The sequence below is a fragment of the Taudactylus pleione genome, unplaced genomic scaffold (assembly GCF_031769625.1).
Source record: "Taudactylus pleione unplaced genomic scaffold, aTauple2 ptg000609l, whole genome shotgun sequence".
NCBI classification, from domain to species: domain Eukaryota; kingdom Metazoa; phylum Chordata; class Amphibia; order Anura; family Myobatrachidae; genus Taudactylus; species Taudactylus pleione.
The window spans coordinates 12237939-12446715 of NW_028285011.1; the positions used below are offsets into that span (position 1 = coordinate 12237939).

The 208777-nt window shown below is 44.1% G+C and overlaps 1 protein-coding gene, 1 long non-coding RNA gene and 1 pseudogene across 3 annotated transcripts; all 3 read right to left on the reverse strand.

Moving 5' to 3' along the window:
- Window positions 1–38733: 38733 nt before the first annotated feature.
- LOC148480641 (interleukin-18 receptor 1-like) lies at window positions 38734–151483 on the reverse strand (annotated as a pseudogene). Its single transcript, XR_015871953.1, has 8 exons — window positions 151453–151483; window positions 147652–147747; window positions 67222–67290; window positions 59075–59237; window positions 55765–55904; window positions 49446–49607; window positions 47586–47741; window positions 38734–39892 (listed from the first exon to the last, which is right to left on the reverse strand). The product of XR_015871953.1 is annotated as an interleukin-18 receptor 1-like (transcript).
- Window positions 151484–155374: 3891 nt separating this feature from the next.
- LOC148480642 (uncharacterized) lies at window positions 155375–164340 on the reverse strand. The gene is made up of 4 exons (XM_088454080.1): window positions 164231–164340; window positions 163521–163672; window positions 162114–162235; window positions 155375–155625 (listed from the first exon to the last, which is right to left on the reverse strand). The coding sequence occupies exons 1-4, from the start codon at window positions 164260–164262 to the stop codon at window positions 155548–155550; spliced, it is 384 nt and encodes a 127-aa protein (XP_088310206.1). The 5' UTR covers window positions 164263–164340; the 3' UTR covers window positions 155375–155547.
- Window positions 164341–169772: 5432 nt separating this feature from the next.
- Window positions 169773–180608, reverse strand: LOC148480643 (uncharacterized). Its single transcript, XR_015871958.1, has 3 exons — window positions 180533–180608; window positions 179753–179825; window positions 169773–169838 (listed from the first exon to the last, which is right to left on the reverse strand). It is a non-coding gene; the product is annotated as an uncharacterized LOC148480643 (long non-coding RNA).
- Between the last annotated feature and the right edge of the window lie 28169 nt (window positions 180609–208777).

Below are 208777 nucleotides of genomic sequence, written 5' to 3' on the forward strand. Positions count from 1 at the left end.
CTCTTTTTTCTTTAACAGCGTCAATCTGTCTCCACCCAATTGAGGTGGGGGAATCCAATCTAAAGTTTACATTTCAAACTGGCCAAAGAATGTGCTTTCTCCAGAAAATGTCTGGCAACCGGTTTGTCCGTGACTTTTGTCTGGAATGCTGCCCTTATTGATGCCCGGTGTTTAGCCATACGATCACGGAATCTCCTTGACGTTAGTCCAACGTAATATAATCCACAGGGACAAATCAGAATATATATAAGATGATCAAGACTGCAATGTAGTCGATATCGGATTTTTATTTTTCGTCCCGTATGCGGGTGAGGGAAGGTAGGACCCGTAACCATAGCACTACACGAAATGCAATTGCCACAAGAATATGAACCTGGTTTTTTTGTCATTAAATCCAAAGTGGTAACTCCATCTTTGGGAAAAAGTGTTGGTCTCATTAGAAGTGCTTTCAAATTGGGCCCTTTCTGATATGCCATCATTGGTGGATCTAAATTTTTAAATGGTAGAAGAGGGTCAGATTGAAGAATTGGCCAATATTTTCGTAAGGATTTATTCATGATAGATGAATTTTGATCAAATTTACTCATAAAAATCATCCTACTGGCTCCCTTCGATTGGACTATGGATTCGTCTCTTAAAAAAAAAATTTGTGCTTTCGTGAGACATCTGGACAAAGTGCCTTGTGCGTATCCCCGATCTTTAAATTTCATATACATTTCCGTCAACTGTTTTTCTCTTTCATCCACGTTGGAGTTTATCCTCATGACACGCAGAAATTGTGAAATCGGCAAATTTTCCTTACGTGCAGGGGGATGATGACTTGTCCGAAGTAACATAAGATTCCTATCAGTAGGTTTCCTATATAAAGTAGTGGCCAGACATCCTTCTTGAACACTAATGGATACATCCAAAAAGTTCACAGTTGTAGAATCGACTTGAAATGTGAAACGAATAGGGGTATTTAATGCATTAAGGGCAGAGACCATAGCTTCAAAGGATGCACTTGTTCCACGCCATAGGAGAAAAACATCATCGATGAATCGGCAATAAAATACTATTTGAGAACCAAATTGAGGGTAAATGTATTGTTCCTCATAGTGTGTCATGTAGAGATTAGCGTAGGAGGGCACCAAACTGGGACATTGACAGAATTTTCATATTTTGGCCTCTATTCACCACCACAATGGCTTTGAAATTAAACAAACAAGATGTGCTTTAACTGCAGACTTTCAGATTTAATTTGAGGGTAATTACATCCAAATCAGGTGAGCGGTGTAGGAATTACAACGGTTTATATATGTGCCTCCCACTTTTTAAGGGGCCAAAAGTAATGGGACTATCAACTCAAAAGCTATTTCATGGACAGGTGTGGGCTTTTCCCTCATTATTTCATTATCAATTAAGCAGGTAAAAGGTCTGGAGTTGATTCTAGGTGTGACATTTGCATTTGGAATCAGTTGCTGTCGACTCTCAATATGAGATCCAAAGAGCTGTCACTATCAGTGAAGCAAGCCATCATTAGGCTGAAAAATCAAAACAAACCCATCAGAGAGATAGCAAAAGCATTCGGTGTGGCCAAATCAACTGTTTGGAACATTCTTAAAAAGAAAGAACGCACCGGAGAGCTCAGCAACACCAAAAGACCCGGAAGACCACGGAAAACAACTGTGGTGGATGACAGAAGAGTTATTTCCCTGGCGAAGAAAAACACCTTCTCAACAGTTGGCCAAATCAAGAACACTCTCCAGGAGGTAAGTGTATATGTGTCAAAGTCAACAATCAAGAGAAGACTTCACAAGAGTGAATATAGAGGGTTCACCAAAAGATGTAAACCATTGGTGAGCCACAAAAACAGGAAGACCAGATTAGAGGTTGTCAAACAACATCTTAAAAAGCCATTACAGTTCTGGAACAACATCCTATGGACAGATGAGACAAAGATCAACTTGTACCAGAGTGATGGGAAGAAAAGAGTATGGAGAAGGAAAGGAACTGCTCATGATCCAAAACATACCACCTCATCAGTGAAGCATGGTGGTGGTAGTGTCATGGCGTGGGCATGTATGGCTGCCAATGGAACTGGTTCCCTTGTATTTAACCAAAGAGTTTTTTAAGGCTAAAAAGTGGAAATTATGCAATGGCCAAGTCAATCCCCTGACCTGAAACCGATTGAGCATGCATTTCACTTGATGAAGACAAAACTGCAGGGAAAATGCCCCAAGAACAAGCAGGAACTGAAGACATTTGCAGTAAAGGCCTGGCAGAGCATCACCAGGGATGAAACCCAGCGTCTTCTGATGTCTATGCATTCCAGACTTCAGGCTGTAATTGCCTGCAAAGGATTTGCAACAAAGTATTAAAAAGTGAAAGTTAGATTTAGGATTGTTTAGTTTGTCCCATTACTTTTGGCCCCTTAAAAAGTGGGAGGCACATATAGAAACCGTTGTAATTCCTACACCGTTCACCTGATTTGGATGTAATTACCCTCAAATTAAATATGAAAGTCTTCAGTTAAAGCACATATTGTTTGTTTCATTTCAAAGCCATTGTGGTGGTGAATAGAGGCCAAAATATGAAAATTCTGTCAATGTCCCAATATTTATGCACCTGACTGTGTATATATATATATATATATATATATATATATGTATATTACAAACAAAGGGCGACACTCTATGCATAAATAAAGACACTAAAGGCAAGGTTTGTTACCAACGTTTCAATGCGTGTAGCACCCTGACGAAAATGCTACGCGTATTGAAACGTTGGTAACGAACCTTGCCTTTAGTGTCTTTATTTATGCATACAGTGCTGTCTGTTTGTATTATGCATCTCAGCCGGTTTTAATTATGGCCGTCTTGATGGGCACCTGCTGTTACAATTACACAAAGTTTGGAGGAGTGCTGATTGCCCTATACTTTATATATACTGTATACAGGAAAAAATGCTGATCGCGCACTGTGTCTACTTGTATCATCCAAATTTAATAATTATAATTATAATAAAAGCATTATGATTTCTTTGCAAAAGTGTGGTAAATATATAAAGCTCCAGGAATCGTGTGGGTGGAATCGAATGTAATAGATGCTGATAAGGTGGATATAATATAGAAATCCTTTAAGGGGTTAATGGGTTTTGTATTAGAGGTGATTATAAATGCTAGAAATGTGAAGTAAACAACAGAAGTAGATAATACCCACCATGTCAGCAATCTAGATTCCTAATTATACTCTTAATTGTTGTTTTTTATATTGGAATTTAAATTATTGTGAACCCGATTCTTTAAATGTGTTTAAAGGGCTGTTTTATTAATGTGTAATGTCATGTTATATCTTTTTTATTTTAAGATGTGAATATGCTGTATAAGAATCACATACTGTGAAAAAAGCGGTTAATAGTATGTTACTAATGATTAAAATAAAACATGTGTTAAATGACTGTACCATTGCGGGTATAGAAGATAGTCAGGATGATGTAAGGACACACCCACTGACGAAGTCCAATAGCGACGATATGCGTTTGGGGAGGCAATACCGGACATTGGCTTATTCTGACTAGCCGACCAGTGTGATGCTTGGAACACACGCGTGTTGGAGGAAATAAGCCATAGTCCCTGTTAAGGTTTTTAGGAGTCGGTGATATTTTTCCTATGAGAAACGGCAGCACCCGAGGCACAGCTTTCAGCAATTGCACCTCCAAATACTATCAGCTTGGAGTGAGGGTGACGGAACTCGTAGAATTGGTGACTTAAAAAGATTGTTCTTTACTGAAATGTACGTGATTGTATGCATTTTTTATTATATAAAGCTGATACTATTTTACATTGTGCGCTCCTTATTCTTTTTCCTAGTATATATATATGTATATATATATATATATATATATACACATCCCAATATAATTGTCCAGCGCAAAGTATTGTAGTTCTGATATATGTTAGATCACGCTGTAGAGCAGTATTGGCTAACCTTGACACTCCAGCTGTTATGGAACTACATAACCCAGCATGCACTGCTACAGTTTTGCTATTAGGGCATGCAAATACTGTGGCAGGGCATGCTGGGATATATAGTTCCACAACAGCTGGAGTGTCAAGGTTAGCCAACACTGCTGTAGAGCATCATGTCTTTTAAAATCCTTAATTAGTGCTGGTCCCTTTGTCTCAGTTTTTCTCCTGAGGGTTAATCTGAAAAGTATAAAGAAAACGGGATGCACAAAATAGTGAAAGTAATTAGCAACTTTTATTCCTCCTACACTAAATAAAAAATCACATACAAGATAAATATATATATATTAGGGGTGAGCGGGTTTGGATTTCTGAAATCAGAACCCCCCCGAGCCCCCCCGATCCGAGTCAGATCCGAGTCAGGCTCGACTTTTCCCGCCTGACTCGGATCTGAAATCGAGGCAAAACGTCATCATCCCGCCTTCCGGGTCTCGCGGGTTTTGGATCCTATATAAGGTACCCGCGTCGGCGCCATTTTCTCACTCGGCTGTGGACAGTGAAGAGGGAGGGTGGGAGTTAGGGCTGGCTGGGCTGTGTAGTGTAGTGTAGTGTAGTGCAGAGTAGTGTTGTGCTGTGCTGTGCTGCGCTGTGCTGCTGTTGTCCACTACTTCAAAGTCCATAGGGGCTGGCTGTGTTGTGCTGTGCTGCTGTTGTTAATGGGGGCTGTGTCCACTACTTCAAAGTCCATAGGGGCTGGCTGGACTGTGTTGTGCAGTCAGTTCTCCATAGGGGCGGTGTCCACTCCAAAGTCCAGTGCAGTGTCCCAGTCCTAAAGGGGTGCTGTAGTGTTGTCCAGGGGGTGCTCTGTCCATCAGGGGTGCTCCCCCCAAGTGCTAAAAAAATAATATTTTTTGTGTGTTTGTGAATTGTGTGCGCAGTAGCCGCACGTGCATCAACAAAGTAGTGCCAAGCGTGCGCCTGTGTCATAAGTAAAGGGCCGGCTGGCTTAACCGTTAAAGGGTGCTCTAACCCCTAAAGTACACTCCAGTCCAAACCAAAAAAATATATATTTTCTGTGTTTGTGAATTGTGTGCGCAGTAGCCGCACGTGCATCAACAATGTAGTGCCAAGCGTGCGCCTGTGTCATAAGTAAAGGGCTGGCTGGCTTGACCGTTAAAGGGTGCTGTAACCCCCAAAGTACACTCCAAACCAAAAAAAAAATATTTTCTGTGTTTGTGAATTGTGTGCGCAGTAGCCGCACGTGCATCAACAAAGTAGTACCAAGCGTGCGCCTGTGTCATAAGTAAAGGGCCGGCTGGCTTGACCATTAAAGGGTGCTGTAACCCCCAAAGTACACTCCAAACCAAATAACAAAATATTTTTTCTGTGTTTGTGAATTGTATGCGCAGTAGCCGCACATGCATCAACAAAGTAGTGCCAAGCGTGCGCCTGTGTCATAAGTAAAGGGCTGGCTGGCTTGACCGTTAAAGGGTGCTGTAACTCCCAAAGTACACTCCAGTCCAAACCAAAAAAAAAATAATTTTCTGTGTTTGTGAAATGTGTGCGCAGTAGCCGCACGTGCATCAACAAAGTAGTGCCAAGCGTGCGCCTGTGTCATAAGTAAAGGGCCGGCTGGCTTGACCGTTAAAGGGTGCTGTAACCCCCAAAGTACACTCCAGTCCAAACCAAAAAAAAAATTATTTTCTGTGTTTGTGAATTGTGTGCGCAGTAGCCGCACGTGCATCAACAAAGGAGCAGCGCCAAGCGTGCGCCTGTGTCCCATAAGTAAAGAGCTGGCTGGCTCATTTCTTAAAGGCTGGTGTAACCCACAAAGTGCACTACTCTCCAGCAAAAATAAAAAAATATTTTCTGTGTTTAGCCGCACGTATATATCAAATCGATATAACATAAATGGAGGACCAAACTTTCTCCGATAAAAATAAAATAGAGAAAGATCAAGAACAACTTCCACCTAGTGCTGAAGCTGCTGCCAGTAGTCATGACATAGACGATAACATGCCATCAACGTCGTCTGCCAAGGCCGATGCCCAATGTCATAATAGAGGGCACATACAATCCCAAAAGACAAAGTTCAGGAAAATGACCTTGAAAAAAACATTTAAATCAGCTGAAGAGAAACGTAAACTTGCCAATATGCCATTTACGACACGGAGTAGCAAGGAACGGCTAAGGTCGATCCCTAGTATGTTCATGACTTGTGGTTCAGCTTCACATGACGATGGAAGCCCTCCTCCCACTAAAAAAATCAAAAGAGTTAAGCTGGCAAAAGCACAGCAAAGAACTGTGCTTTCTAAGAAGATATCACAAATCCCCAAGGAGAGTCCAAGTGTGGTGGTGGTTGCGATGCCTGACCTTCACAGCACTTGTCGGGAAGAGGTGGCTCTTTCCACCATTTGCACGCCCCCTGCAAGTGCTGAAAGGAGCACCCACAGTCCACTTGCTGATATGCAAATTGAAGATGTCACTGTTGAAGTACAACAGGGTGAGGATACTGGTGTAGCTGGCGCTGAGGAGGAAGTTGGCGAGGAGGATTCTGATGGTGATGTGGTTTGTTTAAATCAGGCTCCGGGGGAGACAGTTGTTGTCCGTGGGATGAAAAAGCCCATCACGGTCATGCCTGGGCAGAAGACCAAACATTCCACCTCTTTGGTCTGGCAATATTTCTATCCAAATCCGGACAACAACTGTCTTGCCATATGTACCATATGTAAAGGTGAAATAAGTAGGGGTAGGGACGTCAACCACCTAGGAACATCCTCCCTTATACGGCACCTGCAGTGCGTTCATAAAAAGTTACTGTCAAGTTCAGAAACTTTGGCTAAGACCTTAAGCAGTCCAGGGACACCTAAATCCCGTTGTCCTGTTGTATCCAAGCGCCTACAAACCACACCGTCAACTCCCTCCTCGTCAATTTCCTCCTTAGTCAGGATCGGAAGTAGTCCTGCAGGCCATGTCACTGGCATGACTGACTCTCCTATCCGGGATTCCTCCGGAGGATCCTGCATTGCTACGCCTACTGCTGCCGCTGCTGCTGTTGCTGCTGCTGGGAGTCGTTCATCATCCCAGAGAGGAAGTAGGAACACCACTACTTTTACTAAACAATTGACCCTCCAACAGTCCTTAGCGAGGAGGATGAAGTACGACAGCAGTCATCCTGAAGCAAAATGTATAACTGAGGCCTTGACTGCTATGTTGGTGTTAGACGTGCGTCCCTTATCCGCCTTTAGTGCAGTGGGATTTAGACAATTGATGGAGGTAGTGTGTCCCCGGTTCCAAATCCCGTCTAGATTCCACTTCACTAGGCAGGCGATACCGAGACTGTACAGAAACGTCAGAAAAAGTGTCCTCAGTGTCCTGAAAAATGCCGTTGTACACAATGTCCACTTAACCACGGACATGTGGACAAGTGGAACAGGGCAGACTAAGGACTATATGACTGTGACAGCCCACTGGGTAGATGTATCACCTTACGCAGCAACAGCAGCAGCGTCACCAGTAGCAGCATCTCAGAAACGCCAGCTCGTTCCAAGGCAGGCTACGCTGTATATCACTGGTTTCAGTAAGAGGCACACCGCCGACAACCTCTTAGAGAAACTGAGGGATATCATCGCCCAGTGGCTTACCCCACTTAGACTCTCCTGGGGATTTGTGATATCTGACAACGCCACCAATATTGTGCGGGCATTACATCTGGGCAAATTCCAGCACGTCCCATGTTTTGCTCACACAATAAACTTGGTGGTGCAGAATTTTCTGAAAAGCGACAGGGGCGTGCAGGAGACGCTTTGGGTGGGCCGAAAAATTTCTGGCCACTTTCGCCATTCAGCGACTGCGTGCCGAAGACTGGAGCGCCAGCAAACACTCTTGATCCTGCCCCGCCATCACCTGAAGCAAGAGGTTGTGACGAGGTGGAACTCAACCCTCTATATGCTTCAGAGGATGGAGGAGCAGCAAAAGGCCATACAAGCCTATACCATCCACCTATGACATAGGCAAAGGAGGGGGTATGCACCTGACTCAAGTGCAGTGGAGAATGATTTCCGTGTTGTGCAAGGTTCTCCAGCCCTTCGAACTTGCCACACGGGAAGTCAGTTCAGACACTGCCAGCTTGAGTCAGGTCATTCCCCTCATCAGGCTTTTGCAGAAGCAGCTGGAGAAAGTGAAGGAGGAGCTAAGACGGAGCGATTCCGCTCGGCATGTGGGACTTGTGGATGAAGCCCTTCATTCGCTTTGCCAGGATTCCATGGTGGTCAATCTGTTGAAATCAGACCACTACATTTTGGCCACCGTGCTCGATCCTAGGTTTAAAGCCTATGTGGTGTCTCTCTTTCCGGCCGACACAAGCCTGCAGAGGTGCAAAGACCTGCTGGTGAACACACTGTCAGCTGAAGCGGAACGTGACACATCAACAGCTCCTTCTTCATTTTCTCCCGCAACTGGGGCTGCCAGGAAAAAACTTAGGTATCCTAAGCAACCCGCTGGCGGTGATGCAGGGCAGGCAGGACCAAGTTTGGACATCTGGTCCGGACTGAAGGACCTTGCAACAATTTCTGACATGTCTACTGTCACTGCATATGACACTGTCACCATTGACAGAATGGTGGAGGATTACATCGGTGACAGCATCCAAGTAGGCATGTCAGACAGTCCATACCTGTACTGGCAGGAAAAAGAGGCAATTTGGAGGCCCCTGTACAAACTGGCTCTATTTTACCTGAGTTGCCCCCCCTCCAGTGTGTACTCCGAAAGAGTGTTTAGTGCAGCCGGGAACCTTGTCAGCGAAAGGCGTAGGAGGTTGCTTCCACAGAATGTGGAGAAGATGATGTTCATCAAAATGAATTATCAGCTCTTCCAGGGAGACCAGCCTCCAGAACGTACAGAGGGACCTGTGGTGGTGGATTCAAGTGGGGACGAGTTAATACTTTGTGAGGATGAGGATGTACACACTGAAGAGGGTGAGGAATCGGTGGATGAGGAGGATGAGGATGACATCTTGCCTCCGTAGAGCCAGTTTGTGCAGGGACAGATTAATTGCCAGCTTGTTTTGTGGGGGCCCAAACGAACCAATCATTTCAGCCACAGTTGTGTGGCAGACCCTGGCGCTGAAATGATTGGTTTGTTAAAGTGTGCATGTCCTGTTTATACAACATAAGGGTGGGTGGGAGGGCCCAAGGACAATTCCATCTTGCACCTCTTTTTTTTCTTTGCATTATGTACAGTTTGGGGCCTAGTTTTTCAAACTGCCATCCTGTCTGCCACTGCAGTATCACGCCTAGATGGGTCACGTGTTTGTGCCGCCCACTCGTGTCGCTTAGCATAGTCATCCAGCTACCTCGGTGCAACCTTTTGGACATAAAAACACTATTGTGAGGTGTGAGGTGTTCAGAATAGACTGGAAATTAGTGGAAATTAAGGTTATTGAGGTTAATAATAGCATAGGAGCAGAAAAACCTACAAATTCTGTGATTTTAGCAGTTTTTATGCTTTTTTTCAAAAAAATACAGATCCAAAACACAAAACCCAGAACCCAAAACACGGAAGGGTGGTTTTGGCAAAACCAATCCAGATCCAAAACACGAAGAAAGATCCAGATCCAAAACCAAAACACAAAACACGAAAAGTGGCCGGTGCACACCCCTAATATATATATATATATATAGAGAGAGAGAGAGAGAGAGAGAGAGATAGGTAGTTTTTGGTCTCTTTGTCACTGAAGATAAGTGTGTGCATATTTAGGTCAATTAGTTTCCAATGGTTGTTTTGGCACGTGTATCAAGGCTATGTGTTGTGAATGCGACCTTAAAATCCTGTGTACATCACATCACAAGCCACAAACCCAGCTATAGTATTTCAGCACTCAGTTTCTTGTGTGAAAAGGAAGTGGTACTGAGGTGACTGTCACAACCCCACTATACAATTATATGATTACCAGCATTGTAAAGTTGTGTGTGTGTGTGTGGGAGAGGGGGGTGGGAGAGGGGCCACAGTGATGTAATTCATCAGGAATCATGTCATCTAGATGCCTGGACTGCCCACTTCACTTCGGGAGTTGGCAGCAGCTGGTGGCCATGGGAGCATGTGGGAAACTTACTACCTGTGATTTTAGAGTCTGACGGACATACTGTGAGTCCCGAAAAAAAACACCTAAAAAAAGTCACCTAAAAAAACACTGGTGCTTAAATTGAGTTGGACATTCAATTGTCATATTGGGTAAAACATATTTGCACACTGCATGGCCAACCAACACCTATGTCCTCACATTTTTATAGATAAAAGGGGTTTTATCATCTCTCCAAATGTAACAAGAGGCATCCTGTGGTGAAATGGCTTATTCACAGTGCAATGCATTCAACTCTTCACGAGGTCCTCTGTCTCCATTGATTTGTCAATCATTGATTATGCTCCAAAATGTAAATTTCAGAAATGTGATTCTCTCAAACACTCCACAATAAAAAAAACCTAGAAAACCAATGGCCACGTCCTGGCATTTTCTATTGATTTTCTCATACCACAAACCATTTTGATATTGTGAGAGGCTATAATAATTTATAGTGTTTATTTAAAACATACTGTAAGATTCATCAGTATTTATGAGAAAAAGCCATTTTCCTTTACACAAATATCATGAGATTGTATTGAACAAGCAGCTGAAGGAGAGCAGCAGCTGAAGAATCCCAGAATAGGATACTAAGGGCCAAATGTAATAGGTAGTCAGTTTTAGTAACAGTACAAACTCGCACTTTCTCGTACTTTTAAAAAGTGCAAGTTTGTACTGAAACTCGCAAATTCAATAGCATGCGAACTTTTCAGCTCGAGGCTACTGCATTTGCGAGTTTTGGCGAGTTTAGGACTATGTAAACTGACACCTTTTAATGCGAGTATCATTAAAAGGTGCGAGTTTTAGAGAAGCCATCACAGATCAGTGAGATCCGTGATGGCTTCTGTGTGTGTTTTAAAAAAAAAAAATCGTGCGCCCCCTCCCCAAAAGCATAACCAGCCCCGTGCTTTATAAAGTCTGTTCTGGTTCTAAAAATACAGGGGCCAAAATGCGTAGGGGGCCCCTGTATATTAAGAACCAGCACAGGGCTTTGTTGAGCTGGTCCTGGTTCTGGAAAATCAGGGGACAAAATGAGTAGGGGTCCCCTGAAAATTCCAGAACCAGCACCGAACTCTTTCTAGCGGGGGGATAATGCCACAGCCAGGGAAAACCATTCACCTTTCGATGGAGATGCTCCCTGATTGGCTGGCGGCCCCTTCACTGACGGGCACACGTGTGCCCCGGTCATTTACACGGGGCAAAGGTATGTGTACACACATACCTTTGCTCAGTCCGTATGGTTCGGTTTTTTGGCGTTTTTTTATTTTAACCCCTGGATTGCCTACTTGGACAAGTGGACGTGATCTACGCATAGGAGAGGTGAGTTTGGATTTTTTTTTTCAGGTACACCCCTATGGATTACTTCGGATACTAGGTGAGTATGTGTGAGTGTGCATGTATGTTTTAATAAAATTTTACATTCACGGTGTATGTTTGTTTATTTACGTATTTCTTTAGTTGTGGAACTACAAGTGCCAGCGGGCACGTAATGCCCGAATGCTGGTATTTGTGGTTCTCCAAATACCAGCATGCAGGGGAGGCTTGCTGGTACTTGTGGTTCTACAACTAAAGACAATATGGAAACTTTATTTTTACACTTTACAGTAACACTATCAGCCCGGCACCGACGGGCATAGGGTGCTGGGGATAGCCCCGGGCTATCAGTCAAGGCCTGGGGTGCCCTGGAGAGGGGTACCCCTTTATTGGGGGGTTACCCAACTCCCCAGGGATCCCCGGCCTGGACTGACTAGCGGTCAGGGATAATGCTTTGGCCGGGGAAACCGGTGAAAGGTTTTCCCTGGCTGTGGCATTATCCCCCCGCTAGAAAGAGTTCGGTGCTGGTTCTGGAATTTTCAGGGGACCCCTACTCGTTTTGTCCCCTGATTTTCCAGAACCAGGACCAGCTCAACAAAGCCCTGTGCTGGTTCTCAATATACAGGGGCCCCCTACGCATTTTGGTCCCTGTATTTTTAGAACCAGAACAGGCTTATAAAGCCCGGGGCTGGTTATGCTTTTGGGGAGCGGGTGCACGTCATTTTTTTTAATTTAAAAACATTTAACATAAGTACACACAGAAACATGTACATATCTCATGGATATGTGCATGTTTCTGTGTTAATCTGACCTGCTCAGGATGTACTCGTTAGCCTGAAGCAGGTCTATTATTTGGGGACTTTTGGTAAACTTTTTTTGCGAGTCTGAAACAGACACTCTATTACATTGGGCGAGTTGATTGTTTTCAATGTGAAAACATCTGGATGCGAGTTTGAGAATGAAGAGTTTTAGTAACTCTGAAAAATGCGAGTTTTAGTGAACAGACACCCTATTACATTGGAGAGTTGTGAAAAATTGCGAGTTTAGCACCAAACTCGCAGTTTACCAAAACAGACACCCTATTACATTTGCCCCTAAGTCTGGACACTGTGAAAAAACGACAAACTGAAAGATGCATTGACACATCTTATGTACTTGTTAAACCAATCATATGTATTCTTTTCTGTCAAACCATTTGTGGCAAATGTTTGTGACAGCAGTTTTCTGAACTTATAAAAGACGGCTCAAAGGAGATGTACCTCTGAGAGCAGAGTGGAATTCATCACAAGTGTGTTGAGTTTCCTTATCTTCCCAGCCGGCTGTAAGGAAAATTAATATAATAGGAGCAGCGTTTCTCATACCATGATCCAGGGGTAGGAAGCATCATCACTCCAACAATATTACACTCACAGCCATAACTAGGGTGGTGCAGCTGTTGTGCTCACACAGAGGGCACATGTCCTGTGGGCAGAACCGCTGCCCCACTGACCACCTGCTGGTTGCTGCACTATATGAAAGTATGGGTGCGCCCGGCTCATTCTCTGCTGGATGCACCGCTGCTAATATACATTACAGTGGGCTGCTGCTTGCCCTGTGCGCTTCACCTCCCTCCTCTCCATCTCCTACAGTGTCTGCAGGGACTGGACTTGTGCCGGTCACAGGAACCTTATGGCTGCTGCTGGGCAGAGCCACACAACAACAAAGGTAAGGGGGGAATGAGATGGAGGAATGAGGAGCAGGAATGAGGTGGAGGGGCCCTACCATGGTATATGTGTATAAGGGGCTCTACCATTGCATAGTATCTTTGATATCTGCTGCGGTCCCCCGTAGATACATCCAGGGGATACTTAATATTTTCCCCATGAAGAGATACAAACCTGCTTACAGTTCAGACCAATGTCCTGATTCAGAGGTGCTCGCTATTTGCGAGCGCTCGCTCTGAATCAGGGTGGATTTTTTTTAAAATAAATCCGCCTCCAGGCCGCTTGCATAGCTGTGGGTGACCACCCACAGCTTTTGCAAGCGGCCTGGCGATAGTCGCGATTAGAGCAATAGAGCAGGAAGTTCACTACTGACATCACGAGTGATGTCAGTATGGCCGCCCACAAATGGCAGGCGTTCCTTCGGGAATGCCTCCGTTTGTCCAGCCAACCCCCCTCCCCACCTACAAAATGGGGCGAGCTGTCGATCAACATAGTCAGCTGCCCCGTTTTGTAGGAAGCCCCAGAGTGAGTGAAGTTCTCACTCGCTCCAGGGCTCACGCATGCACACTGGTCGACCATCGAGCCGCTTGTGTGTGATGTGCGCTCGCGAGTGGGTCTGAATCAGGCCCCAAGTTTTTAGTGCATGAAATATTCCTACCAAAATCAGACAGTTGGCAGACTCTCTCCTACTGTACATGTACTTGCAGCTTTCACTACCTTCTGGTGTCTTAAAGTTAGTTGCTGCTTGGACAGATCCATGAATGTTGGGGCATGCTTGGAAAAGAGATACAGTAGGTAATGTGCACTTTCTGGAGGGCTGAGTAACAAACAAACACTCTAGCTCCTCCAACCAGATCGAACACCAGATCAATAGCATTAAAATGTAACAAATAGTCCTGTTTCCCCTAAAGAATACTCAACACTGGATTACTGTTATATCAATATTATATATCCACTATATGAAATCCCCACACATTACAGTAATCAACCTTACCCGTCGCATTATATGTATAATAAGACTTATCTTGACACAAAAATCATTGTCAGATACACAAATATCACTCTCACCCTGTAGCACTTCCATAGTAGCATCCTCAATTTCTATGTCACCATACTTGTGCTGCTCATTCCCACATTTGCAGAGGGTGCTGAAATTATGGAAGGAGGCTTCTCTAGGAGTACAGTGTCAGAAATGTCAGACTCACACAAAGCACTTGTGGACACACTTAGTGGTATATTTTCTGAAGTGTGGGTTTGTAGAAGTGGAGATGTTGCAAATAGCAACCAATCAGATTCTAGCTATTATATATCCAAAAGTGCTAGATAAATGTTAAGTAGAATCTGTTTGGTTGCTATGGGCAACATCTCCACTTCTAATAACCTGCACTTTAGTAAATATACCCCTTAGACTCTCCTCAGGGATTTTGGGAAGGTTGTGAACACACAGTTATTTCTTCAGCTTGAGTTTTGTTTTGGTAAACTGATTTGCCTATTAAAGGTGACACATGTAGACTTAGTGGTAAATTTACTAAGATTTGAGATGGTCCCGATTTTCAAGTAGATTCATGTCGCTGGAACTCACCAAATCTCAGGTGATTTAATCACTTTTTATCTCTCAAATTTACCAACAGGCGATTTGAGGCAAATTGAGTTGGCCGATGGTGAAGAAGAATGAGATATCTCTCCCGAGTATCTCGATTTGCAGGAGATTACTCTCTCTGCAAATCTCTCCCAAGCTAGCAGCCTTCACATATCAGTGAGATATGTGTAAGCTTCTTGTGTGTTAGGCCTATAAAAAACGGGTTAAATTCTTTAAAAACAAATTATGTGAGGTTCCCCCCCAAAAGCATAACCAGCCCTGGACTTGTCAGCCTGTCCTGGTACCTAAAATTATGGGGAACAAAACAAGTAGGGTTCCACCATAATTTAGGTACCAGCACCAGGCTACAGGGCCAGTCCTGGTTTTAAATATAGGGGGAAAAAATTGCATAGAGGTCCCCTTATATTTAAAACCAGTACCGGACCCAAAACAACTGGGGTGTAATGCCAGAGACCCTATTACCGGTCTCAGCGGAGGTGAGGACCGCCTAAAAAAGGGTCCCCCTCTCCCAAAACCCCTGGCCTGGTCTGAAGCCCGGGGCTCTTCCCCGCACCCCTGGGCTGTGGATACAGGGGTAATAAAGTGATAAATTGAAAGAAACTTGTATTTTACAGTGGAAGTACAGGTGCCAGCATGCCTGCCCTTTGGCACTTGTGGAACTACAAGTGCCAGCAGGCGACCAGCACCCATACCCCCACTGTAAAATAATTAGTTAAATAACGACATGACACATACACCATATTTAATAAAAGTTTATTACATATATACCTCAATCACACATACTTACCTTCTACCAGATATTTCTGTCCCTTTGTCCCCATAGACTCCAATGGGAATACCTGCAGCAAAGATCCTATACTCACCTGATCCTCGCGCTGCACTCCGTAGGATCTCGGGGGGTCTTGGCAAAACAATTATACGCTTACCTAAAACCAACCTGACTAGTATTGGTATGTGTCTTGTCACACATACCAATACTACGTGAATGCCAGCTGCCAGGATGTTACGGGGTTTCTCACATCCTGCCAGCCAATCAGAGGCCACTTCATATATATAGCGGCCTCTCATTGGCTGGAACCCACGTGCACCCCAGCCAATGAGAGGCCGCTATATGTGAAGCGGCCTCTGATTGACTGGCGGGACGTGGAAAACCTTTAATGTCCCGGCAGCTGGCATTCGCGTAGTATTGGTAGGTGTGACAAAATACATACCAATACTAGGCTGTTTGGTTTCGTGTAAGCATGTTATTGTTTTGCCAAGACCCCCCGGGTTCCAGCGCGAAGATAAGATGAGTATAGGATCTTTGTTGCAGGGCCATACACATGGATTTCTACTTGGAGAAGAGGACAGAAACATCTGGCAGAAGGCAAGTGTCACAATCGTGGGATTTAAAGACTGTGTTCCCGGACTGGGCCTTGGACCTGTATCACTTGGCGCAGACGCCCGCAGGAGGAGACTTGGTTTAATAAAGTTCCTCCGCATGAGAGGAAGCAGTGAACTAATAGGGAATTTGAGTACTGCTAGAAGTGGTGTGGTAGCTTGGAAGCGACTTGGAAAGACTGGATAGCCTTGTGTGGACGTTAGGAGCTGAGAAGCTACGTGGAGCGGCTGGATAGCCGTGGGAAGACGTTGGTAGCTGGGTGGCTACGTGGAATGGCTGGATAGCCGTGGGTAGATGTTGGTAGCTGAGTGGCTACATGGAGCGGCTGGATAGCCGTGGGTAGATGTTGGTAGCTGGGTGGCTACGTGGAGCGGCTGGATAGCCGTTGGTAGACGTTGGTAGCTGGGTGGCTACGTGGAGCGGCTGGATAGCCGTTGGTAGCTGGGTGGCTACATGGAGCAGCTGGATAGCCGTGGGTAGACGTTGGTAGCTGGGTGGCTACGTGGAGCGGCTGGATAGCCGTGGATAGACGTTGGTAGCTGGGTGGCTACATGGAGTGGCTGGATAGCCGTGGGTAGACGTTGGTAGCTGGGTGGCTACGTGGAGCGGCTGGATAGCCGTGGATAGACGTTGGTAGCTGGGTGGCTACATGGAGCGGCTGGATAGCCGTGGGTAGACGTTGGTAGCTGGGTGGCTACGTGGAGCGGCTGGATAGCCGTGGATAGACGTTGGTAGCTGGGTGGCTACGTGGAGTGGCTGGATAGCCGTTGGTAGACGTTGGTAGCTGGGTGGCTACATGGAGCAGCTGGATAGCCGTGTATAGACGTTGGTAGCTGGGTGGCTACGTGGAGCGGCTGGATAGCCGTGGATAGACGTTGGTAGCTGGGTGGCTACGTGGAGCGGCTGGATAGCCGTGGGTAGACGTTGGTAGCCGGGTGGCTACGTGGAGTGGCTTGATAGCCGTTGGTAGACGTTGGTAGCTGGGTGGCTACGTGGAGCAGCTGGAGCACAGTGGGAAAGCTCACTAGGAAACTAGTTGCACTGGCAACTTGTGTCAGCATTGGGGAACCTTATATAGTGGATGCTTGGAGCTGACAGGCTGAGAGAGAAGGAGAAGACTCCTCGTTGGTGGTAGCGTGTCACATGGGCAATCCAAGATGGCCGCGCCCATGGACCGGAGGACAGCGCTTCTCAGAAGAAGTCAGCAGGGACCAGCGACCAGCAGAAGCCAGCTTGGGAGCAGCATAGCAGCGGGACCTTCCAGAGGACAGCGGAGACCGGCCAGAGAGAGAGGGAAGCAGCGTACAGCGCGGGAGCCGGAAGACAGCGTGGGTCAGCACCCGCAAAGGTAGGTGACGGGGTCTGATTCTGGGGTCTCCAGGGCGACGTGTGACAGCAAGTATGTGTGATTGAGGTATGTGTGTATTAAACTTTTATTAAATATGGTGTGTGTGTCATGTCTTTATTTAACTACTTATTTTACAGTGGGGGTACAGATGCTGGCCACCTGCGGGCACTTGTAGTTCCACAAGTGCCAAAGGGCAGGCATGCTGGCACCTGTAGTTCCACTGTAAAATACAATAGTTTTCTTTGATTTTATTGATTTTACACAATATTACTCCCGTACCCACAGCCCAGGGGTGCAGGGAAGAACCCCAGGCTTCAGACAAAGCCTTGGGTTTTGGGAGAGGGGGGCCCTTTTTTAGGGGTCCCCACCTCCCCTGAAATCCCTGGCTTGGCCTGAGCGGCTTGGGGTGAGAATGCTTTGGCCCTGGAGACCCGGTAATAGGGTCTCTGGGCTGTGGCATTACACCGCAGTTGTTTTGGGTCCGGTGCTGGTTTTAAATATAGGGGGACCCCTATGCAATTTTTCCCATCTATATTTAAAACCAGGACTGGCCCTGCAGCCTGGCGCTGGTACCTAAATTACGGTGGAGCCCTACTCATTTTGTTACCTGTAATTTTAGGTACCAGGACAGACTGACAAGTCCAGGGCTGGTTAGGCTTTAGGGGGGGACCCTACATCATTTCTTTTAAAGAATTAACCCTAAGTTAACTATTTACAGGCAGAAACATATACAAATCACACTGATCTGTGTTTGTTTCTGGCAAAATCGTAGCTCTGGAGGTGAGTGTTTAAAACTTCAATTTGGCAGAGAGTTTGCTGTCATCTCACCCGAGCTTGTCATCCCGATTCATGATAAATTTATAAGTATATTTTAGGTGAAAAGTACTTTCGAGTTGCCCGATGGTGAGTTGATTCGAGTTAGCTATCTCCCCCGAGTTTTACGAGTGAGAAGAGAGAAATCTCTCTCTATCTCACCCGACTTTACCTTTAGTAAATTTGCGAGTTGAAAATCAACCCTTAAATCACCCTAGATTGGCATCTTGACCAACTCGATTGTTAGTAAATTTACCCCTTAGAGTGAGAAGGCATTGCATGTAAGGTTTCAGAAGATGCCTGACTGCCGTATGTTTGGCCCTGGCTTCTACAATAGGCATCCTAGTGCATGAAACATCAGTAGCAGAACCACCACTCGCAATGGAAGACCATGGCCTGAGCCTTTCCTTGCCACTGCATGTGATGTATGGAATGTTGGCAATTTTAATTTTTTCAGCAGTAAGTTTTCCCCTTCTTAATAGAGGTGATGTTTTCTTTAACATTGTGAAATATTGTTTAGATGTCAGGTGCTCTTTCTTAAACTTTATTTCCCATGGACCACCTTTAGTAGATGTTGAAGTACTACAATGATGCTGGCAGCAGTCACAGCACTAGTACTGGGTTGCTGTTCCTTCTCTTCTACCGACTGATCCATAGCGGCTGACAGTGGTCCTAGTATAAGGGTGGTACCCTAATGACATTATATTTATTAACACGCAAGTTTTATATAATTAACATTTTCTAATATTGCCTGAAGATCTTGAACACTCAACAAACTGCCTCACAGTGCCGCTAGTATGAGCCCGAAGGCACCCTAATAATTACATTATATTTTTTAGCACACAAGTTTTATATTATTAATTTTTTTGTAATAGTTCCTGGACACACAACAAACTGCCTCACAGTGCCCCTAGTATAAGAGTAGCACCCTAATGACATTATAATTGTCAGGGTTTTTTTTATAAAAAAGTGCCCCAATAGTCTTTTTATTTATTTATTTTGGTAACGAACACAGGGCCTGATTCAGACCCGCTCACAAGTGGGTCGATGGTGGCCCAGTGCGCACACGCAAGCCCCAGAGCGAGCGCAAAAAGCACTCGCTCCGTGACTCACTACAAAAGGGGCGGCTGTTGATGTTGATCGACACCGTTGAGTGCTATTATGAACTGAATACTAAAAAGGTATCTCAAGCACTAAAGTTATTACAAAATGATAAAAGACCCATAATTACCACCAACTCTTGTTCAAAGAATGCTCGGCCCAAAGCACTTGGAAATAGGTAAATTTAATAAAACACTTTAAGTATTATATAAAATAGTTAGAACTACATCAGCTAGTATACACATATATAACAATCAATAATCAATAGAAAAAATAGGAAAATAAAACATAAAATGGTTCTATTTCTTTAAATATCCATTTCCTTTGCAAATATTCTCCAAACTGGCAGTATCCAGACAGATAAGTGCCATTGATATTTAAATGTTTGCATTCGCATTGCGAACGCAGCCTGACATAAGGACGCTCACTTCCCCTTACTCACATCCATATACTTGACCAACATAGGGAAACAATCGGTAACATTGAGTACCCTCAGGCGGCATCTGGTATCGTAGTGGATAATTTATGTATGGCCCCTGTATTGAAACGCACTGGCACGACTGCATTCGCCCAACCACCTCCCCCGTCACCACCCACAAATGGCACTTCCTGTCAATCACTCTGCGATGAGTCTGTGTAGTCACTGAGCATGCAATTCCTAATGCAGCGCCTAACTTGCACACTGCGATGCATACGCATGCGCAGTGCGAATGAATCGACCGATTGCATGCGTATAAGCACCTGTGTTCTTTGCCAAATCAGGCCCAGAGACAATATACTGTTTGGAAGAGTGGTTAGTTTCTGCATGTGTCCGTGGATAAAAATCTAAATAAGTATAAACAGAAGAATTGTGCTACCTGTGCAAATACTGCCAGTTTGGAGAATATATGCAAAGGAAATGGATATTTAAAGAAATAGAAGTAGCATTATTTTTTGCATTTTTTAAAATCATTTTTCTTTTATTTTCCTATTTTTTTCTATTGATATTGATTATATTTTACATGTGTATACCGGCCGGTGTATTTATAAGGGATGTGCGCTGACCCCTTCGTGTTTTGGATCTGGATTTGGTTTTTCCAAAATTGCCCTTGCGTGTTTTGGTTTTGGATCTGTATTTTCTTTCAAAACTTAATAAAAACTGCTAAAATCACATAATTTGGCCTTTTTTTGTTCCTGCAGTATTACTAACCTCAATATCATTAATATCCATTCGTTTCCAGTTAAGTTAGACTATCTCACAGCTCACAATATAGTTTTTTTTCATCCAGTTTAGGCCCAAAAGTTGCACCAAGCTAGCTGGCTGACTAAGTGGGTGGCACAAACACATGGCAGTTCAACGCCCTACATGGCACATGGCACAACATGTTTTCATTAATCAAGAGGCCTGAGGGAGATGGAGTATTTATGTAGTTGAAGGCAGGGAAAGGAAGGGTTGATTCGTAGTAAATTTGATTAAATGAATTGATTCCAAGGCAAATTTATGAGGGAGGAGGAGAGAGCATTGCTGAATAATATGGTTCTAATTTTGCCCACAAAATCAGCTTGGTGGTTCAGAATATGTTTTTAAATTAAAGGGGCATGCAGGAGATGCTGTCTGTTGCCATAAACATTTCTGGACATTTTCAGCATTCAGCAACCACATGTCATAGATTGCAGCAGCTGTGGCAGTTGAACTTCCAATTTGGCACATCAGGAAACAAATGTTTTTATTATTCAAGAGGCCTGAGGGAGTTGGAGTATGTATGTTGTTGAAGGCAGGGAAATAAAGGTTTGATTAGTAGTATATTTAATTTCATTTTTTTATTCTGAAGCAAATTTATTGGGGAGGAGGGGAAGCATTTACAAAAAAAAATACAAAAAATATTTAACTCATTCACATAAATCCTTGCCCCAGAAGAATCCTTGAGGGCTATGCCTGCTTCTGCTGGAAGTGGATCTTCAAACCAGAAGGGGACCAGGAAGACTTGACTGTTAAACAAACAATTTTTTGCAAGGGGGAGCAAGTATGATAGCAGTCACCCAGTTGCACAGCAAATCACTGACACCATAAAATCTATGCTGGTATTAGACGTGCATCCAATATTCACCAATAATGCAGTGGGTTTTAGTTTTAGACAGTTAATTGAGGTTCTATGTCCCATTGAGATTCTACTTCACTAGAAAAGCAATTCCCAGCCTGTACAGGGACGTCAAAAAAATGAATTTTGTCCTCCAAAATGCTGTTGTACCCACTGTCCACTTAACAACAGATATGTAGACAAGCGGAACAGAGCAAACACAAGATTACATGACTGTAACAGCCCACTGTGTGGGTGTATTGCCTTCAGCTGCACCAAGAGCAACAGCAGCAGCATCTAAGAAACAGCAGCTCATTCAGAGCCAGGCTACTCTGTGTATCACCGGTTTCACTAAGAGGCATACCGCTGGCAACCTTTAAGAAAAACTCAGGCAAATCATTGCAAAATGGCTTACCCTGCTTGGACTCATCTCAGGATATGTGATTTCTGATAACGCCACCAATATTGTGAGAGCATTACAGCATGAAGAAGATTGCAGCACCTGCAAGAAATGTTGAATTTGCCCTGCCACCAGCTAAAGCATGAGGTAGATACAAGGTGGAACTCCACCCTTTATATGCTTCAGCAAATGGAGGAACAGACAAAAACCATCCAAAAACCATCCAAAGCTACACAGCAAACTATGACATAGGAAGAGGAGGCAGAATGCAGATTACTCAAGCTCAGTGGAAAATACTTTCTGTGTTGTGCAAAGTGCTGAAATACTTCGAAGTAGTCACCTGTGAAGTAAGTTCAGATACTGCCAGCTTGAGTCAGTTAATTCCCCTAATTAGACTGTTCGAAATGCAACTTGAAAAACTGAAGGAGGAGCTGAAATGAAGCAATTCTGCAAAGTATGTTGGACTTGTAGATTAAATCTTTTATTTACTTCACCAGGAACCAAGGGTTGTCAGGCCCTTCCAATCGGATCAATACATTTTGGCAACCGCGCTCGATGCTAGGTTTAAGTCATATGTTCCTTCACAATGGACACATATCTGAAGAGATGCAAAGACCTGTTGGTAAGCAAGTTGTCAACTGAAGTGGCATGTGATACAGCGATGGTTCCTCCTTCAGTTCCTCCAGCAAGCACGGCTATCAAGGAAATATGGAACTCTGCCAAAAGACCCACTGATGATGCAGATGAGTCAACACAACCAAGTTTTGACATTTGGTCAGGTCTAAAATAATTGCCTACAATTAAATTAATGAGACCTCTACCGTGACTCCATCTGATACGGTCACCATTCAAAGAATGGTTGAGGACTATTTTTAATGATAGCATCCAAATAAGCATGTCAGTCAGTCCGTTTGACTACTAGCAGGAAAAAAAGGCAATTTGGAAACCCTTGCACAAACTGGCTTTGCTTTACTTGAGCTGCCCACCCTGCAGTTTGTACTCTGAAAGAGTTTTCAGCGCAGCTGGGAACTTTGTCAGTGATCGGCGTAGGAGGCTACTTCCTCAAAATGTGGAAAAGATGATGTTCATCAAAATGAACTGCAAATTCCACTTTTACCGCAAGACCTTTACCGCCAATTATGGCCAAAAGTTACAGAGGCACCTGTAATGGTGAAATCCAGCAGGGACGAATTAATATTGTGTGAAGATGATGTACACACTGATGAGGGTGAGGAATTGAATGATGATGGCGACAACATCTTGCCTCTGCCAGTTTGTGCATGTAGAGATCATTGCAAGCAATGTCAGCTGCCCATTGGTAGCTTGTCTTTTGGGGGCCCAAGGAAACCTATCACTTCATGATTGAGGATATTGTTGATGAAGGTGTTGGTGGTGAAGGTGGCAGGTGCTTGGATCTAGCAGAGAGAAGGGAGCTAGCTGATGCTGGACTGCTTGTTGTTACTTTTTTTAGCCAAAGTTTCTGAATATTACAAATAAAATTTGGATGGATGCGCTGCAGATGACGTAACAGGGAGGAGATTCCTAGATGTTTAAGGTTCCTGCCTCTACTTACTCTGGCTTTACAAAGGGTACAGAAGGCTTGACAATTGTTGCCCAGATTTGGGTAGAAATAATTCCACACATAAGTAGTGGATTTTTTTGTCTTATGCCCAGACATGACAATGGGCTTTTCCTTATCATGGGCAACAACTGTTTCTTTCACTGGTGCCTGATTTACACAAACAACATCCTCATCAACATCCTTATTATTGTCAGCTACACAAATATCCTCCCCATCCTGGTACACTTCCACAGAAGCATCCTCAATTTCTATGTTCACTTGTGTTTACATCATCATATGAGGCAGAACCACCAGTCATAAATAAAGGCCAAGGCCTTAGCCTTTCCTTACAACTTCGTGTGGTGAAAGGCATATTGCCAATGTAATAATCTTCTGCAGTTATATTTCCCTTTGATTTTTTTTTCTTTACCAATGTAAAAGATTGCTTCTTCGATTTTAGATGCCCTGACGTAAGTCCTGTTTGTCCTTGGGCATCAGCTTTAGTAGATGATGTAGATAGACTAGTATTGTCATGACTGGTGGCCCTGGCAGCAGCTCCAGCACTAGTATGTGGTTCCTGCTCTCCTCTCAACTGATCATTCTCCATATCAACAAATACGAATGAAGTTGGGTACAGCACACATGTAAATTTTTACCAATTTTAAATATTACACTGCGGTATCAATGACCTACAGTGTCACAATATTTTTTATGAATACACTGCGCTACCACTTAGTGTCACAATACATGTTGAATATTACACTGCTTTTACACATAGCGGTCACAATATTTTTTATAACTAAAACACTGTGCGGTACACCTGTCAAACCGTAATGCAGGTGTCCTAAGGCGAGCTCAGGGTGGACAGAAACCTCCCGTGGAGCAGAAGGGCAATATTTTTTATGAATACACTTCGCTACCACTTAGTGTCACAATACATGTTGAACATTACACTGCTTTTCCACATAGCGGTCACAATATTTTTTATAACTAAAACACTGTGCGGTACACCTGTCAAACCGTAATGCAGGTGTCCTAAGGCGAGCTCAGGGTGGACAGAAACCTCCCGTGGAGCAGAAGGGCAATATTTTTTATGAATACACTTCGCTACCACTTAGTGTCACAATACATGTTGAACATTACACTGCTTTTCCACATAGCGGTCACAATATTTTTTATGAATAAAACACTGCGCTACCACTTACAGTGTCACAATATTTTTATGAATAAAACACTGCGCTACCACTTACAGTGTAACAATACATGTTGAATATTACACTGCATTTCCATTTACAGTGTCACAATTCGGGTAAGAATATTACACTGCGCTACAACTTATAGTCTCACAATACATATTTGAATACTACACTGCGTCTGACCGGCAGCGACACAGTAAAAAAAAAAAATATACAGTCAGGTGCATAAATATTGGGACATTGACAGAATATTCATATTTTGGCCTCTATTCACCACCACAATGGCTTTGAAATGAAACAAAAAAGATGTGCTTTAAGTGCAGACTTTCAGATTTAATTTGAGGGTAATTACATCCAAATCAGGTGAACGGTGTAGGAATTACAACGGTTTCTATATGTGCCTCCCACTTTTTAAGGGGCCAAAAGTAATGGGACAAACTAAACAATCCTAAATCTAACTTTCACTTTTTAATACTTTGTTGCAAATCCTTTGCAGGCAATTACAGCCTGAAGTCTAGAATGCATACACATCACCAGACGCTGGATTTCATCCCTGGTGATGCTCTGCCAGGCCTCTACTGCAAATGTCTTCAGTTCCTGCTTGTTCTTGGGGCATTTTCTCTTCAGTTTTGTCTTCATTCCACTTTTTAGCCTTAAAAAACTCTTTGGGAAGACAAGAGTATGGAGAAGGAAAGGAACTGCTCATGATCCAAAACATACCACCTCATCAGTGAAGCATGGTAGTGGTAGTGTCATGGCGTGGGCATGTATGGCTGCCAATGGAACTGGTTCCCTTGTATTTATTGATGATGTGACTGCTGACAAAAGCAGCAGAATGAATTTTGAAGTGTTTCGGGCAATATTATATGCTCATATTCAGTCAAATGCTTCAGAACTCATTGGACGGCGCTTCACAGTGCAGATGGACAATGACCCAAAGCATACTGCAAAAGCAACCAAAGAGTTTTTTAAGGCTAAAAAGTGGAATGTTATGCAATGGCCAAGTCAATCCCCTGACCTGAATCCGATTGAGCATGCATTTCACTTGATGAAGACAAAACTGAAGAGAAAATGCCCCAAGAACAAGCAGGAACTGAAGACATTTGCAGTAGAGGCCTGGCAGAGCATCACCAGGGATGAAACCCAGCGTCTGGTGATGTGTATGCATTCCAGACTTCAGGCTGTAATTGCCTGCAAAGGATTTGCAACAAAGTATTAAAAAGTGAAAGTTAGATTTAGGATTGTTTAGTTTGTCCCATTACTTTTGGCCCCTTAAAAAGTGGGAGGCACATATAGAAACCGTTGTAATTCCTACACCGTTCACCTGATTTAGATGTAATTACCCTCAAATTAAATCTGAAAGTCTGCAGTTAAAGCACATCTTGTTTGTTTCATTTCAAAGCCATTGTGGTGGTGAATAGAGGCCAAAATATGAAAATTCTGTCAATGTCCCAATATTTATGCACCTGACTGTATATACACCAGGAATAAAGCGGCACTAGGAGTCTGTCAAGAAAAATTTAATTGTGATTCTTCACAATACCAATACCAACGTTTCGGGGCTATGTGCGGCCCTTTGTCAAGGTAGAAAGTGTACAAGGAACTGAATAATTCTTACCTTATACCCCAAAAGGAGCCCGCCAAGGTGCCTGAGCCCGGACGTCACCCGGGACCCCACGTGACACCGCCGGAGTCCCACACTGATGACGTCATCGCACTGCGTGACCCTGGTGGCCGGGGCAACCGGGACGCTGGCGCGAGGACGCGGCTGGTCGTCCTTGCAACAGGTAGGAAAAGAAGAAACACCTACGTGACAAAAGTGTATCAGTTAAAAGACAAGGGTTAAAAATAGGAGTTAAAAGTAGAGGGCCTATTCAATTAATGCGTCTACAAAACAAAAAGATCGTGTGTTTGAATGCTGTTGTATTACATTGCACCATTATCAATGCTTGTGAACAAAACAGCATTCGGAAAGGTAAACAAACATACGAGCACGTGACAGCATGTATGAATAAAGGCAGAAACACGCTACAAACTGAACATGAAGAATCTAAATACACATTATTGAAATGGACTGACATCCAAAAAGAAGAATTGATATTCAATTTGTCGTCCCATCAATTAACATCAACCGAATCATCGGTTTTAAAAAAAGGCCTTTCCTTCGTGCCTACCAACTACCACGACGATCTCTCTTGGAAGATTTCCCTACATCAGTTTACTAGCAAGTTGAGACCAAGAATTTTTTGGATCCAAATCCCCCACCTTTGCACCACCCGAGAATCATGCCGATTTCATTAAGAATAAACTCTGTTCCTCCTTTGACCATCCTTCAACGAATTCATCCATCAAAGCGTTTACTCGTTTATTGGACGATGCAGTTACACGATACACGGCAGCGGCACCTGAGAAACATTACAATCTCTCTAGGAGGGAGCAACAAGCTTTGAGGGATCTTCGTCAATATAGAGACACAGTCATACGCCCCGCCGATAAGGGGGCGGTATCGTCATTCAGAACTTGACAGATTATAAGGAGGAAATTTACCAGCAAATGTCGGTGGTGGACACCTATCAACCCCTTTGCGGTGACCCTACTATCTCGTATAAAAGAGAACTAGATGACATTTTATCACAGGCCAGAGATAGGAGGCTCTTGTCAGACCAATTTCTGAAGGCACTAACGATGGAACATCCGGTAATTCCCATTTTATTCACTGTACCCAAAATACATAAGAGCATAACGAGACCGCCTGGACGACCGATAATTTCGGCGAGAGGCTCATTATACCAACCTATTTCCCAGTTTCTTGACAGCATTATACAACCTTTTCTATTGAAGCATCCCACCTTTATCAAGGATACCTCAAGCTTTCTGACTCTCCTCAACAACGTAGGCCCTGTGCCAGACAACACGTTGATCTGTGTTATGGACATCTGCAGCCTTTACACCTCAATCCCCCACACTGATGGATTGGAGGCCATGAAAGAATTTTTGAGTACAGAGAATGTTGACAACATCGATCACAACCTTTTTCTGCAACTACTAAAATTAACGCTCACGAGAAATTATTTCTTGTTCGATGGACGATTTTTTCTCCAGCGCACGGGTTGTGCAGTGGGGAGTAATGTAGCCCCGTCATATGCTAACATCTACATGCTAAAAGAGGAACAATTCATGTTTTACAGCGACATCGAAGTGGCAAACAATATCATCATGTTTGCCAGGTATATAGATGATTTGTTCATGCTATGGTCCGGGGGCGAACAGGAATTTATTACGTTGATGTCCCACATCAACTCCAGAGCCTCGCCGATTTGAGTCACTTACCAGCACAGCTTCCATTCTCTTAATTATCTGGACGTTCAAGTCTCCATCATTAATGGGCATATTACTACTGGGGTATATTCCAAATCAACTGACAAAAATACCCTGTTACTGGCGAGCAGTCATCATCCACCAGCTTTAAAGAAAGGCCTCCCCAAATCACAGATGATTAGGGTGGCCGGGATCACCAGTGAGAGCAGCAATTTGGAAGCAGCCCTGAACGGGATCGTTCGTAAATTTCTACACAGGGGATATGATCCCTCTTTATTATGGAGGCAGAAATTCCCGATTTCTACCTAAAGTCAAGAACTCAGAGACACTGATCCCATGGAAGAGCCAATACAGCACGGCCAGTGCTGTCATCCAACGGGCTACTTGAGCACTTTGGCCTATAGTCACCAGTGACAGGGATCTTCCTTCTTTAAAAGGCAAAAGACCTTTAGCCTGCTATATGCGGGGCAGGAACATCAAAGACATTGTAGTTCACACTGACATCACTAATTTCGGCGTGGACCATGATGTCCCTACAAGGGACTTTTTATCCAGGGTGCTATAAATGCCTCAAATGCACCACCTGCCAACACATGGTGACAGGTCAGACTTTTACACACCCCCACTCAGATCGCCTGTTCTATATTAGATATGTTCTGACCTGTACCTTTTCCTTTATCGTATATTTGATCAGTTGCCCTTGCAATTTATTTTATGTTGGAAAGACCACTAGAACCATGTCCCTCATGGTTCTAGTGGTCTTTCCAACATATGGCTCTACATCGTTCAGCCATCAAAGGGGCTCTTGCTGGCAAAACCATCGATCTACCGGTCGCCAGGCATTTTGCCGAAAAAAAACACAGCCTTTCGGATTTCAAACATATGGCAATCGACCAAGTACCCAAAACCATCAGAGGGGGTGATAGGACCCTACGGCTTCTCCAAGTTGAAGCAAGATGGATTTTTAATTTAAATCTACCAGTGCTCGCAGTTCCATTTGGTGTGGGAAGATTTAACAAGCGTTTGATGCAGAGGATTGAAAAGCCGCGGCCGCGCATATTTATCCATCTACACCCCCTGCTCACCTTGGCCTTACCCACCGGCAGGCTATCATCACTGTCCAGTCGGATAGAGAGCCTTACCACCTGACACTCTATCACTGCGAGTCGCGGAGGCCGTGTTCTTCTCTCTGGCAAAATTATTCATCCCATTATTGGATAGAAAGTCATGCTTTACACCAACAGCCGTTTGAGAGTTTGAAGCCGGTCAGTATTAATATCCTTCCTATCCATCCACTGTGCACCTGACAGGGTGAAAACTGAACTCTGCAAAGAATATTCTGCTCAATATAAACTTCAGCAAATATACTACTGTGAATACTGAAAAGGATATTTAATTGCAGGCTTGCAGTTACAATGTTGCAAGATAACGCTATTTACTAACTAGCGTGACTATCATTGCCACTTGATACAATTGGATTCATTCCATATTGCGATGGTCATTTAACTCTTTCATTTTTATGATCCATATCAATTTTTGCATCAGCATATTTATCCAGTACACATTTTGCTGCGGATAATGTGGTTTTTACTGTCACATGTATGGTTTTTATGTATTTAATTTTTTTATGTAATATTAAATAATATGTTTGATTATAACTTCATCGCCTAGAGGTTTGTGGTTTATATAGCCTCCATTATCTATCCACCATTTACTATATCTACCACTCCATACTCTACCTGATCGATTTTTGGTATATATCCATATTTATTATCTGTCTATACACTAGCGCAGTTTTTTGCCCGTCTTCATTTCATGTGGGGTTGCAATTTCCCCTATTTTTAACTGCTGCAGATATAGACATTACTAGTGTCATTTAAGCGCTTAGGTTGATTTTTGTTTTAATTTAAACACCATTAGTCCGGCAGGACTTAATGAGAAAATTGCTTGGAATGTGTTTAATTGATTATTCCCTGACTTTCTTCTTGTCTTTTTCCCCCTTGCCTCTTTCTATGCTTTGGTGTACATGTGTCTTATGTGCTGCACTTAGCTATACCCGAGTAACTTGCTTTCACTTTAATACATTTCAATAATGTGTATTTAGATTCTTCATGTTCAGTTTGTAGCGTGTTTCTGCCTTTATTCATACAAGCTGTCATGTGCTCGTATGTTTGTTTACATTTCCGAATGCTGTTTTGTTCACAAGCATTGATAATGGTGCAATGTAATACAACAGCATTCAAACACACGATCTTTTTGTTTTGTAGATGCATTTATTCAAAAAGGCCCTCTACTTTTGACTCCTATTTTTAACCCGTGTCTTTAAACTGATACACTTTTGTCACGTAGGTGTTTCTTCTTTTCCTTCCTGTTGCGCCCTCGCGCCAGCGTCCCGGTTGCCCCGGCCACCAGGGTCACGCAGAGCGATGACGTCATCAGTGCGGGACTCCGGCGGCGTCACGTGGGGTCCCGGGCGACGTCCGGGCTCAGGCACCTTGGCGGGCTCCTTTTGGGATATAAGGTAAGAATTATTCAGTTCTTTGTACACTTTCTACCTTGACAAAGGGGCTCACTTAGCCCCGAAACGTTAGTATTGGTATTGTGAAGGATCACAATTAAATTTTTCTTGACAGACCCCTAGTGCCGCTTTTTTCCTGGTATGTTCATGCATTTGTGTGCTGGCACAGGAGCAACTTACCCACAGTTTAGCAGAGTGCCGGTCCATTTGTTCGTTTTATATATATATATATATATATATATATATATATATATATAATATATATATATATATATATATTTATATAGTATACATCGTGTACAGCACAAAAAATGTGTGTGTGTATATATATATATATATATATTTAATGTATATATATATATATATATATAATATATATATATATTAGGGGTGAGCGGGTTCGGATTTCTGAAATCCGAACCCCCCCGAGCCCCCCCGATCCGAGGCTGATCCGAGTCAGGCTCGACTTTTCCCGCCTGACTCGGATCTGAAATCGAGGCAAAACTTCACCATCCCGCCTTCCGGGTCTCGCGGGTTTTGGATCCTATATAAGGTACCTGCGTCGGCGCCATTTTCTCACTAGGCTGTGGACAGTGAAGAGGGAGGGTGGGAGTTATGGCTGGCTGGGCTGTGTAGTGTAGTGTAGTGCAGAGTAGTGTTGTGCTGTGCTTCGCTGTGCTGCTGTTGTCCATAGGGGCTGTGTCCACTACTTCAAAGTCCATAGGGGCTGGCAGTGTTGTGCTGTGCTGCTGTTGTCCATAGAGGCTGTGTCCACTACTTCAAAGTCCATAGGGGCTGGCTGGACTGTGTTGTGCAGTCAGTTGTCCATAGGGGCTGTGTCCACTCCAAAGTCCTGTGCAGTGTCCCAGTCCTAAAGGGGTGCTGTAGTGTTATCCAGGGGGTGCTCTGTCCATCAGGGGTGAAGAACTGTGAAGAACTGTGCGTTCTAAGAAGATATCACAAATCCCCAAGGAGAGTCCAAGTGTGGTGGTGGTTGCGATGCTCTTTCCACCATTTGCACGCCCCCTGCAAGTGCTGAAAGGAGCACCCACAGTCCACTTGCTGATATGCAAATTGAAGATGTCACTGTTGAAGTACAACAGGATGACAATACTGGTGTAGCTGGCTCTGAGGAGGAAGTTGGCGAGGAGGATTCTGATGGTGATGTGGTTTGTTTAAATCAGGCTCCAGGGGAGACAGTTGTTGTCCGTGGGATGAAAAAGCCCATCACGGTCATGCCTGGGCAGAAGACCAAACATTCCACCTCTTTGGTCTGGCAATATTTCTATCCAAATCCGGACAACAACTGTCTTGCCATATGTACCATATGTAAAGGTGGAATAAGTAGGGGTAGGGACGTTAACCACCTAGGAACATCCTCCCTTATACGGCACCTGCAGCGCGTTCATAAAAAGTTACTGTCAAGTTCAGAAACTTTGGCTAAGACCGTAAGCAGTCCAGGGACACCTAAATCCCGTTGTCCTATTGTATCCAAGCACCTGCAAACCACACCGTCAACTCCCTCCTCGTCAATTTCCTCCTTAGTCAGGATCGGAAGTTGTCCTGCAGGCCATGTCACTGGCATGACTGACTCTCCTATCCGGGATTCCTCCGGAGGATCCTGCATTGCTACGCCTCCTGCTGCCGCTGCTGCTGTTGCTGCTGCTGGGAGTCGTTCATCATCCCAGAGAGGAAGTAGGAACACCACTACTTTTACTAAACAATTGATCCTCCAACAGTCCTTAGCGAGGAGGATGAAGTACGACAGCTGTCATCCTGAAGCAAAACGTATAACTGAGGCCTTGACTGCTATGTTGGTGTTAGACGTGCGTCCGGTATCCGCCATTAGTGCAGTGGAATTTAGACAATTGATGGAGGTCGTGTGTCCCCGGTTCCAAATCCGTCTAGATTCCACTTCACTAAGCAGGCGATACCTTGACTGTACAGAAACGTCAGAAAAAGTGTCCTCAGTGTCCTGAAAAATGCGGTTGTACCCAATGTCCACTTAACCACGGACATGTGGACAAGTGGAACAGGGCAGACTAAGGACTATATGACTGTGACAGCCCACTGGGTAGATGTATCACCTTACGCAGCAACAGCAGCAGCATCACCAGTAGCAGCATCTCAGAAACGCCAGCTCGTTCCAAGGCAGGCTACGCTGTGTATCACCGGTTTCAGTAAGAGGCACACTGCCGACAACCTCTTAGAGAAACTGAGGGAAATCATCGCCCAGTGACTTACCCCACTGAGACTCTCCTGGGGATTTGTGATATCTGACAACGCCACCAATATTGTGCGGGCATTACATCTGGGCAAATTCCAGCACGTCCCATGTTTTGCTCACACAATAAACTTGGTGATGCAGAATTTTCTGAAAAGCGACAGGGGCGTGCAGGAGATGCTTTGGGTGGCCCGAAAAATTTCTGGCCACTTTCGCCATTCAGCGACTGCGTGCCGAAGACTGGAGTGCCAGCAAACACTCTTGAACTTGCCCCACCATCACCTGAAGCAAGAGGTTGTGACGCGGTGGAACTCAACCCTCTATATGCTTCAGAGGATGGAGGAGCAGCAAAAGGCCATTCAAGCCTATACATCCACCTATGACATGGGCAAAGGAGGGGGTATGCACCTGACTCAAGCGCAGTGGAGAATGTTGTGCAAGGTTCTCCAGCCCTTCGAACTTGCCACACGTGAAGTCAGTTCAGACACTGCCAGCTTGAGTCAGGTCATTCCCCTCATCAGGCTTTTGCAGAAGCAGCTGGAGAAAGTGAAGGAGGAGCTAAGACGGAGCGATTCCACTCGGCATGTGGGACTTGTGGATGAAGCCCTTCATTCGCTTTGCCAGGATTCCAGGGTGGTTCAATCTGTTGAAATCAGACCACTACATTTAGGGGTGTGCACCGGCCACTGTTGAGGAGCTGTTGACGTGTCACGTTCCGCTTCAGCTGACAGTGTGTTCACCAGCAGGTCTTTGCACCTCTGCTGGCTTGTGTCGGCCAGAAAGAGAGACACCACATAGGCTTTAAACCTAGGATCGAGCACGGTGGCCAAAATGTAGTGGTCTGATTTCAACAGATTGACCACCCTGGAATCCTGGCAAAGCGAATGAAGGGCTTCATCCACAAGTCCCACATGTCGAGCGGAATCGCTCCGTCTTAGCTCCTCCTTCACTTTCTCCAGCTGCTTCTGCAAAAGCCTGATGAGGGGAATGACCTGACTCAAGCTGGCAGTGTCTGAACTGACTTCACGTGTGGCAAGTTCGAAAGGCCGGAGAACCTTGCACAACACGGAAATCATTCTCCACTGCGCTTGAGTCAGGTGCATACCCCCTCCTTTGCCTATGTCATAGGTGGATGTATAGGCTTGTATGGCCTTTGCTGCTCCTCCATCCTCTGCAGCATATAGAGGGTTGAGTTCCACCGCGTCACAACCTCTTGCTTCAGGTGATGGTGGGGCAGGTTCAAGAGTGTTTTCTGGTGATCTTGTCTTCGGCACGCAGTTGCTGAATGGCGAAAGTGGCACCCAAAGCGTCTCCTGCACGCCCCTGTCGCTTTTCAGAAAATTCTGCACCACCAAGTTTATTGTGTGAACAAAACATGGGACATGCTGGAATTTGCCCAGATGTAATGCCTGCACAATATTGGTGGTGTTGTCAGATATCACAAATCCCCAGGAGAGTCTAAGTGGGGTACGCCACTGGGCGATGATTTCCCTCAGTTTCTCTAAGAGGTTGTCGGCAGTGTGCCTCTTACTGAAACCGGTGATACACAGCATAGCCTGCCTTGGAACGAGCTGGCATTTCTGAGATGCTGCTACTGGTGACGCTGCTGTTGTTGCTGTGTAAGGTGATACATCTACCCAGTGGGCTGTCACAGTCATATAGTCCTTAGTCTGCCCTGTTCCACTTGTCCACATGTCCGTGGTTAAGTGGACATTGGGTACAACCGCATTTTTGATCACACTGAGGACACTTTTTCTGACGTTTCTGTACAGTCTCGGTATCGCCTGCCTAGTGAAGTGGAATCTAGACGGGATTTGGAAATGGGGAGACACTACCTCCATCAATTGTCTAAATCCCACTGCACTAATGGTGGATACCGGATGCACATCTAACACCAACATAGCAGTCAAGGCCTGAGTTATACGTTTTGTTTCAGGATGACTGCTGTCATACTTCATCCTCCACGCTAAGGACTGCTGGAGGGTCAATTGTTTAGTAAAAGTAGTGGTGTTCCTACTTCCTCTCTGGGATGATGAACGACTCCCAGCAGCAGCAACAACAGCAGCGGCAGCAGTAGCCGTAGCAATGCAGGATCCTCTGGAGGAATCGCGGATAGGAGAGTCAGTCATGCCAGAGACATGGCCTGGAGGTCTACTTGCGATCCTGACTAAGGAGGAAATTGACGAGGAGGGAGTTGACGGTGTGGTTTGCAGGCGCTTGGATACAACAGGACAACGGGATTTAGGTGTCCCTGGACTGCTTACGGTCTTAGCCAAAGTTTCTGAACTTGACAGTAACTTTTTATGAACGCGCTGCAGGTGCCGTATAAGGGAGGATGTTCCTAGGTGGTTAACATCCCTACCCCTACTTATTTCACCTTTACATATGGTACATATGGCAAGACAGTTGTTGTCCGGATTTGGATAGAAATATTGCCAGACCAAAGAGGTGGAATGTTTGGTCTTCTGCCCTGGCATGACCATGATGGGCTTTTTCATCCCACGGACAACAACTGTCTCCCCTGGAGCCTGATTTACACAAACCACATCACCATCAGAATCCTCCTCGCCAACTTCCTCCTCAGGCGCCAGCTACACCAGTATCCTCATCCTGTTGTACTTCAACAGTGACATCTTCAATTTGCATATCAGCAAGTGGACTGTGGGTGCTCCTTTCAGCACTTGCAGGGGGCGTGCAAATGGTGGAAAGAGCCACCTCTTCCCGACAAGTGCTGTGAAGGTCAGGCATCGCAACCGCCACCACACTTGGACTCTCCTTGGGGATTTGTGATATCTTCTTAGAACGTACAGTTCTTTGCTGTGCTTTTGCCAGCTTAACTCTAATCATGAACATAGGGAAAGACCTTAGCCATTCCTTGCCACTCCGTGTCATAAATGGCATATTGGCAAGTTTACGTTTCTCTTCAGATGATTTAAATGTTTTTTTAAAGGTAATTTTCCTGAACTTTGTCATTTGGGATTGTATGTGCCCTCTACTATGACATTGGGCATCGGCCTTCGCAGACGACGTTGATGGCATGATATCGTCTATGTCATGACTAGTGGCAGCAGCTTCAGCACTAGGAGGAAGTGGTTCTTGATCTTTCCCTATTTTATTTTTATCGGAGAAAGTTTGGTCCTCCATTTATGTTATATTGATTTGATATATAAATGCGGCTAAGGCGCACACAATCACAGAAAATTATTTTTTATTTTTGCTGGAGACTAGTGCACTTTGTGGGTTAAACCACCCTTTAAGAAATGAGCCAGCCTGCTCTTAACTTATGGGACACAGGCACACGCTTGGCGCTGCTCCTTTGTTGATGCACGTGCAGCCACAGTGCACACAATTCACAAACACAGAAAATATTTTTTTATTTTGTTTGGAGTGTACTTTGGGGGTTACAGCACCCATTAACGGACAATCCAGCCGGCCCTTTACTTATGGGACACAGGCACACGCTTGGCGCTGCTCCTTTGTTGATGCACGTGCAGCCACAGTGCACACAATTCACAAACACAGAAAATATTTTTTTATTTTGTTTGGAGTGCCCTTTGGGGGTTACAGCACCCTTTAATGGACAAGCCAGCTGGCCCTTTACTTATGGGACACAGGCGCACGCTTGGTGCTGCTCCTTTGTTGATGCACGTGCAGCCACAGTGCACACAATTCACAAACACAGAAAATATTTTTTTATTTTGTTTGGAGTGCCCTTTGGGGGTTACAGCACCCTTTAAAGGACAAGCCAGCCGGCCCTTTACTTATGGGACAGGCGCACGCTTGGCGCTGCTCCTTTGTTGATGCATGTGCAGCCACAGAGCACACAATTCACAAACACAGAAAATATTTTTTTATTTTGTTTGGAGTGTACTTTGGGGGTTACAGCACCCTTTAACGGACAAGCCAGCTGGCCCTTTACTTATGGGACACAGGCGCACGCTTGGCGCTGCTCCTTTGTTGATGCCTGTGCAGCCACAGTGCACACAATTCACAAACACAAAAACTATTTTTTTATTTTGTTTGAAGTGCCCTTTGGGGGTTACAGCACCCTTTAACAGACAAGCCATCTGGTCCTTTACTAATGGGACACAGGCGCACGCTTGGCGCTGCTCCTTTATTGATGCATGTGCAGCCACAGTGCACACAATTCACAAACACAGAAAATATTTTTTATTTTGTTTGGAGTGCACTTTGGGGGTTACAGCACCCTTTAACAGTCAAGCCAGCTGGCCCTTTACTTATGACACAGGCGCACGCTTGGCACTACTTTGTTGATGCACGTGCGGCTACAGCGCACACAATTCACAAACACAGAAAAAATATATATTTTTTTGCACTTGGTGGGAGCATCCCTGATGGACAGAGCTCCCCCTGGACAACACTACAGCACCCCTTTAGGACTTGGACACTGCACAGGACTTTGGAGTGGACACAGCCCCTATGGACAACTGACTGTACAACACAGTCCAGCCAGCCCCTATGGACTTTGGAGGAGTGGACAACAGCAGCACAGCGCAGCACAGCACAGCACAACACTACACTGCACTACACTACACTACACTACACAGCCCAGCCAGCCCTAACTCCCACCCTCCCTCTTCACTGTCCACAGCCGAGTGAGAAAATGGCGCCGACGCGGGTACCTTATATAGGATCCAAAACCCGCGAGACCCGGAAGGTGGGATGATGATGTTTTGCCTCGATTTCAGATCCGAGTCAGGTGGGAAAAGTCGAGCCTGACTCGGATCAGCCTCGGATCGGGGGGGTTCGGATTTCAGAAATCCGAACCAGCTCACCCCTAATATATATATATATATATTATTAGATTTTTTTTTTTTTACACTGGGCACTCTCAGACTGACAGAGCACCCCTGGATGGATACAGCAGCCCCTCCTTTGGATGGACACAGCAGCACCTGCCCTAGATGGACACAGCAGTCCCTGGATGGACATAGCAGCCACTGCCCCTGGATAGACACAGACACCTGGTTGGACACAGCAGCGCCTGCCCTGTATGGACATAGCAGCCCCTGGATGGACACAGCAGCGCCTGCCCTGTATGGACATAGCAGCCCCTGGATGGACACAGCAGCCACTGCTCTTGGTAAACTTCACTCTTCACAGCCGAAGAGAAATGGCGCCTATATCATGTTCCTTTATAGTATCCAAAACCTGCGAGAATCCGACAGCGGGATGATGAAGTTTTGCCTCGTTTTGGGATCCGAGTCAGGCGGGAATACCCAAGCCGGACTCGGATCCCAGCCCGGATCATGAAGTTCGCTCATCTCTAGTATTTATAACTATTTTGTATAATACTTAAAATGTTTTACTATGAATTTATGCACATGAGGGAAGCTAACCATCAATGAGGCTAAAGTGGAAAGCATTTGGAATCATTGTTGTTTGAACGAGTAAATAAACATTTTCAAAATAAGGAATCAGAGACAAGTTGCAAGACTCAATCTATTTAAAAAGGGGGAGATATTTTTTCTTACTCTCACATTTGTTATGTTGTCTGAAAATGTGTAAACAGATTTTTGCACATTAATCCCACTCTATTTTGTGTCGGTGTTGACACTGTAAATACAGTATTAGAGATGTGCACGGACCTCATGTTTTGGTTATAATTCATCAATGTGTTTTGGTTTTGGCAAAACTACCCTCAAGTGTTTTGGTTCTGTTTTGTATTCCTTTAAAATCGATAAAAGTCATTAACAATTGATAAAAATTGATTCAAAAATCAATAAAAACAGCTAAAATCATGTAATTGGACCCGCTCGGTTTTTAAATCCGAGTCCTGTATTTACAGCAGACACGAGCCGGTACTCAGCTCCATTCGGAACCCAAAGTGATTCCGAACTGGGACTCAATTCGACTCTGAGATCCTGAGTTTGTGTTTGTTCGTTTTTTAGGAAAACCGAACTGCACATCTCTTGTAAATATTGACCTGCCAAATGTCGACATCCGGAATGTCGAAATTAAGACCTTGTGAATATATTGAATGTCGACATATCAAACCACACCCTTATGTTCATGTTTGTGTAATGTTTATTTTCTGTTTAATGCAAAATATTGATCCCCATAAATTGTTAAACTCCAGCAATAGTCACACAACAGCTGCCAAATTAACGCTTTAACATAGATATATTGTGAATTATAATGGGAGAGTTAACAAAGACAAATATTGCACATGGGTACAAAGGCACTTTTAGCTATGCTACTTACAGTAGGCCAACACACACATAGTTACAGATCAAATAAATTGATAGAAAATTTGCAATTATGTTTTAATATTTCTTCATTAAAAAGTTCTTGAGCAGTGTTCATTTTAGAGACTTAAATAATTTTGTTCATCTGTAAGGTCATCTATTTTAATATTAGATTAAATCAAGCTAATAACTTTCACATATTTACGTAAAGTTAATTTAGGAACTAAGAATAAATAAGGTACAATAAGGGTTTAGACGTCAGAGGGCAGACTATGTCAGGATTGGCAACTTTTACAGATGTGTTTTTGAACATTACAGTATATCTTATCTTGTTGTGTACAAAAAGCCAGAGGGAAAATTAATTCACAGAAAGGGTAGTGGATAAGTGGAATAGCCTCCCATCAGATGTGGTTGAAGCTAAAACGGTGGAACAATTTAAACACGCTTGGGATAGGCATAAGAATATCCTTAAGAGATACGTAAGGAGCAAATAGGGTTGAAGTTGTCTAAAGGATACATGAAAAGGGGCAGACTAGATGGGCCAAGTGGTTCTTATCTGCCGTCAAATTCTATGTTTCTATGGATCCTACATGGGTTAACTTATCTTCAATCTCCTTTTAGGACAGCATGGCTGTGGCACTTTTCCTGTCATTTATAGTCTGGCTTCACCAGTAATTATAAATACCAGGTCCATGCTGAAATAACCATTTGTGGGATCTGTTTTTTCAAGTCTGTATTCTTTAGAATTTTTAAATAGTTTTAAAATTGAGTTTTTGACTTCACAGGCTTGGCGGGCATTAAATAGCGAACTTTCTTCCAAAATGTAGAATTTAGAGGCTGAGATTTATCTCCTTTCCACTTTACCCTGTTTCTCATCTTAAGAAGTTGCAGGGATTCTGGTTTTGCACTAAGCTCACTTAAAGGTGTGAGCTCAATCAAGATAAATTTGATCTTCCGTTCCACCATTGCTTTGTGCAAACCACTTTCAAATTCATACATTGCTTTGTCAGAAATGTAGTTTTTGCTCAAGACAACGATCAATCTTCTGCTTTTTTCCAGAAGCGAGTGCATGTCATCAGCCAAAGCTGTAAAATAGGAACACGTACAGTTACATAGCTGCTGTGTCGAGTATACTTTTCAATATGTATCATGTATGGTAGAATATGTAACACCATGTTTGTGGTGCAAACAAGAATTTTTTAAAGAGAAAAACCTATCAAGTAGCTATAAAACAACTGCTGTCGACTAAACCAGTAATTTTGGACCTTTTGTGAAACTAAATATATTTATTTGCTCTATGAATCTGCATACTCAAATCCTGTATGCAGTCGGGAAGCCGGCGGACGTAATCCCGACAGCCGGCTTCCTGACTGCTTTATCCCGGCGAGGGTTAAATGACAGGCGTCTAAATCTAGACGCCTGTCATTTTACCAACGCCGGGAGAAGTGATGCCGGGCGCCGCTGCGGACAGCCACGGGGGGGAGCATTAGGTTTAGGGTTCCTGGGGGGGACTTAGGGTTAGGCACCCACCCGGGAGGTTAGGGCCAGGCTAGAGGAAGGGAGGGTTAAGGTTAGGCACCCCCATGGGGAAAGTAGGGTTAGGCGGCGGGGATGGGGGGGTTAGGTTTAGGCACTTAGAGGGGGGTTTAGGGTTAGGCACTGGGGGGAAGGTTAGTGTTAGGCACCCTAAAGGAGGGTTAGGGGGTTAGAAATAGGTTAGTGAATACTTACCTTCGACGATCGGGATTTCCTCCTCTGCCAGCCTCCTGGTGTCGGGATTCCAACCGCCGGGCAGGGGTCCGGCGGTAAATCATACCGAGTACCTCAAATCCACTCCCTCCAAAAAGCCCAAAATAATATTACACAGGCTTTGATGCAAAATGGACAATTGATATGGAGAGGCCTGATGTCTCTAAAAGAAAGAGAGAGGAGGGGTTCTAATGTATAATGTGTTTCTATGTGCAGTTTTTTTTATAGAATTGCACATTAACTCTATCATGACAGTTCTCTGTCAAGCAGAGATGGAATAGCAAATCTGTTGTAACACTCGCCTCTAATGCCGTAATATCACCAGTGATTTCTGGAAATTAAACTGATGTTGTATCATGTGTGATGAAACAGGGCAATGCCAAAAAATTATCTAATGTCACTTACAAACCCTAGCAAAAACCACCACATGTGTGGCTAAATTGGATAGTGGTTGTTTGTCAGAGCTCAGGGCTTGATTCAGAGCCTAAAAATGGAGTGGCCTCTTGGACGCTCTCATAGCTGTGGGTGACCACCCACAGCTATAGCGAGCATCCATGATGATGGTCGCGATGGTCAAGACCATCGCGACCATCGGGCTTGCGATGAGACCCTGCAGTAGGGTCTCGCTGCCGCAAGCCCTGGAGTGATTTTGGCTCTATCAGAGCCAAAATCACTCCCACTGACATCACTACTGATGTCAGTGGGGCCGGACCCAGACGGTAGACGTTCTCATGGGAATGCCTCTGTCTGGAAGCCACGCCCCCGGCACGCCCACCAAAGGGGGCATGCTGTCACTCACCATCGACAGCACGCCCCCTTTGGTGCGAGACCCCGAGCGACGGATTCCTCGTCGCTTGCCGGGTCTCGCGCATGTGCACGACGGAGCTCCCTCCGTCGTGCGCATGCGCATTCGGGCACCATCGACCCGCTTGCGAGCATCCGCTCGCGAGCGGGTCTGAATTAGGCCCTCAGTCCTTGAGGCAGGATGGTCCTTGTGATGAAATAAGGGAATATAAAACAGAAACAAGTGGTTCGGTTTTCCCAAACTCCGAATACACCCGAACATAGAGGTTCCGAGTAGATCCGAGTCCTGGCTTAGGTCCACCTGCCAGGATCCCAGAAAGAGGCAAAACGTCATCTTCCAGGCATCGCATCTTGTGTGGTTTAGATTGCATATAAAGTCCCTCATCGTGATCTGGCACCATGTCACACAAGAGAGTGGAGAGAGAGGGTGTAGGACTTTGGGCTATGTACTAAAAACGCCATAAGGAGGATGCCAATTTCACACTGGAGAGGAGGTAGAGGGTGTGGGACTGTGGTATGTGTAGTGTGTACGAAGTCAAAATGCCATTAGGAGGACATCAGGACAGAAAAAGTTTTAGTTGTTGGAGTAGATAGCTGCAGTAAGTCTGGGAAGGGTGACTGCAGGCATCATTGTCACTCCATGTATGTGTGTTTGTTTGTCACACACACTGCACACTCACACACACTAGAAAACAGGCTACCGTGTGTTGTGCTCTTGATTGTTTGTTAAAGTGAACCTGCACTTTTTTTTGCAAGGAAATCTATCACTACAGTATATTGATTAACTGTCCAAAAATTACCCTACTGTGTCTGAGCTGCACCCCAAGAAGACCTATATGTTTTGAGTCTTTTCCTGTTATAAAAAAAATTGCAAGGTGTCTGTTGAGATAAGTGATGCAGTGTATATTACTGTTCTGTTTGAGGTGGTATCCCCACTATCATCTGCATCCCAAAACAATTCTCGCAAAGGTACATGAAAACAATTGACAGGGTTTGTGTAAAGAAGTCAGCTACTATGTGTGGCGATATCCTTCCCATCAGCTGCACCCCAAAACAGTTCTAAAGTGGTAAAGAAAAACATTTTTTTGCTGGTGTCAAAAAACATCTCCAGGTGTATAATAAAACTGCATGGTAAAGATAACACTCTCTCCTTTTCCTATGTCATTGTTGTATGTTCATTTGGTGTGGTTACAGTTAAGTTGCACAACAGTAACTTTACTACTATCCTGGTGTTAAAACTAAAACCACTCATGGATCAATTGATAAAAGGGCATGCTAAACCCAGTACTAGTGCTGCAGCCACTTCCAGTCATGGTACTTCTTCAACATCTACTAAAGGTGTTCAAGGGGAAAGAAGGTTCAAGAAAGGGAACCTTAAATCTAAACAATATTTCACAATTCTAAAGAAAACACATCACCTCTATCAATAAAGGGAAAACACTTACAATTTGCAACATGCCAGACACCACACGCAGAGGCAATGAAAAGCTCTGACCATGGTCTTCCTTTGTGAGTGGTGGTCCTGATACTGTTGTTATATGACCTAGAATGCCTATGTGGAAGCCAGGGTCAAACAAGGTCAGGCATTTTCTGTAGCCTCACATGCAACACCTCGTTCTGAGTCTAGAGGTGTCACCTTTAAAATAGGCTAATCAGGACACAAAAAGAACACTAAAGCTGAAGAACAAACTGTGTATTTACAAACTTTTCATATTCCTGAGGAGAGTTTAAAGGTGTGCACAAGTGGTATGTGTGAGTCTGACATTATTGATACTGTAATTTTAGAACCTTCAGCAAATGTAAGGATAAGTAGTAGCAAAAGCAATGATGGTGACATAGTAACTGAGGATGTTACAATGGAAGTGCAACAGGATAAGGGGGATATACGTTTATATAATAATGATGTTGATTATGAATGTGTTGGACAAGAAGCTATTCTTGCACCTGATAAGAAAAAAAGGACATTGTCATGCCTGGTCATAAGACCAAAAAAGCCACCTCTTTCATGTGGAATAATTTTTTCCCAAATCTTGACAACATGTCAAGCCATCTGTACAATTTGTAAAGCCAAAGTAAGTAGAGGTAGTGACAATAAACATCTAGGCACCTCCTCCTGGGTACGTCATTTGCAGAAAGTTAATGCAAATTATTTTGTAAAATCTCATAAACCCTGTAAATAATAACCAGCAGTCCAGCATCAGCTACCATCATCATGGAAAGATCCCAGTACATGCAATCTCCACCATAAACACCTACATCATCTACTTCCTCATCAATGATCAGAAGTAGTCCTCCTGCATCTAATTTGCAGAGCTGAACCCTTCTTTTTTCCAGGATTTCCAAGAAGAATCCTTCTGCACTAGGGCTGCTACTGCTGGCAGTGAATCTGCATCACAGAAGAGGACCAAGAAGACTAGTAGTTTAAAACAACAATTGGCCATGAAACAATCATTTGCAAGAGGAAGCAAGTATGAAAGCTGCCATCCTGTTGCACAGCAGATCACTGAAGCCATGATGGTTATGTTAGCATTATATATGCATCCAATATCCACCATCAATGCATGTGGTTTTAGACAGTTGAGGTCCTGTATCCCCGCTACCAAATTCCATCCAAAGATCTTAAGAGATGCAAGGAGCTCCTTGTGATCAAGTTGTCAGCTCAAGTGGCACATCACACAATGACATCTGCTTCAGTTTCTCCTGCACATGCTGCTTCCAGGAAAAAAAATATGACATTTAACAAGAGACTCACTGGTGATGAGGATGAGTCAACTCAGTGCACCAAAGTGAAACAACATTATGACATCTGGTAAGGCTTAAAAGAATTCACTATAATTATTGATAACTATACCGTGACTCAATCTGATAAAGTAAGCATCAATAGAATGGTAAAAGATTATTTTAATGACAATGTACAAATTAGCATGTCATACAGTCTGTTTGAATACTGGGAGGACAAAAAAGGAATTTGGAGCCCCTTGTACAAACTAGCTATGGTGTACTTAAGCTGCCCACCCTCCAGGGTGTATTCAGAAAGAGTGTTTAGCACAGCCGGAAACCTTTTGATTAATCGGTGTAGGAGGCTACTTCCTCAAAATGTGGAATGTTTATTAAAATGAACTAGAAATTCTATGAAGAAGACCTTTGTCTCCAATTACATTGAGGCACAGAGGGCCTGATTCAGAGATGGACTGAATTGCACAGCCGCACACAAGCAGCTGTTGAATTCCGTCCATTTAAAATGCAAATGCAGAAGGAGGTGTCCTTGCTGCATTTGCGTGATCCCAGCACTGCAGCCCAGGTCGCAGCCTGGGGTCACCATCAATCATCATCGAAACAATTGCGACCATCGGTGGTTGTAGATGTTCTATTGTCCAGGCTATGGGAGCTAAAGCTTTCCACAGCCTGGCCAGGTCCTGACAGTTTGCAGGCCAGGAAGTCTGCGTGCACCCATTTCCGGGAACACTGCCAGGGAACGCCCCCGCTCCGCCTCCCAAACGCCGCAGCCAGTCAATCAGGCTGTGGCTGAGACACACTGTGAGTGGGCTCACAGTTGGAGGGCTGCATATGCGCAGTACACCTGCTGCGCATGCGCAGTCCTCCAAACATTGGAGATGTGCGCTAACCATCGGGTTAGCGTACATCTCTGAATCAGGTCCTGTAACAGTGGGTTTCAGCCATTTTTTTTAAATTACCACTTTATGTAAATTATACTGTAGCTATTTGAACTTGATTTCACATTTCTGTTAAAAAAAATCATATTGAAGCAGGTTTAAATAGCTCTTATATGAATAATTTGCTAATAAAAAAATCGACAATTTTAAGGACATTTTTGGAAAAAATATTAGCCAGTAAAGTGGTTAACCACCTCTGACTTCAGTTGACTTGAAGGTAATGTAATAAAACAATGAGAAAGGCAAATCAGATACTGGGCTGCATAGGGAGAGGAATCAGTAGCAGAAAGAAATAAGTAATAATGTCACTGTATTGGACTGGTCTCATCTATAATACTTTGTTCAGCTCAGCAAGCCATATTTCCAGAAGGATATAAATACATTAGAGACTGTTCAAAGAAGGGCAACTAAAATGGTGTATGGACTACGCACAAAGACTGAAAGATTTTAAAATGTTAATTTTGGAGCAGAGAAGGGAAAGGGGGACATGATAGAAACTTTCAAATATTGTATATCAAGGGTTTTAACAAGGTACAGGAGGGAAACATTCTTCACAGGAAGAGAAGTATTAGAACACAAGGACATGCACTGAGACTGGGGCAGATGTAGGTTCAGAGTAAATATGAGGGAAAAATGACTTCACAGAAAAGGTGGTGGATGTTCCTGGAAGGTGACTAGGAAGTGGCCAGATATGCACGTAAAAATGGTCTGTTCTGTGGGTGCATTACGCAATCATGTCACTGAAAGCAGGTACTTACAAAGACGCACAGACACAGGCATAGGAAGCCATATTCAGATTTAGAATTGCAACCAATGGTGGCGTCTTATAGTAATAATCACAATTTTTTACTGGAATTGAAGTTAAAATCCTGCTTAATGGTGCCCTATTTACACTGGGCTGACTCTTAGCTAGGAGCAAAGACAGAATAAGGCGTAACTTTACACCCTGGTAAAACCATGGGGCACTGCAAGTGAGTCAGGTTTAAAATGTGCAGAGAGATTTAGATTTTGGAGGGAAGTTTTAAAATGGCAACAGGAATCAATGGTAAACAAGCCAGTTAGTAAATATACCCCTTTGTATTGTTTAATGATTTATTTGCGTTAATGTATATAAAATAGCTTTTTCATAAAATCTAAAACATTTAATAAAAGTAGTGGTCAGTGGTTCATCACTACAACCTCTGGGGACATGCACCAATCATGTAACTTTGAGAGGTATTTCTAGTTTAGTGGCTCTTTATTCAAAGGGGCATATTCATCACAATCCACATTTTAGTCACGCCAAGACAATCCCTATTGGTGCACCAACACCAGGGCGACTTGGCTGCACCAAGCATCTTTCTTGCTTAAAATGTGGGTTTTATTCACATATATAAGCAACAAAACTACTCTGCTAGATAACACTGATCAATTTGATATGCAACATTTGTACATCTGTGTATGACTAATTCGGAATCTGTATACTAAGTGCTACTATGCAGTGGCCGCGGCTATTTCTCACACCAAACTCCATTGTGCTTCATCTGTGATTTTGAAAAATACTGTTATTCTTGTGCGGCTAAAGTCGCAGCCCAGTGTCTCTAGTACACTTTGAGTGGTGTTTCTCTGCATCATCGAAGCACATGCAAAATTTGAAGAAAAAGATGGCACACCACATCTCTCAGAGCCATTTAGTTGCCTGGTGTATGAGGACACATCTGTAAGACACTAAATCACCTTAAGGGATTGGGTCACTGCTCATGCATTATGGGCCAGTGGTGTGTGTTTGCCCTAGGCTAAAATTTGACAACCATGCACTGTAGTGACCTAATTGTTGCCCTCCTTTCATGCTTTTATGTATTTAGGCCGGCCATGCTACCTATGGCTGCTGTATACCGTACATGCCAACAATGTGGCTGCCTCCTCCGGGCAGGGAGGGCGTGATGCTAATTCAATGGGTGGATCGGGGGGCATGGTTCCGCGATCGCATCATCACGCCCATGCCCTGCACAACACAATGCGGAGATTACCAGCATTGTGCAGCTGGGTGTGGTGCAATGAAGACGCTATTCAGCGCGAATCACATCACCGGCTCCCACGGACCGCCCACTTAGGCAATTACAAGCTGGAGTGGACACCGGTGGAGGGTGTGGTGCGGGGGGGATGTGGCACCGGCCAGGAGACTTGCCCACCTTTCCGGGGGGGGGGGGGCGTGAGCACCACCCAATTTTCGGGAGGCTCCCAACCTTCCCGGGAGAGTAGGCAAGTATGCTGTATATGCTCCTTCAGCTGTGTGTCATTCTGTGAAGACACACACATTAGTTTTCTCCAGTGAGACTCCTCCTCCTTTTGCTGTTTTATTTAGTCTTTCACTTAGACGTTCCCCCGCATGTTGACCACCCCTCTCCCCAGACAGACGTCAGTACTGGAGATGGGGGCATACCATGCGCTTGCTCTGGGTGCCATGGCTTCACGCTATGCCTATACTATCCACATTACAAATATTGCACAATATGTAAAATAATGTACAAATGCATGAAGAAAAATAATACGAGGAAGAATGCTCTGTCACCTTCTCCTGGAACGCCATCTCTTTCAAAAATGCACAGTTTATATCCAAAATGGTTTTCCAAAATTGGAGCAAGAGTCTGGAATGCAAAGTCTCTTTCTTCTGCTTCAGTACTAGAAACGCCTTCAAAAGACAGATAAGCGTCGTACTCTTTCCCATCTGGATAAATAAATCAATCTCAAGTTATATTGTTTATATGGCGAAAGGTTTATATCAGCTAAGATATTAAAAAGTAAAAAACAATACTATAGTTTGAATGGTTTTGCTAAGTTAGTGTTGTTAAAGCATCATGTACAATTATCTGTTGAGCACTTATAGTTATATTGATGCTGTGAGCTCTAAATGTGTGTTAAATACAGTAGCTGCAATGTAATCACAAAATGTATCTGACTATGTCATTATCCAGGATATATGACTTACCTGAAACCCTGACATGGTCTTAGGATCATGAAATGAATTAGATTAAGTAGAATAAAGTTAAATAAAGTTATAAAGGATGGACAATCAACTGATCAATTTGATATGCAACATTTGTACATCTGTGTATTAATGTACATCAAATTGTGTTGATCCAGACAAAACAAAACAGAGCATATCTAGTCAGTTGTTAGCTTACTTTCCACAGTGGGGAAAACAGCAGCTCTTTATAGGTAGTTATGATATTCTAACTGAACACAGTGGCATCACTAGGGGGTGTGAACCGTAGCGGGTGTAACTTTCCAAGGTGGTGAAGTTGGCTGTAATTCCACCCACATTGCATGCACAGAGTTGTATACTGTATGTCTATGTAACTGCACTGTCCCTCTCTGTATGCTTACTTTCACAGCTGTCATGACCAGGGCCAATATGAGGTTTCTAGGTGCCACAGGCAAAGTTTCACATTACCGCCCCTTATTCTCCAATATACTCTTTCAATCTACACTGAAGTGCAAAAAGTCATGACAGAAGCCAAGTATCGTGTATGACCCCCCCCCCTCTAGCCCGGCAAAGTGCAGCAACCCGACATGGCATTGATTCCACAAGACCTCTGGAGAGATGTTGACCCATGCCATCTGGATAGCCTTCCTCAGCTCCCTGATATTTGTATAGTAGATATAGGATCTTGGGTGCAAGTGGACCTCTCCACCACGTCCCAAAAATGCTTGATTGGGTTCATGTCGGGTGAACATGTCGGGTGAACACCATTTTGCCTAAGAACACAGCCATGAATAATGAATCGTACCAAAACATCCTCCAAGAGAAACTTCTCCTAACCATCCAAGAACAGTTTGGTGATGAAAAATGCCTTTTCCAGCATAATGGAGCACCTTGCCATAAGGCAAAAGTGATAACTAAGTTTCTCGGGGAACAAAATATCAAAATTTTGGATCCATGGCCAGGAAACTCCCCAGACCTTAATCCCATTGAGAACTTGTGATCAATCCTCAAGAGGCGGATGGACAAACAAAAACCCACAAATTCTGACAAACTCCAAGCATTGATTAGGCAAGATTGGGTGTCCATCAATCAGTATGTGGCCCAGAAGTTGATTGACAGCATGCCAGGGGGAATTGCAGAGGTCTTGAAAAAGAAGGGTCAACACTGCAAATATTAACTCTTTGCATAAACTTAATGTACTCGTTATTAAAAGCCTTTGACACTTATGAAATGCTTGTAATTTTACTTCAGTATACCATAGTAACATCTGACAAAAAAGTCTAAAAAGTAAAAACACTGAAGCAGCAAACTTTGGAAAAGCAATACTTGTTTCATTCTCAAAACTTTTGGCCACGGCTGTACTATTTGTCATTGAAATTATACATAGTAATGATTTAGCATTACAATGGGAAGCCGAGTCTTGAAACTAGAAGCTGTGGTACTCACCTCCTATGGTCTCATCCAGTCCTGTTACATTGCGATATAATAAAATGATTTGTATTCTAAACACAATGCACAAAACAACTAGAAGCACAGTGGAGACAGAGCAAGTGATAGATGCAATAATTGAAGCTGTGAAGATACTCTTAGACATGTCAGGATTCTTAGCTGTTGAAAAAAACACAATGAGTTCAGGGAAGACATATCACACTCTCTGTAATATACCATAGTCTTTAAGTACAGTAATTATAAAATTAAATATATGATGATTACCTACCAAAAGTAAACAAATTATAATTTATAAAAAATTCAGTAGCTCAAGTAAAATGCAAAGTATAGTCCAATATTTTCCCATTTCTGTTTATTGGATGCTATAGCTTGAATGCTTCTAAGGCTGGGTACAGGGGAGTATTTATAATGGGTGCAGGGTGTGCGGTGCAGGGGGGTCCGCACCACACACCTTGCACCCATATTATACTTACCTCTCCGAGTCCCACGACGGCGCTGGTGTCAGCGCTGTAAAAACGCCTGGAAAATGGCCACCGTGGCCATTTTCCTGTAGTTTTGCACATGCGCAATACAGGGAAAATGGCCGCCGAGACCATTTTCCCTGTGACCTGCGTAAGTGTTATAGACTCGTCACACTCTAGTGCCCAGAGTCTATCAGTGCAGCATTGGCCACGCTTAGTGCGCTGAGCAAGGACTGAGAGGAGGGGGCCCATAACAGGTCCCCTCCTCTCTTGAAATGCCCCTTGCTGGGCACACACTGGAGCGATGGGCATTCGTTTCGACATCGGAACAAATGCCTGTGAACAGTGATTTTGTGTCTACACTGGACGAAGTCAAATAATTGGATATGATCGCTTGCAATTATTATCTGATGATCTAGTCGTCTATGGTCTGATAAAGTGTAAAATGGACACTACTCTGTGTCTGCACAATCCGATGCGCACAAAGTCAGTATATGGGAAACAGGTTTGGTGTATATGTCTGTAACATATAAGTAAAATACACACAGATACTGGTATGTGTTTATGATTGTTTTAAATGCAAAGTTAAAGACCATTGTCAGAAGTCTGACAATCTTTAGCAATTGTATGCCTTTTATTCAATGCTACTGTAGTTAAGAGGGACTGACATTTACATTCCAAATAGGCAGAGGAGGACCTTTAGTGAACTGTCAGACACTGTGACTCTGGCAGGTATCTGCTGGTCATCTCTGAGCAGAACAACTTCATTGTCTATGACACTTGGAATTTGGTTCAGACAGACATAATATCAAATATGCCAGTTAATGGATAAAGTTATAACTAAATCCATGACACATACACTGATGCATATAATGCACACACATAAACATATATGCATACACATAGACGCTCGTATGCGTATCCACTTGCATACACATAGACGCCCACGTGCATCTTCACATACATACATACGAACATTTCCTACATCAGTGCACAGACACACATATGCAAACGCATATGTATATAAAGGTTCCTATTCACAATAGTTAATAAAGAGAGTTATTAAAGGTATTTTAACAAGTAATCATGATGTAATATGTACTTAAATGAGAACTAAGGTTTAGAATGTAGTAGACATGTCATGTTTGGTATTATATTAAATCCCTGTTCATTTGCAGATCTCCGGTTCTATTGGCAAGGAGATCGCATCATGTGTCCACAAGTTACGAACTATAGGGAGTTATTGGTTAGCATGTTAACATTTTGTATGTAGTGTTGGCAGCCAGTTTATGCCCCTGATGACACCGTATGAACTATCCAATGACTAGAATGACCAGGAGCAAGGACCAATGGAATCATGCCAGCTTGTCTCCATTGTTCTATCTGTGACCTGTAAGGTATATAGGCTACTGCTCTGGCTACCATAAGGGAGTAATTTTCCCTTCTTTGATGACTGCAGACTTCAGGATTGATAGCTGAGAACTGGAAACCAGAGTGCTAGCGTATGTATTGGCTGTACCTTGTATATTACTTGCTTTTGCACTAATTGTTTAGATCACAGCGCTTTATACTTTTTTTTGCATAATATAACCATAATTGGATTGGAAAGCAATTACTTCACTTTAGCGATTAAGGGGTATCCATACGTCATTCATTAACAATGCACTGGGCATCAGCGATATCACTAGGGGCGGGATATATTAAGCATCGCATCCGCGATGTGGTACATCCCGTCTTTCATCAGGTACATACCACGGTTGTTTACCGTGGTATGTACCTAGAACATCGCAAAGGACAGATCTCCCGATAAGAGCTGTCCTTTGTGATGCCCCCGGAGAGAGGGATTTCCGGGTTTAACACCCAGTAGTCCCTTTGGCGTTCCGCTCATGATGGGAGGGATCCGATTGGATTCCTCTCAGGAGAAGCATCCTGAAAAGAAGCCCATAGGTTTCTATTGGGTAATGCCACCTGAAGATGGCAATACCCATCGGGACAAAGCACCGGAATGCTTAGTACATATGGGGTACACAGTAAAACCCTGAAAACTGCATTTTCAGTGGTTTTACAGCATTTTGCCCTTTAGTACATCCCGTCCTAGATTTGATGTGCTGCAACCGTGGCTAGCGTCCACGGGAGCGCGCGATAGCTAGGGGACACTGAGCGATGTAGGCGATATGTTGTTACAAAACAGCATAACGGCCTGACATTGCTCCAGTCATTTTAAACAATTTGTTAAATAAATTGTACAGTAGCTAGAAGCATATTGGTTGTTATGGACAACAGATACATCTCCCATAGGGGGTCTATTTACTAAGCCTTGGATGGAGATAAAGTGAACAGAGTTAAAGTACCAGCCAATCAGCTCCTAACTGCAATGTCACTGGCTGTGTTTGAAATATGACAGTTAGGAGATGTGGCTGGTACTTTATCTCCGTCCACTTTATCTCCATCCAAGGATTAGTAAATAGACCTCCTAGTGAGGAGGGTCCTTACAATATCTCTTGAATTGTGCTGATGTAAGTAAATCTTTATGTGAAAAGAGCCCAGGAGTGAAAGGGATAAATATCTGCAGAATTTGCCAGTGGTCTTACTCTTAGCCAATCACACCTGAAGTGCAGGAAACCATCTGGGAAATGTAATTTTGGGTCGCTGTACTGTAGCATACACAGGATCGGTTCTAGACACTGTGGAGCTCAGGGCAAAAGTTCCTAGTTGCGCCCAAATAAAAAAAATAAAAAAAAAAGAACTTTTTTTTATGGCGTTCCACTGCTTCCGGAAAGGGGGCGTGTCCTTGCAGAAAACCCCCAATTCATCACGCTGTGGGGTGTACCCAGCACTTACAAAGGTGCTGGGCTTCTCCCAAGCTCTCCCCTCGTGGCGAATAATTGCCATGTGCAGTAATGCGCCTTACACAGTATGTCTTACACACTAATGCCCTTTATAACACATTATGCCACATTCAGTAATGCCCTGTATAACACATTATGCCACACGCAGTAATGCCCTGTATAACACATTATGCCACATGCAGTAATGCCCTGTATAACACATTATGCCACACGCAGTAATGCCCTGTATAACACATTATGCCACACGCAGTAATGCCCTGTATAACACATTATGCCACACACAGTAATGCCCTTTATAACACATTGTGCCACACACAGTAATTCCCTTTATAATACATTATCCCCAATTCAAATTACGCCACACAGTAGTCCCTTATTCATGTTATGACACACAGTGGTGCCCCTTTTACACAATGCCCAAATTAGTGCCCCTAATACACAAGGCCCACAGTAGTAGTGCCCCTAATACAATGCCCACAGTAGTAGTGCCCCTGATACAATGCCCACAGCAGTGGTGCCCCTTACACAATGGCCCTGGTAGTGGTGCCCCCCATGCAGTGCCCTCAGTAGCGCCTGCATTTGTAATGCCCCCATTGATAATGCCCACAGTGTTAATTCCTCCATTGGTAATGTCCCTTATAGTAGTGCCCCCATTGGTAATGCCCCCAATAGTAGTGCCCACAGTAGTAATGCCCCCTATAGTAGTGCCCACAGTTGTAATGCCCACATTAATAGTGCCCCCAGTATTAATTCCCCCTATAGTAGTGCCAGTGCACAGTAGGAATGCCCCCTATAGTAGTCCCCACAGTTGTAATGCCCCCAGTAGTAATGACCCATTACTTGTGCTGCCAGTAGTAATGCCCCCCCTATAGAAGTGGCTCCAGTAGTAATGCCCGCAGTAGTAATGCCCCCTATTGTAATGCCCCCTATAGTCGTGCCCCCAGTAGTAATGCCCCCCTATAGACATGCCCCCAGTGGTAATGCCCCCTATTGTAATCCCCCCTATAGCCATGCCCCCAGTAGTAATGCCCCCTATAGCCATGCCCCGGTAGTAATGCCCCCTTATAGCCAAGCCCCCAGTAGTAATGCCCCCAGTAGTAGTTCCCCCCTATAGACATGCCCCCAGTAGTAATTCCCCCCTATAGCCATGCCCCCAGTAGTAATTCCCCCCTATAGCCATGCCCCCAGTAGTAATACCCCACTATAGCCATGCCCCCAGTAGTAAAGCCCCCTATAGCCATGCCCCCAGTAGTAATGCCCCCCTATAGCCATGCCCCCAGTAGCAATGCCCCCTATAGCTATGCCCCCAGTAGTAATACCCCCAATAGCCATGCCCCCAGTAGTAATGCCCCCTATAGTAATCCCCCTATAGCTATGCCCCCAGTGCTGGTACTTCTGGAAAAAAGTACAATTAAAATACAAATACAATACCTCCTGCGTCCGCTGCCGTCCGGTCCGACCGCGGCTCCACCACCGATCTATGGTAGAGACGTCATGACGTCCCTCCCATAGTGGTTTCTGTGGGAGCCTGAGCTCAGGAGTGAGCTCCGGCATTCGTCTGCAGCTGCTGGGAGGTAGCTGGTTGTCCACTGATAACAAATATCTGCGGGCACCCGGCAAATGGAGCCTCCCTGCAGCGGCTAGTGGGTGGGGTTCAGGGAGCGGCGCTGTTTTTTTTTTTTTCTTGCGGGATGTTTTCTAATTTTTTTTACCTTCTGGGAACTCAGTGGAGCCCTCTAGGGGCTGGCAGTCCGGGCGACGGCCCTCTTAGCCCGCCCCTAGAACGCCACTGAGCATGCAATACAGCGTGTCTGCATGGATTGGGATTTGTGTTTTTTTTTTTTCTGAAGATGAGATTCTACTGGACAAGGGGACCGACCATCCCCATGGAGTAGGTGAGTACAGTATGTACTGTAGTATGAATGTGTATTAAAGGATACCACAGTTGGTATGTGAGTCCTGTCTTCATTTAATATTTTCTTTACAGTGGGACTATAGGTGCCAGGAGGCACTGAATGTCTGGGCATGCTGACACTTGTGGTTCTCCATGCTTGAGAAGGCTTGCTGAGACCTGCAGTCCCACTATAAAGAAAAATATTAATATGTATTTATTACACCAGTAATCCTACACCCACCGCCACCGGAGTCCAGGGAATAGCCCTGGGCTTTCATCCCAAGACTGGTAGATCCTCGGGAGGGGGGCCTTTTATTTTGGGGGTTTCCACTTTGCGAGAATTTCTAGCTCTGGTCTGACGCTGTGTGTCCCCCTGCTATGGCATTACCATCCCGGCTGGTTCAGCTGGTTAATGGAAAATATTTTCACCTGATTTTTCATGACCAGACCAGCCTGAAAGGTCCAGGGCTGGTTATGGATTTAGGGGGGTACCCCACGCCATTTAAAAAAAAATAATAATTTTTGCACTTTCTGTTCTTTTAACCCTAAGAAGCATACACAGATCATAGTGATCAGTGCAGTACTTCTTCCAAACTTATCTGCCTCAGGCAGGTCTATTATTTGTGTGGTTTGTCTATCGGCTTTGTGTTAGATTTTGTTTGACTTTCAAACTGACTGTTAGTAAATCCGGGGATCCTGTAGGATTAATGTTAGGTCGATTTTCGGTTTTGGTCAGAAATCAATTTTATAGTCAAATTTACAGTCAGTTTTTCCTTTAGTAAATCTCAACTTTGCAAAAACAAATGAAAATCGACTACAAAATACAAATAGAACAAAAACACAAAATCGAACAAAACCAGCCATTAGTAAATACTGTATAACCCCAGGTTGGTAATTCCTAACCTATGTCCGGTTTATGGACTGTATTGCTAATCTGTGAAACAACTGTAATCAGCAAGAATGGGTATGTGCTAATGATTCACTGCTGTGATATAGTTTTCCAACCTGCTTATGAAATAATTAATTTAATGAAGACTGAAGCCCTGTTGAAACAAACTTCACAATAGTCATTACTGAGTTGCAAACCATGATGATAAAATAGAATATCTTACCTTTTAATTTAAAAGCATATATTTTCAATTTCCCACCTCGTGTGCTATCCAGTTTGCATATATATGGGTACTTTATATCATCCATGGTTATATTTATTAGGTGTAATTCAGAGCTCAAAGTCCGATCTTCTTTGCTGTAACTTGTAATATAATATATTTTTATATTAGCAATGTTTCAAATTGTACATATTCAGATTATTTTCTTATTCTATTCTGTGATATTTATAAATGTTGGTTGTATCCCCTTAGCATTTGTAGAATACAGAGGGCCTTGATTCCGAGTCGGACACTGCAGCATCTATGTGTGCGTCTTTTGCAGTATTGCTTCTGTGACTTTATGTAAATACCACTACAAGGCCTTCCCTAGGGTACATCTGTGTGTCTGCATGTGCAAGGGCTGAGACACCCATTTTGAGCCCCATCAGACACTGAAGTACTGCTTAGTGCATCTTTAGACACACCATTGGTCGCAACATCGAAACTTGCACCAGTCCTATGGCAGCTGCAGATTCTCTGAGTATGGCCACCTGTATGAGAGGTTCTGTGTCTCTGTACACAACCACTATCAGTGACACACTCCAATAACATGCACCATTTCCATGCATCCGCTATGCCAACTCTTTGTCACCGCCCAGGAGTACCAAATACATTTACAAAAGATTTCTGAGTCTGTGTATCTCCCATGCGCCACAATCCCAACTACAACTCTGTACATACGGAATCTGGATGGAATCTGTAGTGCGACTTAGACACACGCACAGAAGAAAAATATGGCTCAACAGCATCCAACATGTCCGCTGCATCCAGCTCAGAATTGGGCCCAGAGAGCACTGTGTATGCCCTCAAAAGATGTTCCTTATCTGGATTTTTGCGTCTCACTGACATACAGGTAATGTAATTTGACTGAAGTAAGGTTGTCAAATAATTTTGATATAATAAAACTTTATATGCAGAAAAACAGGTGTAAATCCTTTGCGAGCACTGGAGGGTGGTGAAACAGTACGCACTGATGATGATGATAAGTGTGAGTCACTTATGAATGGTTGATTGCGTATTGACCCCTCCAGCTGGTAGCACTTAAATCAATAATGATGTGGCTGTATTAAATCAATTGCAGCCACATAGCTTTATCGGCACATTTAGCGTTCCCGCTAGGTGTTTCAGAGGGACGTCACTCCCTGGGCAAATCCTTTAAGGTGCCCAGACCTTATGGTGGTGCCCTGGCATCCTGCTGATTACAGGCTGATGCAAGCAGGTATGCAGCGCCTCGCCTCCCGCTGAGCTGATGCTATTCCCCATGTCCCCACCATCCCCTTCCCCTGTGGGTCGCAGCATTCCGTGGAGGGGAAAAGTTGGGGGAGCACTGAGCAGACAGAGGATAGATGCCGTGCTCATGCGCATGGCATCTGTTCACAGTGCAGGGAGAACTTGGGGGCAGCCCAACATCTCCAAGAGTGCTGGGCATGCCCCCAGGTGCTCACTTGAGAGGCCATGCCTCCATTTCATTCTGCATGTTGACATTGTGAATGTCGACAATATAACTGCATACTAGAGATTTGCACAGACCTCAGTGTTTTGCTTTTAATTTTGGCTTTAAATCATCGTTGTGTTTTGGCAAAACCACCCTGAAGTGTTTTGGTTCGGTTTTGGAATTCTTTATATTTAATAAAATCAGCTAAATTCATGTAACTTGGACCTGTTTTTGTTCCTAAAGTATTTTTAACATCATTGGCATTTATTTATAGTAATATTCAGTTAATTTTAACCACCTCAAAGCATTTGAAATCACAAGGGAGGGACTTAGATGCACTCCTAAGACAAGAAAGATACAGGTCCTCATTCAGAGTCGGTCGCAAGAAGCGAATGCTCTCTCTGAATGAGGGCGGCCGCTTCTTTTTTCTAGTGCGGCCTCCTGGTCGGTCGCTAAGCTGTGGAGTACCACCCACAGCTTTAGCGACCGATCAGGGTGATGGTCGCGATGGTCAAGACCATCGCGACCATCGGGGCTTGCGACGAGACCCTAAGGTTGGGTCTCAGCAACCGCAAGCCCCAGGGAGCTTCCTGCTCTGATCGAGCAGGAAGCTCCCCACTGACATCACTGCTGATGTCAGTGCGGCCGCCCACAAAATGGCAAGCGTTCCGTCAGGAACGCCTCCGTTTGTGTAGCCACCCCCCCGCCCCGCCTACAAACCGGGCCGAGCTGTCGATCAACATTGACAGCTCTTTCTCTCTCGCTCCGGGGCTTACGCACACGCAGTGCGGTCTCCTCACTTTTGATTCTGTGAGGAGACCTGCAAAACATGTACTGTTTGGGGTCCTGAGGACCGAGTTTGAGAACCTGTGCTTTAGGCAGGCTTGCCTACCCTCCTGATTTAGTCAGGCACCTTCCGAATATCGGGTGCCACTCCCGACCGCCTGGAAAGGCAGGCAAGCCTCCCGGCTGCCGCCTGCCCCCCCGACTACCTAGTAGAAATCCCCGCAGCGGGGGTGCCCGATGAGACGATTCGCGCTGAATCACATCATTGTGGCTCCGCCCCCTGCTTCACAACATGGACCCATTGCCTGGCCACGCCCCCTACTGTTTGCAGGCATTCAGCTCCCTCCCGGAAGGAGGGAGCTGAATGTCGGCAAGTATGGCTTTAGGGCCTGATTCAGAGCCGGACGCTATTAGCGCTCGCTCGTACAGAAAAAGGGGGTGGCTATTCAAATGAACCGTTCGCTCCTTGCGGTCTGTTGACGCCTCCATGTCTGAACAAGCGAACAAAACATGCGGACGTTTATTTGAAAAATACGCCCCCTGGCCGCTCGCATCATACGTCATGTCCGCTATTTATTAGATTAATCGAGTACATCGAACAGCGTATGAACTGCTCGCTATTCTTGAGGTTGGTTTTTCCTACCACTATATTGCGAGCAGTTCTGACTATAAAACAACCAGGTGACATGGTCAATGACGCTGCTGTATTAATTATGCACACCCATAAAACGCCCGCTTTGACCTTTAAGCACGCCTGCGTTCTGATCTCCACTCCCCGTTTTCAAGCACCTTCCCCTGTTACCACCCACATACGCCTCATTCTGTCACTCAAAATAGCAGGCATTCGCTATATAGCGAACAAACGATTTTCGCCCGCACTGACTGGTTAAAAACCGTACGCATGCGCAGATGGGAGAACATCACTCGGAACGAGTGTACTGCCGCTTACGAACGGCTCTGAATCAGGCCCTTAGGCCAATATAGGTATGTAAGCCTTCATTAGCTAATAGATGCAATATCAATGCTAGTAAATATTAAGCTTCTAACACTTACCTTTGCTGTGTGATACATGTTTTATTGACCTTATGGCAGTAATCCAGAATGTCAGTCAAATCCTCTCTATCAGTCTTGCTCATTTTTATCCAGTAGAGATGATCATTTAAGTTGTTAGGATGTTTTATAACTGCAGATTCACATTTAATAATTTGATTTTGTCCTAAGCATTAAATGAAATGTAATCAGCTCAAAATTGTACCACCATGAACACCTTATGAGGAAAAATAAATCATAAACAATCCAAAGAATATAGAAGTTATAGAAGGCGCAACACATCCAAGGATAAACAAATCACATTAAATGGTGTGTTTTCTTTTAACGTTCCGTTCATCTCTCTTTCCACCCAATAATCAGGGCCTCGCACCACCATTAGGCAGCTTTAGGTTAGTTTCACACCTTCTTGTTTTGACCGGCCGGGCAAGAAACTGCCTGTAGCCGGATGAGATTTTTCAGGCACTCGGTGCCTTTCACAAGCAGCAGCTTTGAGACTCTTTTAATGTGTTTGTTTGTTTTTTTACTTTTGGGCATGCACAGCAGCAGTTGCTGCTGCACAAGCCCGGCCGGCACAAGCTCATGTGTGTGAAAGGAAACATTGTTTCCTTTACACCACTGGCGTGCAGGGACATCACAGGCACAGCACGGCAGCCATCCTGCACAGTGGATACTCCCTGCTGTTAAACGGCAACCGTGCCATGCTCGACCCGTCTGAAAGGATCCCACTACTTCCCTGTTACCTGTTTTTCACACCCGGCAAAAAAGGGCGGCTTTTTGTCGTCCCGTCAAAACCAGCAAGTGTGAAACTAGCCTTAGGCAGCTGCCTAGGGTGCCGACCACTGGAGGGCGGCGCTAAGTACACCGAACTAACGAGTGAAGGATGTCTAATGGAGACATCCTTCTTTCACACTGCACTGGCGGTAGCCACGAGTGTAATCAGCCACCGCCGCTGTCACTCCGTATGCTCTCACTGCTCTTGTCACTGCCAGCGAGAGTTCTCAGCTAGCCTGACACATCCACCCTGGTTGTCAGCGCCAGTGACGTGTGCTGTGCTGTTCACAATTGTCGGTGCCCACCCCTTGGACAGCCAGGCTCTCTCCTCACCCTGGCCAGCCGGGCGCTCTCCTCCTTATGTCTCCTCAGTCCTCCACCTCTTTGGAAAATAAGTTGACGAGGAGCAGCCTGCCAGATACTGTACTGTGAGCATCAAAATCTCATACACTCCATAATATATATATAATTATATATATTATGGTGCAGCACTCCTGGATTGAAAAAAATTAGTCCACCAGCGCTATGTATGGCAACATTTCAGTGACTAGCTTTAATAGTGTGGCACTTTCATTAGACAGAGATTAGACCAAAACATCTTACCTTAAGTAAAGATGAACACTCTATATTTCTCTTCCCCCTATTTTTCCCCCTGTCTCTCCTTCTAAATAACTACTCTAAAATAACTACTCAATAGTGATTTAAGGGTATAAAGACAATTAGTTTATACTATAATATCCTTAATAGCTTTGATGGGTATATGATAATAATATCACTTTTAATATTTAACTTTGAGCATATGGGTCTGTGTATATGTGTTCTTTGTGATATTACAGCCTTGTTTTTTATAATTTTTCATTATTTTTTTCATTTATATCGATGTTTATGCTGTTCACAGCAACATGTTGCTTATGATGTTGTCATGGTGGTGGGGTGCACAATGATGACGTGTTGTTCGTTGATCAGGATGCCGTCATACTCACTGCGCCGCTAGCCGGGTGGGAGGTCCCGCGTCCGCCTGCAGCTTGCACTTGGTGTTCGTCTGTAATTAAGGGAAGATGTTTTGTTCTAATCTCTGTCTGATGAAAGTGCCACACTATTAAAGCTAGGCACTGAAACGTTGCCATACATGCCGCTGGTGGACTCATTTTTTTCAATCCAGGAGTGCTGCACCATTCGAGAAGTATACATTTATTTATTTGTACGGGCACTCGGTGTTGTTCCATTTGTAATAGAGAGAGCAAGACCATTTGTGCACTATATATGTGCTGTAATTGGTCAATAATATAAAGGTCCTGGTGAACAAAATATATAAATTATATGTGTAGGACTAGGGATCTATTTGTAAAAATCTTGTAAATCACAAACAATTCACAAAAAGCATTGTATGTAAGATGAATACTTTCTATTTACACAGTTATACAAGACAATTATACCAACAGAGGGGTCTGCTGGTCCCTGCAGCAGAACATTAACAAATAAAATAAAATGGGAGGGGGGGCAGCGGGCTGAAGATTTGCCTTGGGCGCCAAGAAACTTTGCACTGGCCCTGTCGATCATCTTTATATAATACATCTGGTGCTGATCCTGAGTTGGAAGGATCTATTTTCATGGATACAAATAGTTATATTTAACCTGATGCAACTTTATAATTTTTATGTATCCCCGTCCTATTCTAGGTCGGATGGGTCTTTGCCGGATCAGTGAATTGAGTGTCAACAATGCAGTCACATGGAGCTGCTCTGTCTTGTGGGAGTGTCGTGGGCATATAGCTTAAATTCCGTGCTATTCTGAGGGGATGTAGTCACAATCCCAGCTGTCGGGATTTCGGTGGTCAGAATGCCGGCGCTGGAATCCCGTAACCATTCAGAATCCCGGGGCTGGCATCTATACTGGTGGAATGCCGGCGGTAAGTAGTGGGGTTAGGGCCCCACTGGAATAAAACACACATACATTGGTCCCAGAGAAATAAAACAAACATACATTGGCCCCCACAAGAACAAAAAAACATTGCTCCCCACAAGAAAAACAATCACATTGGCTGACCACACAGAAAAAATATAAACTACATTGCTCCCCACAAAAAAAATTCATTAGCTGGTCCACACAGAAAAATATAAACCATATTGCTCCCCACAAAAAAAAATCATTGGATGGAACCAACAGAAAAATCTAAACCATATTGCTCCTCACAAAAAATAAAACCATTGGCTGGCCCCCACAGATGAAAAACCACATTGCTCTCCCCAAAAAACAACAATTCACACTGGCTCCCACATAAAAAAATAAATATACATCTTTTTGAGCCTACCTGTCCCTCATAGGCTGACACAGTGCAGAGCTGTCAGCAGCGTGCAGGCAGGTGGGCTGGCAGGCAACTTGGTGTGCGTGACTTGTGATGTCACACCGCTGCATCTACATAGGTCGCAACTCGGGTGCTCCTGAGCTTCCCAGAAGAGCTCAGCGGCAGCGCTGCCTGGTCCGCAGTACTGTATTCTGACCGTCGCCTCTGACCGTCACCTCTGACTGAGCCTCGGCACACCTAACAACCACTCTGGGCACGCGTGTGCCGCAGCACAGCGGTTGAGAAATGCTGCACTAGGAGAAGGGTCAGGGTTAGGCACTAGGGGGAAATGGTTAGGTTTAGGCTGCTGGGAGGGAGGTTAGTTTTAGGCCCTAGGGGGAAGGGTTATGTTTAGGCAGCGGGAAAGGGATGGTTAGGTTTAGGAAGAGGGGGGAGGGTTAGGGAAAAAAATGGTTAAGGTTAGGAAGAGGGGGAGGTTTAGCGGTTAGGGTTAGGCACTAGGGGGAGGGTTTCAGTTAGGCACTAGGTGGGAGGGTTAAGTTTAGACAGCAGGAAATGAATAATTAGGGTTAAGGGTAAGAAGAGGGGGAGGGTTAGGATAAATACTGACAGGTGTGGGTATCCTAAACCTGTCAAGATGCGGAGTTGGGATTCTGAAATCTGGGATCCCGAGCGCCAGCATCCCACCCCCAACCCATTCTAAATTGTGTGTATGGGGAAGAGAAGCCTGTGTCAGATGGCTTCCTTGCACCTAGCATGGGGTTGGAGCAAGTGCTGATACTAATGATGACAGTTGCAGCTTTGGACGGAAAAAGTGGGCGAAGCACAATCCCACTTGCAGCCACATGGATCCTAGCATTAACCCTACGGATTCTCACATTAGAATGAGGTAGTAAGTCAGGCATCTGCGGCATCACACAAATACAGACACTTTGCCTTTGACTTAACAAAACAAAAGTAATTTATTTATTTTTCTTAATTCAAGAAGGATTTGGAATTTTAAGTTTATTTTGAAATTTTTGTGTATCATTTCTTGTGACCCACCATGTTTATTTATCAGGCATTCACTCCTGCTCCTGACATTGAATCACTTCAGTTTCCTTATGAGGCCGTAAGAATTCAAATCTTTGAAATAGAAATGATAACTATCAAACTAAGTGACCATAAAACAGGAACTCTGCGCATTTGATATTTATAACCCAGTATGGAAAACTTAGTCCAGGATGTGACCTCCTTTACATCTTGCAGATTAAATAGTGATATAAACCATTCTAAGAAAGTCTGCCGTTATCTTGTAAACCTCAAGGAGAAAAAATGAGTTGCACTTCAAAGTCTAAAACCATAAAACTCTAATACTTTCAAATGTTACCTGCTTGAGGTTGGGACAGGAAGTGAAGGCTAGAGATGGCCAGATAAGAAGAAGTGTAAGTATTTCCCCACCTTCTCCACTAACACATATGTATGTTTAATCTGTTGGTGCTCTGTCTGAAAGTAGAATGGAAAATATGTCTGCAATCTGGGGGAGGGGGAGGGGGTTAACAAAGTAGTGACTATATTTATTAATTTATAATTGGATTACATTCAATGTCGGAAAGTGTTAGACATAATTTATTTATTTATTTTATTAAAAGTTCTTATATAGCGCAGCATATTATGTTGCGCTTTACAATTGGAAACATTGATAGAACAAAACAGGGTAATAACAGACAGACATAGAGGTAAGAGGGCCCTGCTTGCAAGCTTACAATCTATAGAATACTTTAATATTCTGAATAAAGATGAAAATAATGATAATTTTAAAGTGAAACAAAATGAATATAAAGTCAAAAGGGCTAATGCCATGATAAATGAAGAAAGATTGAACGGGACAATTACATTTGAAATTTCAATTAGTCATTAGGAACTATCTGTTCTCCAAGCCGATATTGCAACCATTGTTATAAGCCAAAATTTAATGATGGAATAATTCGCTTAAGGCTTGAATCCTGTGCTGTAAAGATAAATAATTGGATTAGCCAGCACTGGCAGTGTGTCCTCAGCATACAGAACAAATATTGCTACCACATATGCTGAGCTCTGAATGGAGGAGCCCATCGTACGCTCCTCTGACCCGTGAAGATCAGCAGCCTCATGGGAGTGAATCATTGAGGCTGCCTGTGACTGCTGCTCTGCCTGCTGCTGATGCTTTTGTTGAGTACACTGTGGGTATAATGTGTGGGCACTGGGCACTACAGTGTAGCATAATATGTGGGCTGTACAGTGTTGTATAATGTGTGAGAGCACTACAGTGTGGTATAATGTGTGTGGGCTCTACATTGTGGCATAATGTGTGGGCACTATAGTTTTGTATGATGTGTGTGGGCACTACAGTGTGTTATGTGTGTGGTCATTACAGTGTGATATAATGTGTGTGGGCTCAACAGTGTTGCCTAATGTGTGTGGACACTATAGTGTGCTATAATGTGTGGGCACTACAGTGTGGCATAATGTGTGTGGGTACTATAGCATGGCATAATTTGTGGGCACTACAGTGGTATAATGTGTGGGCACTACAGTATGGTATAATGTGTGGGCACTACAGTGTGGCATAATGTGTGGGCACTACAGTAGGGTATAATATGGGGGGCACTACAGTGTGATATAATGTTAGTACATGTGTAGTGGTCTAATTTACCCACAACTGACCAGCATTGCAAGGGTTACTGTACCTCTCTGAATCCTCCATGCTTACCACTACCTACATGACCCCTCCATTCTCACCATTATCTATGTGCACTACCTCCCTGACCCCTCCATACTTACCACTACCTATCTGCATATCCCTATCTGCATTGCCCTTCTGCTCCACGGGAGGTTTCTGTCCTCCCTGAGCTCGCCGTAGGACACCTGCGTTACGGTTTGACAGGTGTACCGCCCCAGTCAAACTCCCAACCTGCCTCTAACCCTCCTTACCAAACACTATTTATCTGCACTACCTCCCTGACCCCTGCATACTCACCATTGCATATCCTCACGGGATGTAGCTATCAGACCGGCGCACAGCATGCCGCTGGTCTGAATCCTGACACTGAAAGTCCAACATGGGACTTTAGATCGGCATCAAAATACCGACGCCTACAGTATCTTAATCTCAACGCCGGAATCCAGAAGGATGCCAGCCCGAACGAGGAATGTCCGGGACATCCTTAGCATTAGCCGCAGGGGGGAGTGTTATGTTTAGGCAGCATAGCGGGGTTAGGTTTAGGTTTTTTTGGGGGGGAGCTGAGGGCCAGGCACCCCTGGGGTGAGGGTTAGGGTTCGGCACCCCTGGGGGTTTAGGGTTAGGCACTAAGGGGGGAGGGTTAGGTTTAGGCACTAATTGGGAGGGTGTGGGAAGAGTTAGGGATAGGCTACAAGAAGGGATGGTTAGGAGGAGAAGGTGAAGGGTAAGTATACTTACCCGACCCCTGTCGGGATATCAACCATCGGGATGCCGCTGTCGGTATTTTGTCAGGAGGCATCCTGACAGCTGGCAATACATACCGATTCCATCTGCACTACCTCCCAGACCCCTGCATAATCACCGCTACCACTCTGCACTATTCCCTTGACCCTTCCATACCAAACACTGTCATCAATGATACCAATACTTTTTCCCAGTATAGTTGGCCATACCCCCTCCAGTGACTGGTCACACCCCTTGGTGGATCATCTCTTATGGCGTTCCCCTGTGGGCCCTTCATGCTCCAGTCCACCACTGTGTACAGTATGTATGTGCTGACTACAGATATATAATTACATCTAATGCAAGTTTTATAAGTCTCCCACATTGTGGAAGGGGTTACATCCAGAGACCTATTAATGTCTACTGATTGGTGGGTTGACTAGGCCCCACATTCCCTGTATTTTTGACAATGTCCTCATCCATGGGTAGCCCACTGCCGTTCTGGGCGCCTGTCCTGATACAGCAACAGGCGGTGTTGACATTAGAGGATCCGGACATTGAAGTCACCTTGGTGTACAGAACTATAGTTCCAGAAAGCCTGATGGACTGGTTACTGTATGTAATAGTCCTATGCATCCATGGAGCCACTGAAGAATATAACCGTGTCTGTCTTTCCGTTACCATAAGGGGACGAATGGTGCAAGTGGTAGCTGCAATAGCACCAGGGTTGCCATACTCCCTTATTCTGGGGCAAAACTTTCCCCTGTTCCGGAAAATTATACTCGACCCGATTGGTCCAGACACGCTGGCAACTGAATCTGGCCTGAGACTGTTACTCATACCATACCCATACCACCAAAGGGAGAAATGGATCTGCTATATAAGGTAGCTGTGGTACAAGAGAAGATAGTTAATCAGCTACAGGTACACATCCAGTTCCATTAGTAAAACAACTTAAAGAAAGCACAGGGACAGTAAAAGAGGGGTTATGATACCTGAGCCACCATATGCACCATTAATGCAGATGCTTGTCCTAGTACCTGGCAAACGCACAGCATTGTTTATTGCATCATCCCATCTGCCATGCAGAACAGCAGATGGGATGATGCGATGAACGATCGCCATAACCAATCGATTGAGTATGCACACCATATGATGTATACGATATATCGTTCTGATCCGCGTCGTACAATATATCATATGGTGTGTAAACGGTGTAATTGTCATTTTTCAAACATAGCCTTTAAAGTGACAATTAGGAGCTGATTGGTTGGTACTTTATCTCTCTCCACTTTATCTCTCTTCAAGGTTTGATACACCCCCCCCTTAATCTCTCTCCAAGCTTTGATAAATCTCCCCCTTAGTCTGCTTTCAAGGACACATCGCACACTGGATTGATTTAGTTAAACATAAATACTTTTAGCCATTTCAGGTACAATATTTAGCTTATGAATATTGTATACTGTATGTGTTTGCAAATACGTACAATCTATTAAAGGCAAAATTGGTTTTGCTTGCTCTTTAAACTTTGTGGATTCCAGAATTTTTGAGGGAAGGGCTGACTAAACCATGATAAAATATACCTGTGACTCTCTTATTAACAAATTGGTGACTAACGGAAGCTGAGCAATGATGATACATTGTACATACCCAATTCTACTTCTGTCGTTATAACATCTTCAGCTCCTTTTATATTAGGAATTAAATTTTCTTGTTGACCTATGGTAAATGAAAGCAACATAATAATATTAGTTGAAAATTATAATTACAAAGAAATCAAAGTAGTCACAAATATATTACCACAAAGATTGACACTATGGGCCTGGTTCAGCAAGGATCGCAACTGCGATTATATACGCAATCGGCCGATTGTTGCGATCTGTGCATGCGTATCATCGCAGTCAGACTGCATGCGTAATCGCAGCCGCGATCGCTGTTGCGATCTTTACTGATGGTGTGAGCGGAATATTTAAGACTAGGATCACTAGTGTTAGTATTATCAATCACAACCAATAACAAACTGATATGAATGGAGACTGATATGATTACCAAGCTAATCCTGGTGTTTACACTTAGTGTTGTAAGATATGAATGCACTATATTTTGGAGCTTAATGGTGCATACACACGGTCAGCTTTTTCCTTCAGATCTGAACGATAATGATTTAAAAATCATTCAGTCGTTCATATCTGAAGGAAAATCTGACATATCTGACATGCCTGAACGATGGACGATGAACGATGCGCGTTCCCGTTTGTCAGATAACAATATCTGACATCTGATGTGTTTGCAGTCAGACTTTGACGATTCCATTCATTTTAATGCAGTCAAAAATCGTTCAATCATTCAAATCGTTCAAAACTTTGGTAAAATCGTTCAAATCGTTCAATCGTTCATCTGACAAATCTGACAAATCTGACCGTGTGTATGCTCCATTAATGAATGGATAACGAATGATACCAAATAGTTACTGTATATAGTGTTACTATTTAAACACTAACACTGTGATCCTCTGATGTTTACATAAGTGAGAGGACATAGTGGAATAGTGAGACACAGTATCTGACTGACACGCAATAGTATTCCTGATTAATTGAAACTATATATCCCAAGGAGAAACGTGATGAGATATACACATTATTGCTGAACATACCTCCACATCAGTTGACTAATATAAAGTTGCTAAATATATGTAATGCAACTATTCTAATAATATACCCTTATGGGGAATAAAGGAGGAGTTATACATTGTTAAATTGATCTTGTTGGGGTAATATAGAATTAATATTATTATCGCTCTACCCTTTGGAAAATGTATCCCCATATTGTGCCAACTGTATATATTTAACATGGTCATCAATTAACACACATACTAATATATGATTTCTCTATTAATATCATATACTTTTTGTCCATAATAGTTAGCCTGAATAGAGGACCCTTTATGAGGTTTATATATAGTGACAATATAGGACTATACGTCATATTTCGTATCTTATGTAAACTATTGAGGAGAGAATAATGATAATGCAGGAATCTTGAGATCATCGGAAAATATTTTATTTCCACCTTCACTTTTTGTTTTTATTAATTTGAAATGTATCTTTCGCTGGCAATATTTTAAGATGAATAAATCATTAATAGTTATATTTTAATACTATTACATTCCAAAACCTGCTGTGAATATCACTTTGATTACTTATATTGAGGTTCATGAGTGCCCCACATAGGAATACTTTTCCGTTGAGTATATTTGCGATCCTTACTGAATCAGGTCCTATGATCAATCATGGCATTAAAGAGCAATGGAGTTGTTCCTAAAGGGAGTAAGGACCTCATTCAGAGTCGGTCGAAGCGGCCGCACGGTCGTATAGAAAAAGGGGCCGGATATGCTAATGATGCACACGCATGTTGCGTCCCTAAGGTCGGATCGTTAGCTGGCCGACCAAGGGGTGTATGCGGTCGGATCGCTAAAAATACGCCAACATCTCGTACGCATAGCACGTCATCTCCGGCTACATAAGGATTAATCGCGAGCATCGTTTACTATCGGAACTGGTCGTAGAGCTAAAGGTTGACCTTACCCTCTCTTAAGCTCTACGATCATGTCAGTGTAAAACCTCCCCTGTCACGTCTGCCATGGCACTACTTTGTTAATTAAGCACTCCCATAAAACGCTGTTCGCATAATGAGGCACGCCTGCGTTCGGATCTCCACACCCCCGTTTTCAAGCATCTTCCCATGTTACCACCCACAAATGCTGCAATCTGTCACTCAAACTACCGACCTGGCGGTGTTCAAGGAGAGAGAAATTTCTGATCGTAGCAGCTAGTTTGCGCACGTGCATTGCGAACTGTATGCATGCGCAGTTTAGCGAACATCGGCTGCGTACGACCGTGCGGCCGCTTCGACCGACTCTGAATGAAGTCCTAAATGTGGGTAGAAGGTACAATCTTCACCGTCACAAAACTTTATTTGCTACAGGAGGACACAATTAAAATGCCTGGAGAGATTTAGAGTTATGGGGCATGTTGTAGCTTAACTCTAAAGCTGTAAAAATTAGAGATGAGCTGGCCCGGTACTCAGAGAACCGAGCCCACCCGAATTTCGGGGATACGAGAGGATGCGAGACAAAGCTCGGATCTCTCTGCATGTCCCAAGTCCCTAATAGAGATAAAACCTTGCGATCCCACTGTCGGATCTCGAGGTTTTGCCTCGAGCGGCCATTTTACAAATTCCCATTGAATTCAATGGGCTTAATGCTGAATGGCTGAGAGAGCCGTCTGTCAAGACTCTCAGCCAATCAGCGTCAAGCTCATTGAATTCAATGGGCACAGGAAGGAGGGAAGATGCCGCCCATCCCCCTTGTCTGAAAATGCTGCTCCTAACGCTGCCATCACCGCTGGCACCCGTGTCTGCCGACACCCCCATTGCTGACACCGACAGCACCACTGCTGGGACCCGCACTGTATCCCACACTGTAACTGACCTGCACTGTATCCAATCCACACTGTCCCGCACTGTATTTGACTGGAACTGTATCCCGTACTGTAAGCGAATCACACTGTATCCAACACTATAACTGACATGCACTGCATCCAACCCAGTATGTATCCCACACTGTATCCGACCTGCACTGTATTCAACCCACACTGTATCCAACCTGCACTATAAACTGCACTGTATCCAACCCGCACTGTAACCGACTCACACTGTACCCTGCACTGTATTCAACCCACACTGTATAACACACTGTATCCAGCCTGCACTATATCCAACCCACACTATATCAGACCCGTACTGTATCCCACACTGTATCCGACCCGCACTGTGGGTCTGATTCAGAGCCGGACGCTATTTGCGCTCGCTCGTTCAGAAAAAGGGTCCGGAGATTTAAATAGAGCGCTCGCTCTTTGCGGTCTGTTGACGCCTCTATGTCTGAGCGAGCGAGCGAGCGAACGAAACATGCGTTCGCTATTTTGTAAAGATGCCCGCTGGCCGTTCGCATCATATGTCATCTCCGCTATTTATTAGATTAATCAAGTACATCGAAAGGCGTCTGAACTACTCGCAGTACTTGTGGTTGGATTTTCCTACCGCAATCATGCGAACAGTTCAGGCTAAGAGACAACCAAGTGACGTGGCCGATGACGCTGCTTTGTTAATTATGCACTCCCATTAACTGCCCGTTTGGACCATTTGGCACGCCTATGTTCGGATCTCAACACCCCCCGTTTTCAAGCACCTTCCCCTGTTACCACCCACAAACGCCTCATCCTGTCCCTCAAATTAGCAGGCACTCACTATTTTGCGAACACACGATTTCCGACCGCAATGACTGGTTGGCGCATTACGACCCATACGCATGCACAGATGTGCGAACATTGCTCGGAGCGAGCGAGCGGCCGCTTACGAGCGGCTCTGAATCAGGCCCTATATCCAATCCGCACTGTATCCAACACTATATCTGATTTGCACTGCATCCAACCCAGTATGTATTCCGCACTGTATCCGACCCGCACTGTATTCAGCCCACACTGTATCCGACCTGCACTATAAACTGCACTGAGGGCCTGATTCAGACCCGCTCGCGAGCGCATAGTGCTCGCAAGAGGGTCGATGGTCCCCCACTGCGCATGCGCGAGACCCGGCCAGCGATGGGCGCTCCGTCTCTACGAGTCTCGCACCAAAACGGGGCGGATGTCGATTGTGATTGACAGCTTGCCCCATTTTGGAGGCGGGCAGGGGGGGGGTGGCTGGCCAAATGGAGGCATTCCTGAAGGAACACCTGCCGTTTGGGGGTGGCCTCAGTAGTGATCTTCCGGCTCTATTAGAGCTGGAAGCTCAGTGGGGCTTGCGATGGACGAGACCCTACCACAAGGGTCTTGTCGCAAGCCCGATGAACGCGACTATCGCGACCATCACCTGGCCACTCTCAATAGCTGTGGGTGGTCATCCACACCTTAGCGAGCGGCCAGGAGGCTGGCTCTGAAAAAAAAAATGCCACCCTGATTCAGAGCGAGCGCTCTGAAAGAGCGTCCGGCTCTGAATCAGGGCCTGTGTATGGACCCGCACTGTAACTGACTCACACTGTACCCTGCACTGTATCCGACCTGCAGTGTATCCAATCCACAGTGTCCCGCACTGTATCCGACCTGGACTGCATAGGCATGTGCTGGGGGCATGTGCACTTGTATAGGGGGCATTCTTGTCTGCTGTTGCTATTTACACATGGTTTAGGGGTTTTTTGTTTGCTGCTTGTTAACTACGACTAAAGTTTTGAGCAAGGATATGATGTTTTGTAAATTTCTGTGCTGAATTGTTTTCTATTGAATGTACTTGTGCATTGGTTTGATTGGTTATTGCTAATACATTACTAATTGGGAAAACATTTATAAACAGATGTGTATCAGGGAGGAGGGTAGATATGTAGGCAGTAAGAGGGTAGATGTTTATGGGGGAGGATGTGTAGGGGAGGAGAGTATATGTGTTGGGAGGAAGAGGGTAGATGTATATGGGGGAGGATGTGTAGGGGGAGGAGGGTGGGTGTGAAGGGGGGAGGATGGTGGATGTGATGGGAGAAGGTGGGTGGATGTGAAAGGGGAATAAGGGTACAGTCGATGTGTATGGTGGAGGATGTGCAGGGGAGAGGATAAAAGGGAAAGGGGGAGGTAAGAAGAGGATAATAGAGGAACAGGGAGAAGGAGGCACACTGACAGAAGGATAGGGAGGAGAGTAAGGGGAGGATGAAGAGGAGGGGGCATGTGGGACAAGAGAGTGTCAAGGTCATTTGTAGGGGGAAGAGGTGGAATGGTAGTGAGACAGGAGCAGACAGGCAGAGGTGATGCAGGAAAGTAAAAATGTTGAATATGCTCTCAGTATTTGCGTGGATTTCCTCCAACACTTTAAAACTATACTGTTAGGTTAGTTGGCTACTGATAAAAAATGAACCCTACTGTGTGGGTGTAGATGTGGTAGGGAATATAAATGGGAAACTCTGCTGGTGAGCCACAAAAACAGGAAGACCAGATTAGAGTTTGCCAAACAACATCTAAAAAAGCCATTACAGTTCTGGAACAACATCCTATTGACAGATGAGACAAAGATCAACTTGTACCAGAGTGATGGGAAGAGAAGAGAAGGAAAGGAACTGCTCATGATCCAAAACATACCACCTCATCAGTGAAGCATGATGGTGGTAGTGTCATGGCGTGGGCATGTATGGCTGCCAATGGAACTGGTTCCCTTGTATTTATTGATGATGTGACTGCTGACAAAAGCAGCAGAATGAATTCTGAAGTGTTTCGGGCAATATTATATGCTCATATTCAGTCAAATGCTTCAGAACTCATTGGACAGCGCTTCACAGTGCAGATGGACAATGACCCAAAGCATACTGCAAAAGCAACCAAAGAGTTTTTTAAGGCTAAAAAGTGGAATGTTATGCAATGGCCAAGTCAATCCCCTGACCTGAATCTGATTGAGCATGCATTTCACTTGATGAAGACAAAACTGAAGGGAAAATGCCCCAAGAACAAGCAGGAACTGAAGACATTTGCAATAGAGGCCTGGCAGAGCATCACCAGGGATGAAACCAAGCATCTGGTGATGTCTATGCGTTCCAGACTTCAGGCTGTAATTGCCTGCAAAGGATTTGCAACAAAGTATTAAAAAGTGAAAGTTAGATTTAGGATTGTTTAGTTTGTCCCATTACTTTTGGCCCCTTAAAAAGTGGGAGGCACATATAGAAACCGTTGTAATTCCTACACCGTTCACCTGATTTGGGTGTAATTACCCTCAAATTCAAACTGAAAGTCTGCAGTTAAATCACATATTGTTTGTTTCATTTCAAAGCCATTGTGGTGGTGAATAGATGACAAAATATGAAAATTCTGTCAATGTCCCAATATTTATGGACCAGACTGTATATCTATATATATATATTGTGACACAGTTAGGTTAGGGGGTCCCTCTCCTGGGTAGAGGACTCCTTCCTTACACACACACACAGCAGCAGGGAAGCAGCACACCAGTCTGGATGCAAGTACAAGCTGGTCGGCGCCAGTCTTTATTGTACAATGACAGAAATATAAAGAAAACATAAATATAAATCCTAGCCCTGTCGGGGCACTAACTTCACAGGTAGTTCTCTCACTACCAGAACCTGGCAGGGCCTAATGCCCTCACCAGCAACAAAGCACAGCACAGTACTCACAAATAGGTTTTTCAAGTGTCTCTGAGCAAACTCCCTGCCTGCTCTCCCAGGTGAGACACACTAGGCTTATATTGGCCACTGTCTGGTGGAAAACTAACAAGCCTGTTACCAGGCTGCGAGAACCAAAACCTGGAGTGGCCGTGGGTGGAGCCCTCCCTTTCCTCTCACCCACAACCCCCAGGTCCCAAACCGGCTTTTCAAAAAGCCGAAACTCAAGCCTGCTACACTGCAGACTTTCTCCTGGGGGTTTAAATCACAAAAGACATGAATCTGGGACAAATGTACTTGCCACAGACCACTTTACCAGTGATCATATCACATATCCCCCCCTTTGTTTCGACCTGTGGGGCGGAACAACTGAAGCCCCCAAACAATGAACGCGTGACAACGCGTCAGCATTGGCCATGTGGCTTCCTGGCCTGTGTTCCACTGAAAATTTAAAAGTTTATAACGCCAAGAACCATCTTGTAATTCTCGCATTACTGTCCTTATTTTCAGACATCCACTTCAGAGGGGCATGGTCAGTGATCAATTTGAACTTTCTTCCAACCAAGTAGTACCTGAGAGCCTCTAACGCCCACTTTATGGCCAACGCCTCCTTCTCCACTGTGGCATAGTTTCTCTCATGTACATTCAACTTTCTGCTAAGATAGAAAATAGGGTGTTCCTCACCCTCCTTGTTCTGGGACAGATATACCTACTTCTGATGCATCGGTTTGTACTATGAATTCCCTTTCAAAATTAGGAGTCAACAGGACTGGTTGGGAACACAACGCTACTTTCAACTCCTGAAAAGCATTCTCTACCTCAGGACTCCATTCTACCATGACTTTTTGTTTGCCTTTGGTCAGGTCAGTCAGTGGGACTGCCATGGTGGCAAAGTTGGGTATAAACCTCCTGTAGTACCCCGTAACTCCCAAGAAGGCTCTCACCTGCTTCTTATTCAGAGGCCGTGGCCAGTTTTGTATGGCATCAACTTTATTGAGCTGAGGCTTTATCAGGCCTCTGCCAATGGTGTATCCCAGATATTTTACTTCCTCCATGCCTAGACAACACTTTTTTGGGTTGGCTGTCAAACCTGCCTTATAGATGGAGTCCAACACTGCTTGTACCCTGGGTAAGTGAGACTGCCAATCAGGACTATGAACGACCACGTCATCCAGATAAGCAGCCGCATACCGTCTATGGGGCCTTAGAATCCTGTCCATCATTCTTTGGAAGGTAGCAGGTGCCCCATGTAGCCCGAAGGGCAACATCTTGTACTGAAACAAGCCCTCTGGCGCTGAAAAAGCTGTCTTTTGTTTGACGCTCTCGGTTAACGGTACTTGCCAATACCCTTTGGTTAGGTCAAGAGTGGTTAAATACCTTGCCGAGCCTAGTCTCTCAATCAGTTCATCCACTCTTGGCATCGGGTAGGCATCGAATTTTGAAACACTGTTCAACTTTCGGAAGTCATTGCAGAAACGCACACTCCCGTTGGGCTTTGGAATCAACACAATGGGACTTGACCATTCACTATGTGATTCTTCAATAACCCCTAACTCTAGCATATTTTTAATTTCTTTCGTCACTGATTCTCTTTGTGCTTCTGGTAACCTATAGGGCTTTAGATTAATTTTAACCCCTGGGTCAGTGATGATGTCATGTTTAATGACCGAGGTTTTCCCAGGAACGTCAGAGAACAGCACCCTATTTCTAATCAGAAACTCCTTGACCTCTTGTTGTTGAATTGCCGACAGGGTTTTTGCCACTGTCACTTCGGGAACTAAGGGCCCTGGACTTACTGGAAGGTCTCGGACGGCCGACAGTACCGTTCTATCTTTCCAGGGCTTTAACAGATTTATATGGTATATCTGTTCTGGCTTTCTTTTCCCCGGCTGGTAAACTTTGTAATTGACCTGCCCCACTCTTTCTAAGATTTCAAAGGGCCCTTGCCATTTAGCCAAAAGTTTATTTTCCACAGTGGGAACCAATACTACCACTCTGTCCCCAGGAGCAAAGCTGCGTAACCGAGCATTGCGGTTGTATACCCTCTGCTGTGCCTGTTGAGCCTGTTCCAGGTGCTCTCTCACTACCGGCACTACCGCAGCAATTCTCTCCTGCATTTGAGAAACATACTCAATCACCGTTTTGTAAGGACTAGACTGCCCCTCCCATGTCTCTTTGGCAATGTCTAGTAACCCCCTTGGGTGTCTCCCATACAACAAGTCGAAGGGTGAAAACCTGGTGGAGGACTGGGGAACTTCTCTTATGGCCAACAATAAATACGGCAATAAGTAGTCCCAATCCCTACCATCCTTGTCGACCACTTTCCTAAGCATGTGTTTTAACGTCTTGTTAAACCTCTCGACCAGCCCATCGGTTTGGGGGTGATAAACCGAAGTTCTTAACTGTTCGATTTTGAACAGGCGGCATAACTCTTTCATGACTTTGGACATAAACGGTGTACCCTGGTCAGTTAGTATCTCCTTAGGTATACCCAGCCTGCTAAAGACATGAACTAGCTCTCTGGCAATGGTCTTGGTTGACGTATTGCACAACGGGATCGCTTCCGGGTACCTGGTAGCATAATCCATTATGACCAGAATATACTGGTGTCCCCTGGCAGACTTCATTAAGGGTCCAACCAAATCCATCGCTATTCTTTCAAACGGCACCTCTATGATAGGCAATCGAACTAGTGGACCCTTAAAATGTGGCCTGGGAGCATGATACTGACACTCAGGGCAGGACGCGCAAAAGTCAGATACCTCTTTATGAAGCCCGGGCCAGAAAAACCTCTGCATTATTCACTTAGTGGTTTTCTCTACCCCTAGATGGCCTGCCGTTATATGACCATGGGCCAGATCCAACACTGTTCTTCTGTAGGCTTTGGGAACTATTAGTTGTTCCACAACATCTTCCCCCTTCTTAGTCACCTGATATAACAAATCCTGACACATTGCCATGTGGGGATAGGACAAAGGACTATCAGGGTCTACGGGTTTACCATCAACTACTTTTACATTCTCCCTGGCTTTTACCAAAGTAGGGTCATTCAACTGCTCCACGGCAAAGACCTCTCTTCTGACCTCTAAATCAGGCAGATGATCACCTGGCCCAACAACACTTCCCACCTCAATGGGAGGCACATCAGTTGGCGGGCCACCGTCACGCTCCGCATTCTCTTGTTCGCCAATCATAGTAGAAAAAGGGAATAACTCTGACTCAGAAGAAACTCCCTCCTCCACTACATCGACAACCTTCTCAAATGGATCGGGGTTGTTCACCTCTGGAACAAAACGGCTTTCCCACAACTTCCAGAAGTGAGCAAAGTCTCTCCCCAATATTGCATCGTACATCAGACCATGTACCCAACCTTCAGAAACTATAGCAGAACCACATGGTGTCTCGATGTTCACCTCGGCAGTAACATAATATCGAGTATCCCCATGTATGCAGGTCACACCAACAGTTTTCCCCTCACGCCGCAAGGGGTTCACCAGCTCAGCTTTTATAAGTGTCACCAAGCTACCAGAGTCTAACAGTGCCTCTACTCGGTTGCCATCTACAGTGAGTACACACATGTGCTTATCAGTCACAGCCTGCCGGTCAGCCGTACAGGCTATCTGTGCAAAGAAAGACCCCCTGCGGTAGACATGAGCAGTATCACATTGCATAGGTTCAGTTGTAAGTGCACAATTAGCGGCAATATGGCCGAAGCCACCACATCGGAATCACTGAGTCATATTAATGTCTAGTCGTTTACGGGGCAAGAACCTTCCCGGCCTGGCAGGCCTGTCTCCAGGTTCTACACCCTCAGTCTTAGGTACATTCCACCGCCCAGCACCCTTCTCCCCTGGAACAGTCTTACCAGTGTCTGTGGGAGTTCGCCGGTGCACCATCGGGGCTCGGTGGGGCATACTCATCAGCTCCTCAGCCCCCACGTACCTCTCCACCAGCTCGACCAACTGGTCCGCGGACTTAGGGTCTGCATGGCTCACCCACTTACGCAGAGTCACAGGTAATGATCGCAGGTACCGGTCCATCATGACCCTTTCCACGATCTGTGGTCCCGTCAGCATCTCGGGCTGTAGCCATTTTGAGGACAGATGGACGAGGTCATGCATCTGTGAACGTGGAGGCTTGTCCTTATGGAAATCCCAGCGGTGGACCCGTTGGGCACGAACAAAGGTGGTGACTCCCAAGCGAGTTAGGATCTCCTGTTTTAGTTTTTTATAGTCCTTGGCATCAGCCAGGCATAAGTCGAAATATGCTTTTCGTGGCTCCCCAGACAAAAAAGGTGCCACCAGACTTGCCCACTGCTCCTTGGGCCAACTCTCCCTCTCGGCCGTTCTTTCAAATGCGGCGAGATAGGCCTCCACATCATCGCCCGAAGTCATCTTTTGGAGGAAGTGACTGGCTCGTACGGAGTGAGTGGTGGTGGGAGGACCAGTATTAACATCTCTGTGCCGGGCGACCAGGTGCTGTACCACCTCTCTTATGGCCTGGCTGTTTTCCGCTAAGGCCTGGCGGGTTTCCTCAATGGCGACCTGTTGAAGTCTGTTAGTCTCCTGCTGAAGTTTGTTTGTCTCCTGCTGAGCTGCTGTAGCTTGAAGCAAGGCCTTAATAATGTCCTCCATTTTGTCCTGGGGTGTAGGTTGGAAGCTGAACCTTGCCTCTCTGAGCATTGGCTGACGCCTCCTCTATGGGACTCCAAGGACACAGTGTTATTTCCACACTCACAAATTGGGTGTCTGTCCCTTTAATTTTTAAACAGAAAGGTTTCCTCTCGCTGCAACTTCAGTGTGTGTGGGTGCCCGCATTCTCCACCATATTGTGACACAGTTAGGTTAGGGGGTCCCTCTCCTGGGTAGAGGACTCCTTCCTTACACACACACACAGCAGCAGGGAAGCAGCACACCAGTCTGGATGCAAGTACAAGCTGGTCGGCGCCAGTCTTTATTGTACAATGACAGAAATATAAAGAAAACATAAATATAAATCCTAGCCCTGTCGGTGCACTAACTTCACAGGTAGTTCTCTCACTACCAGAACCTGGCAGGGCCTAATGCCCTCGCCAGCAACAAAGCACAGCACAGTACTCACAAATAGTTTTTTCAAGTGTCTCTGAGCAAACTCCCTGCCTGCTCTCCCAGGTGAGACACTCCCTCTCCTCTCACCCACAACCCCCAGGTCCCAAACCGGCTTTTCAAAAAGCCGAAACTCAAGCCTGCTACACTGCAGACTTTCTCCTGGGTTTTTAAAACACAAAAGACAGGAGTCTGGGACAAATGTACCTGCCACAGACCACTTTACCAGTGATCCTATCACAATATATATATATATATATATATATATATATATATATATAATATATATGGTGAAAGGAGTGTGAGGGTAGCGCACAGTAAAAATTAATTCCCTTATTATTAGTATAAATGAACATGAACGTGCAACTAGTGCAATATGTGAACGGTGGAGGAGTTAGTTTAAAGTCACTGATCCTTAATTAAAAGGCGGCTGCAGTCCTCTTGGGGTCCGTTTTGGCTAGTGGGTGAAGAGGTTCTGGAAAAGAGGTTTAAGAAGACATGTGCCTGATAGTGTAGTATTTAGAAGAATAGTAACAGGTGCTCATAAGAATAAGTGTGCGTACCAAAAATAAACACTTTTAAGCTTATCTGGATTCCAGGGATGAGTAGTCCACACTGGATGAGTTTAAATGGGATGTCATCAGCTGGATCACCTTAAGGAGAGCTTATATATGCTCACGGGAGAAAGAGTATATATAGTGTAGTATATTTTTGCAAATAATATAATAATTATAAGTAGAGGCTGCGTACCAGATGGTGCTAAATTAATAGCTTGTAGTATGTTCTCCTCCAGAGACCGCCTAATACCCTCTAGGAATCCCTCTTTGGTGCTTGAATGTTCAGTGTATGAGAGCTGAATACATATACAATCTCTCGTCAGTACATTCCAAACAGGGGTTTTAATTAGGTTACAGGGTATGGGGAGACATAAACCAAGGTATAAAAGAATAAAAAATGCTTATCTTGTAAAAAGGTACCCAGTCCTCTTTAGGTAAATATCCAAGGAAACAGAGAGCCTGGGTCAGCTGGCCTCAACGTGTTTCATCCCTTCAGGACTTCTTCAGGAGTAATATATATATATATATATATATAAATCAATATCACCCGGCACTCCCGAGGCAGCTAACACCTTGAGTATATATGCTTGGGTGCCTTCCTTAAGAGTATACCATACCCCTTTTGCACATCCAAATAAATGAGGAGGCACTCCGAGTCTTGCGTGAAGAACGTGTATTAGGAACAGTCAACGTTTCGGGGACAGTCACCCCTTCGTCAGGACACATGCTTGTGACACACACATCGTGCATTAAATAGCATACATTAACATACATTAACAAATCAGGACTCACCCGTCCTCCCGCGGGTCACCGGCGTCCTGCAGCTGCCGCGCCTCTGGTCCCGGAAGTGACGTCCACCCGGAAGTGACGTCATACGAGCCTGACCCGGGGAGCAGGGGTTTCCATGATGCCATAGTATCCATAACAACGGATACCAACGTGAAGCAACAAACAACGATGTTCTGCAAAACACAAACACACATTCTTAAAAAATTGTCAATATATCACAAATATTTAACATTAAAAAATATAACTGTTACAATAGTTTGCAGCTTATACATATACAGTGAACGCACCATGCAAATTACTACGCATCATACAGTACTATTGGCACACATTCTACTACTATTAAGACAGATGGAAACCATCTGAAAAAATACAAATAACAAACAAACAAATAATGTATTGTGTGGAAAAGATACATAGTCATATATTCATGTGACATTTGAACGCTGGTGTGAACCACATGTGAGATATCCCAAAAATATTATTTATATATATATATATACCCTCCTTAATGCGAGACAATGCCAAAACTTACACCTTAAAAAACTACATCAATTATTTAAATCCTGCTATGTAGCATGCAAATGCCCTCCATATGTACTTTAGATGTTATCATAAATTAACTCTATGTTGATGTAATATTTAAAAATTAAACTAGAGATCTATAAATTCATCTAGTCCAATGCCAACTGTACAAACATAATTACTATAGAAAAGCTATAATGTCAAACAATTGTAATCCAGTTGTGGTAACAACTCTGAACAACATCTCCTTATGCCAGTATGTAAATATTTGTTGTTAACTAGGGTATATAAGCCTGATGTAATACCATCTAGAGGAAACAACTGAGACTCAAGGCCTCATTGAGACCTCTCGGGCTTACTGTATCCAATCGGAATATCCACCTACATTCTAATTGTAGGAGTTTCCTTGACCTGTCACCCCTCCGTAAGGACGGTGGTACATGGTCAATGATCCGGTATCTTAGCGTAGCCATGTTGTGTCTGGCTTCCGCAAAGTGTCTGGCTACAGCTTGTTCACTGCTGCCAGCCACTAATGCGGCACGGATTGCAGCTCTATGTTGTGCCATCCTCTCTTTAAACTGCCTATCTGTCTTGCCCACATAGTTTAAACCACATGGGCAAGACAGAAGGTATACCACAAACATGGATGAACATGTCAGGGGATACTTAATAGAGAAGGATTTGCCTGTATGCGGATGCGAGAATGTACTACCTGCAACCATGTACGTGCATGTTGCACAACCTGTGCACTTGTAACAACCACCTTTCTTCAAGGTGGCAGGATTTGTTTGCCAACCGGATATATCCGTATGCACTACAAGGTCTTTGATGTTGGGTCCCCTAGAAAAACTGGGCATGATTTTAACTTGTTTTAAACTCTGTAGCTCTGGGTCAGTGGTTACTATATGCCACAACTCTCTAGCCTTTTTGTTGGTATAGTGACTTTTGTTATTGAACCTATTCACCCAAGGCAAAACCTTATTTTCTTTCTGTGGGCTTGGCCTACTACATAACAGTTCTTCCCGTTTTTTTCTTTTAGCTTTCTGCATAGCCTGTTTTAACAGTTTGCTGGGGTAGCCCCTTTCTGTAAACTTAGTGAACATTAGATCAAGTTGGACATCTCTTTCTTGTAAATTACTGGTATTTCTGCATACTCGCACAAACTGAGAATATGGCAAACTTGCAATTGTAGATCTGGGATGGAAACTATCGAATCTGAGTAGGGTATTACGATCCGTAGGCTTGGAGTATAATCTAGTCTGTAACGTGCCTGCCTCAATGGAAATATTTACATCCAGAAAATTAATGTCTGTTGGACTCATCAACAACGTTAACTTTGCTGGACAATTTGATAGATTGTGATCATCAATCAGAGCACTGAGGATTTCAGATGGACCATTCCACAAGACCAAAATATCGTCTATGTACCGATAATATTTATATACCCTACTTCCAATTTTAGAGTCCGCAAAAAATAGATCTTGTTCAATTTCGAACATATATGTGTTCGCATAGGACTGAGCTACGCACGATCCCATAGCGCATCCCGTTAGCTGAATGAAAAATTGCCCATCATGTATGAAAAAATTATGTAGCAAGGTAAACTCTAATAGATTCATGAAAAAATCTATATCTGGACCTGTGTATTTGGTATTACCCATAATGAGTCTCCTTACTGCCTCCAATCCTCTGCCGTGCGGTATGCACGTATAGAGGCTGGTGACATCAATACTGGCCAATACTACCTCATCAGGCACTTCTTTCACCTCATTCAATGATCGAATCAAAGTCGATGTGTCCTTAAGATGTGTGAAAGTGTCCTGGATGCAAGGTTGTAAAAAAGCGTCTAAATACGCTGCTATTGGTTCACACAGATATATAATGGGCAATTTTTCATTCAGCTAACGGGCTGCGCTATGGGATCGTGCGTAGCTCCATCCTATGCGGACACATATATGTTCGAAATTGAACAAGATCTATTTTTTGCGGACTCTAAAATTGGAAGTAGGGTATATAAATATTATCGGTACATAGACGATATTTTGGTCTTGTGGAATGGTCCATCTGAAATCCTCAGTGCTCTGATTGATGATCACAATCTATCAAATTGTCCAGCAAAGTTAACGTTGTTGATGAGTCCAACAGACATTAATTTTCTGGATGTAAATATTTCCATTGAGGCAGGCACGTTACAGACTAGATTATACTCCAAGCCTACGGATCGTAATACCCTACTCAGATTCGATAGTTTCCATCCCAGATCTACAATTGCAAGTTTGCCATATTCTCAGTTTGTGCGAGTATGCAGAAATACCAGTAATTTACAAGAAAGAGATGTCCAACTTGATCTAATGTTCACTAAGTTTACAGAAAGGGGCTACCCCAGCAAACTGTTAAAACAGGCTATGCAGAAAGCTAAAAGAAAAAAACGGGAAGAACTGTTATGTAGTAGGCCAAGCCCACAGAAAGAAAATAAGGTTTTGCCTTGGGTAAATAGGTTCAACAACAAAAGTCACTATACCAACAAAAAGGCTAGAGAGTTGTGGCATATAGTAACCACTGACCCAGAGCTACAGAGTTTAAAACAAGTTAAAATCATGCCCAGTTTTTCTAGGGGACCCAACATCAAAGACCTTGTAGTGCATACGGATATATCCGGTTGGCAAACAAATCCTGCCACCTTGAAGAAAGGAGATTGTTACAAGTGCACAGGTTGTGCAACATGCACGTACATGGTTGCAGGTAGTACATTCTCGCATCCGCATACAGGCAAATCCTTCTCTATTAAGTATCCCCTGACATGTTCATCCATGTTTGTGGTATACCTTCTGTCTTGCCCATGTGGTTTAAACTATGTGGGCAAGACAGATAGGCAGTTTAAAGAGAGGATGGCACAACATAGAGCTGCAATCCGTGCCGCATTAGTGGCTGGCAGCAGTGAACAAGCTGTAGCCAGACACTTTGCGGAAGCCAGACACAACATGGCTACGCTAAGATACCGGATCATTGACCATGTACCACCGTCCTTACGGAGGGGTGACAGGTCAAGGTAACTCCTACAATTAGAATGTAGGTGGATATTCCGATTGGATACAGTAAGCCCGAGAGGTCTCAATGAGGCCTTGAGTCTCAGTTGTTTCCTCTAGATGGTATTACATCAGGCTTATATATCCTAGTTAACAACAAATATTTACATACTGGCATAAGGAGATGATGTTCAGAGTTGTTACCACAACTGGATTACAATTGTTTGACATTATAGCTTTTCTATAGTAATTATGTTTGTACAGTTGGCATTGGACTAGATGAATTTATAGATCTCTAGTTTAATTTTTAAAAATTACATCAACATAGAGTTCATTTATGATAACATCTAAAGTACATATGGAGGGCATTTGCATGCTACATAGCAGGATTTAAATAATTGATGTAGTTTTTTAAGGTGTAAGTTTTGGCATTGTCTCGCATTAAGGAGGGTATATATATATATATATATAAATAATATTTTTGGGATATCTCACATGTGGTTCACACCAGCGTTCAAATGTCACATGAATATATGACTATGTATCTTTTCCACACAATACATTATTTGTTTGTTTGTTTTTTGTATTTTTTCAGATGGTTTCCATCTGTCTTAATAGTAGTAGAATGTGTGCCAATAGTACAGTATGATGCGTAGTAATTTGCATGGTGCGTTCACTGTATATGTATAAGCTGCAAACTATTGTAACAGTTATATTTTTTGATGTTAAATATTTGTGATATATTGACAATTTTTTAAGAATGTGTGTTTGTGTTTTGCAGAACATCGTTGTTTGTTGCTTCACGTTGGTATCCGTTGTTATGGATACTATGGCATCATGGAAACCCCTGCTCCCCGGGTCAGGCCCGTATGACGTCACTTCCGGGTGGACGTCACTTCCGGGACCAGAGGCGCGGCAGCTGCAGGACGCAGGTGACCCGCGGGAGGACGGGTGAGTCCTGATTTGTTAATGTATGTTAATGTATGCTATTTAATGCACGATGTGTGTGTCACAAGCATGTGTCCTGACGAAGGGGTGACTGTCCCCGAAACGTTGACTGTTCCTAATACACGTTTTTCACGCAAGACTCGGAGTGTCTCCTCATTTATTTGGATATATATATATATATATATATATATACAGGATGTCAAGGTGCGGCACTCCACTCACAGTTTGGAATAACTTGATGCAGACGGTAAAGATATTAACGTTTCAGTTTATAACTGTCTCAGAACATACAAAAACTGAAACGATAATATCTTTACCGCCTGCATCAAGTTATTCCAAACCGTGAGTGCCGCACCTTGACAACCTGTATCTATGCTGAGCTGTGGAGGCACCCGATAAAGTTGAACCTGTTTATTTATGAGTGCCAGTCCTGTGCTGTACTATATATATATATATTTTTTTTCTGGCACTCTTGCTTTGTTTGAAAGTATAATATGCCATGGTGCCCTCAGAGAGAAGGGAATGTAACAATGCATATCAGCGGCACTCGATGGACTTGTATCAAATGGCAAAAGGAACTGTTCATCACAACAGCTTTAGATCAACATTTCAGAATTTAATCTTTCGTCAGATTAAATTCTGAAATTTACATATAAATATATATAGCTCACAATATTGATTTCATCCAGATTAGGCCAAAAGGTTGCATCAAGCTAGCTATCTGATTAGGCTAAGCAACAGCAGTGGGCAGCACTAACATGTAGCAGTTTAGCTTCCAACATGGCACAGAGTGGTACTTCAGTGGAAGACAAGATGGCAGTTTAATAAGCTATAATATTAAAAATGGCAGGCAGCAATGCCCCAAACAGCACATAATGCAAAAAAAAGAGGTGCAAGATGGAATTGACTTTGGGCCCTTCCACCCACCCTTATGTTGTATATTGTAAACAGAACATGCAAAGTTTAACAAACCAATCACTTCAGCGACAGGGACTGCCAATTGTGGCTGAAGTGAATCGTTTGTTTGGGCCCCAAAAAAACAAGCTCCCAACGAGCAGTTGACATTGCTGGCAATGATCTCTCCATGCACAAACGGGCTTTACATAGCCAAGATGTTAGCACCATCATCATCCGATTCCTCACCCTCATCAGTGTGTACATCATTTTCACACAATATTAATTTGTCCCTGCTGGAATCCACTATTACAGCCTCAGGTACCTCTGTAATTTTTGGATGTAATTGGTGGTAAAGGTATTCCTCGTGAAATTTGTAGTTCATTTTGATGAACATCATCTTTTCCACATTTTGAGGAAGTAGTCTCCTACGCTGATCGCTGATAAGGTTCCCAGCTATGCTGAAAACTCTTTCTGAGTACAAACTGGAGGGTGGGCAGCTCAAGTAAAGCAAAGCCAGTTCGTGAAAGGGCCTTTTTTTCCTGCCAGTAGTGAAACGGACTGTCTGACATGCCTATTTGGATGCTATCATTTAAATAGTCCACAACCATTCTTTGAATGGTGACCATATCAGATGGAGTCACGGTAGAGGTCTCATTAATTGTAGGCAATTATTTTAGACCTCACAAGATGTCAAAACTTGGTTGTGTTGACTCATTTGAATCACCAGTGGGTCTTTTTTTGTGGGAAAGTTTAGTTTTTTCCTGGCAGCCGCACTTGCTGGAGAAACTGAAGGAGGAGCCATTACTGCATCATGTGCCGCTTGAACTGACAATTTCCTTACCAACAGGTCTTTGCATCTCTTCAGATCTGTGTCCTCTGTGAAGAAAGACATGACATATGACTTAAACCTAGGATCCAGCAAGGACGCCAAAATGTATTGTTCCGATTGTAAGATCCTGGTAACCCTTGGATCCTGGCAAAGTGAATAAAGGACTTGATCTACAAGTCCGACATACTTAGTGGAATCACTTTGATTCAGCTACTCCTTCAGTTTCTCAAGCTGCTTTTCCAACAGTCTACTTGGGGGAATTACCTGACTCAAGCTGGCAGTATCTGAACTAACTTCACAGGTGACTACTTCGAAGGGTTTCAGCACTTTGCACAACACAGAAAGTATTTTCTACTGAGCTTGAGTAAGGTACATTCCCCCTCCTCATCCTATGTCACAGTTTGTTGTGTAGTTTTGGATGGCGCTTTGCTGTTCCTCCATCCGCTGAAGCATATAAAAGGTGGAGTTCCACCTTGTAACTGCCTCTTGCTTCAGCTGGTGACAAGGCAAATTCAACATTTCTTGCAGGTGCTGCAATCTTCTACATGCACCTGCTGAATGGCAAAAATATCCAGAAATTTTGCAGGCCACAGAGAGCATCTACTTCACAGCGCTGTCATTTTTAATAAAAATTTGCACCACCAAGTTGATTGTGTAAGCAAAACATGGGATGTGTTGGAATTCACCCTGCTGTAATACTCTCACAATATTGGTGGCGTTGTCAGAAATCACAAATCCCGAGGAGAGTTTAAGCGGGGTAAGCCATTTTACAATGACTTCCCTGAGTTTTTCAGCAGTATGCCTCTTAATGAAACAGGTGATACACAGAGTAGCCTACCTTTGAATGAGCTGCTGTTTCTTAGATGCTGCTGCTACTATTGGTGGCGCTGAAGGCAATACACCCACTCAGTGGGCTATTACAGTCATGTAATCTTGTGTTTGCCCTTTTCCACTTGTCCACATATGCTGCTCATCCCCATATTTGCGGAGGCCGCACAAGTTGTGAAAGGAGGCTCCTTTTAAGTACAGATTTGGAAAGGTCAGGCTCACACATGGCACCCGTCGATACACTTTAACAATTTTCATTTTTTTGAAACGTCTATAGGAAGAAGGGCTTACATCATCATAAGAGGCAGAACCACCAGTAATAAATAAGGGCCAAGGCCTTAGCCTTCCTTGCCACTTCGTGTGGTGAAAGGCATATTGCCAGTTTTATGTCTTTCTGCATATAACTTTCCCTTTGATGTTTCTTTCCTTACCAATGTAAAAGAGTGCTTCTTTGATTTTAGATGCCCTGACTTAAGCTCTGTATGCCCTTGGGCATCTGCATCAGTAAATGACGTAAACATACTGGTATCATCATGACTGGTGGCACTGGCAGCAGCCCCAGCAACAGTACAGTGCATCCAGAAAGTATTCACAACGCTTCACTTTTTCCACATTTTGTTATGTTACAGCCTTATTCCAAAATGGAATTAATTCATTTTTGTCCTCAAAATTCTATACACAATACCCCATTACGACAATGTGTAAAAAGTTTTTTTGCGACTTTTGCTAATTTAATGTTTTTTAAAAAACTTAAGAAATCCCACATACATACTGTAAGTATTCACAATCTTTGCTCAATACTTTGTTGATGCAACTTTGGCAGAAATTACAGCCTCAACTATTTTTGAATATGATGGCACAAGCTTGGCACACCTATCTTTGGGCAGTTTCACCCATTCATCTTTGCAGCACCTCTCAAGCTCAAGCACCTCTGGCTGGGCCATTCAAGGACATTCACAGAGTTGTCCTGAAGCCACTCCTTTGATATGTGCTTAGGGTCATTGTGCTGTTGAAAGATGGACCGTTGCCCCAGTCTGAGGTCAAGAGCACTCTGGAGCAGGTTTTCATCAAGGATGTCTCTTTACATTGCTGCATTCGTCTTTCCCTATAGCCTGACTTGTCTCCCAGGTCCTGCCACTGAAAAACATCCCCACAGCATGATGCTGCCATCACCATGCTCCACTGTAGGGATGGTATTGGCCTGGTGATGAGCGGTGCCTGGTTTGCTCCATACATAACACCTGGCATTCACACCAAAGAGTTCAATCTTTGTCTCATCAGAGCAGTAAGTCCTTCAGGTGCATTTTGGCAAACTCCAGGTGGGCTGCCATGTGCTTTTTACTAAAGAGTGGCTTCCATCTGGCCACTCTAATATACAGACCTGATTGGTGGATTGCTGCAGATTGTCCTTCTGGAAGGTTCTCCTCTCTCCACAGAGGAATGCTGTACCTCTGACAGCGTGACCATCGGGTTCTTGGTCACCTCCTTGACTAGGGCCCTTCTCCCCCTGATCGCTCAGTTTAGATGGCCGGCCAACTCTAGGAAGAGTCCTGGTGGTTCCGAACTTCTTCCGTTTATGGATGATGAAGGCCACTGTGCTCATTGGGATCTTCAAAGCAGCACATATTTTTCTGTGCCCTTCCCCAGATTTGTGCCTTGAGAAAATCCTGTCTCGGAGGTCTACAGACAATTCCTTGGACTTCATGCTTGGTTTGTACTCTGACATGCACTGTCAAGTTTGGACAGGTGTATATAGACACCTGTCCAAAGGTCAAGTGATAAGGTCAAGTTTGGACCTTATATAGACAGGTGTATGTCTTTCAAAATCATGTCCAATCAACTGAATTTACCACAGGTAGACTCTAATTAAGCTGTAGGAACATCTCAAGGATGATCAGTGGAAACAGGATGCACCTGAGCTCAATTTTGAGCTTCATGGAAAAGGCAGTGAATACCTATGTACATGTGATTTCTTAGTGCCTTTTTTTTTTTTTTCTTTAATTAAATTTGCAAAAATCTCAAAAAAACTTTTTACACATCGCCATTATGGGGTATTGTGTGTAGAATTTTGAGGACAAAAATGAATTAATTCCATTTTGGAATAAGGCTGTAACATAACAAAATGTGGACAAAGTGAAGCGTTGTGAATACTTTCCGGATGCACTGGTATGTGGTTCCTGCTCTACTCTCAACTGATCATTCTCCATATCAACAAACATGAATTAATTGGGGTACAGCACACAAGTCAATTTGTACCAATTTTAAATATTACACTGCGGCATCAATGACCTACAGTGTCACAATATTTGTTATGAATAATACAATGCGCTACCACTTACAGTGTCAATATTTTTTAGGAATAATACACTGCACTACCACTTACAGTGTCACAATATTTTTTATGAAATCACTGGGCTTCCACTTACAGCGTCACAATATTTTTTATGAATTATACACTATGGTTCCATTAACAGTGTCACAATATTTTGTGTGAATAATACACTGCGCTATCCCTTACAGCGTCACAATATTTTTTATGCATTATACACTATGGTTCCACTTACAGTGTCACAATATTTTGTATGAATAATACACTGTGCTATCCCTTACAGTGTCACAATAATATTTATGAATACACTGCATTATCTCTTACAGTGTCACAATATTTTTTATGAATAAAACACTGTGTTTCCACTTACAGTGGCACAATATTTTTAATGAATACACTGCATTACCACTTACAGTGTCATAATACATGTTGAATATTACACTGCGTTTCCACTTACAGTGTCACTATAATTTTTATGAATACACTGCGCTATCCCTTACAGTGTCACAATATATTTTATGAATTTATAACACTGCGGTATTGCTGACCAACAGTGTCACAATACTTGTACGAATAATATTACACTGCGGTATTACTGACTGACAGCGTCACTCACAATACTCTATTATACACTGCAGTATGATGAACCTACAGCATCACTCACAATATGGGCAGCAGTGTCACAGTGTTTTGGATACACTGAGGGTGTACAGCATACAGTCACAGTGTGGGGTACAGCACAAAAAAAATATGTAACATTTTTTAACTATAAATCAGTGCTCGAAGTGTGTCGGTATGCAACGGTATGACATAGCGGCACTTTAAGCACTGAACTTTTTTTAAATTTTTTTATAATTGATAGGAAAGAGGGCTCGAACAGTCCCTAAAGCCACCCGCAGTGTGTGTCTATGCGGCTGGCTCAGTAAAAAGGCTGGACTGTCACAGTCTGTCAGTGTGCCGCCCATTCCCTCCCATCTGCCTTCCCATCCACCCGCGTGCATGTGCCCTGAACCGTCCCCCGCCGGAAGGTCTCTGGTGTGACTCCAGAATTGTAGCTTGTGTCTCAGTCCGAACTCCCACCCACCCGCTGCCTGCGGGTGCCAGGAAACGTTCCCTGCCACAAGGTCTCTGCAGCATCAAGCTGCAGAGTCCAATATTATGGCTTGTACCGCCACAACCCCGCTCACTTGCCCACATGTGACCGACCCGCCGCCGGCCCACGCCGTGTGACCGACCGCCACCTGCCCACACTGTGTGACCGACCGCCGCATGCCCGCCGACCCGCGTGTGCCGGGAGCCTGTTCCCCGCTTGAAAGTCTGCAGCATCTATTACTCACTGCAGTCCAGTATTGTGCCTCCAGGCCGTCTGTATATGCCTGTCCCACACACTGGTTACAGTGACAGCATTCACAGCCACTCATACCTGCCTCCGCGGTGAGAGTGACAGTGCGCTGTGCTGCTGAGTGAGCCATGAGGCTTGGTTCTTTTCTACTGGGGGCTTGGGCTTCCCCCTTCTGTAGTACAGCTGTTGGTGCTCTGATATCCCTGCTTCCCTCCACACTCCTCTTTAAGGATCCCTCTCCACTTCACCTTGTTGGAGTCAGACAGTCTCCTCCTCAGCTCTGTTACAGCAGCAGTCGGTGAGTAATACTTGCATTCAGATATTTCTCCTTTGTAGTGTGTACCCCACCTCCCCTGTGCAGGGCTGGCTCCAGGGTTCGGAGCACCCTGTGCCAGCTCTACAAAGTGCACCCCCGCATTTACCATAGGCCACGCCCCCTATGTGATGTTATTTGGGGCATGCCCACATGGCATGCCTCCAAATAACATCAGGCTGTGGGGAGCCTCACTATCTGGGCTTCCCCCAGCCCTCTCCCGTCACTGAATGTATGCGGCGGGCATGCGCGCAGCATCCATTCAGACTCCGGGGTCCGGCACCGCCGCACAGCTGCAGCGGTGGGGGTCCACAACCTCCCGATTTCACCACCCGCGGGCCACTTCGGCCCATGGGTGGAACAGCGGACACTACTGTCCCACTGAAATCAGGATGTTGGGTAGGGGGCGTCCTCTATGGGTGGCGCCCCTGTTCGACCACACTGGTTGAACACCCCTAGAGCCGGTCCTGCCCCTGTGTACCTCATTGTCCCTGTGTGCTTTATTACCCCTGTGTGCATCCCCACTCCGTGAGCCTTCCCACAAAATTTTCCTATCGATGCCAATGTGTGTGTTTTTTCCCTGTAGCCTATGAATTTCTTTATTTTCCTATCGGTGCTATTTGGGGGCAATTAATTTTAGCGCGATGTTGAATACCGCAGGGAAGGAAGTCCCGGAGCCATTCAATTGACCACACTGTTAGTCCAAAATAAAGAATTTATTGGTGGAAGCAGAAATCAACTAAAGTGCCGTCCATGATGCTGTTTATCAGTTTAGCGAGGTGCTAACAGTATCGCAACGGGCACTTTAGTTGGAAAATTCTAGTTACCACTCCTAAACACCTGCCAGGCACGGAGGAAACAATTAAATAGCTCCAGGAACTCTTTCCCGGTTCTATTCACACCATGTTTAATTGAATTGCCCCCAGTGTGTGTTTTTTTTCAATGCAAAGCTTATGTGATTTACTGTATTTACTTTCCGCGGCGGGGGCCTATGTAGTTTGGTTTTTCCTATGGCTGCCAATGTGGTTTTTTTTCCCATGCAAAGCTTGCACACACACAAGTGATTTATATATTTTCTGTGGAGGCCTATGTGTTTGTTTTTTTCCCTACGGGTGCAAATGTGTGTGTGTTCTTTATTTTCATGCAAAGCTTATGTCATACTTGTCTACCCTCCCGATTTGGCCGGCAGCCGCTGACCCCTCCTGCCCCCCCCCCCGCGATTGTATGAGAATCCCCCGCAGCAGGGGGGCCGGTGACGCAATTCACGCCAAATCGTGTCATTTTAGCCCTGCCCCCTGTTGGAAATCTCGGCATTGTGTAGGGGGGGCGGTTCCAAAATTATGTGATCGCATGGCCACACACCCCACTCCGCCCACGCCCCCAGTTTTGCTGATCTGGTCGCCCCATCTCGGAAGGGGCAGCCAGAATGTCGACATCTGTGGCTTATGTGATTTATATACTTTTTGCTGGTGCATATGAGTTTGTTTATTCCCTATGGGTGCCAATGTGTGTGTATTTTTTTTATTGCAAAGTTATGTGATCTTTATATTTTCTGCCACGGCCAATGTGCTTAGCTTTTCTCTATGGATGCCAATGTGTGTGTTTTGAGTGGCCACGCCCCTGTGATGTATGGCCACACCCTTTTTTGATGCGCGCCTTCAACACACTGTGTCCCCATGCCCCCACGTCAAAATTTCCACTTCGACCTCTGCTATAAATATATATTTTTAAAGTTTTAGTCATTTTGTTTTCTGGACAAACAGTACACTGGATGGACAGCCCACTAGATGGACAGCACAACCCTGGACAGCACACCCCTTGATGGACAGCACAGCACACCCCTGGATTAGCAAATGATAATGATAATTAACAAAGCCTACTGGAGAGTACACAGGACACCCTGCCTGGATTAGACAACACAGTCCAGCTAAGCACACCCCTGTATTGGACAACACAGCCAAGCACACCCCTGTATTGGACAACACATTCCAGCCCAGCACACCCCTTTATTGGACAACACAGACCAGCACAGCACACCCCTGTATTGGACAACACAGCCCAGCACAGCACATCCCTGTATTGGACAACACAGTCCAGCCCTGCACACCCCAGTATTGGACAACACAGTCCAGCCCAGCACACCGCTGTATTGGACAGCACAGCACACCCCTGTATTGGAAAACACAGCCCAGCACAGCACACCCCTGCACACCTCTGTATTGGACAACACAGTTCATCCCAGCACACCCCTGTATTGGACAACACAGCCCCCCTTGGACGAAGCACAGCCTGACAGCCTGGGACTCAGCAAATGGCACCGATCACCGCGGGGAGGGCTTTATATATCCAAAATCTGCGAGAATCAAGACAGTGGGATGATGATGTTTTTCCTTGTTTTACACACACACACACATATATATATATATATATATATATCACAGAGAAATCCTAGCCTGTGCTATTATAATTAGACACAGCAGCACCCTTCAGTAAGTCCTCTATTAGCAGGACTGATCTAAAAATTAAACAAGTTTTGTAATGCAATAAAGTCCCCCAGAGGCTTATAGGTTCCGATTCTTTTCTTTTGAAGAGGCAATATTGCCGTTGTTCCTGCTTGTTTTCAATATTGATCAATTAGTCCATAAAATTGAGCTTGTTCTAAATCCACCTAGAGGCTCTAAAAAAGATACCCTCATACCAAAAAACACCTGAGAAATAGGCCCAAGGCCAATATTAATAGAAATTGAAAATTAAAATATACCTTTATTAAAATATGACAATATATCAGATGGACAATTATCTTACACAGTTTTGGTAATATGTAAACTTCCACTCTGGAGAAATATTAAATTCTCTACACCTTCCAATCAAGGCAATGCTCAAGTGTAGTATCCACCTTTCACATAAACCCTACACGTTTCGTCTCATTCCGAGACTTCTTCAGGGGTAAATCTAAAAAATATATACAATGTATATATACTGGGTGTCTCTGGTAATAAACCAAGCTCAATAGATGATTAGACAATATTCCAATGTTATACATCTTTTTCTTAGTGACATACCTCAAAATTGGTGTGTACACCAATTTTGTGTAGTTAATATCAAGTGTAATTAATATCTGACCGTAATCTAGACGATTCTCTAAATCAGGTAATGTAAAATCTATTTGATATTAAAAATACATATTTCAATAACTAGTCACTTAATCATGGCTCACCACCATGCTTAATAGACACAAAAGCAACATTTCAAAGTTATAGATCTGAATTACATACTTCTTTACTTACGTGTACATAGCGATCGATATTCGTAGTTAATGTCTGACCTTATATTAGTCGATTCAATGATCAAAAAGTGTAAAAACCTATTTGGTATTTAAAAACACATATTTCAATAACGAGCCGCATACTCGAGGCTCAATAACAATAAACTACTAAATCAATCACTTGGCTCTATTTGACTCATTAATTCAACAATATGTTAGTTACCTTATTTTTCATAATTAAACTTATTATCCTTAAATACAGAATATCTTTACAACTTACACTATGATCGTGTGTATATTTGCAATATATATCATATTTTTAACATTTAAAACCTCCATAATTGATTTACCTTACATTTTATATACAACTTGATCACATAATGTTATTATGTCTCCATTTATAATCAAGAATAGCTCTCTATATAAACGGCAAGATGAAAAGAACCATACATAACATCTGTTACAAAACCCACATGTTAAACAATCCCATTGCAAAAAATAACTGGAAAATTCCTTTTGGAACTCACTTCCCTACTTACTGGTTATGAACTTGTACCTCTCAGTCCGACTGCTACACTAAAACGTACTCACTTTATCCTGCCTTTTATCCTCTCAAAACTGTGACATCACTTCCTCCCAAATTTTATAGGTGGTTCAGTATGAATGTGAATAATTCCCATTGTTTTTAATTTAACGTAACCTTATGTATGGCTAGCTCTGCTAGCAAAACGCTTGATTTTAGGAAATGTATTTCATTGTATTTAACGGAAATATATTAATTATTAAAACCGTCCTAGCATCCATCACGAATTTGTAGTTCACTCTTGATTGGGTCAAAGATGCCCATGTGATTATACTCGGATCATATATCCGGTTTACGTTACTGTCACCTTGGTAACAAATACAAGCATTTATTAGAACCGAGCTGAAACCTACGGTGATGTCACTCGTCACGTGTTGTCGCGGCTTAGTAGTGCAGTCCCTATGTGCTGGCTTATATCCAGCCGCTGATCCCCGCTATCCTTGCTACATATCGGAGCGTTTCCCACCTAGCACACTGGGCACACACAAACGTGTCCCATAGCAGCGATGTCAAGTGCCATCACCAATCACTCACACTCAGGACCTCATTCAGAGTCCATTGTAGCAGTCGTACGCCACGATGTTTGCTAAACTGCGCATGCGTAAAGTTCGCAATGCGCGTGCGCAAACTAGCTGCTACGATCAGAAATTTCTCTCTCCTTGAACACAGCCAGGTTGGTAGTTTGAGTGACAGATTGAGGCGTTTGTGGGTTGTAACAGGGGAAGGTGCTTGAAAACGGGGGAGTGGAGATCTGAACGCAGGCGTGACTAATTATGCGAACGGCGTTTTATGGGAGTGCATAATTAACAAAGTAGTGTCATGGCACACGTGACATGGATGGTTTGTACACTGACCTGATCGTAGTGCTTAAGAGAGGGTATGGTCAACCTTAAGCTCTATGACCAGTTCTGATGGTTCCCGATTGTCTCGATTAATCCTTATATGCCCGGAAATAACGTGTAATGCGTACGAGAAGGGGGCGTATTTTTTGTCTTACGGCCGCATCCTCCTTTTGGTCGGCCAGCTAACAATCTGATCTTAACGACGCAACTTGCGAGTGCATCATTTGCATATCCGGCCACTTTTCCCTTACGACCGTGCGGCCGCTACGACCGACTCTGAATGAGGTCCTCAATGTGCTTCCCCTCACCATAGAAACAGGTGCCATCTTGGATATTTATAAATGGGCTTGCTTCACTTCGTAGTTACTGGTGCTGTCTTTTGTGTACTAACTCCATGGAAACAAGCGCCATCTTGGATTTTGTCCCTAAAATGTATTAATGAACGGACTTCACTTCGTGTAGCCTTACTGTGATATCATGCTATCATAATACTACTGTACCTATTAAGTTCCAATAACTTGGTGATAGGAGTAATATGTAATTATATAATATAGGGGTGAGCGGGTTCGGATTTCTGAAATCCGAAACCCCCGAGCCCCCCCGATCCGAGTCAGGCTTGACTTTTTCCGCCAGACTCGGATCTGGAATCGAGGCAAAACGTCATCATCCCGCCTTCCGGGTCTCGCGGGTTTTGGATCCTATACGGGTTTTGGATCCTATATAAGGTACCCACGTCGGCGCCATTTTCTCACTCGGCTGTGGACAGTGAAGAGGGAGGGTGGGAGTTAGGTCTGGCTGGGCTGTGTAGTGTAGTGTAGTGCAGTGTAGTGTTGTGCTGTGCTGTGCTGCAGTTGTCCATAACGGCTGTGTCCACTCCTCCAAAGTCCATAGGGGCTGGCTGTGTTGTGCTGTGCTGCTGTTGTCTATAGGGGCTGTGTCCACTCCTCCAAAGTCCATATGGGCTGGCTGTGTTGTGCTGTGCTGCTGTTGTCCATAGGGGCTGTGTCCACTCCTCCAAAGTCCATAGGGGCTGGCTGGACTGTGTTGTGCAGTCAGTTGTCCATAGGGGCTGTGTCCACTCCAAAGTCCTGTGCAGAGTCCCAGTCCTAATGGGGTGCTGTAGTGTTGTCCAGGGGGTGCTCTGTCCATCAGGGGTGCTACCCCCAAGTGCAAAAAAAAATTAAATATTTTCTGTGTTTGTGAATTGTGTGCGCAGTAGCCGCACGTGCATCAACAAAGTAGTGCCAAGCGTGCGCCTGTGTCATAAGTAAAGGGCCGGCTGGCTTGACCGTTAAAGGGTGCTGTAACCCCCAAAGTACACTCCAGTCCAAACCAAAAAAAAAATTATTTTCTGTGTTTGTGAATTGTGTGCGCAGTAGCCGCACGTGCATCAACAAAGTAGTGCCAAGCGTGCGCCTGTTTCCCATAAATAAAGGGCTGGCTGGATTGACCGCTAAAGGGTGCTGTAACCCCCAAAGGGCACTCCAAACAAAAATAATTTTTTTTTTTCTGTGTTTGTGAATTGTGTGCACTGTGGCTGCATGTGCATCAACGAAGGAGCAGCGCCAAGCGTGCGCCTGTGTCCCATAAGTAAAGGGCCGGCTGGCTCATTTCTGTGTTTGTGTGCGCCTTAGCCACACGTATATATCAATATAACATAAATGGAGGACCAAACTTTCTCCGATAAAAATAAAATAGGGAAAGATCAAGAACCACTTCCTCCTAGTGCTGAAGCTGCTGCCACTAGTCATGACATAGACAATAACATGCCATCAACATCATCTGCCAAGGCCGATGCCCAATGTCATAGTAGAGGGCACATACAATCCCAAATTTCAAAGTTCAGGAAAATGACCTTGAAAAAAACATTTAAATCATCTGAAGAAAAACGTAAACTTGCCAATATGCCATTTACGACACGGAGTGGCAAGGAATGGCTAAGGTCTTTCCCTATGTTCATGACTAGTGGTTCAGCTTCACATGACGATGGAAGCCCTGCTCCCACTAAAAAAATCAAAAGAGTTAAGCTGGCAAAAGCACAGCGAAGAACTGTGCGTTCTAAGAAGATATCACAAATCCCCAAGGAGAGGGCATGTAAAGTCCAAAAAGCCAAAGTTCATTAAAATGACCCAAAAAAAAAATTTAAATCGTCTGAGGAGAAACGTAAACTTGCCAATATGCCAATTACAAAACAGAGTGGCAAGGAACGGCTAAGGTCCTGGCCTATGACTAGTGGTTTAGCTTCACATGACGATGGAAGCCCTCCTCCTCCCACTACAAAAATGAAAAGAGTTAACCTGGGAAAAGCACAGCAAAGAACTGTACGTTCTAAGAGGATATCACAAATCCCCAAGGAGAGTCCAAGTGTGGTGGTGGTTGCGATGCCTGACCTTCCCAGCACTGGACGGGAAGAGGTGGCTCTTTCCACCATTTGCACGCCCCCTGCAAGTGCTGAAAGGAGCACCCACAGTCCACTTGCTGATATGCAATTTGAAGATGTCACTGTTGAAGTACAACAGGATGAGGATACTGGTGTAGCTGGCGCTGAGGAGGAAGTTGGCAAGGAGGATTCTGATGGTGATGTGGTTTGTTTAAATGAGGCTCCGGGGGAGACAGTTGTTGTCTGTGGGTTGAAAAAGCCCATCATGGTCATGCCTGGGCAGAAGACCAAACATTCCACCTCTTTGGTCTGGCAATATTTCTATCCAAATCCGGACAACAACTGTCTTGCCATATGTACCATATGTAAAGGTGGAATAAGTAGGGGTAGGGACGTTAACCACCTAGGAACATCCTCCCTTATACAGCACCTGCAGCGCGTTCATAAAAAGTTACTGTCAAGTTCAGAAACTTTGGCTAAGACCGTAAGCAGTCCAGGGACACCTAAATCCCATTGTCCTGTTGTATCCAAGCACCTGCAAACCACACCGTCAACTCCCTCCTCGTCAATTTGCTCCTTAGTCAGGATCGGAAGTAGTCCTGCAGGCCATGTCACTGGCATGACTGACTCTCCTATCCGGGATTCCTCAGGAGGATCCTGCATTGCTACACCTCCTGCTGCCGCTGTTGCTGCTGCTGGGAGTCATTCATCATCCCAGAGAGGAAGTAGGAACACCACTACTTTTACTAAACAATTGACCCTCCAACAGTCCTTAGCGAGGAGGATGAAGTACGACAGCAGTCATCCTGACGCAAAACATATAACTGAGGCCTTGACTGCTATGTTGGTGTTAGACGTGCGTCCGGTATCCGCCATTAGTGCAGTGGGATTTAGACAATTGATGGAGGTAGTGTGTCCCCAGTTCCAAATCCCGTCTAGATTCCACTTCACTAGGCAGGCGATACCGAGACTGTACAGAAACGTCAGAAAAAGTGTCCTCAGTGTCCTGAAAAATGCCGTTGTACCCAATGTCCACTTAACCACGGACATGTGGACAAGTGGAACAGGGCAGACTAAGGACTATATGACTGTGACAGCCCACTGGGTAGATGTATCACTTTACAGAGCAACAACAGCAGCGTCACCAGTAGCAGCATCTCAGAAACGCCAGCTCGTTCCAAGGCAGGCTACGCTGTGTATCACCGGTTTCAGTAAGAGGCACACAGCCGACAACCTCTTAGAGAAACTGAGGGAAATCATCGCCCAGTGGCTTACCCCACTTAGACTCTCCTGGGGATTTGTGATATCTGACAATGCCACCAATATTGTGCGGGCATTACATCTGGGCAAATTCCAGCACGTCCCAAGTTTTGCTCACACAATAAACTTGGTGGTGCAGAATTTTCTGAAAAGCGACAGGGGCGTGCAGGAGACGCTTTGGGTGGCCCGAAAAATTTCAGCCCACTTTCGCCATTCAGCGACTGCGTGCTGAAGACTGGAGCGCCAGCAAACACTCTTGAACCTGCCCCGCCATCACCTGAGGTTGTGACGCAATGGAACTCAACCCTCTATATGCTTCAGAGGATGGAGGAGCAGCAAAAGGCCATTCAAGTCTATACATCCACCTATGACATAGGCAAAGGAGGGGGTATGCACCTGACTCAAGCGCAGTGGAGAATGATTTCCGTGTTGTGCAAGGTTCTCCAGCCCTTCGAACTTGCCACACGTGAAGTCAGTTCAGACACTGCCAGCTTGAGTCAGGTCATTCCCCTCATCAGGCTTTTGCAGAAGCAGCTGAAGAAAGTGAAGGAGGAGCTAAGACGGAGCGATTCCGCTCGGCATGTGGGACTTGTGGATGAAGCCCTTCATTCACTTTGCCAGGATTCCAGGGTGGTCAATCTGTTGAAATCGGACCACTACATTTTGGCCACCGTGCTCGATCCTAGGTTTAAAGCCTATGTGGTGTCTCTCTTTCCAGCCGACACAAGCCTGCAGAGGTGCAATGACCTGCTGGTGAAAACACTGTCAGCTGAAGCAGAACGTGACACGTCAACAGCTCCTTCTTCATTTTCTCCCGCAACTGGGGCTGCCAGGAAAAAACTTAGGTATCCTAAGCAACCCGCTGGCGGTGATGCAGGGCAGGCAGGACCAAGTTTGGACATCTGGTCCGGACTGAAGGACCTGGCAACAATTTCTGACATGTCTACTGTCACTACATATGATACTGTCACCATTGACAGAATGGTGGAGGATTACATCGGTGACAGCATCCAAGTAGGCATGTCAGACAGTCCTGTACTGGCAGGAAAAAGAGGCAATTTGGAGGCCCCTGTACAAACTGGCTCTATTTTACTCTATTTTACCTGAGTTGCCCCCCCTCCAGTGTGTACTCCAAAAGAGTGTTTAGTGCAGCCGGGAACCTTGTCAGTGAAAGGCTTAAGAGGTTGCTTCCACAAAATGTGGAGAAGATGATGTTCATAAAAATGAATTATCAACTCTTCCAGGGAGACCAGCCTCCAGAACGTACAGAGAGACCTGTGGTGGTGGATTCCAGCGGGGACGAGTTAATACTCTGTGAGGATGAGGATGTACACAACACTGAAGAGGGTGAGGAATCGGTGGATGAGGAGGATGAGGACGACATCTTGCCTCCGTAGAGCCAGTTTGTGCAGGGACAGATTAATTGCCAGCTTGTTTTGTGGGGGCCCAAACGAACCAATCATTTCAGCCACAGTTGTGTGGCAGACCCTGGCGCTGAAATGATTGCTTTGTTAAAGTGTGCATGTCCTGTTTATACAACATAAGGGTGGGTGGGAGGGCCCAAGGACAATTCCATCTTGCAACTCTTTTTTTTCTTTGCATTATGTACAGTTTGGGGCCTAGTTTTTCAAACTGCCATCCTGTCTGCCACTGCAGTATCATTCCTAGATGGGTCACGTGTTTGTGCCGCCCACTCGTGTCGCTTAGCATAGTCATCCAGCTACCTCGGTGCAACCTTTTGGACATAAAAACACTATTGTGAGGTTTGAGGTGTTCAGAATAGACTGGAAATGAGTGGAAATTAAGGTTATTGAGGTTAATAATAGCATAGGAGCAGAAAAACCAACACATTCTGTGATTTTAGCTGTTTTTATGCTTTTTTTAAAAAAAATACAGATCCAAAACACAAAACCCAGAACCCAAAACACGGAAGGGTGGTTTTGGCAAAACCAATCCAGATCCAAAACACGAAGAAAGATCCAGATCCAAAACCAAAACACAAAACAAAACACGAAAAGTGGCCGGTGCACACCCCTAATATAATATCGATGACAATACATCAATTTGAAATCCATTGGCAGAAGTTTTATATAATATAGCTACAAATATTTTAATATTAATTTTACTAAAAAATGACATACTCCATTATGACTATTGTTTTAGATGAAGTGCTTAAAGTGGTCCTAGAGATGTGGTGAAACTCACTCACTGCTGCACTTTTTCAATAAAGGGGTGTGGTCTCAATAGAAAGGGCCTGGTCTCAAAAAAGAAAAGGTGTGGTCACAGAATAGTATCCCCAATTCAAATTACGCCACATAGTAGCACAAGCTTATCCACAATACTCCGCACATACTGCCCCTGATTAATATTACACCATAGTAGTGTCCCTTATTCATGTTATGGCACACAGTAGTGCCCCTTTTACACAATGCCCACATTAGTGCCTCTTATATACAATGCCCACAGTAGTAGTGCCATTTATACAATGCCCACAGCAGTAGTGCAGGTGGGGATGGGGGGAAGGGAGCAGGGTGAACACAGTGGAGAGAGGGAGCACAGTGGGAGCAGAGGTAAACACACAGTGGGGAGGGGGGAAAGAGGGCAGGGTGAACACACAGGGGGGAAGGGAGCAGGATGAACACACAGTGGGGAAGGGGGGCAGTGGGAGTAGGATGAACACACAGTGGGGAGGAGGGAGCAGTGTGTACACACACAGTGGGGAGGGGGAGGAGTGAGCAGGGTGAACACAGTGGAGAGGGGGAGTGCAGTGGGAGCAGGGGTAAACACACAGTGGGGAGGGGGGAAGGGAGCAGGGTGAACACAGTGGGAAGGGAGCAGGGTGAACACAGTGGGGAAGGGCAGTGGGAGCAGGGTGAACACACAGTGGGGAGGGGGGAGGGGGGCATTGAGAAAACAGAGCTCACCACCCTCACACAGACAGCACAGCAGTGGTCAGTGCTGGCCTCAGTGTCCACAGTTTACGTAGACTGGGTCCTCTCAGGGTGGCTTCTCAACGCAGAGGGAGAGACAGACACTTCTCATTCCCGCCAGAGGAGACCTGTCACCGACTGGGGGAGGCAGGGAGGGCGCGTGCGGCTGGACAAATCACTCGTAATTTAGAGTAATCATACAATTGTAGCTCCGACCACCTGCCACATTTATTGATAGGGCCTGGGCAACGCTGGTGGGTGGCACACAGCAGAGCGGGGGCAATCATATCGGGAACCAGCTGGGACAAGCCGAGCCTGACATTACAAACACAACAACAGCATCATTAATTTCTTTCACCAGTAGTACTTAATCAGGCAGTGAGCGGCGCGCAGCTGCGGCTGCTGGTGTACTTACAACTTGTGACTTGTCACTGTCACGTCAGGTCCGTGTCTATGACCAGCTGAGCAATGAGGGTGGGCCAGCCGGGAAAGGGGGTAGGCCAGCCAGGCAAAGGAGGCGGGCATATTTAGCCAGTAGAAACAGAGGGCCTGATTCAGAGCCGCTCGTAAGCGGACGCTCGTTCGCTCCGAGCGATGTTCGCACATCTGCGCATGCTTATCGGTCGTAATGCACATGCGCCAACCAGTCAGTGCGGTCGGAAATCGTGTGTTCGCAAAATAGCGAGTGCCTGCTAATTTGAGTGACAGGATGAGGCGTTTGTGGGTGGTAACAGGGGAAGGTGCTTGAAAACGGGGAGTGGAGATCCGAACGCAGGCGTGCCAAACGGTCAAAACGGGCGTTTAATGGGAGTGCATAATTAACAAAGCAGCGTCATCGGCCACGTCACTTGGTTGTCTCTTAGCCTGAACTGTTCGCATGATTGCGGTAGGAAAATCCAACCACAAGCACTGCGAGCAGTTCAGACACCTTTCGATGTACTCGATTAATCTAATAAATAGCGGAGATGACGTATGATGCGAACGGCCAGGGGGCGTCTTTACAAAATAGCGAGCGCATATTTCGTTCGCTCGCTCAGACATAGAGGCGTCAACAGACCGCAAAGAGCGAGCGCTCTATTTAAATATCCCATAGGCAAACGCAGGGGGGGTTTCCATCTTCCTGGAAACCCCCCTCCCCAGCCCACACCATGACCACAATAGAAATAATAATATAATAGATTGTTACTAGTGCTGCATGTTCTTCTCAGTATCACAAATGAAATAATTAGCACCACCTGTGGATCTTTTAACATGTATCAGCCAGTAATAAATAACCTGTGCACCAACTAGAAGATCTGAAAAACATGCACTGTTAGAGATGCACTGCTATATAGCCCAATATGTACATATACAGTATGTCCAGGGCAGTGCTAGGTTCTTTTGCTGCTCCTCCAAGCTCCCGGACTTGCTCCAATAGTCTGGAATGGTGCCCACATCTAAAATAAATACGTTCAGCTCAGGCAGGATGGCCTACTGGTGCATCTAATGGCTTACTGTGATCACTGGTCCTGTATATGCTGGAAATCATAAACACAATACACTTGGTATGACGCGTTTTAAAGCTGGTTAAGTACTAATTCTGCCCTCTTCATTGACAAGCCACACTCGCTCTAAAATTAAGCATTTGGAAACCCCCCCTCTGGAAATCCTTCGTTTGCCACTGTATCCGGCCCCGTTTTCTGAACGAGCGAGCGCAAATAGCGTCCGGCTCTGAATCAGGCCCAGAGCTCATTCAGACTGACAGCTGCAGACTGCAACTGCCAGTTTCTAAAGCCAGGCAAGGAGGGCGGATGGAGGCGGAACTGGTTCCTCCTCCAATTAGAACTGACGGAACGCAGTTCCGCCCCGTTCCAGCTCGCTTTAACCCCTGCCTATTACTATATTGTGTAATGACTATTTTTAAGAGGAATTAAGTGCTTATGTTTGTTATTATTATTATTATTATTATTATTATTATTATTATTATTATTATTAGTATTATTATTATTGTTTTTATTATAACAATTCTCTAACTATTGTGCCCCTAACTATTGTAACTATTGTTCTAAATTAGGTGCTCTAATACCATATGATTAAGAAAATATTTAGTGCTAATAATGTCATTATTGTGACACTTCTATTAAATCTATTATACTGAAATTAAATATGAAAGTGACTCATATTACTACATTTTACCTATCCTATAGTGATTATATAATTAATGTGGTTGATACTTACTGTAGGTGTATACTGATGCATAAACTCATATGCCTAATTAACCATACTTCAATAATGTTATTCTCCAATATTAATAAACCATCATCTAAAATAACTCACGCTAAATTCCCATTTATCCAGACTTGGTTGTATTCAACAACTTATTTTTGACTTCCTAAAAATTTCTTCCAGTTTTAAATTAATAAACCTCCATATATTAGTTTCTCCAACCCTTTTATCATGGCATCCTTACATAAATACACCAATATTAAAATCTATGAATGCATTATTTATAATACACTTCTAGATTGATCATCTGAATGTATAAATCCTTTAACTAGCCACTTAAAGAAAATAAACTATTTCGATTCCGTCATTTAAACCACCAGGGGAAAGTGTGTTTAACGTAAATATCCAATATGTCTCTCTTTTGGCCAATGTTAACTGTCTATTACCTCCTCTTGGGTCTTCATTTATATGTTCTAGAATTGTAAAGGTGAGCCCTTTTGTTTCTGATTTGTGCACATCTGAAAAATGCCTAGGTAAACTGTGTTTTTTTACTTTATTTTTAATATTTCAAAGATGTTCTTGAATGCGTAGTTTCATGCTCCTTTTTGTCTTCCCGATGTATGCTAACCCACACTTGCAAGTAATTCTATACACCATAAAACTGGTCATGCAAGTAACCACTTCCCGCAGTGTATACTACCTACCATTCTTCCCCTGTTTAATGAAACTAGTTTCCTCCATAAACTTGCAACATATATATATAAATATATATATATATATATACATACATACATACATACATACATACATACTGTATATACATGTGTGTGTATACACTATCTCTCTGATGATGTTAGGCACTGGAGAGAGGGAGACAGGATACCACGCTCTTCCTGCTATATCCTGGAGGCAGGGCTTTCCTGGGTCCATCAGACCCGTTCAGCAGGACTATAAGGGGCATATTTAAAATATGGGGTCTAGCCCTGTAAATCCTTATTGCACATGAATCCGCCATCACTTAACTTCTATCTTCGTATCCCTTTGAGTCTACTATGTATGTGCTGCTATCCAGCTGTGCTAGCACAATGTGACGAAAGCCACTGCTGGTACATTTAAGAGTTTATTCTGCATTAGACACAGTTATGGAAAGGGCAGGGTGGGTGAATAAATAGGCCCCTAATTGCAGTGAGCAGGGATTGAGGTGTGAGGCAGTCAGGAGGGAGGTGTAAGGCAATGAGGTATAAGGCACTCCACTCCGGTTTCCATCTCCCGCAGTAGGCACTATGGGAGAGATGTCATGACGTCTCTCCCATAGTTCCGAGAAGCGGTAGGACCAGACGTCAGCAGACGCAGGATCGGGGCTTAAGGTAAGTATTGTGTATGTATTTTTTATTGTATTTTTTTGTGTAAGGTGCACTACTACTGGGGGCACTACCATTGGGGTCACTACTACTGGGGGCACTACCACTGGGGTCACTACTAATGGGGGCATTACCAATGGAGGCATTGCTACTGCAAGCACTACTACTGTAGGCACTACTACTCAGGCATTATTACTGGGGGCAGGGCTGCCATAAAAATTGTGGTGCCCGGGACTGGCAAAATAGGCAGGCCCCCCACATGCACAAACACACAGTGTGGAAACCGTGAGCTAGAGGAGGGCATGAGCTGCAGCCGACGGCAGATATGGCTAGTCCCACCTCTCCTTATGGCCCTATACAGGGCTGGCAACAGAAATCTTGGGGCCCAGTATACTCATGTTTTTGAGGCTCCCTATCCCCTCCCAGTAGGTACATGCAGGTTGTCACCAGGCCTGTCCCTATATATCGATATGCAGAGTTATATGCATTTCAAGATGGTTGTTGCTTTATACGCACTTCAAGATGGTTGTTACTTTATACACTTATAGATAGTTGTTGCTAGATCCAAGTTGAAATAAGAAACTCTGAGGTCACAACTATGTTACCACTGCAGCAGGGCCGGTCAGCTACCAATGTTGCTATCCACGTGGGCACAGAGGGGGAATATAAACCGGTGGCAGGCGAAGTGAGCCACCGTGCCTGAAGCGTGTCGAGCGAAGCAAGGTGAGTGAAGCGAGCCCACAAGGGGACACTTTTGGCCCCCTGTTCTGAACCTTGCTCCTCCCCCTGTTGCCCGAGTCACATGGTTGTGACCAGGGCCGGCCCTAGCCCAAATTTTTTGGTAAGCGAGTATATTTTTTGGTGCCCCCCTATGCAGTGCCCCTTTTACAGTGTCCCCGGTAGTGGTCCCCCTGTGCAGTGCCCCATGTGTCCCCAGTAGTAAGCCCCTTATATAGTGCCCCCAGTAGTAGTCCCCCCATGCAGTGCCCCCCAATAGTGATACCCTTTACGCAGTGCCCTTTAAACAGTGGCCCCAGATGTAGTTCCCCCCTATGCAGTACCCAAAGTCTTGCCCTTTATATAGTGCCCCCAGTATTGGTCCTCCCCCTTGTAGTGCCCCTAGTAGTAGTCCCCCCTCTTGTAGTGCCCCTAGTAGTAGTCCCCCCTTGTCATAGTCCTCCAAGTGGAGGTCCCCCCCCTATGCAGTGCCCCCAGTAGTAGCCCCCCTTGTAGTGCCCCTAGTAGTTGTCCCCCCCTTGTAGTACCCCCAGTAGTAATCCCCCCTTGGAGAGCCCCCATTAGTAGTCCCCCCTTGTAGTGCCCCAGTAGTAGTCCCCCCTTGTAGTGCCCCCAGTAGTAGTCCTCCCCTTGTAGTGTTCCCAGTAGTAGCCTTCCCCACCCCCAGCAGTAGAGACACACGTAATAAAAAAAAAATAGATATTACCTTCTAATTTTAACAAGGGTGTTTAAAAATCCCTATGGATGAGTCACTACAAGTACACATATGACAGTACATATTAGTTTTGTCTCAACCCCTAAATTCCCATCTGTTCCTGTTATGTTACTTTACATCTGGTTACATATGATATATACTTTGGAAAAGGATATGCTTTCATAAAAGAGTGAGAGTGGGGAAGATATTTAATTAAAAAAAAATAATTTTTGTGGTGACAATGAAGTTTGATATTAGCCCTATTGGCACTTTGACCTGTGTAATGTCATTTTGTTTTATTTTCGTGTATTTACCTTGATATGGCTCTGAGCCCTTTTTTTTCATTTGTGACACTGTTTTCTGTTTGTACGGAGCATCCCTCCTCCTTTAGGATGGGATCCTCAGAGGAAGTTGCTGGCTCTGCCCCACCATATTGTACTTCAAAAAAAGAAAAAATTGAACACCATGATTTAAATCTATTTGTTTACTTGTTAAATTTAATCGCGAACAATATTTGTGCTTTGTCGTTCATCTCTATTTCTTAATGTGTCTACAGTCTTTCTTCAAGAATTTACCTTGTCGGGAGGGAACACGGCATGCGCATGCGTAAAGTTCGCAATGCACGTGCGCAAACTAAACGCTACGATCAGAAATTTCTCTCTCCTTGAACACAGCCAGGTCGGTAGTTTGAGTGACAGATTGAGGAGTTTGCGGGTGGTAACAGGGGAAGGTGCTTGAAAACGGGGGAGTGGAGATCCGAACGCAGGCGTGCCTCATTATGTGAACAGCGTTTTATGGGAGTGCATAATTAACAAAGTAGTATCATGGCACACGTGACATGGGTGGTTTGTACACTGACCTTATCGTAGAGCTTAAGAGAGGGTATGGTCAACCTTAAGCTCTACGACCAGTTTCAATGGTTCCTGATGGTCTCGATTAATCCTTATATGCCCGGAGATGACGTGTAATGCGTACGAGAAGGGGGCGTATTTTTTTGTCTTCCGGCCGCTTCCTCCCCTTGGTCGGCCAGCTACCGATTCGATCTTAGGGACGCAACATGCGAGTGCATCATTTGCATATCCGGCCTTTTTTCCCGTACGACCGTGCGGCCGCAGCGACCGACTCTGAATGAGGTCCTCTATCTCATTTCCACTCATATTTCTCAAATCTTTATCAACCAATCGGGGAGGAGGGAGATTTACAGGAACGACTTCTTTCAGAAGCTGTATAAGGCAGTGTATAAGGAGCACTAATGTGGGAATTCTGTAACAGGGGCACTACTGTGTGTCATAACATGAATAAGGGACACTACTATATTGTGTAATGTGAATCAGGGGCACTATGGGTAAGGATCGCAAGTGCTAAGACGCACGCAGTCGGACGATTTTCGCGATCTGCGCATGTGTGTGCTTTGCAGTGTGCGTGCGCGAACTAGCCACTGCGATCGGGAATGGCAGAGTGATTGACAGGAAGTGCCATTTGTGAGTGGTGACGGGGGTGTTCGGACCAACGCAGGCTTGCCACTGCAATACCATACGCAGCCTGAGGCCTCATAGCGTGTGCTGAAGTAAGCAATTCCTGAGTGAGGTCTGACCTGCCTTATGTTACTCGATGTTACCGTTTGTTTCGCTATTAATTGAAAAAATTGGCTGCGCTCAATCCTGCACACTAAGTATATATATTATGAATTACACTATAGTGAAAAATACATAAAAAGATTTTAATATGGCAATATTATACACAGATGAAAAATATTCAAAAATGTGTGGAACATGTATATGTTCCTAATAGAAATACATATACATACATACATACATACATACATACATACATACATACAAACAACATATATTACTATCAATGTTGAATATAACAGGTTAAATGGATGTAGTCAGTGTTCCTGGTCATATTGGGCCAGAAGAAAAAGAATGATTGTTTCTCTTGGATAAAATACACTGTATCTGTGGTAACTTGTGAATATTTATGCAGCAACTGAATATATTGTTGCTATTGAGTAGCACGGAATGAGCTCACCCGATTCTGGTAGGGATGTTGTCTGTGATCTGTAGATCAGGGGTCTCAGTATTCAACGTGTAATGCTGTGTTTGTCCCAAAACTTACAGCGCTTGTACTATTTCTATCCGTCACTGGAAATCAAGTTGTCTCCCTCTTATCACGGAAAATCTTAATGTTGTTGCTCCGCTCCGTGTCAGGCAGTATATAGTTACTGGTGGAGCCGCCGGCCGGCAGATCACAGACAACATCCCTACCAGAATCGGGTGAGTTCATTCCGTGCTACTCAATAACAACAATATATTCAATTGCTGCAATTAATTTACAAGTTACCACAGATACAGTGTATTTTATCCAAGAGAAACAATCATTCTTTTTCTTCTGGCCCAATATGACCAGGAACACTGACTACATCCATTTAACCTGTTATATTCAACATTGATAGTAATATATGTTGTTTGTTTGTATGTATGTATGTATGTATGTATGTATGTATTTCTATTAGGAACATATACATGTTCCACACATTTTTGAATATTTTTCATCTGTGTATAATATTGCCATATTAAAATCTTTTTATGTATTTTTCACTATAGTGTGATTCATAATATATATACTTAGTGTGCAGGATTGAGCGCAGCCAATTTTTTCAATTAGTATTTGAAGTAATCACACAAATTCTTCTTTTTGGCAGCAGTCTCTTCTCACATAGCAGATCATCTAGGAAGCGCTATCTTCTTCAGTTTTTTTATATATAGTTTGTTTCGCTATGTTGCCCAAGTATACAGATGTGAGTAAGGGGAGTGGGCATACTTATGTTAGGCTGCAATCGCAATGCGATTGGAAACATTTACATATCGCTGCTGATATTAGCAACTGCGTCGTGTGCGTATAAGCAGAATAGCTATCCATGCTGAATCAGGCCCTATGTGCAGTGTAATGTGAATAAGATTGTACTACTGTATGTCGTAATTTGAATTGGGGATAATATTGTGTGACGACACTCTTTTCTTTTGAGACCTTGTCCCTTTTTTCCAGCGCTGTCTCTTTGAAAAAGCACTGAGGACGGGGGGGGGGAGGAGTTCCACCACGTCTATAGGACCCTTTTAAGCACTGCGTATAATGTGCTCTGAATCCCAGTCAAATGAACCTATGGGCTAATACAGAATTGTACTTACAGTATGCCCATTTGTGGGCTGTGAGCACGGATCGCTATTGTGATCGCAGCTGCGATTACACACGCAGCGAGGCTGTGAAAGTATGCTAATGATTGCAAAAGCTCAGCTGCCATAAGAACTCCCACTTCTGCTTTCTCACATCTGCCTTACCTCGCAGACCAGCAAAAACATCAGTAACATCGGACCCTCACGCACAATTACAGCAGGTCAGATTTTACTCAGAAATGTAAAGTCTGGTCACACACAGTGAGTACTCAAGCTGCATATGCCATCGCTTTGGCTAATTTATGCACGCCCATACAACGGCATTCAAACGGACGAGCACACCTGCATTTCTCCGACCTCTCCCCGTCACCACCCCCAAAACGCCCCCAAACGCGGACTGTCTGTCGCTCACTATGCAGTGGCTTTTATATAACATGCGTGATCGCAATGCTACCATTGCACACTCACGCTGTGGTGCATGCGCAGTACGCACCATCGGCCAATCTGCGTATGCGGTTGTTGTGATCCGTGCTGAATCAGGCCCTGTATCCTTTGCAAATTTGCACAGAAATGAGAACACAATAATTGTGGTTGAAAAGGAAACAGGGCTGATGCAATTTATTGTATTGGTTCATTTCTAAAAATGTACTGTATATAGCCTGAGGATATGTATATTCACCTTGACAAATACACAATCTGAGTGTCCACGTGGGAACTGTCAGGAGCCGGAGCCAATCAGCGGCTTCTTTAGTGGCTGCTGATTGGCTGGCGGCTCCTGACTGTTCTCACTGTTCAGTCGGGAGCCGGTTAGCGGGGTATGTGGTCACACACATACACCGCTAATGGTAAGTATATGGATCGGGTACTCGGTTTGTTTTTTTTGCAAAGACCCCCCTGGATGCAACAGAGAACAGCGCGAGGATGGAGGTGAGCATACAATCTTTTTTGCAGGTCATTCCACATGGATTTCTACTTGGATAAGTGGACAGACCGGCTAGTACAAGTATGTGTGATTGATGTATGTGTGTAATAAACTTCTACTGTCTAAGCTGTGTGTGTTATGTCTTTATTTATTTTACAGTGGAGGTACGGGTGCTGGCCGCTTGTTGGCACTTGTAGTTCCACACGTGCCAAAGGGCAGGCATGCTGGAACTTGTAGTTACCTCCGTACCCACAGCCCCGGGGTGCGTGGAAGAGCCCCGGGTTTCAGACCAGGCCTGGGATTTCGGGAGAGGGGGGGACCCTTTTTGGGGGGTCCCCACCTCCCCTGAGATCCCCGCTTGGCCTGAGAGACGGGGTGAGAATGCTTTGCCCCTGGAGACCCAGTAATAGGGTCTCTGGGCTGTGGCATTACACCCCAGTCATTTTGGGTCAGGTGCTAGTTTTAATTACCACTACGCATTTTTTCCCTCCTATAAGTAAAACCAGGACTAGCCGTGCAGCCTGGTGCTGGTACCTAAATTACGGTGGAACCCTATTCGTTTTGTTCCCCGTAATTTTAGGTACCTAATTACTCACGTAATTTTTTTTATACGATGAACCCGATTTTACAGGTCCAAAGCACAAGCAGCTTACACATATCTCACTGATATGTGTAGGCTGCCTGCTCGGGTGAACAATCTCCTTCCAAACTTGCTACTCAAGGGAGAAATCTCGATCTGCTTTACCATCGGCCATCTCACTCTCAGCTAAACTCACTTCTTAGTAAATTTGTGAGTTTCAGGGGCCTCAAATCACCCGAGTTTCGGCGATGCTTATCGAGTTTAAAAAAAAAAAAAAAAAACTCGACCAGACTCGATTCTTAGTAAATTTACCCCTAAGTGAGAGTTTTTAGAAGTGAGTTTTGAAAGTGATGTTGCCCATAGCAACCAGTCAGATTCTAGCTATTATCTTCTAGAAGGTGCTAGTTAAATGTTAAGTAGAATCTGATTGGTTGCTATGGGCAACATCACGTTTAAAACTCACTCTAAAAACTCTCACTTTAGTAAATTTACCCCTAATGGTGCATACACATGCTACAACCTGCACAACCAACGATATCGCTGATAGATTTCCCTTCAACTTTCTGTAGTGCAGGGCAAATGATTTTGGGTGTACACACTGATATATATCTATGATATATATTTCAGTGAAGTCATCTCTTAACATGCAAATCGTGTTGAAATCGGCCAAGTTGGCCTGCATGTACGGACGACCATAGATATCGTTATCGTCCATGCGGGAACGCGTATCGTTAGTCATTCTTTGATCGTTCGCTGCATAAAAATGAACGATATGAACAATTTATCGTTGATCGATATCGTTATCATCGTTCATTAAAATCGTACCGTGTGTACACACCATAACAGATTCAGATTTCTACACCAATGGTTTCTGGTCATCATTTTGACATTGGAAAGGTCGACCTAAATACATGTCTACGTATTGATTGTCAACTTTATGACCATGTCGAGCTTTTGACTGTCGACATGCAGAACCTGTCAACATTCTGGCATCGACCTTCTGAATGTCGACACGTCATACCACACTCGCGGTAATATTCTTACACCACAAAATCTTGATTTTAGGTCTATAATAGGACACAGAATAGCAATACTAGTCCCAATTTCAAACAGATTATTACATTTATCTGGATAATAATCTACTGTATATACATTTTTAGAGATTAACTATTACAAACAATTGACTGACTACCCTACACAACTGCAGAGACACTTAATAAACTCTCACCTTAAAAACTTATGGGTGATGCAGAGTTGTATGCATTTTGATTGTATCTACACTTATGACCAAAGGGGTGGAACTGGGTTGTAATGGGGCATTCTCACATAGGCAAAGTTCAGTGAGGATGTGTTCACTCAAAGGGCAAAATTTACTAAGCGGAGTGTTCTAAACCCCAGCGTTTTGGTGGCGGTTTTGCTATCCGCACGGGGGTGTATTTATAATGGGTGCAGGGTGTGCGAGGCACACGGGCCCCTGGGTCCAGGGGGGACCCGCACTACCCTGCACCCATAAAACTTGCCTCTCTGGAGTCCCACATCAGCTCCGGTGTCTGCGCCTGTAAAAACGACTGGAAAATGGCCACCGTGGCCATTTTTCCATCATTTGCGCATGTGCAGTACAGGGAAAATGGGCATTGCAGCCATTTTACCGGTGACCTGTGTATACGCTATAGACTCTGGGCACAATCTAGTGCCCAGAGTCTATAAGTGCAGCGCTGGCCGCGCACCGCTCAGTGCGTAGGCGGCCGCCGGACGGAGAGGAGGGGGCCTGTATCGGAGACTAGAAACGCCCCTGTACCCGCAGATTTACTAAGTCCAAAACCACTGCAAAAACGCAGTCAAAACACATTTTAGAATAGAATAGGGCTGGGGCTAAAATTACTAGTCAGCTGTTTTGGTTTAATTTAAAACCAGCGTCAAACCGCCACCATCAGGGTTTAGAACCCGCCGTCAAATCGCCACCAAACCACCGGGGTTTAGAACCTGCTGGTTAGTAAATTTTACCCAAATTGAGGACTTTGCAGAGCTGAACATTAGTGAAAATACTCCTGTTAGGAGGTGTACCCTTTATTGGCAGAACCTATATTGATAGGTGTCAGCGGTGTGTGATGGAGATTAGCAAACACAGGGCCTGATTCACTACAGATCGCAACTGCGATCGCGGCTGCAATTATGCATGCAGTTTGACTGAGATGATATGCTAATCCATTGCGATCGCTATGCCATTACAGCACTACATGAGGCAGCCTACCTTACCTTGCACACATCTGTAATGTTTAGCAAGACTGCGAAACCATCGGTAACATCGAGTACAATCGGAGCCTCATGCACACTTGTACAAGGTCTGACCTTACTCAGAAATTTCTAACTTCATCGCACGCTGTGAGTACTCAAGCTGCGTATGGCAGCGCAGTGGATAATTTTTGCACACCCCTGTACTGGTGTTTGAACGCACTGGCACGCCTGTGTTTCGCCGACCACACCCCATAACCACCCACAAACGGCACTTCCTGTCAATTACTCTGCGTAGTCTTCGCAGTCCCGATCGCAGTGGCTAGTTGGTGCACACACACTGCGATGCATGCGCAGAACGCAACAATCAGTCGATTGCATGCATAATCGCAGTTGCGATCCATAATGAATCAGGCCCACAATGTATAGCTCAACCAAGGATTGGTTTATTAACCAGTTAGAACAGCAGGATGTGAAACAAAACAGGGTTAATGTGGCACAACGTAGGAACATGCATTATGAACAGATCCAGCCAGGAGCAGGTTAATGCAGGTAGCCTGCGGTGTCTGGAGCATGCAGTGGTGTACCTCCCAACTGTCCCGCATTTGGCAGGACAGTCCTGTTTTTCTGGGACTGTCCCATCCGCGGGCCGCAGTGTCCCGCGGTGGGGGGGAAGCATACACGCTGCGCACAGCATCTATTGAGAGTACGGGGGGAAACCCAGTTGCTGCCCAGCATCTCCGAGATGCTGGGCACGCCCCATTAGTGATGTAAACAGGGGCGTGTCATCAGACCACGCCCACGTTATTATTAGACCACGCTCCCTTTTTGGGCAGGTACCGACTCCCTCCCAGCAAATGTTGGGAGGTATGCAGTGGTGACAATGGAATACACAATTCGGCCAGCGGTGGTGGCACCTTGGTGTATAGTGGCATCGCCACATCTCTATGACAAAGTCTGTCTTAGGAGGCACTCAGAGGCATGTCCTTACAGTCTGGAGGACAGAGAGGAAGACATGCATGCGTAGTAGCACATTGTGACGTAAGTCCAGTAGCTCACCTCCGTTACTATGACGACCACAGCAGCTATGAGGAGACAGAGCAGAGTACTCTGGGTCTCATTCGATGGTACCCAAATGCACATGCGCACGACGGAGGCGCCTCTGTCGTACGCATGCGCGAGACCCGGCGAGCGACGGGGAAGCCATCGCTCGGGGTCTCGCACCAAAGGGGGCGTGCTGTCGATGGTGATTGACAGCACGCCCCCTTTGGTGGGCGTGCCGGGGGCATGGCTGCCCAGACGGAGGCGTTCCCATGGGAACGCCTACCGTCTGGGTCCGGCCCCACTGACATCACTAGCCACTGACACTAGTGATGTTAGTGGGAGTGCTTTTGGCTCTGATAGAGCCAAAAGCACTCCAGGGCTTGCGGCAACGAGACCCTACCGCAGGGTCTCGCCGCAAGCCTGATGGTCGCGATGGTCTTGACCATCGCGACCATCATCATGGACGCTCGCATAAGCTGTGGGTGGTCACCCACAGCTATGCGAGCGGCCAGGAGGCCGCACCAATTTTAGGTAGGTCGGCCCTGATTCAGAGCGAGCGCTCTGGTCAGAGCGTCCGGCTCTGAATCAGGCCCTCTGTTCAATGGAGCTCATTCAACCCTTCTCACAAGATGTGTCCGCTCGCAGGCAAAAAGGGGCCAGATAATTAAATGCTCGCACTGCGTGGCGTAAGTACGCCCTCTATGTCTCAGCGAGCTACGGCACTGAGCACTCGCTAGTATATAAAGACGCCCCCTTTCCACTCGCAATACACGTCATCTCCTGGAATTGTAGGATTACTCGGTAACATCAAGAGTCTACGGAGCAGCTCGCAGCCCTTGAGGTAGCCTTCCCCCGCCGAAAGCATTGCGATCAGAGGCCCTGATTCAGAGCCGCACGTGCTAACAGAGAAAGCTCGCTCTGAAACAGGGCCATCCTTCCCACAGCTATAGCGAGCGGCCAGGAAGATGGTCGCAATGGTCAAGACCATCGCGACCATCGGGCTTGCGATGAGACCCTTGTGGTAGGGTCTCGTTGCCGCAAGCCCTAGAGTGCTTTCGGCTCAAACAGAGCCGAAAGCACTCCCACTGACATCACTTGTGATGTCAGTGGGGCCGGCCCCAGATGGTAGACGTTCCCATGGGAACGCCTCCGTCTGGGCAGCCACGCCCCCGGCACGCCCACCAAAGGGGGCGTGCTGTCACTCAATATCGACAGCACGCCCCCTTTGGTACGAGACCCGGAGCGACGGTTTGCCCATCGCTATCCGGGTCTCGCGCATACGCACTGGGCCAACATCGACCCGCTTGCGAGCACTCAGCGCTCGCGAGTGGGTCTGAATCAGGCCCAGAGCTGGCTGAAATGCATGCAGGTCACATGTACAATGACGCTACTTTGCTAATTATGCACACCCCTTAAACAGCGTTTTGTCTACCTGACATGCCTGCGTCCGCAACACCACTCCCCCATTTACAAGCATCTTCCCCTGTTACCACCCACAAACGGCTCTATATGTCACTCAAAGTAGCGGGCAGTCTGTGTGCTATGAGCGCACAATTCCCCATTGCTGAGACTGGCTTCCGCATGCGCACTGTGAATTATACGCATGCGCACTGAGCAACAATCGCCCAGCAGCGAACGAACGCGCCTTAGCGTACGGCTCTGAATCAGGTCCAATATCTTTGCAGAAATGAAGATAGAAATATCTCTGAGCTTATCTTAATAATATTGTGAGATGGCAGAAAATATCAGTCAGGACTCCAATACTTATGTCAAATACACATATTATTTAATATAAATTCCACATACAATATAAAAATATTTTAGAACATCTATGACATATATTGACTTTATATAAGAAAACAATTAATAAAAAACTTGCATTAGTGAGTGTTTCAACACTAGGGGGTACATTTACTAAGATGGGAGTTCTATTCAGAAGTGATGTTGCCCATAGCAAGCAATCAGATTCCAGGTACTATCTTCTAGAAGGTGCTAGATAAATGAGAAGTAGAATCTGATTGGTTGCTATGGGCAACATCACTTCTTAAATAGAACTCCCATCTTAGTAAATTTACCCCTTGTTGTTTGCCAACCTCCGAATGTCAGTTATTCTCTATCTGTTGCATATACTTAGCTCCACATACACACCAAGTGAGCCTGGAGTAATAAAAAGTTCAATAATAATTGTTCATAAACATCCATAGAATAATGATGTTTAGTGGAGATATTGCTGGTGCTTAATTAAGCCAATAGATTTTCCATTTTAGACCATAAATACTAATCAGGTTTGCTCAGTCTATTTATATACACAATCCAGACACCCATGCTCGTATCATAGGTCCGCTGTGTGCACATGCATGGGCCAGCGCGGTGACATGCACAGTGCGTTCCACAACCAGTGCCTGGTCAGCATTGCAATAACTGGAAGAAGAGGAAGGGAGGAAAGCCTCTGGGAAACACCATTGCCACAACGCCAATCCCAACGGACCATCAGGAGAAAATTAATACAGATAATAACCTACAGGTCATCAATCTTTCAAACATGGCATTGTCCCCAGAACATATAAATGTTTTACAAATGGGGCTAACATTTTCACCCACTAATACTCTCAATCGTTTTGAATGGGAGAAGGACCTTCATTTATTTGGAAGGAAATTACTCCATGCTAAATTCTTTGCAAATTCATCAAGTAACAGTCTTGATGACCAAGTAGACAATGGGACAGAAAGTATTGAAAGTAATCCTTTAACCATGTCTGGTCATCATAAACGACAGTCCACCTTGGATCAATGGGGGCTAGATGATCCTGATGGTATAAAGGGTGATGTAGCACATTTATCTCCTCCCCATACTACTCAAGAAATGGAAGCTTTGAAAATTCTGGAAGAACTGGGAGTGGATATGCAGGAAGAGAGTGAGCTCATTAGTAAATCAAGACCTCTGTGTAAATGCAAGTCCTCCTTTTATCCCCAACAAAACATCTGTCCTGAATTTTCATGGACCTTGTGTCCATGGATTTGGATAATTTAACCCAGACGAATAAAGTCAAACTAACGCGACATACTCACCATAATTTGAGTATTACTGAGCAAAAAGCCCTGAAGGAGATCCAAGAGTGGCCAGACATTATTGTTAAACCATCTGACAATCTCTTGCATCGTGAAAGTCATCATTTTCCTCCTACTGTTTTCAATATTCCAAAAGGGGAGTTTCTTTGACTCCATAGGAACTGCTCAGATGACACCATTTTCAAAATCCAGAGTGACGAACTAGCTACTAGACTTCAACAGAGAGGCTATAGTAAACAGTCCATCAAAAGAGCCAGATATACTGTTGCCAGGACCAACAGGGACTCCCTTATCTTCCATCAGAATAAACAACAGGATGCAAAAGAATAAGGTAAAATACACTTCATTGGGAACTTTTGTAATGAATGGAGGATTATTAAAAATATCCTCCAAAAACACTGGCATGTCCTACTTTTGGATTCTGATTTGAGAAGTCACCTAGACCAACGGGTAAAAATGAGCTGGAGATGTGCACGTAACCTCAGGGTTATGGTGGTTAGAAGTAATTTCTCTACCCAAACTAAGACCAAACCGATAGTCAGTGGTTCCTTCCCATGTGGCCACTGTAAAGCATGTCCCAACATGGCCAAAAGAGACGCAATTACTGATAGGTTTGGAAACAAACGGTCTATATGCCATCAACTGCAGTACCACAGGAGTGGTGTATTGCCTGGAATGCACATGCGTGAAAAGATACGTGGGAATCACCACTCGACCCCTGAAGCAACGCATATTAGAACACATAGACAATATCAAACATGCAGTGGCAGACTTGTCCAAGATGAAGAAAATGACATCAGTGGCTAGACACTTTTGGAGAGATATCAACTCCACATGAGGGGTGGTGACTTGACGAGAGAACTGATGAAAAAGGCATGCGAATGGACTTTTAAACTTGGGAGCATGAACCCGCATGGACGCAATGAAATTATAAATTATAGCCCTTTCCTTAACTCATAAAGTATTCTTGACACATAGGTTATTCCTTCCTGATCCATCACCCTAACATTAACATTTTCTCTTAATTGTTCCCATTTTGATCCTACATTCATTTGCCCATGTCCTGATATAATTTAACTCTACTAATTTTTTCATTTTTATCACTACACTAACTACCCACTTTCTGATATGCTCACAGTCTTTCTTTTCTTTTTCTTTTCTTTTTTTATCACATATTGCGTTTTTTTCACGTTATCATTTTTCACATTTTATTAGACATTTCCAAACACCACGGTATTCACCAACATTATCAATCATTATCTTCTGCACTTTCTCAATGCATCACTAATCACTAGTACGAATTACACTACAGAGGGCACGCATTTTCCCTCACATTATCATTTACACATATATACTTTTTTATACAATTATAGTCTTTACTCATTTGATCTCATTATTCTTATCTATTATTAATTAGGGATTATTACTTAATGTGTATATTAACCACATTTTGGTTCATATTATTACCACTGATAATACATGATCTTGTTATCCACTACTATTCGGACTATTAATTTAATATAATAGATATCAGTGTACGTCGATCGAGATGCAAGTTACCCAGCAAATCTTTCTTTTGCATGACATATTTCTTTATTATTTATTTTTATATTTCTTGTATTTGTTTCGAACACTATGTATCCACCAATCTGCAGAATACGTTAATAGGGATAGACGCCAGCTAGAAGGGCAGATATTCCTTAATGGAACCATTGCCCTAATAAATAAATGTTTGATTCTCCTCGCTTCTCTGAGCAATTCCGGTCAGTTGATGTGTTGTTTGTTTTTTGTTTGACAGTGATATATGTGGTTCTCATGTGTGTAACTTTATATATACTCACTCCCCGTGTTAACCTTATAACATGATGGTTGTGCCTTCAGAGCTATGGGTTTTTATTGTTTATGCAGATATATCATGCTCCAATTATGCTAATTACCACAATAGAGCCATGATATTATTATTATTTTATTCACAGGGCTGCAACATGTGATATGCCACTCTATGGGGTCTATTTACTAAGCAGTGTTAGGATGCAGAGTGAAAAGTGATAAGGTGCCAGCCAATCAGCCCCTAACTGCCATCTCACAGGCTGTGTTTGAAAAATGAGAGTCAGGTGTTGATTGGCTGGCACCTTATCACTTTTCACTATGTCTCCTAACACTGCTTAGTAAATAGACCCCTATATGTTGTAAATGTTGTTAATTTTTGTACTTTATGATCCAGGGGGTATTTATCTATACACATGTATAATAATTGTCCATTTTTGGTTTAACCCCCATATGTGTCCTAAATGTCACCTCACCACCTATTGAACTTCACCATGTACAATATGAAAGTTTTCTATTCATATGGGTGTATTACACCTTTTGTTATTTGATACAATTAAAATATACAATAGTGGTTGTGCAACTGAGGCGCGATTAAATGCTAAAGTTATAATACTACATGAGTAGATACGTGAACTACGTCTGAGTTAATATGATGACCTGGTGACTGTACTATCAAGAGCAGTGAAATTTCCTGTTTATGCAGGTATACCATGCTCCAATCACGTTTATCACCTGATTTGGGTTCATAAAGTTATATTATGAAGTCAAGCTGTCCTATTAGTACTGTAGCATCATCAGAGCAACCTTCAGTTTCCATTTGTTATGAATGGGATTAGTTGTTACTTACCTGAGACTAATTTATATTCCAGTCAGTCGATTTGCTGTTTGTTTGTTGTTGGTTTAAATATACTAAAGTGGCTGTGCAACTGAGACGCGGTTATATGCTAATATTATAATACTACATGAGAAGATATGTGAACTAATTCTGAGCAGTATACTTGCATTCACATTCTCTATGTTAATATGATGACCTGGTGAATGTACTATCAAGAGCAGTGGATTTTCATGTTTATGCAGGTATACCACGCTCCAATCACGTTTATCACCTGATTAGGGTTTATAAAGTTGTATTAACAAATTAAGCTGTCCTAGTAGTAGCATCATCAGAGCAACTTTCCATTTCCAATTGTTATGGATGGGATTAGCTGTTACTTTCCTGAGACTAATTTTATTTTATATTTCATGTTTTGTGTTATTATACTCAACAATCTAGCAACCACAAGTATTACACAGGGTATCCCCATGATTTATTGGTTAATAAGGATAAACTAACTATTTGGCATACATATATGTACATTTCCTATCTTTATTTTAAAATGTGGTGGCTACACTACCAGAAGTGATGGATTTCCCTGTCTGTGCAATTATGTCATACCTCTTTACTGTCAAATAACTGAATAGGCCCAATCAGGGGCTGACAGACTTGTGCTAAGATCATGTGACACGGATCTACCAATGGGATGGCATTATGAGACAAACTGTCCTGTTGGTCATGTGATCTGAGCCATGTCTACATCTCACAATACGGTTGGTGAATGTATCTATCAATCAGACGAATGGGACCAACCACTGTTTACCTGAGGGTATTTACATCCGGCCAAATGATCACACATGTGAGCTTCACTGAAAAAGCCCCTGGCGAAACGTATGTCGGCACCGCTTGTGGGGTACCCCTGTGCACACAGAGGACCCTTGCATCATTGACCACTATCCCACAGGGAATCTTTCTGCTAATCATTGGCAGGTACTTACTTATTTTCCCTGTTCTCTCACCAGCTGTGGCTTTGATGTGCAGCCAGTGCTGGCAGCAGAAACGGGCCCAGTCTAATGCTTGGCAGGAGTGGGAAAACCAGATCCCAGTGTATGTAAATGCACAATTATTTCTTCTATTAGTTACTACACTCAAATCATTGTATATTGTACCTGGTGTTAAGCATACCCCACATTCCCATTTATTAGAGGAAAGCCTCAATTAATTATATGTGTATGAATTAATAATTTTGAGTATACAAGTGGTCATGTTGCTTTTTAATATGTAGGTGTTTTATACATGTGATTTATATATGTTTTGATTTATTTTCTCCATCACCTAATGGTGACTAACTACACCAATTCACTTTACGCTTTATGAACTTTGATTAATGTTACTTCATTACTGTATGTACTTGTGTATTGTCTGTTGAGCATAGATTACTATGTGAAATTTTGAGATCTTGTGTTTGATCTCACGTGTTCTATTTTTACTAATTAAGTGATTCCTAAATTTTTATTGATTTTCCTATTAAAAGTTATATTTTATTGAGGTGTGCCCCTATACATAGGAGTTCTTTTTTTTTTCCTTTTTTTGTATAGCTCTATATTGCTCCTTGGGAGCACCCTCATAACAGCAATATCTTTATCAGGAATCTACAATCTTTCTATTAGCATTTATTTGTGTGTGTGATCTTGAGAGTTGCCTACACCTCCTCTGTGCGGTATATCGCCTTCCCCCTTCCCTACTCGACATAATATTGTGAGATGGCAGAAAATATCAGTCAGAACTCCAATACTTATGTCAAATACACATATTATTTAATATAAATTCCACATAAAGTATAAAAATATTTTAGAACATCTATTAATTAACAGTTAATAAAAAACTTGAATTAGCGAGTTCTATTAAGAAGTGATGTTGCCCATAGCAACCAATCAGATTCCAGGTATTATCTTCTAGAAGGTGCTAGATAAAAATATTTTAGAACATTATCACATATATTGACTTTATATAAGAAAACAATTAATAAAAAACTTGCATTAGTGTTTCAACACTAGGGGGTACATTTACTAAGATGGAGTTCTATTAAGAAGTGATGTTGCCCATAGAAAGCAATCAGATTCCAGGTATTATCTTCTAGAAGGTGCTAGATAAATGAGAAGTAGAATTTGATTGGTTGCTCTGGGCAACATCACTTCTTAAATAGAACTCCCATCTTAGTAAATTTAACCCTTGATGTTTGCCAACCTCCGAATGTCAATAATGCTCTATCTGTTGCATAGACTTACACACCAAGTGAGCCTGGAGTAATAAAAAGTTCAATAATAATTGTTCATGAACATCCTTAGAATAATAATGTTTAGTGGAGATATTGCTGGTGCTTAATTAAGTCCATAGATTTTCCATTTTAGACCATAAATACTAATCAGGTTTGCTCGGTCTGTTTATATACACAATCCAGATACCCATGCTCGTATCATAGGTCCGCTGTGTGCACATGCATGGGCCAGCGCAGTGACATGCACGGTGCGTGCCCCAACCAGTGCCTGGTCAGCATTGCAATAACTGGAAGAAGAGGTAGGGAGGAAAGACTATGGAAAACACCATTGCCACAATGCCAATTACTATTAAATTGTGTCGTTGGGTTGAAAACTTCCACAAATAAAAAGTAAAGTCCTCCTCCCCACAGTATCAGAAAATCAACCATTGAAAAGATAAAGCTTACCCATACCGTATGTGTGTGTAATATATATATATATATATATATATATATATAGATATACATATATATATATGTGTATATATATATATATATTTATATATATATATATACACACAGTCAGGTGCATGAATATTGGGATATTGACAGAATTTTCATATTTTGGCCTCTATTCACCACCACAATGGCTTTGAAATGAAACAAACAAGATGTGCTTTAAGTGCAGACTTTCAGATTTCATTTGAGGGTAATTACATCCAAATCATGTGAACGGTGTAGGAATTACAACGGTTTATATATGTGCCTCCCACTTTTTAAGGGGCCAAAAGTATTGGGACTATAAACTCAAAAGCTATTTCATGGACAGGTGTGGGCTAGTCCCTCGTTATTTCATTATTAATTAAGCAGGTAAAAGGTCTGGACTTGATTCTAGGTGTGACATTTGCATTTGGAATCAGTTGCTGTCGACTCTGAATATGAGATCCAAAGAGCTGTCACTATCAGTGAAGCAAGCCATCATTAGGCTGAAAAATCAAAACAAACACATCAGAGAGATAGCAAAAACATTAGGTGGGGCCAAATCAACCGTTTGGAACATTCTTAAAAAGAAAGAATGCACTGGAGAGCTCAGCAACACCAAAAAACCCGGAAGACCATGGAAAACAACTGTGGTGGATGACAGAAGAATTATTTCCCCGGTGAAGAAAAACCCCTTCACAACAGTTGGCCAAATCAAGAACACTCTCCAGGAGGTAGGTGTATCTGTGTCAAAGTCAACAATCAAGGGAAGACTTCACAAGAGTGAATATAGAGGGTTCACCACAAGATGTAAACTATTGGTGAGCCTCAAAAACAGGAAGACCAGATTAGAGTTTGCCAAACATCTAAAAAAGCCATTACAGTTCTGGAACAACATCCTATGGACAGATGAGACAAAGATCAACTTGTACCAGAGTGATGGGAAGAGAAGAGTATGGAGAAGGAAAGGAACTGCTCATGATCCAAAACATACCACCTCATCAGTGAAGCATGGTGGTGGTAGTGTCATGGCGTCGGCATGTATGGCTGCCAATGGAACTGGTTCCCTTGTATTTATTGATGATGTGACTGCTGACAAAAGCAGCAGAATGAATTCTGAAGTATTTCGGGCAATATTATATGCTCATATTTAGTCAAATGCTTCAGAACTCATTGGACGGCGCTTCACAGTGCAGATGGACAATGACCCGAAGCATACTGCAAAAGCAACCAAAGAGTATTTTAAGGCTAAAAAGTGGAATGTTATGCAATGGCCAAGTCAATCCCCTGACCTGAATCCGATTTAGCATGCATTTCACTTGATGAAGAGAAAACTGAAGGGAAATGCCCCAAGAACAAGTAGGAACTGAAGACAGTTGCAGTAGAGGCCTGGCAGAGCATCACCAGGGATGAAACTCAGCGTCTGGTGATGTCTATGCGTTCCAGACTTCAGGCTGTAATTGCCTGCAAAGGATTTGCAACAAAGTATTAAAAAGTGAAAGTTAGATTTAGGATTATTTAGTTTGTCCCATTACTTTTGGCCCCTTAAAAAGTGGGAGGCACACATAGAAACCGTTGTAATTCCTACACCGTTCACCTGATTTGGATGTAATTACCCTCAAATGAAATCTGAAAGTCTGCAGTTAAAGCACATCTTGTTTGTTTCATTTCAAAGCCATTGTGGTGGTGAATAGAGGCCAAAATATGAAAATTCTGTCAATGTCCCAATATTTATGCACCTAACTGTGTATATATATATATATATATATATATATATATATATACACATCTGTATTTTTTCTAAAAATATCATACAAAACAGCCGAAATCACATAATTTGGGCATGTTTTTGTTCCTGCAGTATTATTGACTTCAATAACATTAATTTCCAGTCATTTCCACACCTCACACAACATTGTTCACCAACATAGGCCAAAGGCTGGCTGGCTAAACTAAGCAACCAACAGAGCAGCGGCACAAACACACAGCAGTTATTTCTGTTTACAAATGTTTTCCCAATTAGTAATGTATTAGCAATAACCAATCAGCCCAACTCACAAGTACATTCAATAGAAAGCAATCCAGCACAGAAATGTACTAAATATTGTACATGGAATAGCCTTGCTCAAAACAATTATTTAAAACAATTAGTCATAGTTAACAAGCAACAAAAAACCCTAAACCATGTGTAAATAGCAACAGCACACATGAATGCCCCCTAGACCAGCACATGCCTATTCTCACTGCCTAATCTGTATTTTACTCCTGGGGACACTGGGCCACCGATGACTGGCACTCTGTGCCCATGTAATGCCCCTATCGATCAGCCTTTTTGTTGAGCAGTTCCCCAAAAAAGAGTGCTCCCTACCTGCGAGTCAGAAACAGTGCATGTCGGATACAGTGCGGGTCGCATACAATGTAGGTCAGATACAGTGTGGGTTGCAGTGGCGTAACTATGGAGGGTGCAGGGGGTGCGGTTGCTATGGGGCCCGGCGGCTTAAGGGGCCCGCCGGCCCAGCGATCGCAACCCCTGCACTTTCCATATGCCGGGCGCCCGCTGAGATTGTGTTACCAGTGGACGCCCGACTCCCACTCAAACCCCCGGCGGCAGCCGGAGGACGGAGCTCACTCCGTGTTCCGGGTCCCGCAGTGCTCTATGGGAGTGACGTCATGACGTCACTCTCATAGTGCCGAGGAGCGGGCGACGGGGCGGTCGGCGGCTTCACAGGAGCGGGGATAAGGTAAGTTTTTTTTTTGTTTGTTTTGTATGTGCGCACGCGCCCGCGCGCGTGGGGGGAAGTTACTGGGATCTCACTACTGGGGGCATTGCAGAGGGCTCACTACAGGGGGCAGCTACAGGGGGTCGCTACTGGGGGCTCACTACTGGGGGCATTACAGGGGGCTTACTACAGGGGGCTCACTATTGGGGGAAGCTACAGGGGGTCACTACTGGGGTGTCGCTACTGGGGGCTCACTACTGGGGGCAGCTACAGGGGCTCACTACTGGGGGCATTACAGAGGGCTCACTACTGGGGAAAGCTACAGGGGGTCACTACTGGGGGCAGCTACAGGGGGTCACTACAGGGGGCTCACTACTGGGGCAGTTACTGGGGTCTCACTACTGGGGGCAGCTACAGGGGCTCACTACTGGGGGCAGCTACAGGGGGTCACTACTGGGGGCAGCTACAGGGGGTCACTACTGGGGGCTCACTACTGGGGGCAGCTACAGGAGGTCACTACTGGGGGCAGCTACAGGGGATCACTACAGGGGGCTCACTACTGGGGTCAGCTACAAGGGGCTCACTATTGGGGGCATTACAGGGGGCTCACTACTGGGGGCAATTACAAGGGGCTCTCTACTGGGGGCATTACAGGGGGCTCACTACTGGGGGCATTACAGGGGGCTCATTACTGGGGGCAACTACAGGGGGCTCACTACTGGGGGCACTGCGTAAGGGGCACCATTACAGTGGGCATTGCATAAGGGGCACCATTACAGTGGGCATTTAATGTTTTAGGGGAACTACTGTGGTTATTGTGTAAGACCTAAGTTAGGGGGGGCCCTTAAAAATGTTGCTATGGGGCCCAAAAAGTTCTAGTTACGCCCCTGGTGGGTTGGATACAGTGCGGGACACAGTTCTGAGGCTTTACAGCTGATTTTTACAATCCAGGATATATATATATTAGGGATGTGCAGGCTCGGATAGGTTCGAGTTTGCACGTGGAGTTCGGATTTTTCCCTCCAAAAAAACGGAACTCAGAATGAGGCAAAACGTCATCTTACATGGACGAACATCATCATTCCTGGACAAAAGACCAGGAATGATGATGTTCGTCCATGTAAGATGACGTTTTGCCTCGTTCTGAGTTCCGTTTTTTTGGAGGGAAAAATCCGAACTCCACGTGCAAACTCGAACCTATCCGAGCCTGCACATCCCTAATATATATATATATATATATATATATATATATATATATATATATATATTTTATGTCTACTTATTGATTTTATTATTATGAAATAATCTATGGATTATTTCATAATTTGAATTGTGACTATTATATTAGTGCTTTTGTTTGTTAATTAAGAAGTCCAGCGCTGCTATTTTGGCTATAAGTGTGGCTTCTATTTATATTGGAGCTGACTACTCCAGTTTTTAGTAGCTGCTTTTAGAACAACAACCCATTCCAGCGCCTAATTACACATTATTTGGCTGAATTTTTTTTGACACTAGGTCGGATACAGTGCAGGGTACAGTGTGAGTCAGTTACAGTGCGGGTCGTACACAGTGTAGTTTATAGTGCAGGTCGGATACATTGTGGGTTGAATACAGTGCAGGTCGGATACAGCGTGGGATACATAGTGTGTTGGATGCGGTGCAGGTTGGATATAGTGTTGGATACAGCTTGAGTCGGTTACAGTGCGGGTCGGATACAGTGCATCTCAGTGTGGATTGGATACAGTGCAGGTCGGATACAGTGTGGGATACAGTACGGGTCTGCTATAGTGCGGCATACAGTGTGGGTTGAATACAGTGCAGGGTACAGTGTGAGTTGGTTACAGTGTAGGTTGGATACAGTGTGGGTTGAATACAGTGCAGGTCAGATACAGTGTGGCATACATACTGGGTTGGATGCAGTCAGGGGCGGACTGGGCCGGGGGGCAGGGTGCCATCTGCCCCCCGGGCCGGTACAATTTCAGTGTTCTAGGGCCGTCAGGCTGCGGCAGGCAGGCAGAGGATGCTTCTGCTCCCTGGCCGCTGCCCAGCTAGAGATTCGGCTGAAGTAGCAAGGACTAAAAGAAAATGGCTGCCCCCATAACAGACTACAAAAAGATGGCCGCCTTCGACCAATGGGGAGCCAGGTTTTCCTACCCAGAAACCCAAGAGGCTGGAGAGTGGGAAAAGGGGGCGTGGCTTATCGAGTGGGAAGAGGAGCTGAAAAAATAAATTTTATGGCACTCTGCTGCCTGTCTTCTCCACTCATACCAGGTAAGTGGAAGGTGGGGTGGGGCATATTATCTATCTATCTATCTATCTATATAGATATATATATATATATATATATATATATATATATATATATATGAAAGGAGATATACCTGTTACCACACAACTGTTTTAATTTTTTCTGTTTAATATTTATGACCAAAAAATTTGTTATAAAGTTGTAACATACATTAGTTCCACGGTATCACTATTTTTGGACTGGTAACTGTGCTGTGCATACAGCATAATAAAAGCAGACAAAAAACTTTAGATATCTATGTACTAAGACTTGGAGAAAGATAAAGTGGATGGAAAAAACACTGCGAGACACCAGAGCACATGATTTACCTGAAGGATATGGAGCAGGCTGAAAGCTTTGGGCCAGTATCCGGCCCAAGCTGCTGGTCATTTTGTAATTGTCAGTGAGAGGCTTAAACAGAGGAGAGGGCGGACTGGCAGCTAGACACAGGCGGACGGTAGTGGCCATAGCTGAATAACACCTCACCATGAAGAGGCCCCTCTTTCCACTGTGACCTTCGCACAGTCTAAGCCTTTTTCTTTTTTTAAAAATTGGCCCACTGTAATAAACAGCCTTAAATTGACCTGATTTTATGCAAACCACACCCCCAACATTATTGTCACGCCCATTTTTAAAATTGCATTGGCTGGGCCACTTGCTTGTGTTTGCCCCCCAGGCTGAAAGTTGCCAGCCAGCCCCTGGATGCAGTGCAGGATACAGTTCGGGTCGGATACAGTGCGGGACAGTGTGGATTGGATACAGTGCAGTCTGACACCAGAGCACATGATTTACACCTGACATAGTGCGGGATACAGTGTGGGTTGCATGCATACAGTGCAGGCCGTATACAGTGTGTTATACAGTGTGGTCTGGATACACCAAAAGTGCACTTACTGTGACAGCAGTGCAGGGTGCTGGTGGTGTCCTCAATGCGAGAGTGCCAGTGGTGTCCTCAGTATGGAAGTGTTGGCAGTGCGGGGTTGCTGACGGTGTCCTCACTGCAGGGTGTCGGCAGAGCGGAGATGCCAGCGGTGTCCTCAGTGCAGGGGTGCTGACAGTGTCGGGGTGCCGGTGGTGTCCTCAGTACAGGTTGCCGGCGGTGTAGGTAGAGCGGGGGTGCTAGCGGTGTCCTTAGTGCAGGGGTGCTGACAGTGTCGGCAGTGCGGGGGTGCCAGTGGTGTCCACAGGGTGGGAGTGCTGGCAGTTTCGGCAGTGCAGGGTTGCTGGCGGTGTCCTCTGTATGTGGGGCAGCAGTGTGGGGGTGCTGGAAGTGTCCTCAGTGCAGGGTACCAGCAGTGTCGGCAAAGAGGGGGTGCCAGCGTTGTCCTCAGTGCACATGTGCTGACAGTGTCAGTGCGGAGGTGCCGGTGGTGTCAGTGTGGCAGTGTCGGCAGTGTGGGGTTGCTGATGGTGTCCTCAGTACGAGGGGCAGCAGTGCTGAGGTGCTGGCAGTTTCCTCAGTGCAGGGTGCTGGCGGGGTCCTCAGTTTGGGGGTGCTGGTGGTATGAGCACGGTGATGGAGATTACAAATATCATGTTGGAGGATAATGCTGACGAGTTTGAATCTTCCTAAAGCAACTCAAGGTACAATATTATCTTTTTCTGAAACAGAGGCTGAATCCATCTTAGGGAATGTACAATCTGGTGACGATAACGATTCCTATACCGTGGAACATTTATATCGGGAACTATTAAAAATGAAACAACGAGAACTGGATTATTATTTCCATGGCACTACCTTAAGTGACTACTATAAGGATAAATTCATACCACAAGAGTTTCGTGTAAAAAACTCCCCTACGATTGGAAGATATAATGCCAATTTTTGTAAGCGCTGGATTGCTGTCTTAAATAAATTCAGCTTTGATTTGTTATTATTAGTCATAGAGGAGGCAAATAGAGAACAGGCCCTTGTTCGTGATCATATTAAAAAAACCTTTGAGGGTACACACCTGGTGACAATACAATCTGATGAAGGGAGTAATTGATGTGAGAAATTCAAAGACCAAATCGCTATATATAAGCGGGAAAAAATTAAAATATCCAAAGTGGAATTGGATTACGAACAGAACAGGGTCTATCATTGGATAGGTGGAGGTAGCCGTTATCAGGGGGAAACCACCTACAGAAAACATTGGAAATTTAGCCCTGACTCTGAAACAACTCAGGAGATTAATACAAGTGATCTGATCAAAGTAATACTAGAAGACGTAGGGGGGTACCTTTTGTCCCAGTGGGGGTATGTACCCGCAATCAGTCTTACGATGCAAGAGAAAATACACCAGACGGGGGGGTCAAGGGGCGCGGCAGAGGAAAAGCAGGACGCCAAAAGAGACAATAATCTACAATTTATCTTTTCACCCCCTTTCTGATGTAGAGACTAATATTGAGCCGTGAGTTATCTTTTGTTCCTACAGTGACTTTTGATGGTTTACAGTGGGAGGTTGAGAAACATCGCCTTAATAGGCAATTAAAATTGCATGAGCACTTTCATGGTAATGATGCTTCTATGGTTTCTAATATAACATCTAATATAACATATGTTATACCTCTGCAACTAAGACAGTTGCAGAGGATATCCCAGTTTGACGCTCTATCCTATAATGCCATTATAAAGACGTTATTCATCTTGTAGATGAGGATGTTAATCGGGATCTATCTAAATGCACTGCTAAGTCTAATATTAAGTATAATATGTCTTCAAAAGAGTTTAAAGCATTAAAAGATTTATATGATTATCCTGATATCATTATTCGCCCCGCCGACAAAGGCGGGGCAATCGTGACACAGGACCTTTGGGTGTATATGTCAGAAATTGAACGACAACTGGCTGATTCCTCTGTATGTAAATTAATACACACTGACCCTACACTTGATTTTAAAAAATCATTAGAGAATAGGCTCATGCTTGCTGTTCAGGATGGCATTATCACATGTTCTTTGGCTGAAGCCTTAATACTGTACCTAAATACCCGGTTGTGGCTTTGTTATATACATTGCCCAAAATACATAAAATCCTTGATAATCCACCGGGACACCCCATTATAGCAGCAGCGGGATCATTGTTTCAGCCATGTTCTGTCTTTTTAGACAGTTTATTACAGCCATGTGTAAAGGGTCATGACAACTTTTTACTAGACACTACTACTTTTTTGAAAAAATTGTCTGCAGTTGGTGTTATTCCAGCTGATGCCTTCTTATGTAGTATTGATGTAACAAACCTCTATACTATAATTCCTAATGATTTGGGTATAGAAGCAGTACGGAGATTGGTGATTGACAACCCTAAATACTCTGGTTTTGATATTAATCTGCTGATTGATCTTTTGGAAATGATTTTAACCAAAAATTATTTCCTACTGTATATGATGGAAAATTTAACCTACAGACATCAGGATGTGCCATGGGGTTGAATGTGGCCCCAGCCTATGCAAATTCGTTTGTTTCAGGTTGAACAGGATTTATTTTTTAGCAACTCAGATTTTTCCAAAAATATGATTTTTTATACAAGATATATAGACGATTTATTTATGATTTGGATGGGTACTAAATATGAATTGACTTCTTTTTTTGATTTGCCTAACAATACTGATAGTCCGGTAAAATTTACCTATACTATAGATCCAGCTATGGTGAATTTCTTGGATGTACAGATTTCTATATCTCAAGGAATAGAAAATATTTCCTTTTTCAAAAAAACAACTGACAAAAACACACTTCTGCATGCTGCAAGTTTCCACACTAAACCTCTAAAGTATGGTTTACCATATTCCCAGTTTATCCGAGCTCGCCATATACTGTATGTAATAATATAGTTGATGCTGAGAAACAGATTGATATTATGGTAGATAGTTTTATTGATAGAGGTTATGATCTACCTACATTAATTAGTGCTAAACAACGAGCATTGTCACTATCTAGAGAGGATCTATTATTCAAGGAGAAGAAGGTTTCATCTAAAAATCGCATGCCTTGGGTCAATACTTTTAATGTAGCAAGCGATAAAGTACAACAGGCGGTCAAACAAAGTATTAGGGATTGAGTTGTGAGAACAGGCGTTACAGGAATTAGTAAAAAGAACACTGGTGCCACAAATTTTTTAACAAACAAGCATGGGTGTTACAAGTGTTTAAACTGTTTAACATGCCGGTATCTAATGGTTGGATCTATGATTAAACATCCCTGCAGTGGAAAAAGCTTCTCTATTAGACATGTATTAGGGTGCACTACCAGATATATTGTATATTTGATATTATGCCCTTGTGGGAAAGGATACGTGGGCAAAACTGATAGGACATTACGAGAATGAATGGCAGTTCACCGCTACTCTATCTGTATGGCTATTAAAACTGGAACAAGTGAACAACTAGTAGCACGTCATTTCGCGCAGGCAGGTCATGGATTGGCCACTTTGAGATATATCATTATTGACCATATTCCGGAGCCAATACTTGGGGGGGGAATAGATCACTAAAATTACTAAGATGTTAAACTCGGTGGATTTATCGCCTCAGTACTTTGTCCCCTAAAGGTCTTAATGAAAATGTGGGTCTGCATTGTCTGTTATAAATGTTTATAAATAGAGTTGACCTATGTTGATTATATAATTTGTGTATTGTGGATTTTGATACTTTGTAAATGTTTGTATTCATATTTGTTTTTAGTCACTATGGCAACGGGGACTTTGAGATGACGTCATTGGTGGGCGCCAGTTTCCGGTTCCGGATGCCGCTACCTGTACGTGGTGTGCGTGATGGTATAAGGTAAGCTTGTATTTTCTATACCTTATTACCCTGATGACGATTGATTAAAATCAAAACGTTGGTGAGATTTACCTGCTGTTAAGCTTCCATTCGTTCGAGTGCCGCTGCATATGCTGTGTATTATTTGGGACTCCGGACTGGGGCGCCCTGCGGAAGGCACCGACTACTTTACCATTTACAACGAGTGTGCCGCCTATCAAGACTGTGTGTGTGTGTTATATATATATATATATATATATATATATATATTAGGGGTGAGCGAGTTCGGATTTCTGAAATCCGAACCCCCCGAGCCCCCTCGATCCGAGGCCGATCCGAGTCAGGCTCGACTTTTCCCGCCTGACTCGGATATGAAATCGAGGCAAAACGTCATCATCCCGCCTTCCGGGTCTCGCGGGTTTTGGATCCTATATAAGGTACCCGCGTCGGCGCCATTTTCTCACTCGGCTGTGGACAGTGAAGAGGGATGGTGGGAGTTACGGCTGGCTGGGCTGTGTAGTGTAGTGTAGTGTAGTGCAGAGTAGTGTTATGCTGTGCTGTGCTGTGCTGTGCTGCGCTGTGCTGCTGTTGTCCATAGGGGCTGTGTCCACTACTTCAAAGTCCATAGGGGCTGGCTGTGTTGTGCTGTGCTGCTGTTGTTAATAGGGGCTGTGTCCACTACTTCAAAGTCCATAGGGGCTGGCTGGACTGTGTTTTGCAGTCAGTTGTCCATAGGGGCTGTGTCCACTCCAAAGTCCCGTGCAGTGTCCCAGTCCTAAAGGGGTGCTGTAGTGTTGTCCAGGGGGTACTCTGTCTTTCAGGGGTGCTCCCCCCAAGTGCTAAAAAAAATAATATTTTTTCTGTGTTTGTGAATTGTGTGCGCAGTAGCCGCACGTGCATCAACAAAGTAGTGCCAAGCATGCGCCTGTCATAAGTAAAGGGCCAGCTGGCTTGACCGTTAAAGGGTGCTGTAACCCCTAAAGTACACTCCAAACCAAATAAAAAAATATTTTCTGTGTTTGTGAATTGTGTGCGCAGTAGCCGCACGTGCATCAACAAAGTAGTGCCAAGCATGCGCCTGTGTCATAAGTAAAGGGCCGGCTGGCTTGACCGTTAAAGGGTGCTGTAACCCCCAAAGTACACTCCAGTCCAAACCAAATAAAAAATATTTTCTGTGTTTGTGAATTGTGTGCGCAGTAGCCGCACGTGCATCAACAAAGTAGTGCCAAGCGTGCGCTTGTGTCCCATAAATAAAGGGCCGGCTGGATTGACCGCTAAAGGGTGCTGTAACCCCCAAAGGGCACTCCAAACAAAATAAAAATTTTTTTTTCTGTGTTTGTGAATTGTGTGCTCTGTGGCTGCACGTGCATCAACAAAGGAGCAGCGCCAAGCGTGCGCCTGTGTCCCATAAGTAAAGAGCCGGCTTTCTCATTTCTTAAAGGGTGGTGTAACCCACAAAGTGCACTACTCTCCAGCAAAAATAAAAAAATATTTTCTGTGTTTGTGTGCGCCTTAGCAGCACGTATATATTAATATAACATAAATGGAGGACCAAACTTTCTCCGATAAAAAAAAAATAGGGAAAGATCAAAAACCACTTCCTCCTAGTGCTGTTGCTGCTGCTGGGAGTTGTTCATCATCCCAGAGAGGAAGTAGGAACACCACTACTTTTACTAAACAATTGACCCTCCAACAGTCCCTAGCGATGAGGATGAAGTACGACAGCAGTCATCCTGAAGCAAAACGTATAACTGGGGCCTTGACTGCTATGTTGGTGTTAGACGTGCGTCCGGTATCCGCCATTAGTGCATTGGGATTTAGACAATTGATGGAGGTAGTGTGTCCCCGGTTCCAAATCCTGTCTAGATTCCACCTGCATCCTCAAAGCAGCAGCGACAAGCGTGCGTCTGTCTGTTAAAGGGTGGTGACACCCTCAAAGTGTGCTCCACAAACAATAAAAATATTATTTTTTTTTCTGTCTTTGTGAAATGTGTGGGCTGTAGACGCACCTGCATCCTTAAAGCAGCAGCGACAAGCGTGAGTCTGTCTGTTAAAGGGTGGTGTAACCCTCAAAGTGCTCCAAAAAATAAAAAAATATTTTTTTTATGTGTTTGTGACTTGTGTGCGATGTAGCCGCACGTGCATCAACACAGTAGCAGCGCCAAGCGTGCGCCTGTGTTATAAGTCAAGGGTCGGTTTGGACATCTGGTCCGGACTGAAGGACGTGCCAACAATTTCTGACAAGTCTACTGTCACTGCATATGATACTGTCCTCAAAGCAGCAGCGACAAGCGAGCATCTGTCTGTTAAAGGGTGGTGTAACCCTCAAAGTGCGCTCCACAAACAATAAAAAAATTCTTTTTTTTTCTGTCTTTGTGAAATGTGTGGGCTGTAGCCGCACCTGCATCCTTAAAGCAGCAGCAACAAGCATGCGTCTGTCTGTTAAAGGGTGGTGTAACCCTCAAAGTGCGCTCCACAAACAATAAAAAAATTCTTCTTTTTTTTTCTGTCTTTGTGAAATGTGTGGACTGTAGCCGCACCTGCATCCTTAAAGCAGCAGCGACAAGCGTGCGTCTGTCTGTTAAAGGGTGGTGACACCCTCAAAGTGCGCTCCACAAACAATAAAAAAATTCTTTTTTTTTCTGTCTTTGTGAAATGTGTGGGCTGTAGCCGCACCTGCATCCTTAAAGCAGCAGCAACAAGCATGCGTCTGTCTGTTAAAGGGTGGTGTAACCCTCAAAGTGCGCTCCACAAACAATAAAAAAATTCTTCTTTTTTTTCTGTCTTTGTGAATTGTGTGGGCTGTAGCCACACTTGCATCCTCAAAGCAGCAGCGACAAGCGTGCATCTGTCTGTTAAAGGGTGGTGTAACCCTCAAAGTGCGCTTCACAAACAATAAAAAAATTCTTTTTTTTTCTGTCTTTGTGAAATGTGTGGGCTGTAGCCGCACCTGCATCCTTAAAACGGGAGCGACAAGCGTGCGTCTGTCTGTTAAAGGATTACATCGGTGACAGCATCCAAGTAGGCATGTCAGACAGTCCGTACCTGTACTGGCAGGAAAAAGAAGCAATTTGTAGGTCCCTGTACAAACTGGCTCTATTTTACCTGAGTTGCCCTCCCTCCAGTGTGTACTCCGAAAGAGTGTTTAGTGCAGCCGGGAACCTTGTCAGCGAAAGGCGTAGGAGGTTGCTTCCACAAAATGTGGAGAAGATGATGTTCACAAAATGAATTATCAACTCTTCCAGGGAGACCAGCCTCCAGAACGTACAAAGGGACCTGTGGTTGTGGATTCCAGCGGGGATGAATTAATAATCTGTGAGGATGAGGATGTACACAACACTGAAGAGGGTGAGGAATCGGTGGATGAGGAGGATGAGGACGACATCTTGCCTCCGTAGAGCCAATTTGTGCAGGGACAGATTAATTGCCAGCTTGTTTTGTGGGGGCCCAAACGAACCAATCATTTCAGCCACAGTCGTGTGGCAGACCCTGGCGCTGAAATGTTTGGTTTCTTAAAGTGTGCATGTCCTGTTTATACAACATAAGGGTGGGTGGGAGAGCAATTCCATCTTGCACCTCTTTTTTTTCTTTGAATTATGTACTGTTTGGGGCCTAGTTTTTCAAACTGCCATCCTGTCTGCCACTGCAGTGTCACTCCTAGATGGACCACGTGTTTGTGCCGCCCACTCGTATCTCTTAGCATAGTCATCCAGCTACCTCGGTGCAAACTTTTGGATATAAAAACACTATTGTGAGGTGTGAGGTGTTCAGAATAGACTGGAAATTAGTGGAAATTAAGGTTATTGAGGTTAATAATAGCATAGGAGCAGAAAAACACACATTCTGTGATTTTAGCTGTTTTTATGCTTTTTTAAAAAAAAATACAGATCCAAAACACAAAACCCAGAACCCAAAACACGGAAGGGTGGTTTTGGCAAAACCAATCCAGATCCAAAACACGAAGAAAGATCCAGATCCAAAACCAAAACACGAAAAGTGGCCGGTGCACACCCCTAATATATATATATATATATATATATATATATATATATAGTGACACAGTTAGGTTAGGGGGTCCCTCTCCTGGGTAGAGGACTCCTTCCTTACACACACACACAGCAGCAGGGAAGCAGCACACCAGTCTGGATGCAAGTACAAGCTGGTCGGCGCCAGTCTTTATTGTACAATGTCAGAAATAACATAAAGAAAACATAAACATAAATCCTAGCCCTGTCGGGACCCTAACTTCACAGGTAGTTCCCTCACTACCAGAACCTGGCAGGGCCTAATGCCCTCACCAGCAACCAAGGCACAGCACAACACTCACAGTTAGGTTTTCAAGTGTCTCTGAGCAAAATCCCTGTCTGCTCTCCCAGGTGAGACAATCAGCCCTCAACACACTAGGCTTATATTGGCCACTCTCAGGTGGAAACCCTAACAAGCCTGTTACCAGGCTGCGAAAACCAAAACCTTGAGTGGCTGTGGGTGGAGCCCTCCCTCTCCTCTCACCCACAACCCCCAGGTCCCAAACCGGCTTTTCAAAAAGCCGAGACTCAAGCCTGCTACACTGCAGACTTTCTCCTGGGGATTTTAAACATATAGGACAGGAATCTGGGATAAATGTCCCTGTCACAGACCACTTTACCAGTGATCCTATCACATATCCCCCCCCTTTGTTTCGACCTATGGGGCGGAACAACTGAAGCCCTCAAACAATGAACGCGTGACAACGCGTTCGCTTTAGACAACAGGCCCCCTGGCCTGTGTTCCACCGAAAATGTAAAAGTTTGTATCGCCCACTTTATGGCCACTTCTCCACTGTGGCACCGGGTAGGCATCGAATTTTGAAACACTGTTCAACTTTCGGAAGTCATTGCAGAAACGCACACTCCCGTTGGGCTTTGGAATCAACACAATGGGACTTGACCATTCACTATGTGATACTTCAATAACCCCTAACTCTAGCATATTTTTAATTTCTTTCGACACCGATGCTCTTGGTGCTTCTGGTAACCTATAGGGCTTTAGATTAACTTTAACCCCTGGGTCAGTGATGATGTCATGTTTAACGACCGAGGTTTTCCCAGGTACGTCAGAGAACAGCACCCTATTTCTAACCAGAAACTCCTTGACCTCTCGTTGTTGAATTGCCGACAGGGTTTTTGCCACTGTCACTTCGGGAACTAAGGGCCCTGGACTTACTGGAGGGTCTCGGACGGCCGACAGTACCGTTCTATCTTTCCAGGGCTTTAACAGATTTATATGGTATATCTGTTCCGGCTTTCTTTTCCCCGGCTGGTAAAATTTGTAATTGACCTGTCCCACTCTTTATAAGATTTCAAAGGGCCCTTGCCATTTAGCCAAAAGTTTATTTTCCACAGTGGGAACCAACACTAACACTCTGTCCCCAGGAGCAAAGCTGCGTAACCGAGCATTGCGGTTGTATACCCTCTGCTGTGCCTGTTGAGCCTGTTTCAGGTGCTCTCTCACTATCGGCACCTCTATAATAGGCAATGAAACTAGTGGTCCCTTAAAACGTGGTCTGGGAGCATGATACTGACACTCAGGGCAGGATGCGCAAAAGTCAGATACCTCTTTATGAAGCCCGGGCCAGAAAAAACCTCTGCATTATTCGCTCAGTGATTTTCTCTACCCCTAGATGACCTGCCATTATACGACCATGAGCCAGATCCAACACTGTTCTTCTGTAGGCTTTGGGAACTATTAGTTGTTCCACAACATCTTCCCCCTTCTTAGTCACCTGATATAACCAATCCTGACACATTGCCATGTGGGAATAGGACAAAGGACTATCAGGGTCTATGGGTTTACCATCAACTACTTTTACATTCTCCCTGGCTTTTACCAAAGTAGGGTCCTTCAACTGCTCCACGGCAAAGACCTCTATTCTGACCTCTAAATCAGGCAGATGATCCACTGGCCCAACAACACTTCCCACCTCAATGGGAGGCACATCAGTTGGCGGGCCACCGTCACGCTCCGCATTCTCTAGTTCGCCAACCATAGTAGGAAATGGGAATAATTCTGACTCAGAAGAAACTCCCTCCTCCACTACATCGACAACCTTCTCAAGTGGACCGGGGTTGTTCACAAACGGGGTTGTTCACAAAACGGCTTTCCCACAACTTCCAGAAGTGAGCAAAGTCTCTCCCCAATATTGCATCGTACATCAGACCATGCACCAAACCCACAGAAACTATAGCAGAGCCACATGGGGTCTCGATGTTCACCTCGGCCATAACATAATATCGATTATTCCCATGTATGCAGGTCACACCAACAGTTTTCCCTGTATGCCTCAAGGGGTTCACCAGCTCAGCTTTTATAAGTGTCACCAAGCTACCAGAGTCTAACAGTGCCTCTACTCGGTTGCCACCTACAGTGAGTACACACATGTGCTTATCAGTCTCAGCCTGCCGGTCAGCCATACAGGCTGTCTGTGCAAAGAAAGATGCCCTGCGGTAGACATGAGCAGTATCACATTGCATAGGTTCAGTTGTAAGTGAACAATTAGCGGAAATATGGCCGAAGTCACCACACCGGAAACACTGAATCATATTAATGTCTAGTCGTTTACGGGGCAAGAACCTTCCCGGCCTGGCAGGCCTGTCTCCAGGTTCTACACCCTCAGTCTTAGGTACATCCCACCGCCCAGCACCCTTCTCCGCTGGAACAGTCTTACCAGTGTCTGTGGGAGTTCGCCGGTGCGCCATCGGGGCTTGGTGGGGCATACTCCTCAGCTCCTCAGCCGCCACGTACCTCTCCACTAGCTTGACCAACTGGTCTGCGGTCTTAGGGTCTGCATGGCTCACCCACTTGCGCAGAGTCGCAGGTAACGATCGCAGGTACCGGTCCATCACGACCCTTTCCACGATCTGTGGTCCCTTCAGCGTCTCGGACTGTAGCCATTTTGAGGACAGATGGACGAGGTCATGCATCTGTGAATGTGGAGGCTTATCCATATGAAACTCCCAGCGGTGGACCCGTTGGGCACGAACAAAGGTGGTGACTCCCAAGCGAGTTAGGATCTCCTGTTTTAGTTTTTTATAGTCCTTGGCATCAACCAGGCATAAGTCAAAATATGCTTTTTGTGGCTCCCCAGACAAAAAAGGTGCCACCAGACTTGCCCACTGCTCCTTTGGCCAACCCTCCCTTTCGGCCGCTCTTTCAAATGCGGTGAGATAGGCCTCCACATCATCGCCCGAAGTCATCTTTTGGAGGAAGTGACTGGCTCGTATGGAGTGAGTGGTGGAGGGAGGACCAGTATTAACATCTCTGGGTCGGGCGACCAGGTGCTGTAACACCTCTTTTATGGCCTGTCTGTTTTCCTCGATGGAGACCTGATGAAGTTTGTTAGTCTCCTGCTGAGCTGCTGTAGCTTGGAGCAAGGCCTTAATAATTTCCTCCATTTTGTCCTGGGGTGTAGGTTGGAAGCTGAACCTTGCCTCTCTGAGCATTGGCTGACGCCTCCTCTATGGGACTCCAAGGACACAGTGTTATTTCCACACTCACCAATTGGGTGTCTGTCCCTTTAATTTTTAAACAGAAAGTTTTCCTCTTGCTGCAACTTCAGTGTGTGTGGGTGCCCGCATTCTCCACCATATTGTGACACAGTTAGGTTAGGGGGTCCCTCTCCTGGGTAGAGGACTCCTTCCTTACACACACACACACAGCAACAGGGAAGCAGCACACCAGTCTGGATGCAAGTACAAGCTGGTCGGCGCCAGTCTTTATTGTACAATGTCAGAAATAACATAAAGAAAACATAAACATAAATCCTAGCCCTGTCGGGGCACTAACTTCACAGGTAGTTCCCTCACTACCAGAACCTGGCAGGGCCTAATGCCCTCACCAGCAACCAAGGCACAGCACAACACTCACAGTTAGGTTTTCAAGTGTCTCTGAGCAAACTCCCTGTCTGCTCTCCCAGGTGAGACAATCAGCCCTCAACACACTAGGCTTATATTGGCCTCTCTCAGGTGGAAACCCTAACAAGCCTGTTACCAGGCTGCGAGAACCAAAACCTGGAGTGGCCGTGGGTGGAGCCCTCCCTCTCCTCTCACCCACAACCCCCAGGTCCCAAACCGGCTTTTCAAAAAGCCGAGACTCAAGCCTGCTACACTGCAGACTTTCTCCTGGGGATTTTAAACACATAGGACAGGAATCTGGGATAAATGTCCCCGTCACAGACCACTTTACCAGTGATCCTATCACAATATATATATATATATATATATATATAATATCCCCTTATGGAAGTCCCAGTTTTCTTACCAGAAAGTGGGTAATAATGTGTCAAGTAATAGAAACACAGTGTTGTTATAGTCGTCTTAGTTTTCCTACCAGATGGAGGGTTATGATGGGCATATAACTTTCAGTGTTTTTTTTACCATGGTCGAAAAGGTCAAAAGGTCTACACAAAAATGGTCGACACGGTTTTATCTTGTTTTTTAAAGGGCTAAGGTTAGGCACTTACCGGAGGGTCATGGTTAGGCACCAGGAGGGAGGGTTAGGGTTAGCCATCAAGGGGATGGTTAGGGTGAAGATTAGGATTTAGAAAACTAAAAAAAAAATGTGTCAACCATTTTTGTGTCGACTTTTTTACCCTGTCGACCTTTTGTACCTCTCTACCTTCATCCATGTCGGCCTTTTGTCTCTATGAACCTTTTATACCTGTCAACCTATTGCCTGTCTAACATCTGTTGTCTATCTAGACCAGTGATTCTCGACCTCAGTCCTCAAGGCACACCAACAGTCCTGATTTTAGTGATATCCATACTTGAGCACAGATGGTTAAATCAAAATAACTGAGGTACTAATAAAGTCACCTGTGCTCAAGTATGGCTATCCTTAAAACCTGGACTGTTAGTTTGCCTTGAGGACCGTGGTTGGAAACTTCTGATCTAGACAATGTTAATTTTTTATAGCAAACCTTCCACATACATCTTACCTCCATGCGCTACAAGTCGTGTTAAACATAACCCGTGAGCACTGTCCGACTCTGTAGTGCTGTGCAACTTTTCACCTCGATGCGCATAGGAAGCACAAACCGCTCCTGCTGATTAAAATGATATGCGACATAGCGATACTCTGTGTGCGACTGTTTGTGCCGCTGCTCTGTCGTTTAGTTTAGCCAGTCAGCTCAATGCAGCCTTTGGCCAATATTGGTGAAAACAATATTGTGAGTTGTGAGGTGGCCAAAATTGAATGGAATTAAATGAAAATTATTATCATAGATGTTAATAATACTGTAGAAACAAAGACATGTCCAAATTACATGATTTGTTTAATTTTTTTTAAAGAAATCCAGATCCAAAACATCTGAGGGTGGTTTTATCAAAACCAAAACAGGTGATTTAAAACCAAAGCTAGTTTATGCCCTACAATACAAACATTTACTAGGTGAGACCACATTAGTTTAAGTGGTCTAGTTATGAATATAAAGCACTAACATTCCCTTTTGCCGATTATATCAGTAAGAGAGATTGAAGATTCACTTGTAAAGTATTTAATATGCCACCCGTCACTCACCTGTGACAGTTTTCTCCTTAATACTGGCAGCCTAATACTGCTGTCAAAGGATCACAGAGAAATGTTTGGTCATTAGTTTAACCTGGCGGAGATGAAGCAAAGCCTTTCAGACTTTGCAGGTCCAACATGGCTGGGTATGGGGTAACAAAACTTTTTATCGCTTGATGAGCTTCATTAGGTCTCCAACTCCATAGAGATGTATTTGGGCAGAGAAAAGCAATCCTAATTAGTAGAGATGAGCAGGTCCGGTTCTATGGGAACCGGATCCACTTGAACTTCGTGTATCCAAGCCAAGATCCAAGTCCGGCTAGGGTTTTTTCGCCTTACTCGGATCCAACAACAAGGCAAAACGTGTCATCCTCCCGCTGTCGGATTCTCGCGGGTTTTGGATTGTATAAAGGTCCGGGTGATCGGTGCTATTTTCAATCCGGCTGTGGAGCAGATGTGCTGCTCTGTCTGTACACGTGCTGCTGTGTCACTGTGTTGACCTGTGGGGGGCTGGGGCTACAGGCTGCTGCTGTGTTGTTCATAAAGGGGCAGGGGATGCAGCACATAAAGTGGGGCTTCAGTAATCAGTACATAATGCTGCTGTGTCACTGTTGTCCTGTCAATCAAGGGGCTAGGGCTGCAGTACATAAAGGGTGCTGCTGTGTTGTCCTGTCCATCAATGGGCTAGGGTTGCAGTTCATATAGGGGTGCTGTGTTGTCCAGGAGGATGCTTTGGCAATCCAGGGGTGCTCTTCCCCAGTAAAAAAAAAAACAACTAAAAGTTAAAATTAATAATAATTACCATTCTTCAAAAAATTTAAAAAAATTATCTTTTTATTTTTTTGTGTGCTAGCTAGTAGCTACACTATTATTGTTCTGTGACACTGCCGGCCAGACTGCAGTTTATCATTCACGTATTTGTGACTCTGCAGGTGGTCTGTCCGCACTCCGCAGAAGTGTTGTGTTGTTCATCAAGGTGCTGCTGCCACGTTCAGGGGAGCTTTTCCCCTTTGTAAAAAAGATTTAGTTTAATTTTTTTATGCCTTCAAGTTCCATGTTACATTATTTTTAAAGTACTTATTCATAAGTTGAATACAAATAACCCAATTGTGCCACACACTACCTGACTGACATGACTGTGCAGTTTTTCTCTATAATCATGAACATCAAGAAGATCTCTTCCTATTCCTATAAAAAGGTAATTCAGGTAACTTATTCCTGACTATTTTCAATGTTATGTGATACACGTCAATCCAAGAAAAGCCATGTTTGAAATGGGTTACGAGATACTTTACTATATATTTTTATTGTTTCACTTCATTTTAAGTTTGCTCACATGATGGAAGAATGATCCATTGGCGGATAAGTGATTACAGTGACCTTCTGAAAAAAGTTTTACATCCATCCTTTTTTTCAAACTGTATAAATTTAACTAACTAAAGTTTATAACAGTACTATTTTAGGGCAAGTAGTGCTGTTATGCCTCGCTATTTTCATTTCTGATTTTTTTTCCTTTATTGCTCATACTTCTTAATGTTTTAATATAACAAAATAAGGAATGTTTTAGACCATGTCTTAGATCAGCATATATAACACTTAGGGCCTGATTCATTACCGATCGTAACTGCGAATACACACACAATCGCCTGATTGTTGCGTTCCGCACATGCTTTTGCATCGCAGTGCGCCTGCGCGAGTACTCCACTACGATCGGGACTGTGATCGCAGTGACTATGCAGACCCATCGCAGAGTGATTGACAGGAAGTGCCGTTTGTGGGTGGTGACGGGGGGGGGGTCGGCAAAACGCAGGCGTGCTAGTGCACATCAAGGCCGTTGCAGGGGCGTGCATAAATTAGGCACTGTGATGCCACACTGCGATGAGTACTCATAGCGTGCGATGAAGTTAGAAATTCCTGAGTAAGGTGAGAGCTTTTGCAAGTGTGCCTGAGTCTGCGATGGTACTTGATGTTACAGATGGTTTTGCAGTCTTGCTAAACATTGCGGATGTGTGTAAGGTAAAGGGGGCAACCTCATGAAGTGCTGCGAGGGCATAGCGATCGCAATCGATTAGCATACTATCACAGTTGATCTGCGTGCGTAATCGCAGCTACGATTGCGATAGCGATCCGTAGTGACTCAGGGTCTCATTCAGACCCGCTCGCGAGCGCAGGACGCTCGCAAGCGGGTCGATGGTACCCAAATGCGCATGCCCACGTCGTGCGCATGCGCGAGACCCGGCGAGCGACGGGGAAGCCGTCGCTTGGGGTCTCGCACCAAAGGGGGCGTGCTGTCGATGGTGAGTGACAGCACGCCCCCTTTGGTGGGCGTGCTGGGGCGTGGCTGCCCAGACGGAGGCGTTCCCATGGGAACGCCTACCGTCTGGGTCCGGCCCCACTGACATCACTAGTGGTGTCAGTGGGAGTGATTTTGGCTCTGACAGAGCCAAAATCACTCCAGGGCTTACGGTCACCGAGACCATCATCATGGATGCGACCATCATCATCGTGACCATCATCATGGATGCTCGCATAAGCTGTGCGTGGTAACCCACAGCTATGCGAGCGTCCAGGAGGACGCACCAAAAAAACACAAAAAACGCCCAGATTCAGAGCGGGCGCTCGTTCAGAGCGTCCGGCTCTGAATCAGGCCCTCAGGCCCTTAGTCAGTGCTAGTCTGCAGTTTAAATGTTTACAGCAGTTCCTCAGTGCACGTGTGATAAAGAGGAATATATGGTATCATAACAAAAAAGCAGAAAGCAGTAAAATAAATTATGATATTCAGATGTGTCCTCATACACCTAGGGCCAAATGTAATAGGGTGAGAGCTTAGAAAATGTGAGAGTTTAGCAGTAACCTCTCACACCTTTTAAACTTGGCCAAAGTAATAGAGTCCAAGAACATGCAAACTCGCACATTTTTAGACTCAAAAAGCTCTCACGATTTAAATTCTCATCCAGATGTTTTCCCATTTTGAAGATAAAACTTGACCAATGTAATAGTGTGAGAGTTTACTGCTAAACTCTCACATTTTCTAAACTCTCACCGTATTACTTTTTGGCCCCTAGTGTCTACACACCATATGGCGCACGATGCCCAGCGCGACTGAGACATTCCGAGAGGAGTAGCGCGCATTATATTTCTTTACATTTTGCTTCTTAGTCGCATCGCAGATGCAGTGAAAAGCCGCTCACAGTGTACCAGAGACACTTGGCTGTGGCTTTAACTGCATTGGAATTGGTTTTACAGATGTACATAGTCACAGATGAATCACAATGAAACTCAGCATGAGAAAAAATCGCGGCCCCACACAGCAAAGCCCTTTTTACACAGATTCAGGCTCGTCGCAGACAGATATACAAATGTTATGGATGAAATTGTTCAGTGTAATCTAGTAAATGTAGTTTTATCACTCCCATTTATTTTATTAATGCAAATAAGATGCATATTTTGAGTGTGAAAGATGGTCCGGGACCTGTAGGGTCAACAGTTCATTTTTTGGTCAATTAATTCACAAATCTTTTACCTTAAGATTATAAAAATGTGTTTAAAATATACATGTATTAAATGTATTTTGTACAGACTTTTTTTCCCAAAAAAATATATATTTTAAAACATAGTTTTGTTCAAAATTCACAATTAAAATATTACATTGCTCTAAGTAATGAATTTCTTTTGAGCTCCTCCTTTGTGAACTGATTGTCACATGAAAAACTAAAATTCATAGAAATTTTAAATCTTTGAAGACTTTTGGATTTCTCAACATTTATCTCACATCGTAGAGCACAGCTAATTGTTTGTAAATATAATTAGAAGCCTCAGAAAATATGACACAAGTTTGAAATCCTGCAGTACGGTGTGTAGTGTTCAAACGCAGTGAACCTTAGTAAAGGAATTACTGTAATAATTTGGGGGATTCAGTTCCCCATCCACATGCCTCATGTCATCTGTCTATCTCCTCTCTCCCCTAGATTGTAAGCTCCTAGGAGCAGGGTCCTCCTCCCTCCTGTTCCCACAGCCCTCATCTCTAGCATTTCTATGACAGCCTTCACCTTCCCAGCTGTATTGTGTACTGATAATTGTGGTGCTACTGTAATTTTTACTTGTGCTCTGTTTATGCTTCAGTTCCTGTATTGTAATGTAATATTCTGCGCACCCTGTACTGTCCTAATGTTGCCATATGTATGGCACTGCGGACCACTTGTGGTGCCTTATAAATAAAATGTAATAATAATAATAGGACAATTAATGTTCTATGTGTAGGTCACTAAAACATATTATAGTTGAATCCATAGTTGTCAACCAATGTCATTTCTTCCTTTGGAACAATTCTACAACACAGATATGCAAATCAAAGACAGAAGTAATATCAGATATCTACAATAAAGATGACACTCCTTGTTCTATCAGAAACAAATAAAAACAGACACATAATTGCCTCTAAAGCAGAAAAGATAGTACTTACCTAATTTTAGTAGATATGCAAGAACAATAAGAAAGCAGGCTGTTCTTCCTTTAAACATTGTTTTACCTTCACAGTTTAAACTATATTGTGGTTGACCTTAATCAGCACTCAGATAGAATACTGACTAGCATATAACAGTTTACTCAGCAATTACATTGGTTTCCTGTACCACGTCAAACTAAGAATGTGCAAACTCACATGCAATTCCTGCTCTTTTTTTTGTAATGAAGCAATTATGAAATTAAGTTTACACTGTGGGGTAATACTTCTTTCTGTTTTTAAGTAAACACTGTTTTTTGTAAGTAAATACATGTTTAATACAGCTTTTACCATTGTTGATACAGGAAAATGCACATTAGCAGGGCTGCCATCAGAAATCTGGGGCCCGGTACTAATAAAATAGGCTAAGTGAGGCTAAGGAAAGATACAAAATTTTATATATAAGTGAAGGTGTAGGAGTGGACATTTACTATACATAATAGAATTGTTTATTGATATAATTAGTTAAAATATAAATATATATATAGTGAGTGTACATATATGTATAACTACTTAGTTAACATTATAAATATATATATATATATATATATATATATATACACATATATATATATTGTGGCAGTGTCACCAGAGATGGCACTGGTGAGCAGCTGATATGTGACAGTGTCACCAGAGGCGGCACTGGTGAGCAGCAGATTCTGTGTGGGGCAGGTGAGGTCCGCCCACACAGACTAGAAAAGCATTTTGGAAAGATGGCTAATGGCTGCCTGGTGAAGAGAGCTCAGGTGTGGGCTGACGAGAAGGCAGACCAGTTAGGTTTCTGGGGACAGTCTAGGTGAGAACCCAGCAGCCAGGAGAACCCAGTGAAGCTAAGCGAACCATTGGGGGCCAGAAGGCCTGAGTCCGGATCTTGCAGGAGGCAAGGGGGGACCATCAAACTCTCAGACTGTGGTACTATAAAGCAGCGAGGCTGCAGGCTAAGGAAGCTATTTCAGGCCAGGAGGCCAGGGTCCAATTCTGCAGAGCCGTAACTAGACTTTTTGGTGCCGTGTGCCAGAGAGCATTGGCGCCCCCCCCTCCTACTTTTTAAATAGGGACATAAGATAATGCACTTGAAAAAGGGCCAAGGCTTCATGGGGAAGGGCCAAGAAAGAGATAGGGGCAGCCAGGAGATGCTGGGGATAAAAGAAGAAGAAGCTACAAGTGAGAATGATCATATACAGGAAAATTGACAGGCCCAAACAGTGCCCCCTGCCCTGTGGTGCCCTGTGCCATGGCACAGGTCGCACTACCCTAGTTACGGCCCTGCAATTCTGCACATGGCAGGAAGAACCCCATTTACAGAGACTGTGTTGGCAGACTAGTTGCACCCTTATAGAGAGGGCTCAAGAAGTGAGCTAGTGCCCTAAGAGAGGGTTAGGTTGTTTATTATTTTATTGTTGTTTCCTGACTACCATGCTGAAGTAAAGCACCATGTTCATTTGTATGCTGGAAACCTGTGTGTGGATGCTCATTAAGCACCTAAACACTGCACCAATCCACCCTCTACCGAGCTAATTAACCCCAAGACATCACAATATGGTGGAGAATGCGGGCACCAAGAGATTCTACGCACCAAGATTCTCTGCAAGTAAATGGACATAAGGAGGCTCACTGCACCTGCATGGCTCATCAAGGTGGTGAGTGGAAACAACGCATGTTGAACTGTTTAAGAGAATTGTCTGCAAATGTGTACTTCCTTGGCATTGGAACGGTTAAAAGGAATTGTGTGGTTTAAAAGTTCTGTTGAAATCCTCAAGCTCGTTAAGTCAAAATGTGGTACTGAGGGAGCAGAGGCTCCTATTGAAAAGCTGTTGAGACTGTTTTGATACATGCTGGTACTTGTAGTGCCACATGAAGAAAAAATGTTTTGCTGGGTTAAAAATACTTGTGAAGACAAAGTGTGATACAGTGAAAACAAAAACAAGTTATTCCTGTGTATTTTGTATCAAGAATTATGGCAAATATAAATAAATATTTTAAAGGCAGAATGCCTGCTACAAAGTTTCAGTCTCAAGCTAGAGAGATGGAAAATCCGGGCTGGAGTTTACAGTCTGAACTCTGAATGTGAAGAAAGTCAGTTACATGGAAGAGATTTAAAGTTGTTTGAAATCCTCTGTGGTGAATCCTTTCAAATTGATGGGGTAAACAATGATAATACGTTAAAAGAGACATTTACAAAGCAGAATTGTTGTCAGTGTGTGTGGTCCAGTGAGGGCTATATCAGCCTGGAAGAATTTGACAGAATGCATAAAGCTTTGATAAAAGGCAATTCGTATTATGCTGGGAAGGTTGATGACTTAAAGGAGCAATTAGCTGATGAGAGAAATGTTCATGAACAAGCTGAAAAGAAATTACGGAGTGAATTGTCCACTTGAAAATGGCATTTGAGCAGCAAGAAATTAAAAAACGTGAAGTTCTTAAAGAGACAGACCTCAAATTGGCAGCTATGTCTGAACGCCTTGAGGAAGCTGAAAAGTTTCAATCTGTTACAAAGTATGAGAATGATGTGCTCCTAGCAAAGAATAACGTATTAGAGCAGGATGTTGTGGAATTGCAGCAAAAGTGTGTTGTACTTCAGCAGGAAGTGGAAGAATTGAAAGAAGGTGTCCAGAGATATCAGTGATGCAGAGCGTGCACAAGTGAAAGTGGCGGATCTGGCTCTGGTGTTAAAAGGAAAAGACTCTTTAATTGTGTCCACACATGTAACACTTAAAGATTGTGAATTGGAGAAAAGTTCTCTGGCTGAAGAGTTCTGTTTAGTAGAAGAGAAGTATATCCAGATGCTGCAGACTCTCGCTCAGTGGGAAACTGACCGTGAAGGTAAAGAGATGGAGATGGTCCGTCTTAAAGTCAGCTGTAAAGAGCAAGTGCAAGCTCTCCAATCCAATTTAACTGCAGCTAGAGCAGTTTCAGAATGTCTGGCAGAAAAAAATGTATTCCTGGAGGAAAGTCTGCATAAAGCCGTCAAGCAAAGTGAATCTTTGGAAAGAGAGCTTAACCTTGCCCATGGCAGGACTTGGAAGTTGCAAGAACAGAGGCCCTGATTCAGAGCCGGACGCTCTGACAGAACGCTCGCTCTGAATCAGGGCCGGTCTTTTTTTTTTTTTTTTTAGAATGGCCTCCTGGCCGCTCGCATAGCTGTGGGTGACCATCCACAGCTATAGCGAGCGGCCAGGAAGATGGTCGCGATGGTCAAGACCATCGCGACCATCGGGCGTGCGTCAAGACCCTTGTGGTAGGGTCTCATTGCCGCAAGCCCCAGAGAGATTTCGGCTCTTAACAGAGCCGGAATCTCTCCACTGACATCACTTGTGATGTCAGTGGGGCCATCCCCAAACGGTAGGCGTTCACATGGGAACGCCTCCGTTTGGACAGCCACCCCCCCGGTCCGCCCACCAAAGGGGGCGTGCTGTCACTCAACATCGACAGCACGCCCCTTTTGGTACGAGACCCGGAGCGATGGATTGCCCGTCGCTGTCCGGGTCTCGCGCATGCGCGTGACGGAGCCGGCTCCGTCGTGCGCATGCACTCTGGGCCACCATCGACCCGGTTGCGAGCGCTTGCGACTGGGTCTGAATCAGGCCCAGAGTGAGAACCTTGAGAAGCGTTTGCTAAGTGCACAGAACCAGTTGCAAGGATTCCGAGTGGAGAGCAATACCAAATAACTGGAGTTGCAGAGTGAATTAAACGTGGCAGAGTCTGAAATAAATGTACAAAAGTTGAGATTTGCTGAACATGAAGTTGTGGAGGGCAATCTACTGCAAACTGGGAGCAAGTTGGAAAGCGCCATGGTGAAAATTGCCCAGCTGGAAGAGCAGCTGTCTATGGCTCAGGAAAAGTTCCATATGGTAGTGGGAAAATCAGAAGAGGAAAAGAAGTTAAATAACATTCTGAACTAGGATTCTGGAATCAAAATGGCGTCCGATGTCTTTGCTGAACCCAGTGTGGCAAAGTACATAACCACAAGCAGCAATTGGTTCACGTTGATCCTGAAAAGGCTGTCGCACAGAGTGATATGCTACCGCTGCAGAGTGTTCTGTGTGATGAGCAGCGGACAAACAGTGAATTGTGGGAACTAAGCAAGATGTTCCAGAATGATGTCTTTCAGCAGCAATGTGATCATAGAGATGTCCTCATTAACGATACCAGTGTACAAGAAGGGACAGAAGTATCTGAGTTGGGAAAGTCCCTAAAGGGACCTGTGCTAAAGGTCCATCTTGGGAAAGTGGATTTCAGCTTACAGTAATAACTGAGGGTGTAAAGTCCTCCCAAAGGGGCACAGGTCCAGGTTGCATAACCGTTTCTGAAATTGGCGATAAAGAAATAACGTATACAAGTGGTGATCGCATAACCCATGAGGCAAAGGTACAAGATGTACAAAAGTCTACAGATATGTTGATGGCTTCCAAAGATGAGATTCTGATGTCACTATGTGATCACAGTGATGTGAATGTGCCCAAGTCATGCATTTTTGCAGTGGAAAACAGAACCTTACAGGCAGTTAATGGTAACAGTCTTGTGAAGAGTAATTCTCATATATGTGAAGAAATCTAGAAATATGGCACAGACAAAGAGGACTTTGCGCTGTGCCTTGGCTGTTTTCAACATCATAAATGACTTGCACTGTGTACTATTAACACCAAGGGCCTCATTCTGAATCAAACACAATGGCAATGTTCTCGCAAATTATATGTCACTAAAGTCACTAAAAAGTCGAAAAGTATGTGTCCCATGGTGTGCGCACATAAAGTCACAGTATCGATTGAGACACATGGTCTCAGAAATGTATTGCCCATTCCTGAGCTGCGACTGGGAGGTTGCTATTCAGAGGCATGGAAACCCCACTGTCTTATGGGCATAACTATGGGCATGTCGCATAACTGGTTGCAAACTGAGACACTTAATTGCTTCATTGGAGACCATTAGGCTATATTATGACAGATATTCTGCACCTAGCATGGGGTTGGTGGAAGTTTTGATGATGCAACTGGTAGACGCACTGAGTGGTATTGTAGCATCAATAGATACACAAAGTGGGTGTCTCAGTCCTTACAGAATCAGACGCACACTTGTACACCAGGGGAAGGGCTGATACTAGCTTTAAAATAGAGTTGCAGACGCGACTACAGCAAAAGAGCTAAAGCGGTCACAGTAGCGTTTGACTCAGTCAGAATCAGGACCTCATTCAGAGTCGGTCGTTGCGGCCGCACGGTCGTAAGGTAAAAGGGGCCGGATATGCAAATGAAGCGCTCGCAAGTTGCGTCGTTAAGATGGGATCGTTAGCTGGACGAGCGAGGGGAGGATGCGGCCGTAAGACTAAAAATACGCCCCCTTCTCGTTCCCATTACACGTCATCTCTGGGCATATAAGGATTAATCGAGACCATCGGGAACCATCGGAACTGGTTGTAGACCTTAAGGTGACCATACCCTCTCTTAAGCACTGCGATCAAGTCAGTGTAAAAACCTCCCATGTCACATGTGCCATGACACTACTTAGTTAATTATGCACTCCCATAATCCGTATGCACTCCCACAAAATGCCGTTTGCATAGTCAGGCATGCCTACGTTCGGATCTCCACTCCCCCGTTCACAAGCACCTTCCCCTGTTACCACCCACAAACGCCTCATCCTGTCACTCAAACTAACGACCTGGCCAAGTTGAAGGAGAGAGCAATTTCTGATCGTAATAGCTAGTTTGCGCACGCGCATTGCGAATTTTACGCATGCGCAGTTTAGCAAACATTGGTGGCGTACGACCGTGCGGCCGCAACGACCGACTCTGAATGAGGTCCTCAGTCCCTTCAGGTGGTTGTACTCTGTTTTGATCCTTTGTTGCAAAAAGCTGTTCTTACTGATTAACCACTTAACTAATATTTTTTCCAAAAGTGTCCCCCAAACTGTCCATTTTTAGTTATTTAAACCTGATTCAATGTAATGTTCAGCAGTGACTCCTACCCTTTTGCATGCGGGGCCTGCCGCTGCTGTTCCAACCAGCCAGCTCCCGGGGGCTGTGTAATGGTTCTGGCAGGCGCCGGGATAAGCGTATGCGCAGAAGTGGTGGTGCATGTACATAACACCATCATCCAGGGACTGCATCAGCTGCAGCCCCTAGAAGCCGTGTAGGGCTGTCCGAAAGACAAAGCAGCGGCAATTGATAATGGGATTGGAGTGTGGTGGTACTGGGAGTATGGTAATGTCACAGCCTGGACCCAAGTTCCTAAGGGAAGAATATGCTATCAAACTCCTGCTCCACACAAGATAAAAAGCAAGGAGGGCAGTGCCTATGAAGAGGGACGGTGGCACCCGATTGGAAAGAGGAAATGCTGCGAGTGCCTAGAGAACATGCACAGGCCCAGTGCAAGAAGAGGACGGGGGCAAATAGAAGCAATGATGATTATTATAATCAGCAGTGCTAACTATCTGCTTCTGATTTACCTCTTCAGTGGTTTACTAGTGTGGCTGTTATATTCAGCGGCGTATCTATAATAGGTGCAGTAGGTGCAGTGTGTGCGGGGCACACGGGCCCCGCACCGCACACCCTGCACCCATATTATTTTAAACTTACCTGTCTATGGTCCATTTTTCCAGTGTTCTACACATGCGCAGTAGACTCCGGGCACACTCTAGTGCCCAGAATTTACTGCGCTTACACAACACCGGAAAATGGCTGCTGCTGCCATCTTCCCGCCGTCCTGCGCATGCGCAGTAGACTACAGGCACACTCTAGTGCCCAGAGTCTACTAATGCTCCGGTGGCTGGACAGCCGCGTCAGTCGGCTGCCGGCCACCGGGAAGAGAGGAGGGGGCCCCGCACGGGGAGTGCACACGGGCCCTCTCCTCTCTTAAGATGCCCCTGGTTATATTATATGTATTCTGACTGTCTACCCGGGTTGGGAATGAAATCCCAGGTGAAATGCTAATGCCGGAAGCTCAACATACCAGAATCCCGACAGGGCAGGTAAGTATACTAACCCTACCCTTCTCCCCCCCCTAACCCTCCCTTAGGGGTGCCTAACCCTAAAACTCCCGGGGTGGTGCCTAAATTTAAGTCCCCCCCCGGGGGTGACTAAACCTAACCCCCCTTCCCGCACCCTAAACCTAACCCTCCTGGAGGGGTGCCTAGCGCTAACCACTCCCCAGTGGTGCCTAACCCTAACCCCCCTTCCCCTAGCCTATCCCTAATTCTCCCCGGGGGGTGCCTAACCATAAGTCCCCCCGAGGGAGCCTAAACTTTACCCTCCCCCCCACCCCGCGGCTAATGCTAACCCGCTTATCTTCGTTCGGGAAGCCGTCTGTCAGGATTCCATTGTCGGGCTAAAGATAGGTCTCAGTATTTAGACGCCTATCTTTAGTACTAAGTCGGGATTTCGACAACGGGATTCTGTCAGACGGCTTCCCGTGCGTCAGTATTCTAAGTACATCCCGTCTACCCACATTAATTAATTGATATTTGGACATGTTTATATTTAATTTTATCTCACTTAATTTAATGTGACATTTGTTGAATAACTGTATACTCTAAACAATGAACAGAACATTTCTCCTCTAAAGGCAGGGATTTGATCCAGTGATTTCAGTTTGAATATAAACTGTCTATAGCACAGTAGCACTTGTGACCACATAATAACTTTAGTGTTACAGAAGATTAATTTACAACTTTGGTATTTATGCTTTTTAATAGAAATTTTATATAAACAATTCAAATTTTGTGAAGTCAGGGGGAATTCACACCAAAAACAGGGTTGTGCCAAAGATCTCCTGGAATTCCATCTCTGTTCAGCTGCTAGAATCAGTAAGTTCACCTGTCATTGATGTTTCCATCTCTGCTCCTCTTGGTGATATCAGTGGCCCCTTATGGTGGAGGCATCAGCAAGCTTGTGTCCACCTTGCACTGCCTCTCCTCAATGCAACCGTACCACATCACTGGAAGCTGCACAAAAATGTAAATTGCAAATGGTTGCTAGATTGGTGTCTGATAACACTGCTGTCTTACAGTTGCAACACAAACATTCCTAACCAGCAGCCAAAACTGTCATTCATCTACCTTACAGTATGTATCAAGTGTTCCCTAAAGTAAGGTAATTTAGCCTGGGTCATTTTTCTTGCGTGTCATTGTATGTCATTTGCTTGTATTGTGATCCATTCACTGCATAATATCTTAAAACTTTAAAAATTGTATAATAATAAATCATAATAATTATGGTTTACATATTAAATATACGTTGTATCATTGTTGTATGCAAAATATTTAAAAATATACATATAGAAGTATAAATTATGGAATAGGAAAAGGGCACGATCCTTTTAAATTGTCAAAGTTCTTTCTTCTGCACCCTTAGTATACATCCCATATGAGCATACAAGACAGCCCCTGGTAAGCAAAGCTTAAATTGACTACTGATCCCCTGTGACATCGCCAGGTGGGCTAAAATTAGCGCAGAGGTGTGGGCCTCGCAAAAGGATGAGATGGTTGTGATGTTGACTAGCCCACCAAGCGGAAACCATTACTGTGTTTGCTAAGAGAATGCAATTTTGCCAGTGATCCGTAATGGGAAGTCCCGTGGCTCCCTTGGTGGGAATTCGGGAGTGCTGCAGTGAGACAGTGGGAGTCTTCTCCATAACTGTGTAATGAGCATAGCGGCCGGGAGAGGGGGGTGGTTGGGACCTAAGGGGGCCAGAGAAAATTTTGCTATGGGGTCCCCAGGTTTACTTACACCCCTGCCTATAACTCTGGATATGGGTTGATTTAAGCATTTCTGGAGCAATTACAGATGGCTCAACTCAGCATAAGGCCCATAGAACTTAACATCTACTGAAAGTAATGTGCTGCAGTGTTACCGTCAAGAATATAGTTACTGGAGGAAAAGGAATGAAGCAAAGTTCTTGTTTGCAATAGAGATGTGTGTGGACTCCCGTGGTTTGTTTTTTTCAAAGCCACCCTCAAATGTTATGGTTTTGGTTTTGTCAAAACCACCCACAAGTATTTTGGTTTGGCTTTGATTTTGGATTTTTACATTTGGACCTGTTTACATGCAATCCAAAACCCATAAGTCATTTTTTAAATTCAAGTTCCGAACTTACAGCAGACCTGAACCAGGACTCTGTTCTACTCTGGACCCTAAAAGTGATCCAAGGCAGGACTCGATTCGACTTGGAAGCCTAAAATTTGGGGGTGTTTGGTTGTCAGCAAAACTGAACCGCTCATCTCTAGTTTGCAACACAAGATGGTTTGGCACTCAACATTTATTTAACTTGCTCTGCACTTATATTGTTTACACCTGTACACTCCACTAATTTATTATGTTCTAAGCATCTTAGTACTTAGTGGCCTTCTGGTTGCATATACCACAGCCATGCTATAGCCAGAGCAGATGAGAGAAGCAGTAGGAGGGTGGACTATATCCTGACAACCTAACTCAACATTAGCACAGCAGCAGAGGGTTTACACATACAACTGTGCCTTCTACCAATATACAATGTAGTGTCACTTTTTATTAGTATACATAATAGAGACTTAATGCACGGAATGGGTATGGATGGTCGGTGGATAGGATGCCGGTGGTCAGAAGACAGCGGCATCCCGAACTAAAAAAAAAAGGGGCTGGTAAGTATACTTACCCTCCCCCTGACCCTCCCCAGTGGTGCCTAACCCTAACCTCTCCCCCGATGGAGCCTAATCTCCCCCCAGGGGTGCATTACCCTAACACACCCTTCCCGCACCCCAATCCAAACCCTCCCAGGGTGGTACCTAACCCTAACCTTCCCCCGGTGGTGCCTAACCCCTCCTCCCCGTAGCCTAACCATAACCTCCCCCTGGGGGTGCCTAACCCTATTCTCCCTCTGGGGGTGCCTAACCCCCCATCCCGCTATGCCTAAGCCGCAAAGCCACATGCTTACCTTCGGGATGCCATCGGTATCTTCATTCTGTTTAGGATAGCGGCATCGGCAACTTCATCCTCTTCGGGATTCCGGTGTCGATATATTTACGTCTGGCGACCCGTCCGCTGACATCATGACTGCATCCTCTAATGCAGCATTTATTGCAAAGCATGTTTGATCAATATACTGCACATTACTTAATTTGTAACTATACAATGCAAAATTAATATGTCTATTTTAATAATGCACATCCATCTGACCAATAGTCACCCCCATTTTTTTAGTGTACAGTGTAAACCCCTTTATACTAGTGTACAATTAGATACCATTTGTCTAGGAATTGTCACAACCCGTGCCAGAGACCTCCGCCCCAAACCCCTGTACCTTCCTGTGCATCCTTGCCGTCGCGGCCTGCTGTGCCATCGGCCTGTTCCTCCGGTGATTTCTGATGCGGGGCCTCCACTGGAGAATCGTCTGCAGCATCCCCGCTGTTGCCTGTGCCCCTCTGCCGCAGATCGATGCACGCGCGATGCGCCAGCATTCAAGCTTCCTGGGATCTGGCCGCAGCCATCTTGGGCCAGGCCAGGTGATAATCGTGCATTCAGTCAGCAGCAGACCCAAGTTGCCTCAGCCAATCCATTTCAGCCTGGTGCTATTAAAGACCTCCCTGTAACACATGCTGGTTGCCAGTACAACAAGGTCCGTTGCTGCAGCATGATCTATGTTCTTGAGCTCCCAGTGTGAAACCTATGCTTCCCAGCACAACAAGCACATCCCAAGTTCTTCAGTTCAATCCATGATACTCCAGTCCGGAGTCAAATCCCAAGTTCTTCGGTTCAATCCACAACACTCCAGTCCGGAGATCAAGTTCAGGTTCATTTAAGTTCCAAGTCTACAGTCTTATTCAGCATCTTCTAGTTGTGTTATCTCTGCCCAGAGGACTCTAGTATTTAATCTTATACCACAGTCGTCTTTCATTGCAACTGTATGAGCAGAAACTATATTAAACCGTCCAGTTTAAAAACCACCTACTGATCCAGGTGTCTCTGTCCAACACCCAAATTCGGGTACACAACTCCAAGTTCCTCAGTCCGTGACAGGAATAGTGTACAAACTTTTAGCAATGTAAAATACAGAGCCCATTTGAACAGTGCAGAACTCAGGGCCTGATTCACTACGGATCGCTATTGTAATCAGGGCTGCAATTACGCATGCGTGTCTTCTGCATAAATATGCTAATTAATGCAATCGCAAAGCCGTCGCACAGCCAGCATAGAGACGCCCATTACCGCTATCTCACATCCGTGATACCTTGCAGTCCTGCGTACACATCGGGAACATCAGCCCCTCATGCACAATTACAACAGGTCTGACTTTACTCAGAAAGTGCTGACCTCATCGCATGAAGTAACTACTCAAGCTGCGAATGCTGTCGCAGAGGCTAATTTATGCACGCCCATGCAATGGCATTCAAACGGAAAAGCACGCCTGCATTTCTCCAACCACTCCCACGTCACCACCCCCAAAAACGCTGACGTCCCATCCCTTGTTCTGCGTTGGCTTTGTATCTGTGTAGTGATCGCAATATGCATGCCCAGTACGCACCATCGGCCAATCTGTGTACGTTGTTGCAGTTGCGATCCGTAATGAATCAGGCCCTCAGTCCACAACTACATGGCAATGAGCTTCCCACCAATTTAATTAATTAGAAGCAAACACTGGGCCTCATTCAGACCCGGTCGCAAGCGCTGAGCACTCGCAACCGGGTCGATGGTGGCTCAGTGCGGCACGCGCGAGCCCCGGAGCGAGCGCAAAAACCACCGGGACTCACTACAAAAGGGGCGGCTGTCGATGTTGATCGACAGCTCGCCCCATTTTGTAGGCGTGGCGGGGGTGTGGCTTCACAAACGGAGGCGTTCCCATGCGAACGCCTTCCGTTTGTGGGCAGCCCCACTGACCTCACCAGTGATGTCAGTGGGAGAGCTTCCGGCTCTATTTGAGCCAGAAGCTCTCTGGGGCTTGCGGCCATGAGACCCTACCACAAGGGTCTCATCGCAAGCCCGATGGTCGTGATGGTCTTGACCATCGCGACCATCATCATGGCCACTCGCAATAGCTGTGGGTGGTAACCCACAGCTATGTGAACGGCCAAGAGGCCTCAACTAAAAAAACATGCACCCGCCCTGATTCAGAGCGAGCGCTCGCTTTTTATATTAGTGCTGGTTGCTTCTCCAGTAAACTACAACCACCAAAACTGCTGTGCAATAATAAAGAAACATTCACCTCAATAAATGTTAGTTGTTTTCTGCAGTGCCCAACTGATTGTCATATATGATTTTTCTTTGATGTTCCTGACACAGAGGTGATGGTAAAATACAGTTTTGTTCCCGGTATTAATATTATGTCATATCATATATAGGAATTGTGGGATAAATGTCCTAAAAAGCTCTTACATCTTATCTGATGTAAGCGTCAAGGCTCCTGTATACCGGCGTCCCTAACATTAAGGGGTTCACGTCCAAGGCGCAGGGCACCCCAAAAGAATCCAGCCAAGGACCATCTCCAGGGAATCACACGAAAAAGGGATGCCGGTATAGAGGAGCCTTGACGCTGGCCCGGCAAATGTATGCAACTAATACCTCTAAATTTCTATTATCATGTAGGGTTCAAGTATTTTTTGCTGATATTGTTGCAGTGTGCTGGAGAGAATACCCTTTTTTTCTGAGGTTCAAAGTAAACTCCGCCCTTTACAAGCACCTGTACCGTGTCATTAAGCTGATGTGAGCGACCACTATATTTTTTATTTGAAGGATAACTTACTGTAAATTTAAAGTGATACAAAGGGCTCAATAGAACTGTAGTTTGCAATAGGTCTTCAAATCAGTGGCGTAACTACTGCCCCCGCAGCCCACGTGGTGGCTTGGAAACATCGGGCGGCGTGGGGGCGCCGAGGGCAGTAGCTTCGCCACTGCAACTGTGAGCGCTGGCCTCTGAAGTGATCGGAGGCCTCCGATCACTTCAGAGGCCATCATTCCTAGTAATGCAGTGCGCGGGAGACGTCATGTCGTCACCCGCGCTCTGAGGACCTTGAGCAGCTGTGTCTGCTGGATCAATTCAGATCCAGTCAGCATGGCAACAGGAGAGACAGCCCGGATGATAGCTATGGTGTGGCATAATGTATTAAAGGGGAATTCCGGTGTGGCATACTGTGTTATAAGTGGCATTACTTATTGTGTCATAATGTGTAAAGCACATTATTGTATCATGTAACCACACACCTTAAATGTCATCTTTGGTGGTGTGTTTGATTGTTTTTTTTTTGGGGGGGGGTGCCTGAAACGTTTTTGGCATGGGGGAGCAAAATTTATAGTTAAGCCACTGCTTCAAATGGAATCGGTATAAAATACCAGTGGCTCAACAGCATCCTGACATCTGAAGATCCCGACGGGGGTGGTAGGTATGCTAACGCCCCTTAACTCTAACCCTCCCTTAGTGGTGCCTAACCCTACCCCCCGGGGGTGCCTAAACCTAACCCTCCCGGCTAAGACCTAAGAAGCCTCGCTTACCTTCGTTCGGGGTGCAGGTTTACAACGCTTATCTTTAGTCCCAGGTCGGGCTTCCACTGTCAGGATTCCGACTGCCAGCATCCCGGCCGCCGGTAATGTAACTACATCCCCTTCAGATAGCTTCTGCATGTTTGACTAATAGGTACAGTAGAAATCTAATGATTGGTACACACTTAACGATGTGAGACCCTTGACCCCCCTCGAACCGTCAAGCCATCATATCGGGCAGCAGGTACACACTAGACGATCCGGTGCCCAACTACCCAATATATCGGCCCCTACCGCATCCTGCTGCTTGGGGTCGTCAGTCTCATCATCAGGTTAGTCTGCATCTATGGCAGACCCGACGATGCGGCTGAAAACCCCACGGGAGAGCGCACTGGATGATCTAGAGCATACACACCAGATTATATTGAATGATATGCTTCGGAATCAGACATATCATTCATAAAATTGTCTAGTGTGTACGGACATGTCCCTCATGCAATATGAATATAACTGGTTCCATGTACCACTTTGTATTTACTTTGTGTTTTCTTTAATTAATGTAGAGATGGATGCTTGGGGAGGATGGTCGAAAATTATCTAAATTTCTCCCCCATTTATTTCTTAGGAGATAGCAGACTAAAAGGATAATGTACTGTAAATATACAGTAATACAAAGCCCATTTTATCTCTCTCCATGAATTAGTGAATAGACTCCTTAGACACTGAAAGCGGGTGTCTCAGTCTTTGCATATTTGGACTGTACACCAGGGAATGACATTGTAGCGGTATAAGCTTAAAGTCACAGACGCAACTGCAGCAAGACACAAGGACGGCTGCAACTATGTCCAAATCAAAATCAGATCCTATGAGAAGGAATCACACCCCCTCGACAGACCCCGCCCCCATTAGGGCTGCTTCCATAAATTCCCAGGCTGGTTTTCCGTCCCAATCCGCCCCTGACAAAGCCCATAAAAAAACCACAAACCTTCATGCCACTTGTTTCAAATTCACGATTAACAGCAACTCTAAAATGTTTATATGCAGAGGCCACCAGTAAGCACAGAACAACAATGAACACAGGAATGACAAAAGCCAATAGGGGTTGGCCTGAAATATAAAAAAGACAGTAATTATTATTTAAAGAAAAACAATAAAAAATATTTTAAGTTGCCTATGATGTGCAGCTTGGTGTACAGCAATGGTAAACCTTCTAAAAAAAATCTTAATTATACAATGTGTCAATATTTAGAAGTTGCTGTTTTGGTAAAGACACATTTAAGAGACAGCTACCAGCTTCCTTTAAAAGCTTTCATGCAATAAATTTGATATATGGGGGGGAGGGGGGGGATTCAATTCAGTGCGATGAATAGTCGCGGGAGGGAGCCACACCTGCATAGGAGAGGAGACTTCAGCCCAACACAAGGCAGCGTGTGCTGGGCTGCTGACAGGAAGCCGGCACCATCTGGGATTTTTTTTCACCTGCCTGGAGGCAAGTGAAACAAAATCCCTGATAAGTGACTTTTTTCACGGCCGTGATCGCGAAAAACACATGGATCTGGGAACTTATCCCGGATCCTATGTGTTTTCGCCCAAAAACTGGACATTTTTGGTGTGGTAAAAATGGAGGTTAATTGAATTGCCCAGGAAAAAAAGAAATATTAGGCTTGTATTCCAGTGATTTGATGCCTTCACATGCCAATTCTCTTTTTCAAAAGCTTAATGTCATTGTACAGCAAAGAAATTTGTCTATAGCTGATACAGGAATTTGGACCTAACGGTACTAACCCCAGGGACCCATGCCCTTGACAATGGTACCACTCGCATGTTATAGCAAATGTTTTAAATCTCCGCATGCATCCAAGAAACATTGTGCATGCATTCCAATTGGGCATTCCTGGGCAGTGACTGGGGGTGGCTTTTATCAGTGGGCATGTTGGGGGTGTGCCTGTGTTTTACTGGCACCAGCAGCCATGCACTGTCGGGCATTCTGAGCGACCATAAGGTTGCTCTAATGTCCAAAGATGAAGCCGATGTCCACTGGATGCGGCTATTTCTGCACTGCAGCGGAGTACAGCCATAGCTGGTGGGTCGACTGAGTAAACAGCCCATCGGCTGTGGTATTAGCATAAGTTTGCAATAGCGGCTGAAACGAAAGTCGCAGTCGCTACTGCATTAGTGTCCACCTCTGAATCAGACCCAAAGGCATTTATATCTATTGCCAGGGCAGAACTACTGTATGTTTCAAATTATGTGATGAATTATACCATAATATTCAAATGATTTATTATTTTGACTGGTTAATATTATACAATAAAATATACAATATTATGTTCCCTTCATTACAGATAATCGAGTGGCTACACATGTACGTAAAATCATAAACTAAACAAACCTGTTTTACACGTCCTTAAATATAGAGTTGAACGGTCTTGTCCACTTGTTCCCACCACCATACATGTGATAGGAATGTTATAAAATTTTGGGCCAACTTTATAAATGTGAAGGATGATACTAATATAGCTTTCATCTCCTTTTTTTGTTACACTGTAAAGTGAAATATAAGAAATTGATGAGATATATTAATGTTTGAGAGAGTATGTCCAGTGTTATTATGACCTGTATCTTTTTTCTCTTTCCGTTGTCTCATCCTACCAGTCATCTTACTGTCTATCAGGAGAAAATGTTTTAAGCTCATGTACATGTGAATGCTGACACTGTCCTTGCTAACAGGGAATTCTGAGAGTTGAGTCACATCTGCAGGATAAGGCAGGGCCTGACAAATATCTTACCATGTTTATGTCAATTTAAATAGTCATTAGAGTGTCACCTTCAAGTTTATGAATTGAGGATGAAGTACAGAGAACACATTTACCATATTGAGCAGAAGCATTACATTGAAAATACTTTAAGCGTATTAATTTCCATTTAATAAATGTGAATTTTGATCTTTTCTGTGAAACCTCATAGATAGCACAATGATGGGCACGTGCTAGTAAAATGGTCATAGAACCACTGCATACCCAATGATTTAAATGCAAATAAGTTGGCTTTGAAGTGATTTTTCTTATAGAAAATAATAGATAAATGAGTTACAGTACTTGCCTTTGGTTACTTTCCTGGACATTATCATACATGTCTGGGAACTGCTCATTGATCAACCAATAAATAATTGTACCCTCTGTAGAAGTATTACATACATGCACAGCAGAGCACCGTAGATCTATTTTTGAGTCTACATAAAAAAAAAATGAAAAACATTTTTAAATAAGTCATACTACATCATAATTTGTGTGCAATAAAAAAATGTGATATGTCATTGATCAATAAAAAAAGATGATTGGCTGCTGTTCTAACCAGTGACAAAAGATTATCTGTACTGGTGCACTCAAAAAAAGGAACTGTCAACCTTCAATAAAACAGAAAAGTAGTATGAAGGTTTTGAGACTTTCAACCATGTAGAGGGCGCTGTACAGATAACAGGAGATGACAATTATTACGTTTATTTAAAATATACACAACACAATAAATTATTAAAAACAATATTAAGGAAAAATCCTTCAACCTAATGGTATTATTGATGGTCACACTAGCGATGCTCCTTAGATCCAGGTCAATATCTGTATCATATAGGACCAGGAGACCAACATATACGGTCACAAGCAATGAGACTAACCAAAAACAAACATGCAATAAATAGATATTAGGATAAAGTCCTTTTAGATATATTATCAATGATGTTTAGTAGATATGCTGTGTTAGTATGTTCTTTTATATCCAGCTTGGTTATGCATGCAGTTTTTGATAGATAGTTAGTGATGTTAGTATCTCCTTAAAGATTGTATACAAAATTGCGCATAAAAAATATATAGAAAAATATAGAACCACTCACATCACCTGGATACTTATAATGGGGATCCCCTTTGTTTTAACAGGTATTTCTTCAGGTGGAAAATACCCTGTCACCAAGATATCTTTCATCCAGCGATTTTTCAGAGTTTAGTATTTTACCCGGACTTTCCAGATCATATGTTCAGAAGTAGTCCCGATCATCTGGTATGCATAGGAGGTTAGAAATGCTTTCAATCTCTCTTACTTATATTGTCCGGTAGTGACTCTTAACCAGAGGAGGAAAAAAGATTCTTCTCCTCTCAGCGCTGAACGTTGTATCGCTGTGCGCGCTAAGCCGTGCAAGGAAGGTAAATGTTCAGGGTTACAATAGGTATGATATGTCATTGGTTTCATATTTCGTGAGGGTTTGTAAGTGGAAGATAAAAAAATGTAGTAAGACTTCCGTTGGGCAGGCCATTAAGTATGGCTGCTTTTTAGCTCTGCTCCTTCTAGGGTTTGAAGAATCCTTTGTAATCCCACCAGTTCATCTACTTTTCTGAGATGCCGGACACTTCATAGTGATCCACTACACCTAGGGGATCTGGAGCTTACATCATTTCCCTGGAGCATACTAATTTTCCCCGGAAACCGGCCATCGAACCTGACGACCTGTGTGACCGCCAACGCCTTGTTTGGCTTGAAAACTTCCAATCGCGGTTACCATGACTTATTCTTGTCTCCCCTTCACTTACCTGCTCCTGTATCGATGCGGGGTTGAGGACGCCCTTCTGTGATACCGGGATGCCATGCTGTGCTGTGCCGTGAAGCTGCTTTGGCTCCATTCAGCTGCTGATTGTGTCGCAGGACACGAAACTCCACTGCCCGCTGAAGTCGGGGAAACTACCGGCGGCGCATGGTCTCCTGGGGCTGTGTCTGCTGCGGAGCTCACTCGCCTGGATCGCTGCCGCCTGTTGGGTGCGAAGGCTGCTGACCGCTACTGACCCAGAGGGTCCTTCTCTCCCGCGCTCACCTGCTCCCGTGTCGGACCTGCTCTCTCTCCGGGTATGTGGCTGTGGACATCCAGTGGTGCTGCCAGGCTACTGAGCTTTGTCCTGGAGGTGAGACCACTTTTGCTCTTCTCGGCTACTCTCTGTGGATGCGAGGTGCTGTGGCACACTACCTGACATTCCTTATTCTTTGTGGACCTGTTGATGGTACCTCTTCGTCAGGACCGGTGACAATGTCTGCTGCGGTATTGGTTCGGGGGGACTTCCTGCTGTGCCTTCTGGCTTGTGGTTTATCTTGCTGGCAATAGCTGGAGTTTCTCTGCTGGATGGGCTCCTGCCGCTGTCCCTGAGGAGGGGTGTCTTTGATCCCTTGCTGGCTCTGATCCCTGCCCTGGATATCAGTGGAAGCAGAGATTTGGAGGTGTCCACAACCTATCCTTTCTGCACTCGAAGGCTGGAGACGTGAATCTGCTGCATAACTCTCTGGTTCTAACCTTGTCCATGTCACCCCCTTCTTTCCTTTATTAACACCTTTAACATAAATATTTTTCAAGTTCCCTTTATCTTGCTTCCATCCCACCTTGTGTGTAATCCATCCCCCCCCCATATCACCTTCTTCCCAAACCTTGTCCTCCACCCTTCTCTTGATCACTTTCCTTAATTTGAGAGTCTCCGGAAGAGTCATTCTAAGATTTTACAGTTACAGAAGAGCGTAAGAAGTTTGCAAGTCAACATATATCATTGGACCTTTGTATTGCACATCTGAATTTTCCACTGTCCCTTATTTTGGACGCTTCCATCTGTTTCACGTCCGATCCCAAACCTAGCAGTGCTTCCATTCTGTACACTCCTTGGTGCTTTTTTAGTGCCTATTATCAGATCCGTTGTGCATTGAGGTACGATAATGCATCTACGTTAGACTCTATGTAAGATTATATGTGTATAGGGCCAGAGGCTATCACACTATCCTCTGCAATTATTCCTGCCACACTGGTCATTTTTCACAGGTTTCTTACAATCTTATTACAAGTGGAGAAACTGCTCAGGCAAATTGTTAGCTACAATGTCCAAGCCATGGAAAAAGAGTTAATTTGTGACTGCGCTGCGGGGCGTCTCCTCGAACACAACCTATACCCATACTAATGACACATTGGTGCAATTTCATCAATTTTTATTCCAAATTATACAGCCCTATCCCTACACAGGAGGCTACACATGCTCGCCTACTGTCTCAAGCTAACCTACCCAAACTAACACAATCTCAGTGGGCTGTTTTGGAGGGAGAGGTCAGGGAGGAGGAGGAATTGGACTATGTGATCGCTGACTTATTGCCTCATAAGACCCCAGGACTGGATGGTTTTACTGACGCATATTTTAAGATGCTTAAATGTGAAGTCATACCCACACTGCCTGAATTGTTTAATACAATCTATAGATCTCACCATGAATACCCTTCCTTTACTAAAGCATTCACTACACTTATTCTTAAACAGGTAAAAGACCCGATGTTAGTAGACTCCTACAGGCCAATTATTCTTCTAAATGTAGATTTTAAAGTATTTTCAAAGATACTGGCCAGTATGTTGCATCAGATCCTCCCGGAGCTTCTGACTTCCCACCAACTGGGTTTTGTTCGGGGACGACACTCTATAAAAGCAATACGCACAGCAATAGCGGCAACAATAGCTGTGTCTCAAATGGGAAAGGGGAGACACATGCTGCTGAGTTTAGACACACATGATGTAAACGTAAAATCCACCACATTTTTCAAATGGATTGGTTGGAGACCACCTTAAACAAATACAGATTCGTTTTTTGACTCCTGGGAGAGTTACATCTCCATCCTACCAATGGATTTCCAGAGTCATATTAAACATTCACTACACAACACAGACTGGTATGAAACCAGAACTCTATATTACTAGAGAATTAACTCTTCTTTAATAAGATGTCTATTGATTTTGGGTTCTTCTTGGCTCTCCTCGTCTCTATCGTGGTCCTGGGTGGAATGTGTCTCCAAGATATCAGCTTGCCTGTTGTATATCCGCCTATGTCTTTAGGAGAACTACCGCTTTGTTTGTATGTACCAATGTGTGATTTTGTATTTTATTGTGTGGAGTTGCGGACGCATATATGTGTACACTTATATATCCTTTATTGTATTGTATCACGCTTGACTACTGTAAATTGATGTGATGCTTGAATAAAAGTATTTGAAAAAAAAATTTTGTAAATTGGGGCATAGTGAAAAGGACATACAGAGAAAAATGTTGAGATGGTAAACAAAATAATGACGCATCTAATGGAAGAACGGGTGCACATTACTTTTTTCAAAATTTTTCATAAATTAGGGAAGTGTTAGTTTATTTGTTGTGTTTGATTGTAGGCATATGTATTATGGATATTTTTCTCATTACAAATTATGGCTAATTGTGGGAATGCAAAATGAAGCCTGCCACACAATTGTGTAGCTTACAGTGAATTATAAAAGAAATATGACTGTTTAGATAAAAACTGTATACATAGGTTGGCAATGATTCAGTACACCAAACATTAATGTGTAAATTACAATAAAAAGGCTCTTGAGCAGCTTATATGAAAAATAAAATTAGGAAGTCACAATAGTAAAGAAAAAAAATCAACAAAACAGTTATTAAAACAATGAAAACAATGTTTATAGAACATTATGGCCCATGTGGTTAGTGGTACATGCATTAAATTAAAAAAAAAATAAAAAAAATAACAAACCACAATAACTTCCACATACATTTATACATAGAGATTACATTTCAGCTAATCAGCAGAGGTGTAACATGCATGGGTTTTCTGACAGGAGGGGGCCGTTCTAGGCTTAGAACCAGCCCATTGAGCACGGCATCCTTTACACATACTGTATATTTGAAAGTTACAAAATTACAATGAAGAATGTATTTACTGTATTTTACTTTAATTTTCCTTTTAAAGTAAAAGGAAAGCTAGATCTAGATTGTATACAGTAATTATTCCATTCTTTGTATATACTCAACACTGTGGAAGTATGTTTGTATTTGGCATCTGTCTCTCAATGTATTCATGAAATATAACCTTTCCTCAATTTCTCTGCCCTTCCTCCTACTTTTACAATTAGATTTATTAGTATTATGTGTAGTTCTTTCCGTTGCATTTACAAATATTAAATATAATAAGTTATATAAGATAAATACGGTTAAGCAAGGTATCAAATAACAAGGCTTCCAGCCAGTGGCGTAACTAGGGTATTTGGAGCCCAGGGCAAAATGGAAAATGGACCCCCCCCTTTCCCTTATTTGCGCGTGTGAGCCATTCTGCAAATTTAAAAATTGTATTTGTTTGTACTGTGCACTGCACCCCAGTATGCTGTTTTACCCCAGAGCATGTGCATAAAAGCGGTCTGACTCCACGCAGCTGTGAAGTGGTCAAAATTGACTGGAAATTCATGTTATTGAGGTTAATAATATTAGGAACAAAAAAAATAGGCCCAAATTATGTGATTTTAGCTTCTATCAATCAAAAAAAAATGCAAATCCAAAAGCGGATGACGTATCAAAGCCAAATCCAGCAAAAATGCTCCGGCGCACATCTTTATTTTGGATATGACAGCATCTACAAATGTTCCTTTTTCTTGTATATGTATCATGTAGACACAGCCCCTGCAATTCCCCTGTTCGTCCATACTGTATGTTCCCTTTATGATAACAGTAAGCTTTATTATGTCAGAAAACCTTATTTAGCTTGTTTCTTATTTCAGAAATGTTTAGACAGATTTTGAAGACGTATATTTTAATTCTTACCTGGTTCTACCTGCAAACTAATATTTTTAGGTGGCTCTGTGATCCTGGGGGTCATGTTTCTACTGGCTGTTAAAATAAATGGTATTCCTGTTATTTTTACATCATTATTAAAATACAGATTACTATACAAACTAAATTTAATATTTCTATATATCCAAAACATATATTAAACAATTAAAAAAAAAATACAAAAAAAGTTGGTTTCAAAACCGCAAAAAGGAATCAATAGTGATAATTTAGTCTTTTACTGAATGCAAAACAAACAAAAACACAATGACCAATCATTTGCTCAGGGTCAGAGACAGATCATCCGTTTTTTAATATAATAAATTGAGACCCTAATTTGGTGGAGTTGGGTCCCCAGTATAGGGGTATGAGAGGGAGAATAGGTGTGGGGCACTCTGGACTTTGATCATGTCAGCCTGGATTAGCAACTGGTGTGCTTCAGTGGCTGACCCTTCCCACAGGATCAGTCACCAATTAGCTTTGATTTTATCTTATATTATCATTCCTAAAGTTTCTGCATCCATGCAGTAAGACTCTATTACAACAATTCAAAATCCCCACAACCCTGTCATTGTCTATACACTAGTCACCTACCTAGTGATCAGCCAATCACTTCAGCGTCGGTGGTTCCATCCATAATAAACAGAACACTATTTATCCTCCTCCCCAAGCACTAATGAATCCCAGCAGAAACCAACTACACCCATGTCTTGTGTTTAGGAAAATTCAACCCTGTTCGCAGCATGAAAGCGGATGTCAACTAATACTTCTGGTCTATTCCAGCTTTCACCATAAACGCTGTAAACCTACAGTAATGTACAAAGTGCACTGGATTTGTGCCAGACAGCTCCGCCCAGCACACATTACAGTACTAAACACTCCTTATCTCTGCTATGGTAGGCACCACCACAAAATAGAAGTGCACAGAAGCTATGATCTGATATAATAAAATAAAAAGTATGCAACAATTCAAATAATCCCTTATATTTATACTTTCAATACAGAGAGTGACAGAACAAAAATGATCTCATATTACAATTGGAATATATTGTATGGTGCAATAGGTTGATGAATAGTGAACAACGAAAGTATCCAAATCCCAGCAGTTTTGAGCTGACATTGTAGGACCAAGGACGCAACTGGGACAGAAGATATGCAGTGATACAAGATAGTATATTAGTTAGGAGAAAAATAAATTGGCAAACATAATATGGAATAGTCAAAATAGTGTCTGGTACACACATAAGCCGTATATGCAAGGATTGGGTAGAAGCATGGTCTGACACAGTTCCAAAGGCCTGATACACAGCGTGGGCAAATAGTAGCAAAGGGCAAGCCAAAAGCGTGGTCTTGTGTCATTACAAGGGTCTTGAGCAAACTAATGAGAACAGTATGAAAGTAACCTGGCATCCAATGCCAAATCAGTACATGTTAAGATTTGCAATAGTGCAGTAATCAGCTGCTAGACTAGACAATCACCTAGCACTGATTGCTAGGACCAGACAAGCTTTAAACCCAACAGAAGAGGAGACTGAAGTTACAAGAGACTGCCAGTGACCTTGTGCATGCACAATCCAAACTCAGAGACACCAGATCACAGCACGAGTAAGTCCTTTTCATCTTACCCTGAGGTTTATAAGATAGCGAAGGGCATGAATAGGAACGGTGCAGCAGATAGCTACACACTGTATAAGACCTCCTGACAGTAAAGTTCAATATAAGAGAATATTTTGACTGCTGAGAAGCAACATGAGGGGAAAAAACTCTTAATAATTTGACATCAAATGTGTGTGAGCACCTGATAATTATCCCTGCTGTTGGGACTGCTATCTTAACAGACCTTTCACCATTTCTATCTTAACAGCATCCTTTCCTTTGAAACCAAAGGAAAGGACTCGGGGAGATGTTACAAAATTTGAGGGAGATAAAGTAGAGAAATTGTCTTTAGCAACCAATCAGCTTCTAATTGTCATTTATCTAGCACAGTCTATAAGATGACAGTTATAAGCAGATTGGCTGCTATAAGCAAGCTCTCCACTTTATCTCTCTGGAAGGTTTGATACATCTGCCCTATATGCTTCTGTAAAGTGTCATGCTGGACACACTCACTTATATCTTGTAGAAGATATTGGTGAATTTTCTCAATATTTCAGCATGTACAGAATAAAGACAAGCACAGTTTCCATTAAGAATCTGATAAAAATGAATTTGATTCCTATCTGCTATGATGGTGAATGAGGTTGATAGATCAACATACTGTAGGTCAATACTATAACAGCTCTATGAACAGTATGCTCTCCTGCCTTGATGATCTAATCTGTCTCCCAAATTATACATTTGAATTTATATATGTACACATGAGTATAAATGAGCCCGGGACTCCTATGTTGACAAGAATTGTAACTGGCTGCAGTGCCCTCCTAGGATGACGGCCCATCCAACTGCATAGAAGTAAATAAGGTGGCACTCAGCAGACTCCTCAAATTAGATAATAATCCTTTATTCCGACGTTTCAGGGCCAACCCTCCTCTTCAGGGATACATATTCAACAAGTGCTATTAAAACATATCTATAAATACCTAGAGACCTACACACAATAAACACACATTGCACTCATCTGTCTGTCCCTACCGAGCACCGCGTCACGCTGCCGGCTAGACTCCAGCTCTCACAGCGCAATGACGTCATCCGAAAGGGACATCCAGTATGTGGCTCAAGAAAGTTTCCTCCAAACGTGTATCTTTATCAAAACCTGTAATATCAGCATGTCCCACATAATATTTCTGCCCCTACTGTAGCTGGGCATGAGATTGGTTTCTTTAAATCCTTTTAAGTTTCGGTCTGATGTAATGATGTGAAAAAATTCACGAGCTCTTTTTTTTGGTGTTTTTGCTTTTGACAGTGCATTCATTTGCCCAGGGGATTCTGGGGGTCATTCAGGCCCTGTCGTTCGCGCCGATGTGCTCGGACCGGGTCGATGGCCCCCCACAGAGCATGCGCACGATCCAAAGGGCGCGAGCTGTCGATGTTAATTGACAGCTCACCCCGTTTGGAAGGCGGGCCGGAGGGGTGGCAGCCCAAACGGAGGCGCTCCCATGGGAACGCCTACCGTTTGGGGGAGGCCACACTGACATCACTAGTGATGTCAGTGGAGAGCTTCAGGCTCAGACAGAGCCAGAAGCTCTCCGGGGCTTACGACAAGGGAAACCCTACCCTAGGGTCTCGTCGTAAGCTCGATGGTCGCGATGGTCTCGGACCATCGCGACCATCACCGGAGCGGTCGTTAGAGCTGTGGGTGTTAACCCACAGCCTAACGACCGCAACAGAGGCGGGCGGTCAGGATGCAAGCGGCCGCCCAGTTTCTGAGCGACCGCTTGCATCCTCAGACCGCCTCTGAATGAGGCCCTCTGTCTTTTTTAAGATTCTTACGGGGAGTTTTGGCAACTAGTAAATGCTCCCTAGTATGTAATAGAGCTTTATTTTTTGCTATTACTAATTCTTTTTCAGGATATCCCCTCTCTCTGAATTTGCCCACCATTTGCTCAAGTTGATTGTGGGTTTCTTCAATATTGGTGTTACTTCTGCATACAGGCAGAAACTGCGAATAGGGTAAACCCCTCACTGTGGGTGCTGGGTGGAAGCTGCTGAAATGCAACAGTGTGTTGCGATCTGTGGGTTTGGAATACAAGGAAGTCTTTAAGACTCCATCTGAGAAACTGATCAATATGTCCAAGAAACATACAGTACTTGCATAGAATCGTGTGTTAACGTCAATTTAATAGGACTCTCAGACCTGTTGTGACTCTCCACAATATCCACCAGTAGTTGGATGTTACCCTGCCAAATTACCAACAGGTCGTCAATATAATGAAAATATAGGGAAATTGACAGCAATACTGGGCTGTTCAAAAAATAAGTCCCTCTCAATTTCCCACATATAAGCATTGGCAAAAGACGGTGCCACTAACGAACCCATGGCACATCCTGTTTTTTACTTTAAGATTTTATTTATTTATTTTATTTATTATCAGTTATTTATATAGCGCACACATATTCCGCAGCGCTTTACAGAGAATATTTGGCCATTCACATCAGTCCCTGCCCCAGTGGAGCTTACAATCTATGGGCCTGATTCAGACCCACTCACGAGCGGCTGTCTGCTCGCAAGTGGGTCGATGTTATGGACTGAGCATGCGCACGACGGAGGGAGCTCCGTCGTGCGCATGCGCCAGACGCGACGAGCGAAGGAAAGTCCTTCGCTCGTTGTGTCCGATCAAAGGGGGCGTGCTGTCAATGTTGATTGACAGCACGCCCCCTTTGGTGGGCGTGCCGGGGGCGTGCCTCCCTGACGGGGGCGTTCCCACAGGAACGCCTCCCGTCAAAAGCCGGCCCACTGACATCACTAGTGATGTTAGTGGGAGTGATTTTGGCTCTGATAGAGCCAAAATCACTCCGGAGCTTGCGGTTGAAAACCTCAACCGCAGGCTCCGGCTCGCAATTTCGATGGTCGCGATGGTCTCGACCATCGCGGCCATCACAATGCACGCTCGTATAGCCTGTGGGTGGTGACCCACAGCTATACGAGCGTCCAGGAGGACGCTCCATGAAAATGGAGCCCGGCCCTCATTCAGAGCGTGCGCTCTGCTCAGAGCGTACGGCTCTGAATGAGGGCCTATGTTCCCTATCACGTACACACACATACACACTAGGGTAAAGTTGTGTTGGGAGCCAATTAACCTAGCAGTATATTTTTGGAGTGTGGGAGGAAACCGGAGCACCCGGAGGAAACCCACGCAAGCACAGGGAGAATATACAAACTCCACACAGGTAGGGCCATGGTGGGAATTGAACCCATGACCTCAGCGCTGTGAGGCAGTAACGCTAACCATTACAGCATGTACCAGTAGCATTAAGGGCTAAAAAAACTGTTACAGTTAGAATCTAGATGGATTCATTGGCTAGATTCTGTGTCCCCGTGGTCTTAATGAATCTTTGGGTCTCATTAATTTTTTATAATGAAATTAATATTGTTTATGCCCTTTATTGTACAGTAGATTTGATTTTATCTTGTCCTTTCCCCAGATTGATAGCCATTCCATTCTAGTTGGTGGTGCCATTTTACCTTTTTAACACAAGATGGTGATCTAGGATCATTATTGAATACTTTGGGCTCTATTTATTAACATTATTTTTACTAAAATAAAGTGAAAAAGGGTGTTTTTACACCCTTTTCACATTATTTTAGTTTCACCTGTAGTTATTACAGGGCAATTGGAGTAGAATTAGTAAAATTCTACTCCAACCCCCAGTATCACTTATTTTTAGTAAAGCAGATTGCATTTCCCATAATTGTAATGGGAAATGTGATCCGACCATAGTTACTAAAAAATAAATTGTAAAAAAATACCGGGGGAAGCCCTGTGATAATAACGCCACCTGGAGGTGGCGTTATCCAGGGTCTCCCCCAGTTACCGGGCTCCCACTCTGCTCTAACGGGGAGAGCAGAGCCGGGAGCCGGTACCAGTAATCAGCTGTGTGGTCTAAATCCAGGGACCGGTGATCGGGCCTCCGGTGATGGCTCCTCTCCGGTCAGCTGGTCACCCATAGTACACTGGGGCCCGGTCATCAGGTGATCGGGCCCCAGTGCAGTATGGGAAATCACCTGATCGGGAACCCCGGAGAAGATCACCGGAGGCCAGGAGGATGCAGGTAAGTGCAATGAAGGGAGGGGGGGTCACGGGGGTCCGCGATCGTGGGGGCGGGGCTTAGCGCCGGGGGGCGGGGCTTAGCGTCGGTGGGGGGGTAGTAGCGGTGGTCGGTCGGCGCATGCGCGGGCTCTTAGTCGCGGTATTTTTTCCGAAAATACCGCGACTAGAGTGCGGATGGGATCCGCAGGGACAGAGCTTTATCGCAAGCTCTGTCCCTGCAAGGGATTTATAGTAAATCCCTGTGATATTGCCTGAATTCGCAATGCGAATTCACTCGGTAATATCACACTACAATCCGCATTCAATATGCGGATTGTAGTAAATAGAGCCCTTTGTCTTTTTACTTCAGATATGTCTAGTACTATTTTAATAGTCTTACTTTTCATGATTATTAAGAATTTTTTACTTCGTTATGCACATTGAAGGTCATAATTTTATATTTTATTAATATTGTGTTTTACTACATTCTCTAATTTTATTATTTTTTGTACATTTATTTTTTACACACTGTGTATTATATTTATGATGCATTTGCACTTTTTATCGCCGTTTGGCGACTCAATATTGCCGCACTATGTCCACACTGTTGTTTGTCTTGGTTACAGTAACCAGGGTCTCTGGGCTGTATCCGATGACGTCACTTCTGGCGTGATGGAGACGCCGCAGCCGGGGGACACAGAGGGCAGCTGTCAGCCGACGGGACCGTAGTTTAGTGGTTTACATTGGGAGAATAGAACACTTGTGTAGTTATTGATGTTGTAGTTATTGATGTTGTCCTGAGGAAGGGATACGGTCCCCGAAACGTTGACCCATTAAACACCCTGTGTTGTGGTTCACTGTTTGATTAAGTAGACTATGAGTGCCACCTCTTGTTATACATCGATATATATATATATATATACACTGGTGGCCAAAATTGCGGACACTTTTTGAAATTTTAATATTTTTCAACTTCGAATGCTTATAAAAACTGTTACACTTCATGCAGTGCAATGATTCATATATCAAATGAAAGGAAATTTAATGCTGAATTCAACACAATAAACAGAGGTCAAATATTTGCATTACAAGGGAAGTTATGCAGTGAAAACAACACATAGGGTGAAAATCCCTGTGTACTTATGAAGTTACTGTCCTATCAGTATATCGTTGGGTATCTTTTCTTTTTCAAGACAGCAGCACAGCGACGTGGCATTGAGCCAGTTGTACCAGTTTTTTCAAAAGTAACCACAAATGTTCTATGGGGTTCAGGTCTGGGCTGTTTCCTGGCCATCCCAGCACCTGTATGTCATTCTCCGTGAATCACTGTTTGCATGTCCGTGCAGTGTGGCCGAAACCTGCTGGGAAAAAAATGGGGCATTATCTTGAAAAAGATCCCTGATGGAAGGTAGAAGTTTTGGTTTAGGATGGGGTCAATGTACTTTCTGCTGTTCAGTGTGCCATCTATGACATAAAGGCGGTCTACAGCATTTGCTGTTATACATGCCCAGATCATAGCACTTGTAGGACTCTTTGTTGTTGCTTGAATGCAATCTGGATCTACCTCTTCCCCGATGCGACATCTCACATATTTTCTCCCATTACTACCAAATATCGATATCTTAGTTTCGTCAATCCATATGACTTGTTTCCACTGACCTTCTGTCCATGCAATGTGTTCTTTTGTCCACTGTATTCGTTTCTGCCACTGCTTTTTATTCAGCAATGGCTTTTTTCGGGGAATCCTACCCTTTAGGCCAACCTCCATTAGTCTTCTCTGTACCGTTCTTGCACTGACAAAAACACCAGTTGCACTCAGTTCACTGCTAATGGCCCCAGATGACATCCACCTGTCCCTGACGCAAATTAGTTTTATTCTCCTCTCATCATCAGCTGGTGTGCACTTTATCCGGCTTTTCCTTCTTTGTTTTGTATAAATTGCGTTTCCTGATAGCGTAAACAACACTTTCGTACTCCTGATGTTGTCACATTCCCACCAACTTCTCTCGCAATTGCTGCATACGAAAGACCATTTTTCACGTAAAACCACAATCCTGGATCTCTTCCTGGGTGACCAGTCACCACTTTGCCTGGATGACATTGATGTATTTATTTTTACACCATCAATAGCACTAAACAATACACAAACGTCCAACCGTAATTGCACTTCAGTAACCAAATTTATTCTGCAAAATGAAACAGTCAAACTGACCTTTCCCACCTTTGACATGACCTTGCACCTGCTCATAAACAACAGCTGATTGGTCCTCAGAACGATGATGCCGATTGTCTGGTAGTAGCTGTCACTACAATCCGCTTCTTGAATCTCACGCATCTGTGCTTCTTTGTCTGACTGAAAGTAGCATAACTTCCCTTGTAATGCAAATATTTGACCTCTGTTTATTGTGTTGAATTCAGCATTAAATTTCCTTTCATTTGATATATGAATCATTGCACTGCATGAAGTGAAACAGTTTTTATAAGCATTCAAAGTTGAAAAACCTTAAAATTTCAAAATGTGTCCGCAATTTTGGCCACCAGTGTATATATACACATATACACTGACAAAAATAAAAAGCTTCCATTCATGTTTTTCCCAATATAAACAGAATTTGCAATACCCAAGTAGGCTCCTGCACTTTTTACAGAAAATGGAGTAGAATATGCCCTAGAGTAAATGGTAAATAGAAACACGTAATGTAAATTTAGGCAGTCCCTTATTTATGGAATATAAGTGCCAATACTGGGATGCTCCCAACAATATTATTCACAGTAGCATAGGAGAAGGAAAGATGTGTTCTCACATGTGGCACCAGCTCTGGGAGGTATAAAATTGTCGAAGCTGAATAATTGAGTGAGACAAGTTCAGTTTAAAAATTTAATCGCAGCGACGCCATCTTGCGAATGGCCACAAGACTCCATTTTGGAAATGAGATCGCAAGACACCATTTTTGTGGTCAGCCAATTCAAGTTATAACTCAGGAGCTAAGAACAGATGGCAATGTTTTTGTTAACCTACCAAGGGCAACTGAAAAAAACAAGCTTTCTGAGTAAAAGTAAATAAGAAGAGACAATGGGTATTTTTACATACAAATTGGGAATCCCTGGATGCAGATAAAGTATATAGTTGTGGCAATTGTAAGACACAAGAGTCTGTGAGAACAAAAGAGGTTTTGTTTTCCTTTGAACACACAACAGGTGGGGGCCTGCTGACAGAGGGAATGTAGAACTACAACCCTCAGCCATCCACACTGCTGGATGTTCACTTTGTGTATGAGAGATTATGCACTTAAATCTCACCCATTAATAACTAGCGTCCTTATACCAAACCCCGAATACCCACACACTACATATTCACACACAAGGTTCCATTAGCATCAAATTGTATGATTCAAGTTGGTTAAGTTAGTTTAAATGCTAAGAAATAGAGGTTTTTGATATCTAAGGTATTATACATGATAAGCAAGGTGTGTTTGGTTTCGTCCTGATGCGTACGCTTTTTACAGAATCCCGGTGTTATCGGTGGAGAGATCGCATCATGCAAACTCAAGTTACGGATCGCAGAACTTACAAGCAACAAAATGTTTAGTTGATGGAATGTTACAGGAGGCGTTACCAGAAAAACTTCCGGCTGTTAGAGGCAGGGAAAGTCTATTTAAAACAACCTGTTAAATGTGTTGTTACATATGCTTCTCCTCTGGGAACCAATGAGATCAGCAGGAAGTTCCCCCTTTGTCCTGTTTCAGTCTGGGGGGGAATAAATACATGTGTCCGAACACTGGTTTGCCAGTTCATGCTGAATTTTGGGTGAACTGAGGATATCTAGTCAGAAGTCTATCTCTGGGTCCAGAGGCGCAGCGTATGTATAACCGTACTTGGTCTGTATTATTTCCTTTTACGCCTAACTTGTGTATGTATAGATTGCGTGTAACTGACTGTACTTTTACCTGAATAATACTTGTGCGTTGGAACCACAGATTCCACTCCTGTCTTTATTTGCGGTCATACTGCGTGCGCAATTAGCGTTGTGTTTAGAGGTTTATAGGCAGGTTTTGTCTTAGAGGTTCTAGGCAGGTGAATCTTAGAGGTTTATAGGCAGGAATGTATTAAAAGGTTTATTAACAAATTCAACAAAATAATTGTGGAGCATATGTTTGATATGTCTGAGTCAGAAAACTACAATTCATACTTATTTAAAAAATTCAAATAAGTACATAGTAAATATGTAACAGTGTCCACTCTTGAAATAAACAGAGATTACACAAAACCATTATACAACATATTTACCTGTTTCTCCAAAGTTCGGAAAGAAGCAAATGCAAAAAACACAAAATATACTCTCTACATTCATATCTTCAGCCTAAAAGTAAAAATATATACTTGTAATTAAAGTCAGTATCTTTTTATTTTACTATTTGTAGCAACTACTACTATACCTTTTGGATTCTCATGTACAATATTGTAACCATTAGTAAGATGGACATTACTTTTCTGTCTATAGATTAGATGTCATTGACTGGGAATTCATTAAATATTCAAAAAGTGTGATACAATTATACTGGATGATATAAGGTTTAAAATACAACAAATAAAAAGTGCAGTTATCTGTTAAAAATGTATATTTTAAAAGTTATGTTCCTCTGTTGCTTTACTGGTACCACATTTTATAGCCTTCCCAGTGAGTAGCCATATTCATGCTGCATTCACATTGTAAACTGAACTGTCTACCCACTCAGCAAGCTTATGTAATGGACAAGGAATCCACCCAAAGTTATTTCTATATTCTTTACATTCTTCCATGCCTTCCTAATCTTTTAATGAAATCTCTATTGTATGGTCTAGAATATATTTTGCTCTAGTCTGCTGATTATTACACTTGTGACTCCCTCTGGACCCTTACAAATGACAAACCTCTCTAATAAGGAGTAGATAGTATGAACAGAAAAGTACCATAGAGACCTATACACATACAAGGTAAAGACATTTGAGTGTGTCACAACAACTAAACACATTATTTTAAAATGACATGGCATGTTAATTACATTGTGTACGTTAAAGTAACCTTACCCTTTTCTGTAACATCTGTGTATCTGTCTCCACCGAATAATGTTTGGGGAATAACGTGTTCTATCAAAATAGCAAAGACAGTATATTCTTCTGTTGACATAAACAAAAAGGGGAATTAGCTCACAGTATTTGTACAGTACATTGCATTTGTCATATGACCAGAGTTTTCAGAAGGGGGAAAATGCTGAATAAACTTACTGCTAATTTTAATTTTTAAATAGATTTTGAAATATAATAAACACAAATCTGCTAAATAAATCTCATAAATAGATGTGAATTTTAATAGTAGTTGGGAAGAAAAATTGTTTTACCAATCCTCCTAGTTCCTAACTTAAGTTTTAGTTTTGTGTAGCATTTGTTTTCACTATTTATGCTCAATAAAATTTGTATAGTTGTATTAAACTTAATAATTATTCATCATATGTGTTTCTTTATACCACATGCTAGAATTCACACGTTTTAGTCTTTTTTATGTTATATCTGTAATTTGAGGGGAATAATTTCATCCCTATGATTTTTGAAGTAGAAAAAAATAATTCTAAGTATCATTTATGCTGATGAATAAAATTAAAATGTTTTATGAAGATTTTATAAATATTATGATTTTATCATGTCTGTGTTCGTTCCCAGTTATAAGTGCTGCAAACTATGCTACAGTTTTAGAAATAATTGTAATAATAATGAGTGAACACTGGGCCTGATTCAGAGCCGGACGCTCTGAATCCGGGTGTTTTTTTGTGTGCGGCCTCCTGGCTGCTCGCATAGCTGTGGGTGACGCCTACAATACGGGGCAAGCTGTCGATCAACATCGACAGCTGCCCCTTTTGTAGTGAGCGACAGAGCGAGAGAATTTCTCTCTCGCTCCGGGGCTTGCGCACGCACAGTGTGGCCGCTGCGTGTGCGCAGAGCACACCATCGACCCGCTCGCGAGCACTCAAGCGCTTGCGAGCGGCTCTGAATCAGGCCCACAGTGCAGCAAGTGCCAGGGTCAGTGTCTGGAAAAGTAATATAGTGTTATTAGCTCAAATCTAGTTTTCTTTAATTTTTGGGGGGTGAGCTGCAAGCCACTGGATTTAACAAAATTGTATATAGTAAGTACAACCCCTGATTCAGAGTTACCTGCACGTCAGTCACAGATGCGGCCACATTGTGTGCTCAGAAATAAACATGAACCTTTGTCTGTATTCAGAATTGCCCACATCTCTGCCCCACTCAATCTACTAGTACAAGTAGCTGTCATCACTATCAGCGCGCATTTGCAGTAGCCCTATACCTTGTGCAAAATATTAATCTGAAATCAGATGGATCTCTGCATATGCTCAACTGTGAGTATCCCACAAATCTGCTTACATACCCATGGCGCTAAACTTAGCACATGTGAAAATTTCCATTGTCCAGTTATGCCCCATTGTGTCACAAGTGAGATGCGACTGAGATGTGTACAATGCTGAAACACTCGTAGATGCATGCACTCAGCTCTGAAGCATACTGTATGTACTTGTGGGGCAGAGTTGGGGAGTGTAGAGTTGGGAGAATTAGGAGGATGGCTGGTAGACTTCTAAGAAAAAAAGGGTTTTAAGGACACATACAGTATGAAGCTTGTAAGACGCAATCCAAAGATTAAGAGCCATTCAGAATAAACTTTAGAGGCAGTTGTGGTAGGAGGTGAAAAAGGGAGGCACAAATACAGTTAAGAAAGAAGGTGGTACTGTATTGCCAATAGAGCTATAGGGGATGAGGAAAGGGGGCCTTGTGGGAGGAGAGGCAGTGGATCATCCAAGAGGAGATGGCTGACAGTGAAGTGGTGACAGATGAGAGTACAGGAAGGGAGAGGAATAAAGCTGCCTGCATACCTGAAAGAAGGTGAGACCCAGCGACGGAATGTTGCTATGTAATAATACATCGCATGCACCAATCACACTACATGATCCAATGTACGATGGCACAATGTGTTGTTACATGCTGCGCGTAACAGCACCACATCATGCATGGTCCCATCTGACTTGTAGCATAGCAAAAGGGATGATTCAATAAACGACCCTTGTGAATGCTGGATTGGGCGTACACACTATACAGCTTTACGTGATGGAATAATAAATCGTACGATACATCGTATAGAGTGTAGGAGATGGCGGGGCTAGTTTTTATAAAGATACAGAAATTCAAATATCTCAAATCTTTATTCACAACCAAACATAAAAATTTACAAACAAAACAGTATTCTTTCTTCTGTTTATATTGAGTGTAAGATACATCCAATAATTATTATTAAAAAAGAAAAACATGTTTTTCGGAAAAAAATAATCGTAACAATCTGCCCCCCGATGGGGATAAGTTGTTACAGGGTTGGAGAAAATTGTTATCGATAAAATAATCTGTACAATATCTTATTATAAAAAGTGTTCATGTGAAAACTTTGTACGTTTATCACAAAATCGCATTTGGATATATTTGGTATATAATCTGATGACAATGACAGACATCACTAATTGTCTTCACTGCCAATTTCTGATTCGCAATTACTTCAAGTAAATGCTACTACATCAGTTCTTACGCAAGCAACATTAGCTCACCCTTTGCATGCAATACACAGGACCCACTTCTGGCCAGGTTTCAACAGATTGTAACTCTTAGCACAAATTATACAGAAACACTCGTCTTCAGAACTCAATTTCTTTGTAACAACTTGCCCCAAGTGACGTCAGATAACCAAGATGGCCATAGTTTTGTTTCCGTACTTCAATTCACTGTCTCCTATATATTTTTTGTCCCATATGATTTTTCCAAACTTGTTTGATGTTGAACACCTTATATGCCAGTTATACTTATTACTATTATACTTATTACTACACTGATCTGATTGTATTACCAGGGGCGGATTGGGATGGAAAACCAGCCCGGGAAGTTTCTGGAAGCAGCCCTAATGGGGGGTGGTTTACTCCCTCTCCATATGGCCTGATTCTGAGTCGGACGCAGTTGCAGTCACTACAAACCCCTTGCATTGTGTATAGCCGTATGTCCGAATGTACAAGGACTGAGACGCCTATCTACAGCATCTACACACACTGCAATCATGCTTTGTACTGCATCTTTAGACCCCACTATTGGTGGCACCATCAAAACTTGCACCAGGCCTTTGCTAGGTGCAGAACAGTCTGAATATGGTCGCGAATGTGAGTGATTCTGTTTCTCTGTACACAGCCACTATCAGCGGCACGCCCGAGACAGCCCAATAACACGCCCATACTACGTTACATCTATGTCTGATTAGCCATCCCCCTGTAACCACCCAGGAACACCCAACACATTTATAATACACTTCTTCAAGTGTGCTACACAATCTGTACTGCTGTGACTCTGTACAAACACCATCGGGATGTATGCGCGGTGCAACACAGATCAAAATCATCACTCCACTGCATCTGAGTCAAAGTCAACTCCATAATGCTGTATACTATGACATAGTGGTGCTTCACATTATCAATTACTACTGATATGAATTTCCAAAAACTTCATAGTATAATAGAATTAGCAGGAAAGGCTGAGACGTCACATTAATATTGGAAAATATCAGCATCAGCAGCTGGTGGAGTGTAGGTGCATACTGGAAGGGAGATGGGAATATGTAGGGCAGAATGTTCATGTGCTTTTCTTAAATGGGGTATCCACTAGGTGATTAAACTGAGCGATAGCACGATTACAACATCGTAAATCGTGCAATCGCTCAGTAATCGCTCACAAATCAGGAAGTTAAATGTCTAAAACGACCAGCGAGACGTGCGCCCACTGGTCGTTTTAGACATCTATCATCGCCTTAACATGCTGGTCAACCTGACGACCGTCATCAGGTTGCCAATGTTCGGGGATGATTGATGTGCACTACACTGAAGGAGAGAACATTTGGTGTAGGCATATCACAATCATGGAAATGACTGCATGTTTACAATGTCGTAATCGTGCTGCCGTTTCCATGTCTACTAGTGGATACGCACCTTAAGTCAGGACCCTTGTAGCTGGCTATATTACCATAGATGTGCTGTGATATCCCTCATTGTTCTGTTGTAAACCATTGATGTTCCTATTGATTATATATCGCCTGTAACAGGACAGATGCTGACAATGATTCTTTTATACAAAAATAGATCACATTTGTTCCCTTCTGGGCTCCAGGATAGCTGCACCAAAGAAATATAGCAAACTTAGCTAAATGTAGAATGTACTGTACGTCTATTTTTTTCAGTAGACCTACAGTATCTTAATGGAAATAAACATAAACACTCTTCTTTTTAACAGTGTTCTGGTGACGTCTGTGCAATGCAACCAATTCCCTAAAACACTGAAATTCTTCTTATTAAAAGCATTATTAATTCTCTGACGCAGTCAGAACAGCGTAGCAGAGAAGTCGCTTCTTACCTCCTTGCTGTAGGAGTCTTGTAAAGAGTGACACATACCCCTTTCACATCGTTAATGGCGGGTTGCACCCGAGATTTGTGCATGCAACCCGGCTGAAACCCATTTCAGACTGGCGGCCCGACCCAGCACTAATGCCGGGTCAATGACGTCACCACCATCACTGCTGAGCCAGCGCTTGCAGTGAAAGGGACCCGGGTCGCCTCGATCCAGGCTTACCCATTCACACTGCACCACTCGTGTTCAACCCTGCTCGTCACACAAGCTGAAATGCCTGATTGCTCAATCAGGGTTATTTCAACTGACCCCTTTCACACTGTACTATCCCGTGTTGCTGCGCGCTCCTGTGCAATAACCCGGGTTACTTGATGGCAGTGTGAAAGGGGTATCACAGAGCTCAGCAAAGGACCATAGCAAGAGCTGCTGCTGCTGGGTATGCGCGGCAGCTCCCCCTCAACCACTTAATTAACACCATACAAGGAGACTCTGCATATGCACAGAAGCTCCAAACACTACCCAATTGGAGCTAAGCTCCGATCGCGACAGGCGTCATAGTTTTGATAAGCCACTGAGGGGAGCACAGGATACTGCCCCTGGAGATATCTAACAATCCAGAACTCAAGACACAGCAGAAAATTTCAGCACAACAACATAAGAAAATAATGGGGGGAATTCAATTATTTTCGCCCACGGCTGATAGCGCCAGGCGCCCGACAGAGTAATTCAATTGTTTGGCTCTGTTGTTGGCTCTGTTGTTGCTCTGTTTGACGCATACATCTGCGGGAGAACACATTTCTTCACACAGCCCCCTGGGCAGGTGAGCAGGAATGTGTGATAAGTCAGCAGTTTGGCCGACCAAAGCAGTCCTGCTTTGGATGGCAAAACTGCTGACTTATCGCACATAGACGGATTTAGCCATTTTACGCAGCAAAACCATGTCTATTTGGGAGCAACATGTGCTATATGCATGGGCGCCCAGAAAACATTTGAATATAGCACCTCGATCTCCTGTCACTTTAGACGGGCGTGAGGGTGCGATAAAATAATTAAATTCCCTTGAAAGGAAACTATGAGAGAAAGCACAAACATACAGCATGTGGGTCCCCTTAGGGATATACACTTACTACAGCCTGTATACACCAACACATAACTCTATATAATACGGCAGCCCCTATATACCGACACACAGCTCTATATACCACAGCCCCTATATCATACCGCCCAACTGTCCCGCTTCCAGCGGGACAGTCCCGTTTTTCTGGGACTGTCCCGCCCGCGGACTGCAGTGTCCCGCGGTGGGGGGGAAGTTGGGAGATCACAAACCACTGCTCTGCATAGCAGAGCAGCGGGTGTGCGGGAGGAGAACAGATGCCGTGTGCATGCGCACGGCATCTCTTCTCTTGTGTAGGGAGAGCCACGCCCCTTTTACTGAAGCCACACACCCTTTTCAGGCACGCGCGCCGGAGGTCTCTCCCTCTTTTCCACCTCTAAATATTGAGAGGTATGCCTATATACCGACACACAGCTCTATATACCACAGTCCCTATATACTGACACACAGCTTTATATACCACAGCCCCTATATAAAGACACACAGCTATATATACCACAGCCCCTATATACTAACACACAGCTCTTATATACTGACACACAGCTTTATATACCACAGCCCCTATATACTGACACATATCTCTATATAATACCGCAGCCCCTATATACTGACACACAGCTCTATATAACATAGCACCTATATACTGACATTTGAGCATTGTAATTGAACTGCACAGTTTCGGTTAAATTGTGATTGTGAACTGTGTAGAGGGTGGACGAAATCACTGAAAAGGGTAGGTGTTATTGGAATGCCTGCATGCTAGCAGTTGAAAGGTAGTCAAAAAGGGATTAGGTGCGTGGAAGCAGCCTGGTTATTATTCCATAGGTGTGTGGGCGCATCCTGTTAATATCGTCCGCAGGTAAGTGAAAGTATCTTGACTGTCTTTCACCAATTTAAATCTTTATTGAAAAGCTTAGGGTTCTCCCAGAAGGGGGGCCAAGCAAACGGTAGAGAAGTTAGATGATGTGCTGCTGTTGGAAGTGCCGCTTGGAGCGGCACGGCATATTATGCATACTAAGTACGGTGCTTATGCAACTAGGTACTGTGATGTATGGTTTAAAATGATGAGGAGTAGTGTTAGGCCTTTTCCCAGAATTGGTAGCTTTGATAAGGAGGTATTGAACAATGTCCGAGATAGTATCTGTATGGTGCGTTCTCGAATGAAAAAGGTAAAACATAACGAGTGTTTAAAGTTATGGCAGCATGAGGGGAATGCGTGGCTTAAAGGTGTGCACGCGACACAAACTAGCATCACGAGCACGTTACAGGAGAGCGCACCTGCAGTGCTAAACTGCGTTGCGTGCGCGCCACGAAATGGCACGCACATGCAGCAAGGTAGTGTTGCGGAATGTATTGCCAGTGGTTCATCACCACCGCCCTATGCGGATGGGGGTGCAGGTACAGTTTTTGAAAAAACCCATAAAAATGTAACAAGTAACTTGTACCCTCTCTTAAGTAATCACAAAGAAAATTTTTATGATGCGGATGATGAGGCTATTGTTATGTCTGCCATTTCCCATGCTGTACACATGGAGGATGCTCCATCACAACAAGCACAAATGGTGGCCCCATCTTCATCAGTGACAGTACAGGAAGTTTTAACATCCCCTGCACCAGTATATGAAGTTGTTAACCATATATGTAGCAGTAATAGACTGAATCCACAGCCAGGTAACCAGGTCAAAAGTAGCAGTGCGGCCGGTATGCATCCCATTAGGACAATAACTGTTCCGAATGGGAATGCAGATGCGAACGGTGTAGTGCCCACAAGGGAAGTAGCAATGCATTTTCCTTGGACAAGAGCGGAGCTAAATTCCATAATGAATGATTTCCCTGACCCTAAAAAGGAATTAGCCAAATGCCAAAGATTTTTAAAGAATTTGGGTAGTGCTCACGAGCCAACCAATAAAGATTGGTGAGTGGTGTTAAGGGCTTGTCTTCTACGCAATACCGACTTGAAAAAGTTTATCACGGATTACGTATTGGATGGAGATGTTCCCTTAACAGACGAAATTAACCAAGGTAACATTACCCACATTATAACTCAATTGGGTGTATATTTTCCAGTAGTAGTTAACTGGAGCAAAATTTTCACCATAAAACAAAAAGAGAGTGAATCTGCAGAGGATTATTGTAACCGAGCTCTGCAGGCTATCACCCAGTACACTGGGTTAGAGGATATTAAAGATAGCACTCATCACAGGGGAATGATCATCACTGTACTTATGGATGGTCTAAAAGAGAACCTAAAGACCTGAGTTCAGACCTCACTACCTGGCTGGAGAGGAGTTACTGTAGACAACCTCATAGAATCCGCTATTGAACATGATAAGAACATTCTGAAAAAGAGAGAGACCCAGAGCGAGAAGCTAATGGCCATTAGTATTCAAGCTCTAGAAGGAATGACTGTGACATAACAGCCAACAGACACACCTGCACCTGTACAACTACACGTTCTCACCAATCCTGTACCACCACAAACACAGCTCTACCGCACTTATTACACACAGCCACAAAACCCACACTATCCACAACCACCATACTTCCCTCAATATCCTTATCCACACCCACCATCTTTCCCTTCCGCTCAACCCACACAGCAATCCTTTCACCCACCACATTCACGAAGGTGCTTTAACTGCAACCAAGTGGGACATGTAAGTAAGAACTGTAAGGGTAAGAGGGTGGGACCCCCTAACCAAGGAGTACCTGGATATCCCCATAAGGTAGGTTAACGGGAAGTACTAGGGAAGAACCGGTAATGATGGTTGATGTAGCTGGTACTAAATATCCTTTTCTTGTAGACACAGGGGCAACCAGATCAGTGATAAAATCTCCCGCTAACTTACAGGTAACCAGCGAGACGATACCAGCAATGGGTGTAATGGGTAAAGTGCAACATTATCCTTTAACAAAATCCACAGAGGTCACTATCGGGCCATTGCATACCAGGCATTCTTTGCTCCTGGCAGCAGCGGCTCCTACTAACCTACTGGGAAGGGATTTGCTATGTAAAATGGGATGTGTCATATATTGTACCCCTGATGGTATACAGTATATCTAGATATCCCAGAGAGAGTTGCTCACGAGGTGGGGGATATGTTGGACACTCCCCAAAGAATAATGTATCACTCTACTGGCTTAAGTAAAAATCCATCTCAGGTAGATCAAATTTTATCCCAAACTCCAGATTCACTTTGGACCAAGGATGGACAGGACACTGGATTAATGGCAAACGTAAGTCCCGTAATGGTAAATTTAAAAAGTGGTAGGCAAGCTCCAAAAATTCCCCAGTACCCATTAAATCAGGAGGTAGAATTAGGGGTTTATCCCATAATTGAGCGATTGTTACAGCAGGGAATTTTAGTTCGTACAGCAAGTGTAGCCAACAGTCCCATCTTTCCTGTAAAGAAGAGTGGTGGGAGGGGTTATAGGCTGGTACAAGACCTTAGAGGGGTTAATAAGGTGGTAGAGAGCCAATTTCCCGTAGTGCCAAATCCAGCTGTCATTCTCATGCAGATCCAACCAAATGCAACCCATTTCACTGTCATTGACCTCTGTTCTGCTTTCTTCTCTGTACCTCTTCATCCTGACTGTCAGTACCTATTCGCTTTTACATACAGGGGTGTACAATACACATGGACACGATTGCCCCAGGGTTTCATAGACAGCCCCAGTATCTTCTCCCAGGCCTTACACGACTGTTTACAAACTTTTCAACCTGCCAATGGATCTGTTGTAATACAATATGTGGATGATTTATTGTTATGTTCTGATTCGTTTATGTCACGTTTAAATGATACTAAACTTTTATTGCTTCATCTCTCACAAACAGGACACAAGGTTACTAAGGACAAACTACAGCCATGCCAGTCCAGGGTTAAATACTTGGGACACTGCCTAACTCAGGGGTTATGACATCTCACAAATGACAGAATCCAGGCCATACAGACCATGACACTGCTACAGAACCAACAGCAAATTCATACATTCTTGGGAATGTGTGGATACTGCAGAATGTGGATCCCAAGTTTTTCTATTTTGGCCTTGCCATTACAGGACCTAGTCTTTTCCTCAAAGCACGATCGTGTCATACACACAGAGGAAACAGAGCAGGCTTTCCTTAATCTTAAGGATAGTCTGACAAGAGCACCTGCATTGGGAATACCTGCTTATGAAAAACCTTTTGATTTAGAAGCCGATGGTTGTGCAGCAGGTGTCCTCACACAAAAACATGATAATGCCAGTAGCCCATAGCATACTACAGTGCACAATTGAACACTGTGGCAAGATCACTCCCAACGTGTTTAAGAAGTGTAGCAGCAACTGCTCTATTGGTCAGTAAGAGTGAAGATGTGGTACTAGGCCATGATATGATTGTCTATACTCCACATGCTGTATCTGCTTTGCTAAACTCTGCCCAAACAAGACATGTCTCCTCAGCTAGGTTCACAAAATGGGAACTAGCCTTAATAGCACCTGCAAACATCACCATCAAAAGGTGCAGTACGTTAAACCCAGCTACGTATTTACCATTTGTGCAACATGATGCACAAAGGGTGGAGAGAGGTGAGTCACTGGCGAAAGGTGAGTTCTGCAGGTATATTGATGCACATGATTGTATGGAATATCTGAATCAAACCTTTACTTCAAGACCTGACATACGGGATACACCTTTAGAAAATGTAGATGTGACATTGTACACGGATGGGAGTTGTCATAGACAAACTGACACTGGAGAGTTATGTACAGGTTATTCTGTGGTAAATGACGAGGACATTATAGAAGCCGAACCTTTAGGCCCACCACACTCGGCCCAAGTGGCGGAACTGGTGGCACTAAAGAGAGCGTGTGCATTAGCGGAAGAAAAATCCGCTAATATCTACAGTGACTCTAGGTACGCCTTCAGGGTAGTACACGATTTCGGTGCCCTATGGCGTTTGAGAAAGTTTATTGACAGCAGCTGGCACACCAATTGCACATTCCAAACATATAAAAGGACTATTAACAACAATCCAGTTGCCAAAGGCAGTGGCAGTAATTAAGTGTAAAGCCCATATATGTGAGGATGATCCAGTGTCACTGGGCAACAACAGGGCAGATGAAGCTGCAAAATGGGCAGCAGGATTAAAAATGGATGTACCAACTGAACAAATGATGACTTTCCAAACAATTAACATGCTGAAATTAATTAAGATGCAAAATTTGTGTTCTACCCAGGAAAAGGCAGTCTGGAAGTCCAAGGGATGTGGGCATGAGTCCTCTGGACTCTGGAGAGACTGACAAGGTAAGCCAGTGGCTCCGAAGGCATACTACCCAAGCCTGGCTAAGGCAGCGCACGGTCTGACTCATTTGAGAAAGCAAGGTATGTGCAAATTGGTGAGAGCATACTGGTGCGCACCGGGTTTTTCTTCTCAAGTGGAAAAGAGAGCAGTGTCCTGTCTGACCTGCTTGAGGAAAAACATTGGGAAAACAATCCCTACCGAACCATCCCACATTCCTCCTGACTGGTGGACCTTTCCAGGTAATACAAATTGATTTCATCCAATTACCACCCTGCAGGAATCTCAAGTATGTATTAGTGTGCACTGATGTGTTTTCCAATTGGGTTGAGCCATATCCAGCTGCCACTAATACTGCTGCGTTTACTGCCATGAAAATTGTTCAGGAATTTGTATGCAGATACGGTATCCCTAAAATTATTGAGAGTGATAGGGGTACTCATTTCACAGGTGATATTTTCCAAAATATGTGTAAGCTGATGGGTATTAATAGTCGACTTCATACCCCCTACCGAACGCAAGCCAGTGCCAAGGTGGAGAGGATGAACAGTACTATTAAAAATAAATTAAGTAAGATCATGGCAGAAACTGGACTAGGATGGCCAGAAGCATTAACGTTGGTCCTACATAGCATAAGGACCACTCCTAGACCCCTCTAAATCTGTCCCCCTTTGAAATACTGTTTGGTAGACAACCTCATTTGATTATAAACCTGCAGGAAGATTTGAAAGGTAAAAACGAGGTAACTGTAAGGTAACTTATATCAATGAGTAAACAGTTAAAACAGCAACAGCAGAAACTGAAATTGATGTCCCATGATATGCCTGAAACAAACTGTCATGATGTTGAACCTGGAGAATATGTTATGAGCAGAAATTTCTTGCGTTCAGGTTGTTTGACTGATCGTTGGGAAGGTCCGTATCAGGTGTTGCTGACAAGTACCACATCTTTGAAGGTGGCCGAGAGAGATACCTGGGTCCATTCCACTCCCTGCAAGAAGGTCAACCAACCAGTGGAGAAACAGGGCGGAGACGAGGCAGATAACATGGACCTGTCGATCGCGAGCTTGTTCTGGGAGGGTTAAAAGGTTGCAGTGAGATATCTGAGCTAAAAGAAATTTGTAGGTCCTTGCTACGGCAATGGACTGGTCTGCTGTGTTAATTTTTGTATTCTCTTCCAGAGTTTCCATCATCCTGGTTTGTTTGGGGATTTCTGGTTTCTGTGATGGGGGACCGATGGAGGAGATGGGAGCTAATGGCAGCATTGATGGAGTGGAGTAGAGAGGAGGAGTGCTATACCAATCAGGGGAGTGTCTGACCAATCTTTGTGCCGTAATTGTTATGAGAGCTGCTATTTCGGATACTTGGAGACAGAGTGAAGGTTTATCGTCTGAGGATTATTGTATGTGTGAGTTCTGTGGGTCCGTAATTGATGAAAATTGCATCCAACGGTGTCAACCTAAGTATAATCAGTATTGGGGTGGGTATCCGTTAGAGGACTATCACACCATGGTGGGCAAAATTTTGAACCAAACTGATTGTTGGGTGTGCTCCCACGTACCCCAAGGACAGCATAATGTAGGATTAGTGCCATTCCTATTAAATGTCTCTGAAATTTTAGAATCACAGAGAGGGCATACACTAGATGGAACATTTCTTAATACCAAACCACCCCATTTTAAACTCCACCAGTACCAAGTAGATAAATTACTTTTATGTTTAAACATCACCAACTCCAATAAACCAGGAAGTTGGGAGGTGACTGGGAAAAATCAGACTAAGACCTTCTCACTAAGAGCTGACCGAGAGCCTATGAATTATGAATTGTTACGCACAACTAGGTCGAGTGGAAGACACTTCCGGTATAAATATACACTGAGTTCCACCAAAGAAATGATTGGTAGGGTACCAGAGGGTATTGTGCCAAGATATTACAATGAGAAACTTATATGAGTCAAATGGGAGAACCTGAAGTAGGATCACTTGCCAGGGAGATGTGTACGATGATAATGATGTTTACTATTCCTTATGTTCTCCCCGATGATGTATATTTTATATGTGGAAGGAAAGCGTATAAGTGGCTCTCTCCGAGTTCCAAAGGTTTGTGTTATTTGGGAAGAGTAATTCCAGAAGTTATGACTGTTACACATGGTGAAATGCTTGGTATTCATAAAGACACACCATCACCATATCTTCACACACAGTATGAACACAGAGACAAAAGAAATATGATACCTGGTGATGTGCATAGAGCCACTCAGTTAATTAGTGAGACAACTGGCTTTCAAGTTTTGGTAGCATTGGATCCCACCAGGATCGCTCAGGGTACACTAAATTTTAGATATATCCAAGACCTTGCTAAATTAATAGATAATATCGCCGAGATGTATGATGACACATTCCGGTATACAGGTAGGGAATTGCAAGCGTACAAGAAAGAACTGGTGCAACACAGATTAGTATTAAATTATTTAACAGCTGTCACTGGAGGGTATTGTGTAACTTTGGCCACCCAATTTGGAGTAAAGTGTTGCACTTACATTACAAATGATACCAGCGACCCCAAGGAGGTGATAGACCGGAAGATGGATGAAATTCTGCAGTGAAAATGGGAATTTCAGAAGAACCATAATGCTTCAGTGGCTGAAGTAGAGGAGAAGGTAGAGGAATGGGTTTCATGGTTGAACCCAGTGAAATGGTTCTCAGGTCTAGGAGAGTGGGCCCAGGAAATGATTGCGAGTATAGGTAAACTCCTGATCCTCATACTGGTTGTCATCATAGTAATTGGCTTATGTGTCAGGTGTGTTCCTACTTTTTTGAAATGTGGAAAGTGGAAAGATAAGGTGAATCAAAGGAATGAAATTATGATGGTGGTCAGTAGTAACAATATGAATACTGAGGTATATGTATTACAACCCTGAACTAGAAGGTACCATCGTATAAGATTTAGACATGCATAAAATGTGGTATTAAAATGTTATTTTTAAATAATGTAAGTCCCTATTCCCCCTCAAGACTTCCTTTATAGAATTGGTGCATCCCCATATCTTTCCCATGATCTCCCAAGATCCGTGGTGTGCATATTGGGGTACTTTTATGTCCCCTCCTAGAGACACATTATTGATGGTTTAAGAACCACCTTGTGCCATCCCATAATATAACATTAAATAATATGTCATAATATAAGCCTAAAATAATTTTAAAATCTATGATAGCATGTTGTTTGCTATCAAAGGGTGGACTGTCGAAGCTGCATAATTGGCTGAGACAGGATCGGTTCAAAATTAAATCAGCGCGACGCCATTTTGCAAATGGCAAAGAGATGCCATTTTGCGACTGGCCGCCCAGCGCCATTTTAGCGAATCTCGCCCAATATAAGTACATACGGCGATGCTATTATTTAGTATCGTGCGATTCCCACGCAATAGAAAGAAGTTAAAAGTCCTCACCATGTAAATACAGACAGTCATTAAAACATATAAAATGATTAACCCTGCAAAACACGTACCATGGTGTACTCCACAAAACACATAGTCGCACAGCGCTAACTAGCGTCTTTTCCCAATTCCCCAATACTTACACACTGCACACTTACATAAAAAGTTCCCTAGTATTAAAGTGTAATATTCAAGGTTTATTCAGTAATTATTAACGTTGTGAAATAAAGGTTATTTGATATCTAAGGTTTAATACATGGTAAGCAGACCGTGTTTGGTGTTGTACTGATCCACTGTGTCTCAACAGTTTTCCGGTATCATTGGTGAGAAGATCGCAACATGCATCTGCAAACTATGGACTATAGAGAGTTAGAACATTAAAATGTACTTTGTAATGTTACCAGCTTAGATTAGCATGCAGCAGGAAAAAGGATACAAAGGGCTGTTGGAGGCTGACTTGTGTCCATTTGAATTGACCTATGAACTATCCTGTAACAAAAGCACCTTTAAGAAGAACCAATGGAATTATGCCAATCTGTTCTATTGTATTGCCTATCCCTATAAGTGTATATATGTGCGCTTTCTGACCCCAGTCGAGAGTCTTCTTGCTGTGCTGTTGACAGAGGTTTCTATTGCTGATGCCGGTATCTGGGCCCAGAGTGTGTGCGTACGTAACAACTGTACCTTGGGTCTGTATGATTTATTTGCGCTAATTGTCTTTAGATCACAGCGTGTAACCATCTGTTTTTATATTGAATAATAACTTTTTGTGCTTTGGAACCACATTCAAAGTCTGAAAGCATTTATTTACTGTGCGACTCGTTACGCTAAATTGCGACAATTTTAGAAGGTATAGGCAGGATTTTAGAAGGTATAGACAGGATTGCATAGAGGTTTTAAAGAGGTATCGATAATAATGACACACAGCTCTATATACCACAGTCCCTATATAATGACACACAGGTCTACTGTATATAACACCAAAGCCTCCTATATACAGACACAACCCCCTATACACTGAAATACAGTTCTATATATCACCACAGCCCCTATGTAACACAAAAGCCCCTATACAACACCACCACCCCCTATATAACACCACAGCCCACTATAACACCTTATCGACCTATAAAACACCAGAGCCCCATATAACAACAAAGCTCCACCACATTACATCCCCCTATATAACACTACATCCCCCATATAACAACACAGCACCTATATATAACACTGCATCCCCTATATAACAACAGTGACAGTCACCTGCTGGACTCACTCACCAGCCACAGTCATGATGCTGCCGACATTGAAGATAAGAAGATCCATTCCCTTTCTGTGCTGCAGCTGCACCTGGCTCCTCTAAGACCCCGGGCCCAGCTAGCCTGGCTCCACCCCTTTCTGTCACACTAATCCATTCCCTGCACAGTGCACACATCCTACGTGCTGCTGCTCTCCGCAGGGGACGGGTGTGTGTGTCTCCTTGCTTCAATACACAGAGTGGAGCCCCGCCCGCCGCTCACTCAGCAAGACAGGTCCAGTTATGCAGCCGTCAGCAGCCAGCAGCAGCCCTCTAAAGCTCTGCAGGGCGATGCAGCCTGCCGCGGTCCTTTCAGCGTGGCCATTGTTAGTCAGACACTGCGTCTGTGCTTTTTTACATGCAGCACAGCCCCCGGACACTGAGTACTAGCAGCCAGCCCTAGCAGAGGGGGGCAGGAGCACATCTGAGTCGGTCCAGCGGGAACTGTCCTGATCTCCCGGCGGCCCAATCCGCCCCTGTGTATTAACTATTAAACCCCATATAAATCCCTATATGTACCCCTATATATTCTGTCACCTACAATTGCTTACTCTTGTCAACTGCTAATATATTTTACATTACTCTACTTGTTGGTTTCTACTGATTAGTGTCTGTTTTTCTCAATTTTATTAAAAAAGGGTGTAGGTACTGTATATGCTGTATCTTGACAATTATTTAAATTTATTTTATCTGTAAAGGTGTGTACACACTAGACGATTTGCTCGCAATGCGATATCGTGAGCAATTTCCCTTGAACTCTCCCCGACACTCCAGGACACGATGTGCAGCAAAAGCTGCATGAAGTGTCACAAGATCTATTGTGCACGATCTAAAGAGTTGCCGATCTTTAGATCGTGCAGAATAGCAGATAGATGCATGCATGGACCAGGGAGATTCGTGATGCATGCATCTGTCTGTAAAAACATAAACACAGATGCACGGGCGGGATCAGTGAAAACACCTCCTGTGTTTTTAAAATAAATGAAAACCTGTGTAAAAAATAAAATATGGCGTGGCCCCTCTCCCCCAAGAAAGAAACCAGTCCTGGGCCTTAGTGACCCAGTGATGGTTGTGCAAAATACGGGGGACAAACGACGTAGGAGTCCCCCGTATTTAGCGCAACCAACACTGGGAAAAAAATTAATAGTATCCCCTGTATTATCCAGAACCAGCACCGGATTCTTTCTAGCAGGGGGCTAATGCCACAGCCAGGGGAGCTCTTTCACTGGGTCCCCCAGCCGAAGCATCAACCCTGACTGCTAGTCAGCCCAGGCCGGGGATCCCTGGGGAACTGCCCCCCCCAATAAAGGGGTCCCCCTTTCCAGGGCACCCCAGGCCTAGGCTGATAGCCCGGGGCTATCCCCAGCAGTGGGTGTCGGGTTGATTATGTAGTGTAGTGCGATTTGAAAGAGTTCAAAATATTGTCATTTGCTGTGGAATTACAGGTCCCAGCAAGCCTCCCCAGCATGCTGGTACTTGGAGAACTGCATTTACCAGCATGCGGGGCATTACTGGTCCACTGGTACCTGTAATTCCACAGCAAAAGCAATATTAAAATAAACACAGGACACACACCTTAGACATGTAAAATTGTTTTAAAACATACAAGCACACACACATGTACACATACTCATCTATTTATCCCTGAAGCCATCACGTCCTCTTCTCCATGTAGAAACCATAGAGTACCTGTAAAAAAAATATCCATACTCACCTTCTCCTATTCGAAGTTCGGGACCTCTTTCCAAAGTAGGCATCCCGGACCTGGCAAAATAAAAACACGAATTTCGCGGACCCACGGACTATAGTACCCTAAGGACGGTACTACCCGAGTGAGAGCTCAGCGGCGGGATTTCACTATGGAAAGCCCGCCGCTGAGCGCTCATTGGCTGAGAGAGGCGAGCCTTCCACCTCTCAGCCAATGAGCGGTTCTCACCATTGAAGTCAATGGTGAGAACCACAAAGGTAACTTAAGGTTACTTTTTGCGGTTCCCACCATTGACAAAGACACATCCGCAGATGCACAGAGAATATAGGCATGCTGCATATCATTTTAATCAGCAGAAGCTGCTTGTGCTAGCTATTTACATCACTGTGTGAATAAGACAGAAGGTAAAAAGTAATATGAAAGGCACTCTGCGCTACCGAGGCACACAGAGCTTCCGTGTTATGTGTGGCGTGACTTGTAGCGCTTGGAGTATAGATGTATGTGGACACATCAGTACATAGGTGAGTATGTGAGATAGTGTGTGTGCATGTATGTTTAATAAAATTTTACTTTGTACGGTGTGTTTGCCCTGTGTTTATTTTAATATTGCTTTTGCTATGGAACTACAGGTAGAAAAAGTCTGGTGCTGATTCTGGATAATACAGGGGAACCCTACACATTTTTTTCCTGTATTTATAGAACCAGGACCGGACCAGAGCCCCCCTTAAATACAGGGGGACCCCTACATCACTTGTCCCCTGTATTTTGCACAACCAGCACTGGGTCACTAAGCCTGGGGCTGGTTGCTCTTTTGGGGGGAGGGGCCATGCCGTTTTTCTTTTTCACAGTTTATTCACTTTTAAGACACAGATGCACGGACGGAGATCCGTCCATGCATCTGTGTCTTCATGCTTGCAGCACAGATCTCCCTGATCCATGGCTGCAAGCATCATATGGGGATATAAACGACATAACGTACATGCATAAACACTGTACGATATGCTACCGGATTGTGTACGAGATTAGCAGATCTTATCTGCAGCAGGAAAGATCTGAAGATGCGATTGTACGGCCCGCAGGTACTCACATCGGCATCATGATTGTGAGTGGACACTCACGATTTCGACATATTTTACACGATTTGTCGTGTAAAATATCGTCTAGTGTGTACACACCTTAAAGGGCTCCATACACGGTGCGATATGCACCTTGCATGCGACACCTGATATATCGGGCGGTTCCCACATATGGAACGATCGGGTGGCTGACCGCCCCAATATGCTGGCACCCCCCTTCCCCACCCACATAGCGCTGCATGTGATTGTACATCGCTCCCCCAGATCAACTGAGCATGCAGAAAGATCTGGAGGAGTAATGTACGATCCCACGGGAGCGCGCACTGGCCGATATCATACCAACACACAGAACGAAATAGCAGCAATATCGTTCCAATCCATTGGATTGGCTGCTATATCGCACCGTGTATGGGGGCCTTAACTCTCCTTTTATATGCCCCCCATTAACCATTTATAATTATATTACCACTAAGACAAAAAAAACACAGGCTCATCAACTAACACAGGGGAACATGGTTTTTCCCCTTCACTAATAACCAATATATTAATCTTTACCCACTAAATTCATTATTCTAGCACCTAGGATAACAGCCACCAGAGTAATGTAGGAACACTGCTTATATCACCACACCCAACACCCCACTAGGAACCCCAAGCTTGGATGTGCAATGATATTGCAAAATAAATTAATTATAAATGAGAGGATTGCCTCTATTACTTATGCTACTGATAAACTTGTAATTAGAGATGTGCGCCAACCCTCGTGTTTTGGTTTTGGATCTGGATCTCCCCTGGTTTTGGATCTGAATCTGGTTTTCGATTTTTTTCCTTGGTGTTTTGTTTTCGTGTTTTGGTTTTGGATCTGGATTTTTTTCTTAAAAAACCATAAAAACAGCTAAAATCACATAAAATGGGCCTGTTTTTGTTCCTACAGTATAATTAATCTCAATAACATTTATTTCCAGTAATTTATATTCAGTTTTGACCACCTCATAATATTATTTGCTTCATCTAGTTAAGGCCCAAAGGTTTCATCCAGCTAGCTGGCTGACTAAGCTAAGTGACACAGTGGGTGGCACTAACATGTGGCAGTTCAGCTTCTAATTTCCAACACGGATACAGTGTGTTATACAGTGTGGGTTGGATACACAAATAGTGCACTTACTGTGACAGCAGTGTCGGCAGAGCCGAGTTGCTGACGGTGTCCTCAGTACATGGAATGGCAGTGCTGCGGTGCTGGCTGTGTCCTCAGTGAAGGGTACCGGTGATTTTGGCAGTGCGGGGATGCCAGCGGTGTCTTTAGTGCAGGTTTGCTGGCTGTGTCGGCAGAGCGGGGCTGCCAGCGGTGTCCTCAGTGCAGGTTTGCTGATTGTGTCAGCAGTGCAGTTGTGTTGTCAATGCAGGGTGTCGGCAGAGCGGGGGTGCCAGCAGTGTCCTCAGTGCATGTGTGCTGACAGTGTCGGCAGTGCAGGGGTGCTGGTGGTGTCCTCAGTGTAGGAGTGTCGGCAGTGTGGGGGTTGCTGGTGGTGTCCTCAGTACATGAAAGGGCAGTGCGGGGCTGCCAGCGGTGTCTTTAGTGCAGGTTTACTGGCAGTGTCGGCAGAGCGGGGGTGCCAGTGGTGTCCTCAGTGCAGGTTTGCTGACTGTCGGCAGTGCAGGGGTGTTGTCAATGCAGGGTGCCGGCGGTGTCGGCAGAGCGGGCGTACCAGCGGTGTTCTCAGTGCATGTGTGCTGACAGTGTTGGCAGTGTGGGGGTAGCTGGCGGTGTCCTCAGTACGTGGGGCAGCAGTGCAGGAGTGTCGGCAACTGTGGTGTCGGCAGTAGGGGATGCTGCCAGTGGGGTGCCGGCGGTTCCGGCAGCGAGGGGTGCCGACGGTGTCAGGTGGCGGGGGATGGCGGGCGCCATCTTTTTCTCTCTCCTAGTGCATTTTCAATGGGCTTAACGCTGATTGGCTGGGAGCCGTGTCAGACGGCTCTCAGCCAATCAGCGTTAAGCCTGCTCAAAACAAAACCTCGCGACCCAACAGCGGGTCGCAAAGTTTTGCCTCGGGTGAGGGATCCGGGGCAGGCTGCGCTCGGATCGCCCCCGGATCCAAGAAATTCGGGTGGGTTCTGATCTCTGAGAGCCAAACCCGCTCATCTCTACTTGTAAAATATGGGTATTTGTTCATTTCTAAATGCACCTATCTGTATAAAATGTGCCTGGATAATTGAAATAAAATATCATGGGAGTGATGTGGCTTAACAAAATATGCATCTGGTGAGAGCTCCTGTCAGCTTACAACAAAGTCCTTCAACCTCCACATTCCCTTACTGTGTCCCTCACCTACTTATATTTGAATCTAGCTACCAAAGGCCTGCTGTCACCCAGTGGTCAAATGTGATACCACAGATGACAAGAAAATATAATAACAAGTTCAACCTATAACTACTATGTATCTACACCAAAGTTGTCACGGTCCCCTGGGACATTTACCTAGCCATGTTCATTCTGCAGTCCTTAGCCGCTAACTCCCACCATTTACCATTAGGTAATTTTAGGCAGCTGCCTAAGGGCACTGGCCCCTGGAGAGCACCACTGAGTCTACCAAACAAAAGGAGATCTGAGGAGAGGAAAGGGGTGGCCACCACACTGCCTGTATGTTTCCTGTCACCTGTCGTGTGTGTGTATGTGTTGGGGAGGTTTGGAGGGCCATATCTGAAGAACCTTCCTGACTGTCATGTATCAGAATTCAGTGACATAGAACATGCAGGCAGTGTGGTGGCCACCCCTTCCCTCTCCCCGGGTGTTCTCCTAACTTGGGAGTTCCAGCCTGTCAATCACGAAAGGAGCTCCGTCCCTCCAGACTACAGTGCATGAAGAGTTGCTGTTAAATTATTTGGTGAGGAGAATGTACAGTATGTGTATGTAAATAGGTGTGTGTCTGTGTCTATAGGTGTGTGTATGTATGTGTTTATTTATTTATTATTGTTATTGTTTACCAGTTATTCATAAAGCGCACACATATTCCGCAGCGCTTTACAGAGAATATTTGGCCATTCACATCAGTCCCTGCCCCAGTGGAGCTTACACTCTATATTCCCTGTCACATGCGCACACACATACACACTCGGGTTTATTTGTGTTGGGAGTCAATTAACCTACCAGTGTGTGTATATATATATATATATATAATTATTTTTTTATTTTTTTTTGGAGTATACCACTATATATATTTTTTTATTTATGTATGTAAGTGTGTGTATATAGATGTGTGTCTGTGTATATATAGGTGTGTGTCTGTGTATATATAGGTGTGTGTGTATATAGGTGTGTGTCTGTATGTATGTGTGTATATATAGGTGTGTGTGTGTATATAGGTGTGTGTGAGTGAGGGGAATGAGTGCTGACAGGGTGAATGAATGCATTAATGGATGCGGGAATGTGTGTAACATGATTGATTCATTGGTTAATCAGTGCTAGATGGAGGGAAGTTATTAGGTGTTGAGTAGGGGGTATTATTGGGTAAATAGGTTGATGGGAGCTGTGTGGGGAGATCTTTATGGGAGCTGGTAAGGGGGTTGAAAGTGCTAATGGCTGCTGGGATGGTGTCATGATAATGGAATGAGAGGAATAGGTTAATGGATTCTCAGTTGGGATTGGTGGGTTTTCATGTGGGAATGACTTAATAGGGGGTTGATTAATTCATGAGGGGAAGGGTAATGAATGAGGGTGAATGTAATAGTTTATGGGTTAAAGCATTCATTCACCCTGTCAGCACTCATTCCACTCACACACAAACATACACAGATATACAAATGAATTGTTCTCACTTATGCTGCCCATCCATTTAACGATGCGGGGGACGCCGTCGTCTCCCGCGGGGTGAACTGCATACACTGAACGTTCAGACGTTCAGTGTATGCAGATCAATCATCCACGAACATGGCAACCTGACGGCGGTCGTCAGGTTGACAGTCATGTTCGGGCGATGACTGATGTTAAAAACGACCAGCGGGCGCGCGCATCGCTGGTCATTTTTAACCTTTTACTGCCTGATTTGCGGGCGATTACCAAGCGATGGAGCGATAACGACCTTTGTTATCTCTCCATCGCTAGGTTTAATTGACTAGTGGAGGGCAGCATTAGACGTGCAAAATGAATTGTGGTACAGTATCTGGAGATAAATTGTAGTATTAAAGTCTTAAGCCGAGTATATCCACTACATGATTCACTCCATGAGCGATATCGTGTAGTGTGTCCCCGGAAGTGGTGTGCTCAATGTCCTTAACGATATTGAGCACACACACTGAATGATATCATTAACGTTATCGTTCAGTGCCGGCTCCCTCCCTCATCCCCAAACCTGCACAACCTGACGATATCAGGTTGGACAGCAGGTTCAGGCAATGAGCGACATCGTCAACGACCAGCGGGAGCGCACATCGCTGGTCGTTGACGGCATATCCACTGGACAATATAATGAATGATTAAACAATATCGTTCTCATTCAATCGTTTATTATATCGTCTAGTGCAGTGGTTCTCAAACTCAGTCCTCAGGACCCCCACACAGTTCATGTTTTGCAGGTCACCCAGCAGGTGCACAGGTGTAATCATTACTCACTGACACATTTTAAAAAGGTCCACAGGTGGCGCTAATTATTTGACTTGATTCCGTGTGGGGACATGGAAAACATGCACTGATGGGGGTCCTGAGGACCGAGTTTGAGAACCTGTGGTCTAGTGCAGTGGTTCTCAAACTCGGTCCTCAGGACCCCACACAGGTCACGTTTTCCAGGTCACCCAGCAGGAGCACAGGTGTATTCATTACTCTCTGACACATTTTGAAAGATCCACAGGTGAAGCTAATTATTTCACTTGTGACTGTGAGGAGACCTGGAAAACATGCACTGTGTGGGATCCTGAGGACCGAGTTTGAGAACCTGTGGTCTAGTGGATATGCGGCTTTACTCCTATTTGCTTCTGTAACTTCACTTATTAGGAAGAGCTGTTTATAATGCTTTTCAGAGTTAAAATAGCCTGCAGTTATATCCTAGCAGCTGGAATAATTTATATCCCAGGTAGTGTTAATAATCACCAGCTTTAATAGTAATTTCAGTACTCTTCTGGTTCTTCCCCCTAACTAAAAATCCTGAAAATACTATATCCTAAATATACCCAGTGTTGGTGCTGAATGGCTCCAACCATTTTCTTTATATGGGTATAACTGTCTCCCTGACTTTCCTTTCTGGCCGCTGTCTGTGGTTCAGGGCAATAAATATTACCCACTTCTGCCTCCGTTGATCCCCCTTTTTTTCTGAAAGGGTTACTGGCTGCCGGGGTTACATACAAATAGCCGGTTTCTGTAATAGGGTTTCCACCTTCCTGACACCTCACGGTCCTGCCTCTGACACTGACCAGGAAAAGATAGCCTCTGCTCACAGCTCCGTCTCCAACTGTCATGCCAACTGAGCAACCGAGCAGTGACGCAGCTGCCGTCCTCATGTTCCATACCTATAAGAACAGTGGCCTCATGCCCCTTCTAGAGCCTTCCCTAACAAGCCTAATTACCTCAGGCTTTATACTACAATTACAGCCTGCGTTACCACACATTCACCTTGCAGGTGTACAGATATAGATGAATATATCTATTATAATGAACATAACAAGTATATATCTCTAAAAAATTTACATTCAATAAAATTTCTTTCCCCTAACCCCCAAGTAAAATTTTATAGCATATACTAATGGCCACATAAACACCATTGCATAGACATTGCTGCCCCATATGTATATAACCCTATCCCTATATAAAGTAACTATATGAATTAATATATGGTGATACATGTACATATTTTAGGACTGGATAGAAGTGGATTTTTCAACAGGTAAAGAAATATTTGCAATGAGGGGTCAGGAGTTTATCTGCAAGAAGGAACGTCTGCTTGTTTAGAGGCTTCTGGAACATGTGAATCCATGCAAAGACTGAGCAGGGTGTCTCTGCAATGGGGGAATCGCTACACTGAGTAGGAAAAGAGGGTCCCAGTGCACTAAAATGTTGTGTCTGTGCAGCTTGGAGATGTCTCTGCCCATCTCTGGAAAATGTATTTTAAAGGAAATAGATTTATTTATTATTAATTACCAGTTATTTATATAGCGCACACATATTCCGCAGCGCTTTACAGAGAGAATATTTGGCCATTCACATCAGTCCCTGCACCAGTGGAGATTACAATCTATATTCCCTACCACATGTGCACACACACAGGTTAATTTTTGTGGGGAACCAATTAACCTACCAGTATATTTTTGGAGTGTGGGAGGAAACCAGAGTACCTGGAGGAAACCCACGCAAGCACAGGGAGAATATACAAACTCCACAGTTAGGGCCATGGTTGGAATTAACGCTAACCATTACACCATCTGTGCTGCCCCTGTTAGGGTGCAGGTGGGTAAGGGGAGGTCTACTGTAGTTCAGCTTTATATTGTACTATCCAGCTAAACCTGCGGAGTATAAGCCATTGCTCAGTACATATTTACATGTAAATGCAATGTTAGTAAACAATGTTATGTCCCTGTGTTGTATACCTTTTGCCCTAACACTCACAAACAACAATGGTGCCTGGATCCGGCGTCCCCCCCCCTCACAGCAACTCAACACACAGCTTGTGCTGGGCTGCAGTGCGATACAGCTCGCGGCTGCTGCAGCAGCGGGAGCAGTCTCCTATGGCTGTTGGGGAGAGCGATCACACTGATCGCGCCCCCCCTGCTTAGCGCCGGGCTGGAGGGGCTTACAGCGCCCCCCTCCCCAGCACGTAAAAGTGGTTTGTTTATTTATTTTTGGGCAAGGGTGCGTGACCTCCCCGTTACGACACCCTCCTTTACCGGGGCCCGGACGGGCTCTCTACGGCCCTGCGCATCCTATTGAACACAACATTTCTGATCATTACTAGTGAGCTCCCCCTGGGACCAGAAATGAATGTTAAATGATAAAAAATATTATTATTTGTGAGAATTTCCTATACACATATACTGTACATTACCTAGATCATGGTGAGTGTCTAGCGAAGTGGTTCGCAACCTCAACCCTCGAGTTTTTCCAACAGGTCATGTTTTGAAGATTTCGGTCTGTGGCAGCAGGTGGGATAATTACTGACCCAGAAAAATAGATCAACACTAGGGATGAGCGGGTTTGGATTTCCGAAATCCGAGACCCCCGATCCGAGCCGGGAGCCAAGTCCGACTCGGGTTTTCCCGCCAGACTCGGTTCCCAAAATGAGGCAAAACGTCATCATCCTGCTGTCGGATTCTCGCGGGTTTTGGATTCTTTAAAGGTCCCGTGATCGCCACCATTTTTCATTCCGGCTGTGGAGTGTGCAGAGTTAAGGAGCTGGGATGGTTACTGTTGTCACTCAGTGTTGTGTGTTACTTATTGTTATTATAAATAAAGTACTGCTGGCTGGCTACTGTGAAGAGGGAGGGAGCTGGGAGCTGTTGCTGACCCTGACCATAGGGGTGGCTGGCTGGCTACTGTTGTCCATATACATAGGGGCTGGCTGGCTACTGTTGTCCTTGTCCATATAGGGGCTGGCTGTTGTCCTGTCCATAGGGGCTGGCTGCAGTGCTGTGTTGTCCAGGAGGTGCTCTGTCCTTCAGAGGTGCTCTCTTCACCCACCCCCAGTGTGAAAAGCTGGGCTGGCTGGCTGGCTGGCTACTGTTGTCTATATACATAGGGGCTGGATGGCTACTGTTGTCCTTGTCCATATAGGGGCTGGCTGTTGTCCTGTCCATAGGGGCTGGCTGGCTGTAGTGCTGTGTTGTCCAGGGGGTGCTCTGTCCTTCAGGGGTGCTCTCTTCACCCACCCCCAGCGTGAAAAGCTGCCCCTCATCAAAATAATTTTTACAGGGGCTGTCCTGTGGGTTGTACGCTGCCCTTCATCAAACTAATTTTTACATTGGCTGTCCTGTGGGTTGTAAACTGCCCTTCATCAAAATAATTTTTACAGGGGCTGTCCTGTGGGTTGTACGCTGCCCTTCATCAAAGTAATTTTTACAGGGGCTGTCCTGTGTGTTGTATGCTGCCCTTCATCAAAACATTTTTTACAGGGGCTGTCCTGTGGGTTGTACACTGCCCTTCATCAAAGTAATTTTTACAGGGGCTGTCCTGTGGGTTGTACACTGCCCTTCATCAAACTAATTTTTACAGGGGTAATTCACTCCATTAAAATAATGCACTACATATAAATAATGGATGACAAAAATTTGGAGGATAAAATAGGGAAAGATCAAGAACCACTTCCTCCTAGTGCTGAAGCTGCTGGCACTAGTCATGACATAGACGATGAAATGCCATCAACGTCGTATGCCAAGGTCGATGCCCGATGTCATAGTAGAGGGCATGTAAAGTCCAAAAAGCCAACGTTCATTAAAATGACCCAAAAAAATAAATTTAAATCGTCTGAGGAGAAATGTAAACTTGCCAATATGCCAATTACGAAACGGAGTGGCAAGGAACGGCTAAGGTCCTGGCCTATGACTAGTGGTTTAGCTTCACATGACGATGGAAGCCCTCCTCCTCCCACTACAAAAATTAAAAGAGTTAAGCTGGGAAAAGCACAGCAAAGAACTGTACGTTCTAAGAGGATATCACAAATCCCCAAGGAGAGTCCAAGTGTGTCGGCGGTTGCGATGCCTGACCTTCCCAACACTGGACGGGAAGAGTGGCTCCTTCCACCATTTACATGCCCTCTGCAAGTGCTGGAAGGAGCACCAACAGTCCACTTGCTGATATTCAAATTGAAGATGTCACTGTTGAAGTAGAACAGGATGAGGATATTGGTGTAGCTGGCACTTAGGAGGAAGTTGACGAGGAGGATCTGATGGTGATGGGGCTTGTTTAAATCAGGCACCAAGGGAACGAGTTGTTGTCCGTGGGATGAAAAAGCCCATCGTCATACCTGGGCAGAATACTAAAAAATCCACCTTTTTGGTCTGGAAATATTTCTGTCCAAATCCGGACAACAACTGTCTTGCCATATGTAGCGTATGTAAAGGTGTAATAAGTAGGGGTAAGGATGTTAACTACCTAGGAGCATCCTCCCTTATACGTCACCTCCAGCGCATTCATAAAACGTTACTGTCAAGTTCAATTTTTGTGTGGAACCAATTAACCTACCAGTATATTTTTGGAGTGTGGGAGGAAACCAGAGTACCTGGAGGAAACCCACGCAAGCACAGGGAGAATATACAAACTCCACAGTTAGGGCCATGGTTGGAATTGAACCCACGACCTTAGTGCTGTGAGGCAGTAACGCTAACCATTACACCATCTGTGCTGCCCCTGTTAGGGTGAAGGTGGGTAAGGGGAGGTCTACTGTAGTTCAGCTTTATATTGTACTATCCAGCTAAACCTGCTGAGTATAAGCCATTGCTCATGTTAGTAAACAATGTTATGTCCCTGTGTTGCATGTCTTTTGCCCTAACACTCACAAACAACAATGGTGCCTGGGTCTGGCGTCACCCCCCCCCCCCTCACAGCAACTCAACACACAGCTTGTGCTGGGCTGCAGTGCGAAACAGCTCGCGGCTGCTGCAGCAGCGGGAGCAGTCTCCTATGGCTGTGGGGGGGAGCGATCACACTGATCGCGCCCCCCCCTGCTTAGCGCCGGGCTGGAGGGGCTTACAGCCGTTACGACACCCTCCTTTACCGGGGCCCGGCCGGGCTCTCTACGGCCCTGCGCATCCTATTGAACACAACATTTCTGATCATTACTAGTGAGCTCCCCCTGGGACCAGAAATGAATGTTAAATGATAAAAAATATTATTATTTGTGAGAATTTCCTATACACATATACTGTACATTACCTAGATCATGGTGAGTGTCTAGTGAAGTGGTTCGCAACCTCAACCCTCGAGTTTTTCCAACAGGTCATGTTTTGAAGA

Excerpts from the sequence above, each read along its gene's own strand:
- LOC148480642 (XM_088454080.1), bottom strand. The coding sequence starts at position 164,262 with ATGTATGATAATGTCCAGGAAAGTAACCAAAG. Across the intron at positions 162,236-163,520 it reads TTTAAGGACGTGTAAAACAG|GCCAACCCCTATTGGCTTTT; the intron begins GTTTGTTTAGTT and ends TTTATATTTCAG. Across the intron at positions 155,626-162,113 it reads TTGAAACAAGTGGCATGAAG|CTTCCAGTGATGTGGTACGG; the intron begins GTTTGTGGTTTT and ends ATTTTTGTGCAG.